The sequence below is a fragment of the Pipistrellus kuhlii genome, unplaced genomic scaffold (assembly GCF_014108245.1).
Source record: "Pipistrellus kuhlii isolate mPipKuh1 unplaced genomic scaffold, mPipKuh1.p scaffold_m20_p_10, whole genome shotgun sequence".
Lineage (NCBI taxonomy): Eukaryota > Metazoa > Chordata > Mammalia > Chiroptera > Vespertilionidae > Pipistrellus > Pipistrellus kuhlii.
The window spans coordinates 55,455,065-55,709,464 of NW_023425405.1; the positions used below are offsets into that span (position 1 = coordinate 55,455,065).

At 46.2% G+C, this 254,400-nt stretch overlaps 7 protein-coding genes, 3 long non-coding RNA genes and 10 other non-coding genes across 35 annotated transcripts; 15 read left to right on the forward strand and 5 right to left on the reverse strand.

The window, feature by feature from the left end:
• The first annotated feature begins 9,320 nt into the window (after positions 1 to 9,320).
• On the forward strand, positions 9,321 to 41,879 carry ZNF777 (zinc finger protein 777). Of its 3 annotated transcripts, none has more exons than XM_036429840.2 (6): positions 9,321 to 9,581; positions 14,177 to 15,022; positions 17,077 to 17,203; positions 19,017 to 19,130; positions 34,458 to 34,709; positions 40,487 to 41,879. In XM_036429840.2, exons 1-6 carry the CDS (start codon positions 9,345 to 9,347, stop codon positions 41,635 to 41,637), a joined length of 2,727 nt encoding a protein of 908 aa, XP_036285733.2. In that variant the 5' UTR covers positions 9,321 to 9,344; the 3' UTR covers positions 41,638 to 41,879. The 3 variants fall into 3 exon arrangements, with proteins under 3 accessions (XP_036285733.2, XP_036285734.1, XP_045434587.1); XM_036429841.2 differs by lacking the exon at positions 9,321 to 9,581 and adding an exon at positions 10,103 to 10,318; XM_045578631.1 differs by lacking the exon at positions 9,321 to 9,581 and adding an exon at positions 10,493 to 10,677.
• On the forward strand, positions 25,415 to 25,521 carry LOC118714666. Its single transcript, XR_004986658.1, has one exon. It is a non-coding gene; the product is annotated as a U6 spliceosomal RNA (small nuclear RNA).
• A 12,285-nt stretch (positions 41,880 to 54,164) lies between the features above and the next one.
• On the forward strand, positions 54,165 to 54,236 carry TRNAC-GCA. Its single transcript has one exon. It is a non-coding gene; the product is annotated as a tRNA-Cys (tRNA).
• A 981-nt stretch (positions 54,237 to 55,217) lies between these two features.
• TRNAC-GCA lies at positions 55,218 to 55,289 on the forward strand. The gene has a single exon. It is a non-coding gene; the product is annotated as a tRNA-Cys (tRNA).
• Positions 55,290 to 57,239: 1,950 nt separating this feature from the next.
• Positions 57,240 to 57,311, forward strand: TRNAC-GCA. The gene has a single exon. It is a non-coding gene; the product is annotated as a tRNA-Cys (tRNA).
• Positions 57,312 to 59,552: 2,241 nt separating this feature from the next.
• On the forward strand, positions 59,553 to 85,281 carry ZNF398 (zinc finger protein 398). 2 transcript variants are annotated; one of them, XM_036429859.2, is made up of 6 exons: positions 59,553 to 59,861; positions 62,918 to 63,313; positions 69,840 to 69,966; positions 70,714 to 70,827; positions 79,499 to 79,612; positions 81,047 to 85,281. In XM_036429859.2, the coding sequence occupies exons 1-6, from the start codon at positions 59,838 to 59,840 to the stop codon at positions 82,201 to 82,203; spliced, it is 1,932 nt and encodes a 643-aa protein (XP_036285752.1). In that variant the 5' UTR covers positions 59,553 to 59,837; the 3' UTR covers positions 82,204 to 85,281. The 2 variants fall into 2 exon arrangements, with proteins under 2 accessions (XP_036285752.1, XP_045434591.1); XM_045578635.1 differs by lacking the exon at positions 62,918 to 63,313.
• A 6,155-nt stretch (positions 85,282 to 91,436) lies between these two features.
• Positions 91,437 to 115,093, forward strand: ZNF282 (zinc finger protein 282). Of its 2 annotated transcripts, XM_036429855.2 has the most exons (8): positions 91,438 to 91,731; positions 94,144 to 94,563; positions 101,569 to 101,695; positions 102,488 to 102,607; positions 106,352 to 106,468; positions 108,310 to 108,423; positions 110,076 to 110,189; positions 112,703 to 115,093. In XM_036429855.2, the coding sequence occupies exons 1-8, from the start codon at positions 91,567 to 91,569 to the stop codon at positions 113,464 to 113,466; spliced, it is 1,941 nt and encodes a 646-aa protein (XP_036285748.1). In that variant the 5' UTR covers positions 91,438 to 91,566; the 3' UTR covers positions 113,467 to 115,093. The 2 variants fall into 2 exon arrangements, with proteins under 2 accessions (XP_036285750.1, XP_036285748.1); XM_036429857.2 differs by lacking the exon at positions 106,352 to 106,468 and having other exon boundaries at positions 91,437 to 91,731.
• A 4,371-nt stretch (positions 115,094 to 119,464) lies between these two features.
• On the forward strand, positions 119,465 to 153,769 carry ZNF212 (zinc finger protein 212). Of its 3 annotated transcripts, XR_006741005.1 has the most exons (7): positions 119,465 to 119,662; positions 122,714 to 122,805; positions 126,886 to 127,251; positions 127,341 to 127,467; positions 128,839 to 128,928; positions 129,896 to 131,667; positions 151,909 to 153,769. XR_006741005.1 is itself a non-coding variant. In XM_036429866.2 (6 exons), exons 2-6 carry the CDS (start codon positions 122,770 to 122,772, stop codon positions 130,750 to 130,752), a joined length of 1,476 nt encoding a protein of 491 aa, XP_036285759.1. In that variant the 5' UTR covers positions 119,465 to 119,662; positions 122,714 to 122,769; the 3' UTR covers positions 130,753 to 131,836. The 3 variants fall into 3 exon arrangements, 2 of the variants coding, with proteins under 2 accessions (XP_036285759.1, XP_036285760.1); XM_036429866.2 differs by lacking the exon at positions 151,909 to 153,769 and having other exon boundaries at positions 129,896 to 131,836; XM_036429867.2 differs by lacking the exon at positions 151,909 to 153,769 and having other exon boundaries at positions 129,899 to 131,836.
• Positions 136,922 to 153,769, forward strand: ZNF783 (zinc finger protein 783). Of its 5 annotated transcripts, none has more exons than XM_045578637.1 (7): positions 136,922 to 137,172; positions 142,220 to 142,618; positions 142,747 to 142,828; positions 142,963 to 143,091; positions 147,829 to 147,945; positions 149,122 to 149,232; positions 150,734 to 153,769. In XM_045578637.1, exons 1-7 carry the CDS (start codon positions 137,149 to 137,151, stop codon positions 151,567 to 151,569), a joined length of 1,698 nt encoding a protein of 565 aa, XP_045434593.1. In that variant the 5' UTR covers positions 136,922 to 137,148; the 3' UTR covers positions 151,570 to 153,769. The 5 variants fall into 5 exon arrangements, with proteins under 5 accessions (XP_045434593.1, XP_045434595.1, XP_045434594.1 ...); XM_045578638.1 differs by having other exon boundaries at positions 136,926 to 137,172; positions 142,286 to 142,618; positions 142,702 to 142,828; XM_036429863.2 differs by having other exon boundaries at positions 136,928 to 137,172; positions 142,702 to 142,828.
• Positions 153,770 to 155,202: 1,433 nt separating this feature from the next.
• TRNAC-GCA lies at positions 155,203 to 155,274 on the forward strand. The gene has a single exon. It is a non-coding gene; the product is annotated as a tRNA-Cys (tRNA).
• A 982-nt stretch (positions 155,275 to 156,256) lies between these two features.
• On the forward strand, positions 156,257 to 156,328 carry TRNAC-GCA. The gene has a single exon. It is a non-coding gene; the product is annotated as a tRNA-Cys (tRNA).
• A 2,355-nt stretch (positions 156,329 to 158,683) lies between these two features.
• TRNAC-GCA lies at positions 158,684 to 158,755 on the forward strand. The gene has a single exon. It is a non-coding gene; the product is annotated as a tRNA-Cys (tRNA).
• Positions 158,756 to 159,575: 820 nt separating this feature from the next.
• On the reverse strand, positions 159,576 to 159,647 carry TRNAC-GCA. The gene has a single exon. It is a non-coding gene; the product is annotated as a tRNA-Cys (tRNA).
• A 1,055-nt stretch (positions 159,648 to 160,702) lies between these two features.
• On the reverse strand, positions 160,703 to 160,774 carry TRNAC-GCA. Its single transcript has one exon. It is a non-coding gene; the product is annotated as a tRNA-Cys (tRNA).
• Positions 160,775 to 166,320: 5,546 nt separating this feature from the next.
• On the reverse strand, positions 166,321 to 216,836 carry ANLN (anillin actin binding protein). Of its 6 annotated transcripts, none has more exons than XR_006741006.1 (26): positions 216,535 to 216,830; positions 209,384 to 209,537; positions 207,512 to 207,823; positions 206,407 to 206,783; positions 204,763 to 204,985; positions 203,997 to 204,184; positions 203,608 to 203,715; positions 201,716 to 201,857; positions 200,580 to 200,690; positions 199,075 to 199,313; positions 198,265 to 198,410; positions 197,828 to 197,987; positions 196,927 to 197,062; positions 196,163 to 196,345; positions 194,492 to 194,618; positions 193,847 to 193,895; positions 193,699 to 193,755; positions 193,099 to 193,137; positions 192,811 to 192,832; positions 191,873 to 191,985; positions 189,807 to 189,860; positions 184,240 to 184,326; positions 179,392 to 179,499; positions 178,257 to 178,429; positions 175,453 to 175,929; positions 166,321 to 166,331 (listed from the first exon to the last, which is right to left on the reverse strand). XR_006741006.1 is itself a non-coding variant. In XM_036429847.2 (25 exons), the coding sequence occupies exons 1-25, from the start codon at positions 216,550 to 216,552 to the stop codon at positions 175,806 to 175,808; spliced, it is 3,450 nt and encodes a 1,149-aa protein (XP_036285740.1). In that variant the 5' UTR covers positions 216,553 to 216,830; the 3' UTR covers positions 174,687 to 175,805. The 6 variants fall into 6 exon arrangements, 4 of the variants coding, with proteins under 4 accessions (XP_036285740.1, XP_036285743.1, XP_036285742.1 ...); XR_006741007.1 differs by lacking the exon at positions 166,321 to 166,331 and adding an exon at positions 168,460 to 168,471; XM_036429847.2 differs by lacking the exon at positions 166,321 to 166,331 and having other exon boundaries at positions 174,687 to 175,929.
• LOC123651977 lies at positions 168,875 to 216,328 on the forward strand. Its single transcript, XR_006741009.1, has 3 exons — positions 168,875 to 168,939; positions 212,891 to 213,026; positions 215,648 to 216,328. It is a non-coding gene; the product is annotated as an uncharacterized LOC123651977 (long non-coding RNA).
• On the reverse strand, positions 188,195 to 189,800 carry LOC118714477. Its single transcript, XR_004986605.2, has 2 exons — positions 188,567 to 189,800; positions 188,195 to 188,355 (listed from the first exon to the last, which is right to left on the reverse strand). It is a non-coding gene; the product is annotated as an uncharacterized LOC118714477 (long non-coding RNA).
• A 4,726-nt stretch (positions 216,837 to 221,562) lies between the features above and the next one.
• Positions 221,563 to 221,748, forward strand: LOC118714650. The gene has a single exon (XR_004986649.1). It is a non-coding gene; the product is annotated as a U2 spliceosomal RNA (small nuclear RNA).
• Positions 221,749 to 230,370: 8,622 nt separating this feature from the next.
• On the forward strand, positions 230,371 to 250,744 carry KIAA0895 (KIAA0895 ortholog). The gene is made up of 7 exons (XM_036429869.2): positions 230,371 to 230,563; positions 240,462 to 241,153; positions 245,453 to 245,596; positions 246,178 to 246,310; positions 246,791 to 247,096; positions 248,846 to 248,943; positions 249,935 to 250,744. The coding sequence occupies exons 1-7, from the start codon at positions 230,539 to 230,541 to the stop codon at positions 250,094 to 250,096; spliced, it is 1,560 nt and encodes a 519-aa protein (XP_036285762.1). The 5' UTR covers positions 230,371 to 230,538; the 3' UTR covers positions 250,097 to 250,744.
• Positions 250,445 to 252,905, reverse strand: LOC123651976. The gene is made up of 2 exons (XR_006741008.1): positions 250,937 to 252,905; positions 250,445 to 250,755 (listed from the first exon to the last, which is right to left on the reverse strand). It is a non-coding gene; the product is annotated as an uncharacterized LOC123651976 (long non-coding RNA).
• Between the last annotated feature and the right edge of the window lie 1,495 nt (positions 252,906 to 254,400).

The following is a 254,400-nucleotide window of genomic DNA, read 5'->3' on the forward strand; positions in this document are numbered from 1 at the left end:
TCCCCTAACCTCTAAAGGCAGTGGTCACCAACCTTCCGGACCTCACAGACCACCAGTGGTCTGGGGACCACAGGTTGGTAACCACTGATCTAAGGGACCCTACAAGACTTGCAACCAGGGGAGCAATGGGCAGCAGCACCTCATCCGAGGCTAATCCTCTAAATCTGTCTCCAATGCCCCTTTTCCTCTTTTCTCTGACTTCCCCGTGAGCTAAGGCAGCCCCGCATAGGCTCTCCTGTTGCTTCTTCTATGCCCTTCCTTGTTTCACTGCCCTAGTATGTTTTCGTTGTGGTCAATAAATTCCTGCTTTTCTACAAAAAAAGTTTTTAAAAATGCACATATCATGGACTGTATACCCTGAACACACTCCTGATATAAACATCTGGAAGTTCCAAATGGGATATAACTAACATAATATTAAATATAGAGCTGAAATGTAAAGTAACACAGGAAAATCCTGTGTGCCAGAAATGACAAAACTAAACACGCACTGTAAACATTCGAGGAGATGCTGTACCTGCCTGGTGTGGGGTGAGGAGTTGGAACTGACACCTCCAAATAAAGTTCCCTGAAGGCTTTGTCTTCAGAAAATACACAGTTTAGCAAAAATGCATCCCAATACCAACAGATGTATCCTCCGGTAGTAGATGATGAGACAAAAGTACAAGAGGTTTACTGGGGGAATAATGACTATGAAAGGTAAAAGGGGGAAGCAGGGTTTTGCATGCAAAGTCTCAGGACAGGATATATATCCAACATCTGTGCAAGAAAAGGAAAGGAAGCAGGTTCAGGCAGCAGGAACAGAACATGAGCATCTCTGACAAAGTTTTAACCAACCGGACACAGGGTTCTAGAGCAAATATTGCTTGGTAGGGGTGTCTTGGGCTGGACAGAAATGACCAGGCCCTATGAACACCCACTTAGAACTGTGGTTTTACCTCAAAAGCCAAGGCATTTCTCTGGTTGGGATGGCACAGCAGCCAATCAATGTTTCTCACATCGATGATATTTCTCTCCTCTCTAAAAAATCAATGAAAACATTTTTTTAAAAGCCAAAGAAAGCATTTCCTGAAGGAAAATAATAACTGGAACAGTCAGTTGAATCACTCCTACAGCTGAATGTAAGTTCTTGAGTAGGGATCTGAGAGGCATAACTCCATAGCTGGGCTCTGGGTGATGGTAGTAGAAGGGGCAGTATCTTTCTTGAAAATCTAAAACCACAACTATTGCCTCATGGAGTTTGGAATTCAAATTTACATCCCACAGGGCTGATAAATTGATGTTAAGAACTGGATTTGGGCCAATGATAGCACTTGAGGTTTCTGCCTGAAGGGAACTCAGAAACAGGAGGAACTACCCCTCAATTCAGACCACAAACCTGGCCCAATATAAGCTCACAATTAAATGTTAAACCCACAAGGAAACAGTCCACCATTAGTAAGAACACAACAAACAACAGGTTCAAAATCCAGGAAGTTGAGTCTGGCCTGCATGGCTCAGTGGTTGAGCATCAACATATGAATCAGGTCACAATTTAATTCCAAGGTTGCTGGCTCCACCACCAGCGGGGGCATGAAGGAGGCAGCTGATGGATGATTCGCTCTCATCATTGCTGTTTCTGTCTCCCTCTCCCTTCTTCTCAAATCAATAAAAATATGTGTTTTTTTAAAAAAAACAACACAAGAAGTTGAACTTACATCAATATAATCCAAAATAATAGAACATAAACATGATTAGTTTCATAAGGTATAAAACTAACAGGGCAGAAAGTGGAAGAAGCATGGAAAGGCATTGAAAATGCAACTTACCAAACCTTAAGAAAAATACAGTTACTACTATAAAGAAATATTAAAGAGAACAGAATTTCTAAAAATAAAACATATAGTCACTGAAATTTTAAAAAACTCAATGAGTTGGATAAACAACAGACCTAGACACAGCTGAAAAGAATTAGTCAAATGAAAGATAGATGAGGAAAGAACACAGAATGAAAGACACAGAGAGAAAAATGATGAATGGAAACATAAGAGCACAGACTACACACATCTACCATACATCTCATCAGATTTTTCTCATCTACACTGCTGGTGGAAATGAAAAATGGCAGCCACTTTAGAATTCTGGCAGTTCCTCTAATGATTAAATATAGAGTGGCCATATAATCCAGCAATCCTATATAATAAAAGCCTATACATATATACAATGGAATACTACACTGCTATAAAAAAGAACTCTTACCATTTGCAACAGCATGGGTGGAACTGGAGAGCATTATGCTAAGCAAAATAAGCCAGTCAGAGAAAGATAAATATCACATGATCTCACTCATATGTGGGACATAATGATCAACATAATGTGATGAACAAAAATAGATCCAGAGACAAATGGTGGGGGAGTTAGAGAGCAACCAAAGGACTGGTATGCATGCATATTAACATCACCCATGGACACAGATACTGGGGTGGTGGAGACTTGTCTAGGGTGGGAATGGCTGGGGGGGGGGGGTCAGTTGGGGAAAAGGAGACATAGACAACAACAACAACAAAAAACTGATCACATTTACACAGAAAAATCCCATCTAATAAAAGAGTAATATGCAAATTGACCATCACTCCAAGACACAATATGGCCGCCCCATGTGGTCAAAGATGGCTGCCCCCATGTGGACACAAAATGGCCACCACAAGATAGCTGGCAGGGGAGGGTAGTTGTAGGCAGTTGGGGGTGAGCAGTCTAGCAGAGAAGGGCAGTTGGGGAAGACCAGGCCAGCAGGGGAGGGCAGCTGTGGGGGAATCAGGTCTGCAGAGGAGTAGTTGTGAGTGATTAGGCCAACAGGGAGGCAGTTAGGGATGACTGGGCCAGCAGAGGAGGGCAGTTGGGGTGGGGGGGGACCCAGGCGTGCAGGGGAGGGCAGTTGGGGGAGACCAGGCTTGCAGGGGAGGGCAGTTAGGGGCAATCAAGCCAGCCAGGGAGCAGTTAGGTGTCGATCAGGCTCGCAGGCAGAAGTGGTTAGGGGCAATCAGGCAGAGGCAGGCAAATGTTGGGAGCCAGCAGTCCTGGATTGTGAGAGGGATGTCTAATTGCCTGTTTAGGCCCAATCCCACTGGTGGGATGAAAAGATATTAACCCAGATGGGCAGCCCAGTTGGTTGGAGTGTTGTCCTGTGGTTCAATTCTAGTCAGGGCACTTGCCTGGATTGCTAGTTTGATTCCCCATCAGGGCACATGCAGGAGGCAGCTGATGGATGTTTTTCTCTCACATCGATGTTTCTCTCTTTCTCTCTCACTTCTTCTCTCTAAAAAAATAAATAATAATAAATGAAAACATGTCCTCAGGTAAGGAGTAAAAGAAAAACTTTTTAAAAAGGTAAAAGCTATTAGATTGACAGACAATAGACTTCAAAGTGGTGAGGGAAAATAACTCAACCTCTATTTTATACCCTAATAAATTATCATATACAAGCAAAACCAAATTTTCAGAAAACAAAAATTGAGAATGTACCATTCACTGAAAAACTACTGAGGACTATCCTTTGGGAAGAAGAAAGAATGTAAGGAGACTAGTTAGCAAAAAAATTTAGTGAACACGGATAAATCTTTAACATGTGTTGATTTTAAAAGACAATAAAAACAAATTTGGGTGGACACAACAAAATGGAACTAAAATACTAGACAATAATAACATGTAGGAAGGATGGATGGAGCATAATGTCAATGAAAGCATCTTATGGACCTTTTGATTTCAAAGGATGGGCAGATAGATCAATTCCATTTAAACTTTGTAGCTCAAATACATTTAAAATGTTCATCATAGCGCCCAGCGGTGTAGTTCAGTTGCTGAGCATCAACCTATGAAACAGAAGGTCACAGTTCAATTCCAGGTTGTGGCACATGCTTGGGCTGCAGGCTCGAATCTCAGTGTAGGGCATGAAGGAGGCAGCCATTCAATGATTCTCTTCTCATCAGTGATGTTTCTATCTCTCCTTCTCCCTTCCTCCCTAAAATCAATAAAAATATATTTTAAAAATAAAAATAAAATATATTAAAAAATAAACAAAATGTTCATCATAGCTGCTAAAGAAACAGAAGCAGCAAAACTCACAGCAGAGGGAGAAAAGGTGAATAAACAAAACTTGATTAATCTAAAAGAAGTAGGAAAACACGGGAAGAAGCAAGAAAATAAGCAAAATAAAATAGAAAAAATCCAAATATATTTACATTCACCATAAATGGGAAGAAAATAAGCTCTCCAGTAAAAAACAATGGTCAGATTATAAAACTGACAAATCCAGCTTTGAGTTTTAGTGAGAAACATTAGGCTATGATGATGGTTGCACAATTTTGAACACTCTAAAACCACTGAATTGTACACTTTAAATGGATGGCTTATGCTACTTGAATTATATTTAGTAAAGATGTAATTTCATAAAAGCCTTAAAAATTTTCTAGATTAAAGACATGTGAAGAAGGGAAACTGTACAGGTTGTATAATAAAATGTTGAGGACTATCCTTAAGGCATTGGGGGAGGGAAGAAAACAAACACTAAGGGACAGAAAATTTTAAAGCCCTAAAGAGTACTGGATTTGATTGTATTTAAATATAAATTTTGGTGCAACACCTATTATGAAAAATCTTGAGCTACTGTAGTTGGGAGCAGATTTTTGGTCATGTGTATAATTATGCAGGTTATAACACTAAGAAACATCAAATATAAGCTAACACCAGCACAAGGGTGGAGGATAACCTGTTATAAGGTTAATCACAACAGATGAAGTGGGAGAATTTGTGTGAAGTAGGCTGTTAAAAATTAAAGATGTATATCGTAAAACTTAGGGCAATCATTAAAAATTAGATATAATAAGTGAATGGCAAAAAAAAAAAAGAATTACTTTAAAAATAATTTAAGCCCTGGCCAGTGTGGCTTATATTTGGTTAGGTGTTGTCCCATGCACAGAAAGGTGGTTAGGTATATTTTCAATCAGGGCACATGCCCATAATTCGGGCTTAATCCCTGGTCAGAGGTGTGCAGAAGGCAACTGATGGATGTTTCAATCTCTCATAGATGTTTCTCTCTCTCTCTCTCTCTCTCTCTCTCTCTCTCTCTCTGTCTCTCTCTCTCTCTCCCTTCCTCCCTCCCTCCCTCCCTCCCTCCCTCTCTCCCTCTCTCCCTCTCCCTTCCTTTCTTTCTAAAAATCAATTTAAAAAATATTTTAAAAAGTAAATAAATTAATTCAAAATGGAACTCCCATTTGACCCAGTGATCCCACTTCTAGGAATATATCCCAAGAAACTAGAAACATCAATCAGAAAGGATATATGCACCCCCTGTGTTCATAGCAGCACAATTTACAATAGCTAAGATTTGGAAACAGCCTAAGTGCCCATCAGCAGATGAGTGGAATAAAAAAAAAAACTGTAGCATATCTACTCAATGGAATACTATGTTGCAGTAAAAAAGAAGGAAATTCTTACCATTTGCCACAGCATGGATGGACCTGGAGAGCGTTATGCTGAGGGAATAAGCCAGTCAGAGAAATATAAATATCACATGATCTCACTCATTTTTGAAACATAATGAACAACATAAACTGATGAACGAACATAGATCCAAAGACATAGAAGCATCGAACAGAATGCCTAACCTCAGAGGGAAGGCAGGGGGTTGGGGGGGCGGGGTAAGAGATAAACCAAAGGACTTGTATGCATGCATACTGGTATGAGCATAACTCATGAACCGACAGCAGGGAGTGAGAACATGTGCTGGAGGGTGGGAACAGCCAGTAAGAGGTCAATGGGGCAAAAAGGAGACATATGCAATACTTTAAAGAATTTAAATTTTTAAAAAGTCGTTAGATTTTTTTATTGAAATTGGGCTGAATTTACCATCAATTTAAGAAAAATACACATCTTAATAAATTGAGTCTCCCAATTTATAATGATGGTACTTATTTATCCTATTTGTATAGTTTCATTTATCTTTTAATTTTTAAAATAAATTTTTAAAAATATATTTTATTGATTCTTTACAGAGAGGAAGAGAGAGGGACAGAAAGTTAAAAACATCAGTGAAAGAGAATCATCGACCAGCTGCCTCCTACACAACCTCTACTGGGGATGTGCCCGCAACCAAGGTACATGCCCTTGACCGGAATCGAACCCGAGACCTTTCAGTCTGCAGGCCGATGATCTATTCACTGAGCCAAATCAGTTTTGGCTATTTATTTTTAAAAATATATATTTTATTGATTTTTTTTACAGAGAGGAAGGAAGAGAGATAGAGAGTTAGAAACATCGATGAGAGAGAAACATCGATCAGCTGCCTCCTACACACCCCCTACTGGAGATGTGCCTGCAACCAAGGTACATTCCCTTGACCAGAATCGAACCTGGGACCCTTCAGTCTGCAAGCCAACGCTCTGTCCACTGAGCCAAACCGGTTTCAGCTGTATAGTTTCATATTCTTGTAATGTTTTCGGTTTTCAATACAAAGACTTTTGCACATATTTTTGTTATATTAATATCTAGTTATTTAATATTTTGGTGATGTTATTATAAGTAATGATTTAACATTTTACTTGTTAATTTTTCATTGCCAGCGTATAATGTATACTGACTTTGTATCCTGAAGCTAAGATAGATCCACTTTTTAGTTCTTTTTTTATTTTATTTTATTTTATTTTATTGATTTTGTACAGAGAGGAAGGGAGAGAGATAGAGAGTCAGAAATATCGATGAGAGAGTGTCATCGATCAGCTGCCTCTTGCACACCCCCCACCGGGGATATGCCCGCAACCAAGGTACATGTCCTTGACTGGAATCGAACCCAGTCAAGGGTCCCCAAGCCGACGCTCTATCCATTGAGCCAAACCGGTCTCGGCCACTTTTTAGTTCTAATAAAATTTGTGTAGATTAAAAAAAAAAAAAAAAAAAAAAAAAAAACTAAATAAAGTCATTTAAGAGCAGACAAAAAAGGGGAGAGAAATTATCAAATATCTGGAACACATGGAAAACTACTAGTACTTTGGTAGAGTTAATGCAATCACATCAGAAATCATATTAAGGATTTGATGATAAGATTAATATCCAAAATTTTTATAATTTTATTTTTTAATATATTTTATTGATTTTTTTTTTACAGAGAGGAAGAGAGAGGGATAGAGAGTTAGAAACATCAATGAGAGAGAAACATCCATCAGCTGCCTCTTGCACACTCCCCACTGGGAATGTGCCCGCAACCAAGGGACATGCCCTTGACTGGAATCGAACCTGTGACCTTTCAGTCCGCAGGCCGACGCTCTATCCACTGAGCCAAACCAGTTTCAGCGATATCCAAAATTTATTTTTAAAAAAACAAAAAACCTGTAGCCCAGACGACGATGTGGCTCAGCAGTTGACCGTCAACCTATGAACCAGGAGGTGACGGTTTGATTCCTGGTCAGGGCACATGCCCAGGTTTTGGGCTCAATCCCCAACCTTGACTGTGCAGAAGGCAGCCAATCAATGATTCTCTGTCATCACTGATTTTGTATCTCTTCCTCTTTGAAATCAATAAAAATAAAAATACCTATAAGTCACCCTGGCCCATGTGGTTAAGTGGTTAGAGCATCAGCTTGCACACCAAAGGATCTTCTTGGATTCAATTCCCAGTCAAGGACAGGTTGCAGGTTTGGTCCCCGGCTCCAGTTGGGGAACGTGTGGAAAACAACCAATCGAGGTGTCTCTCTCACATCAACGTTTCTCTCTCACACAAACCCCCATTTCTTCCACTCTCTCTAAAAAATCAATGCAAAAATATCCTCAAGTGAGGATTAACAAAAACAAAACAAGAAAACACCTATGCCGGGACCGGTTTGGCTCAGTGGATAGAGCGTAGGCCTGCAGACTGAAGGGTCCCGGGTTCGATTCCAGTCAGGGGCATGTGCCTTGGTTGCGGGCACATCTCCAGTAGGGGGAGTGCAGGAGGCAGCTGGTCGATGTTTCTCTCTCATCGACATTTCTAACTCTCTGTCCCTCTCAATTTCTCTCTGTGTAAAATCAATAAAATATATTTAAAAAAAAAACACACACCTATAAACCTATAAGAAAGACTTCACAACAGAAATATTGACAAAGGATATGAAGAGGAAATTCTGGGGAAGAAACCGAATGCCTAGCTCTGAAAGAAAGTCACGGGCTGCCATTTCACAATGATAGTGCTGGCAAGGCTTCTGGGGCCATAATCAGAGAGTGTTGGCAAAGATGTGACAACAGGACCCCACCCAGGGCTGGCGGGACTGTCACCAGCAGGTGCTTTCTGGGGTGCTGTGTGTGAGCCTCGGGAAGGTGGAGGTGCTCCTGTCACCCAGGGTGCTGGGCGGTGTCCTTCCCAGACCAACCACCTCCCGGTGCACAGACACACGCAGGCAGACGTTCCCAGCAGCAGGTCTGTGCTCATTGCCCCCAGGGGCATGGAAAGTAAACTGGAGTTGACTTACTCAATGGAATACTATATAGTGGTTAACAGGAACGAACCGGATATGCTTGTTTGAACACAATGTGTCTCAGAAACATGACAAAGTAAGGGGGCGGGGGGGGGGGGAGCAAATTGCAACAAGATGTAGACTGAATTTCTTCATTCACACAAAACTGTAAAACACCAACATTCATGGAATGCGCTGTTTATTGACAGAGGGTAGGGAACGCAGCGAGCCAAGTACTAAGTCTGATCTCTGGGAAGGGAAGGGAAAGGGCTGGATGGCACTGGCCTTCTCTCTACCCGTAAGTGTCCATGTTTAAAGAGAGATCTGAGCCCATAGCACACAGAGTCCTGCTCCCGTTGCCTGTTCTGCAGGCTCCGCACACCTGACCTCCCCGGGGTCCCCCTTAGGTGGACACATACTACCCCCTCCCCTTTAAGTTAGCTCCAGTTGCATTCTCATCACTTGTCACCACAAGGCCTGCCCATGCTTTTTCTTTTCTTTTTTTTCTTCATTTCAACTCCAGTGCTTGCTCCCTTGGAGGTAGATATTCCAAAAATATGTGGGTGACCCTGTCCAGGTAAAGGCGTCGCCATCTCCAAGCTGTCCCATGGTTTGGGGGGGTCACTGCTCATGCACCCAGGGGGACCTAGACTGCAGCTCCTGGCAAACAAGTCCCTGCCCACTCGGCCTCAGTTTCCTCCCACAGGACGGCTCCGGCCCCTGCTGGCCCCATCACTCTGTGATTCTCGGAATGCTGTCCTTTTCAGGTCACAAACAACACCGGGGCATTTCGCCGAAGCACCCCCAAGCCCCTGGCTGCCCCTGGAGCCCACGGCCCGCTGCCCCGGAGCCCCCCTGGAACCCGGGCTGCACCGAGCTGGTCACATGCACCGGGGCTGCCTCTGGTGTGACGGGTTTCTCAGATCCCTTTGTGAGCGCAGGTTTGAAAGGGTTCTGGGTTTGAGAGGAGCAGGGGATCCGGCGCGGGGAAGGCTGTCGGAGCCAATCAAGCCGCCTCCAGACCCCACCACGTCGTCGCCCGGGCTGCGCGCTGCTCTCTCCTCCTCTGCGTCCCCGCCGCCCGGTGTCGCCGGGGCAGGGTGCGGGCCGGGCGGACCCCAGGTGAGCGGCCCGCGGGGGGGAGGCCCGGGCTGTGCACGACGGGCCGGCCCGGCCCGGGGGCTCAGGGCGTGTCCGCCGCCGCCCGGCTGGCTCGCTCGACACTGTTCGCTCCTACCGGCTGTAGATGGAGCTGTCTGGGTTCCGGCAGCCTCCGACGAGCCTCGGAGTGTTTCTCTTTAAACGGCCTGAGAGGGACATGCCTCCCAGGATGCAGTTTGTATCAACATGGCAGCTGCGGTGCAGCTCCCCTGCTGAAGCGGCGCCGGGACGGCAGCGCAGCTCGCAGCCGGGGCCGGGGCCGCAGCCGGGGTCGCCGCCGCGGCCGCTCGGGGGCCGGTGCTGAGGGCCGGGCCCAGCTCGAGGCCGGACGCCGCCCGCCGGGCCGCCCGCCCCGCCGCGCGCCCCGCTCCGACGCCGCCGCCGCCGCCGCTGCCGGGCTCGGCCGCTCCGTCCCCGCCCGCCCGCCCGCCCTGAGGAGCAGGCCGGGCCCGACGGCCGCGCGAGCCCGGGCGGGGGAGGGAGGCCGGCCGGGCGGGCGGCGCCCGAGGCGAGGCCGGGCCGGCCTGCGTGGGGCCGCGCGGCGGCGGCGGCGGCGGCGGCAGCGGCGGCGGCGGGCCGGACCGCGCAGGGCCATGGCCGAGGCGGTGAGGGCGGCCCGCGCGCGCGCGGACACGCGGACCCGGGCCCCCGGGGACGGCCTGCGCGCCCCGGGCTCGGCGGCCCGGCCGGGGGGCTCGGTAAGGGCCGGGGACGCTGCGACGTTGCGGGGGGCGGGGGGCAGGGCGGGCGCGCGCCCCTGCGCGGGGCGGGGGGGCTGCGGGACGGCGCGGGGCCGAGGCGCCGGCCGCCGTCCGGGAGGCTGCGGGCCGCGCCGGGCCGGGCACGCACACGCGCGGGCCGCCGGGGGGCGCGGGGCGGCGCGCTTCGCTCCCTGCGGGGCCGGCGCCGCGTCCGTCGGGGTGGCCGCCGCCGCCGCGCGTTTTCCGCAGAGCTCGGCCCGGCGCCTCGCGCGGCGCGGACGCGGCTCTCCCCACTTCGCGGAGCCGAGGCACTGAGGCGCGGGCACCCGGCGGCGACCGGCCCTCCCCGCCCCAAGGTCACGTAGCGGGTCCCCGCGGCCCGGCGCCCGCGCCCCCAGAAACGCCCGCCTTCCGGGCCGCGGGCCTGGACGGGGTGGGGGCGGCCCTGGCGGCGGGCGGCCGCCCCGGGGGCCGGGCCTGGGCCCCGCGCCGGGCGGACGCGGCCCGTCGGGGTGGGGGAGGGCGGCGGCGGGCCGGGGGGCTGCCAGCGCCGGCGGAGCGGCTCGGTCACGGGCGGTCCGGGCGGGGGAGGAGGAGGGGGAGGAGGTGTTGGGACCCTCGGGCTTGGCGTCTGGGCCTCCAGCCCCTGCGTATGGGAGGCCCCAGGGCGAAGTTGGGGTGTCTAGACGGATGGGGTCTGGGGAGCGAGCCTCTAAGGGTTTGGGGGGCTGGTGGGACTCTTGCGGTGGCCAGTCACACACACATACACAATGTGTCTGAAAACCTCCCCGTAAGACCTGCTCTTGGAGGTGCAGCAGCGGTTCTGGGGGGGATTGCTGCATTGGGTGTCTGTGCCTCTGAGCCTCCATTCCCCCGTTGTGCACAGGAAGGGGTCAGGACAGATGGCTTTCTAAAGAGCCTCTCGGTTCTTAAATAATAATAAAAGTGTTTGTAAAATAACATACATGAAGATTTAAAAATGTCTTCTTAGGTGTAGGTCTGCAGGGCCCTATATAATTCTGGGTGAATCCCACTGGGTCATGCTGGAAACCGGCACAGCTTTCTTTATAAACCAGACATGGATGGCTATGTGTTTTTCTGCTAACATGGCTTGAATCCTAAAGTCCCCATTCACTTAGGAGACAGGTAGGGAGGGACGGCGAAATCCTATGCAATACAGTTCAGAAGAATTCTGTCTCCCCTACAGTTGGAGAATACAGCTTATTAGTCTCAGATATTTACATCCCTCTCTCGGGCCACCTCTCTCTGCTGAAGGCAATACAAAGCCATTATGGAAAGATAAGGGGCTTTATTTTGGGGGCGGGGGGGGGGAGGGGACATGCTCCCGTGGCCCCCCTCATCCCACCATAGTCTCCCAAATCCGGAAATGGAGAGAGACAGTAATAATAGAAAGCAAAGAAATGGTTATTTTCCTTTGAACTCTGATGAGACTAGTTGGTAAAGATGTCTTACTCTGCTGGTTTTATTTACTGTACTGGGCTTGTTTTCATTGTTTTGGTTAAACCCCTGAATTACTCAGGGAGACTAACTTGGCCCCCAGGGGATTTTCCCTCCTTTCCTACTACTTGTAGTCAAATGCCCTAATCCCCTCTGAGGATGGGGCCATAATGTGTCTATTGTGTTGCATTTTGCTAGTCACTTTCTCTGTGCCTGAGGTTCCCATCCCAGAGGGCCTTCCAGTCTTGCCCTCACCTGTGAAGAGGGAAGAGTTGTGAGGCGGCTTAGTTGTTGACAGCCTTCAGCTTTGGGGGTCTGCAAACCACTTGAAAATGTTTGCAGGATTTTGTGTGTGTGCCCATATGCATTTTTTTGAGGGGGAGAATCCCCAACTTTCATTAGGTTTTCAAAGGGATCCTTGACCCCAGCTTTGAATGGAAATGTCTTTTCCAAAAGGGCCATCCACCTCCCCATCATAGAACCTCCCACAGATCTTTGTTTCATCTCCAAGCTTCTGAATTGCAGCGGTAAAAAGGACTCAGAGCACCAACCAGCTGCCCCGGTTGGTTGATAAGGCCTGGAGGTGACCTGCAGTGTGAACTGAGACCTGGGCCCAGGAGCCAGGTCATGTTTTGTGACCTTGGGCAATTACTTAGGCTCTTCTGCCTCAGGGTTTTCATTGCAAAGCGTGGATAACAATTCTAGCAGTCCCTGTTTCATAGGGTTTCATGAAGATTACGTAAGTGAGATAACCCTTAAAAATGTTTAACACAATTCATGGAACATAAATGTAGAGTAATTGTCAGGCATCTCCTGACTAGCTGTCACGTCTGTCTGGTTAGCTGTAGAGCTGTTGTATCATACTACCTCCTAATTCTCTTGTCCTAATAAAGTCTTAAGCCTTTCATCCTTGGCTTAAAAATGTAATAGTGTCTTAGTTAAGTGATTCATAAGTGAATGAATGAACAGAGAAAAGAAAGATGGTAATAGAAGTATAAATAGGTTTAGATGACCTTTGATAAAAGACTGAAGGAACTTTATCTTAATTTTTTTCATAACTCAACAGTTTATACTATTCGTTCATTCAGCAGCCATTTATTAAGTACATACTCTATCTCAGACCAGACACAAGGAATATGTTAATTTTCAAACAAAGAAAATGGGGATTTCAGTTACTTTAAAGATCCTCAGTATTTGGTGCATAGGAAAAGGCCTTCAGTAGATTCATTGAAGAAAGCTAATGAGGACATGGGCAAACATTATAGGAGAGATTCTGCTCAGTTTCAGTAAAGCTTTTGGTTGTCTGGATAGATAAATGGGGGACTCATCATGCAGATGTTGGCTTCACATCCCTGATGACAAAAGAATTCTCTCAACATGGACTTGTCAAGGTGCGGAACAGGAAGGGTAATACTAATTGAAATCCCAAAAGGAATCTGTCTGCATTTGGGTTCTCCTCCCTTCCAATCTTGACATGCATAAGAAAACTGGCAGACTTCAGCTCTGCTTCTAGCCCTCGTTCCCCACCTCACAAACCATAGGGAGGAACCCAGACCACGAAGAGACCTCTGCCCAAGGGACCTCCCTAGGAGCCGTTGACATGCCATACCTCTGCCTGTGTCCTTGCTTAGAGCAGAAGTCAGCTTGGAATGTCCACAAGGCCATTCAGCCTCCAACGGGCTGTGTCCATATATCATGTCAGAGCCAGACCACACCATAAAACTCTGAGGAATTTTATTGATAAGTCAACAATTTAGCTTTTATCAAATAGTCGGTAGAACTTAAGGTCATGTGTGTTGGACAAAGTGGGGAAAAGAACATGGGTACCATGACTGCTGACAATTTGAGGAGAAGCAGGGGGCCAGATGACTTACCCATGAGGTAGGTCAGCTAACAGCACTGGCCCCCACCTTGCTGGGAGTCTGGGCATAGGAACAATGCCTGGCATTGACAAGATTCTGCTCTGTCGTTTTCCAGGGTTTTATTTTATTAAAGAATGCTCAACTCAGTGAGGTGGCATGGTGTGTCACATTTTATGGATGAGGACACTGAGAACAGAGGGGTAAAAAACTGACTATGCCAGAGTGGCATTAGCAGCAGTATGTGTGCACAGGCCTGAGTACCCTTTCTCCTCTCCAACAATACAACTCCTAAGATGGTTCCCATGAAAAGTATACTGTGAAGAAGGAACTGGCTCTATGAGGAGAAAAAGGTGGCATAACCTTCTTCTATCTGTTGTTAACGGTTTTGTAATTGATGTCTGAATGAGTGCTAGGTTTTCGGGAAGATTTATATCCACAGAACACATTGCTATCAGCGCCCTATTAATGTGTGTATCTTTGGATTTTATTTTGCTAACTGTAGCCTGGCCTTGACTCCTGCCCTTTCCTTGAACAGGTCCAACAGCTGGACATGGAGACCCAACGCTCATCACCTCTGTCATTCCCCAATGTCCTGCCAGAAGAAACGCCGCGGCAGGCCCCTGCTAAACTCCCCCGAGAAGCCCTGTTCCAGTCCCGGGTTCTTCCCCCCAAAGAAATGCCGTCTTTGACTCCTGCTGTTCCCCGGCAAGGCTCCTTACCTCCCAAGCAAGAGACCTCCAGACGCATGCCGCACATCCTCAAGAAGGCACCCTCACTCCTGTACCCTGCAGCCTCCGAGCAAGAGACGCAGCTCCAGGGCCCCCTGACTTCCCAGGAAGAGACCCGGTACCCACCCCCATGTGTTGCTGAACAAGAAATCTCACTGCTCTCTCACTCCACCCACCACCAAGAATCCTCACTCCACTCCCCTGAAGTTCCTGAGAAAGACCCCCTCCCCCTCTCCCCCACAGTTCCCGAGGCCGACATGGACCCCTTGCTCCAGAGCCCAGTTTCCCAAAAGGAAACCCCTTTCCACATCTCTTCTGCAGCCCAGAAGGACACGCCACTCCCGACGGCGGAGATCACCCGCTTGGCCGTGTGGGCTGCCGTCCAGGCTGTAGAGAGGAAACTAGAGGCCCAGGCCATGCGGCTGCTGACGCTGGAGGGGCGGACAGGGACAAACGAGAAGAAGATAGCTGACTGCGAGAAGACGGCCGTGGAGTTTGCAAACCACTTGGAGAGCAAATGGGTGGTTCTGGGGACCCTGCTGCAGGAGTACGGGCTGCTGCAGAGGCGGCTGGAGAACATGGAGAACCTGCTGAAAAACAGAAATTTCTGGATCCTGCGGCTGCCCCCGGGCAACAATGGAGAAGTTCCCAAGGTAACCCTGTCCCAACTGGGGCTCCCAAGGAGTGATCTGAATGTTTTAGGAACGGAGTTAAATATAAAGGATGATGGTTGAGAAGGAAAAAAATATCATGATACCTGGTTGGTTGTCAGCATCGTTTTACACACCACCCTTAAATGATTTCTCCGTTGATAAAAGCATAGGTGAATAGATCAGAGGAGGGTCCTAGTGATCAGGAAATGTTGGTTTAGAAGGGTGTTCAGTCCATGATGTGTGAGAGGATGAGCACGCAGAGCAAAGGCCCAGTGATAGAGATGTAGTCAGTCGGTCCTCGTGAGTGTGAATTAACCGTTCACCAGTAGGGAGGGTGAAATAGTATAGGGCTTGGTTAGGCTCAATGTTTTTTGTTTTGTTTTGTTTTGTTTTCTCTCCATCCTCATGTGAGGTTATGTTTTTGCTGATTTTTAGAGAGAGGAACATTGATTGGTTGCCTCCCATACTTGCCCCAACCCAGGATCAAATCTGCAGCCTAGGCATGTGTCCAGACCAGGTATCACACCTCAGCCCCCTGGGGCACCAACCAGCTGAGCCACACACAGTAAGGCAGAACTCAACGTTTTTATCAGTTGGCTTATAAATCATGTTAATGACAATAATAATATGATTTCTAGAAGGAGCCTAAAAACACTAGAGAACATTAGGTTTTTGTTTTGTTTTTTATATATTTTTATTGATTTCAGAGAGGAAGGCAGGGGAGGGAGGGAGGGAGAGAGGGAAGGAGGGAAGGAGGAAGAGAGAGAGAGAGAGAAACATCGATGATGAGAGAAACATTGATGGGCTGCCTTCTGCAAGCCCCCTACTAGGGACTGAGCCCGCAACCTGAGTATATGCCCTTGACCAGAATCGAACCTGGGACCCTTCAGTCCACAGGCCAATGCTCCATCCACTGAGCCAAACCAGCTAGGGCAAACATTAGGTTTTAATATTATTTTTCAGAAGATTCTGTTAGAACTTGAATGTGGACCAGATTTAAATATAAATATATATATATATATATATATATATATATATATATATGTATATATATATATGTATATATATATGTGTGTGTATGTGTATATATATATATATATATATATATATATATATATATATATATTATTGATTTTTTAGCAGAGGGAGAAAGTTAGAAACATCAATGAAAGAGAAACATCGCATCAGCTACCTCCTACCCACTCCCCACTGGGGATGTTCCCGCAACAGAGGTACATGCCCTTGACCGGAACCTGGGACCCCTGAGTCCACAGGCCGACGCTCCATCCACTGAGCAAACTGGTTAGGGCTGGACCTGCTTTCTTTTTTTTCTTTTTTTTCTTTTTTTAATATATTTTATTGATTTTTTTACAGAGAGGAAGGGAGAGAGATAGAGAGCTAGAAACGTCGATGAGAGAGAAACATCGACAAGCTGCCTCTTGCACACCCCTACCGGGGATGTGCCCGCAACCAATGTACATGCCCTTGGCCGGAATCGAACCTGGGACCTTTCAGTCCGCAGACCGACGCTCTACCGCTGAGCCAAACCGGTTTCGGCTGGACCTGCTTTCTTTACAGTCTTTTGTGCTGCTGCCACTTTCCCCAGCCTTTAGGAAAGAACTTGGACTATATTATCTATGCCAGCACTTGTCCAATTTTATTATGCATGTGAAACACCTGTGTTGCTTACTAAAAGCAGAATCTGATTAGTGGGCTTACAGTGGGGACTGAGAGCCTGCATTTCTAGCAAGTTCTCTAGCTCTTGCTGCTGGTCTGCACACCAGGCTTTACAGCAGTGAGGGCTATCCTGTTGAGAAGAAAAGAACCAGACAAGACAAGTCCTTACTCTGGTGTCAGAGCAGTGGCCCAAGCCTGGCCAGACCCCTTGGTGACATCCCAGGGCCGAGCCTTTGGACCTTTCCCACTCTGGTCCTAAGAAGAGGTGCTTGAACCAGGCCAGGGGGTTGCAGCCATTTGCTTCCTTGGGATTTGGCAGTCGAGGACCTGTGACAACCCTCCATCAGGTCCCAGCTGAGCTTGTCCTGTGGTTTTAGGTTCCTGTCACGTTTGACGATGTCGCCGTCCATTTCTCGGAGCAGGAGTGGGGAAACCTGTCCGAGTGGCAGAAGGAGCTCTACAAGAACGTGATGAGGGGCAACTACGAGTCTCTGGTTTCCATGGGTAAGGAGCGGGCTTCACTCACGGGGGCTGCCTTAGCACGAGCTTGAGGTCCATTTGGAACCGCTGGGATTTCTGAACTCCAAGGGAAACATTGTTGGAGAACACAAGAGATTAGAGATTTAGAAACATCGATGAGAGAGAAACATCCATCAGCTGCCTCCTGCACACCCCCCACTGGGGATGTGCCTGCAACCAAGGTACATGCCCTTGACTGGAATCGAACCCAGGACCTTTCAGTCCGAAGGCCGATGCTCTGTCCACTGAGCCAAACAGGATTCGGCTTCTCTTCTTAATTTGCTTTTTCTTTTCTTTTTAAAAGTGCATACATAATTGTGAAAAATCAGCAATTTATATTTATATAATAAAGAGCATCCCCCATCCTCCCACCAGTACCACTCTCCAGAGGTAACCACTTCGAACCCACTGGCCTGCGTGGTTTCCCATATTTTCTGTGCACATGCAAACATAACACATGATGCTTGCACTCATGCACATGCAGTTTGTGGTATGCACCAATGGGATCCTTCACTCATTTCACCTAACGGCAGGTATTAGACAGCTTTTCATGTCAACACGCATAGGCCTGCTTGGGAAGATGAACACTGGGCACTTAATGGGCAGCCGCTGGATTCTGTCTTCTCCCTGTGAGTGTTGCCATAAAACATCTCTGTGCACTTAGAAGTATTTCAGTGGCACAGATTCCTAGAAGTGGGTTTGGAGTAAAGAGGGTGCACATTTACAATAATCTCTCTGTCACTGCTATAGTGCCCTCCAGAGGCCCTGTATGTTTATGCAATGGTGTGTGAAAATGCCTTTTCTCCACACCCTGGCCCAGCTGATGTTCTATTTTAAATATTTGTCTTTTCTGATGGGTGAAAAAGGACACCTCATTATCTTTTTTTTTTTTTAAGAATTTTTTTTATTTTTATTTTATTTTATTTTTTATTGATTTTTCACAGAGAGGAAGAGAGAGGGATAGAGAGTTAGAAACATCGATGAGAGAGAATCATCAATCAGCTGCCTCTTGCACACCCCTACTGGGGATGTGCCCGCAACCAAGGTACATGCCCTTGACCGGAATCGAACCTGGGACCTTTCAGTCCGCAGGCCGACGCTCTATCCACTGAGCCAAACCGGTTCTGGTGACACCTCATTATCTTAATCTATATTTCTTAGATGATTAGTGAACTTGTTTATCATTTTATGTGTTTACTGGCCATTTGCATTCTTCTATGAATTACCTATTCTTATCTTTGCTTTTTTATTTTTCACTAATTATAGAGACTGTTTATATGTAATTATGGATATTAGCCATTTGATTTACAAATGGCAAATGTGTGTGTATAATGATATTTCCTCCATGTTTCTTCATCTTTTAACTTTATTTCCAAGAAACTTTAAGATTTTTTAATGTAAGGAAATCTATCAGTATTTTAAGTTACGGCTTCTAGAATTTCTCAGGATAGTTTTGTACTTTATAAAAACTTAAATACCTTGTGCCTTTGTCATGAAAAACTTGAACAACAGGTGTGACAATGACAAAAGAGCCAGTTTGTGTTGGTGGCAGGTGGAGCCCTACTGCCGGACCCCGCATGGGAGGACATAGTACATGGCTAGCACACACGTCCATGTGCACATGCACACACACAGTGGGTCCCAAGAAAAGGGCTAGAAACTTGGGTCATTTCTTCTCCAACATTGTTAGCTGCAAATTAGGGGAGCTGCTATAGGGTCACACTCACACAGGTGACACATTTGCAGCATCCAGTGCAACCTCAGCCATATTATATCTTCTTCCCTTCCTTCTTCCCAGACTATGCAATTTCCAAACCAGACCTCATGTCACAGATGGAGCGTGGAGAGAGGCCAACCATGCAGGAGCAAGAAGACTCAGAAGAAGGCGAACCACCTGCAGACCCCAGTTCTGGTGAGTGGCTCTCAGGCAGCCCAGAGATCTGCCTTCTAGATCTTTCAGAGTTACAATCCAGAGTAAGCCCTGGTCAGATACGTTAGCCAGCTATGTGCAGGAAGGAGGTCCGTCTGCAGGTGCTGGCGTCTCCTTGATCACCAGGCTGATACATAGGTCTGTGTTGGGTTCCTTGTCTCAGGGAATTTTGTCATAACCTAATGTTACCTCAGTCTACAGGAAACAAAACAAGAACTGTAAGAAAGATGGTCACTTGTCAGGGTGCTCATACATGCTAGAGCTCCCTGGAGAAGGGCCACGTCCGGATTCTGTATCTGTTCAGTGGACTAGGGACAGACGTGGCTTTACCAGAAACATCCTCCAATGTGCAGGGCTGTGTCTATATAAGGCATTAGATGGAGGCCACAGAGAGGACTGGCCATGTGGCTCAAGTGTCCGGCTGCCTTTGTTTAATCCGGCTTGTCTGCTATCAGCAGCATGAGTTTAGTTACTTGGCCTTTTTGGAGGCCTCATTTCTTCATCTGTTAAGTAGGACTGGTACTCATATTTAGGGTCTGTGTGGTGACGTGTGTAGTGATGGCCCAGTAAACACCAGCTGTTGTCATTCTGTGGGGTGTTGTTCCTTCCACACCGGGCCTTCAGTAGCTTGTGCACTTACCTGTAGTTCACTTTGGGAGCTTCTAGTTTGGAATTACCTTTGGACTTGCATGACTTACCTTGAAGGTCTTCAGTGGAAGCAGGTCCTTGTCCTTCATGGCCAACCGTCATAGGTGATCGTGGAAGGTAATCTCTTGGGGGCCAACGGTCAGGTTTTATTTTGAGGAAATGTCATTGATTCTAGGACCTATAAACTGGCTCCAAAGATGAAACATGAAGGGATGTCATCCTCCATGGACTAAGAGCAAAGGTAACATGGAAATAACAGAACCCTGTGGAAAAATAAGTGCTGGCATATTTCAGAGAAATCAGTGTCATTATTCTCTCAAAATTTGCCTGGAGGTTTGAATTAAAGGGAGTGGCTGATCCTGAATTAATCCAGCAGACTACAAAGATGAGTTTAAAAGTAGATGAGAATGGGGGGTTGGGGCAAAGTGTGGCATGTGACAGAGTGATCTTTTACTTGGAGGAAAGTAAGAATATATATAAAATATTTGGTCACATACAAAAACAAGGGCTGCATGGAAATAGATTCAGAGTAGAAGAAAAAGTCCTTTAAGGCCAAGAATGGGAGTATGGGAAAGGTGATTGGTGGTTAAAACCCTCAAATCCAGCCTGATGTTTGAGTGCGGTCTTGTGGTCCAGGTGCTGCTCTTCCAGCATCCAGTTGCAACGGCTGGAATGAGAATATCGCTCCCCTTCTTCTGTCCACTTGTCATACCCTTTTCACAGGTGGACCTCCTACAGACTGGGGCCAGAATTGAAAAGCAAAGAACCCCAACCCACTGTGCTCTGGGCGGTTTGTTCTGGCACATGCACATCCACGGCTGGAGCTTCTGTGGGAAGTTGCGGCCTCCCAGAGGCTGCCTTGTATGGCTGGAATGTGCCATTTGTCCACTATGTCACCATCTCTAGCCACTTGGGGCCTGGACCGGGAGTGAGGAGGGGAGAGGATATGGGAACCATGCTCCAGGGTTAGCCTTGATCTCACACCTCTGTGTGAAGCCAGAGGCCCTGGCCTCTGGATAGCAGAGTTGTTCTGAGAATCTGCAGTTACCAGAGCCCATACACGCCCGTAACCTGTCTGTTCGTATGTCTTCTCCCTTAAAAGGGGAGCTGCAAATCCAGCCCTGGACGAGACCCAGCGGTATGATGCCAAGGAGGAAAAGTCTAGAAAATTGAGAATGTTCATAGTTCCATAGTTGTTTCCTTAAGGTGGAGATTGCTAAAGCCTATTGGAAATTTTGATGGGAAGTTAATGATGTAGAATTGGAAAATGTCAATAACATGAAGTCAGTGATGTAAGCAAAAGGAAAAAATATTGGATGCAATCATAACAAAATCATATTTCTCGGTGCTTTGCAGAATTTTCTGAAGTGAGCATGTATTCTTATTCAGTAAAAAATTAAAAAAACAAAACAATGCATGAAGAATGACGGATTTAACAGTGGCAGATTGAACATTTGTTTATCCCATCCTCCCCCAAATCCTACTAAAACAAGAATGAAGGGACTTTCAAACAAATGGACAAGGAGACAATAGCAACTAGATTTTGGAAGCCTGAAAGCAAATGGCTAGATGATGACTGATTTAGAAAGCTGGATCCAAAATTGGTACTGGGGTAAGCTGAGCAAAACCTTGGTTTGCACTCCACCCCATCACAATCAGGACTCAGGAATTAGTACCAGAGGCTTCAGGTATCTTTGGAGATGGGGTAAAGGTAAGGCTAAAATAGGATTTGTGAAACCGCTGGAGGTGATCATTAATGCAAGAAGTTCATCAAAAGGTTGATGAACTTCTTGCAATTATGACCTGCTAGAATTAGCCTCCAGCATGAAACAGCTTTTATTTCTGTTTTTATGTTTTATATTTTTATTGATTTCAGAGAGGAAGGGAGAGGGAGAGAGACAGAAACGCCAGTGATGAGAGAGAATCATTGATCAGCTGCCTCCTGCACATGTGCCCTGACTGAGAATTAAACCATGACTTCCTGGTTCATAGGTCAACACTTGCTGGCTAGGCAATGTGAAACAGCTTTTAAAGAGGCCTCTAAGGCACTACCCCTTTATTACTTCCCCCAAATTCTGTTCTCTGCCTCTCCCAACGCTGATAGAGAACCAAAAGCAATTCTCTGAGAGGATCAATAAGAGGATCTGGACATGAGCACCAGGCACAATTTCCCAGGTTGAAAATAAGGGAATAAGTAAGAGTTGACTTCCAGATGTTGAGATCACCATCCTTCTTCTCTAACTTCTCCCCCAAAATAACACTCCTTCCAATATCCTCAAGTTGGGATATTGGAAGAGTTTTATAGAGGGACTTTTAGGACCATCCAAGAAATTTCCCATTGAAATGACCCAAAGAAATCATCCTACTAGGAGGTGAATGCTACCTGCATATACTGAACTTTCAGTTCCCTTCTGAGTGTTCCACTTTAATAGAAATGGAAAGCCAAGAACCATAAGACACTTAAGAAAAGCCTCTCATATACAGAGGGTAAAGGGGAAAAAGCCAGAAAAAATAAATTTTGAGACAACAGAGACCATGCAGAGTGGGGGGAAATGATTGTTTAAGTACATACAGATTTATATAATCCTAAGAGAGTTAAAGTGAATGCATCTATGACACAAAAGTAGAATGCTTATTTAAAAAAGAAAAAAGAAAAGAATAGGAAGGAGCTATTCAGAATTAAAGATATAATAGCCCTAGTCGGTTTGGCTCAGTGAATAGAGCATCGGCCTGTGGAGTGAAGGGTCCAGGCTTTGATTCTGGTCAAAGGCATGTACCTCGGTTGCAGGCTTGAGGGACCACGTGCAGGAGGCAACCAATCAATGAGTCTTCCTCACATCAATGTTTCTCTCCTCCCTTCCATTCTCTCTAAAAATTAATGGAAAAGTATCCTCAGGTAAGGATCAGTAACAACAAATATATGTATGTGTACTGAATAAGAGTATACACACACACAAATCAAAAAGCTCAGCAACAGTGTTGGTATATAACATTGAGTGCACATCTCGGAAAATAAAGCAAAAAGGCAAAAAAAGAAAATAGGGAAAGAATAAGAAAATGAAAGGATGAAAGTCCAATTTCCAGACATTGGGAATACCAGAAAAAAGAATAGCAGAACCAGAAAGAAGGGAATTAGCAACAAAATAGATTAACAAAAATTTTCAGCTATAACTGAAATTGTGTCAACTATAATTGAAAAATGAAAATAATAAAAAATAAATTTTACACAAACAAAAAAAGAAAGAAAAATTCCCAGCATTGAAAGACATGGTTTCCCAAATTGAAAAAATGCTCACCTTGCCGAAACCGAAAGGTCCTGGGTTTGATTCCAGTCAGGAGCATGTACGTTGGTTGTGGGCACATCCCCGGGAGGAGGTGTGCGGGAAACAGCTGGTCGATGATTCTCTCTCATCGACGTTTCTAGCTCTCTATTCCTCTCCCTTCTTCTCTGTAAAAATTCAATAAAATATATTTTAAAAAAAAGAAAAGAAAAAGTGCTCACCAACTGTCCAGAACAATGAATGGAAATAGACCCACACCTTAGATTCTGCAGCAAGAAATCTCACAGCGCCGAAACTGGTTTGGCTCAGTGGATAGAGCGTCGGCCTGCTGACCGAAAGGTCCCAGGTTCGATTCCAATCAAGGGCATGTACCTTGATTGCGAGCACATCCCCAGTAGGGGGTGTGTAAGAAGCAGCTGATCGATGTTTCTCATCGATGTTTCTAACTCTCTATTCCTCTCTCTTCCTCTCTGTAAAAAATCAATAAAATATATTTTTAAAAAAATAAAAGAAGAAAGAAAGAAATCTCACAGCCACTGAGGATAAAGGAGACCCTGCAAGTTTGTGGAGAGAAAACTCAGGCACACACAAAGGAACAAGCGAGAAAGGCTCTGGACTTTTAAGCAGTATTGGAAGATACAAGACAGTAAAGCAATGCCTTTAAATTTCTTTAAATTTGCCAAAACCGTTTTGGCTCCGTGGATAGAGTGTCGGCCTGTGGTCTGAAGGGTCCCAGGTTCGATTCCCGTCAAGGGCATATACCTTGGTTGCAGGCACATCCCCAGTAGGGGGTATGCAAGAGGCAGCTGATCAATGATCCTCTCTCATCGATGTTTCTAACTCTATCCCTCTCTGTAAAAAATGAATAAAATATATTTTAAAAATAAATAAATAAATTTCTTTAAATTTTAAAAGTGGAAAATATCATCAGCCATTCTAGAATGTGATATCTAGTTAGACTGTTCTAATTTATTATGAGTGAAATTGAGACATGTGTGAAATTGAGACATTTTGAGGTGTTCACAGTCTCTTATGCCTCCATTCTCAAAATGGGGAAGTAAACCAGAAAGGCTTAGGAGCTCCCATATAAGAGAGATGAAGGGAATCCTGGGTGCTGTGGAAACCCTAAAAGGCAGCTGTGCACCTGGAAGCACCAGGCCAGATGGAGCACATCAGGAGGTTTCAGAAATTTTTTCTTCAAGTAGCTAAATTAAGAAATTACCCGCCCCCCCTTTTCTTTTTTCTTTTCTTTTTTTTTTTTGCATTGTTTGAGAAGAGAGTTACTGAGCAGGTTTGGGGGGAGAGTTCATGATAATTGTAAGCCAAAAAAAAAAAATGTTTTTTATTAGCTCCAGGGAAAAGCAAAAAGGATATTGAACAACAGTGCTTATAGTAGACTTTGTTGATCCAATCAGAATTATAATCTAAACTGGAAAGATCAGGAACTTGGAAGAATATGGCTGGATGGGGAAGAGACGGTCCTTACCCTACAGCTCTTGGAAGTCAATAGATGACAATTAAAATTGAAAATCTAAAATCCTCAATAAAATTCTAGAAAATCAGATCCAGCATTACATAAGAAAGATTATACACTATGACCAAGTGGAATTTATTCCAGGGATGCAAGGCTGATACAATATCAGCAAATCAATAAACATGATACATCACATAAGTAAATTGAGAGACAAAAATCACATAATATCAATTGATTCAGAAAAGGCATTTGACAAAATCCAACACTCTTTCCTGATAAAATTGAAAATTCAAGGAGTAGCAACCTAAGTATGTTACTTAGCGTTATAAAAGTATGTGACAAAGCATCAGCTAGAAGAATTGAAAGTGATTGTCTCTGGGGAGCTGGTAATAGGAGTTGGGGTGGAGGAAAGCTTTGTTTGTTTGTTTTAATCTTTACTTGAGGATATGTTTTTATTTATTTATTATTTTAGAGAAAGTGGGTGGGGAGAGAGGAAGAGAGACATCAATTGGATGCCTCCCATAGGCACCCTAACTGACGCTGAAACCTAGGTATATGCCCTGACCGGGACTCAAACCCATGCCTTTCTGTGTATGGTACCACACTCCAACCACTTGAACCACACTGGTCAGAGCGAGGAGAGCTTTCTAAGAAGAAGTTTTGAAGAACTGTTCAATCTTCTGACCTGTATACATGTATAACTTTAAAAAAAGATTTAAAAAGCTAATATACCAAAAATTTTTAAATCTAACAGGAAGTGCAGCCATGAGAAGGTTGGAGAGCCAGTGTGAACTGTCATTTCTTTGCTTAGAGCTGGTAAGGAGGTGAAACAAAGTTTCATCAAAAAGAAAAAAAAAATAACAATGCTCACTTGGGCAGCATATATACCAAAATTGGAATGATACAGAGATGATTAGCATTTTCCTTGCTCAAGGATGAAATGAAAATTCATGAAGCATTTCATATTTTTAAAAAACAACACACTAGAAAAGAAAATTTAGAGAGTGAAAGTCCCACAATTCTCCCACAAGTCAGCAGTTTATTCCATTCAATTTATGTACAAACTAGAAACCTGGTGCATGAAATTCGTACATAGCTGGGTGGGGTGGCATCCCGCAGCTCAGCCTGCACCCTCTCCAATCCGGAACCTCTTGGGGGATGTCCGACTGCCTCTCGAAATCTGGGACTACTGGTTCCTAACCGCTCAGCTGACTGCCTGCCTGATTGCCCCTGACTACTCCCCTACTACCTGATCTCCCCTAATTGCTCCCCTGCTGGACTGATCACCCCTAACCACATCTGCCTCACCCTGCACCCAGGACACAGGATTCCCTGCTCTGGCCAGTTGCAGGCACCCAGGACCTGGGCTAGCTTCGCTCGGGACAGCTGCAGCCACAGAGGACTGTGGGCGAGCGGCTTCGCCCAGGCTGCAGCCACAGCCGCTGGCGCCCAGCACCTCGGGGCAGGCGGCTTGTCCCTCCCTCTCCCATTCCACAGCCTGGCTGGTCCTCATTCCTCTCACAAGCTCATTTGTGCCTAGCTGGTTCCCATTCCTCTCTGTGAGCTCATTTGTGCCTGGCTGGTCCCTATTCCTCTCTCCCCAGTGTTGAGTGTCTGAGTCATGATGGCATGAGGGTGGGATGACCATTTGCATATTAGTTCTTTATTATATAGGATAGTAACACACACACACAAACACATGCACACACAGCCTTAATTTTATAAGTAATACATAATTACATACCTATTGTAAAAAAGTATCCAAACGGGCATAGAAGTATATTATTGTTTCGCAGTTTGTTTGTTTTGATACTATATCTTTGACATCTTTACATGTCAGAACATATAAATCTATCTTTATTTTTTAATTACCAGACTAGAGCATTCTGTGCATTGCTTTCATAAATTATTTAAATAAACTTCCATCCTTGTACACTTAAGAGTGTTTACAAGTTTCAATGCTTTATTAAATGTCCTTTATAAATATACTAGAGGCCCGATGCACAAAATTCATGCAAGGGCCTTGGCCATGGCCCCTGCCTGCCACAGCAGTGGCTTTGTCTGGAAAGAAGGATGTCTGAAAGGACATTGGTCTAATTAGCATATTATGCTTTTATTATTATAGATTTTGTGCACTTGTCTGAAACTTATTTAGAAATGTATTTTTGGGGTCAAAGGCTATACCCATTTAAAAATTTAATAGATATTAGCAAATACCCTTCAAAGCAATTATTCCAATTTATAGATCTTCATCTCTGTATGAAATTACCTGTTTCCCTACATCCTTGGCAATAGTAGGTATTATTTATCCTTTTATTATTTGCTAAAGTGATGAATGGAAAGAACAGTATTTTGATGTTTTCATTCCAATTCCATAAAAGTGAAGTTGAATGTATTTTTAGACCTTTATTAACCATTAGTATGTCTTACTTTATGAATTGCCTTTTGCTCATTGTTCTTTTGAACTATTGATTTTTTTATTATTGATTTGTAAAAGCTTCTTAAATATTAAAGATAGTAGCTCTTCTCTTTTTTAAAATAAGTTTTTATTGATTTTATTTTTTTAATTTAATCTTTGTTGTTCAGATTATTACAATTGTTTCTCCTTTTTCCCCCCTCATAGCTTCCCTCCACCCGGTCCCCACCCCACCCTCAGCACTTATCTCCCTGCCACTGTCCTCATGCATAGATGTACCATTTTTGTCCAGTCTCTTCTCATACCCTCCACTCATACACGCCTTTCCCCCTGAGAATTATAAATCCCCTCCCATTTTATACCCCTGATTCTATTATATTCACCAGTTTATTCTGTTCCTCAGATTTTTAATTCACTTGACTTTTAGATTCACTTGTTGATAGATACGTATTTGTTGTTCATAGTTTTTATCTTTTACTTTTTTTCTTCTTTTTCCTCTTTTTAAAGAACACCTTTTAGCATTTCATATAATACTGGTTTGGTGGTGATGAACTTTAACTTCTTCTGATCTGTGAAGCTCTTTATCTGCATTTCAATTCTGAATGATAACTTTGCTGGATAGAGTAATTGTGGTTGTAGGTTCTTGCTATTCATCACTTTGAATATTTCTTGCCACTCCTATCTGGCCTGCATAGTTTCTGTTGAGAAATCAGCTGATACTCGTATGGGTGCTCCCTTGTAGGTAACTAACTGTTTTTCTCTTACTGCTTGTAAGATTCTCTCTTTGTCTTTTGCTCTTGGCATTTTTCTTTTTTATATATATTTTATTGATTTTTTACAGAGAGGAAGGGAGAGGGATAGAGAGCTAGAAACTTCGATGAGAGAGAAACATCGACCAGCTGCCTCCTGCACACCCCCCACCGGGGATGTAACCACAACCATTGTACATGCCCTTGACCGGAATCAAACCCAGGACCCTTCAGTCCGCAGACTGATGCTCTACCACTGAGCTAAACCGGCTTCAGCTGCTCTTGGCATTTTAATTATGATGTGTCTTGGTGTGGTCCTCTTTGGATTCCTTTTGTTTGGGTTTCTGTGTGCTTCCTGGACTTGTAAGTCTATTTCTTTCACCAGGTGGGGGAAGTTTTCGGTCATTATTTCTTCAAGTAGGTTTTCACTGTCTTGCTCTCTCTCTTCTTCTGGCACCCCATAATTCTAATGTTGGTAGGCTTGAAGTTGTCCCAGAGGCTTCTTACACTATCTTCAACTTTCTGGATTCTCTTCTCTTCTTGCTTCTCCAGAAGAGTGTTTTTTGCTTCTTTGTATTCCATATCTTTGACATGATTCTTGCGTTCCTCTAGTCTGCTGTTAGGTCTCTGTATAAAATATATATATGTATGTGTGTGTGTGTGTGTGTGTGTGTGTATATATATATATTATTTTATTTTATTTATTTTTATTAAATAATTATCTGTGTACATATTTTTAACATTGCCCCCCACCTCCCATACATACTCTCCCTCCCCAGAGTTTTGTGTCCATTGGTTGTACTTATATGCATGTATACAAGTCCTTTGGTTGATCTCTTATCTCCCCCAGAACTCCCTACCCTCCCGGCTGGGCTGTAATTTGACAGTCTGCTTGTTGCTTATATCTGTCTTTTGGTTCATCAGTTTATAATGTTCTTTAATATCCATAAATGAGTGAGGTCATGTGGTATTTCTCTTTCATTGAAGAGGCTTATTTCACTCAGCATGATGTTCTCTAATTCTATCCAGGTTGCTGAAAATGATGAGAATTCCTTATTTTTTATGGCAGCATAGTATTTCATTGTGTAGATGTGCCATGGTTTTTTGATCCAATCATCTGCTGACGGACACCTAGGCTGTTTCCAAATTCTAGCTATTGTAGCTTGTGCTGCTATGAACATAGGGGTGCATATATCCTTTCTGATTGGTGTTTCTAGTTTCTTGGGATATATTCCTAGGAGTGGGATTACTGGGTCAAATGGGAGTTCCATTTTCAGTTTTTTGAGGAAACTCCATACTGTCCTCCACAGTCGTTGCCCAGTCTGCATTCCCACCAGCAGTGCACAAGGGTTCCTTTTTCTCCGCAACCTCGCCAACACTTGTCGTTTGTTGATTTGTTGATGTTGGCTATTCTGACAGGTGTGAAATGGTACCGCATTGTTGTTTTGATTTGCATCTCTGTATAATATTTTTTTATTTCAGTCAGTGTATGTTTAATTTCTAGTTGGTCCTTTTCCATATCCTTGAGGGTCTCACTAAATTTATCGGCCTTTTCTAGAAAATTCTTGAAAAACCTTATAACCATGGTTTTGAACTCTATATCCAGTCTTTTGTTTGAGATCTGTTTCCTTGACTCCTCATCTTTGCTGCTTCCCTGAGTTGGTAGGGTAGCCTTTTGCGCTGGGTGTCCTATTTGGTTCAATGGGTCAGCCTCCCAGTTACCTGATGTGGACACTCTTTGTGCACCCCTTTGTGGACTATGTGTACAGCCTTGTTGTATAATAGGTAAGTCTTAATTGTTGTTGGTGTCACTGGGAGGAATTGACCTCCAGGCCAATTGGCTGTGGGGACCTGCTGTGTCTATAATGGAAGAATTGCTGTGCTAGAGACATGTTTATGGGGCAGGACTTGTTCCAGTAGGGCTTTGGTGCTCACTGAATCTGCCTCTTGAATGTGTCCCTTATGAGAGTAGTTGAAATCTGGTGTCATCTCACACCGACCACTAGTTACACTAGTTACACTAGTTTCTAGATCTCTAATGGGGTGCAGGTCAGCTACTGTCTGAGGCCACACAGCAGGAGCTACAGCAAGAAGTACAGTTTTCTCCTCTTTGCTTGGGATTTGACGATTTTGGAGCAGTCTGACTGGAGCTGCAGTTTATTTCGTTAAGTTGCCACAGGGCAAGCCATTATTATGCAAAAGCAGCTATGTGGAGCCTGGGCAGGTTTGTAGAATGTGCAGGATGGGGCCTCAGGGACTTGGAAACGCAGAAAGGCAGAGATAGCTGATGGCAGTTTCCAAATCCCCGCGTCTGGTGCTCCAGCGTAGTACACAATAACTGCTGTGTGCACCTCTGCAAAAAAGTCACCCTCACTTTCGGACCCGATGGCCGACAGACCAGCTTCTCCCCTTAGGCGTCTGGGTCCCCCGCGTGACCCCAGAAACTGGATTTCAAAGTGACCAGGAGCTTGTTTCCCTTCAGGTTGGAAAAAAAGCCGCACGCCCAGTCATCCGCCACCAGCCCGATTCACAGGCCTCTGTCCCTCAGCTTTTCAGCGCTTGTGCTCCTTTCTCTTCTAGGTGTAAGACTTCCGTTCAGCCAACTTTCCCGAGGTTCTGGGTGATAGATGTTTTGTCTTTTAGTTGTAATTTTGAAATTGTTGTGTGAGGCGGCAGATTAGTTGTTCACCTTTGCCGCCATCTTGGTTTCTCCTATTTTTATTGATTTTAGAGAGAGGAAGGGAGGGGGAGAGAGAAACATAAATCAGTTGCCTCCTACACAAGCCCCTGTTGGGGATGGAGCAACCTGGGCATGTGCCATGATCCGGAATGGAACCAGCAACCTCTCAGTGGGCAGCTCTTCTCTGTTTTACGTATTTTAACATGCCCCCAAGTTTATACTTTAACTTTGTATAGTATTTGTGTGTAGTATAGCTGTCTTACATTTTTATGTGTTTAAATGTATCTATTTTAAGTTTCTATGTATTAAGATTTATCAGTAATTTTCTTTATGTATCAAATGTAGAAATACTTACTTGGCCCATTTTATTTAGCAAACATTATGATAACAGGTCTTGCACCTATGTGCTTTTCAAATTCTATAAAGATATTTGAAACATGGAATAAAATATATTTTATTCCAGAAAACAAAAATAAAATTGCAAATTATAAATTACTGTTTAATTAAATGTTTACAACTTAAACCATATACTAGATTCATTAATTATTAAATTTAGTGTTCACAAACATTTAATGCACTTGAAAACAATTTATCCATCTCATGAAAGTTTTTATGAAGAAACGTGTTTACAGAGAAATCATAAATTAAATATTTCCTATAGCCAAACAATATCAAGGCAAAACTACAAAAATGATTTCCAAAAAATTATAGTTAATATGGGTTGGGTACATCAAATATGTTTGGATGACTGATTAGACGGCTTCCAGAATGGATAATGAGGTCCCTGATGTCTAGGAATATCCGGTTCCTCAGCTCAAAGTCAAAAAAAAAAAAAAGGAAGGAAGGAAGAAAAAAAGGAGGGGAAAAGAGAAAGAAGGGCTGTGCTTTTTTTCTAATACTAGTAGGTTTTATTATTTATGTTTAAATTTTGGATTCATTAGTAATTAATTTTGATATGAAATATATGAAGCTTTTTTCCCTTCTAGGAAGCCAGTTGTCTCTAATCCATTTGTTTGTTGATTTATTTATTAGTTAATATATTTGTATTGATTTCAGAGAAAAGGATGAGAGAGAGAATCATCAATGATGAGGGAGAATCATTGATTGGCTGCCTCCTGCATATCCCAACAGGAAATCAAGCCCACAACCCAAGCATATGCTCTGACTGGGAATCAACTGTGACCTCCTGGTTCATAGATCAATGCTCAGCCACTGAGCAACACCAGCCGGGCTTTAAAACTTTTTGAAAAGTTAGCTTTGGATAAATGTATTCCCACAATGTATGTGTCTTCAGTTCATTTTTTCAATAGGAGAACAAATTACTACTTATAATTTGCAATTTGGTTGTCAGTACTCTTTCAAAAGTTGTTTGGGTGGGAGTCCTTTTGGGGAAGAAACAATACTACCTAACAAATGGGAGGGGGTGCAAATGTGTGAATACATGTTTAGAGAGGAAAAGAAGAAAAGATCACACTGAGGAATAGAAGAGTTTAGGAGTTCGGAGAAGAGCACAGCTGTGCTCTGAAAGCACGGTGAGAGGTTTGGTAGAGGAAGAAACGTCGGAGCAGGGTCTTGAGGTAGGGGCAGGTGTTGGAAGGCAGTGCTCTTCAAGCTGGGATACCCATGCCCTGATGGTACAAGGTCCAAAAGAGACATAACAGATGGCATTGAAGGTTCAATTTCTGAGTCTTTAGTCTTTTTGTTCTCATTTGTAAAACCCATCACAGGCAATCCCTGAAATGCTGGTCCTTGTCTACTGTATTCCCCGCAATTAAAAAACACACACAGGTACCTTCCACCCATCTCTACCTTATTATGGAGCATTTCACTTAAGTATCAAAAGCCCTCTGGGTCACAAAACAAAGAAACAATCCTAAATGTTGGGGTACATGACTAGAAGTTCATGCTTGGGGGCCTAGGTGGCAAATACTCTTGCAAGTGAGATCATTTCCAATACTTTGCTTTTAACAAAATTGAGAGAAAAACTAAGTTGTCAGCTAATAGGTCATTAAAAACAATTTTTGATATATTCACCAGGTGCTTTCATTGAATTACAATTCAGAAATTTAGAGAAGAGAGTGATGATTCCCTAACAAAGCTCCTGCCAGCCCCTCTATGTATCTATCTAAATGAACTTTCCCAGAGCTTTTATATATAGAAATGAAAAGTAGAAATAGCTTGGATTCTGAACTCAATCTCATTCAAAAAATGAGAATATTCATTCTCAGATAAATTAACTAATTGGAGAAAAAAATCCCTATCCATCCTTGTAAGATATTTTTCCAACCATTTTTTTATTGTTTTTTATCTTGAATAATTGTTTATCTTCCTACAGTTGTAATAAGTAAAGGTAACTTAAGCCAGGAGGGAAAAAAATGAACACTTAGAGCCCTGTGGTTATTAGAAATAAAAGAAAAATTAATCTTTCAATTTACATACACATTTTTGTGGCAGAGTGGTAGGTGAGGTGATCAGTAAAGGCTTCTAAGCATGAAAATGTTTTCTATTAGGATAAAATTCTGTGGGCAGAGTGGGAATGGAAATAGAAGTTCAAGGTGGAAAGGAATGATATAAAAAAAATTCAACTATCAAAGAAGAACTTGTTGGTGTGTTTTTTAAGTGAAGAATGGTCGGTTTTAAATTGCTGGGATTCTTAGATTCCATTGGTGACATTAAAGGGTGATGGAAGAGTTTATTTTAAAATGTCAATATTTATTATACAATATTCCAGAAATGACATCTTTTGCAGTTACTGAAGCATCTCATATGTTTATTCAGAAAGATGCAGAGGATACATAGCTTTAAAAACATTTAGGGAGGAGGCTAGCAGCAAAAACATTTTAAGGAGTTTGCCAGGAAGACCTTTTTCTAATGCTGGGGTCATGCTGGATTTACTGCAGAGAGGGGGATTGAGGACAGAGAAGAAAGGGACACAGCTCATGCAGCACACGCAGTTCCAGGGGAAACATGGGCAGAACTAAGGAAGCTAGCAGAGGACTTAGGAGAGAGGAGAGACACTGCTTTATCTGAGATTTGGGGGGCTGGGGGGGAGCAAGAGGGGTTTGAGATGGTGACCTTGAGCTAGATCAGGAAGAAGCCCAAGAGGTGAGTTTGGATAGAGAATAGGACACTGATGTCTTTGGAAACTCAGTTCTGGAGGAAAGAAGCCACAATCTATCTTGAAGGCTGGGGGATGGCATGCCACCTGAGAATGTTAGAGCTGCTTTATATTCTGTCTACTCCCAAATCGGCTTAGTTGGTCAATCAGAGGGAAATTAAAGGATTTCCAAACATCAGAAGGAACCCAGTTTGAGGTATGGTCACTAGCATACTTGGTTGTCCGCTTTCTCTTTATGTGGTCCACTTGACCTGGGAGTGATGAGAGCATTTGGCAGAAGAATAAAGAGGAGACTTCGGGGAGGCATAGACTGTCAACCTTGGCCACTGGTTTTCTGGCTTCTTGCTTTCTTTCTTCCTCCTTCCCTCCCCTTCCCTTCCCTCCCCTACCCTCCCCTCCCCTCCCCTCCCATTCTCTCCCCTCCCATGGCAAAAGACTGGGAAGAAAAAGTGAATGTTCTTCAGTAAGGGACTAGTTGAAGACATTACAGTATCATTCTCATGATAGTGTGTGTGCAATATTCAAAAGGAATGCATTAGCCTACCTGTAGAGAAAGGAACTAGGTTAGTTGCAGGGTTGCCTGGGAAGGTCATAACTCTGAAATGGGAAATGAGGGGAAGAGGAAAGCAAGTTAAAAGGGGGAAAAAAAATACTGTATGAAAGGACAAAAAAAGTATGCCATAATCCTCTTTATGTAAAATGATGCCTATGTAGGTAATGACATTTGAAATTAGCCTTCAGACTTACAGGCAAGTTAAAAAAAATAAAAAATAAAAAAAAAAAAGGGCAGTATGTCCAGAAAATTCTGTCTAATCAATGCCAACTTACTATTACATTTCTTCAGAAAACATAAGAGTTTTTGAAATGTAAACTCTAGGGCGGGTAGAATGAATGTGTTCTGGGTTCTTCTGTCCTCCTTCCCCACCACTCCGCCTTCTCTCAGCCCATGACGGCATCGTGATTAAGATTGAGGTGCAGACCAACGACGAGGGCTCAGAGAGCTTGGAGACGCCGGAGCCCCTGATGGGACAGGTGGAAGAGCATGGCTTCCAGGACTCGGAGCTGGGTGACCCCTGTGGAGAACAGCCAGATCTGGACATGCAGGAGCAGGAAAACATGTTGGAAGAGTCCACAGAAGGCTCCGGCGAGTTCAGCGAGCTCAAGCAGATGCTGGTGCAGCAGAGAAACTGCACAGGTCAGTCGGGGCAGGGACACTGATGGTTTGACAGGTTGACAGAAACCAAGCACAACATCAGGTACATGCTTCCTGCCTCAGGGTTTATGAGCATCTGTCTCTGGGCGAGGGAAGAGGTGTTAAAGCCAAATACTAGGTCAGGCAGGATCCCTCCCTCTACAGGCAGGAGAAGGTCAAATGAATTGCCCAAGATAGTGGCAAAGCTGAAACTTCCCTGTGCTGACATGTCCTTGATTGTTTTACGTCACACTAGATCTCTCACCTAACTTGAAAATTTCAACCCTTGGAAAGCACCTTTTTATTTTGTTTTGTTATTCCTCACCTCAAGATCTTTTTTTCACTGATTTTTAGAGAGAGTGTAAGGAAGGGGAAGAGAAAGAAATAACGATGTGAGAGAGACACATCAATTGGCTGTCTTCTGCACATGCCCAGGACCCTTCAGTCCAAGGACTGACTCTCTAAAAACTGAACCAATCTGGCTAAGGTCAGAGCACATTACACACACACACACACACACACACACACACACACACTAGAGGCTTGGTGCATGGATTCATGCACTGGTGGGGTCCCCCAGCCTGGCCTGCACCCTCTCACAATCTGGGACCCTCAGGGGATGTCAGACTGCTGATTTCGGCCCGATCCCCCCAGGAGGCCTGGCCTGTGGGATCAGCCAAAACTGGCAGTCGGACATCCCCCGCGGGATGTAGTGGTGCGTGAAGCGGCAAGCAGCTGGGGAGGAGCTGCTCCCCCTCATCCTGGCCCCGCTGCACATGCTGCTGCCAGTGACGCTGCCAGAGGCGGGAGAGGCCTGCGCTGCCGCAGCTGCGCTTGTCAGGCGTGAGCCTGGCGTCTGGCACCCTTCGGTCAGCTGAGCAGCGCTCCCACTGTGGGAGCACACTGACCACCAAGGGGCAGCTCCTACATTGAGTGTCTGTCCCCTGGTAGTCAGTGCATATCATAGCGATTGGTTGACTGGTCATTTGGTCACTTAGGTTTTATATATATATATAGACTAGAGGCCCAGTGCACAGAGGGTTTTCTCAGCTCAGCCTGTACCCTCTTGCAGTCGGGAAGCCCTGGGGGGATGTCCACCTATGAAATTCATGCACTTGGTGCGGTGGGGGGGTCCCTCAGCCCAGTTTGCACCCTCTCACAATCCAGGAGCCCTGGGGGTATGTCCAACTGCCGCAGAGGCAAGAGAGACTCCCACCACCACTGCTGTGTTCACTAGCTGTGAGCTCGGCATCTGGCTCTGAGGCAGACTCCAGGGAGCAGCTCCTGCATTGAGCATCTGCCCCCTGGTGGTCAGTGCATGTCATAGCAACTGGTTGTTCTGCCATTTGTTTGTTCAATTTGCATATTAGCCTTTTATTATGTAGGATATTTTACTTCAGAGAGGAAGGGAAAGAGAGAATCATCAATGATGAGAATCATTGATTGGCTGCCTCCTGCATGCCCCCTAGAGGAGGTCACGCCCGCAACCTGGGCATGTACCCTAAATGGGAATGGAACTGAGAACTGCTGGTTCATAGGTAGACACTCAACCACTGAGCGACACTGGCTGGGCAAGAGCATGTGTTTTAAAACAACTGACTGTGCTTTTTGTAGTAGAATCTAGGCATCATTTTTGTTTAATTATAAAATTTCAGGGTCACCATTCTGCAACCTTGTGAGTCCAAGGAGAACAGTAGAGAAGTGGGCTTGCACAGCCTCATCCAAGACATTTTTGTGGTCATTTTCTGATGCTGAACCAACCATCCATGCATTCCTAAGAAGAAGCCCTACCTGATCGTGATGGTGTCTTTCTTAAACACATTACTAGACCTAGTTAGCTATTTAGACAGGAGCTTTATAACTGCATTTATAAATAAAATGAACCTGAAGTTTTCTTGAATCATCCTCATCTGTATTGGAAACAACATTGTAGTAGACTTAACAAATGATCTGGAAGCTTTTGCTCTTTTCTCTATATTCTGAAAGTAATGTATAAGATAGGAACTAAGTACATACCTTGAATTTTTGGTAGAACTCACTTGGGTTTGGATAATTTGATTATGTGTAAAAGTCAACCATCATAGCAGTTTACATATTCTTTATATTTAGAAATATATCCACATCCATTTTCTATTTACTTATTTTCCAATTTTGATTTATTGAGTTAGAGAGAGAGAGAGAAACATTGATTTGTTGTTCCTTTATTCATGCCATTGGTTGCTTCTTATATGTACTCTGACTGGAGATCAAACCCATAACCTTGGCATATTGGATGACACTAACAAACTGAGCTACCTGGTCAGGGCTTTTTAGTTAGGTTTTTTAAAGTATTATGTTGATTTTTAAAAGTTTTTATTTTATTTTATCTGTAGATGATTCCTCTGCAGTTTGCCTTTTTGCACCTAATAAAATGTGGACATCCTTGGTTTAAAAAAATGTGGATTTAGTTACTTATTTTTATTTTTTAAACATTTTTTATTATCCTCACCCAAAGGTATATATGTGTGTGTGTGTGTGTATGTATGTATGTATATATATATATATATATATATATATATATATATATATATATACTTTTAATTGTAGAGAGAGGGAGGAGGAAGGAGAGAAAAAGAGAGCAACATCAATGTGAAAGAGAAAAATTGATTGGTTGCCTTACATACATGCCCCAATTGGAGATCAAACCTGCTACCCAGGTATGTGTCCTGACCAGGAATCGAATCTGCAACCTTTTGGTGTATAAGAGAATACTCCAACCAACTGAGCCACACCAGCCAGGGCTAGCTCCTTATCCTATACTAGAGGCCTGGTGCACAAAATTCGTGCACTTGGGGGGAATCCCTCAGCTTGGCCTGCACCCTCTCACAGTGCAGAAGCCATTGGGGGATATCCAACTGCTGGCTTAGGGCTGCTGTGGAGGTGGGAGAGGCTCCTGCCACTGCACTTGCCAGCCGTGAGCCTGGCTTCTGGCTGAGCAGCTCTCCCCATAAAAGGCTAATATGTAAATTGGTTGATCCATTAAAATAATGGTTGCTATGACACACACTGACCACCAGGGGGCAGACGTTCAGCGCAGGAGCTGCTCCCTGGTGATCAATACCCTCCCACAGGGGAAGTATCGAGCTAAGGACCCCTCTGGGGATGTCTGACTTCTGGCTTAGGCCCACTCCCTGCAGCCCGCAGTCAGATATCCCCTAGGGGTCCTTAGCACTGCTGCCGGAAGTGGGCCTAAGCTGGAAGTTGACATCTTCCGAGGGGGCCTGGACTGCGAGAGGGCACGGGCTGGACTAAGGGACACCCCCACACACACACCAGTGCACGAATGCCGTGCACCAGGCCTCTAGTTTTTAAATAACTGCGTGCTATTTCAGAAGTCCTTTTAAATATACCATGTTACCTTTCACAAAAGAGTAGTGAAAGACACAAAGCAAATTGTAAGTAGATGCTAAATTAGACCTTCACAATAGAAATTCCAGATTGTCCTTTGAACAGTCCCCACTAATTCTAGTAGAACCTTAGAAAATTACTAAATAGTCCTTTTGGGATTTTGAGCCATGAATTTTAGGGCCAGATGTTCCATTCTTATTTCATTAAGAAAAAACAACTCTGATGCTAAATCATTGAGATTCCCTTCCTCTCTGAAATAAAACATATAAATATAAAATGTGTTGGAGAGTCTGAATCCTCTAAGGCCTATACTTCCCTCTCTTTCACAAACAACCCTGGATAGACAACAGGGCAACTAGTTACCAACCTGGAAAACTGCTTCCTACTTCCCTGTCTTTTAAGCATTGTGTTCCTAGGACCTTCTAGGTCACTTCCTTTCAAGAATTCTGACAGTACTGAGGCAGTGTTGTCTTATGGAGCTCAGCACATCTGTGTTCTGATTATTACACTGCATTTTTTTGGCTTCAGAGTTGCAGTCGAAAGTGCTATGGCTTAGCAATCACTAATACCCTGTTTCCCCAAAAATAAGACAGTGTCTTATATTATTTTTGCTCCCAAAGATGCGCTAGGTATTATTTTCAGGGGATGTCTTATTTTTCCATGAAGAAGAATATGGTACACATTTATTGTTAAATGAAAATAAAGGAAATTTATTACCTGTATATGGTACGGTAGTACTGTAGTTGTCAACACAAACCAGACAAACTGTGAATCCTACAGTATCAAGAATTTACTCATTTATTCGATGACAATCATGTCATCATCTTTTGGAACATCATCATAACAATCCAATTCCTGAATTTCCTGGTGAATTTCTTGTGACTCCATTTCTTTCAGAATCAGTAGACCAAATCTCTTATGTTTAGCCTAGGGGGCCTTAATTTTGGGGGGATGCCTTATATTTCACTCAGAAGGAAACCAGTAAGTAGGTCTTATTTTTGGAGGATGTCTTATTTTTGGGGAAACACGGTAACATAAGACCTTGCCAGTCAGACACTGGCAGCTTCAATTTCTCTGTTCAGTTGAGGGGATTGAGTAGGTGGCTCCCAAACTGCAAGCTCTGGAGGTTCTGACTTTCTATACTTTACTTGGGACACAGCTTGATATCTACAGTCTTGGATGCCCCATGTCTGTGAAATGAGGATAAGGTATTGTGAATACGGAAAGAGAATAGGTACGAAGTGCTTTGAAAAGGTTTTCTGTTTGCTTTTAAAACTCCATAAATGCAGACTGTTATTGCATCTTCCATCTCACAGGTGGGATTAGAAAAGTCAATGACTTTCTCGGGCCACACAAAATCGGTCGGTGTGACTGAAGATGGAATCCCTCATTAACCATGTTCAGGGAGTACCACATAACTACAAGGCACTGGAGTGGGAGGCCACTCCTTTTCTCTAGGACTTACATTCTCGTGGGCCACCGGAACACAGCCTTATTTAGGTCCTAAAGGACCAGACCGGGTGGGAGCGGGGGACATCCATTAGTGCGAGTGTTTGTGGCACTCACACCAGGGCTTGTGGGAACCCTGAGGAAACCCCTTACCCCAGCTTTAGGGTTGGTAGAGCCTGGCTGTGCAGGAGAGAGGCTGCAGGGGAAGGCCAAGTTCTCGGTCCTGGGGATGTGCACCAACACATGCCGAGGGCTGCAGGTTGGAATGATCACGGAAGATTTTAGAGAGAAGAGAGGACTGGAACTGGGTGTTAATTGGTGAGCATGATTTGGAGACATGGGGGGCGGGGGGGCAGGGGTGAGTAAAGGCACCTGAGGAGCAATCTCCAGTTGAGTCAGAAAAGATGTAGCCAGTGTGGTTGAGCTGAGTTCAGGTAAAGGAGATCCGGTGACAACTTGATGAGTCAAGACCCTTCGGATACCGGGGGAAGAAACCCAATCCTTAAGTAGCTTAAATGGAAAATTAGTTTATGGGCTTGAATAACTGGTAGGTTCACATGTATGCCAACCTCAGCACCTGGATCTGGGGGCCCTCTCAACAGGAATCACATACTGGTGTTCTTTCCTGCTGATTATTAGAAATGTGGGAAATGGGCACCAGCAACTCAATCTTCCCTGCTGCCCTTATGTAAAGCTCCAAGAGAAGTTCTGGGCTCATTCCTGAACCAAATGGGTATTTTGGCTAATTATCCAACCCTGTGGCTGTGGGGAGCACAGGTGGCGGGCATTGAAAAGCCTCGTCCCAAAGGAAGGAATTACGGTGACAATATTGTGTGCCATGCTTATTGGTGAGGATGGAGTGATGCTTACCTAGATTCATGTTACCAGCGCTAGTTAGCAGCTAATGTCTTCTTGCTGTCTCTCCCTCCCTGTGTCTGGAGCAGAGGGGATCGTGATCAAAACCGAGGAACAGGAGGAGGAAGAGGAGGAGGAGGAGGAGGATGAGCTGCCTCAGCACTTGCAGGACCTCGGGGAGCTGTCCGGGAGATACAGCGCCAGCATGTACCAGACCCCGCTGCCAGGGGAGCTGTCCCCAGAGCGGGAGGAGAGCCCCCCGCCCCTGCAGCGGAACCCGGTGAAGAGGCTGGCGCCCGTGCCCCACGGCGAGCGGCACGTGAGCGACAGGCACGTGAGCGACAACCGGAGCTCCTCGGGCCAGCAGCAGCGGAACCGGCGCGGAGAGCGGCCCTTCACCTGCATGGAGTGCGGCAAGAGCTTCCGGCTGAAGATCAACCTCATCATCCACCAGCGCAACCACATCAAGGAGGGGCCCTACCAGTGCTCCGAGTGCGACAGCAGCTTCCGGCACAAGCAGCAGCTCACGCTGCACCAGCGCATCCATCGCGTCCGTGGAGGCTACGCGTCGCCCGAGCGTGGGCCGGGCTTCGCTTCCAAGCACACGCTCAAGCCGCGCCCCAAGTCGCCCGGCGGCGGCCCCAAGCCCTACAAGTGCCCCGAGTGCGACAGCAGCTTCAGCCACAAGTCCAGCCTGACCAAGCACCAGATCACGCACACGGGCGAGCGGCCCTACACGTGCCCGGAGTGCAAGAAGAGCTTCCGCCTGCACATCAGCCTGGTCATCCACCAGCGGGTGCACGCGGGCAAAAACGAGGTCTCCTTCATCTGCAGCCTGTGCGGCAAGAGCTTCAGCCGCCCGTCTCACCTGCTGCGCCACCAGCGGACTCACACGGGCGAGCGGCCCTTCAAGTGCCCCGAGTGCGAGAAGAGCTTCAGCGAGAAGTCCAAGCTCACCAACCACTGTCGCGTGCACTCCCGGGAGCGCCCGCACTCCTGCCCCGAGTGCGGCAAGAGCTTCATCCGCAAGCACCACCTGCTGGAGCACCGGCGCATCCACACGGGCGAGCGGCCCTACCACTGCGCAGAGTGTGGCAAGCGCTTCACGCAGAAGCACCACCTGTTGGAGCACCAGCGCGCCCACACGGGCGAGCGGCCCTATCCCTGCACGCACTGCGCCAAGTGCTTCCGCTACAAGCAGTCGCTCAAGTACCACCTGCGGACCCACACAGGCGAATGAGCCCCGCCCGGCCTGCCTGCCCAGAAGCCTGAACTCAGCGGGCAGGGCACCCCCGGAAGTCCCCAGCCCCTTTGCTGTTGAGCCCCCCTTTCCTTTCATCCCTCCTCCCAGGGACACAAGAGTCCTGAGACCAGGTTGCTTGCTGCCGTGTTTACCCGGGGCTCCAGGGGTGGGGAGAGCTTGGACCTGGGGGAACCCCTTCGGGCTGTTAATTTCCTTGACAATAAAATGGATGAAACCAATCAGCACGGGGGGAGTGATTTGGCCGCCTGCCACTGGGAGGGGCGGTGCAGGGGCACTTAGCTGGGGATAGAACTTTATAATTCCCTTTTGGATACTGTGGTTCTATTTGATAATAATAGAGTAATTTTTAAAAGATGAGTGTTTCCTGTTTGCCGTTTTTGTTTGGTTTTGAAGGGGAGGGTTTGAGAAGGTGGCCAAGGGACATCATATGCCTAGTGTCAGTTCTCTTGAGTCCCTTTTTCGTGCTAATCCCCTCTGTTGGATGGTGAAGGGGACGCAGATCCCACTGATTATGAAATTGAAGAGAGACAGAGCTAAGGAGCTTGAAACAGTGACTGGGCCTGTGGAAGTGTAGAAGCTCCTGGAGTCCTGATGTTAGCGGACAAGTGGGAGTTCAGGGGGAGGCAGGAAGAGTGACAGGGCTAGGAAAGATGGTCCTACAGCTAAAGCTGGTGCTTCCCTCAGGACCAAGCAGCCTGCTGAGCCTGAAATATTGCTGGAGGGTGGTGTGGCTGGTGGCAGGGAGGCATAGGGAAAGGGTGCCAGTCTTGGGGGAAACTATAAAAGAAGACACGATTTTGAACAGGTTTTTTTGTTTGTTGCCCCAACACTACTCGCTCTAGATTGGTTACATGCATGAACGGACCCAGGTTTCATTAGGTATCCATTACCAATTGCCATCCGGCAAGGCCTAGAGAAAATGCATGTTCCATTGCACGCAGAGCAAATGACTCATTCTGCTCCTGGGTTTGGCAGTGACCCAGAGAGAATTCAGGTAACATGGGCCAGTTCATGGAGGCTAGCAGAGTGCCCCACTCCTCCGTGAGAACTGGGGAGGCCAGACTTCTGCTGAAGGCAGGAAGACTGACCTGAGAGAGAAGAAGTAGGCAGACTAAGTCCCGAGTCTGGGAGTGGGGAGGGGGACACTATTGTCTGAAAGGACCATAGCCACCTCTCCTTGTTAAGAGGCATAAACTGAAGCACGGAAAGGGGAAGTGATGCCCAAAAGCTGATACTTGGAAGGATATGACTTCTCTGTTTACACTGCACATTTGTAAAAGGATGGTAGGACATCAGGGCAGGCAGCCAGAGGAGGGGAGAGGCTGGGTTGGCACAAAGAGCTGGAGAAGTGGCCAGTCTCAACCCGAGTCTCCAGAACCAGGTGGAGAGGAATCACATCCAGAAGCAGGGACTTACATGCAGGAAACAGAGCCAAGCGCACAGTGCTCTGCTGACTACAGGAGCTGGAGAAATCAGAAAAGCTTCTCCGTGGAGGTGGAGCTGTGGGCGGGGAGGATTCCATAGATGAGGAAAATGAGGAAGGCTTTGGATGGGGGTATTCCGAAGTGTGGGGAATGGGCTCCAATTGATGAGAGAACAGTGATTGATTTGGGTGAGAACTTGTGGAGAGAAAACGGTTAACAAGATTGGCTTGGAGTAGACCTGGGGTGCAGAGGTGTCTCAGACTTCAAGACTGGAGTTTGAATTGACCTTTTATGAGAAATCATTGAAGACTGCTGAGCAGGAGAGAACATTGATGCAACTAGATGGCAAGAGACTGAACCTGGAGAAGGAATGCTATCATAGTCAGACATGGGAGACCCAGCTGTATTCAACGGACGGGTCATGACGATGTTGAAGGATGGCTGAGAAAATGGCTCTTTTGAACACCAGAGTATTTGAACTCTTGAAGAGGTGTTAGCAGAGGTGTTTTTTTTTTTGAAATATTTAGTGGAGGGCCACTGCTGCTCCAAATCTTGACTAATCCTGGAATTTGAGGACCAAGGATTGCTGGAAATGTTCTGACTCGAGTGAAAGACCATGATGTTTTGGGATGAAATCCTGGTGTAAGGGATTCAGGATAGTCAAAGTCCGGTACTTCTTATGTGGAGCTGGGCTGTCAGGGGATCTCTTTGTCCCTATGTCCCTGTCCTGGGCTTTACCCCCTCCTCAGGCCTCTTCCTTCTAAGCATCCGGCACCCTGTACTCCAGTCGTCCCTCTCCTCACCCTGACACCTTGATAGAATCACGATTCTCACTTTCCACCTGGCATAGGTTCCATAGTGGTCCGAGGCCGACATCTACAGAGTCGGCCACTAAAGTGTGGACAGCCTCTGGGGTCAAGCAGATGTAGATTTCAATTTAGTTGTATAAACTTGCACACATTAACAGAATGCCAACTTCCGCATCTGTTCAGGGCGATAACAAAGTTCCGTTGCTCTGAGGCTTAAATAACTAAAGCAAAGGCATTGGCACCTACTAAAGTTTTGATAGAAGTTGGCTAGAAGCTAAAATTTTATTGTGAACTTCTAGCTAATAATGCCAGCTTTTTAATTAAAAAAAAAAAAAAAAGGTTCACGTAGGTGGTGGGCTGGCGGTGTATTTTAAAAGAATGAATCTCTGGAAAGGAAATTTCCCCAGCAGGCAGAAGCGGAAAATTATTTTCATGTGAGAAAGCGCAAATCAAACCACACAGGCAACTACACGGGGTCATGATGTCATAGATGGGGGGGGGGGGGGAGTCCATTCACCTTGCAGCCACACGCCAGAGTTTGTAGTGGGTAATACCCTCCTTGCTGGGTATCTGGTACTCTTTCATAGAGCTTCCCAAGAGTGCCCTTCATTTAATTAGAAAGACAGACTTTCAAACTCCTAAATTGCCACTTGCTACTGGCCCCATGGGGTTCTGTACCAGAAAGAATAATTGCCACTTATTGAACACATCTTACTTTAGAAGACTTTGCCTTCTAAACAATGCATCATTTGCTGTATGCATCATTTTACTTGTTTTATAGGCGAGGAGCTTGAGGTTCAGAGAGATTAAATAGGCCCAAGTCACACAGCAATCAAATGGTAGAGCCAGGATTTGAACCTGTGTCTTTTTTTATTCCAAAGTCCATGTTCTTGGCCACAAAGTTTTTTCCCTGGGACCTGAATGATTATTGAAAAAAGGAAAGCCAGCGCCTCTTTAAAATTATTCCATTTTATTCTTAGATAAAATGCAGGAAAACAGCGTATCAAGCAGAACATGCTCTGTGCCATCATATGTTTGTCAAAATTATGAATGTAGTAAGAAAATAAAACTTTTAGAGGCAAAAATGGCCTTTGTGTCCAGCCTATGGTTTTCCAACTGGAGAAGTTGAGACCCAAGAGGAGCATATTACCTGTGCTGGCTTGGTCACTCATGGGGGTCAGCAAATGGAGCAGGGCCAGGGCCTGGCCCCTTAGGGACGGTCACTGTCACACAGCCCCCATTTTTATTAATAGATGTGTGCAAAGCATTGTGCTGACCTTCATGGAGAAACACAAGAGGATCGGGAAGCCATCCACTGCCATGACCACACTTAGGACCTGGTGGAGATCCTGTGCCTAATTCTTCAGTGTTTCCCAAAGGGTGGTACGCGTACCCCCAGGGGTACGGGAAGAGTTTGGTGGGGGTACGCGTTGCACCGGAGTTTGGTGGGACTATGCACTGCACTGTGCTTAGCTGTGCCTAATTCTACGTTCTCATGAGTACAAGGGGTAATCAGCGTTACGAAAATTATAGAAGGGGTACAATATGTCAAAAGTTGTGGGAGTCTGGAGAGCCGAGACCATCATGGAAACCTGTAGGCGGCTGTCTTTGCAGAAAGAGCCACACCTCCGTCTTTTCTCTGCCCCTCCTGTCAGGGTAGCTGTATCTGGCCAGGTGTCTGTGGGGACCTTTCCGGAGGCAATGTGTTCGTGGCTCTCCAGATTAAGGAATCAAGGCCAGAGGCCTCTGGGCTCTACTGTTGCCAGGGCAACGGTGAGTCAGGCCAAGGCCTCTCCTCCAGCTTTCTGGAAAGTGTTTTGGTCCCGAGGCCTCTTGCTGCCTCCCAGGCATAGTGGGAATCTCTAGAGTTAAGTTTAAAAATCAATTCTGCATTTGCCAGTTTTAGTTAGCTTCCTTGGCGTATTTTTGTTAAAACAGAACAGAATCTAACCTTTTTATTTCTATTTTCTACAAAGGGTAACTCCAGCCTGAAAGAAATTTTTTTTTTAAAGGAAGAAAGGGAGAGAGGGAAGAGGGGGGTGGGGGGGAGAAAAGAAGGAAGAAGAAAAAGAGAGGAAGGGAGGAAGGGGGGAGAGAGAGGGGGATGGGGAAGAGGAAAAGAAAGAAGAGAGAGGAAAGAAAATTAAACCAAGTAGTACTGATCGTGAGTGGCATCACATTAAAACTTTCAGGAAGCACCCCTACCCTTGAGTTTATTTGGGATAATAATCATCATCACTGGTTCTTACCGTGTTCCAGGCTCTGTCCTGAGTAAGTGCTGTCATAGTTTATCTTGTGACAACCTGTGAAATCATATCCGTACCCCCTTTCACAGATGAAGTTCAGAGAGATTAAGCATTTAGCCCAAGGCCACTTGGCCAAAATTTAAGTTTAAGTATGTGCTGTTAACTGCTCTTATAGTCTGCCTCCCAATTTCTTCAACACGGATCTTTAATAAAAAGGCAAGACAGTACTATTTCTGTCTGATTTGCAGCTCTGCCTGTCCTGTGTAAGTACCAAACCTGGCTGAAAGCAGATAGCTCTCTGGCTGGCCAGTCCAGCAACACTAGGACTGGGACCCAGCTCACCTAACTAGGATAGAATGGATGTGGCTGGACGCCAAGCTAGCCCCCATTTTTAAACTGATCTCCCCTCTTCCGGAGGAACTTTGGGAAGAGGCTATCTATTAAGGCAAAGGCTCCCTTTTTGTGTTTGTCTCCAATGTTGGGACCTAAGACGCCATTTCTTTAACCCTCAGAGAAGGAGTTGTATAAGGAAAATGTACCCATATCCTACTAAAATAGCACTCACACCCTGAGTCTCATCTTTTGGGCTTACACTACCTCTTGGGGTTCTCACCATTCCTTCCCCTACTATTACATGAATGAAATGCACTGCTTCTCTTTATAAAATGATGGCCAAGTTCTCAAACTAACTCACACTGCAAGACATAAGTACCACAACTGTCTTAACAGTGGTCGGCAAACTCATTAACAACAGAACCAAATATCAACAGGACAACGATTGAAATTTCTTTTGAGAGCCAAATTTTTTAAACTTAAACTTCTTCTAACTCCACTTCTTCAAAATAGTCTCTCCCAGGCAGTGGTATTTTGTGGAAGAGCCACACTCCAGGAGCCAAAGAGCCGCATGTGGCTCTCGAGTCGCAGTTTGCCGACCACAGGCCTAGGGAATTAGAAGGTTACATTTTAATGACAAAATGTACCAGTGAAAATTACCATCATAAGTAATGTTATTTAAATAATGAATTTCAGGATATCAAACTGTTTCCTTCTAGGATCAGTATAGCCAAATAACTATACAGCCTTTTAAAGGACCATATTCAATCAGTTCTTTATTTTCAGGATACACAAATACTAACATTATGCCCTCCAAGGATTGAAATGGATTGGATTTTAGCTAAATTCAATCAAGGAAATTAAACAGGTTATGAAAAGTGACATTTACCATCTTTCTGCTACTGAAGGTTTCATCCAAGAACCACAAGATTCCATGATCAAATTTTCTGCATGTGAATTATTTATGCAAATTCTAAGTTCTAAGATAAAAAAAAATGTATGTCTTTATTATCTTCATTGCATGGATGGTCATATTGAATGTCACATTAATTTTGTCCAAAAGTAAAAGCCGTAAGTTAGTTGGCATAGTTACCCACTGAGCAGTTTAATAACAAATGTCCCACTAAAATTATTATTATTCCTTCCCCATTTTAACCCAGTGGTTTCCTTTGTTTATCTTGAAGTATTGACGCCTTACCAAGCCAAAGGTTGTGATACGTTTTTAAATAAATCTAGAAAAAATTAAATCTCAAACATTTCAGAGTACCACTAAAAAAGCAAGTCAATATCCAGACCCAATCACACCAACTTCCAGTATATTTGAAGTAGACATAGTGAGAAGAAATGGACATGTTTTTCTTACCCAAATCTCTGCCACTTCTTCAATCTTGGAACAGCATAAACTTCATACAAACTTGCTTGGGTGTTCATTTTACCAAAAAGATTAAGTCAGGTAATAATCACATAACAAAATTAATTTAACCCCCCTCCCAATAAAAGGGCCATTGTTAGGTTTTTGGGGGGTTTTCTCAATTTAAAGGGATTTCTGATTTCCAAACAATAAAAATGTATCTTAGAATTGAATGATCCCCTTATTTCTCCAGGAGAAGGTATCAGTTCTCATCCATAAATGTAACAGAAGAAATTATTTTATTTCCTACCCAATAAGAGGTCTTTTAACCATCTCCACACCTTTGAAATTAAGTGGATTACTTAGAGTAAGTCTTAGAGTTCATCCCCTCCCTATAGAAACTAAATTTCTCATATATTTTTCAGATTTAGGACACAAAATCTTTATCAGGTTTTTAATGATTAGCCAAACTTTCTGGGCTTTATGTGTGTTTTCAAGCTGTTGTTTTTAGCCTCAGAATCCCCTGCTTAACTAGAACCATTTTCAGAAGCTACATATGTAAAATATTGTAATTGGAGGCAGAGGAGCTGGAATTGGGGTGGGTGGTAGCCAAACCCATCTGCTTGGCCCTCGCTGGGGCCTGGAGGCTGCTCGGAGGGGTCTCAGAGGAGGAAGTTGTTCAAACCCCTGCCCATCCTTCTCCCTTTAACTTTTTCCAGTCTCAAGCCAAACTCCACATGTTTAATTTATCCAGTGACACATGCCATGCTTACTTAATTCTTTGCTAGCACACAGTATTTCTTAAGCTTATTTCTTCCTTTAAGGGTATACCTGCATTTCTCCTCTCTATAACCTCTCCTTGACTGAGCAGATGGTCTCAGCAGACAGTGCGGAGTCCCTATACCCTCATCCAGGAATCTAGCGAGCTGACACCTACCAAGAATCCCTGGAAGGCAGGGGAATGGTAGCACAGATGTCCAGAAAAGCCCTGTCAGAAGCTACAAGGATCCCCAAAGTTATTTTTGCAGCAAACGCCTACACTGTGAAGGCAAGGGAAGATTCAGACACAAGTTACAGCCCCGCAGGGCCCTGCGAGCTCCTGTTTCCCTGCTTGCTCCTGGGTCTGGCCCTGCAAAGTTCCCGGTAAATGTTAAATGAATGGGCACAACAGCCACAGATAACAGTGCGGGGTGTGGGGGGGAAACACAGGTTAAAATCCTAAATCTCTGTCCTGTTGGGATGCAGATAACTTTCTTCATTAAAGGTAATCCAAAACCTTTAAAAGATATAATAAGCATGTCTTGTATTATTTCCTCTGCCATTAGGTAGAGCCCCCAATCACTACCAAATCCTCTTACCACAGTCGCAAGGTGCCTGCGGCCATGACAGAAGTCCTCTGGACAGCTGGGCCTTTGAAGGAAGGTCACCCAGCCCCCTGAAAAGGAGCCAGGGGCAGGGAGATGGAGCCGTAGGCATCTCCCTGGCATCCAGGCGCCCCCCACCCCACCCTTCCTCTGCTGGCTGTGAGCTGTCACGTAGTCACGGGTCCGTTTGCACAGGCGCTCTCTCTCGGTAAAGTCGCCTCGCTCTGCTGTGAGCTCCTGCTTTCTGCAGCAGCAGCGGCGTATACATACACAAAGGGCACAGCACAGAGGCGTCAGGACCCCCCCAGGAAGCGGCCGCTCCCAATCCCAGGTTCCCAATCCCTTGAAGACGGCCCTGGAGCCCCGCAGCAGAGCCAGGTCCCCACTGGGACAGCCCCGCCCTGTCCTCAGCCTCCCTCGTCGGCCTCCTGGCTCCCTCTCTTCCAGTCTGAGACCCCGTGCACCCCGCCTTCTGGGCCCGCGTGAGCACCTGTGACCTGAGTACGTGCAGTGTCTCACCCAGGGGCGCTGGAGGCGATGCAACGGGACGAAGGGGGCTGGGGTTCCTAAAAACCACTACATATTTTTAATAGATTTATATTTTAATTTAAATGTATGTGTAGTTTGTAAATTTGATTTCTAATGACTTGGATTATTTGAATTCCTCGTCCCGAGCCTCCGTTCGCCAACCGGCAGACCCTGCGGAGCGCGCCCTGGCCCGGCGGCGGGCACCGCCTGCTCCGGCCTCGCCGGGGGCGCCCTCGCCACGTGGGGCCGCCGGCCGTGCTGCCCCCTGGCGGCCGGAGCCGGAGGCCGAGGCCGGCGCCGCACCTGGCCGCCGCGGCCGCTCTAGGAACGCCGGCCTCTCGGTGGTGGCGCGGGGCCGCCGTCGGGCGCCTGGGGAGGGCCGTCCCGTGGTCCTTCCTGCGGGTGACCCCGGAGCCGGGCCGCTGCACCCGGAGACCCGCTGGTCGCCCCTGTTTTCTGGTTTCCTCCCGCGCCGGCCCGCTGGGGCCCGGGATCGGTGCGGCTGCGGGCGGGAGGTGCGCACACAAAGGGCGGGTCTCTGGGCCCGCAGGGAGCGACGGAGCCAGCGAGCCCCACCCCGAGGGCGCCAAGCCGCTGCGGAGGACCGGGGTGCAGAGGCAATGCCGGGGGGCTCGGGGACAAAGAAGGGAGGATGGCCCCAGGAATTTACCCGAGTGTCTGGGTTTATAAAATTCTTTCTCTGTCCATTAAGCTAGTGGCAGATGCATTTCCAACATGGGCAGGTGGATGCATCTTGAGAGGCGCTCTGGTGATGGGCTGCATCTTTTCTGGTCCTTGAAACATTTTCAAATATGTGTCTAGTTATGTCCAAGAAGTGGACTTGCACTGTGCAAGAAGGGTATAAACACTTCTTTTTTTTTTTAAATATATTTTATTGATTTTTTACAGAGAGGAAGGGAGAGAGCTAGGTCGATGAGAGAGAAACATTGACCAGCTGCCTCTTGCACACCCCCTACCGGGGATGTGCCCGCAACCAACGAACATGCCCTTGACCAGAATAGAACCTGGAACCTTTCAGTCCGCAGATTGACGCTCTACCACTGAGCCAAACCGGTTTTGGCTAAACACTTTAAAAAAGGGTTTGTATGCATATATGCCAAACCCATCTCCAGAAGGTCCACCAGTTTACACTTGTTCTTTAGTGGGTACCTGCAGGCAGAGGTGAGAATTGGGAAGGCGGTGCCAGAATCACCTGGTTCTTTGTGAGGGCTGACCATGGCATTGGAATGGCGGCCTGGGCCAATATTGTGAGGCCTGACTCAATGCTTTGGGAGCATTGGGCCAAAGGAAACCTTTGAAAATGCACATTTGCTCATAGTGTTCTGTGGTGTGGTGTTTTGTTTTGGTTTTTTTGTTGTTGTTGTTAACCCTCACTGGCTGGTTGGCTGCCTCCTCCTTGACCAGGAAATGAACCCGTTACCCTTCTGTGTGCAGACAGATGCTCTAACCACCCAGCACATCAGCCAGGGCCCTAAGAGTAGTGGTTCCCATTGTTCTTGGGGTAAAATCCAGAATCTCCTGAGGGCCCACCAGGGCATGGGCTGTATGGATTGGGACAAAGGGAAGGAAATGGGAGACATCTTAATAGCATCAACAATAAAAAAAACACACACACACACACAAAAGTCACCTATAATCGCTCTGTTTTTTAGCCCTCGCCTTTATGCCATTGAGAAAACCATGCACATGTAATTGCATCAGAGAGGAAATGCAATGCCGGCAGGCCGGTGGAAGGGACAGCTTAGCATGCAGGCTGTGATTATCTTTTCATTAAATCTGCATATATACTGTGGTGTCCTCCCCGTTCCGGATTTCAGGTGTCCTGTCCTAGATGGTCTAATATTTAATAGGATGAGTCCTCCAACACTGCTCTGTGATTTTCAGTTTTCTTAGATTCTGACATCTATTTTGTTTTGGGGAGTAAATGATCCACATTTTGTTTACTAGGCCTGTCTTCCATTTATATCACAGGTAAGGAATAAGTTTTAAAAAGACAACATTTGAAGTAGAAAAAGGACTAAGAAGCTCTGGGTGGTTAAGAGAGGAGGGAGCTCTAACTGGTTTGGCTCAGTGGGTAGAGCATCAGCCTGCGGACTGAAGGGTCCCAGGTTTGATTCCGGTCAAGGTCATGTACCTTGGTTGTGGGCACATCCCCCAGTGGGGGTGGGGGGGCCTGCAGGAGGCAGCTGGTCGATGTTTCTAGCTCTCTATTTCTCTTTGTAAAAAAAATCAATAAACTATATTTTTAAAAAAGAGAGGAGGGAGGCTGGGGAGGTGGGCAGTGAGTGACATCAGAGAATAGTGGGAAGAGGAAAGACAGGTGGTGAATAAAAGAGGAGAAAGAGAGCAAAAGAAGGATGGATGAAGAAACGATGATAGCTGGAGGGCAACTGACAAGTGAACAAGGTGGGCCAGGCCCTCAGCCCCAGAGCTTGGTGTGGGAAGAGAGTTTTTCCCCTCTCAGTAACAAGAGGGCACCTAGACCCCTGCTATCTCTCACTGTGAGCAAAAGATTGTGACTAACTTATGGATGGATTCACCAAACTTGGGAAAGAAAGTGGGTTGGACTTCAGAGCAGAAAAGCCAGTTTGGAATGACAACGGATATGAAGCTAATGATACAGGGGCTATGATGGTTTATATGGTCTGGGTGTGGCTATATGAGTATAAAGGTGTGAAGGAAGGAAAAGCACATACCTGGGGGTATAGCTCAGGGGTAGAGCATTTGACTGCAGATCAAGAGGTCCCTGGTTCAAATCCCGGTGCCCCCTTTGTATGTCCTTTTTTCCAGGATTCCAGGCTCGCAGCAGCCTTTCCTGGTTTCTGTAGAATGAAATTAGGGCCCACCCTCTCCTCTTGACTCTGTGCCCCTTTGTTAAAAGATGTCTTCACACCAAAACCGATTTGGCTCGGTGGATAGAGCTTCGGCCTACAGACTGAAAGGTCCCAGGTTCGATTCCGGTCAAGGGCATGTACCATGGTTGCGGGCACATCCCTAGTAGGGGGTGTGCAGGAGGCAGCTGATCCATGTTTCTAACTCTGTGTTTCTCTCATCGATGTTTCTAACTCTCTGTCCCTCTCCCTTCCTCTCAGGAAAAATACAAGATAGGTGTTTTCATCAGTAGTCCTCTTCTGATTGAGTACTATCTCAGTCACCACCACCATCACCATCCATCACCGTCTTTATCATGGATGACGTTGACACAAAAATTTGGAGCACCTTTGTCCCAAATCACAAAGTGACAGAATCAAGAGTTAAATGACTACTATGAGTCATTTAACTAGTAGTTTGTGACTACTTCACAAAAGAGGAAACCAAGGCAGTTATAAGATAAACTAAAGGCCCGATGCATGAAATTCGTGCAAGAGTAGGCCTTCCTTCCACCGGCTGCCAGCACTGGCTTCCTTCCTTCCACCAGCCCAGGACCCGGGCTTCCCTTCCAGCCCCAGCTTCATCCAGAAGGTTGTCTGGTCTAATTAGCAAATTACATTTTTATTATTATAGATGACTCTTGGGATGTAATATATAGCACTGTGTATTTGAAAGTTGTTGAAAGAGTAGATCATCCAAGTTCTCATCACAAGTGAAAAAATCATAACTACGGTGTTTCCCCGAAAATAAGACAACCTCCGAAAATAAGACATAGCACATGGAAAGATAAGACATCCCCTGAAAATAAGACCCAGAGCAACTTTGGGAGAAAAAAATTAATATAAGACACTGTCTTATTTTCGGGGAAACAGGGTATGTATGGTGAAGGATGTTAACTAGACTTCTGTGATTTCTTTTTACTTTATATGTATTAAATTTTTCCAGTTATATTGTGATATAACTGACACAAAGTTGTAGTTTAGGTGTACACGTAATACCTTAATATGTGTACATATTGCAAAAGGGTCACCACAATAATAACAGTCTTATTTTTTCTCTGTATGCTATTTTGTACTCAATTCTGTGCCGTGTGAAAACATTACTCATATGAAAACTAATGAATTCACACACTTAGAAAATCTCAGTTCAAGGGCTCTGACTTCCAGAAGTCTCTTGGGTCCTCTCAAAGCTCTGGCTTAGATCCCCTCTGCTTTTCTGGGCAACCCCATTATAAGAAGGGGTAGGAGTTTGCAGAGAGCTAGGGGAATGGGACTGCTGATGGTCACAGGGTGGGAGAAGGGTTGGTCCTGAGACTGCAAAGCCCTGAACACTCATCCTCCAAGGGCAGATGAGTTGCAGCAGGATGAAGTGATAGTCATTTAGTTCTTGATTCGTCACTTACTCTGTGATTTGGGGCAAGTTGCTTCAAGTCATACATATGAAGGTGTTAGAACAGTTTCTCCAACACATTATAAATGCTCAATAAACATTATAATAGGTGTCTTGGGTGTGGCTATCCAGTAGAAAAGTCCTGAGGAGGCCTGTCCATTCTAGCAGGGGGTATAGCTCAGGGGTAGAGCATTTGACTGCAGATCAAGAGGTCCCTGGTTCAAATCCAGGTGCCCCCTATGTTATTTGACTTTTACTCCAATGGAAGTATAGCTCCTTGTTATTCCACAGGCCCAGCCTCATGGTATCTAAATTTCCAACACTTGTATTAGAGACTTAAGTGTCTCTTGTGACATTCTTCATGCATTTCATTTTTACCTCCTCAGCCATACTCATTTGCTGGAGAGGTAGAGGAAGTCTGTCCTAGACTTTGTCTGTTTCTCTGGTGCCTAATTATTATTATTTTTTAATATATTTTATTGATTTTTTACAGAGAGAAAAAGAGAGAGAGAGAGAGAGTTAGAAACAGCGATGAGAGAGAATCATCGATCAGCTGCCTCCTGCACACCCCCGACCGGGGATGTGCCTGCAACCAAGGTTTATGCCCTTGACCAGAATCGAACCCGGGACCCTTCAATGGCAGGCTGACGCTCTATCCACTGAGCCAAACCGGTTTCGGCTTCATCTGTTTTATATACCACGCCAGGTACAGACTGTGCTGCCTCAAATGGAACTGGGCAGTTCTAAATATTATTTGTTGCTAAATGTTAAAATATTGCAGTGTTTTGCAGATGCAGCAATAAAACAAGATGAGTTGATAGGAACTCAACCACATGGAAGTAGCCAACCGCAAAGAAAAGAACAGAACAAAAAGAAATCAACATGTAATTAACTAAATGCCTCCAGAAAGCAGAGCATTGGACATGAATCCTGGGTCTTCTTTACTCGATCAAAGTTGTAAAACTGCCTTGTGGCAGCCACATCCGGTTCTTAAATGGAGCACCCCCAGTAGTGAACCCTTAGCGTTCAGTTAACAGCACTTCCAAGCTGATGCCTACAAGCGATGGTACCTTTTTGGAAAAGAATGATAATTATGGTGTAAGGAACGCATGCACAGTTGAACAGGACTAGCAGCTTGCTGCTGAGTCAGAACCAACAACCTGTGTGTGAATGGAAGTGTAAAGAACATTAGTATTGGTTATACAGTGTTGTTAATAAGAGGGGGTATAGCTCAGGGGTAGAGCATTTGACTGCAGATCAAGAGGTCCCCAGTTCAAATCTGGGTGCCCCCTTTTTTAAGAGTCTCTTTTCCTGTTTGATCTAAATGGACAAAACCAGTTTTATGCAGGCCATACTGTAGTCTGCTTCTAGGAGAAGACTGGCGAGAGCCTAGGAAACAGCACGTTTGTGGCCATCCCTTCTTATTCGGAATCCAGGGAGGTGCTAAGCACAGCCTTAAAGACCATGGGCAAGTCTAAATGTATCCTCAATACCTTCTTTGAGGGTCTGTTTCCTGGAACCCCAATGATACTGAGTTAAGGCTCATCCAGGGTCCGTCCAGACACAAAAACTGAGCCAGTTATGGGTGATAAAAGTGAAGGAATTAAGGAGACACACACATACACAAACCACCCATAGATACAGACAATAGTATGATGATTCCTGGAGGGATAAGGAAGTAGGAGAGGGTAAAGGGGGAATAAATGGTCATGGAAGGAGACTTGACTTGAGGTGGTGAACACACGATTCAATATATTGTTGATGTATTATAAAATTGTACATCTGAAATTTATATGGTTTTATTAGCCAATGTCACCCAATAGATTCAATTTAAAGAAACTGAACCAGTTATTTTTTAACAGAATTTAATATAAATAATTGTTAACCAGTATATCAATTTCCGGTAGCTTCTGTAATAAAGTACCATAATGTGGGTGATATAAACAACAAACTTATTGTCTCACAGTCCTAGATGCCAGAGCCTGAAATCTGGGTGCCAGACAGGCCATGCCCTCTCCGAAGGCTCTAGTGGAAGGTCCCTCCTGGCCTCTTCCCAGCTTTCGGTGTTTGTTGGCAATCCTCAGCCTTCCTTGGCTTGTAGCTGCTGCATCATTTCAGTCGCTACCTCTGTCTTCATCTGGCTGTCTTCAGCCTGCATGTCTCTTCTCTTCTTGTGACACCAGTCACATTGGGTTATGGGCTCACCCACACCATGGAAATCTCATCTTAAATAATTCCATCTTTGAGGACACATTACAAATGAGGATATATTCCTGCACAAGGGGGCTGTAGGGACGCTACAAATTCAGCATGTCTTCTGGGGGACACAATTTAATACACAATAACCAGGAATTCGAAGTAAAGGGGCAGGAAGGGAAGACTGAGTATCATGGAGGTACTTTCTGTAGAAGCAGCCACCACTCCGGGGGTGGGACAAACACAAGAGGACAAACTTGGTAAGTCTTACCAGCTTGAGGACTACCTCTGGGGACCAGGGACTCAGATCTGTAAGGTGATGCTACTGTCACTGAAGAGTCATGATGAAGCTGGGCCTCTGAGCACCACACTGCATGTGGCAATCACTGTTGCTACTGGATGGATGGTGGCTGCCAGGTGACACTGACAGGAACCCAAAGCAAGTGCTTCTTCCTGCTCCAACCTTCCATCTCATTTTGCAGCTCTGCTGGCAGGACCAGCCAGGAAGCCGCCTGGCGAAGGACAGCTTGGTTTACAGAGGCTCCAACCCAGCATCCCAGAGCAGAGCACAGAAAGGTGGACGTGGAACCTGGAGACTGTCATTTGTTCATCTCCCCCAGCGGTTAAAAGGCTGACTGTATGGAGATTCAGGCCGGGGGTGGGGTGAGCATTGGGCAGAGAGCTCTGATCTGTAGCCAGTCAAGTGTGTCTCTCTTTGAGGTGCTCCGTGCTTGGTCAGGCCATGAGGCATTTTGAGTCTGTTTTCAGATGCTCTGCACAAAGACTACTATGTAGATGTGAGTGTGGATCCTTTCAGCTGTCAGGGAGGGCTCCCCATATTACTGCTCTCCTCTAGGGACTGAAGGTGGAGAGGTTGTGGAGCTGTGGGAGAAGGGAACCTATTGCTTCTTTTAATGTGGGGAGAGGAGTTAGCATAAAGCAGGTCTGGCAACTCAGCCAAGCTATGTGGACGAAGTATCTGGTACAGAAGCTCTGGGTGTGGCCACACAGGGAAAGGGTGTTTATTGGGCATCACTGGTATGGCAGGGGGTATAGCTCAGGGGTAGAGCATTTGACTGCAGATCAAGAGGTCCCCAGTTCAAATCTGGGTGCCCCCTAGCATTTTAGTCTCAATGGTCATAAAGGAGTTCCAGTTTCCTCTCCTCTTTCTGAATCTGATCTCTAGTCTTCCTGGAAAGGGGAAAGAAACTGAGGAGGCCCTTCCCGCCCAGAGCAGGGCAGCTCTGCTCAGATGTGTTTATCCCACTGCTCTGATCTTCCCACTGTCCCCTCACCTGGCCCCTGCTCTCTAATATGAACTTGATCTCCTGGCTGAGGTTGAGGATTCTGACCTTTGCAAGTAGCCAGAGAGAAGCCTGGGATCACTTACAAAAGAACAATAGTTGGACTCCCGGTTGACTCCTCAATAGTTACAAAGAAAGCCAAAAGACAGTGCAATAGCACATTACATATGTTGAGAGAAACAACTGTTAACTCTGAATTCTATTCCCAGCTAAACTGCTCTACATTCGAAGATCAGAGTTTACACCAACAGACCCTCACTAAAGAAAACATTAAATATATACCTCGGAGAAAAGAAAAATGATCCCAGATGGGAGGTCTGAAATATAAGAAGGAAAGCTAAATAAGGAAATTGTAAGTTATGTAAGTAAATCTAAAAATCATTGACCAGCCAAAATCAGTTATGCTCAGTGGAGTGTCGGCCTGTGGACTGAAAGGTCCCAGGTTCGATTCTGATCAAGGGCATGTACCTTGGTTTCAGGCACATCTGCAGACTGACGCTCTATCCACTGAGCCAAACCAGCTAGGGCATGAGTACAATCTTAAATCTACTCCTAGAGTCGGGACCAGTTTGGCTCAGTGGATAGAGCGTCGGCCTGCGGACTGAAAGGTCCCAGGTTCGATTCTGGTCAAGGGCATGTACCTTGCTTGTGGGCACATCCCCAGTAGGGGGTGTGCAAGAGGCAGCTGATCAATGATTCTCTCGATGTTTCTAACTCTCTGTCCCTCTCAATTCCTCTCTGTGTAAAATCAATATATATATATATATATTTAAAAATCTACTCCTGGAAACATGTATGTTCTTGAAACTGCACAAAACTTCAGTTTATGAAATGGCTTCATTGAAATGCCATCACCATCCAAAAAATTTTGAAGATTAAGAATTAAAAAGGAGTAGTCTTTTTACCCTAATAAGTTCCTATTAGAGGAAGGTCCATTTAATAAATTGATAGCAATGTTACCATATTATATTGGCAGAACTACACTTGCTGGCTAAAGAAGCTCAGTTGAAAATACCTTTTTTAGTAACGTCCCTGTTTAATGGAGGTATCCAGCAGTTGAAAGGGCTGTGAAATTACTGTTCTTGCATGAAGGTCAACTTTAAAAATTTTAAATCATTTTTAATAGTAAAGTTATAAAAATTAATTTCCTTCCCAAGAAAATTCAGAGTTTTTTCCTTTTTCTCCCCCTAGAAGTTCATTCTGTCATGGTGATAGTTTGATTCATAGAATTGCAATTTTTAATTGCCAAACATTCCATTTGACCAAAATGCATATTCAGGTGTATTGGACTTACATGCTGCTGCACGTGTAGCTGTTTTCTAAAAATAGCTCAGGATATAGGTGCCCCAACAGGATGGTTCTCATACTTTAGTGACTTATGCACTTTGCTATGGACAGTGGTGACTTGATTCGGTTGTTGAAACAGGTTTAGGTGGCCTCTGATTCGTGCTCATGATCACGTGTGAAATGAGGGCTTCACTGGAAACTCCTGGTCACGTGGCTGTCAACCGGAAACACACGACCTCCACAGAGAACACGTGTTTCCTTCCAGTCAGTCACCTCGGACCTAGCAAACCATAACCTCAATGATCCGGAAGGACTGCTGTGCACTAGCTTTTTGACCCTAACGCGGGCCACGAGGGATGTGAACCACTTCATCTTGGCTGCCACATGTGCAATTTATGCAATTTATGCACGTCCTCCTCCTCACAGCCGCGCGTCCCTGTGCCACCCATTCCAGCCAGCAGCCTCCCTGGCACCCGGCTCCCGCGCTGCGCCCTTGTCCGCCTTTCGGAATCGGGCTGCCTCCCGCCTCCCTGCAGGCGGTGCCTGCTTATTGGACCTTCAGCAAGAAAACACTCCCCTGACGAGCTCTGGTTTGCGGCTGCGCCCCACGCTGCAAGCTGCGGAGACTCCCGAGTGTGAGAAAACGCCACACGTGGTTCCTAGAGCAACCACCTCGCTGGAGCCCAGACGGTCCGGCCGCCGGGCGAGTGTCCGCCGGGCCGGCAGGGGGCGCGCTGCGCGGAGGGGGGGGAAGGCGGGCGGCGCGTCTGGGCCGCGGCCGTGCCCGGCGTGCGCTCGGTGCCCTCAGAGCGCCAGCTGAGGGGCCGCTGGGGGCCGAGCGAGGCGAGCTTCCCCGTCACCCGAGCCCCTCAGGCCGGCGGCCCTGCCCCTGCCGCGTCCCCGCGCCCCCAGCAGCCGGGCCCGACGGCCGCGCGAGCCTGGGCGCGGAAGACAGGTCGAGCGGTTGCCGTCTGTGAGGGTCCGCGCGGCGGCGGCGGCGGCGGCGGCGACCGGAACGACTGCGGCCCGGGCCGGGCCGGACGGCGCAGAGCCATGGCCGAGGCGGCCCCAGCTCCGGTAAGGGCGCCTCGGGCCCTGGCGCCGGCCCCGTGGGCATGGAGAAGGGCGGGAACCGGGGCCTGTCAGGGGCGCAGCCCGAGCGGCGGAGCCTGGGGTTCGGGTCTGGGCGGGCTCGCCTCCCCGGGCTTCCGGAGGCCGCCCTCGGGGGGAGGCCCGCGGCTCCCAGCCCAGCGGAGGTTTGTTTCTTCTGTGTCAGCCCGGCCGCCGGCCGGACGCAGGGCGCTGGGCTCCCTGTGGCGTTGCCATGGGCCATTCGACAGCTCTGGGCGCGTGCATCCTCACAAAGTCTCCCTCGGTGCAGCCCCCTGAGCCTCTCAGCCACAGATGCGGGGGACAGGGAGCCCCCGGGCCCAGCACGCGGCAGGGCCCGTCTCCGTCAGCGCCCCCGGCGGGCTCACCTTCGTGTTTATTCTCGGGGTGTTGACCGCGGGGCCCGGGGCGCCAAGCTCTCCGCCTGCTGCTAGGGCTGCAGGCGACCCACTCAGCACCCAGCACCCAGGGAGAAGGAGCAGGGACTAGACAAGCTACTCGGGGCCGAAAAATACGCCTGGGATTTGCGAACTAAGGTTTTGGTCCCCACCCCCGAGGAGAGCAGTCTCAGTGGGTCAGGAGCCAGGCTGGGCTATTGAGGAGTGACTGGGAAATGAGAAAAGCAGAGGAAAAAGAGGAGGCAGGAACACTGAGGTGGGGAATGCCATCTCTGCTTTTTGGATCTTCTTTTCCTTTTCCAATCGTTTAAAAACATATGGTAGAGGGGTGAGCACGTGTGTGCCAGCTCTGGCCAATAGAAATACAGCGGAAGCCACGTGTGTCACTTGGTATTTTCTAGTAGTCACATTTACAAAGTAAAGACAAATAAATGAAGTTGATGTATTTTATTTAACCCAGTGCATATGAAATGTTTCAAAATGTGGTCAAAAGTAAGGAATTGATCGAGTTTTGCACATACCCCCCTCCCCAATACTAAGTCTTTAAAATCTGTGTGTGTTTTTTATACTTACAGCACATAGTAAACAAAATAAGCACATTTCAAGTGCCCAGTAGCCATTGGTGGCTACCATATTGAACAATGCAAGTCTATCTTATGGAGAAGAAATGTTGGGGGGAGGGGGGATAGAACGTACCCAAAAAAGTGGAAGGAGTTGGCATTCAGAGCATGAAGTGGAGAGATTAGTTTTAAATATGATGAACCTTTTTCCTGTGGGAAGGAAAAAAGAAAGCATGGGTTAAGTTATTAATGAGTCTGAGGTGCATATGGGTGTGAAGAAAAAGGAGAATGTTCAGAGAGTTTTTACCTAATTTTTTTCCATGTCCTCAGAGCGTGAGGGGCTGGCCCTGCTGCAGCAGCAGTACCTGGGAGCTTGTGAAAAATGCAGATTCTCAAGCTTCCTCCCAGACCTCCCAAAACAAAGCCTGCATTTCAATGAACTCTCCAGATGATTCTTATGCACATTAGTTTGAGGATCGCTGTAGTAAAAGTGTGAGGAGAGTCAAAACCGGTTTGGCTCAGTGGATAAAGCTTCAGCCTGCAGACTGAAGGGTCGGGGGTTTGATTCTGGTCAAGGGCATGTACCTTGGTTGTGGGCACATCCCCAGTAGGGGGCGTGCAAGAGGTAGCTGATCAATGACTTTTTCATTGATATTTCTATCTACCTTCCTCTCTAAAAAAATCCATAAAATGTTTTTTGCTTTTTTTAAAGTGTAAGGAGAGGGCATGGGGGTTGTAGTGGCCACACATGGAATGGGAAAAGCAGTATGGGGTTGCCACCCAGTGTTGAGTCTGTGCTGAGCTTAGGGACCGTTGATGTGTGGTGACACCAGTTTTCCTGGTTCGGTGACTTACCAGCCTGCTTGCAGAAACAGAATGAGAACTCTCAGGACTGATTACAGCCTGGAGGTTAGCCCAGCAGATGAGGCAGAAAGACAGGGTTGAAAGTGGCTGAAGTGATCAGCTGAGGAGGAAAGCAAAGCTTGGAACAGTCTGATAAAACAGCAGCAAATGGACTGGTCAAGGGTTTAGTGGGAATGCAGAGCAGGTGAAATGAAAATAAGATAGGGCATGAGCTGAAGAAGTGGGAGGTTGTGGTCATAGAGCCGGTTACCATGGCCTCAGAAGTCTTTGTGGAAGTCATGCTCATCCAACCTCCTATTGTAGGAATTTTTTTTTTAATATACTGTTTCAATGTACATTCAGTGATGAGATAACCTGTTACTTTCTTAGAAGATCTAGTTCAAAAATTACTTATATAGACCAAAGTTTGCCTGCCTAAAAATTCCATGTTGTTCTAGTTCTGCCTTGTGGAGTAATACAGTATTAACATTAAACAATTCTGTTTTATAACTCTCTAGACTCAACTTTCAAAGCTTGTTCAGCTATTACTGAATAGTATGGTTGTGAGTTTTTTGTTTTTTTAAACAACTATGTTTTAATTTCAGATAGAAAGAGAGAGAGACAGAAACATCAATAATGAGAGGGAACCTTGGATCAAAGCCACCCCCCCCCCCCCACCTTCCCCCACACTGGGGATCCAGCCGGAAACCCAGGCATGTGCCCTGACCAGAATCGAACCACAACCTCATGGTTCAACCACTGAGCCACACCTGCCAGATACATGGTTGTGGTTTGTAAGAAGGGTGATGGACAGGGCCAGAGTCCACGTCAGTAAGCACGCTGAACTGGGTGAGACCTGGAAAGTTCCTGGGGCATGTAGGACTTCATGTGGGCCTTTCCCACTAACAGAGAATGCAGCGGCAACCTTGAGCCTGAGAACAATTGGCTAAAGTTCCTTACATCTAGGGAATATGCCAGGCTGATTGATTCTTGATCTAGTTTCACGCACTGTCTTGACCTAATCCATCCCTGACCCATCAAAGCAGTTCTCTTGACTTTTGATGCTGATGAGCTCCATGAAGATGAGGGGTATGCAGGCAGTACTCAAACTGTGTTTAGATGACCCCCAGATAGCCAGTGAAGCAGTTCTTATCTCGATTAAGTTTGGATTAGGGCCTCTTCTAACACTCAGTGCCTTGTCTCATCTCTCCACTGCACACAGACTTCTGAATGGGATTCCGAATGCCTTACGTCCCTACAGCCCCTTCCCCTCCCCACACCCCCGGGAGCAAACGAGGCACACCTGCAGACTGCAGCCATCTCCCTGTGGACAGTGGTGGCCGCTGTGCAGGCTATAGAGAGAAAGGTGGAGGTGCACAGCCGGCGGCTCCTGCATCTAGAAGGACGGACAGGGACAACAGAGAAGAAGATGGCCAGCTGTGAAAAAACAGTGGCTGATCTCGGGAACCAGTTGGATGGCAAGTGGGCCGTGCTGGGGACCCTGCTGCAGGAGTACGGGCTGCTGCAGAGGCGGCTGGAGAACTTGGAGAACCTGCTGAGGAACAGGAACTTCTGGATCCTGCGGCTGCCCCCGGGTGTTAAAGGAGATATCCCAAAGGTAGTGCTTCACGTCTAGATGGAGGGTTCAATCCTTAGGAAGGGATAGTCTTGGGAACCTTGACCTTGTGTTACGTTTATCTATTTGGGAAGTATTTCACGCTCAATTTAGCAGATCATTTGAAGTGTCAAGCTTTAGATTGGAAAACTTTCCAATACAAAATTGGAAATCTGACAGGTGGATTTTTCCCCTCTTTTGCTTTCTTTTATTCATTATACCCAAATCACTTTTTCTTTGTTTACCTGTCTGCCACAACCTTGGTTAAATATCATTAAACCAGACTATTTTAATTTATTGGCAATTCTGGTGAAAAAGTTAGACGGAGAACAAGGGAAGGGACGTAGAGTAAATGGTTAATGTAAGGGTTTCTGGTGATTTGTAGGCCTAAGGTTGATGTAGACTCTGTCCTTCAGCTCCTTTACAGAAGTGTTCTGCTGTGCTGGAGCCCAGCCTTTCTGAACGGAATAGCCATTATTTTTAAGCTATGGAAGACAGCCTTGAGGCAGCTTGTTCCCAACCATGCCTGTTCATTCATTCATTCATTCATTCATTCAACAAATATTTCCTGAACACTTACTCTTTTGCTTGACATCTGCTCCCTGAAGGCATAGCAATGAACAATTCCTATAAACTCTTCTGGAGTTTAAGTTTTAGCAAAGAAAGAAAGTTAATATAAACAAACAAGAAAATGATTATATTTAAGTGCTTTGACAAAAATGAAGGCGCTATCTGATGGTTTATTTTAGATTGGCTGTCAGAGACAGTCTCATAAAGGAGCTAAAATTTAGGCTGAGACTCATTAACAGGAAGGACCCAACTGTGAGAAGTTCTGAAGAAGAGCTTTCTGGCAAAAAGAATACCTAGGGGGAGTAAGAAGGCCAGTTAGCAGGTGTGCAGCAAATAATCGGAAGCGTGACTAGAAGAGCGAGTAGAGTAGTGTTTTTCAACATAGGCATCGCTTATATGGTTTTAAATTTTAGATGGACATCTCACCTTGAGATTCAGATTTAATAGGTCCAGATGGGACCTAAGCATGAATAATTCTTAGAGCTCCATCACTGATTCTAATATGTATTAGATTTGTGAACCAAAGGTTTAGGGCATTGGAGACCAAGGTAAGGAATTTGGATTTTACCTTAATACTCTAGGGAATAAATTGGAGGGTTTTAAACAGAGGAGAACATCTGGTATACATTTTGAAAGAATCGCTTTGGCTGCTCTGTGGAAAATGGATCATGGCGGTAAGAACAGAAATGGAGAAAAAAGGCAGTTGTAATATTTGGGGGGATGAGAGTAGCTTGGATGAATGTAGCAGTAATGGAGCTGGAGACAAGTGGACAGATTAAGGATGTTTTGATGATAGGGCTTAATGGTGAGAATTAGAGAATGAGGAGTTAAGAATAATAATTTACTGTTCTAAGTGTTTCCATCATTTTCATAAGAACCTTTACATGTCCAAGATCATGTTGTTACTAGGTATAAATAATGGAGTTGTATTTAGCCCAGAGTATATGCTCATAGAGACCTTAGGTTCACTGACACTTAGGCTTAGAGAACTGGATGGATGATGTTGACATTTCCTGAGATGGGACTATCTTGGGGTAGGAAGGAGTTAGGAGTTCTCCTTTGGCAGGTTTGGGATACCTGTGACACATTCAGGAGAGGTGTTAAGTGGTCTCTGAAGCTCAAAGGTAAGAAATATTTGGGAATTATTGATGTACAGATTGCAGTATAAATCACGAGCCTGGAGTGGTTACCGCAGGAGAGAAAGTAGAGAAGCAAGAGAACAAAACTCCAGGGGTGGGAGGAGTGGCCATGAAGTAGGAAAGGGAACAAAACGGAAGTCTGTGGAGTCCCAAGGACGAGGAGAAAAAGTGTTTCTAGGAGAGAATTGCCATCTGAGTTGAGTATGTTGCTGAAAGGTCTAGAAAGATGAGGATATGATTTGGCAACATCGGCTGGTGACCTTGATAAGAGTTGTCTCAGTGTGGTGATGGAGATAGAAGACTGAATGGAACAGGTTGAAGAGTGAACAGCAAAGGGAGAAATGGAAAAAATGACAGTAATTGACTTTCAAAGAAGAGGTACTTTGGAGGATCTCAGAGTCAGTGTCTGATGGAGAGCCTTCCCCACAGTGTGTTTTATTTTGTGTGTGTGTGTGTGTGTTGTTTGTTGTTTTTTTGGTTAATCTTCAGCCAAGGATATTTTTCCATTGATTTATAGCAAGAGTGGAAAAGAGAAGGAAAGTCAGAAATATTGATGTGAGAGAAACACACCGATCGGTTGCCTCCTGCACAAGCCCTGACCAGGGCCTGGGCCAGGGAGGAGCCTGCAACCAAGGTATGTGCCCCTGACTGGAATCGAACCCAGGACCCTTTGGTCCACAGGCCGAGGCTCTATCACTGAGCCAAACCAGCGAGGGCCCCACAGTGTGTTTTACTTTTATTTGGAGACCCTCCAAAAGTTCTTTTGGATAGCTTAAACTTAGCATTTGTCATAAGAATAGCAGAAAGGGTAAGTTAAAGTTACTTATTGTCTTCCCTGGGTAATGGGTAACATTTAAACCGTCCATCTTAAATTCTGAATTCCATAATAATAAAAGGGTAATATGCTAATTAGACTGGGCGTCATTTCAGACATCCTTCCTGACAGTTGGGGTCAGAGAGAAGCCAGCCGGGGTCCATGTACCTTGGGCAGCCTGAAGGAAACATCCCGGGACCTGGTGCCAGCAGCCAGGGGAAGGAAGGCCTACTTTTGTACGAATTTCTGTGCATCGGGCCTCTAGTCATATATTAAATGATGTTATTTCTCTTAAAGATTTATTAATGAAATTATATATATTGCAGATTTGCTAGATTGGTATATGGGAAGTAAAATTTTATGTCCTTGTTTAGTTGAAAATGTTTTTATTTTGCCCTTTTGAATTCCAAGTTCAAAATAATTGTTCCTCAGAAAACTTGTTAATTTTTAAAATTGTGGTTAACCATACATAAAAGTTACCATTTTAACCACGTTTAAGTGTACAGTTCAGTGGCATTAAGTACATTTACATTGTTGCCCAACTGCCACCATTCATCTCCAGAACTTCCCAAACTAAACAACAACTATATTCCCGTTAAACACTATCTCCCCTTTTCCCCATTCCCTGCCCCCCACCATTCTACTTTATTCTTCTGTGAATTTAATGACTCTCATACAAGTGAATCATACAATATGTGTCCTTTTGTGACTGGATTATTTCACTAACCTAGTCTCTCCTGGTTCATCCATGTTATAGCAAATCAGAATTTCCTTCCTTCTTAAGGCTGAATAATACTCAGTTTTTCTCGGGATTTTAAAGGCATTGGTCCTTTGTCTCACAACATCAAATGCAATCGATGAAAAGTTTACTACCCAGTTGATTCTCATTTGTTTGTAAGGTATCTGTGTGTGTTTTTTCTCTCTAGAAGCTTTTATCTTCTATTCATACTGGTTTTTCTAAAGTTTATTGAGGATATGTCTGCATGTAGGTTTTGTTAAATTTGTAATAGGCAGTTGTCGTGGCCTTTCAATCAGAAGTCTGGGACATTTTCTTCTATAAAACTAGATTTATAATATTTCATCCCCTACCCATTTTTTTCTATTAATATTTTCATCGTAGAACTAATTTGACAGGTGATGGATTATTGTATTTGTACTTTAACTTTTCCTTCATGTTTTTCTTTTTGAACATTTTTATTGATTTTTAGAGAAAGGAGAAGGGTTTTTATATATATATTTTAGAGACCCAATGCATGAAATTCATTAAGAGTAGGTCTTCCTTCCCCCGGCTGCCAGCACCAGCTTCCCTCGAAGCCTCAGCTTCATCCAGAAGGACTTCAGGTCTAACTAGCACACCCGCTTTTATTATTTTAGATTTTTTTTTCTCCCTTTATCCTTTTCACTTTTTTAGAGTTCTGTGACCTCCCTTCTAGCCTTTCTAATTTTTATTTGAACAATTATGTATTTTTCAAGAATATTTATTTTTCTGGTCCTTTTTAGCCAAAACCAGTTTGGCCAGTGGTAGAGCGTCGGTCTGCGGACTGAAAGGTCACAGGTTCGATTCCAGTAAAGGGCATGTACGTTAGTTGCAGGCACATCCATCACCCCCCCCCCCTCGTGGGAGGTGTGCAGGAGGCAGCTGGTCGGTGTTTCTCTGTCATCGACGTTTCTACCTCTCTCCCTTCCTCTCTGTAAAAAATCAATAAAAATATTGTTTTTTAAAAACAGCCTGAATTTTTTAAATGGATGCAATATGTGTTTGAATTTCCCTGGGACTGTGTGTTAGAGTTTGTTTGGTTTTCAGTTTACTGGGTTTTTTTCCCCCTTCTAGAATGGTTTGCGGTATTTACTCATCTTGGTGCTATTGGTTTTTATATTGCGTAATCCTCGATTACATATTCATATTTGTAAGTAGAGGATTCCATTGATTAATAGGTTAATTATAGGAAGCTGGCATGTCTTCTCAGCCACTGCATAAATCTGTTGATTCAAAGGGTCTTCCCTTTGCAGGACAGGGTTAGGTCTGTAGGTGCTCCATATAGATGGGCTTCACTCTAAGGCTCTGTGGCAGGGAGTAAATGGGCAGTGCAGGGACCTCCCAGAGGCCAGGCGGAAGATGGTACCAGTTGTCAGCCCATAGGAATCCCATGCTGTCTCCAGGCAGGTGAGGAAATTTCTTTACAGGGGAGGTTTGTGGTTTCAGTTTTGTGGTAAAGGCTGCTGCCAAGGCTGATGAGGATGACAATGGGGGGCCCACTATTCTAAAGATAGATCTTCAAACTGCAGTTTATCATCACTTGGATTCCTACTCAATGCCAGCTTTCAGCTTGGAATTCTCTGGGTTCCTCATCTGCAGTCCTTTCCCATCTGCAGGGAGGTCCGCTTCCTCATGCACCTTAGACCCCAGCAGGAGCCCGTCCTCCAGGTCTCAGTAAGAAACTCATCAAGAATTCTGATCTAGCCGAAACCAGTTTGGCTCACTGGATAGAGTTTTGGCCTGCAGACTGAAGGGTCCCAGGTTCGATTCCGGTCAAGGGCATGTACCTTGGTTTCGGGCACATCCCCAGTAGGGGGTGTGCAGGAGGCAGCTGATCGGTGTTTCTCTCTCATTGATGTTTCTAACTCTCTCTCTCTCTCCCTCTCTGTAAAAAAATCAATAAAATATATTAAAAAAAAAAAAAAAAGAATTATGATCTAGCCGAAACCGGCGTGGCTCAGTGGATAGATCATCGGCCTGCTGACTGAAAGGTCCCAGGTTCGATTCTGTCAAGGGCATGTACCTTGGTTTCGGGCATAGCCCCAGTGGGGGGTGTGCAGGATGCAGCTGGTCGATGTTTCTCTCTCATTGATGTTTCTACCTCTCTATCCTTCTCAATTCCTCTCTGTGTAAAATCAATAAAATATATTTTTTTTTAAAAAGAATTCTGATCTATAATGGGGGAATAAGGACACATGTAATACCTTAATTAATAAAGAAATTTAAAAAAAATAAAAAGAATTCTGATCTAGTGATGGCCTTTCCTTCTCATTCTTGGTGCTGTTTGTAGATACAGTCCCTCGTGATCTTACATACTGTCATGTCAGTGGAACTCTGAGAAGGAAGGGAAGTACATGTGTGCTTAGTTCAAAACCTTGAACCAGAAGCCCATCCTGATCCTTTATTTTTGTCATTATTTTATCATCTGTATTTTTATTATAAGCTATTACAAATCTTTTGTGTAGCGAGGTTAGATTAAAATAAACTATTGAGTATCTACATTTGCCCTAAGACCAATTTTAGGTGCTGAGCAAGATGTAAAAATGCGCCCAGCGAGGATGGCTCAGTGGTTGAGCATCAACCTATGAATTAGGAGGTCGCAGTTTAATTACCAGTCAGGGCACATGCCTGGTAATTGTGGGCTTGATCCCCATTGTGGGGCATGTAACAGGCAGCTGATCAATGACACATTCTCCTCATTGATGTTTCTCTCCTTTTCCCTTTCCATCTGAAATCAATAAAAAAATACATTTTTTAAAAATAATGTAAAAATGAGCAATTTGTGGCTTTAGCCTATTTATAATCTACGTGTCCTTTAAGACTAGTTAGAGTCCTATCACTTCTAGACTCACCACAGCCCAGTATAGCTATTCCCGAAATTTCTTGTTCATGTCATTAATTTGAATACAGTTAAGCACTCCTTTTGAGCAGAAAGCTTATTTTTATAATTCTGGGGCTTTGAATAGGCTTAGTACTTAGTGAGTATTCAGAATATGTTATGTTGTGTGAATTAATGCTGTTTCTCATTTTTACCTATCTCTGAGTGACTGTAACCTTGAAGCTTATATTACCTTTCTCCTTGAAAACATTGTAAACTCTTGGAGGTTGGATCTGTGTCTTAACTTTTTTTCCTGTAACCTTTCAGCAGCTCACATAGTTTTTTTTTTTTATAACTAGAAGGCACTTAGAATAGGTTTATTGAATGAATTGCAGTGGGAGGGACTAACCCCAGTGTCATTGTAATTGCAGGTGCCTGTGACATTTGATGATATTTCCATCTACTTTTCCACTCCAGAGTGGGAAAAGTTAGAAGAATGGCAAAAGGAACTTTACAGGAATATCATGAAGGGCAACTACGAGTCTCTCATCTCTATGGGTGAGCTGAGTTGGCACCTTGTGAGAAGGTGATAGCAGCCCCAGGAGGTCTCAGAACAGTCCCTTTCCTCCAGTAGTCCTCATTTTCATGTTGTCCTTACACACTTCAGATTCTGCTTCCAGGCCACGGATATCCAGTTCACCCTTGCTAAATAGGAAATATAATTTCTCTTTGTGCCAAACAGGCAGTGAATGAAGCTCAGAGCTATGCAGTGGTTTCCGTGGGTAACCTTCACTTTGGGAGAGCCTTGATTCCTCCCCTTGAGACACACTATCACTCTTACTTAATGAAAATAGCAAGTAGGTTGTGCCAAAATAGCCTGTGTGCTTTTCCCACACGTTACCTCTCCTCTTAATATTTTCCTAATGGATATAGTTGGAGGTGAATGGATGGGGAGATGAGATCTCTAATTTAAAAGAGATCTGCTTGGCCTGTGGACCCAAAGCCTTCAGCTCCCCTTGGCCAGTTTCTCAATGGTTAGCACAAGTTCGATCCCCGGCTCCAGTCTGGGAGGCAACCAATTGTGTTTCTCTCACATCGATGTTTTCCCCGCCTCCATCCCCCCAACCCCTTCCACCACCACCACCCCCCTTTCCACTCTCTTTAAAAAAAAAAATCAATGGAAAAAATAATCTTTAATCTGGGTTAAAAATTAAAAGAAAGAAAACTTCAGTTCCACCTTGATGGTAATTAGTTGTCATTCTGACTTATCTCTTTCTTATACCCCCTTTCCCTTCTTATTCCTAGATTATGCCATGAATCAGCCTGATGTCTTATCTCAGATTCAGCCAGAAGGAGGACATAATACGGAGGATCATGCAGGGCCAGAGGAAAGTGCGATTCCCACTGACCCCAGTGAAGGTAAGTGAGAGGAAAGATTCGCCACTCCCTGTCTCCCTGTAAACCTGTCACCTAGATTTTACTTGATCAGAGATGATGGCTTAGGACTTGAGAGACCACCTTGTCTTATGTTTTCATCCATCAATACACACATATGAGGACTGCTAATTGCATCCCATGATGAAGGTTGTGAACCCTAGTTATGTCCTCAGATGGCAGAGCAAGCAGTGGTGCTCATTTGGAAGGAAAGTGGCTTCCTGGGAATGTACACCTGGTCATTGTGCTGGAGGGGCGGGATCTTCCGGGTCCCTCAGAGATGGACTCGACCAAATGTTGCCCAGTGTGGGAACCAGCTATCGTTGAGTAACCATCCCTAATATATTTTTTGTTAAGCTGCTTGATTTTGTGTGGGAAAGACTGCTAGTCCACCTCTGCTAGTAGAAAAATCTCACCCCATTTTTGTTCTTTGCTGGATAGAAAGCTCACAGAAACTTCATCTTCTAGATGTCTCTACTAGATGAATGTCTCTTACAACTTTACCCCTGTCTCATATACTGTTATTTTATTCTAATATTTTATTACAAAAAATTTCAAGCAATTAGAAAGGTAATTTTACATCAAACTCCTAGGTTCCTGTCACCTAGATTTTACCTAGTGGTAAGAAAAGCCCCTCAAGTCTGTCTATACATTTTATAGTTTATTACATATATACCATCTCTACACCCCTCTATTCATCATCAATTCATCAATTCTATTTTCATTATATTTAAAAATCAGTAGAGACATCAACACCTGTCCCTCTTTGTAGTTTAGCATGAATATCATTAATCTAGAGTTCAGTTTTGTTTGTTTTGGGGTTTTTTTTTAGTAAATTTTAAATATAATGAAATGCTCAAATCTTAAGTGAACATTCTTTCTGTGGTAAGGATATATCTGCCACACATTATTTTATTTTTAAGAATGTGTGAATTGCCGAAACTGGTTTGGCTCAGTGGATAGAGCGTCGGTTTGCGGACTGAAGGGTCCCAGGTTCGATTCCGGTCAAGGGCATGTACATTGGTTGTGGGCACATCCCCAGTGGGGGGGGTGCAGGAGGCAGCTGATCGATGTTTCTCTCTCATCGGTATTTCTAGCTCTATCTCTCTCCCTTCCTCTCTGTAAAAAAATCAATAAAATATATTTAAAAAAGAAAAGAAACATAGATGAGAAAGAATCATCGATCAGCTGTCTCTTGCATACCCCCTACTGGGGATGTGCCCGCAACCAAGGTACATGCCCTTGACCGGAATCGAACCCAGGACCTTTCAGTCCGCAGGCTGACGCTCTATCCATTGAGCCAAACCCGTTTCAGTTGTGTATCCATTTCATGAAATGTCTTTTTCTATCCCTTTACTTTCAGTTTGTGTCTTTCCATCTGATGTGAGCTGGGGAAACTTTGATCATTTTTGTTTTAGGTGTATCACCATTATCCCATGTTTATACCTTCACTCTGGTCCAGCAAGACCATCTTTTCATAAACAAAATCAGTGATTAAGGCACATCCCAATATAATCATTTTATTTTAGTTTATCCTATTTGAGAAAAGAAGCATCCTGGAAATGATAAAACTTAAGAGGTTTTGAATTATTACACAAATACTTAACACCTATTACAGCCCCACACCTGTTTCATAGAAAGTTTCAAAATATTAGTTTTTGCATGTTTCGAATATTTTTGTCTGCTTAAGCCTTAAGCCTTAAGGAGTCAGATATTAGTACCAGTTTTAACTCAGTTTATACCTTTGTATACATCTCAGAACCTCAAGGTTCCAGCTCCTTTCAGACAGCAAGGCCCTTATCTGTTTAAAACATGCACACAACACAAAATCAGATTTCCTCATAAAATATAGTCAACCAGTGTAGACATTTCAGTCTTATATTTTTTGTGATCAGATTTTATTATTGACTACCTCTCAAACCTTAAAAACTCAGCATTTATCACCTTCCTCTTACCTGATCAGTATTCAGTTTTTCTTGATTCTCTTGCTTTCTCCAGAGCCTGTTGTTGGCATAAACTAATGTTTTCATGTTCATTTTGTGTCTTTAAGTGTCCACTGTTGGGATTCCTGAGGCCTATGAGGAATGTGCTTTGAGTGCCACTGTGGTGACTTGGCCAGCAATTGCCATACTGTCACCACATAGGTATCTGTATCAGGCCTGTATCTTAGTATCCAAGTTCTCCTGATCTTTTATTTATAAAAGGTCCTCAGGTTATATACTCCCACCACACTATAATTGATAAAACCATAATCTATGCACTGTAGGGTTAAGACCTAATTATTTAATCCAGTAAACATTAACTTACTTATACTGATCTAAGTTAAGTGACCAGAGAAACTTTATCATTATTCAAAAAGAATAGCTACTGTTTCCCCGAAAATAAGACATCCTCCGAAAATAAGACCTACTTACTGGTTTCCTTCTGAGTGAAATATAAGGCATCCCAAAAGAAATAAGGCCTCCCCCTAGGCTAAACATAAGAGATTTGGTCCACTGATTCTGAAAGAAATGGAGTCACAAGAAATTCACCAGGAAATTCAGGAATTGGATTGTTATGATGATGTTCCAGAAGATGATGACATTGAATAAATGAGTAAATTCTTGATACTGTGGGATTCACAGTTTGTCTGGTTTGTGTTGACAACTACCGTACTACCATACCGTATACAGGTAATAAATTTCCTTTATTTTCATTTAACAATAAATGTGTACCGTATTCTTCATGGAAAAATAAGACATCCCCTGAAAATAAGACCTAGAGCATCTTTGGGAGCAAAAATTAATATATAAGACACCGTCTTATTTTCGGGAAAACAGGGTAGTTTCTGGGATTTCCCAAGTTCAATGAAGAAATATGTGGCCAATGAGCTGTACTAACAACTTACACTTCTAGAGAACTGGCTTAGTTTTTTTCAGTTCTGCATAGCTTTTATGGTTGGCCATTGACTAATGTTATACCCAGAGGTTGTAGAGAATCCAAATGCCCATCAATAGGAAATACTTGAATAAACAGTGGTTCAGCTGCATAGAACATCTATGAGAAGGAATGAGAAAGATCTCTAAGCTGCTGTGGACATGTCCAGAATATACTGTCAAGTAAAAAAAAAAAAAATCAAGGTACAGCTCAGTTTGTTTAGTATGCCACACAAAGGGGGGGAAATATCAAGATACATACATAGCTGCTTATATTTTCACAAAGAAACAATAGAAGATGAGAATAAAAACCAGTCAGAACAGCTGTCTATTCAGGGAGAGAGAGAGACTAGAGTGGAAACTAAACCTCTCTGAATATACTGTTTTATTGTTGTTGTTTTTAATCCTCAGTGTTTTATTGATTTGAGAGAAGGAAACATCAGAGAACTAAAACGTCAATGTGAGAGAGAAACATCGATCGGTTGCCTCCCATACACACCCCAACCAGGGAATGAACCTGCAACCTAGGTATATGCCCTGACTGGGAATTAAACCATTGCTCCAACCAACTGAGCCACCTGGCCAGGGCTACAGTATTGATTTTGTAAATATTTTACTTAAATTTTTAAAGATCGTGTTAATGTCATTAGGAACCAAAATTTTCAGTGTGAGAGAGAAAAGATACAAGTATTAAATCAAAGGATTTAAATTAAATCTTACAATCTTAAATATAATATAAACTCATGACACTTTCCTTTTTCTATAAACTCAATGACACTTTCATTGAAAAAACCTAGAAGCTGTGACCTGTTAGCAGTTAGCATCCTTATCATCCAAATTGTGGTCTCTAAATTCCATTGATTGTGTGCTCTGAATGTCCAACGTGAACCTGGGATAGTTTGTCATAACAGAAATGGAAAAGAACTCACAGATGTTTGTTGATGTGAAATGACAGAGAACAGATTTGAGGGGGCTCCTACTCACCAAAGGAGGGACCATTTGAGCATTAAAAGGAATAATGACTACAGTGGATTGGAGCTTATCAAATATGTAACATTCTGTGAGTTTGTAATGATAAAAACAAATTCAGAGCCACTTGATTCACTTTGAGGTTTCTAGAGCACTAACTTATTACTCAAAATTGATGCAGAGAAGCAATTAAGCATTTTAAAAGGCTTTTTATTGATTTTTCTAGAGAGAGAGAAACATCACTGTGAGAGCAAAACATCAACATTGATTGTCTTCTGTATACCCCCTACCAGGGATTGAGCCCACAACTTGGGCATCTGCCCTGACTGAGAATCAAATTGGCAACCTTTTGGTGCACAGGAGGACACCCAACCAACTGAGCCACACTGGTCAGGGCAGCAATTAAACATTCTAAAAATCTCGTATCATTGATGAAAAGAAAGTTCATCCTATGGATGTCTGTTAAAAGATCCTTTTCCTTATACCTAGCCTTTCCCCTCCTGCTTTTTCTTTATATGTGTGTATATAAAACCTGAAAGAAAAAGAAAAGTTAAGGTCAGAGCATGTTTAATACATTTCAGTCTTGTAGCTCAAAGTGGGATGTTGGAAAGGCAAACTGCCACATGTGCTAAAACCTGTGTCCAGTCTCTGTGTAACCTGTCTTTGGGGCCTTAGTCTTGTTCAGGCTCTTGTTACTGCTTGGGGTGTACCTTAGATTTCAGTGGTCTCTGATTCAAAGAAAAACCAGTGAGTTCTCAGTTTCTAAGGATAAAGCCCATAACCTGCCTATAAGGGTTTTCTTTTTTCTTCTTCTTTCTTTTTTTAATATATTTTATTGATTTTTTTACAGAGGGGAAGAGAGAGGGATAGAGAGCTAGAAACATCGATGAGAGAGAATCATTGATCAGCTGCCTCCTGCACACCCCCTACTGGGGATGTGCCTGCAACCAATGTACATGCCCTCGACCAGAATCAAACCCGGGATCTTTCAGTCCGCAGACGGACGCTCTATCCACTGAGTCAAACTGGTTCCAGCCCTATAAGGCTTTTCTGAGAAATAATAAAGAGAGCATGAATTTACTCTCTGCACCTTGTCAGCTTGCCAGCTTGGTCTTTTAGGCCAAGAAAAGTTATATAGGCCTCAGCTAGAATAGCAAACATAGCTGTTTCTTGCTGACCAGATGAGGCATATAAGCTTCTGGAGGCTATTCTTTTTTTTTTCTTTCTTTTTTTCTTTTTTTTCTGAAAAAACCTCCCAAGTTCTGAGGGACTTATACACACTATTTTCCCTCACCCCAGCATTCAGGAAATAAAGACCTATGTAATTGAATAGGCAAAGGTAATATGATGTCTTAGAGAGAGCCTAGAATTGGGAACCTGAAAAATACGTTTCGGAGGAGTCAAGTCTGTATTTAAACTTACCTCACTTTGTAGTTCGGGAAATATATTTGTTTTTTAATTAACATTTAAGAAAAAAATTGTTGGTCAATCTTTCTTTGCTTTTTCCCCCCTGCAGTATTTTAAAATAAATCATTGAACATATGGTACTTACCATGAATATTTATTATGCACTAGTGGCCCAGTGCACGAAATTTGTGCATGCGGCTGGGGCGGGGAGGGTCCCTCAGCCTGGCCTGCTCCCTTTCTAATCTGGGATCCCATTCACAATCCAGAATCACTGGCTTATAAGCATTCACCTGCCTGCCTGATGCCCCTAACTGCTCCCCTGCTGGCCTGATGGCCCTAATTGCTCTCCCCTCCTGGCCTGATCCCCCTAACTGCTCTCCTCTCCTTGTCTGATACCCCTAATTGCCTATCTGCTCTTCCCACCTGGCCTGATCCCCCTAACTGCCTATCTGCTCTCCCTTCCTGGCCTAAACCCCCTAACTGCCTATGTGCCTTCAGACCTTGGTGCAGGAGTGCTGAGAGCTCTCTGCTGAGGCCCCGCCCCTGACCTGATGCCCTGCTCTGGGCCAGGGGCCTGTGTATGCTTCCACGAGGGATGGGTGGGAGGAAAAGGGGGGCCTCAGCAGCCTCATGTCCTGGTGGCACAAGTCCCCACCCCCATCCCCGCCCACCAGCTCCTGTGCGCACACAGCCTGGTCAGCCTGGTCATGATTGTGACACAGTAGGACCAATTAGCATATTCTTTATTATATAGATTTAACTTCCGTGGGCCCTCTCTACTTAAATGGAAAGAATATTCCTTATTTCATAAAAAAGCTATGAAACAAAAAATGGAAATATTTTAAAAGTAATTATGCTAATGAAATGGAAGGTACTATTGATTTTAGATTCTTTTTTTGGAAAATATATTTTTATTGATTTCAGAGAGGAAGGGAGAGAGAGAGGGAAACATCAGTGATGAGAGAGAATCATTGATCGGCTGCCTCCTGCATGCCCCCTATTGGGGATTGAGCCTGCAACCCAGGCATGAGCTCTTGACTGAAGTCAAACCCTTCAGTCTGCAGGCCGGTGCTCTATCCACTGTACCGTACTGACTTGGTTAATTTACATTATTTATGGGAGTCATCTCCAAAATAAAGATTTAATGAAATGGGCCCACTTGAAATAGTGAATCAAGCTGGGTACATCATGTAAAAATAAATAAATTTTTTTAAAAATAAATTTTTATTGTTCATATTATTACAAATGTTCCTTCCCCCCCCCCCCCACCATTGCTCTCCTCCACCAGGTTCCCACCCCACCCTCTGCCCTTTCCTCACTCCCCATTGTCCTCATCCATAGGTGCACAGTTTATGTTCAGTCTCTTCCCACATCCCCCTCTCCCCTTTTCCCCAAGAATCATCAGTTCACTCCCCTTCCATACCTCTGATTCTATTATATTCAACAGTTAATATTGTTCATCAGATTTTTTTTTTAATTTACTTGGTTTTTAGATTCACTTGTTGATAGTTACGTATTTGTTGTTCATAATTTTTATCTTTATTTACTTTCTCTTCTGAAAGAACCCCCTTCAGCAATTCATATAATTCTGGTTTGGTGTTGATGAACTCCTCTAGCTTTTTTTTATTAGTGAAACTCTTTATCTGACCTTAGATTCTGAGTGATAGCTTTGCTGGATAGATTATCTTTGCTGTAGGTTCTTACTATTCATCACCTTGAATATTTCTTGCCATTCCCGTCTGGCCTGCATGGTTTCTGTTGAGAAGTCAGCTGACAATCGTATAGGTGCTCCTTTATAGGTAACTACCTGCTTTGCTCTTGCTGCTTTTAATATTCTCTCTTTGTCTTTTGCTCTTGGAATTTTAATTATGATTTGTCTTGGTGTGGTCCTCTTTGGATTCCTTTTGTTTGGAGTTCTGTGCGCTTCCTGGACTTGTAAGTCTAATTCTTTCACCAGGTGGGGGAAGTTTTCTGTCACTATTTCTTTCAGTATGTTTTCAATATCTTGCTCTCTCTCATCTTCTGGGACCCCCATAATTCTGATGTTGGTTCGCTTGAGGTTGTCTCAGAGGTTTCTTACATTATCTTCAATTTTCTGGATTCTGTTGCCTTCTAGCTTCTGTGGAGGAGTGTCTTCTGGCTCTTTATGTTCCAAATCTTTGACTTGATTCTTGCGATCTTCCATTCTTAGGACTCTGTATAATATTTTTTATTTCAGACAATGTATTCTTTATTTCTTGTTGATCCCTTATCATTTCTCGTTGATCCCTTGTCATTTCTTGTTGATTCCTTATTAATTCTAGTTGATCTCTTTTCATATCCTCATAGGTCTTATCAATCTTTTCTAGGAAATTCTTGAACAACCTTATAAGCGTAGATTTGAACTCTATAGCCAGTCGCTTTTTGTCCTCCATTTCTTTCATTTGTTATCTATTTCGTTGTCGCATTTCGCAGCTACAGATGGGGTGGGGTTTCAGGATGGAGCCTACAGCCTTGGCTTCCGTCAGCCCCGCCCTTTGTGGTTCCTGGGTCTCAGGGTCCTTCCTTACTCGCTGCAAGCGCCTCTGAGAGAAAGGTGCCTTCGATTTTCGCCTGCTGCCAAACAGTCTATGCTCTCCCCCAATGAGCCCGGTATTGGGGTTCAGTTCAGTTGGACGTGGAGTTGGAGGTGGCGTTCAGAGCAGTCTGGAGCTCCTGTCTCCTCCCCACCAGGACAATTCCCCGGCACAGCCGACCGTCCCTTCTCTGCGCGCAATGTGCGTGCCGCCGGGACCTCCTTTCGCCACTTCCCCCGGGTTCCGCCTTACAGCCCAGCTCCCTATGGATGAGCCTGGGTCCCGGGGGACCTAGAACTGGGGTTCAGAGCAGTCGGAGCCCAGCACAGTCGGAGCTTTTATCTCCTTCCCGCTAGGGAACGCCCGCCAGGTACTCAGGCGCCCTCCTCTCCGGCTCTGTCCTCTCCCGCACGCACTGCACGTCTCCGTACCTCAGGCTTTTACAGCTCCTCCGCGCTTCCTTCTGGTTTTCTCCTTGCTTCTCGTTGTAGAATTTTCTGTCAGTCGACTTTCCTGTAGTTCTGAGTAATGTCCATTTTATATTTTAGTTGTATTTTATTGAAATTGTTAAGTGCTGCTGCGGCTAGTTTTTTACCTGGGCAGCCATCTTGGATTCTCCTCAAAATAAATAAATTTGGCTTCATTTTGAACTAGTTCTCTAGGTGTTGTAAGCATTTTTAAAAGGCTGATTCCATATTGTTGTTATAGTTAAATTTGGGCACCATGTGTAGTATTTAACAAACCAACATGATTATTTTCATTTTCTGATTCAAGTCCCTGAAGGCCATTCTCTTTTCCCCCTACAAACAGAGCCTGTCATTTCAACATCAGATATTCTGTCTTGGATTAAACAAGAGGAAGAGCCCCAGGTTGGGCCCCCACAGGAGACCAAGCAGAGTGACATATACAAGGGTCCCTATGCTGGTGAGTAATGAATTGAAGAGACCTTCACGCCCAAGTCCAGCTGTGCCAGGACTGACTGAAAACACAGCTTTGAAATGGGATGTGGAGGCAAGGAAGTGAGAGAAGAATGGGAAAAGGGGAAAATGACATACTCCAATAAGTGAGAAATTTAACAAATCAAATTAAGATACATTTAAAGTGAGAAAATACACTCTTTTTAAAAATAATATTGATTTCAGAGAGTAAAGGAGAGGTAGAGAATGATAGAAACATCAGTGATAGGAAACATCATTGATTGGCTGCCTTCTGCACACACTACACTCACTTCCCCGGGCCCTGACCAGGAATTAAACTATGATCTCCTGTTTCATAGGTCGATGCTCAACCACTGAGCAACGCTGGCCAGACAAGAAAACACACTCTTAAGTGTAAAGACAAATTAGAATTGTCAGGGGAAGAAAAATAAGTGCATACAGATAGACCGAAAATATGAGGATGGGGAAAGACAGAAGAACATTTAAAGATCATGGAGAAAGGATAGAACAAAAAGGGGAAAGGGGAGCAGGACAAGCAGTGGGGACAAAAATGTCATTGGGGAAGCACAAATGGGACTATCAATAAAGAGCTGGACCTCAGGAGAAATGATGAAGGGAAACAGCAAATTATCTTCCTTCTGAAGTTATAGAAGAGAATCTCGAGATGGTACTTGATTGTTTACATAACTTAATGCAATCTGATTTTTAATAGCCTCTATGCCCTATGTTCTTTTAGAATCTAGGAAATAAGACAGGTTCTTTTCTTCAAGATATTTATAATGAAGGCACACATCAATACTAGGCCTGCCTGTTGTTAAGTGTCAGGGGTGAGTGGGACTTATATTCAAGAAATGAGAAGTTCGGAGACTATGCATCAGTTTTGGTTTACATTTTTAGATAAGGCCTAAAGAAGTTTGAAGCCAGAGCTGGGCCCTGGTTGATTGGTGTGAAGTGCTGGGTATAATTTGGAAGAGGGTGGATACATTCTACAAAAGGAAGGACAGAGTAAGCAGAGATATGAAGCAGAAATGTGTACTTCATTCTCAGGGTCAGTAAAGAGAGAGCTAGCAACCAGGAAGGCTTTATCTGGTAGAATACAGAGGAATGGGAGTAGATTAATACATGAGTTTAGGCCTGGCAGCAAACTCAAAGTTTGTGAGCAGAGGAGGAACATAAAGTAATGGTGGGAAGATTGATGTCAAGGTTGTTCCTCTTCAAACGGGGAGAATTGAAGATGTTCAGTAGTAAATTCTCTGGTGATTTGCCACAGGGACCATGGATGATTTGATGATTATCTCAGACCTATACTGAGCTTCTTATTGGAGCCAACTGAGAGCTGAGAGCAGTCTGTGAGAGCTGGGGAGGGACGCTCAGCTGCTGTGAGAATGTGATGGGAGTGACTCTGAGTCCTTTCTTTCAGATGAGCAGCTTGTCATCAAAGCCGAAGGCCTCGCCAGAGCCTCCTTGTGCCCCGAGGTTCCTGTCCCCTTCTCTTCTCCACCAGCAGCAGCAGCAAAGGATTCTTTTTCAGATGTGGCTTTCAAAGGCCAGCAACCTGCATCCATGACACCTTATGTACATCCGGCCACTGACCTGGCAGAAGCCTCTGAGGGACAAGTGACGTTCACTCAGTTGGGTAGCTACCCCCTGCCTCCCCCTGCTGGAGAGCAGATGTTCTCATGCCACCACTGTGGCAAGAGCCTCAGCCAAGACATGTTGCTGAGCCACCAGTGTAGCCACACTGATGAGCACCCCTTGTCCTGTGCCCAGTGTCCCAAGCACTTTTCTCAGCAAGCTGAGCTCGGCAGCAACCCCCAGTCCCATGCCAGTGAGACGCCCCCCACCTGCCCACACTGCGCCAGGACTTTCACTCACCCGTCAAGACTCACCTACCACCTACGGGTCCACAGCAGCACTGAGCGCCCTTTCCCCTGTCCTGATTGCCCCAAGCGCTTTGCAGACCAGGCCCGCCTCACCAACCACCGGCGAGCTCATGCCAGCGAGAGGCCCTTCCGCTGCACGCAGTGTGGCCGGAGCTTCAGCCTGAAAATCAGCCTCCTGCTCCACCAGCGCGGGCATGCGCAGGAGCGGCCTTTCTCCTGCCCCCAGTGTGGCATTGACTTCAATGGCCACTCAGCCCTGATCCGACACCAGATGATCCACACAGGCGAGCGTCCTTACCCGTGCACAGACTGCAGTAAGAGCTTTATGCGCAAGGAGCACCTGCTGAACCACCGGCGGCTGCACACCGGAGAGCGGCCCTTCAGCTGCACGCAATGCGGCAAGACCTTCATCCGCAAGCACCACCTCATGAAGCACCAGCGCATCCACACAGGCGAGCGGCCCTACCCCTGTGCCTACTGCGGCAGGAGCTTCCGCTACAAACAGACGCTTAAGGACCACTTACGGTCAGGCCACAACGGAGGCTGTGGGAGTGAGAGTGACCCATCTGGACAGCCGCCTGACCCACCGGGTCCTCTCCTAACAGGGCTCGAAACCTCTGGCCTTGGCGTTAACACGGAAGGTCTAGAGGCCCATCAGTGGTATGGGGAAGGTAGTGGAGGGGGAGTTTTGTGAATCTCCCTCCCGGTTATCCATGCTTATCCAGGACAAGAGAAAGGGACTTGAGCTCCTCCACTCTGGAAGTAATCACTATTGATTGACACATTGATGCATTCGGGGTCCTGTACACTTGACTAGAGACATGCTTGAGTTTGGGAACTTCACAGCATTACCAGTATACCACTTTTTTTTTAGCATTTTTTTTTTTTTTTCAGAGAGGAGGGAAGAGAGCGAGAACGTCAATGATGAGAGAGAATTGTTCATTGGCTGCCTCCTGCATGTCTCTCACTGGGGATGGAGCCCACAACCCAAGCATGTGCCCTGATCAGGAATTAAACCATGAGCTCCTGGTTCATAGGTCAGTACTCAACCATTGAGCCACCCTGGCCTGACCAATAATAGCACATTTTGAAACACAGAAAGAGTCCAGCATCCCCATCTTTTCAAAAAAAAATGAGACCTAAGCAGAAGTTGCAAAGAGAGAGGAAAACATGATTTGGCCTTTGGTAATTCATCACAGGGTAATAGATTAAGAATGATTGCAGCTCTGGGTATAGACAGGTACATGGGAAGAACCTCCAAAGCTTGAAGTTCTGAGGCAGAGCCTTAAACCCCTGGTGATAAGACAGTTGTTAGAAGAAAGTGCTCAAGCCTCAGTCCATACTCCTGCTCCTTCCAATACTAGCTAAAGTCCACTCGTGTGCTAATGGACTGCCTCTTCCCAAACGATAGCTCAGTATGGCCTTTCTAGACTAATTCTTTTAAAGTACATTTTGTTAAATATTGGGTGAGCAAGAAATCTGACTTTAAAAGCTTCTTAAGGAGAACAGTGCTTAACTTTCACCAGCTTGATTTGTAGCATTAAGCCTCTCACTGGCATTTAAACTGCTGGAGACCTCTGCCGAGGTCCTGGTTTAAAATGTTTGGAATCGTGTTCTCAGCCCCAGCTATAAAAGCCAGAAATCCCAGAGAAATGACAGAACAGCCTAACGTTTATGCCTGAACCATGTTTCTTAGAGGTACTTACTTCCAGTTCTTGTTATTTATAAGCCAATAAGATGACTTTTCGATTTCTAGTGTCTGATATTCTTGACAGTCCTCAGCAGGAAAAAAAAAAAAAAAATCACTTTCCAGAAGCATTACGGAGTTTCAGAAAAGCTGGGTGCACTGGCACTCCCAGCTTTCATCTCAGAAGTGAGGTGCTGGTGTGATAATGCAACTTTCTTGAGCCATTAGAAAATATTCACCCATCTGGCCATTTCCGAGTTGTCAGTGGACGGACTGAGGGACTTCATAGATCACTGAGAGCGGAGCACCAGAGGCAAACAGGGATACCCTCTTCCTGCTAGTTCTGCTTTCAGGGACCTTGGCTACCATGTGTCCTTTGGTCGGGGTCATTCATTCCCCTGGGAGTCTTCTGAGCCTGTGCTGCTCCTAAGTGGCTTTGCACTTGGGTGCAAGTCCCTTTCTTTTCCTTTACAGATCTCATATTTTCATCTGCGAAGAGAGGCTGGTGAAAGAGAAAAAGCTTTTAAGAAAAAACTTTTTTATATCTTGTGAGACATTGCTGCTTTTGCCAGAATCCTATCTCTATCTCTGGCTTCTATCCAGGCAAAGCCAAATAAGAAGCAAAATCAAAGCAGAGACATTCCTGCTGAAACTTGATTGAAATCAGTTTGATTTGTTATGTTACTCCTGCTTGGAGCCTGAGGTGGAAGGCAGAGAATACAGAAACCCTAAGTCTTAGGTAGAAAAGCTGATTATATCCACACGCTTTTGTTTCCCCTGACCTTCCTGAGATGCCTGGAAACAATGTCTATAAGTAATTAGGACATTTTGTTGATGAAGTAGTAAGGGAAGGACCCATTTTTTCCTTATCACCTAGCACCGCCTTTAGCCTGCCTGGTTGTGCATAACCACACCAGGGAAAAGCGTCATTACCCCAGCCAGCTTTGCCTCTGGGAAGGCTCTGTCTGAACATGCTGCTCTTAAGGATAATCACAGTGATAGCATCTACTCCGAGAGTCACAGTACCAGGAATTGAGGGAGACCTCTAAGAAATGTTTGTGAGACCATAAGAGTGTGAAGGTGATGAAGAAATCCAGGGCTATGGAACAAACCAAGTCAGATGAGGACAGAATGCTGGCATATTGGGAGCTTTCTAACTAGGACCTAGCCTCATACTGTGAGGGACTTGGGGGGGTTCTGGGAATTCTAGTTTCACAGGTTACCCACCAGGAACTTGAGTGTGAGATCCAGCTCTGGTTTTCACCCTGATCTTGTAAAGGGAGAAGAATTAATAGTACTACCTTTAGGTGGTATGTTCCCTTTTCTGAACAGCATTCAACCACAGTATGCCAGAGAAGGAATTCTTGGTATGATGTTGGACTAGGTAATATGGAAAATTCTTCTTACTCAGTGATTTACTGAGGACATGGAGCTTGCTTACAAAAACACCTGTGGTTTAAAATGCCACAGATAGATCCCACAGTCCCTTCTTCAAGGAACTGTAGTCAGCAGGATCCCAATCTATGGGAAGAAATAAACACAGTTCAGATACCAATGAAGCAGAGTGAAAGGGGTGGGCAGGACCATGCCAGAAAGACAGAGGTAGGGGTTTTCCTAATCTTTGGCCCTGTACATACCAGATGTTCAACTATGGTGCATTCTGGTCTCTCCCTCCACCTGGTAGAATTCCAGGCCATCTCCAAATTGGAGAGTTTGCCTGAAATTCAAGAATGGGTAAGTAAAATGGATCAGTGGAAAAGATTTCAGTGTATGGAGAAGCTTGGTTTAGCCAGGGCTCCCGAGCGAAACCAGGCAGTAACTCAGCAGTTAAAGAAGTACCTGTGGATTGGGTGTCATGAGCAGATTTGATAGCAAAGAGGAAAAGCCAGAAACATGCTCATTAGGCTGCCCTCTGGACTAAGAAATCTGTATTATCTCATAAATGGGCACCATCTCGCTGGAGTGCATCCAGTTGTTTGTAACCAGATTTACTGTGCTTACAAGGTTTTTCATTGTCACTATAAGGTGAACCTATGGTTCAGCCACAGATGTGAAAATAAATGGAAGTTTATCTAGAAAGTGAAAGCTGATGATTGCTCTTTTCTGCTGGATACTTGATGTTGGCAACACCATAGCTGGGCTGTGGCGAGAGCAGTGCTTTATAACTTCCCTCATCAGGAACAGCCTGCAGAGTCCCTACTGAATGGCCAAGGGGCTGCTCTTTGGAGCATTTTAAAATATATATATTTTATTGATCTTTTACAGAGAGGAAAAGAGAGGGATAGAGAGCTAGAAACATTGACCAGCTGCCTCCTGCACACCCCCTATTGGAAATGTGCCTGCAACCAATGTACATGCCCTCGACCGGAATAAAACCCAGGACCCTTCAGTCCGCAGGCCTATGTTCTATCCACTGAGCCAAACCAGTTTGGGCTCTTTGGAGCATTTTTGAGAGATTGAGTCTCCCTGCCCATCTCAACCAGGACCAGACCCTGTGCCTACTGAGGAATAACAGGTGCTCACTGTGTCTGTTTGCAGAGGCCTTGGTATAAACGACCCACATTCCTTTATCTGTTCATTCTAAATGGTATGGAGAATCCAAATTTCTTTTTTTCTCTAATGATGCCCCTGACCAGAATCAAACCCTCAACTTTTCAGTTCACGGCCAAAATTCTAACCATGAGAAAACTGGCTAAGGCCGAACCCAAGTTTCTGCTCGGATTTCTTTTGAGGAAGGGCAGGAAAGCACCCCATCCCTTCCTCCATGTTGTAGCTTCCCCTCAACAGCTATTGCACAAAGGCTGCTCGGTAACAGAAAATAAAAGCATCTTCTCACAAGGCTCTCCTAGACCAGGGGGTCTGTTATCTTCAAATACATGTTTTGTCTGTGTGCTTGGTGGATATCTTTGATCCTGTTCCCTTCACTCTACAAAGCAAACAGCATTATACAACGGAGGACATTCTTTGACTAGGAAAGTGTCAAGCTCTTACAAGCAAAAGGTAGTCAAGTTAAGTTGAGGATGGGAGGGAAAGGGAGAGGGCAGTGTACAAGGCCTTAGTTTGAGGCCACATTACCTGGGGTAGTACGGCTTCATGGTTTAGGCAGTGGATCTCCACCTTTCTAATGCTGCGACCCTTTAATACAGTTCCTCATGTGGTGACCCCAACCATGAAATTATTTTGGGCTCTACAGCAGCGGTTCTCTGTAGAGGAAAAAAAACGCTAGCAGGGTCGCCTAAGACCACCAGAAAACAGATATTTACGATTCATAACAGTAGCAAAATTACAGTTATGAAGTAGCAATGAAAATAATTTTATGGTTGGGGGTCACCACAACATGAGGAACTGTATTAAAGGGTCGCAGCATTAGAAAGGTTGAGAACCACTGGTTTAGAGCATGGACTCAGACCTAGATTCAAGTCCTGGTATCGGCAAAAGTAACATACTGTACATGCATTATTTAACCATCATGGGCCTAGTTTCCTTATCTGTAAAATAGGGAGAATGATACCTCTGTCTGTGAGGTGTTAGGTTAGGGGATAGCTGTGAAAGTGCTGAGCGCGGAGCCTGACACGTAGAAGGTGTCAGAATGGCAGCCATCAAGAGGTGTGCAGACCCATCCAGAGAGGACCATAAAGCCAGCTGAGCCTGCAGCAGTATCAAGAACCGAGGCTGCTCTACAGAATCACAGGATTTTTTTTAATTTTTATTTTTTAAATATATTTTATTGATTTTTTCAGAGAGGAGGAGAGAGGGATATAGAGCTAGAAACGTCGATGAGAAACATCAACCAGCTGCCTCTTGCACACCCCCTACCGGGGATGTGCCCGCAACCAATGTACAGTACATGCCCTTGACTGGAATCGAACCTGGGACCCTTCAGTCCGCAGACCGACGCTCTACCACTGAGCCAAACCGGTTTTGGCCAGAATCACAGGATTTTTAAAAAATATATATTTTACTGATATTTTTGCAGAAAAAGAGAGGGATAGAGAGTTAGAAACATCAATGAGAGAGAAACATTGATCAGCTGCCTCCTGCACACCTCCCATTGGGGATGTGCCTGCAACCAAGGTACACGCCCTTGACTGGAACCAAACCTGGGACCTTTCAGTCCGCAGGCCGACGCTCTATCCACTGAGCCAAACCGGTTTCGACTAAGTACATGATTTTTTTAAAATATATTTTATTGTTTTTTTATAGAGAGGAAGAGAGAGAGACAGTTAGAAACATCCATGAGCGAGAGACATCTATCAGCTGCCTCTTGCACATCCCCCACTGGGGATGTGCCCGCAACCAAGGTACATGCCCCTGACCGGAATTGAACCCGGAACCTTTCAGTCTGCAGGCCGACACTCTATCCACTGAGCAAAACGGGTCTCAGCTAAGTACATGATTCTTAATATCTCAGCTTTTTGCTTCCATGCAGCCTGTTCTGTTACTCCATCTTTTGAGTACTTCTGACTCCCACAAGTTCCTGTGTGCCACAATACCGTGTGCCTCTGGTTCCCTTGGTTTTTCTTAGTTCTGGCCCTGTCCTTTCTACATCAGGCCACAGAAGCTTACAGCCAAACCTTGGATTGGCTGCCCGTCAGTTACGTGTCATCTTGGTTCAGTCAGCTGTTGTCAGGAGGGATGGTCTTGTGGTCCCTGCACCAGGATCTGTGACGGGAATGGGCAGACAGGGGCACATTATGGCATTTCCAGTACTACCAGGAGAGGAGAGCATCTGCTTCACCTGCGTGAGGGTCCCTGAAAAGACTGGAGCTTATTATTGTCTCTCACAAAGGACCTGACAGATGATATTTAAATAACTTGCAAAAGGAGTAATTTGTCACTTTGTAGGGTTCTGTTCCTGCTACAATTTTTTTTAAGTGTGTAACTTTGACCATTTATATATATATATATGTCTGTATATTTAACAACGGTTGTTCTAGGTGTCTATAAACACACAGACACACACACACAATGACTTTTGTCAACTTGGACAAATTGCCTCTTCAAAACAAAAAATTATTTCAGTCCTAAGACCATCCATCCACTAAATGCAGAAAGATACAGTCTAGTCAAGGAAGCCAAAAAGCAGTGTGCTGCAATTTTCTGAAAATTGCCAGGTTACACCCTACCTAATAAAAGAGTAATATGCAAATTAACCATCACTCCACTACACCCACAACCCACGCCCACCAGCCAATCAGAGCGAGAATACAAATAAACCCCAACCAAGATGGCTACAGCCACAGAGAGCAGGAGGGAGGCTTGGGTTTCCCAGGCAATGCAGGAAGCCAAGCTTTCCACCTGTCCTTGCGGCCTAGGCCTCCATTCAAGGATATAACGTTTCAATTATAGAAGGTAAATAAATTCAAATAGATATGGCTGCTGGCCATGGAGCAAGCAGGAGGCTTGGCTTCTCTCCAGGCTACAAAGTTTCAATTATAGAAGGTAAATAAATTCCAGATACCAGTGCCTCTGTTTTGGTCGCCAGGGGGAGTGGCTGGTCTGTAAACCACAGGCCCTGGCACAGGCCACCCCATTTCCCAAGGGGACCCCCCACCCTGATCTGGGACACCCTTCAGGACAAACCAGCCGACCTCCATCCATGCACCAAGCCTCTATCCTATCTAATAAAAGAGTAGGTAAACCATCACTCCAACACACAATAACTGCCCCCATATGTCAAAGATGGCTGCCCCCATGTGGACACAAGATGGCCAGCAGGGAAGGGCAATTGGGAGGGACCAGGCCTGCAAGGGATGGCAGTTGAGAGGGACCAGACCTGCAAGGAAGGGCAGCTGGAGGCATTCAACCCTGCAGGGGAGGGCAATTAGGGGTGACCAGGCCAGCAGAGGAGGGAAGTTGGGGGCAAACAAACTGGCAGGGAAGCAGTTAGACATCAATCAGGCTGGCATGGAAGTGGTTAGGGTGTGATCAGGCTGGCAGGCAGAAGCAGTTAGGGGTATTCAGGAAGGCAGGCAGGCGAGCAGTTGGGAGCCAGCAGTCCTGCATTGTGAGAGGGATATCTGACTGCCCATTTAGGCCCGATCCCACCAGATTGGAGAGGGTGCAAGCTGGGCTGAGGGACACCCTCACACACACACCGGGCCTCTAGTTTTAAATAAAAGAGTTGATAAAACCTCAGTGGGCAACATGGCTTTGTTTCTGTTTATTAGCAAAGCCAGTATTTGCTGTGAAATCTTGAAACCAATCTAAAAATCCCGTTGACCAAGAAGGGAGGCCACCTGCTAGGGATGCAGCCACTCCATGAATAACTGGATAGCGGAAAGATCACCTGAGCAGGGGTTAAAAACGGGATTCTCACTTTCCTGATATGGAGCAAGCCACTTAATTTGTGGAGATCTCATTTTCATAATTCTAATGTGCACATTGAACAAGATGGTAATGTAAGGTCACGTCGACCTCTAAAATCATAGACTTCAAGATTTCACTTCGTGGTCCTTTCCTTGTCTGGTTTCTCTCCAGCTTCTGCCTTACTAAGTGATTGCTTCCACCCAATAGAATAAGCTCCTTGACGAGTTAAGCATGAGTATTATAATTACTCCAAAGCCACACATACTGACAAAATGTTAGCAAAACTATAAACTTTTGTTTTAAATACACAGTATGCAGTTGGTTGCATTTTTTAAGGATAGGAAAACACACCAAATTAGTGATGGTTTTTCTAGAGAGCTGGGGTTATTCAGTGGTTATTTTCCCCTGTAAATTCTATGTAATGTAAAATATCTTGTGTATAGCATTAAGAGAGGAAGGAAGAGGGAGAGAGAAATATCAATGATAAGAGAGAATCATTGATTGGCTCCCTACTGGGGATTGAGCCCGCAACTAGGACATGTGCCCATGACTGAATTGAATCCGGGACCCTTCAGTCCACAGACTGATGGCTCTACCCACTGAGCCAAACCAGCTAGGGAGTATATAACATTCTTAATGCTTTTATAGGGACATGGATTATTTTAATGAGAATGGTCCTGGAAATGAAGTCAGGAGGCCAGAGTTTTAATCTTGCTTTCATTTGTTACGCGTAGTGTGAAAGTATTGCACACTTTACTAACTTTACTTCGGTGTTGTGAGGCTCAAATGAGGGACGGTCTTAAAAAATGCTTTAAAACATATTAAAGGCCTGAGAAGAAAGTGTTGCCATAGTAGGTACAGAAGAATTACTTGCTGACTAGGTAAACAGTCTCTGGGATGCTGGTGCTCCTCATTCAGGATTGGACCGTGGTTGTTTCTTTACTTACAGTTTGCTTGCCTGTGCTGGCTGGTGGGCAGAAGCTGCCTGAGATTGCCATTTGGGAAGCAGTGGGGGAAGGGACGTACATGTGGGTAGAGATTGAAAACCAAGTGGGATGCAGAAAATACCAGGTAGACCTATATACTGCAATGTGTTGCCTTTTACCAGCAACTTTTGCAAGCTCACCAGTTTTATGTACATAAGGAATTATAACAAGTTGGTAAGGCAGAGATTGGGTTAAACAAGCAGGATTCAAAATCAAGGATGTACCTAAAGTTATGTACATCAAGCCAGTTCTTGGCTTTGAATTTACAGTTATTAAAAATTATACAGGAAAATTATACAGTGGGGATGTGCAATAGGCAGCTGACCGATGATTCTCTCTTACCTATGTTTCTGGCTATCTGTCCCTCTCTTCCTCTCTGTAAAAAATCAATAAAATATATTATTAAAAAAAAAAAAGAATAACTTTTTTTTTTAAGTAACTTTGACCTGCATTGAAAGGTTTGGAAGAGGCTGCTATTAAAATACAGTGCCCCTTTCCTGGGAGGAAGAGTTCAGCCCTCCTCTGACACATCAGCCTGATCACTTCTCCATCATCCATCCATACCAATGCGAGGGCCTGGAATTGGCCCAGGTAAATTTGTGCTGGGAGGAGGAGAGTGGGGGAGATGAAGCCTGCCAAGGAGAGAGGGAAGGGAGAAAGGCCAAAGAGTCTGGAGACACAATTAGTCTTGCAAAATGTTCAAAAGGGATGCCCCATCCATCTGCAGAATCTAGCAGACATCAGTGCCCTGCCTTGTTTGGGACTTTAGGACAGGCCATTCCGGACAGAAGGGCCCTGATGAGCACACCCGCCCAGGGGCCACTGTTGGGAGCGGCCTGGTCCGTGCAGCGGGCGGGCGGGAGCTCGGCGGCCATTGGCTGGCGCGGGCGGGCGGGCGGGAGCTCGGCGGCCATTGGCTGGCGCGGGCGGGCGGGGCGGGGCGCGCCGCCGGGGGGACTGTTTGCTCCTTCGGGCTGTAGATGGAGCTGTCCGGCCCCGGCGAGGGGGAAGGCGCCCGGAGAACGTTCTTCTTCTCCCTGGCCGGCCCGAGCGAGCGGGGAACAGCACTCCCAGGATGCAGTTTGTGTCCACACGGCCGCAGCCGCAGCAGCTGGGCATCCAGGGCCTGGGGCTGGACGGCGGGAGCTGGAGCTGGGCGCAGGCCCTGCCCGCGGAGGAGGTCTGCCACCAGGACCCGGCGCTGCGCGGGGAAATGGCCGAGGGGATGCCGCCCATGCAGGTGGGTGCAGCCCCAGCCCGGCGCCATGGCCGCGCCGCCGGGCCGTGGGGGCGGGGCTGCGGGCTCCGGGGATGGGGGGGGGGGTACCCCGGGCGCGGAAGCGGGGGGGGGCCCCCGGCGGGTCGGGCACGGGCGGGCTCCGGCAGCGGGCGGGCCTCGAGGCAGGCCCGGCCCCGATCCCGGCACCCCGGCCGGCCGAGGCCGCGCCGCAGAGCCGCAGGCCCCCAGGCCGCGTGCCGCCGCCGCCGTGAGCCCGGGCCTGCGCCCGGAGTTGGCTCCGCGCGGCCGGAGGGCCCGGAGCGCGTGGTCGCGGGGACCCGGCGGGGCCGTGGCCGCGGCTCCACCCGGCCTGGCTCCCCCTGTGGGGCCGGAGGGTTCGCTGATCTCACCCAGGCCGCCTCCGCAGGGTCACACGGTAGCCACTTGGATGAAAAGCTGCATTAAACCCATGACGGTCTTTCCCCAAATGCAACAAGGAATTCCCTTTCCCCTGCACCCGGGGTGACGGGGCCGCTGGGAGGTGACTTTGCCTTCCTTCTCTCCTGCGGTTGGCAAACTTGGCTGCATATTCCGATCACCGGAGCAATGGGACTCCTGCCGCCCAGGCCTCATCCCAAACCAGCTCCATCGTTGTGTGGGGTGGAGAGTAGGCTCCCGTCATTTCCGAAAGCCCCCGGGGACCTCGGCGTGCAGGCCCCGCTGGGAGCCCCGCTCCGGGAGGGACTGTGTGTGTGCACAGGCCGCGGTGCTCCGAGAGGCCTGCGTGGAGCGCGGGAGCAGGCCGCGGGCAGACCCCAGCGCCCCTCTGCCCATGGCCTGGTGCTCCCAGCGGGTTCTGACCCGTCAGCAGCCGGGTGCTGTGTTTGATCATTCTCCCGTGTTAGGTCTCCAGACCTCAGAAAAGTTAGCTGGGCCCGGTGACTTCCCAAACTTCCACGTTAGCCCTTGCTGCCTTCCGTGGGCCAGGCAGGAGAGTAGCCTAAGGGAGCCCGTGTGCAGAGCTTTGATGGAAATACCACCGCCTTTTCCTGAGCAGGGTCTGGGCCCGGAGTCCTGGTCCTCTTGCTCCCGGGTCAGTGATTTCCTGGAAGCTGTGGGATGTTCCTCTCTGGCTGTCACAGTTGCTCCAAGTTAGAGAGGGCAGTTGGCATGCCTGTCCCAGGCCTGCCCAGGTCACCTCTAAGCAACAGGTCTCCACTTGGCCCAGCCTGAGGCCTCTGCAGCAGCAGCAGCAGCAGCAGCGAAGAGAACAGAAAATGACACCTCTTCCTGTCCCTGGTGGCGAGGAGAGGCCGTCATTAGACCCCCTGTGGTCCAGGAACTGCTGGGTGCTGGGACAGGGTGGGGCCAGTTCCCGGGTCACCTGTGAATGGTCACCCACCTCACTTGGTCATAGGATTCAGCTCTCAACCTGCACCCATGGGGTACCCCTCCCCAGGAGCCACAGGGTCCCCCTCCCCAGGGGGCAGGGCGGGGGCCGACAGATCTTCTCTTCCTCTCAGGGATGTCTCCTCCTCCCCTCCTCAGGGAGTGACACTTTTTTTGGCAAACCTATTCTCATTTTGGAAGGAATCTGAATCAGTGGTTATATATGGGAAAAGGGCTACTCGTCTGCTCTCTCGCTTGGTCTGTGACTGGTGCGACTCTGCTGGGAAGGTGTCAGCACCCCTGATCTGACCTGTGGTCGCACCCAAAGTCGCTGGCTCCGGGTGGCGGTGAAACCAGGTGCTGTAGAATGACCAGCTGCCTGTCTTTCAAGCAGAGATCTTCACGAGTGGCCCTGACCTGCTTAGAGTTGCCTGGGAAGGTTAGAGTCAGATGGCTTACATGAAAATTCTCACCTTGAAACGGAACACATGAGGCCACGCTAAAGAGTGCATCACGCCCGGCTGGTGTGGCTCAGTGGTTGAGTGATACCCTATGAACGAGGAGGTCACGGTTGGATTCCTGGTCAGGGCACATGCCGGGTTGCTGGTTTGATCCCCAATGGGGAGCGTGCAGGAGGCAGCCTACAAATAATTCTTTCTCATCGCTGAGGTTTCCGTCACTCTCTCCCTCTCCCTTTTTCTCGAAAATAAATAAAAATATATGAAAAGAAGGAAGAAAAAGAAAAAGAATTCTTCATTAAGTCTGGCGCTTGAGGAAAGTAGCTCTTCTATTCAAAGAAAACTATGTGTGACATTTTAGGCCAAAGGTCAAAATGGGTGAACCAGTGACCAGACTGACTGGTTGGGAATGGGAAGGCCGGGTGGGTGGCTGCTGGCGCTATTGCTGGGGACGTTTATGGGCACCATAGCCCGCGAGGCAGCATGAGAGTCTGTGGCATTGGGTTCATTGGGCTCTTGGGCCACTCTCCCCCCAAGCACAGGGTCCCACTCTCTCCCTCTTGTCACTTTCCCCCTCTGCACCCAGGCTCAAGAATGGGACATGGATGCCCGGCGGCCTATGCCTTTCCAGTTCCCGCCCTTCCCAGACAGAGCGCCCGTCTTCCCCGACCGCGTGATGAGAGAGCCCCAGCTGCCCACGGCCGAGATCTCCCTCTGGACCGTGGTGGCCGCCATTCAAGCCGTGGAGAGGAAGGTGGATGCCCAGGCCAGCCAGCTGCTCAACCTGGAGGGACGGACGGGGACGGCCGAGAAGAAGCTGGCCGACTGCGAGAAGACGGCCGTGGAGTTCGGGAACCACATGGAGAGCAAGTGGGCCGTGCTGGGGACCCTGCTGCAGGAGTACGGCCTGCTGCAGAGGCGGCTGGAGAACATGGAGAACCTGCTGAGGAACAGGAACTTCTGGGTCCTGCGGCTGCCCCCGGGCAGCAAGGGGGAGGTCCCCAAGGTATGTGGTGGAACGTTCTCCCTCCAGGAGTTAGCCTCCTCCCGGACCCCACAGAGCCTGCACGTTTCTGTCCCTGACCGTTCCCCTTCCTGAGAGGTCTGGGTGTCTGCAGATTCCTGAAGCGTTCACACTTGGGTTTTCCATGTGGCACCAAGCGGCCGTTTGTCATGGGTTATCTTTGTGTGTGCTTTTTGTCTGAACGTGGCTGGAGTCAGGCCCAAACCATGCTGACCGGAATTCCTTGAAAGTCATAGCCACTCCCCTCCCGTGTCCCCTCTCACAGTTCCTATTCCACTCGCAGGGCCTTCGTGCTCTGGTTCCTACTCCATTCGTGTTCCCCTGGCTCATCAGCACCACACTCTCGGTCCATGACCTTGTTTCTGGCCCACCGAAAAAACTGAGTCACTCCCAGGTGACGTCCACGTTCATCCATCCGTCCGCCTTGTGCACTCTGCCTATTCTGTCCCCAGGGGCTCCCTGTCCTCTGTCACTCACTCCAGGAAGTTACTTCAGCATGTCCCCTTTTCTTCTGCATCATCAGTTCTTCCCTGTCTGTGGGACTGACCAGCTGTGCAATTGAAAACCCGCCTAACCCCTGTGTTTCCCTCCAGTTAGTGCCTTGGTTCTCTGCTCTGCTACAGAGCAGAATGCCTTCGACTGGTCTGTATGTCTCCAATTCTTGCTTCTCACTTTCCTTCCCTCCCTTTTTTACCTTTTTATTGTAGAAAATTAAGACACATACCCAAGCAGATAGAAGAGAATAATGAAATCTCACAAACCCATCATCCAGTTTCAATAATAATCAGCTCTGGGCCAATCGTGTTTCATTTAAATCCCTACCTGTAGCCTTCTTCCATTTTATTTTATTTTATTTTATTTTATTTTATTTTATTTTATTTTATTTTTATTTACTTTTTAAAATACATTTTATTGATTTTTTTTATAGAGAGGAAGAGAGAGATAGAGAGTTAGAAACATCGATGAGAGAGAATCATCGATCAGCTGCCTCCTGCACACCCCCTACTGGGGATGTGCCCCCAACCAAGGTACATGCCCTTGACCAGAATTGAACCTGGGACCCTTCAGTCCGCAGGCCGACGCTCTATCCACTGAGCCAAACCGGTTTTGGCTACCATTTTATTTTGAAGCAGATCTCAGACATTAATTATTGTGTTTATAAATATTTTGATATGTATCTCTAAAAGATAAACACTTTAAAAAAAAAATGAATAATCTCAATATTTTTACCACCACAGCAAACGCTTCAACCTCCTCAAATATCCGATTGGTGTTCAAATTTCCAGTTATTCAAAAAATGTTTTAATCTCCCCCACATCACCCATTTGTTTGTTGGTCTACCATTGTGATTGCTTTGTCTCCTAAGTCTCTTTTGAATCTGTAGGTTCCTCTTTCATCTCCTTCACTTTTCCTTTTAATTTCTCTGTGGAAGAAACTGGGCCATCCATCCTGTCGAGTTTCTCGCTGTCTGGATGCCGCTGCTGCATCCTCCGTGGTCTCATTTAGGGTGTTCCTCCATTCTCCGTGTTCCAGACACTGGTCGTTGGATCGTGCTCCCTGGCACCCACCCCATCAGGCACTGCTACCCCCCTCCATCCTCCTGGTCTGGCCAGAGCTCTAACCCCCAGGGGCGGGTCCTCAGCCTTCATCCTCCAGGCCTCTCCTGGAGGTGACCTGCCCCTCCCCGAGGCCACCTCTCTGGGTCCGTTTCCTACCTCACTAGCTGCTCCAGACACCCATTTCACCTTCTTTCCCGACTTCTTGAGTTTGGAGTGGGCAGGGCTCTGTCTGACCTCCAGCTCATTTTTCTACACTCCCTCCCTCACGATTTCCTCCAGTGTCAGGGTTTTAAACGCAATCCGTGTGCTGTCAGCTCCCAAACGCCATCATTTCTTCCTGCTCTTTATCTTGTCCACACTCCCTCCAGTGCCAGGTTGACATTGGGGGTGTCAGGAAATACCTTAGGTTTAACGTGACCCACTTGAGCGAACGCTCTGCCTGACACCCGTTATGCCCAAAGTTGTCCTCGTCTCTGGTGAAGACAACTACATCCTTCCACTTACTCAAGACAGAGCGTTGGGGTCACACTCCTTCCTATTCCTCACAACAACTTCCAATATTTAGTAAATACCATCTGATTTTTCTTCAAAATCATATCCATAGTCTGACCATTTCTGCAACCTCCACCACTCCCACCACCCTCACCTCTCATCTGGGTTTTGTCATGGCCTCCTGCCTGCTCTCCTTGATTCTGTCCTTGTCCCCCACCCCATATGGTGTATCCTCAGCAGAGCAGCGGAGGGATCCTTTTCAAATATCAGGCAGTCATATTACCCCTCTGCGTACGACTCTCCCCTGGCTTCCCATCTGATTCGGCCTTAAGCCCCGGTTTGCCAATGGCTGTCTCTCTCTGACTACCTTTCTGACGTTATCTCCACTCCACCCCTCTGCCCACTCCTTCCTGGCACAGTGGCCTTTTACCATTCTGCCCTCACGCTGTCCCATCCACCCCCCTCAGGGGCTTCCCTCCACTGAAAAGTTCCTTCCCTGCCGAAACCGGTGTGGCTCAGTGGATAGAGCATCAGTCTGCGGACTGAAGGGTCCCAGGTTCAGTTCCAGTCAGGGGCATGTACCTTGGTTGCGGGCACATCCCCAGTGGGGGGTGTGCAGGAGGCGGCTGGTAGATGTTTCTCTCTCACCGATGTTTCTAGCTCTCTATCCCTCTCCCTTCCTCTCTGTAAAAAATCAATAAAATATATTTAAAAAAAAAAAGAAAGAAAAGTTTCTTCCCTCCCTGTCACTTCCACCAAGGTCTGTTCAGTCGTCACTTGATCAGTGTGCCTTTCTGAGGCACCAGGGAGCCACGTCTCTCCAACCCCAGCACACTCTTGTCTCTGCCCCTGCTCGCATGCTCTCCAAGCTCTTATGCCATCAGGCATCTTCAGTATTGACTTCTGCTTTTATCTTCTTGGTTGGTTCTCTCTGACCACAGTGTCCAGTCTGCTTGCTTCCCTGTTGTGACTCTGTGCCTATACTAGTGCCTGGATTCCAGTCAGTCGGAATGCAAGAAATTCTTACCCTGTGAGTCCCGCTGGAGAGCCCACACTCCCATGAGGGCCCGGGTCTCCCAGGTCTGTGTCCGCAGCGGTCACGCCCAGTGATTTCGCCAGAGGCGTTGTTAGACACAGGGTAAGGGAGCCCTCATAGGACCTCGCTGGCATACCAGTGGGCGCCTGGTTCCTCCCTAACGCAGTCCCTGCCACCGAAGTCCACAAAATTGGTTTTCAGAATGGCCTTTTTTTTTTTTTTTTAATATATTTTATTGATTTTTTTACAGAGAGGAAGAGAGAGGGATAGAGAATTAGAAACATGGATGAGAGAGAATCATTGATCAGCTGCCTCTTGCACACCCCCTACTGGCAACCAAGGTACATGCCCTTGACCGGAATTGAACCCGGGACCTTTCAGTCCATAGGCCAACACTCTATCTTTTGAGCCAAACCGGTTTCGGCCAGAATGGCTCTTACAGTGCCTGTGCAGCACCATGAGCATCTCTCACAGTGCTCTATGGTTGACCTCGGTGCTCTGCCCCCACGTGGCCTTGTTGTGTGTTCTGTGCGAAGGATAAGTATCAGGACTCCAGAGTTGACATGTGCCATCACGGAATGATAGAATGGTTATGGGATCTCCAGTCAGAGGACTAGGATTTGGATCTTGGCTTCATACGTACTGGTTCCCTTACCTTTGGTCAAGTCGGTATTTTGCTATTGCTGAGCATCCTTGACCCTTCCTTTGAAAGAAGTGAAGTTTAAATGGATAATCATTTAGGAAATCTCCAGCCTGTCTCTCTGAGCTTGTGCTCTCTTCTGGAAAACGAAGGTGATCAAATGCTTCGTGCATGGGGTTGTGAGGATGTGTTGATTTTGCTGATGGGACAGCACTATGTGTTAGTAATCTATTGCTGTGCAAAAAGTTGCCCCCAAGTTTAGCAGCCTAAAAAAACCTTGCCCTTTTTTGTGGGTTACGAATCCAGGAGCAGCTTAGCTGAGTGGTTCTGGCCCAGAGTCTCATGGAGCTATTGACTGGTGCTCCAGCCATCTGTAGGCCTGACTGAGGCGGGAGGGCCTGCCTCCGATATCACTCACTCATTCAGCTGTGGGCAGGAAGCCCAAGTTCCTCCCCACGTGGGCTTCCCCACGGAGCTGCTTGGGCATCCTCCTGGCATGGCAGTGACTTCACCCAGAGCAAGCAAGTCAAGAGAGAGACTAGGATGGAAGCTGCAGTGTCTCTCATGACCTAGTCTCAGAAATCACACACCATCACTTTTTCATTTGTTTTTTTAGAAGACAGTCACTAAATCCTGCCTACACTCAAGGGACTATCAAAGAATTTATGGACATATCTGAAACCCTCACAACCATAAAGCTCTGTGAGAATATAAGTTCTTGTTCCTCACAACTATTGTAATTCATTGTGGACTCTTGGCTGTGCTGGATGCATCCTCTTTGTCAGATTCAAGGAAGGCTGTCGGCTCACAGATCCTTTATGCCTCTTGGATTCTGTTGTACCTGTTCATTGGTTTGCAGATAATTTGTGGGTAGTTTTTTTCTGTCCAGCTAGAATGTAGGCTCAGGCCATGTCTCAGACTTCTGTTGTGTCCTGACATAGCGAAGTTTCAAAAGTGACGTCCATTTCCAGCGGTGAGAATATGATTCTAGGATGGTGACCGTTCACAGAAAAGGTGAAGTGAGGCAGAGAGTTGTGATGTCCAAAAAATAATGAACTTGGTTTTGGATACGGTTAGTTTGAGGTATTTAAAAAGTGATTAAATGGAGCCACTCAGAAGACCGTTGAAATGTGAACTATGAAGGGAGCAACGAAAATTGAAGGGTGTCCTCTGCAAAGAGGTAACGGTTGAGGTTGTGAAAAGAATGAAATTGCTGAGGGAAGAGTGAAGAAACAGGGAAAGCCAAGGGCAGGCCCTTGGGTCCTGTGGGAGGAAAAGGAAGCCGGGAAGAAGACATGAGCCACGAGGGCAGGAGGCAGCGTGGCCCAAGCAGGAGAAAAATTCCACTGAGGCGGTGTGACCTTTCAAAGGTGCAGGCTAACAGCAGGAGACCACGGATGACCTTCCGGGGTGTGGCTCCGGAGAGTGGGGTTAGTAGAGACACTAAGAGGTTCCAGGATGTGTGAATTGTGAGGAAGAAAGCACAGAGGGTGTCTTGGATGTTTGAAGTGGAAGGAGAAGGTAGAGTCGGTTGAGGTAACAGCGTTGAGTGGGGTTCTCCTTGGGTTGGATGACCCTGAGGGAAAGCCAGTGGAGGGAGACTGAATGGCTATTTGGGGTGCGTGACCGAGGCAGGGGGTAGAGGAGAAATGAAGGGCGCATAGGGAGGGGTTTGGCTTGGCAAGAAAGGGAGCTTGCCAACAGCTCCCCGAGATCAAGGCTAGCCTGGGGGACGTGGGGAGAGTTTGAAAGAAGCCTCTCGGGGGCACAGTGACTGAGGCTTTCAGAGCAGCCTGAGGCGAGTGATGTGAACGTGCGATGTGAACGTACGGGCGGCACCTGCGAAATGTGGGGATTTTTATCCAGCAGCAGGGAAGCAAAATGAAGAAAGTGGGCTGGATCATCTATTCCCGTCGTCCGCAAACTGCGGCTCGCGAGCCACATGCTGCTCTTTGGCCCCTGGAGTGTGGCTCTTCCACAAAATACCACGGCCTGGGCGAGTCTATTTTGAAGAAGTGGCGTTAGAAGAAGTTTAAGTTGAAAAAACGTGGCTCTCAAAAGAAATTTCAGTCGTTTTACTGTTGATATTTTGCTCTGTTGACTAATGAGTTTGCTGACTACTGGGCTATTCCAAGTTGGGGACTCACCCAGGTCTATTGAGGGCCCAGGGAGTCTGTTTCTCAAGATGGCTGGTGAGCTGTGATCAGCACACAGGTGTGTGCATCGTGCCCGTGCAGGAGGCCCTGAGGGCTGTGAGCACTGGTGCACGGGCTGGCATTCCTAATTTATGGGAGGACATTGCCCACCTACCACACTGTGCACCGGTGAGCAGACACCCAGGGGGCTGACTCTCATGTGCACACAGGTGCCACGTGGGCCCGCTGTGGCTGTGTGTGCAGGCAGGAGACTGGTGGACCAGGCTTAGAGCCTGGGGGAGATCTGAGGGGTTGGATTTCAGAGTGAGGGTGCAAGGCTGGCCTATTAGGGATGTGAAAGTGGTGGGAGGTAAGGCCCTGTGGCCAGCGAGGGGAAGTTCTGTTATTAAAATCATGGAAGTGAAACCATTTTTGAATGATTCCGTCCCAGGTGAGGCCATGCTGGTGAGTGACAGGCAAGTGTCCTTGTCAAACTGAAATAACAGCTTAAATAACAGATGAGCCTGCCTGGGACACCGAGGGACTGACAGTAGTCAGTGGGTGACCCAGGCTACAGTGGAATTTCCTGGTATTGGCAACCACGATTCAGCACATTCAGCAAATGTCTTGATTTCAAACTTTATGCTTCTAGATGCGTGGACATAGCTGTGAACTCGCATACCTTTAGCTATTACATGGGCAGTGACCAAAAATGTCACCGCGTGCCCAGAGGTGACCCGACCAGAAATACAGGTTTTCTAACAGGATTTTACTGTGTTTGGCTCACCGATACCCGCTCAGAACTGACCACACCCCTGTCTCCCTGAGCGCCAGAAGCAGCGCAATGACTCCAGCTCTGCCTTCATGTACCCAGGAACCTAAAAAAGAAATTGCAGAGGATATAGTAAGTGCTTAAAAAAAAAAAAAAGGAAGGCAGTGTTGGCCATCATTATTCTGGAAGCACAGGGCCAGGAACAGAATGGACTGACCACACTGAAGCAGAGCGGGTGGGGTTAGGGGATGGAGAGCCCTGGAGAGCAAAGGCCAGGCTCCAGGCTCCAGGGGCCCCAAGGTCTGAGAAGGGGAGGGAGGGGAGGTGCCGGACTGAAACTCTCGTTGAACCAGGTTCCGGTGACTTTTGTCGACATCGCTGTGTACTTCTCTGAGGACGAGTGGAAGAACTTGGACGGATGGCAGAAGGAGCTTTACAACAACCTCGTGAAGGAGAACTACAAAACCCTCATGTCCCTGGGTGAGTGCGCACACACACACATACATACACACACACACACACACACACACACACACACACACACACATACACACACACATACACACACACACACACACACACACACACATACACACACACCCCGCCTGCCTGCCTGGCCGCCGTCCTAGAGGGGCATGGCGTGCTTTCAGCCCACGTTCACACTCCCGGGCCGTACGATATAAGACGCGATTTGCTTATAATGCACAGGAGATGGAATGGTTCCTAATAGGATGAGAAGGAAAAATCCAGGGACAGGGCTTATCCTAGAATTGAATGCCACCACTATTGTGCAATACGGTCGGAAGCGCTACATCCCAGCAGCCTCGGTAAGCCACGGCGGGCCTGCTGTTGGCTTTCCAAGACCGACTGTGTCCACACCAGAAATTGGGGTATCTGTGGACATGTTTTCAGGTTCCTTGAGCCAGTGTGACTCACGAGCCACATGCGGCTCTTTGGCCCCTTGAGTGTGGCTCTTCCACAAAATACCACGGCCTGGGCGAGTCTATTTTGAAGAAGTGGCGTTAGAAGAAGTTTAAGTTTAAAAATTTGGCTCTCAAAAGAAATTTCAACCGTTGTGCTGTTGATATTTGTCTCTGTGGACTAATGAGTTTACCCACCACTGGCCTAGGAGATTGATTACCTGAGGAGCTCACATAACGACCTCCACCGAGGGGCACCCAGCAGGGGGGAGGGGGAAGGGCTGCCAGCGCCCTGGGTCATGACCCCCTGCTCAGCCTCACTCAGTCCCTCCTACCTTCCAACTCATTGCAGACGCAGAGGGCCCTGGGCCCAAGCCGGAGGCCCCGTCCCAGGCAGAGCCCCGGGAAGAGCCTTGCGTGTGGGAGCAGCGGAACCCGGAAGAGAGAGAGATCCTGATGGATCCTGACACAGGTGATGGCGGCTAAAAAAACACAGGTCCAGGACAGGAGAAAAGCCCTGCCCCCCTCACGTCCCCTTCACCTTCCCACCTCAGTTCAATAGGAGCTTCTTTTTTTTTCTTCTTTCTTTTAATATATTTTAATTGATTTTACAGAGAGGAAGGGAGAGAGATAGAGAGCCAGAAACATCGATGATGAGAGAGAAACATCGACCAGCTGCCTCCCGCACACCCCCCACCGGGGATGTGCCCGCAACCAATGTACATGCCCCTGACCGGAATCGAACCTGGGACCCTTCAGTCCGCAGACCGACCGACACTCTACCGCTGAGCCAAACAGGTTTCGGCAGGAGCTTCTTTTTTTTAAATTGATTTTTAGAGAGAGAGAGAAACATCAATGAGAGAGAAGCACATCAATTGGCTGCCTCCTGCACACCCGCTACTAGGGATTGAGCCCACAACCCAGGCACGTGCCCCGACCAGGAATGGACTGGTGATCTCTGGATGTATAGGTCCACGCTCAGCCACCGAGCCAAACCAGCCGAGCAACAGGGGCTTCTTTTCAGTTGTTTGTGGGGCCACTTCTACCACCGTTGGAATTTGTTGGCCTGCCAAAACCGGTTTGGCTCAGTGGGTAGAGCGTCAGCCTGTGGACTGAAAGGTCCCAGGTTCGATTCCCGTCAAGGGCATGTACCTTGGTTGCGGGCACATCCCCAGTAGGGGGTGTGCAAGAGGCAGCTGATCAATGTCTCTCTCTCATCGATGTTTCTAACTCTCTATCCTTCTCCCTTCCTCTCTGTGAAAAATCAATAAAATATTTTTAAAAAAAAAGAAAGAAAGAAAGAAATTTGGTGGCCACTTACAGGAAGAGAGCTCAGGCCTGAAAGCCCACCAGGGTGCTGGGTTAGAGCCGTGCAGCTCTGGACGCCCAGGCGAGCTGGCGGGAGAGAAGGGGACCAGGCAGGCTGGGGCATCCAGGCCTGACGGTGACCTGCAGGGAGCGGCCTGAGACCTGGGAGCAGCCCCACGGGAGGGCGGGAAGGGGTGTGCATGGACATGCAGTGTTTTTTAGTTTTGTTTTGTTTTTTAAATATATTTTATTGATTTTTCAGAGAGGAAGGGAGAGAGAGAGAGAGAGCACTAGAAACATTGATGAGAGAGAAACAGTGACAGCTGCCTCCTGCACACCCCCTATTGAGGGTGTGCCCACAACCAAGGTACATGCCCTTGACCGGAGTCGAACCCGGGCCCTTCCAGTCTGCAGGCCGTTGCTCTATATACTGAGCCAAACCGGTTTCGGCTGGACGTGCAGTTTTGCTGGGGGCCTGCTGCTTCTCGCTCATGTGTCATCTCCAGTATCGTCGTCCATTCTCACACAGAGCCCCTCGTCACAGGCAGACTTGCTACCCCTCAAGGCTTTTTCCTCCCCCAGAGGAAAATGCGGTTCCTGCAGCATCACCCCGGGCGGGCGGCCTTCACCTGGGCTGGAAGGTGCTGGGCTTCCCGCCCCTGTGCCCTCCAGGCCTCCTCTCGGGGCTTCGTTCTCCTAAGTGGTGTTGGACCAGGTGGAATCTGTGCTCTAATGGCGTTCTCTGCCTTATCATATAACTGTCACCTGTCCGTGCCTGTGTTTGACATTTTTGCTGTAAGCATCTTTGCTGCAAGCATTTTTGCCATGTTTGTTTTGCCACACAATTGGCCATAGGCAACTTCACCACAGAAGATCAAATAACCGGCTGGCATTTTGGTTTATGTTTGGCAGACTTCACGTATTTAAGATGATTGCCAGTTGGTCTCATTTCTGCATTGACAAGGTTCTCACAGTGTTTGTGTTATTAAATCTTTTTTTAAATTATTATTGATTTGGGAGAGAGGAAGAGAAAGAAACATTGATTTGCATTTCATTTATTTACACATTCATTGATTGATTCTTGTATGTGCCATGACTGGGGATTGAACCCGCAACCTTGGTGCGTCAGGGTGATGCGCTAGCCAACTGAACTACCTTAGGCCAGGGCCTCTTCATTTATTTTTTCCATTTTTTTTTTTCCTTCTTTTGGGTTAACTGATCAATTTTTATTATTCCATTATATCTCTTGTATTGAATTATTATTTATATACATTTTAAATTTTTCAGCATTTACCAGAGTTTTTCCTTCTTTTTAAAGCATTTATTTTCAATTATAGTTAACATACAATATTATATTAGTTTCAGGTATACACCTCAGTAATTAGACATTATGTTTTTTTGTTTGTTTTTTAATTTATTTTATTGATTTTGTACAGAGAGGAAGGGAGAGAGATAGAGAGTTAGAAACATTGATGAGAGAGAGTCATTGATCAGCTGCCTCTTGCACACACCCTACTGGGGATATGCCCGCAACCAAGGTACATGCCCTTGACCGGAATCGAACCGGGACCCTTCAGTCCCCAAGCCGACGCTCTATCCATTGAGCCAAACCGGTCTCGGCTCTATGTTGTATTTTACATCTCACGGCTGTTTGTATCTACTACCTTATATGTCTTTTTTTTTTAATTTTTAAAATAATTAATTTTTTACAGAGGAAGGGAAAGGGATAGAGAGTTAGAAACATAAATGAGAGAGAAATATCGATCAGCTGCCTCCTGTACACCCCCTACTGGGAATGTGCCAGCAACTAAGGTACATGCCCTTGACTGGAATTGAACCCTGAACCCTTCAGTCCACAGGCCAGTGCTCTATCCACTGAGCCAAACCAGCCAGGGCCTATCTTGTATATCTTAATCCCCCTTCAACTTTTCAACCATCCTCCCAACCCATTCTCCCTTCTGGCAACTATCAAAATCTTCTCTGTATCTATGAGTCTGTTTCTGTTCTGTTTGTTTGTTTATTTTGGGGATTTTTGTTTGTATAGATTTTTATGTTTCATTACATCCTTTTCATGTCTCTTATTTTTTTCTTATTTTTATCCATTTTGGCTGAAATTGCCTTATGGCCTGTTAGTTGTGCAGTGAAAATGCTTGTGGCAAAGATGCTTAGGCTGAAATACCTAGAACCTGCAGCCGTCTGAGGTGGGCAGCTGAGGCAGCCTTTCAGTGACAGCACTGAGTTACGGCCCCTCCGTGTGCCCAGAGGGCAGGGGCCACTGTGCCCATTGTATGGGTGGGATGGGCAGGCAGAGCCAGAGAAGACAAGTGACTCATCTGCTGGGCTGGGGGCAGAGTTCAGACCAGGACCACGTGTTCCTTTAATCTCTTGACTGCTGTCTGTGCTGTCTCCTGCCAGGACTGGTACATTGCACCATAGAACAGCGTAGAGGAAGATGCCTTCTTGCCACGTGTCAGGGTCTTGTCACTGTCTGTTAAGCCGTGCACCCTATGGGACGTTGGGCTGCATCTCTTTGCCTAGTCTAACTTCTTGCTAATTCTGTGCCTGTGTGAGTGGGTGCGTGGGAGTATGAGTGTGTGTGTCTGGCCACCTCTTCCTGACTCGGGCGACAAATGGGACCAATGAACTCCTTCACGAAGGTCAGACTAGTCCTGTTTAGCACCCAGCCTGGCGTGGGGCTGTGTCTGGAACTCTCCTGGCCTTTCACCCCACTTTTTGCTGTTTGGCCTATTCCCTCAATGCCTCTGCTCCCAGGACTTCTGCCTGCAGGATCCCAAGACCCCCTGTGCTCGTCCCTGGCAAGGGCTGTCAGCCCTGCTCCTGACCCCAAGGGCACATCCAGATGACAGTCATTCCCAAAGAGACTAAACGATATGGTTTTATGTCCCAGGACCGGAGCCCCTGGTGCCCGCACAAGACTCGTCTCAGGTGAAGCGTGAGGAAGCCCTGTGCGCCCGGGGTCCGCGGGGCCTGGAGGAGAGAGCTATCCCCACGGAGTCTATCACCGGTGAGTGAGCCCAGCGGCAGGGTCCGCAGGTCCTGGCCTTGTCGGCCACGTGTGCCAGACGCGGGGCCTGAGCTGGAAGTGGAAGGGCTGTGCATCCAGGATGGAGGGGGAGACAGGGTTTCCCATTGGGGCACAGACATGGCACACAGCAGGATGGTTTGCCAGCACATCTGGGCTTAGTTTGGTTTTCTCTGCTCTTTGTAATATGATCAGTTTTTAACTATTCCTTTTGACAAGCAAGGTTAGGGCAGCCCTTTATGAGGCTCCTTGGGTGGGGGGATGTGTCAGCCTGTAAGACCTGCTCCTGACCAGGAAGAATGTTCCCTGTTTTATACAAATGTTCATGAGCTGGGGCCTCCAGGCACCAGCTCGGTTGCATCCTGTGGGGTAGTCTGGGGAGTTCCTCTTAGATGGCATTGCAGCTGGACTCTGTGTGAGAACTCTGTGAGAGCACCTGTGTGTTGAAGTTCTCCAGTGAACCAATAGGGGTGTGTGGGTATGTGTGGATGGGGTGTGTGTGTGTGTAGAGAGAAAGAAAGCAGATTGACTGACTGACTGATTGATCGATTGATTGATTTGAAGACAGTGGCTTCTGTGACTGTTGAGTCTAGCACATCCAGAATCTTTAGGGTAGGCTGTCAGGCTGGAGACCTGGCCTGCGGGCAGAAGTCCTCTTCCCCGGGGGAGGCCGGCATTTCCTTTAAGGCCTTCAACTGAGTGGATGAGGCCCACCCACATAATGGAGGATAATATGCTTTACTCCAAGTCTGCTGAGTTCAGTGTTAACCTCATCTTTAAAAAGTACCTTCACAGCAACCTCTAGAATAATGTTTGGCCCAATATATGAATATTGTCTGCTACCTCTCTGTTCCCAGAAGGGCCTGGGAGCAGACAAGTAAGAAACATTCAGGGGTTAGGCCAAGCAACAGAGCGTGGTGTGAAAGGCCAGGAGACATAAAATCAGACATCAGCCGATACGTTAGCATACGGTAGCTCTCCTGACCCGCAGGCTGGCGCTCACAAACCTCATCCCCTAAGTAAGTGATGGCAGAGGCTGAGTGGAGGAAAGCCCTGTCATCCAGTCCCCAAAGAGATCTTTCCGAGATGAGAGGGCAGTAAGGGTTAATGAGGAGAGATGGCCTCGAAGAAGAAAGGAGATGTAGAATACATCCTACAAATACCCCACTGAGAAGAAAGGCTTCAGAGAAGGTACGATTTTCCGGGACAATCCCCACATGAGGACTGGTTGCTTCCAAGGTGGTGCTCAGTCCTCAGTACCTGAGCATGAATCTCCTCCAAGGAGTTAAGTTCCCAAGCACAGAAAGACTTTCTCTCTTTTTTTTTTTATATATATATATATATATATATATATTTTTAATTTTATTGATTCTTTACAGAGAGGAATAGAGAGGGATAGAGAGTTAGAAACATCGATGAGAGAGAATCATCGATCAGCCGCCTCCTGCACACCCCCTACTGGGGATGTGGCCGCAACCATGGTACATGCCCTTGACCTGAATCGAACCTGGGACCCTTCAGTCTGCAGGCCGACACTCTATCCACTGAGCCAAACCGGTGTCAGCAGAAGGACTTTCTCTTGAAGTCACTGTTCTATCATTCCCCAATAGCATCCACTTATTTGCAGCAAAAGCTCCAGTGTTTGAGGCCAAGCTGACTGAAACCTCTAATTATTCAATAATTAATTAGCATAGGTTAGCTAATAGTTTCCCAATTTGTAGGGAAAAGACACAACTGCATGTAGTAAGAGATTTACTCAAAGCAAAGACTTGTGGGCATTTTTATGTCCCCTGACACCTTTGCTGGTCTGTTCCCATGTGCAGACTCGCCAGCCTCTGCCCAGGACCTCCTGTCCCGAATCAAGCAGGAGGAGAACCCGTGCGTGTGGGATCAGCAGGACTTGGCAGAGAGAGATATTCCAACGGACCCCAATTCAGGTGAGCACGGTGCCCTGGAATATTGGGAGGATAAGGCTGCTGGCTTTTCAATTATTATTATTATTTATTTATTTTAATATATTTTATTGATTTTGTACAGAGAGGAAGGGAGAGAGATAGAGAGTTAGAAACATCGATGAGAGAGAGTCATCGATCAGTTGCCTCTTGCACACCCCGCACTGGGTATATGCCCGCAACCAAGGTACATGCCCTTGACCGGAATCGAACCCGGGACCCTTCAGTCCCCAAGCCAACGCTTTATCCATTGAGCTAAACCGGTTTTGGCCAATTATTATTATTGATTTGAGAGAGAGAGAGAGTGAGAGTGAGATAAAAACATCAATGATAAGACAGAATCATCATTCAGCTGCCTCCTCCATGCCCCCTAGTGGGAATCAAGCCACAACTCAGGCATGTGCCCTGACCCAGGAATCGAGCTGTGATCTCCTAGTTCATAGGTCATTGCTCAACTGAGCCACTCCAGCTGGGCTGCAACTTTGTACGGATTTTAGAAAGTGGAAAGGGTTTTTCTAAAGGAGTCATTGACCATTTGCTGTGTCAGTGTAACTAATATTAAAATTACTTCCTCAGCACTGATTTTTAAACAATAAATATAACGAAAAAGGCTTTTTAAAGTTGTGTATACGTCTATAAATGTATATTTACACTTCCTGGAATTTTTCTTGAGTGAATACTAGTTAGATGTCTCCCAGGAAAACTTCTGAGGAGGGTCTGGGCATAAAGGAAAACATAAAATCATAATTGGGGCGCCCTACTGCCTTGGACCTCTGTGTGTGAGTGTGGGTGTATGTGTGTGTGTTGACATAAGCTTGCAGATCTGGAGAACTCCAGTGTCATCTCATTTGGTAAACATGACCCCGAAGTTTGCTCCCACCCCCGCATTCCAGGAAGAGATGATGAACTCTACAACTTTACCCTGGGGAGGTGAGAGGCTCCGGGCAGAGGGAAAGCCAGGCCTTCCTGACAGAGTGCAGTTCTTACGACAGCCTTTGCTCACTGCTCCCACCGTTGCTAATCTCTGAGCCCCACCTCTCATTCCTCGGTCCTATGGGCCTTCAAGGCTGCCCTCTGGCTTGTTCTGGACCTACAGGCCATTCTGGGGCTCAGTGGCCACGATCAGGAGACCTGGGTTCTAATCCTGGCTGTGCCGCCACACAGGCTTGGGGACAAGCCTCCTCCGCCCTGACCCCGGGAAGTGTCGTGAGCACAGCGATGTCCGTGTACGCAGGCCTGAGTGGGGAGGACCGCCAGCAAATGAAGCTGATGCCAGAACCGCCACGTGCCCCGAGAGCTGAGCTGCAGCCTCTGCACGCGATGTTTTTTTGTTTTGTTTTTTTAATGTATTTTATTGATTTTTTTACAGAGAGAAAGGGAGAGGGATAGAGAGCCAGAAACATCAGTGAGAGAGAATCATTGATCAGCTGCCTCCTGCACACCCCCCACCGGAGATGTGCCCGCAACCAATGTACATGCCTTTGACCGGAATCGAACCCGGGACCCTTCAGTCGGCAGGCCGACGCTCTATCCACTGAGCCAAACTGGTTTCGGCTGCACGTGATGGTTTTTGAACTTTTGATGGGACGCTCAGCAGAAATGAACGGATGCTAAGACTGCCTTCTTTCCACGAACAGAGTCTCTGATCTCAGCACATGACATTTTGTCATGGATCAAGCAGGAGGAGCAGCCGTACCCGTGGGGCCCTCGAGACTCGATGGAAGGAGAGCTGGGATTGGACTCTGGCCCCAGTAAGTGCTGTGTGCGGCGCCCCGGGGCCCCCGGGTGCTTGTCCAGAGGGATGGCTGCTCCCTCAGCTTACCCCCGATAAGGCGATGCTCTGTTGGGGCGGGCGGCCTTCCGTCGGTCAGTACCAGAGGCAGGCCCCTTTCCTTCTGCAGGCTGGGAGGCTTGTTCGTGTCCTAGGGCTGTCTTAAAGCCCCGCACCCTGGGTGGCTTTGAAAAACAGAACTGTGTTGTCTCACAGCTCAGGAGGCCAGGAGTCTGAGATCAGGGGGTGGGCAGGGCCGCCCCCTCTCTGAAAGCTCCAGGCAATCCTCCCTTGCCTTTCTCGGCAACACCTTTGGTGTTGCTGAGCTTGTAAGCGTGTCGCCCCAGTCCTCTGTCTTCACGTGTCTGTGTGTTCACCAGGCTGTCTTCTCATAAGGACACGGTCCTATTGGACCAGGGCACCCTGCTCCAGTGGGACCACATCTTCACGAATTCCACTTGCAAGGACCCTGTGTCCAAATCAGGTTGCATTCTGAGGACCTGGGTGTTCAGGTTTTTATAGTTTTGGTGTGGGAGATGGGAGGGAGGTGTCATTTAGCCCATAACATTGGGAAAGGGGAGTGGGCTGGGACAGAGCTGACAGGAGTTGATGGCGCCCATCAAGACAGCATGGCCGGGGCCAGCCCCGAGCTGGGCCCCCAGTGTCACAGGTGAAGATCCTGAAGCTCGAGCAGAGAGAGGGGATTTCCCCTCCAACAGGTTTCTGACCAAACGTCTCCGCAGTTTGGGTCTCCTGGGCATTTTTTGAAGCTCCACTTATTACCTAGTGACCTTAGGCATATGTCCTTGGGGATTTAACACTCTTAGCTTTGGGGTAGCGTTCCTGGCCAGACCCAGTGCCGTCACCCTCTTCTGGTTGATCGGAGTGTGAATTCATATTCCTGACACCCTCTAAGAGCTTAAAATCCAGCTACGAGCTGAGGACACAAGTCATTCCTGACCTGAAAGGCCATTTCAAACCCAGGTCAGCCCATCCCACTCTCTGTGACAAACGTAATTCCGTGTGGAGGCCCTTCTGACACATGAGGGACCTTCTCCAGCCCTCTTCAGCTGCCTGAGGCCGGACGCAGCAGGACAGAGGGGAGAGTGAGGGGGTCTCACCGTGTCTGCAGCGCTGACCACAGAGCTAAGCGGGGCCAGGAAGGGAGAACAAAGGAGACAAAAGCAGCCGGGCGCTCACACCGCGTTTGCGAATCATCAGAGCAGCACTGGGGCTGTTTGGGGCTGGGTTTCTAGGGAAACGGCCCCTGAGATGGCGGTTTGAGTGTGGTGGTTTCCTCGGGATCCTCTGGAAAACTCCCGGGAAAGAATGAGGGGAGGGGGCTGGGGTAGAAGGAGCAGCGAGGCCACAGCCAGGATCGCAGGCATTGTCCTGGACGGTCCGACTGGGGCCTGAGCATTGCCTCTGCCCTGGCTGCTGTCCTGTGGAGAGGGCTCTTTGTTCTCTGCTGGTCAGTCGCCATTGGCTTAGAGGGGGCAGGCTGGGCCCAGTCTGTTTAGGGATGACATAGGAGAACAGGCTTCAGTCAGATACTGACGAGCATGGGGTGGAGTGTGGCAGATGCGGCCTGGAAAGTCACCCCTGGGGAGCAGATGGGTCCTGGGCAAAGGAGAGAAAGGGATGCCCACGAGAGGTGGGGGACAGAGGGCAAGCTTCCCCTCCTTTATTCTTCCACGGACCGCCCCTAAGTGGGGGAGGGGTGCTTCCAGGGGAAAGGACTGCCCGCTGGGGGTTGGGGAGGTGATGGGAGGTAGTTTGCAGGGGGAGTAGTTCCTACGGCGGAATCCTGGCCAAAAGGTCCTGCTTGGATGCTCAGCCTGGACTTTGGCCTCACTGGTACTGGAAACTGGGAGCTTGTCCTTGAGACATGGGGGTGCAAGCAAAAGGCATCACGGCAGGAGCAGGAACAGCTTCCTGGGGAGGCGGCTGGGCATCCGCTTCCACACTGGGGCACGGGGCCCCAGTCACACATGGCCAAGCTTCAGGACGGAACTCACACCAGCCCAGCTGAGCAGCTGCTGTACAAGGCAGAAGGGGGCTTGTCTGGTAGAAAGATGACTCACTGGGAGGGTGGGTATGGTCCCAGCTCCCCGCAGCCCATTCCTGTTGGCCTCTAGACAAGCTTTTCAACTTGAATAAGTTATGGCAAATTCCCTCCAGTTGAGAGGTTTTCAGATAAATTAGCCTTGAACATCAGAACACAATTTCCCGCCCTCCCTGCAAGCTGCCTCCTCTCCAGCAGGTGGCTTGGGGCAGGTCAGAGGGGCAGGGAGCCCAAGAGACATATGGAAAGTGGCCATTTGCCTTGTTCAGGCCCCTCATTTTCCTAGAGAAGCCCGGGCCCAGATTGCCTGTGCCTCCCAGGAAGCCGCGGGCAGATGAGCTGAGCACATCTGCCCCTTGCAAGGACAGTGTAGGGTCCTGGTCGGAGCGCTGTCAGGTCGTCATTTCTCTGTGTCTCTTCCTCCCCAGGTGACAACCTGCTGCTGGTGAAGAACCCGGCCCCAGCCCAGCCGCCCCAGCCCGCTCCGCCGAGCCTGCCCCCCGCTCCGGTGGCCGAGAACGCGGGCGGCGCCCTGGGCCGGAGCGCCGCGGGGCTGCTGGACGACGGCTTCCCCGCGCTGGCCGGGGAGCGGGGCGCGGCGGGCGGGGCGCAGGCGGGCGGCGGCGGGGGCGCGGGCGGGGGCCCCGGGGGCGGCGGGGGCTGCGGCAGCTGCTGCCCGGGTGGCGGGCTCCGGCGGGGGCTCCTGCAGGGCGCGCGCAACAAGCCCTACTCGTGCCCCGAGTGCGGCAAGAGCTTCGGGGTGCGCAAGAGCCTCATCATCCACCACCGCAGCCACACCAAGGAGCGGCCCTACGGGTGCGCCGAGTGCGAGAAGAGCTTCAACTGCCACTCGGGCCTCATCCGCCACCAGATGACGCACCGCGGCGAGCGGCCCTACAAGTGCTCCGAGTGCGACAAGACCTACAGCCGCAAGGAGCACCTGCAGAACCACCAGCGGCTGCACACGGGCGAGCGGCCCTTCCAGTGCGCGCTGTGCGGCAAGAGCTTCATCCGCAAGCAGAACCTGCTCAAGCACCAGCGCATCCACACGGGCGAGCGGCCCTACACGTGCGGCGAGTGCGGCAAGAGCTTCCGCTACAAGGAGTCGCTCAAGGACCACCTGCGGGTGCACAGCGGGGGCCCCGGCCTGGGCGCCCCGCGGCCCCTGCAGGCGCCGCCCGACCGGGACTAGGGCTGGGCCGGGGGAGGGAAGGCCGGCAGCTGCGGCGGCGGGCGCGGGGGTGCGGAGGGCCTGGGGGCGGCCTGACCACCCTCCATCCTGCCGATCGTGCCGCGGCTCCCGTGCGCCTTCCTTCCCTCCGCCTGCCGCCCGCTGGAAATCGGGAACAGGAATTGCACTCTAAACAGGGTCCCCCAGCGTTGGACAGGGGTCCCCCTAGACCTGTCCGGCCTGAATGAACGGCCCAGCTCATCTCAGAGGTGGCTCAAGGGGCCGGCTGCGCGGCTTCCCCGCAGGGAAAGTGCAGGAGGGGCAGCGAGGAGGCCGGAGGCTGCCCGCCCGCCCCTCAGACACCCGGAGTGCCCACTTGGCCACTGGGGTCTCAGATTGTGATCATGGGAAGCAACCAGGGGGTCTCGGAAGCCCGAGACCGGGAGATCGGGTCCCAAGGCTGACATGCTGCAAGAGGAAGCCAAGGCGTGGCCGAGCCGAGGGATGTGCTAAGGGATACCACCACCTCCACGACGACAACACTGCCTCGCGTTTGAATAGCGCTTTCTACTTTTTTAAACGTGTTTTCTATCCGTTACCTATTCTTGCCCTTAGCCTATCCCTCTGTGGCAGGTGGGGGTAGGGTTTGCCTGATTCGGTAACCAAGGAGAGGCGCAGGCCAGGTGGTTTAGCCCAGATGACAGGAGAAGGGCGGCAGAGCTGGGACCAGGCTCCTGACCCAGCGCAGTGTCCCCACCGCACTCACTGCCTACCTCCCACATCTGAGACAGACCTCGCTGGCCCTGCCTCTCCCGGTCTCTCTCCCTGGCCCCCGACCCACCAAACAATCAGAAGCCACTGGGGACAGTTCGTTGGGTTACGGGGAGTGGGGTACAGATCGCCTCAGGTTATGCTTCTGAAAGGCGCTTCCTCTGTGGGCACTTTTGGGGTCCAGGACCCGTCCCCCGGCCCATCCCTCCCACCTCTAGTCCCTCAACCTGGTGCAACCCATCTTGTTACTACACCGTAGTGACCCGGCCCTCCGGAGGCAGCTGGTGCCCTGGGTCCGAGCTCACCCTGACGATCTATTCCAGTTTCCCCAGAGCCACAGGGTGAGAGCAAGGCTCATGCTGCAGGGGCCGCCATCGAGGAAGCGCATCTCTTCCCAGGAGGGCCGGGCAGTGGGTGCTGGAGGCCGAGAGCCTCCGTCTCTCTCCTGCCCTGAGCCTCCCAACCGGTGCTATCTGTTACTGACCATGCTCACGGACATGGACGTGGACACAGACCTCCTCTGCTCCAGACCCTGCAGGCGCCTCAGGAGGCGCCCAAAGGACTCCCTTGTGTTGGTGCAATGCTCCGTGGTCCCGCGGGGCCACCGTCTCCATTTCTGCGTCTTGCATGGCCAGGCACTGGGGTGGGGTGGCATGCCCCAGTTACCCTCATTTGTGTTGAGAATGACTTTTTCTGCTCCGCCCGTCCACCCCACTTCTCTCCGGTCCGTCCGGGAGCACGGTGGGCAGCCTGCACCTGGCACCACGTTTGTGAGCGCTCTGCTTCCTCCCTCACCTGCACCGCTTGGCTTTCCTCAGACCCCTGTTTGCCATGCAAAGGGAATTCCCGAAATTAAATAAAAGGTGTCCAGATCGCAGCCTGCATGTTCACAAGGCCGAGCGAGGGTTCTGCATTGTGGCTTCAGACAGGAAAGCCTCCATACGACTGGAGCCCAACTACCTGGGGTTTTTCTCCTCTGTTCATTTTGAAGGAGGCAAATCTTAAAACTAGCTGAGAAATTAGGCAGACAAGTCCAGTGGAGTTCTGTTAGTGCAGAAGGGACTCTTTAAAACATTGTTTTTGTGGGGAGGGAGCAGTCTCTGGTTTTCAAAGGCATTTGTAGGAAAGCAAGCTTTTCATCTAAATAATTGGAAATAAGACCTTTTTTTTTTTTTTTTTTTTTTTTTTTTTGGCTGTTAAGAGTATAAAGATAGGGAGAGATCACTATTGAGACATGGATTTGAAGTATTTGAGCACATAGTTCAAGTGTATATTTTGCCTTCAATGAGCTGATTCCCAAAAAGGTTTAGAGACTAAATTAGAGGGCAGAAAGTTAGCACCTGGTTCCTTCACCTTAGCCTGGTAGATCCCAGGGCACCGAGAGCCCTCAGCTAGGAGGCACCCCAGCCTCCAACCCTGGCCCCAGGGGAGTCCAATAGTGAGCCCTGCCCCTGAGCCGATCCAAGGTGATGACACTCAAGATGGACTTCTCCCAGGCAGCAAGGATCCCAAGAGGGGACCCTGCAGTCCACTTTCTGAAGCGTCTGTTTTGGGTGGATTTTTATTTCCCATCTGATAGTGTGTTAATTAAAACTAACTTTTAATTTTAAAAATGTGCACAGTAAAGTTTCAAATGGTTAAAAAAGACAATCCTCACTCGAGCATATATTTTTATTGCTTTTTAGAGAGCAGAAGGGGGAGAGAAACATCCATCTTTTTCCTGCCTGATCTCCTGTTGAAAAGCATCCACTGCTAAGAGCTTTTTTTTTTTTTTTTTTAATATATTTTTATTGATTTCAGAGAAGGGAGAGAGATAGAAACATGAAAGATGAGAGAATCATTGATCGGCTGCCTCCTGCATGCCCCACGCTTAGAATGACAGCCTGGGCATGAGCCCTGGCCAGGAATGGAACTGTGACCTCCTGGTTCATAGGTAAATGCTCAACCACACCAGCTGGGCAAGAGCTTTTAAAAATCCTCACTCAAGAATGTTTTCACATTATTATTATTATTATTATTTTAGGGAGAGAGAGGATGAGAAACATCAATTAGTTGCCTCCTGTACCCATGCTGACCAGAGATTGAACCCAGAACCCTCTGATGTATGGGTTGACGCTCCAAACAACTGAGCCAGCTGGCCAGGCTACTAAGAGCTTATATGTCCTTCCAGAACTGGAGAAGTCCTCACAGGGAGTGAGGTGACAGGCCCAGAGGAACGGAGAAGTGCTAAGCTGACAGAATTATCAGATGTCTGGTGCACACGCACTCCGCAGGGGGGTGCAGCCTGAACCACGCGCGTTCTGCTAGGATTCTCACTGACCTCAGGCCCAGTGCGGCATGCTCCCCAGCATTGTTTTTGTTTTTGAGAAAAGGTACACAAAGGATATGGTCCCTGCCACCTGGAGACTAGGATAGTAAGGGAACAGAATAGAAAGGGTCTCTACTAAATGGAATAAAGCTATGGCCTGTATACTTTCTTGAATAAAAAAATGTTTGGGCATATATATGCTAATACATATACTATAAATCACACTTGCAATAGAAAAAAAAGTCAAGGTAAATATTTTAAAGCATTTTAAACTATATTATTTGTGATTCAAAGACTACTTCTGTCACTAAAAATGGGGGTGTGAGTAAGATATCTAAGGTCACATTCAGCTCTGGGTGTGTGGCTTTTTTTTATTACTATTGATTGATTTCTAGAGAGAAACATCAATTTGTTGTTCCACTTATTTATGCATTCATTGTATGTACCCTCATCGGGGATCAAACGCACAACATTGGGATAGCAGGAGAACATTCTAACCACTGAGCTACTCGGCCAGGGCCTCTGGATGTTCAATCACTCATTCTACAGATGACAGGATATGAGTATATTGATTTCTCTTATAACAGTACCATCAATGGGAATAATTATGAACCTAACTTTAGAGTTTATTTGGCAGTTACTCTTTGAGCCTGCCCGCACTCGCTCTCCTTCTGAGAGTGTGCTTTCACTTTAATAAATCTTGCCGCTGCCTCTTGAATTCCAAGAAGAAGAAAAAAAAGTTTATTCAAAGGCATGTGTCAAGATATGGGTGTCATTGGGAGAGGACAAATGGGTGGCTTCTCAGACAAGGAGAATTTATCTTGGTGAATTCTAGCACCTTGCCAAAACAAAGACAAACTAAAATGAGAAGCTGCCTGTTATTGAGTGCTTGCTCTATAGCAGGCCTCCAGCTACATAAGCATTTTACTTATACAATGTCGTTTACTTTAACCCCATTAACAACCCTTGGATGCGGTTTTCATAACCTCAGGGAGAAGACACTGAGACAGAGTGAGCATGAGCCACACTTGGTGAGTGAAGGAGCCAGGATACAAATAATAGCAATCATGAGTGCATCTTGAACTCTTACTATGACGGGTTGCATTGTAAGCATTTGACTTGAACTAACTCATTTAGTCTGCACAACTCATAAGATGCGTGCTATTACTTCCCACTAATAATGAGGAATTGGAGGTGCCAAGAAGTTAACGAGTTGCTCAAAGTCCACATGTACTAAGTGGGGGTGCTGTTCTCACTCCTTGGCCCCACTTTCTAACTCCCTGTGCTGCCATCTCCGAAAGCCCATGACTCTGCAAAATAGTGCCTGGTGCTTCCTCCCTTGCACACTGGAAATCTGATCTAAATATTCTTCCAGAGTTCCAGGCTCAGAGTCAGGGATGCTGAATCATGCTGACTCTCAGGAGACTGACTGATGGATAAGCCAGAGTATCAGTTTAATAACTTCCAAGGGTGGGCTGGATAGTTGCATCAGCCTGACCTGCCTGTTGTCTCCCAATAGCTATCAACACAGGGACCTGCATCAGCATAAGGTTGCCTGCTGGACACAAAAATGAGATGGAGTGTGAGTTCTATACCTGGATCAGTGACCTCAGTATTCTATGTCCTGATATGACTATCTCCACAATCTCCATACATTATTTTCTGTATCTGCAGTAAGTTTTTGTTGGCCAGAGAGAGTAGCTCAAACCCTGGATATATCTTAATGGCTGACTAGTTTCCTCCACATGGCCCTTTAAATAGATCAATAATTCAATCAATCTCCTGTCAAAGTGATTGCCCTGGACATCATACATTTATATATATATATATATATATATATACACACACACACACACACATATATATATATATATATATATATATATATATATATATATATATATATAATTGATTCTTTACAGAGGAAGGGAGAGGGATAGAGAGCCAGAAAGATCCATCAGCCGCCTCAGGCACACCCCCCACAGGGCATGGGTCCGCAACCAAGGCACATGCCCCTGACCAGAATCAAACCCGGGACCCCTGAGTCCACAGGCTGACGCTCTATCCACTGAGCCAAACCGATTAGGGCACATCATGCTTTTTCTTAGAGGTGACTTTTCCTAGCCTTGCTCTCTGATTTGCTATTCAATCACCCAAAAGTATTTATGAGCACTTCTCTGAGCAAATAGAAGTATGGAGGAGGGAGAGACATTTTCATGAATTACCATATAAACAAATGAAAAAATGAGGTGATTTTGGATTGTGATAAATGCTATGAACAGTTTTTGGAGGAGAATAACTAGACTGGGAATTGGGATGGAGGAACATATAGGGAATGTCTCTCTGAAGAGGTGAAGTCTGACCTGAGCCCTGCAAACCAAGAAGGACTCAGTCATGTGAACACAGAGTTTAGTTCTCAGGGGAGGCATTTCATGTCTGTCATTGGAAGTGGAAGTTCATTGCAAGTCTCTGCAGAGACAATGTGGCACAAATTAGGCACGTATGGTTGCCAAACTCCACATGCATCATTTCACATGTAGCATGTGCACTGGATTGCATATTTGACATCAGGGCTATCTTGGGGTTTCCAAGGCATGTGATTACTTATCATGAATAGGTTACGGTGGGTTGGCCTTGGCATCTGACCCCACATTGTTGAGATGGGAAGTGTGCTTCTAGCTGCCGAAAAGCAAAATTTTGGAATACAACCGCTTGCCATTTGGGACCATAGCCCTTTCCCCCAACTAGATGACATGTTCTTCTCACAGAAAAAAAAAAGTATGAGTTTTATACATTTTGGAATATCGCAAAGCACCTAGCAGAGTTCTGGGCACGTCAAATATGGAAAAACAAAAACACTAAGTCCTTTGGGTTTGCCTTCCATTTGGAACCTGCCCTTGACGCGGAGGCGGCGCTGCTCTTCGCCCTCCGGCCGCACGGGGGCGCCATGGGAATCCCGCGCGCCGAGGACGGGCGGCTGGAGCCGGTCTTGGCCTTGTGTCAACACGGCGCCGGCGGCGGCGGCTGCGGGGAGGGGCCGGGGCGCCCCGCAGACCCGCGCGCAGTCTGAGGGAGAGCAGGCGCGGCCCCGCCGCGGACAGGCGCCCGGCAGCCATGGCGGAGTCGGCGTCGGCTCGGGTAAGAGTCCCCTCGGCCGGGGGCGCGTTCGCGGAGACGGAGCTGCGGGCGGGCGGGGTGAGGGGGGTCCCCGGGCTGCCGCCGCGCCGTGAGCGCCCACCTGCCCCCGCGCCCCGCCGGGCGCTGCCCCTGCCCGGTCCCCTCCGCGGCGGCCGGAGCGGAGCGGAGCGCCGCGCCTCCGCGGGGAAACTTCTCCGCGGCCCGTCCCGCGGCCCCGGGTGTGTGACGGCCCCGCAGCGCTCCCGAGAGCCCGCGCCCGCAGAGGGGTCGCGGCGGAAACTCCGGGTCCGCTCGGCTGCCCCGGAGCCCGCCGGCCGCTCCGGGACCCGGCGCCCCCCGCTCCCCGCTCCCCGCTCCCCGGCGGCCGGCGGGCTCGCTCCCGGCCATTGTGCCCCGCGGCCCCTCCGGCGCCTTGTCCCGCCTCGGACTTCGGTCCGGGGCTGCGGCCGCAGGTGGGAGTCGCGCTGGGCTTCCTCTCCCCCGGGACAGGTGTCAGCTCGCCGCGGAGCTGCGGGGGTTTGTCTGGGAAGCTGTGGGGTCCCCCCCTTCTCACCCCCGGGCCCCCAGGCTCCCGCAGGACCCCCGGCTTGGGGAGAGGGAAATCCTGGGCTTGGAGGCAAGACCCTGGTTCCCAGCCGTCACTCGCTCCCACCCTGGGCCTCCGCTTTCTGGGTGAACCGTGTGGGACTAGTTGCTGGATAGTCTAGTCTCTCAGGCTGCCGGCAGCTCTGACATTCGCGTGGTATTCGGAAGTAGTGGCTCCTTTGATAATGCAAGAGGATGGTGTGCTGTGGAAAGGGCAGATGGAATGTAATAGTTTTTATTTTATTTTATTTTGGATGTAGAGAGAAAGAGCAAGAGGAACATCGATTTGTTGTTCCACTTATTTATGCATTCATTGGCTGCTGCTGGTGTGCGCCCTGATGGGCGATCGAACCGGCAACCTTGGCATATCCGGACGACACCCGGCCAGGGCTGGAATTTAATTTTTTTTTATTATTGATTTTTAGATAGAGAGAGGAGGGGGGAGAGAGGAGGAAAGAGAGAAACATCGATTTGTTGTTCCACTTATTTAAGCGTTCAATGGTTGGTTCTTTTTTTTTTTTATAACCCATTGATTTTTTTTTTTTTTTTACTCATTGATTTTTTTTTTTTAATCCTCACCCGAGGATATGTTTTTATTGATTTTAGAGAGGAAGGGAGAGAGGGGGCGGGAGAAAGAGAAACATCGATCGCTGCCTCCCATCTGCGCCCCAAGCATTTCGTGGTCTAGAAACTCTTTCAGAATCATATGAGATCTCGTGAGAATTGAGGGCTAGCAAGATGCACTGTATTTGATTCTTTTTTTATTTTTTCAATCCTCACCCGAGGATATGTTTTTATTAATTTTTCAGAGAGAGGGGCAGGGGGAGAGAGGAACAGCGGTGGTCAGGGCCGTTTGATTCTTGCAGGAAGGGGGTGAGGACGTAGAGGGGAGGGACTGGCAGGCTCGGAGAACACTGTTTGCTCTCAGGGAAGCTAAAGTTGAACTGTGAAGACAAGACAATGTTTACAGCATTTGCCTCATCTGACTCCTTTAACGAAGGTGAAAGAGGCAGAGACCCGGCTTTCCTGCAGACCAGATGAGCTGTAAAGCAGGGCAGGAGCACTGCACAACGACTTGCATGGCATTAGCAGGGCTTATTAAGAGGAAGCCTTCAAGGATCCTCCAAAATTCAAAACTGCGCTCCAAGTGACTTATGGCTCTGTCCTTTAGTACAATGTATTTAAATTGTCCTCCAGCATTATTCCTGTTCTCAGGCATTTTCTCTTCAGATGAGGATTCTGTGTACCTCTCATTTTGATAGTGTGGCCAAGTAGATACCATGATGAGAACAACTAAAAATGCTGGCAGGGGGTGGGAAGGGTGGGGGGGCGACACATATATTTGAAATGTATGTTAGTAAAGAATACTGGGGCCCAAAACCCAGGTGAAAGAGGGAGCTCTTAAGAGGTAAGGAGAGCCGAAAACGGTTTGGTTCAGTGGATAGAGCATCAGCCTGCGGACTGAAAGGTCCCAGGTTCGATTCCGGTCAAGGGCATGTACCTTGGTTGTGGGCACATTCTCAGTAGGGGGTGTGCAAGAGGCAGCTGATGGATGTTTCTAACTCTCTATCTCTCTCCCTTCATCTCTGTATAAAATCAACAAAATATATTAAAAAAAAAAAAAAAAAAAAGGTAAGGAGAGTTCTGAAACCAACTTGGAGGGCTTTTGCTGAACATTCATCTGTGGTGTTTATGACCTCCAGGGGCCTGGAAAATAAAAGATGAAACTCAATGCCTAAGAGTCCCTGGTTGCGGGGGACTCCTACCAGAATCCCATAAAGCGGAGACTCCAAAGGGCAACATTCAGGGTGAACTGAAAGCTCTGACCCCCAGGTGATGGCAGAGAAAGTTACGTATGTCAAACCTTGGTGCCGCGAGATGAGTGCAAGATGTCTCTTGAAAATTGATGACTCTCAAATGGTTTTAAAAATATATATATTTTATTGATTTTTTTACAGAGAAGAAGGGAGAGAGATAGAGAGCCAGAAACGTTAATGAGAGAGAAACATCGACCAGCCGCCTCCTGCACACCCCCTATGGGGGACGTGCCCGCAACCAACGTACATGCCCCTGACTGGAATCAAACCTGGGACCCCTCAGTCCGCAGACCGACGCTCTACCACTGAGCCAAACCGGCTTCGGCTCAAATGGTTTTATTGCCTGAATTTATATGACCTGGATGGTCCTAGAAACTGCAAGCAGAGAATTTAATTTAAAGTAGAACCCTCCAGCTGTCTTGACAAAAATAAACATGAATCATCCTAGCTGGTTTTGCTCAGTGGATAGAGCATTGATCTCCATACTGAAGGATCCCAAATTCAATTCTGCTCAAGGGCACATGCCCAGGTTGTGGGCTCAGTCCCCTGTAGGGGATGTGCAGGAGGCAGCCCATCAACAATTCTCTCTCATCATGTTTTTATCTCTCCTCCCTTCCTCTCTAAAATCATTAAAAATATATTTAAAAAGAAAAAAAGGAGGGGGAATAACAGAATAAGGAAAAATTCATCTAAAAGAAGGTAAGAATGAAGATGAAAGTTGGGATAAATCACACAGAAAAGGTACAAAGTAAATATACATCAATAATTAGAATAAATGTAAATGGACTGAATGATCTAGTTAAAAGAAAAAGATGGGCAAGAGAAGGGAAATTCAGCTATATGGTTTATATAATAAAATATAGGATAAAGCCGAAACCGGTTTGGCTCAGTGGATAGAGCGTCGGCCTGTGGACTGAAAGGTCCCAGGTTCGATTCCGGTCAGGGGCATGTACCTTGGTTGCGGGCACATCCCCAGTGTGTGTGTGTGTGGGGGGGTGGTGCAAGAGGCAGCAGATTGATGTTTCTCTCTCATCCATGTTTCTACTCTATCCTCTCTCTTCCTCTCTGTAAAAAAATCAATAAAATATATTAAAAAATATATAGGCTAATGCTGTGGGAATGACTGGATATGAAAGGATAGGAAATCATATACCAGGTTAATAGTAATCAAAAGAAAATTGGCCCTCGTTGGTGTGGATCAATGGTTAGAGCATTGATCCTCATTCCTAAGAGTTGCAGGCTTGATTCTGGTCAAGGGCATGTACTGGGTTGCAGGTTCCCCTCCCCAATTGGAACGAGTGCAGGAGGCAACCAATTGCTGTGGCTTTCTCACACTGATGTTTCTCTCCTCTCTTCCCCTTCCTCCTCCCTTTCAGTTTCTAAAATCAAATGGAAAGAATATCCTCCTGTGAGAATTGACAAAAAAAAAAAAAAGAGAGAGAGAGAGAGAGAGAGGGAGGGAGGGAGGGAGGAAATGGGCTTATCTATAAATATTGCTGGAGATGGAGGACTAATACTGTTTTTATAATGGTAAAAGACTTAATTTACTAGCTTGATATGACACTTGTAGTGTTATATGCAGCTAATTATGTAGCCTCAAGTATATATAAAACAAAAGTTGATAGAACAAGGGAAAATTCACTACCATAGTAGAAGATTTTGATATTGGCTTAGTATTTTATCTAGCAGGAAACAATCAGTGAGGGTGTGGTATCTCCCACGAACATTCTGAGATGATGGGAATATTCTGTCTGCACTGCTCAGTGCAGTAGCTGCAAGGTGCATGTGACTGTTGAGCACTTGTAATGTAGCTCGTATGACTGAGGAACGTGCATTTTTAATTTAATTTCAATTCATTTAACTTTCAACAGCCACATGTTTCTAGTGTCTATTATAATAGACAGGACATATAGAAAGGATATGATTAACTTTTCCCATATATCTACCCCATATACATAATTTTGATGTATAGAGAAATTGGTGGGGGGAAAAAAAAGAGAAAACGGATAAAACCCTATTAGTGCCCTGGCCGGTGTGGCTCAGTTGGTTGAGCGGCGTCCCATGCACCAGGAAGATACAGGCTCGATTGCCATCAAGGGCACATGCTTGGGTTGCGGGCTGGATCCCCAGTGGAGGCTGTGCAGGAGGCAGCCGATTGATGTTGCACTCTCACATTGATTTTCTCTCTCCCTCTCCCTTCCTCTCTTGCTAAAAATCAATAAAGTATTTTTTTAAAAAGGAGTGGTGGTGGAGGGATTGAACAAAAAGAAAAAAAGAGCTTATGGACACAGACAAGGAAGTGGTGATTGCAGGGCGGCAGGGTGGAGGTGGAAGAGGACAGAGAGGGATAAATGGTGAAGGAAAAGATGATAAAAGAAAAACAAAGCCCTGTTAGTAATGGAAGTGTGTTCTGGCGCTGGCCGCGGTTCGGGCTGTGAAGCGGAGTCGCCATGCGCCCTCCCCCTGTCCAGCTTCCTCAGATGGCCGCAGTGCCTGCTTGCCTGCTATTTGCTCCAGGTGACACGAGCTCCCTGCCAAGCCCTCATTTAACTGCAGATTCACGAGCAAGATAGATGTGGTTGTCTTACGCCTCTACATTTTGGGATTTGAGGATTGGAACAGGTTCTTTGAAAAATATGCTCAAATATTTTTTATTTTAAAAAATATATTTTATTGATTTTTTTTTACAGTGAGGAAGGGAGAGGGATAGAGAGTTAGAAACATCGATGAGGAAGATCAATCAGCTGCCTCCTGCACCTCCCGCTCCCCGACTGGAGATGTGCCCGCAACCAAGGTACATGCCCTTGACCGGAATCAAACCTGGGACCCTTGACACTCTGTCCACTGAGCCAAACCAGATAGGGCTATGCTCAAATATTGAAAGACATAAAAAATACCTTTAAAAAGAGGTGTATAGCCCTAACCGGTTTGGCTCAGCGGATAGAACATCGGCCTGTGGACTGAAGGGTCCCGGGTTTGATTCCAGTCAAAGGCATGTACCTTGGTTGCTAGCACATCCCCAGTGAGGGGTGTGCAGGAGACAGCTGATCGATGTTTTTCTCTCGTCGATGTTTCTAACTCTCTATCCCTCTCTCTTCCTCTCTGTAAAAAAATAAATAAAATAGCCGAAACTGGTTTGGCTCAGTGGATGTAGCGTTGGCCTGTGGACTGAAGGGCCCCAGGTTCGATTCCGGTCGGGGGCATGTACCTTGGTTGCGGGCACTTCCCCGGTGGGGGATGTGCAGGAGGCAGCTGGTTGATGTTTCTCTCTCATTGATGTTTCTAGCTCTCTATCCCTCTCCCTTCCTCTCTGTAAAAAATCAATAAAATATATATATTTTTAAAACAAAATAAAATATATTTTAAAAAAGGAGTGTATAATATGTGCATGGATTAAACATTTCATTTTAAAGATGATACTTTTCGCCAAAACTGGTTTGGCTCAGTGGATAGAGCGTCAGCCTGCGGACTGGAAGGTCCCAGGTTCAATTCCAGTCAAGGGCATGTACCTTAGTTGCGGGCACATCCCCAGTAGGAGGTGTGTAAGAGGCAGCTGATCAATGATTCTCTCTCATTGATATTTCTAACTCTCTATCCTTCTCTCTTCCTCTCTGTAAAAAAATCAATAAAATAGACTGAACATAAACTGTGCACCAATGGATGAGGATGAGTGGGCAGAGGGTGGGGTGGGAACCTGGTGGAGGGGGGAAGAAACGAGGAACCTGTGTAATAATATGAACAATAAAGATTGATTTTAAAAAATAAAAAATAAAAAAATAAAATAAAAAATCAATAAAATATAAAGATATTACTTTTCAAATTTACCTATGGATTTGAGGCAGCTCCAAACAAAATCTCTAAATATATTTTTTGTGAAATTTTTCAAATTTGTAGAATATCAACAGGCCTAAAATAGTCAATATACTCCTGTAAGACAAGGAAGTAGGACTTTCCTTACCAGATATCAATAACTACAAAAAAAGCTGTGGCCATTAAGATGGCAATATTGATTAAGTGATAGAAAAATTGACCCATAGATCAGAATAGGGAAGCCAGAAACAAACTGATATGTAAGAAAACTTGACTTATGACAGAGATAGCATTTCAGATGAGTGGGTAAATGATCGATTTTTCATTATGTAGTGTTAGATCTGTTGATTTCCCATATGAAAATTGAGTCTTACACCGTACACAAATATCAGAACTAGTTGAGGTAAACACTTAAATAGGAAAATCAAAACTATGAAGTATTTAGAAGACTGTATTGTGGGTTCTAGATTTCTTTTTTTACAACTGGCACAAAAGTTTAAACCATAAAAGTATTAATATTGATAACATTAAGCTCCATTAAAGTTAAGGATTTTTGATCAAATAATACTGAAGAGAGTAAAAAAAGTAAAGTACAAATAAAGACAAGATATTTGCAACAGATATAACTGATAAAGATTAGTGTCCAGAATTTATAGCGAAATCCTAGGGGGCAGGAAGAAAAATCCTATGAGTTGCTGAAAGTTTTCAGCAAAGGGAACATGATCAATTATGAAGTCTGGCAGGAATGTGGAGTCAGGAGTAGATGTAAATAATATCACAGCAAAACATCACAAATAGCCCAAAATATCTGAGAGAAACTGGTTTGAAAAATGAATCCTCCCTCCTTTCTACTTTTCCATACTTTTTATTATAAGTGTATAATTTGCAGTTTCAAAATACAAGAGATCACACTTTTTAAATTAAAAAGTGGCAGCCAGTACTGGTTGTAAGTGCTGCTGGGCTCCGTGGTGTTGGGAAGTGGCTGGCTGACCACCCGGTCTGGCTCTCCAGCACAGGAGGAAGCGCCGCGCCACCCCTTTGGCTTCTCCCTCGCCGCCCCCACCAGAGACCGAGGAGCTCTCACTCCAGTCCGTGATGGCCGCCCTGCAGGCCGTGGAGAAGAAGATGGAGTCCCAGGCCGCCCAGCTGCAGAGCCTGGAGAAGCGCATGGAGTCAGCCGAGAAGAAGCTGGCCGACTTCGAGAAGACGGCCGTGGAGTTCGGGAACCAGCTGGAGGGCAAGTGGGCCGTGCTGGGGACCCTGCTGCAGGAGTACGGGCTGCTGCAGAGGCGGCTGGAGAACATGGAGAACCTGCTGAGGAACAGGAACTTCTGGGTCCTGCGGCTGCCCCCGGGCAGCACGGGGGAGGCCCCCAAGGTAGGCCTTTTATTTGAGATTCTAAATGGGTGGCTTTTCCCTCATGGCTGAGACAGGGCGCACTCATGGTATAACATTTGCGATTTCAGATGCCCAGGTCACTCGAGAACGATGGAGTCTGCTTCTCGGAGCAGGAGTGGGAGAACCTGGAGGACTGGCAGAAGGAGCTGTACAGAAACGTGATGATGAGCAACTATGAGACGCTGGTCTCTCTGAGTAAGCAGCGCTTGGCCCCCCAGACATCCCACAGTTCCTAGCCTGTGCTGAGTTGAGAAATGGGAGTCTCTGAGTCCTCAGTTTACCAAGATATTGGGAAAGGTCATGGTGTCATGCCTTTCTTCTTTGTGGTCACATAGTCCGATCTTGGTAATATTTACTTATAGATAAGAGGTCATGATACTCATTATTTATAATATAACATAGCTAGGGTTCCTCATCCTTCCCCCCCCCCCCCCCCCCCCCCGAGAGGAAAGGAGAGGGAGAGAGAGAGAGACAGGAACATCAACAATGAAAGATGATTACTGCACACCCCCACCAGGGACCTAGCCCGTACCCTGGGAATGGAACTGTGATCTCCTGGTTCACAGTTCGACGCTCAACCACTGAGCCATGCTGGCCAGGCCTCATGCTATTTCTACTGCTTAAGACTATTTGAGCCGAGACCGGTTTGGCTCAATGGATAGAGCGTCGGCTTGGGGACTGAAGGGTCCCGGGTTCGATTCCGGTCAAGGGCATGTACCTTGGTTGCGGGCACATCCCCAGTAGGGGGTGTGCAAGAGGCAGCTGGTCGATGACTCTCTCTCTCATCGATGTTTCTAGCTCTCTGTCTCTCTCCCTTCCTCTCTGTACAAAATCAATAAAATATATTAAAAAAAAAAAAAAAAGACTATTTGATAAAGAATCCTTTGCTACCTGGGATGAGACAGGCAGTGTAGGCTAACCAAAAATTGTCCTTGGCACTTGTCTGGAATCAGAGCCAGTTGTGGTCTTGGTGTTTATTTTGTGTTGATTAGAAGTACTGCTTAATAGATATAGATCTTGATCTTAACATGCAAAGTGTTAGCTATTACATTATAAATGCATTTTGTTTGGTAGACAAAATGTTTTACAACCTAAAAGGTTCATGGAGGATTGTCAAGAAGGCCACTGGGACTGGAGCAGAGGGGAAGGGGCAGGAGAGTAGCGAACGGGACAGATGCCTTACCTGTCACAGGTGGGGGACAAGTGCCTGCCACTCCTTGCCCTGTATTAGCACAGAGGAAAGTAAATGCCCGGAAGGAAGCCTACTTGCAGCCACGTATGTGTGAGGACGCGGTGGTCTGGGCGGAATGAGTGATGGGCCCCTGCGCCTGCCTGCTGAGCCACAGGGGACTGATGAAGGGCTCCGAGGGGGCAGTAGCCGAATACATCATTCCGATGGGCCATGATTTTCTAATTGTCCCAGACTACGAGGGGAAAGTGACAGGAACAGTCCTTTGAAATTTTAATATTGACTCATTGACATTGGTCACCTTGTTCATCAGCAAACAACTAGTGTGCAATGAGAATTTACTCTCCCGGGCTCACATTGTGCCATTTCCTACCCAGAGGTCCTTGGGCAGCCTGAAGGAGAAGCGGAGTTGGGTACAGAGATGCTGGGAGACTTGGAGGAGGAAAGCCTTGGTGGTGTCCACCCAGGTGAGTGGCTCTAGAATATTCCATTCCTCTCCCCATCCCCTGCAGTCTATGGTGAGCTTTCCCACTGCCAAACACTGATCATCAATAGCCTCATGTGGCATTTACTTATTCTAGATTCTTTTCTGATTATCGTTAGCTCACCTATTACGTGTGTCTGAACTCCTTACCGCTATTTGGAATCCTTGAGACTCGTGACCGTGTCAGACTTCTTCGTGTCCTACAGAGGAGAGTACATAATAGGCCTCAGTCAAAACCCACAGGGCATTGAGGACAGGGTTATTCCCAGCATCAGGAGTGAAGCTGACTGGGTGAGAGCCAGGAAAAGCATTTGTAAGCCAGGTAATTTGGGGAGAAAGTACAGGAAGAACAGCTGGATACATGAACTTTTAAACCAGGCGTCTTCAAACTACGGCCCGCTGGCCACATGCGGCCCGCAGAGGAGTCTGATCCGGCCCGCCAGGTTTTTTGGGCAGTGAGCACAGCCGAGGTGTTACAGTAGGAATTAGTAGTTCATATAGTCCGGCCCTCCAGCTCTCTGAGGGACCGTGATCTGGCTCCCACTTTAAAAAGTTTGAGGACCCCTGTTTTAAACTATAGGTTTAGTTTTGTGTGTATTTGTGTTTTGTTTTGTTTTTTTAATCTTATTTTTATTACTTTAACACTCTCCTAAGTAAGTATAGTTTTTCAGTATGTTTAGCCATTTCTCAGAGATTGAAAGTAATTTGTGGACAAACTTAGAAAAACTAGCATTTATAACATTGTTCTATAAGAAGAACATATTCAGATTTTTAACCCGCATGTCTCTACCCGAGTATAGGTTCCACTTTCCAGGTTTTGGAATCCAGTCAGTCTCTAATGCCCTTGACCCTTTGATGTGAGCCCTTCTGGGATTCACAGATGTTTAGCTCCAAAGAAACCCAAGATGCTAGAATGTGACCTTTTTTGTTGGTTTTCTGCGTTTTGGCAGCAGACGGGGTTGTGATTAAGCAGGAGGTGGAGTACCCGCCGGAACGCTCTGCGGACCTTCCGGGAGAGCTCTCGGGCCCCACAGAGGAGCCGGCCTTCCTGGGCCCGGAGCAGACTGAGCTCTGGAACACGCAGGGTGGCGCTGTCCTCTTGGAACCGGGGGCCGGGGACGCCCATCCAGAGGAGCCTGCCGAGGGCAGCAGGGACCCTGGCAGCGACAGAAGTCTGGACTGCCCCCCGAAGCAGAAATCCAATAGGCCAGTGCCGCTGGCTCCGGAATGTAACCCGGCCCTGAAGCTGAACAGGGAAGATTTTGGCCCCTACGACTGTCCTGAGTGCGAGCTCAGCTTCCGCTGTGAGCAGCAGCTGGCCTATCTGCGGGCCCACCCGTCGTGGGAGTCTTCCACCACCTCGGAGTCCGAGGAGGGTCTTAGGTCCAGGCCGCTGCTGAAGGCCTCGTCCAAGAAGGGGAAGCACCAGTGTGACGTGTGCATGAGGAGCTTCAGCAGCAAGGTGAACCTGGCCAACCACCAGCGCTGCCACTTGCAGGAGGGGCCCAGCGGTGGCCAGCGTGTCCAGGAGAGGTTCTCGCCCAACAGCCTGGTGGCCCTCCCCGGCCACATCCCCTGGAGGAAAAGCCGGAGTTGCCTCATCTGTGGTTACTGTGGCAAGAGCTTCAGCCACCCATCAGATCTGGTGCGGCACCAGCGCATCCACACGGGCGAGCGGCCCTACACCTGCCCCGAGTGTGAGCGGAGCTTCGTGCAGAAGCAGCACCTCCTGCAGCACCAGAAGATCCACCAGCGGGAGCGTGGCACGCTGGCCTCCGAGCCAGGCAGGCCCAACGGCCTGCTCTAAGGGTGCCAGCCCCCCGCCTGTCCGGGGGAGCTGAGGGGGCTGGCATTGGTCCCCTGAAGAGACACTGTGCAGAGTCAGGGACTGACTTCTTCCTTGGGGGTGTCATTTAGGTTTGGCTGACTTTGGCCAAGCAGCAGGCCGAGCCCACGCCCTCAGAACTGTGCGGAGGAGCGCCGGGGCCAGGCCTGTCCCTGCTGTCTGCCCTGCTGCTGTGTGTGCCGCGTCTCGGGTTTTCCCATCCGTGCTGACACTGTGCCCTGGGGCTGGTGTGAGGTCCGTCCCAGCGTCCCAGGTCTTCCCACGGGTGGGGTCGGGCCAAAGGAAGGAGCAGGTGTGCAGGAGAGCTCTGGAAGCACAGCCCTCTGCTTCCTCTTCGGCTGTAGTCTCCTTGTTACTAACAAGGAGCAGTAACTTAAATGAACTGCTCACCTTGCTCTGAAGAACCTTTTTTGGAATTAGATGTTAGCTGGTTTGAAGAAAATACAGCCTGACCCTTGTTTTTTAAACTTCCCAAGTTGTGGAAGTTGTTCCTCACCTGGGGACTGCGGCCAGCTGGGAGGGAACAGTTTGGGGCCTTCTTTAGCTGAGGCCAGCGGTCAGGGTGCAGAGCGCGGGCTCCCTCTCGGACGGGGCTCGCTGAATCGGAAGGACCAAGAGGGAGAGAGCAGTGGGAGTAGACCCCAGAGCCCCCCATTGGGAACGAGGAGTCTGGGAAAGGAGCTGAGAGGCGCCTGGGTTTCTCGCCGCAGCTCACTTCCTCTTCCACCTGCGTCCTTGCTGCGTCCTGCAGCCTCACAGGGTAGACGACTCCTTCGTTACTTAAGGTGGTTCAGCTTGTATCAGCTCGTATTTGAGTTTGTTCCTGTTAGACCAGTTGTTCCTCGAGGTTGTCCAGATGACACACTTTCCCACTTAGTGCTGTCCCAGAGACGTCGGAGAAAACGCGCGCGGGTGCTTGTCTCCCCGGAGTGCTGAATGCCTGCCGCACTGCTGTTTGGGAGTGGGCTCCTGGGTCCCGTGTGAGTGTCCCCTCTGGTGACTTGGCAGTTGCTTAGAATAAAACTTGCTACTGGCAAAAAAAAAATGTGCTCACGTTGGGTGTTTTTCTCCAGCTGTTTGTCAAGAAGACCCTCCTAGGAGCAAGGTGGAGGGGACGCCTGACCTGGAGCAGCGGCAGAGGGTGACTTAAACCTAGATTTGCAGACGAGAAGAGGGCGTGTGTGGGACCCTGTTGGACTCAGGGCTGCAGACAGTCTGCGTGTCAGTTGTTGGAAAGCAGTAGGTGGAGGAGGCAGGTGCACCAGGGAGTACTGGGTAGCAGTTGGAAGTCCTGGCTTCAATATACATGTAGTCCTATGGGTTGATCTTAAACATACACTGCTAAGTGGGAAATCTGAGATATGTAACAATACCATCTATGTAAATTAAAAATGCATGTACACAAAACAAGACGGAATACATAGAACTAAAAAAAGGCACCTCTGTGCGCTGGCCAGTGGCTTCAGTGGTTAGAGTGTCAGCCGGCACAATGGACAGGAGAGATGGACAAGACTGACCAGGTACAGTCAACAGCACCTGATGCTTTTTGAAGGCAGGAACCTTGTCTTAATCGTATCCAGACTCCCCAGCTCTGAGAACAGGGACTTGGCACAAAGGTGTTCAACACACATTTATTGCATGAACAGATGTTTAAGGGGAATTCACAGAATGGGGAGCTCAGCATTGTCTGGACAGGGTCGGCTTTGAGGAGGAAGGGCTTGGTAACATTTTTGGTCTCCCTCTACAATAATTTCCCTCGGGAGTTTTACATACCAGGGTGGGGCCATTTTAAAAACTGATACTTTTACCAAGTAAGGTGCAGCCCTGGAATTTGGGGCCTATTAGGAGTATTGCTTTGAAACAACAAGGGATCAAATCAATATATGGCAGTGTTCATTGTGAAATTCTTTATTGAAGTAATGCAACGTAACAGACAATTTGCAGGTGAGTGCTGAAGGCATTAAGAGGATCTCTAGTAGGGACCCTAAGAGGAGAGATCCAGTTGATGTGAACCCCGAGAAGGAATTGATCTGCTGAGATGGGCTCCCTGTGGTCAACCGAGGGCCCAAATTTTTAAAGTAAGAGCCTGGCGGCCATTTGCCTTCGGGCCCCTCACAAATGCTGTGTACCAGGGAGAAACTCAGACTGAACTCGCAGTGTCCCCCACTATTCCCTGCTGATTTGCATCAACCTCTGAAGGGAAACCCTGGTATCATCTTCTGCCAATGGACTGAGACCTGCCCTGTCCTATCAGAACTGCACAGTTTGACACCTCACATAAGAAGGACCTAATTGAAAACCTGAGTGGGAACTTTCACTGTGAAAATTGTCTTCATGCTGGTTTGGCTCAGTGGATAGAGCATTGGCCGGCAGACTAACGGGTCCTGGGTTCAATTCCCATCAAGGGCACATGCCTGGGTTGCAGGCTCGATCCCCAGTAGGCATGCAGGAGGGAGCCAATCAATGATTCATTCTCATCATTTATGTTCCTCTCTCCCTCCCTCTCCCTTCCTCTCTGAAATGAAAGAAAACAACAACACAAAAACTTCCTTAATTACCCTGTTCCGGTGCCTCGGGTTGGAGCATCATCCCATACATACACCAAAAGGTTATGGGTTTCATTCCCGGTCAGGGCACATACTTGGGTTGCAGGTTTGATCCCCGATCAGGGTGTGTATGAGAGGCAACTCATCAATGCTTCTCTCAAATCAATAAAAAAAAAAAAAAAGTATATCCTCGGGTGAGGATGAAAAACAAAAATTGGTCGAAACCGGTTTGGCTCAGTGGTAGAGTATCGGTCTGTGGACTGAAAGGTCCCAGGTTCGATTCCGGTCAAGGGCATGTACCTTGGTTGCGGGCACGTCCCCAGGAGGGGATGAGCAAGAAGCAACTGGTCGATGTTTCTTTCTCATCGACATTTCTAGCTCTCTATCCCTCCTCCTCTCTGTAGAAAATCAATAAAATATATTAAAAAATTTAAAAAAATTGATTCTTTGTCTTAGTGGAAGAGTTTGGGTGATTACCTTAGTCTGTGTCTCTAGGCTGAAGCTCCTTTTTGCTTAAATAACTATTTTTTATTCTTTACTAGAGGCCCAATGCATGAAATTCGTGCAAGGGGCTCAGCCCTTGAAGCCCCAGCTTCATCAGGAAGGATGTAGGAAGGACATCCAGAAGGTCATTAGGCTGTCCAGTCTAATTAGCATATTATGCTTTCATTATTATAGATTATAGGTTAAAATTATTTTTTATTTACACTAGGAGCTCATCAGGGATTTGTCAGACCAATATAGTAAGAATTACAAAATATTGGTAAGTTGTGATCTTAGAAAATAAGAATTGATGCCCAGTGTAAACAGATGAGTTTGTGAGCTTGTTGGAAAAATATAAAATGAGTGGGAAAAGCCCTATCCGGTTTGGCTCAGTGGATAGAGCGTCAGTCTGCGGACTCAAGGGTCCCAGGTTTGATTCTGGTCAAGGGCATGTACCTTGGTTGCAGGCACATCCCCAGGAGGAGGTATGCAGGAGGCAGCTGATTGATGTTTCTAACTATCTCTTTTCTTTCCTCTCTGTAAAAAAAATCAATAAAACATATTTAAATAAATAAGTAAAACGAGTGAAAAATGCAGAAAAGGTAGAAAATAAAAATTTATACTGCATACAGCATATTTCACTTTCTATTCAGTGATTAACTCTGGTTTTCCACAGTAAGCCTCTTTATAAATGAGGAAACGGGTCCTATTTTGAGTGGTTTATTCAAAATGCCTCAGGGTCTGAATTAGTGGTGGATTTTCTCTTGCTGCAAGCCCAGCCTGGAGCCAGAGCTGTGAAGATCCAAGATGGTGGCTGACATGCAAGGGAAGACTGGGCATTGTCAACCTAAGAAATGTTTAAACCTGTAGAGAATTTTTTTATGAGTGTATTTGAGCCAAACTGACAATTGCCGGAAAGCAAAATCTTAACATATTGAGAAAATGCTCCAGAGAATGACCGTTTTGCACCTTATTTTATACATTACAATCAAAGGAGGAGGCAAAAGGGGTTACATGAGATCCATGTAACTGGACATGCTAGATGAGGGAGGTGGGAGAAAGCAAAGTGGGGAAATCTCTGGGATTGGGTAAAAAGTAAAATAAATAGACACTTCCTTTACATTTGTGGTTATAGGATAGTTAGCAGTTAACACCGTAACAAATCACAAGGGCTTTTGTGATCTTTGCTCTGGTGCAGAGAAGGGGTCCAGAAAAAAAGGAAATTACCCTGACATTTCTCATTTCTTCTTTTTTTTTTAATCCTCGCCCGAAGATATGTTTCTTATTGATTTTTTAGAGAGGGAGGAAGGGAGAAAGAAGTATCGATCGGCTGCTTCCCGTAAGGAGGGTTTGTGGTCTCTGCTCTGGTGCAGTGCGGGGCCTAGAAAAAAATTACCCTGGCCTTTCTTTTCCTTTCCTTTTGAATCCTCACTCAAGGATATATGTGTGTTTGTTCATCTTTTAATTTTTTAGAGGAAGAGGAAGGTGGAGAGAGGGAAAGAGATTGGTTGCCTCCCATACTTGCCCCAACCGAGGATCAATTCCACAACCGAAGTGTGTGTCCTGACTGGAAATAGCACCCGAAACGTTTTTTGGTGCATGGGATGATGCTCCAACCAAATGAACCGCCTAGCCAGGGTACCTGGCATTTCAGAGATGCAAAACGACAGTGGACAGGCTCAGTTAAAGAAAAGATTGACCTTTTGTCAGGGTAGCTTTTGTTAGAAAGGTTTTTTTTTGTTGTTTTTTTAAAAATATATTTTATTGATTTTGTACAGAGAGGAAGGGAGAGAGATAGCGAGTTAGAAACACTGACGAGAGAGAGTCATCTATCAGCTGCCTCTTGCACACCCCCTACTGGAGATGTGCCCGCAACCAAGGTACATGTCCTTGACCAGAATCGAACTCGGGATCCTTCAGTCCCCAAGCCGACGCTCTATCCATTGAGCCAAACCGGTTTCAGCTAGAAAGATTTTTTAAAAAATCTATCTTATTGATTTTTTACAGAGAGGAAGCGAGAGGGATAGAGAGCCAGAAACATCGATGAGAGAATCATTGATCAGCTGCCTCTTGCACACCTCCTACGGGGGATGTGCCCGCAACCAAGGTACATGCCCTTGACCGGAATCGAACCCAGGACCCTTCAGTCCACAGGCCAAGTCTCTATCTACTGAGCCAAACGGGTCTCGGCTTGTTAGAAAGTTTTAATTTCAGACCATCCTGTGTGGTTACTTTAGGTCTCAGTTTGTAAGGCACATGAAGCAGGCCTTTGCTGAGCTTGTCAGGTTTAGTATGTGGCCTCTTTTTGGTCCACAGCGTGGCACAGAGGGCTTCAGGGCACGGCGTGGCACAGAGGACTTCCACAGCTCTGCTCAGGAGCTAGGTCCCAGGGCGGGAAGAAGGGAATTGAGGATTCCCAAAGCTGTTTGGAGAAGAGAGGGAAGGCTGTTTGTGTTTGTTTTTTTAATGAATTAAATTTTTTCCTGAGGTCTTTCTATTTGGTCTGGAAAACTAAGAGATTTAGCCGGACTGGCATTGGTTCAGTGGTTGAGCGCCAACCTATGAACCAGTAAGTCTAGGTTGCAGGCTCCATCCCCAGTAAGGGGCCTGTAGGAGGCAGCCTGACAGTGATTCTCTCTCATTGATGTTTCTATCTATCCCTCTCTCTTCCTCTCTGAAATCAATCAATCATTCAATGATAGATAGATAGATTTTAAGAGTTAAAACCTTCACCATCCCCTACTTTTTTTCCTGGGCATGAAGTACTATACTCAAACTAATAGTCACGTTGAGTCCATTAGAGATGTTAAAACGGAGACTACATACACTTGAGATTCCCCATCGGCGGTTGGGGCGAGCGGAAAGTCCCCCAAGTTTTGAAAAGTCATACATTAACCCTGTCTGGCCCGATTCCTGGGTGGCAAACTGGGGTTCCTAACACCTCCCCCCCCCCCCCCCCCCCTGCGCACCCATCCTGCAGAGGGTGCGGGGCCGGCTTGGGCCCCGCAAGCCACGTCTGCGCGCGGCCCGCCCCCGCCCGCCGGCGTCCACGCCCGCGGCCCAGGCGAGGCGGCCGCCGGACACCGGGCTGCGGGCTGCGGGCCGCGAGCGTGCGGTCCTTCGGGCTGCAGGGGGCGCTGTGCGCGCCCACGGGCGCGGCCGCGAGCGCAGCTCTTGTTTAAAGGGCCGGCGGGGCACGTGGCCCGGACGCAGCAGCTCGCGGCCGCCGGGCTGAGGCTCCGAGGCTGGGCGGCTCCCCCGCCTCCGCCGCCGCCAGCGCGCCGGGCCCACGGGCCGCCGAGGGGAGCCGCGAGCGAGGACGGCAGCCATGGCCGAGGCGGCGCCCGAGCGGGTAAGCGCGGCCGCGGACGGCGCCCGGCGGGCCGGGCCGCCCTCGTCTCTCTCTGGCCGGGCGGGCGGCCCGGAGGCCCAGAGGCCGGGCCGGGCGGCGGGCGGCCCGGAGGCGGGACCGGCCCGCTTTCCAGGTGACGGGCCTCGCGCCTGAAGAGGGTGGCGGCCCCGTCCATGGTGTCCCTGGAGGCCGCGGCCCGGGGCGGGGGCGGGGGGGCAGGGGCTCCGGCCCCGATGGGCTTTGACTCCTAGTCTGAAGCTCAGGGAAGGGACCGGCCCAGGGTCACACGCAGGCGAATTACATCCCCGTTAAGGCACCCAGTATCCTGCCCAAACCGGTTTGGCTCAGTGCATAGAGCGTTGGCCTACGGGTCCCGGGTTCGATTCCGGTCAAGGACATGTGCCTTGGTTGCGGGCACATCCCCAGTAGGGGGCGTGCAGGAGGCAGCTGATCGATGTTTCTAGCTCTCTATCGCTCTCTCTTCCTCTCTGTAAAAAAAAAATAAAGCAAAATATATGAAAAATATATATATATATAGCACCCAGTATCTACTTTTACCTAAGGCAAAGGTGCTAAACGCTGTTTACAGGAGAGATTGGAGGTGGATTTCATTTTATTTTTAAAGATTACTTTATCACGCCCAAACCGGTTTGGTTCAGTGGATAGAGCGTCGTCCTGCGGACTGAAAGGTCCCAGGTTCGGTTCCGGTCAAGGGCATGTACCTTGGTTGCGGGCACATCCCCGGTAGGGGGCGTGCAAGAGGCAGCTGGTCTGTTTCTCTCTCAGCGGTGTTTTTCTTTTCTTTTTAATTTTTTAAAAATATATACAGAGAGGAGGAGAGAGGGATAGAGAGCTAGAAACATCGATGAGAGAGAACATAGACTAGCTGCCTCTTGCACACCCCCTAACGGGGATGTGCCCGCAACCAAGGTACATGTCCTTGACCAGAATTGAACCTGGGACCCTTCAGTCCGCAGGACGACGCTCTATCCACTGAGCCAACCCGGTTTTGGCTCTCATCGATGTTTCTGACTCTCTATCCCTCTCCCTTCCTCTCTGTAAAAACGCAATAAAATGGCCGAGGCCGGTTTGGCTCAGTGGATAGAGTGTCGGCCTGCGGACTGAAAGGTCCCAGGTTCAATTCCGGTCAAGGGCATGTACCTTGGTTGCGGGCACATCCCTAGTGGGGGGTGTGCAGGAGGCAGCTGATCGATGTTTCTCTCTCATTGGTGTTTCTGACTCTCTATCTCTCTCTTCCTCTCTGTAAAAAAAAAAAACTAATAAAATATATTTTAGGAAAAGATTACTTTATCATGTTTTAGAATGTTGGCTGATGATGTTCTCTATGTACAAATCAGAGAAAGCAATCCTTTGGTCGTTTGGACACAGTAGAAAAGCCATGGTAAAGAGCTCTATAGAAGCTACCTACTGTCGTCACCACATGCCAGTGAGGTTTTCTGAACCTTGATTTTTCTGTATGCTTCTCAAGGAGGAACTCTCTCCCGCCCCTTCCTGGCGGTCTCCCCGAGATCCAGGGCAAGACAGGAGGTGCAGGTCTGCAGGTTTGCTGGGTAGCGCTCCAGATGGCCTTTCTGTAACTGTTCAGGCGACATCTTCAGCTCCCACCCAGCCCAGGACCCCTCCCTCAGCACTCCTTCTGACCGTTCCTGTCCACCTGCTTCTTCCCCTCTGCCCGCTTGCATCACCTGAGCTTCCTAGAAAAGCTCCCAAATAGGACTGATTTGCCCTCAACTTTGTTAGCCTTTGGGTATCACTCTTGTATTTCTTTTTTTAAATTTTTTTAAACATATTTTTATTGACTTTTTACAGAGAGGAAGGGAGAGAGATAGAGAGCTAGAAACGTCGATGAGAGAGAAACATCGACCAGCTGCCTCTTGCACCTCCCCCACCAGGGATGTGCCCGCAACCAAGGTACATGCCCCTGACCAGAATCGAACCCGGGACCTTTCAGTCTGCAGACCGACGCTCTACCACTGAGCCAAACCGGTTTCGGCTCTTTTTTAAAAAGTATATTTTATCGATTTTTTACAGAGAGGAAGGGAGAGGGATAGAGAGGTAGGAACATCGATGAGAGAGGAACATCGATCAACTGCCTCTTGCACCCCCCCACTGGGGATGTGCCCGCAACCAAGGTACATGCCCTTGACCGGAATCAAACCAGTGACCTTTCAGTCCGCAGGCCAATACTCCATCCACTGAGCCAAACCGGTTCCGGCTCACTCTTCTCTTTCTACACAGAATTTTTCTCCTGGAGAAGGAAGAAAGAGCCAGGTAGTTTTTCTGCATCCCCGTTAATGATAACATGTTGCCGGAAACCGGTCATTGTCACTAATAGAGAGTTGTGGACAGGGAATGCGGAAGGCTGGTCAACCTTCATTGCTCTGAAAGGTCGGAGCTAATCACTCATGTTTAGTTTGAGAGACATTGGTAGCTAAAGCTGCCTCCGCCTGTTAGTCTTATGTCAGTTCTTCCTGATTGGCTATTATTGGAATTTCCTGCCTTACGGGTATGAGTGTATCTTATAACCTTAATAAAATGGATGGCAAAGCCAGAGCGGGGAGGGGAGGTGTAGTCCTCCCCTTAGAGGTGGGCTCCCACCTGGCCCCCAATATTCCTAAATTAATACTGTTCTGGTCTCTTTCATTTGTGTGCGGCCTTCTCCAGAACCCGAACCCTGAACCATGCAGGACATGAAAGGGGTTCCCACAACATGTGTTCTGTAATTGTTACTGGGTGAATGTGTTGTTGAATAGTTTAGTCCAGGGGTCCTCAAACTTTTTAAAGTGGGGGCCAGATCACGGTCCCTCAGAGAACTGGAGGGCCGGACTATATGAACTACTAATTCCTACTGTAACACCTCGGCTGCGCTCACTGCCCAAAAAACCTGGCGGGCCGGATCAGACTCCTCTGCGGGCCACATGTGGCCCGAGGGCCGTAGTTTGAAGACGCCTGGTTTAGTTGTTCATTTATTCAATAGCTATTACTTGAGCACCTGCTCTGAGTGAGGCCCTTTTAGAAGCCGGGGATACAACAGTGAGTTAGCACCTGCCCTCATGAGCTTGTGTCCTTGTGGGGAAGCCGTAACTCAGGCAGACACACAGGGTTGTCCGAGGTTATTAGTGCTACAAAGGAGGGGACTAACAGGGCGCTCTTTTATTTTTATTTTTATTTATTATTTTTTAAAAATATATATTTTATTGATTTTTTACAGAGAGGAAGGGAGAGAGATAGAGAGCTAGAAACGTCGTCGATGAGAGAGAAACATCGATCAGCCGCCTCCTGCACACCCTCTATTGGGGATGTGCCCGCAACCGATGTACATGCCCCTGACCGGAATGGAACCTGGGACCTTTCAGTCCGCAGGCCGACGCCCTATCCACTGAGCCAAGCCGGTTGTGACGGGGCGCTCTTTTAGATGTGTGGGGCTGGGAAGGTCCCAGGGAGGCAGGGGTCTTCAAACTTCTCTCATTATGAGAATCACCTGGTGGAGGTGTTAAAACACAGGTTCCTGATAGCACTTCTTATAGTTGGGATCTGGGAATCTGTGTTTTAACAACTCCACCAGGTGATTCTCATAATGAGAGAAGTTTGAAGACCCCTGCAGTGAGGCGATGTCTCAGCTGGAGGTTTGTATGAGCGGAAGCCAGGAGGAGAGCAGAGGTGGAGGAGGCCAAGGAGGCCAGGGCGGCTGGAGAGCAGTCAGAGCCCAGGAGGAGACCGGACAGGGAGGTAGGCTGCAGTCTGCTAAGAAGTTTAGGTTTTGCACTAGCCGGTTTGGCTCAGTGGATAGAGCATTGTTTGTGGACTGAAGGATCCTGGGCTCTATTCCGATCAAAGACACATGCCTAGGTTGAGGTTGAGGGCTCAATCCCTAGTAGGGGGCATGTAGGAGGCAGGCAGTCAGTGATTATTATCTGATGTTTCTATCTCTCTCTCTCCCTCTCCCTTCTCTGAAATCAATAAAAATATACATATTTTTTAAAAATTTAGATTTTATTCTAGGTATACTATTGGGGAGCTGAGGAGAGTACTGCGGGGGGTGGGGAGTAGAAAGAAGGGGGGAAATGAATTGGGCGTAATTGCAGTGGCTCAGGCGACAGGTGAGGGGGTTTGGACTAGGTGATGGCAGTGTAGGAGGAGAAGAGGATGGATCTGAGATGATTTCAGAAGTCAAAGAGTAAGACTTGATAGTGATTTGACTGAGACGGATGAGTGACATGGAGGGGCGATATGTTTTGTCATTCCAACAAGGCTTTTAGCAAGATGCACTGGGACTGAGGCCGTTGTGCATGCTCAGGGGGGCTTGTCATCAGGCGCCCACGTGAGCTGAGGCACTGCAGAAGCTCTTCCACGCCGCTCGAGGACCTGGGATGAGAGGTGGACCAGACGGCTGTGGGCACCATTCATACTGCCTTCCTGAGCCAGAGCCACCATGTCCTCAACGTTCCCCTCATGGTCATCTTAGCTGAATCAACACAGGCTCACATTTAAAAGCACAGGCTAGACATTGTGCCGAGTGCTTTTTACCCAATTGTGTCATTAATGCTCACAATCATGTCACGTAGGTACTGTTACTACCTCCATTTCCTAGATATGAAGGGACACTGAACGGTGTTGAAGAAACCTTGCTCTCCGTCAGCCAGGAGGAGTCCCAGTGGCACCCAGGCTGGCCGAGTGCAGAGCTCACGTTCTCTGTTCCTCATTCTCACCTGCCCCTTCGTTTTCAGAGGAAGAGAGCCAGACCTAGGTAGGGAGTCACCTGTCTGAGACCACAGATGCTTCTTCCTCTGGCCATGTTTTTCCTTCTGTTTCTCACTTGCTGAGACCTCGGTCCAGACAGTGTCTCCTGTCCTGGCCTTGTAACTGATGTCCTCACCCCCCCGCCCCTGACACGGCCGCCTGACCGGCCTCAAGGGCCCCACATGGGGCTTTACCGAGGCAGGTGCCCTTCTGAGGTGTCTTTTTGAGGCGGGCATTTTGGCTGTATGGTTCTGATAACATTCCTCCTTTCTCTGGTTGCGTGCAGGCGTCAGAGAGGGAGAGGCAAACGGGGGATGAGAGACCTTCGACAACTTCTCCATCATCCCCGCAGGCTGCGGAGAACTCCTACCTCTACTCCACGGAGATCACCCTGTGGACAGTGGTGGCCGCTGTCCAGGCCTTGGAGAAGAAAGTGGACTCCTGCCTGGCCCGCTTGCTGACTCTGGAGGGACGGACGGGGACGGCTGAGAAGAAGCTGGCGGACTTCGAGAAGACGACCTTGGAGTTCGGGAACCAGCTGGAGGGCAAGTGGGCCACGCTGGGGACCCTGCTGCAGGAGTACGGGCTGCTGCAGAAGCGGCAGGAGAACACGGAGAACCTGCTGAGGAACAGGAACTTCTGGATCCTGCGGCTGCCCCCGGGCAGCAAGGGGGAGGCCCCCCAGGTAACCTGGGCACCTGGGGTGGGACAGCGCTAGGGGCCGCACCTGTAAGTGTGGGTGGGCGTTCATGACAGCTGTGGTTCCAGGTGCCCGTGACCTTTGACGATGTGGCCGTGTATTTTTCCGAGCTGGAGTGGGGCAAGCTGGATCCTTGGCAGAAGAATCTGTACAAGCACGTGATGAGGGGCAACTACGAGATGCTGGTCTCCCTGGGTAAGGCCGAGTCATAGCATCCGGGCCTCTGTCTGTGTCTTTGCTTTGGCTTCTGTCCCTCTGGTGTCTCTGCATCTGTGTAGTGAACCGGGTGGCAGGTGTCCTGACGCAGCTCTCTCTCTCTCTCTCTCCAGATTACGCCATCTCCAAACCAGACATCCTCACTCGGATAGAGAGGGGAGAGGAGCCTTGTCTTGAAGCCCTGTGGGGCCAGGAGGAGGGGGAAGAGAGAGAGGCAGCTTGCCCAGGCAGGCCAGACGCTGGTGAGTGGGAGCAAGATGGTGAGGGCAAACTGAACCGTGTGCCTGCTCTCCTGGGCTTCCCAGGCATGCTGTGAGGCCAGGAAGGGAACACAGGCACATAACCCAGGGTGGGGCATGCTCTGTGCCAGGCCGGCCAGTTGGGTAGGTACAGGGATTTTTGCCTTAAGAGCTATAGGGTTTCTGCCTCTGTGTAAGAGGAGAGCGGACCTCGCCTTACCTGCAGTTACGGGGACTAAAAGTGGTGGCGGGCTTTGCAAAGCCGAGCATTTTACGGTAAATAGGAACCTGCTACTAGCAGTTCTACTAGTAGCAGCAGCATTATTGCCACCACCTCCCAGTGCCCAACTGTGTAACCTGCAGCTGTAAGGCCTGAACTGTACCGGCTTCCCTCTGTGGAAATGGAGCCTCTCACAGGAGCCTGCGGCCGGTTTCCTCCCCACAGCTGGTGTGTACAGAACAGGGGTTCCAAAGTTGACTGCATATCAGAATCTTCTGGGAACTTTTAAAAAATGAAATTAAAAAAAGTAAGGGAAAGTAGAGAAAGTACAGTGACCGTCCAGATGATCATCCCCCAGATTCACCAGTGGTGAAGGGTTTGCCACATTTGCTGTATCCATCTCTTTCTCCCCAAAACAGCCAAAATACCTCTGTCTCTGGCTTCTTTCACCTAGCATGTTTTCAAGGCTCATCCATGTCGTACTGAGTATCGATGCTTTCTTTTTTTTCCTTATTGTGGTCAAATACACATAACATAAAATTGACCATCTTAACTGCTTTTTTTTTTTTTTTTTTAATATATTTTATTGATTTTGTACAGAGAGGAAGGGAGAGAGATAGAGAGTTAGAAACATCGATGAGAGAGAGTCATTGATCAGCTGCCTCTTGCACACCCCCTACTGGGGATATGCCCGCAATCAAGGTACATGCCCTTGACCGGAATCAAACCCGGGACCTTTCAGTCCCCAAGCCCACGCTCTATCCATTGAGCCAAACCGGTTTCGGCTTAACTGCTTTTATGCATGCAGTTCAGAGACATTAAATAATTCATAGTGTTTGCAACTATCACCACCATCCATCTCCAGAACTCTTTTCATCCTTTTTCATCTCATGGCACATACAATCTAATTACTAAAATTCTGTGGCATACCAAAAAGTATATTTTTGCTGGCCTGACCAAAAAATAGGTATAATTTTAATTCATTCACACCGACAGCTATTGTGTTGGTAGTTGTCATTTTTTTTTTTTTTTTTTTTTAAATCATCACCCGAGGATAGGTTTTCCATTGATTTTTAGGAAGAGTGGAAGGGAGAGGGAGACACAGAGAGAAACACCAACGTGAGAGAGATACATCGATTGGTTGCCTTCCATATGTCCCTTACCAAGGCCAAGAGCCTGCAACTGAGGTACGTGCCCTTGACCGAATCAAATCCAGGACCCTTCAGGCCACAAGCCAACACTCTATCTACTGAGCCAAACCAGCTAGGGCAAGTTGTCATTTTTTATTTGACAATCTAAGGAAAAAGAGCTCAGTGCCCCTGATTAAATTGTCAGGTGTTGCATGTTTTAAAAGTTCTTGTGGCACACCACTGAAAAACGTTCTGCATCTTTAAATAATAACCACTCACTCTGCCCCTCCCCCAGCCCCTGGCAATCACAGTTCTATGATTTTGATTACTCTTGAGCACCTCATGTAAATAGATTCTCATACAACACTTGTCTACTTATGACTGGCTTATTTTATTTAGCATAATGTCCTCCGTGTTCATCCATGTTGTAGCCTGTGCTAGAATTTCTTCCGTTTTACATTTTATTAATCCTCACCTGAGGATATTTTTCCATTGATTTTTAGAGATATTGGAAGGGAGGGGGAGAGATGGAGAGAGAGAAAAACATTGAGGTGAGAGAGAGACACCGATTGGTTGCCTCTTACACTCATCCCAACCAGGGCTGCGAGTCAGGTCTGGGGATTGAGCTTGCAGCCTAGGTACATGCCCTTGACTGAAATCAAACTCAGAACCCTTCAATGCTTAGGCCCACATTGAGCCAAACTGGCCAGGGCCATTTCTTCCTTTTTAAGGTAGAGTAATATTCTATTGCATGGATAAACCACATTTTGTTTATCTCTTTATCTATTGATGTGCACTTAGGTTACTTCCCCATTTTAGCTCTTATGAATAATGCTGCTATATTCATGGATGTACAAATATGTCTCCAGTACTCTGCCTTCAGTTCTTTTAGGTATAAACTGAGAAGTGGAATTGCTGGATGATGTGGTAGTTCTATTTTTAATTTTTTTTGAGGAGCCATCATACAGTTTTTCGCAATGGCTATACTGTTATTTTCTGTGTTTTTGTTGTTGTTGTTTGTTTTGTTTTTTTAATATATTTTATTGATTTTGTACAGGGAGGAAGGGAGAGAGATAGAGAGTTAGAAACATTGATGAGAGAGAGTCATCAATCAGCTGCCTCTTGCACACCCCCTACTGGGGATGTGCCCGCAACCAAGGTACATGCCCTTGACCGGAATCGAACCCGGCACCCTTCAGTCCCCAAGCCGACGCTCTATCCATTGAGCCAAACCAGTCTCAGCTATTTTCTGTTTTTTTTTTTTTTTTAATATATATATATATATATATATATATATATATATATATATACACACACACACACACACACACACACATATATATATATAGATATAGTTTTTAATATATATATATATATATATTTTTATTTTGTACAGAAAGGAAGGGAGAGAGATAGAGAGTTAGAAACATCAATGAGAGAGAATCATCGATCAGCTGCCTCTTGCACACCCCCTACTGGGGATATGCTCGCAACCACCATACCTGCCCTTGACCAGAATCGAACCCGGGACCCTTCAGTCCCCAAGCCGACGCTCTATCCATTGAGCCAAACCGGTCTAGGCTATTTTCTGTTGTTTTTTAATAGTAGACATCATAATGAGTGTGAAGTAGTATCTCATTATAGTTTTGATTTGCATTTCCCTGATAGTGATGTTGAGAAACTTTTCATGTCCTTATTGACCATTCTCATTGACTTATTGAAATACTTCCTTTGGAGAAATGTCTATTCAAGTCCTTTGCCATTTTTGAGTCAGATTGTTTCTTTGTTGTTGTTTTAGGAATTCTCTATATACTCTGTATATTAATCTCTTAAATGATAGTTATAATTATTCTATTATAGTTATTGTTAATCTCTTACTATGCCTAATTTATATATTAAAGTTAATCATAGGTATGCGTATATAGAAAAAAACATAGACTATAGAGAGTTCAGTACTACCTGTGGTTTCAGGAATCCACTGTGGGATATATCCCACATGGATGGGATACTAATGTAATTTCTTTCAGCAATGTTTTGTAGTTTTTATTGTAAAAGTCTCTCACTTTCTTTGTTAAGTTATTCTTAAGGTATTTTCAATATGATTATAAATGAACTTGTTTTTATAATTTCCTTTTCAAATTGTTCATTATTAGTGTATAGAAATGCAACTGATCTTTTTATGTTTTGTTTTGTTATCCTGCTAACTTGTAACATTTATTCATTAGTTTTAACAATTTTTGTGCGGAATTTTTACAGATATATATATGAATATATATATTATATTATATAATATAATATATATATTCATATCTATGAACAAAATAATTTTTTTCTTTCCAATTTAGATGCCTTTTATTTCTTTTTCTTGCTCTGGCTAGAACTTCCATCACTTTGTTGAATAGAAGTGGTGAAAGTGGACATCCTTTCCTTATTCCTAATCTTAGAAGAAAAGCTTTTATTTTTCACCATTAGATATGATGTGCACTACAGGTTTTTAATATATGACTTTTGTTGTGTTGAGGTAGTTTCCATCTGTTTTTGTCAGGCAAAGGTATTTAGTTTTGTCAGATGCTTTTCCTGCATCAATTGAGGTCATCTTGGGGCTTTCCCCCCTTCATTCTGTTACTATGGTGTAATCCATCTAGTTTCAATCCATTGATCTACTTTGCATTCCGGGAACAAACTCCATTTGGTCGTGATGTTTAATCCTCTTAATATGCTGCTTGGTTTTGTTTTGCTTTTTTTTTGTTGAGGATTTTTGCCTCAATGTTCATAAGAGATATGGGTATGTAGTTTTCTTGAAGTGTCTGTCTGGCTTTGGTAACAGTGTGGCTTTAATGGTACTCTCATAAGTGTGGTTACATATCCTTGTATTTGTTTATAGGTCATTTAATTTCTTATTCTGTGAAATACTTGTTCATCTTTTTTGCCTTAGGAAGCTTTTAAAAATTATAAACTTCCTAGGCCCACCCAGATCTACTGATGACAATCTTGGGGGTGCTCCCTAGGGGATCCTTATGTACCAGCCTGGAAGAGGACTTGGGGTTGGGAACCATGGCTGTAGTGTTCTGAGCTAGGAGTCCTGAAAAAGCCAGGTCTGTGGTCCTGTGGTGTGACCTGCCTGTACTATCAATAAGTTACGTGCTACCCTGTCTCCTTCTCTCACATATGGAAGCTTTCGGACCTCAACCGCTGGTTGGCGACTGCTGGCCTAGAATGTAGTCACTAGAGGATCAATGAAGTCCACTTAATTATCATATCCTGTGTTTGACCTGATATGTCCCAGGTCCCAGTGACTGCATCTAGCCAGTTCCCAGAGGCTCTGGCTCCCTGTTTGGACTCTGTGTTGTTCTCGGTGTCACTGACTAGCGTTTCCCACTCTCCCTCCAGTTCCAGAGCACATTCCCAGCCCAGTCAGGTCTGACCAGGAGGGTCCACGTGAAAGGCAGAGCCCCGAGCACCAGAGAGACTCGGGAGCAAGAGTGACTCCACCGGGAACAAGCGCGGGTGAGTGAGGGCCGCCAGGTGGCAGTGTGACCGGCATCCCAGCGACAGTGCCAGCCAGCGGCACTGCGAAGAGGGTGGGGGAATGGCTGGGACTGCCTGAGCTGAGTGGGACAGGCGTCCTAGAAAAGGTGCCCCTGAGATGAGCCACAGAAGAAGTCAGTTTTGCTGGGAATGGCATTTCAGCAGGAGAAAAGAGTCTGAGCAAAGGTGTGCGTTCCTCAGGTGTGCTGGGGGCCGGACACACTGGTCTGTCTGGAGTGAGGAGAAAGGCACAAGAGGGCAGGTGACAAGCTGCTTACAGGGGGCTCATGGAGGGAGGTATGTGTCACACACCTCGCATGGGGCCAGCCTGTGTGCTCGTCAGCACCTATCGTCTTTCTGAAGGCCTGTGAGGAGCTCTGTGGCCTTAGTCACCCTTTCCAGTGTTCCCTGCCTGCTTCTTTTAGAGGAAACTCCTGCCATCCTTTCCCAAAAATGAAGTATAATTCAGAGGGCATTAGCCTGATGCCTGCCAGATAACTCAGAGCCATTTTCTTTTTTCTTTTTTCTTCTTTTTTTGTTGATATTTTACAGAGAGGAAGAGGGAGGGATAGAGAGTTAGAAACATCGATGAGAGAGAATCATTGATCAGCTGCCTCTTGCACACCCCCTACTGGGGATGCACCCGCAACCAAGGTACATGCCTCTGACTGGAATTGAACCCGGATCCTTTCAGTCCACAGGCTGACGCTCTATCCACTAAGCCAAACCAGTTTCGGCTCAGAGCCATTTTTAGATGGCGCTTTGCTGCCTTGGCTTTCTCTGTGCCTCCTTCTTCCTGCTGGCCTGGCTGGTCAGACTCGGGGTTCTTTCTCTCCAGTTACTTTGTGCATCTCTCACACTGAACATGGCCGCCTCTCCCTTCCCTGTTCCCCTCCTTCCTGGCCACTGACTGAGTAAGGAGAGGTAGGACCCTCTCATGGTCCCTGTCTATTGCAGACATGGCACAGTGCCCCAGGGGCCTCCCCAACCCTTCTGTCCTTTTTAGAGGCCCAACAGAGTGACACTCAGAGGCCAAGGGACCAGTTGTTGGCCCTGGGGAGCATGGGGCCCCTCTTCCTGGCAGGTGCTGGAGCATCTCCTGCTGGGAAATGGCTGTGCCACCTTGCAGGAGCCTCACAGGATTCTCTCCCACAGGGCCCCCAGCCAGAGCCAGCGTTTTGTCCACAATTAAACAGGAGGAAGATTCTTCAGATGGGGAGTCCCCTATCTCCCCTCCTAGGAGCATCCTGCCCAGCGTGGGTCTAGGTGAGTGAAGGGAGAAAACCCTGTGGCCACGCAGAGCCTCCGAGGAGCTCGGAGTCCCTTTGGCATGATGGGACCTGCTAGGTTTCCTCCTGAGGGTCTCTCATCCCCTAGGTTTTACATCCTGGGGGCTCTGGGGACCCAGAGCCTCTGTGGTCTGGTCTTCCCTCGCTGTGGGCCGCCTGGCTGGAAAGTGCTGCTTGGAAACGAGCTGCATGTCGGCAGGTTTGTGGTCAGGTGACAGAAAAGCCTCATGGTCATCTAGACATGACCCAGGTCACAGCCTCCAGGATCTTACAGCTTGTGTGCGATTTAAATTTAGTCTATGTACTTTCAGTAAACTGGCTGACCCTGTGGTGAACAAGAAAAAGAAAGTGATTGTTGCCTATTCTGGCCTTGGGGCAGATGGTTCTGTAGCTGTAGGACTAAGTTAATGCCAGTGGATTATTTCTAGCAGCAGTGAAGTTCTGTCCTGAGATGTCGGTGAGGGTTATGGGGGAGCTTCAGGGAGCAGAGCGCCTCAGGGCTTACATCGAGTGCTGTCCCTGGAGGCCCACCATGGAAGGGTTCCTGAGGGCACTGGCGTGGCTTGTGGTTTAAGTTCAAGCTTCAGCAAGAATAGAAATTTCTCTGGTCCTGGATCTGGGAAGTTGCTTGTTAAGGGCTGAAGATTTTCATTTTAATGTGCAGAGGTCAGGGTTCACAGTCACCCTTTGAGCAGACCTTGAGGTCTAGCAGCTGAGGCCACCAGGTGCTGGGGGAGAGTAGAAAAGAGCGGTGGGGCTGACTGCAGAGCAGACCAGAGGTGAACACAGTGGGAGGATTGAAGGACGCAGTGTGCCAGGCAGGGCTCAGTAGCCAGCACACTCCTTACCACCATTAGGGACCCCTGGGTCCTGTTCCCCCAGACCCACCCTGAAGCTCTTCTGCCTAAGTCCCGTCTGAGCCACACTGAGGCCCCACCGAGAAGCCCAGATCCTCTTGCCTCCTGCCTGGCACCCGTGTGTCACCCAGATCACAGGCGCTCCGTGCTCTCAGTGTGGCTGGGGCATACGGCACCTCGCGCCCTGAGGCCTTTGACCTAGCCAGGAGGTAGCCAGGGCCCATAAGGCTAATGGTCTTTCAAAGACAGAGACTAAAGTCATTCGAACTCCTGGGGTCCTGCACGGCCAGCCAATCCCAGGGTTCAGGGCCGCTGCCTGTCTTTTCCCTCTTCATTTTCCCACCTATCTGCCTCCCACTCCCTGGTCTTCAGCTCTGTCTCCTCTTTCCTGACATTCTGGCTTGGCCTGCAGGCATGGGCCAAGTGACCAGCAGACCGGGTGGCATGAGGAGGCAGCCCCGTGGGTGGGGCTGAGCGGAAGGGCGCCTGCCCCCTGTGGTGAGTCCTGCAGGGGAAAGTTCAGGAAGGCAGGAGGGGGTGCCTGTGAGCTGTGCCAGGAAGGCCGGCCGGGGCAGGGTGGGGGGTGATCCACAGGATATCCACGGAGATTCCTTTCGGCAGGTGGTGCTGCCGGTCTGGTCATCAAGACAGAAGCAGAGTCTGAGGACGAGATGATGCCGGAGCAGCTCTTCCTGGGGAAGCCCCCCGGCCAGGCCCAGAGCACAGCCCCCCAGGGGCCCAACAGCAGGAACGGGGGTCCCCGCCAGCTTCTTGCCCAGGGAGTGCCCAGGGTACGGGCCGGGGACCCGCAGCCTCGGCCCGCAGGGGCGGCGGGCGAGGTGCCCCGCACCCTCCCTCGCCGGCGGGAGCGGACGTTCCCCTGCCCCGACTGCGGGCAGAGCTTCCGCCTGAAGATCAACCTGACCATCCACCAGCGCACCCACGTGGAGGAGCGGCAGCGCCAGGCGCGGGCCAGCTCGCCCAGCGAATGGGGGGAGGCGCCCTCGGCGCTGGAGCCCGGGGAGGTGGTGGTGTCCGGGCCCGTCATCCGCTGGCTCCCCGAGGAGCCCCCGGGCCGCCGCGCCCTGGCCGGCCGGGCCTTCGCGGGGCGGCGGCCGGCGGCCAAGCTGTACCACTGCAGCGAGTGCCTGTGCTTCTTCCAGCGCCGCAAGAGCCTGCTGCTGCACCAGCGGCTGCACACGGGCAACGGCCAGGGCTGGCCGGCCTGCCCCTACTGCGGCAAGGCCTTCCGCCGGCCCTCCGACCTCTTCCGCCACCAGCGCATCCACACCGGCGAGCGGCCCTACCAGTGCCCGCAGTGCGGCCGCGCCTTCAACCGCAACCACCACCTCACCATCCACATGCAGACCCACGCGCGCGGCCAGGCCTGCGCCTCGCCCCGCGCCTGCCCCGGGAGCCCGCCGCGGCCCCCGCCCGGCCACGCGGAGGAGGGCTGACCCGGCAGGAGCCCAGGCCCCGGCAGGTGCCTCTCTCCGCCTGTTGGGCCTGATGCTGGTTCCTAGTTCTGGGATGGCTTTGGAGAGATTTTTTTTTTTTTTTCTTATTCAAATGGGAAGCAGCAGCCTTCTTGGTGACAGTGTATGAGGGCGACAGTTGCCTCCATTTCCTGTTCCTCGGTTGGTCACTCTTCGCTGCCTGTTCTACATTCCTGAGTTATAAAGGACCCCCTAAGGCTTAGGGGTGCCGTGTTTTGGGTGGGGGCCTTTGCAGATTCCGTGGACAGCACGTGGACCAGGGACCACGGTTCTTTCAGTAGCGGTGATGGGAACATTGAGGTGCTGGGTGTTGACTGTGCACAGAGGACTGGGGCCTGCTGCACAGGAGAAGCAGCGGAGCAGACAGGAAGCCTGAAGAACAGGCCCTGGAAACTAGGCTTTTCTACTTTGTTACTTTGAAACTTTTTTTCTCCTTACGAAGCTTTTCTGGTGCTTTTGTAAGAGTTGTGTGTGGTTGCCAAGGGGACCACAAGCCTCTGGGGGCCAGGACTGTTCTGCCACCTGCCTGTGTGTGGGGACCATAGAGCGCAGCCCAGACCAGCCTCGGCGTTGATGGGACGCTCTGGTTGCTGCCCTGGAAACCAGGTGTCTGCTTGTCGGCCCAGAGTGATTCCGTTGTTCCTGGCCTTCCTGTATGGGGGTGATTGACTTTGGTTAGCGGTAGAGAAGTGGGCACTGAAGCCCAGAGTGGATGACTTCCCCGGCGTCTCCGTGTTCCAGGCTGTGCATGCTCCATGCCCACAGGTCGCCACAAGGGGGAGCCTCAGGAAGAAGCCCAGGAAGCTCCTCCTGAGCAAGAGGTCCAGGTTTGGGTGAGGCTGGTCTGCCGCCTGGGTGGTTTGTCATGTTAAAGGAGGGAGGCATGTCTCCGAGAATGAGGGTCTTCTGCAGAGCTAGACCAGGAGATCTGGATGAATGTGTTCACCACCACCAGCCAGCCTGGTGTTCCTCACTTACCCCAGCGCAGCCTACCTCACCTTAGGGTTGTCAGGGTCGTACTAGATTAAGAGGCAACCAAATAGGAAGCCTGATCGCTTCCTTCCTTTCACGTTCGGGGCTGTGTCTCTCTTCTTTGTTGACCTCCAGCCCATTCTCTCAGAGTCCACCAGGAAGAGCCTTTATTTTTGTGAAGTGAGTGGAAGGTCAGGTAGGTGCTGAGCGGGGTGACTTTTTCATTGGTTATATCCCCCGGAGCGCTTTGTGTTTCAGTGAGACAAATTCTTACCAAATCAGAGAGTCAAACTGTGAATGCTCAGGCATTGGCATCAGGCTCATGGAGAAGTCTTAAATCCTCCTCCTCTGGGTGCTGCCTACGGACCAGCCCTCAGGTTGGGTGATTTTGAAGCTTGGGCGATGGGTCCTCAGCTGTTCTGACAGTCTTATTTGTCTGGCACTATGTGAAGAGGATTGCATCCAGGTGCCTGGGTCCCTGGCTGTGCCCCCTCTGACTGCACATGAACAGAGTTTGGGGCAGGTGGTAATATTGCCATCATCTCTGGGGCACGAATGAGTCTACAAGTCAGTGCCAGCTCATCCAAGCACCTCTGGGAAAAGAGGTGCCCACTGTTTGTCTATTCTGGTACCCCTCCGCCCCCTCTGGGGACCCCACAAGTCTGGGCAAGGCTGTCAGCAAGTGCTCAAACGGAATATGGTGCCAGTGTAACTGCTCTGATCTTAACCCTCAGCTGCAAGAGCTGGTCTCAGGTGTTTCCTGGGGATGCCTAGGGCTAAGAGTTCCGAGGCCCGGTTTGCTAGCTAAATGTCCTGTGTCAATACAGGCACTCCTAGAAGCCACACATGAGCAATCGCAAGGCACTGATGTCCCCCTTTCTCTTTCCAAAGCAGTAAACGTGCTGGGCCCCCGTCAAGGCCTTGTGAGTGCTGACACCCAATAGGTGTTCAAAGAAAGTCCGCGCTTCAAAACGAGTCAGGGGAGCCTGAGTGTGGCAGGAGCAGATTGGACCTCTGGGACTCCAGAGGCTGGAGCCTGGTGTGGCCTTACACTCACTCCCAGCTCTGGGCCGTGGCCTCCTTGTTTGTAAAACAAAGGAAGGTGGAATGCTGGTGTTCAAGGACCTGAAGAACTGATGGTGGCAGTTCCTTGCCTCAGTCTCGAGTCAATAAATATATTGGACTAATAGGGTGTGTGCACCTGACCTGGTTCCTGCTCTCTAGTAGACACCTGCCACACGGGGCAGTCTCTGGGCGGGCTGCTCCGCATTAGCTCAGGGACTCTGCTGCTGCTCGCACCTGCCAAGTTTCCCACAGCACACCGCGGGGTGTGTGTGTGTGTGTGTGTGTGTGTGTGTGTGTGTGTGCGCGCTCTGGAACACACAGACTGAAATAGCAGTTGGTGTGCATCGGTGCCCTGGGAGGTTTTCAGGACTCAGGTTTCTCACCTGTCCCCTGCTGGGCTGTGTCCCTGGGCGAAGTGGTTTGTTAAGTAATTGACTGAGCTCATATCACTGTGTGTGGTATAGCTGGTATTCAAACCCTGTACACTCTTCACTTATTATGGTAATGCTTTGTTCATCTCATATTGCTCCTGGGTCTTGGTTCAAGATTCTTCCCCTAGGGGCCCTGTGGGGTCCAGCATCTGCTGTCTTTGACAGTCTTCCAGGGAGGCTCTGTTTGGGGGGCTGACCAATGAGGCCTTTGGGTGCCTGGAAGAAGTTTCCCCCTATCCCAGAGCCTCCTGACCTTCCTGTAGCTGGAAATGGCTCTGGACCCCTCTCCTGATGGCTGACTCGCCTCCTTCTGTCTAATACGGGAATAGCATATGGGGAGGCTCACATCCAATCTGCTGAGCCCTCCCTCTGGCCATCTTGGCTTCCATTCAGTCCACGGAGAGAAGAATTCCCAGGCAGTCTGACTAACGAGCTTAGAAGCCTGGCAGACAATGTTGCTGGATACTTCTTAAGCTAAACCAGAATATTCGATGTCTAACCTCATATCCAACCATCCAGGTCCCTAGCTTTCACTACTCCTCCCTTCTTTTTCCCTCCCACTTTAACTGCAGAACAATCTCAGTCACTCAGCTGTCACCCCTTACTGGTAGCGCCATGTCCATTTTCCCCTTGAGAGGGAGTTGGGCTGGTTCACCTTTTTCCTCCACCACATTGATCAGCTTGAGTGGATGAAAGGGGTTGAGTGAGTGAAGCGGATAGTGGAGAGGGAGAAAGGGGCCTTCTGTCTCAGGGTGTGGTGTCCTGGCCAGACCTGCTCCTCTACCCACGTAGACTTTACTGCCCCCGAGTGGCTAGTAGGAGAGGCCAGAGGGGACGAGGGCTCTCTTAGGCTGGGAAGCAATGACTGCCCACTGTAGGGCCAACAGAACTGGAAGGCACAGGAAAGTGGGGCCAGAGAGAGAAGAAAAAAACAGAAGCAGAAGGATGAGTCTGGTACATGGAAGGTGGTCAGCAGGTGTTTAGAGGTGGACCAGCGAGCGAGTGATGACAGAGCCAGGGTGTCATAGGGCAGGCTGCCTGCTCCCAGAAGCTGGACTGTAGGAGGCCAGAGGTAGGAGTCAGGTGCACAGTTGAAGAGGTATAATTAAGGTTCATAAGCAGGCTTGGGGGTATAGCTCAGCGGTAGAGCATTTGACTGCAGATCAAGAGGTCCCCGGTTCAAGTCCGGGTGCCCCCTTCCTCAACTCATTTTTAGTGTGAAGTGCTAAATAAAGAAGCAAACGATTGCTCTTGTGACCCATATTGGCCCCTGGCCCCCTGCGACCCCTCATTCCCCATATTGACTGCCCTGTTCTAGGGCCCGTATTGTGCTCCGGTGCTCCCTGGGCCTGGGTTCTGTTCCGGCCAAAACTGCGCTAGAATCAGACAACACTAGGGTGGCTGTGAGAATTAATCAAAGGAGGTTATGGCTTGTCATGCTGTGTGACAATGGCCAAGTCCCACTCCTGCCTTAGCAGGAAGCCAAAATGGTCCCCGGGTCAATGAGCACACATGAGTGACATCACCTGAAGCCTTCCTGAGCTTTTCCCTTTGTTGTTCTTCCTCCCTTGGCCTGCAATCCTCACCAGCTGCTTCTGGCAAACCCCTCCTTGTCCGTCGCCCCCAGGAAGCCCTGTCTGACTCCCCAGGCAGAGGAGCACCTCATTCCTTCTCCCGCGGCTCTCTTCTCGGGCTCCTGCCACTCCTGTGCAAAGTCTTTGGTTCATGATTTTGTTTCCTATTGGAACAGGACAATGTTTTAAGCCCTCAATATGGTTGACAGGACCTGGTACCTCACATGTTCTGCGTTTGTTGAGTGAGTGACTGACTGAACGAGTGGACCAATGAGCACCCTTCTTGAGACCTTAGAATAGGGAGAAGGCTCTCCCTCCACTGAGTGTGAGGTTCAGTGAGGTCCTGGAACTCACCATGATCGTTCTGATAAGTATGTGCTGGTTTCGGTAGAAACACTAGTGTAGTCTCAAATGGCCTTTCCAGGTGTAAAGGCTGGTGCCATTGCCACAACCAGAGGAAGATGAGCGCTGAAGACTAGACAGTGGACTCAGTGAGGGACTTGCCATGCTCTGGGACATGCAGAAAATCAGTGACCTGCAGGCAGGCAGCTATCCTGAATGCAGTGTCACAGGTGAAAAGGTGCTAATGAAAGATTATATGTAAGTGGGGGTATAGCTCAGTGGTAGAGCATTTGACTGCAGATCAAGAGGTCCCTGGTTCAAATCCAGGTGCCCCCTATTTCTTTGACCACTTTAGTTACTCAAGCTGGTGCTGAAATTTCTGCCTTTTCTTTTCACATTGGACTATTAAATGTGGTAAAATTTAGGATTTGGATTGGCACCAGCTCCATGTGTCCTCCCCTGACCACCTACTGTGATCACATCAAACTGAAGAGACTGATGAAGTGAGCCCAAACCACCAGGACCCGGATGCTGGTCCTTCATGGCTTGTGTAAGGAATTTCCCTTTTTTTCATTAGTACCTTCATTTCCTCAACCTCCTGAAAGAAGGCTGATCCCTTATTTTTGTTGATACCACTTGTGAAGTATGGAAATACATCTTCCTACTTACCAGTGGTGACTATAAGGGTTTAATAACCATTTCAAAAGTCAAGGCTGTAGCCCTGCCAGAGTTGCTCAGTGATGAGTGTCAGCCCATGAACCAGGAAGTCACGGTTTGATTCCAGGTCAGGGCATATGCCCAGATTGTGGGCTCCATCCCTGGTAGGGGGCATGCAGGAGGTAGCCATTCAACGGTTCCCTAATCATTGATGTTTCTATCTCTCCTCCCTCTGAAATCAATAAAAACATCATTTTTAAAAATATATATTTTATTGTTTTTTTACAGAGAGGGATAGAGAGCTAGAAACATCGATGAGAGAGAATCATCAATCAGCTGCCTCTTGCACACCCCCTACTGGGGATGTGCCCACAACCAAGGTACATGCCCTTGACTGGAATCGAACCTGGGACCCCCCAGTCCACAGACCAACGCTCCATCCACTGAACCAAACCGGTTTAGGCAAAACATAATTTTTAAAAATAAAGGTTCTGTCCTCTTTCTGGAAATTTCTCAGGGGAGTTGTCACTACCACAGACTTGACCACCTGACTCTCTCATCCACTTCCTTTTTCTCCTACCACTTTTTCTTTTTTACTCTAGGTTAGTATTTCCTTGGTGAAATTGCCTACTTTATATAATGATTTTTTAATTCAAACAATATATTGAAGACATATAAATGGTATAAAGAATCCTGCAAAAGAGTCTCCATGTTCCTTAGTGAACAAGGTCATTTGAAGCAATATTTCCTACAACGACAAATCATAAGCTGGGAAAATATTTTAAACATCTCGTTAAAAACATCAAAGAGCTAGCTAGCTAGACAGGAAATACGGGGTGGAAAGGTTGGGAGACAGGAAGTTAAAGTTCCACACCCGAGCCCGCTTTGTGCCTGAGGGTGGTGTTCAGTCGGTGGAACTTTTGGAAGCCTCTCAGGAATTTGGAGGGGAGAAGTCAGAATTCAGGGTCACCTCGAGTAGGGACACTGGTGAAACTCTCTCTGGCTTTGGGCTAGCACCCTGTGGAGTAGGGTGAACTGAGAGAAATCAGCCACTATAAGAATTTGTAGCTGGTCTTTGTGTCATCTGAATGGCCCAAAAAGTTGAAGTTATATTGAAGTATCTTGACTGCTAGTGTCCACGGGTAACTGAAAAAACAACAACAAGAATGAAGGATTATATTATCTTTACCCAGCCTAAGATTCTACAAATAAAGTTTTGAATCAAATGTTTAATGCATAGCCAAAGATCACTATGTACACAGGGAAGAAAAAACCATCCATGAAAATCAATAGAAACAATAGACCACAGATCTAAACAGGAAACTTTTTTTTAATTTTTATTTCTATTGATTTCAGAGAGAGAGAAACATCAATGGTGAGAGAGAACCACCATAGGTCAATGCTCAACCACTGAGCCACACTGGCCAGGTGGAACTTTTTATATTAGAACTACTGAAAACACACTGTAAAATAACAATTTTGCTGTGTTCAAGGAGCTAAAAGCCAGGCTGGAAAATTTCAGAGTAAACTTGAAAGCATTTTAGGGAACTAATCCCAGCCCAGTATTGCTCAGTGGTTGAGCATCATCCTATGACCAGGAAGTCTCAGCAGTTAAAGGGTTGACTGTATGGAGATTCAGGCCCGGGGTGGGGTGAGCATTGGGCAGAGAGCTCTGATCTGTGTAGCCAGTCAAGTGTGTTCTCTCTTTGAAGTGCTCCGTGCTTGGTCAGGCCATGAGGCATTTTGAGTCTGTTTTTAGATGCTCTGCACAAAAACTACTATGTAGATGTGAGTGTGGATCCTTCCAGCTGTCAGGGAGGGCTCCCCATATTACTGCTCTCCTCTAGGGATGAGGTGGAGAGGTTGTGGAGCTGTGGGAGGAGGGAACCTGTTGTTTCTTCTAATGTGGAAAGGTGAGTTAGCATAAAGCAGGTCTGGCAACTCAGCCAAGCTATGTGGACGGAGTGTCTGGACAGAAGCTCTGGGTGTGGCCACACAGGGAAAGGGTGTTTATTGGGCATCACTGGTATGGCAGGGGGTATAGCTCAGGGGTAGAGCATTTGACTGCAGATCAAGAGGTCCCCAGTTCAAATCTGGGTGCCCCCTAGCATTTTAGTCTCAATGGTCATAAAGGAGTTCCAGTTTCCTCTCCTGGCTGAGGTTGAGGACTCTGACCTTTGCAAGTAGCCAGAGAGAAGCCTGAGTATTTTAGTTCTATATTTTAAAAAACTATAAATTAGACATTATGTTACATGGTCAATAATTTTTAATTGATTTGAGAGAGAGAGAGAAAGAGTCATCGATGTATTGCCTCCCATTAAACCCACAATCTGGATATGTGACCAGACCATGAATCACTGAGTCACACTGGCCAGATTTTTAGATATATATTACAATTTCCTTGGTTGAGCTTCCTTCTTGTATCTTAGACCTCCCACCTGGGATCATTTTTCTTTTCTCTGAAGTATGTTTAAATTTTACTTTAGTGAGAATTTGTAGGTGGTAAACTCTCAGCTTTGGCCTGTTCTTGAAGGATAGTTTAGCTGGGAATAGAATTCAGAGCTGACTGTTATTTCTTCTCAACATATGGAATGTGTCATTGCACTATCTTATGGCTTCCTTGCAACTATTGAGAAATTGATCAGCAGTCCAATTATTGTTCTTTTGTAAGTGATCCCAGGCTTCTCTCTGGCTACTTGCAAAGGTCAGAGTCCTCAACCTCAGCCAGGAGATCAAGTTCATATTAGAGAGCAGGGGACAGTGGGAAGATCAGAGCAGTGGGATAAACACATCTGAGCAGAGCTGCCCTGCTCTGGGCGGGAAGGGCCTCCTCAGTTTCTTCACTCTTTGCAGGAAGACTAGAGATCAGATTCAGAAAGAAGAGAGGAAACTGGAACTCCTTTATGACCATAGAGACTAAAATGCTAGGGGGCACCCAGATTTGAACTGGGGACCTCTTGATCTGCAGTCAAATGCTCTACCCCTGAGCTATACCCCCTGCCATACCAGTGATGCCCAATAAACACCCTTTCCCTGTGTGGCCACACCCAGAGCTTCTGTCCAGACACTCCGTCCACATAGCTTGGCTAAGTTGCCAGACCTGCTTTATGCTAACTCACCTTTCCACATTAGTAGAAGCAACAGGTTCCCTCCTCCCACAGCTCCACAACCTCTCCACCTTCAGTCCCTAGAGGAGAGCAGTAATATGGGAGCCCTCCCTGACAGCTGGAAGGATCCACACTCACATCTACATAGTAGTCTTTGTGCAGAGCATCTGAAAACAGACTCAAAATGCCTCATGGCCTGACCAAGCACGGAGCACCTCAAAGAGAGAACACAATTGACTGGCTACAGATCAGAGCTCTCTGCGCAATGCTGACCTATCCCCAGGCCCGAATCTCCATAACAGTCAGCCCTTTAACTGCTGGGAGAGATGAACAAATGACAGTCCCCAGGCTCCATGTCCACCTTTCTGTGCTCTGCTCTGGGATGCTGGGTTGGAGCCTGTGTAAACCAGGCTGTTGAAGCATCTACAAGCTAAGGAAGGCTGAGGATTGCCAGCAAACACCAGAAGCTGGAAAGAGACAAGGAAAGACCTAAAGAGCCTTCAGAGAGAGAGAGCACAGCCAGTCTGACACCTTGATTTCAGATTCTGGTGTCCAGAACTGTGAGACAATAAATTTGTTGTTTATGCCACCCATGTTGTGGTACTTTGCTACAGAAGCTACAGGAAATTGTTATACTGGTTAACAATGATATTAAATTCTGTTAAAATAACTGGCTTGGTTTTTGTCTCTTGACTGAGCCCTGGATGATACTGAAATTGGTCCCAGGAGACATACCCTCAACGAGGGTATTGGCAATGAATTTGGTCTTAGACTTGGTCTTGAAGGCCCTGCCCAGTACCTACCTGCACCCTAAATAAAAAGGGACAGCCATGTAAAGGTACCATTTCATAGGCTCTAGCCAGCCTCCTCCTGTAAGGGGACTAGAGTATGGCCTGCATAGAACTGATTTTGTCAATTTAGCTCCAGGAGGAAAAGGGATTCTTGAAGGGGGCACCCGGATTTGAACCGGGGACCTCTTGATCTGCAGTCAAATGCTCTACCCCTGAGCTATACCCCCTCTTATTAATTATGGTATATAGTTAACAAGTTCTTTACACTGCCACTCATATATGCGCTGTCAATTCTGACTCAACAGAGAGCTGCTAGTCCTGCTCAACTGTACTGGCAATTCTTACGCCATAACCATTCTTTTCCCCAAAAAAGGCATCAGTCCTGGTTGGCATCAGCTTGGAAGGCCACTGAAGGTTACATTTGAGGACAATGAAGTCTGTACCTGGCTTGGTATGTTGGGCAGAAGAGGAAGCCCAGAGGCAAGCTGACGCTTCACGATCAAGGAGTAGATTGTTGTTCTTCACCTGTTTTTCAGTTGAGATTACTTTGAAGAGACCAAGACAACCTCCCCCACCTCTCCTCCAAACTCTGCATCTCTTTAAGGCATTTGAGCTTCAGTTTTTCATAACCCATAGTCTCTTGTTTAAGGAATTTTTTTGTCAGATGAAAAATTAAATGTTGATATCAAATGAATCATAAGTTTTTAAAAATGCATATTTTTATTGATTTCAGAGAGGGAGAGATAGAAACATCAATGATGAGAGAGAATCATAGATTGTGTGCCTCCTGCCTGCCCCTGACTGAGGATTGGCCTCAACTGGGAATTGAATGGTGACCTCCTCATTCATAGGTTGATGCTCAACCACTGAGCCATCATGACCAGACTCTTATAAAAAGTTTTGATTTGGGGGTTGTGTTTAAGAAACCCTTCCCTGGGTCATATGAAACTGAATGTGTCCCCTTAAAGTTTATTTGTTGAAACTACATTGTAATAAATATATATTGATATAGAAAAAGCACATGAGCCCAGTTGGCATGGCTCGGTGATTGAGCATAGACCTATGAACCAGAAGGTCACTGTTGGATTCCCACTCAAGGCACATGCCTGGTTGTGGTCTCAATCCCCAGTGTGGGGTGTGCAGGAGGCAGCCGATCAATGATTCTCTCTCACCATTGATATTTTCTCTCTCTCTCTCTCTCTCTCTCTCTCTCTCTCTCTCTCTCTCTCTCTCCCTCTCTCTCTCTCTCTCCCTCCCTCCCTCCCTCCCTCCCTCCCTCCCTCCCTCCCTCCCTCCCTCCCTCCCTCCCTCCTTTTCCCTTCCTCTCTAAAATCAATTAAAATATTTTTTAAAAAAGAAAAATATGAGAAAATGACAACATGAGACCTGCTTGTTAATGCCCCCTGATGTCTGACCACCCTAGCAATCTGATTCCTGGGGGTCGATTTTTTCGGGAGGAACCAGACCTCCATCCTCCCTGGGAATTGAAAAGTGACCTCTGTCTCTGTCTCAAAGAAGTGTCCCGTCCCTGTCCCCTTTCCACCCATTTCCAGCTGACTGTGCATTTCCATCCCTGTCTTCGTCCCTCTCCAGCTCTTTCGGTTCTCATTGGTCTCTATCGCCCTTGAGCCCCCAAGACAGTGCCAGGATCCGTCCCGACAGGCGGCGGCTACCCCGGCAGCCAGGCTGGGCTCCTGCAGCAGCGCTCGCTCCTCCCGGCCGCAGGGGGCGCTGTTGGACCCGAGCATCCGGGGCCCGGCGGCCTCAAGTCCCAGCGTGCACCGCGCCGGGGCGGAGCGGGAGCAGGCCCGATGGGGTCGGCCCGTGTTCTCGGTCTGGGGCCGGAGCCGGGCGGAGCCGCAAAGGGCTCTGGCACACCCCGCTCCGGTAAGGGCGCCTGCGGAGGTGGCGGCCCTGGCTGTTCTCCGGTCCCGCCCGCGTCCGGGGAGGGAGGCGGGGGAGCCCCGCCCCGGAGGCGCGGTTTTCCGGCCGGGATGTGCGCTCGCCGGGAGGAGGGGCCACCTGGGGAAACGCCTGCCGACCGCTTAGGACACGCTTTCCCGCCCTTTTATTCCTCTTTGAACATCGTGGTTCCTCTGCTTGGGAAGGTGATCTCAAAGGAGTATGTCTTGCCCTGACCAGTTGGGCTCAGTGGATAGAGCGTGGGCCTGAGGACTGAAGGGTCGTGGGTTCGATTCCAGTCAAGGACATGCACCTTGGTTGCAGAGGCAGCTGATCAATGTTTCTCTCATTGATGTTTCTAACTCTATCCCTCTTCCTTCCTCTCTGTAAAAAAAAAAAAAAAAAAAAAAAAATCAATAGCGGAAACCGGTTTGGCTCAATGGATAGAGCGTCAGCCTGTGGACTGAAAGGTCCTGGGTTCGATTTCGGTCAAGGGCATGTACCTTGGTTGCAGGCATATCCCCAGTGGGGGTTGTGCAAGAGGCAGCTGATCTATGATTCTCTCTCTCATTGGTGTTTCTAACTCTCTGTCCCTCTCTCTTCCTCTCTGTAAAAAATCAATAAAATATATATTTTTAAAAACCAATAAAATGTATTTAAAAATATATCACCTAAACCCTAGCATGTTTAAAAAAGAAAAGAAAGAAGTCTGTCTTCATTAGCGAATGAGAAAAGGTGGAAAGGAAGGCCTGAGGCCGCCTCTTAGGAAAGGACAGAGGATATGAAAGCAGTTTGGTTATCCTAAGTCATTTACCTCGAGTACTCTAGTGTTTTAATGCTAAAATTAGATTCTGGTTTTAGAGTTTGAAAGGCATATCCCGAACTTAATACAGGAAACTGTGTGTGTTCAATTAAGTGTAAACTGCCTAAGTATGCAAGTTTTCCCTGTACCCCCATGAGGTTTCATAGCCAGAAGTCTCGCTAATACAATGCATTTTCTTCCACTTCCTCCTCCCCCAACACCCCTCGGCAGGTACAAATTGTGTTCCAATTTCTTCAAGCTGTGTCTCTTCAGTTAGTCTTCCTTTTATAAACGGCTCAGAACCTGAATTATTTCCCTTTTCCCTGAAGTTTGGTAGTTTGTGGTAGTTCTTTAGCAAAAGCTCAACTTACGCTATTTTCTTGGCTATTGGGTTATTTGTGCTAGGCAAGGAGAAAGAAGCATTTTGTGGTTGATTTTACTTTTCTCTGGAGCAGCTCTGTGCTGATTGTGAATTGGTTCACAGAAGATACTTGCAGGTGGAAATCAGATCGCTGCAGTGCAAGAAAGCCGTAGAGGAATTTCTTTGAAAGTTCCACCTTATATAAAAAAAAAGATTAAAAAAAAAAATGAAAGTTCCACCTTATAAAAACAACACCAGGTTTAAAACTGTTAGTTATACAAGCTGATTCTTAAGCTCCAGGGGCTTGTAATAGTTTTGATGATGGATTTTATCTCTGCAACCTTGCTCTCCAAAACTCCGTGTCAAACGGCCCTCGTTGTGAGGTCTGCTAGATTCCTTTATGGGAGAGTTCATTGGGTAGCATTGGTGACCAGCCTTTTTTAATGCGCTTGGGAATAGTCCTACCTGTCTAGAGAGATGTCCAGCGTGTTCCTTGGTAAGCAGTCATCTACATTTGTAGTATAGAATCTGAAAGGACTAAAAATGAAATTTTTCAAAGGTTAAATGATAAGTTTCCTTTCTTCTGTCCTTGGAACATTCAGGAAGAGTGTTCCTGTAGTTGCTCTGTACCAAAGATTGTAGCTTAATGGTCCATGAGTCAGTCATGGTTTGTAGATGTGTTCTTTTGTTTGTCCATTTGCTTCCTGAACCAACCCTTGTTAATTAAAATCGTGAATTTCTTTGCCAAGAGAGGAAAATCAGGAGAGTACACACAAAATGTGAACATCCAGTTTTCCTTCAAAAAATGTCACACCCATGCCCTCGCCAGTTGCTCAGTGATTAGTGCATTGGCCCAAGAACTGAAGGGCTGCGGGTTCCCTTCCGGTCAAGGACACATGCCTTGGTTGCAGGCTTGATCCCTGCCCGGGTTGGGCGTGTGCAGGAGGCAGCCAATCGGTGAGTCTCTCTCATTGATGTTTCTCTCATTCTGTCTCTCTCTCTCTCAAAATCAGTGGGGAAAATATCCTTAGATGAGGATGAACAACAAAAGGAATTTTAAATGTCATATACAAATGTAAAATGTTAAGGTATAAAATCTATAGAATGTGACACAGGAAAAAAATCTTTGAGACCTAGGTCTTGACGAAAAGTTGTTAGAAGTGGCACCAAAATCACAATTTATGCCTGGGTTCAGTGGTTTAGTGTTGACTTTTGAACCAAGAGGTCATGGTTTGATTCCTGGTCAAGCACATGCTTGATCCCCAGTGTAGGAGCATATAAGAGGCAGCTGATCGATGATTCTCTCTCATCATTGATGTTTCTGTATCTCTCCCCCTCTGAAATAAATTAAAAAAATATATATATATATATATATTTAAAAAGCACTATCTATAAAAGAAAACAATGATACAGGGGATGTCATCAAAATTTAAAGCTTTGCTCTGGGAAAGTCCTGTTAACAGGGTGAAAAAGACCAGGTGCAGAAGGGGGGAAATCACATGTGATGAAATCGCTTAGAATTATACACACACTACACCAATATCAATTTTATGATTTCTATGTACTATAATAATGTCATGTAACCATTGGTGAATGGTATAGGGAACTTTTCTGGACTATCTTTTAACTACCTGTATATCTATAATTATTTCAAAATATATTTCTTTATTTACTTTTTAATGAAATTTATTTTTTAGACATGCTTTTATTTTATTTATTTATTTTTCCAATTTGTATGTTTTAATTCCCACAAGGAGCCAGAGTTGGGGGTGCAGAGCTGCCAGCCAGGCCTGGCCGAGGGGCCTTCCTCCGGCAGAGGTGCAGCCGGGTTCTCGGGTCTGCCCCAGCAGCAGGCTGGATTTTAGACAGACTGTCATGAGTGCTGGGTGGAAGGCACCCCTCAGTATATAACCACGGTACATGCCCTTGGCCAGAATCGAACCTGGGACCCTTCAGTCTGCAGGCCGACGCTCTATCCACTGAGCCAAACTGGTTTTGGCTTGTTTAAGTATTTTTCATTCGAGTTCAGAGTGGTGAGAAGCCCTCCCAGTGTCTGACAAGAGCTACCGTGTTCAGGGAAGTTTGAAGGTTCATTTGTCCACGCACAGTGGACAAAAGCCCTTCAGGTGTCCTGAAAGCGGCAAAGGCTTCCTCCAGGAGAGAAATTTGAAGACCCATCTGCACTGACACAGAGGGAGAGGCCTGTTTCTTTGATGAGTGTGGAAGGAGCTTTACACACCTGGGGGCACTTACCACCCCTATTGCTGCAATGCATGCTAGGGAGAAGCCCATCAGTCTCCAAGTCAAGCCACACAGGCAGTGAGGTCTGTTGGCTCTGAGTCAGGATAAAGAATTCACAGAGCACCAGCTTCAAACACATGGGCCAGATGCATGGAAGACCTGGTGTGGCCCTGACCGGTTTGGCTCAGTGGATAGCACATCAGCCTGCAGACTCAAGGGTCTCGGGTTCGGTTCCATTCAAGGGCATGTACCTTGGTTGCGGGCACATCCCCAGTAGGGGGTGTGCATGAGGCAGCTGATCGATGCTTCTCTTTCATTGATGTTTCTAACTCTCTATCCCTCTCCCTTTCTCTAAAAATTCAATAAAATATATTTTTAAAAAAAGAAGAAGAAGAAGAAGACCTGGTGTGGCGCCTCCTTGACAAAGGTCCAAATAATTTAGGCATAAGATAGGCATCTGTAATCGTCACAGCAAGGCCTGCCAATCATGGAAGGAACATTTTATTCTGTTCTGCTATTTCATCCACTGTTGTGTTATCCTTCATTCAGTTCTGACACCACAGCCTGAGTGAGGAAATGTTACAGATGGAGCGTTTCCCCAAATGCCTCGTGCTTCCCATTGCTGGGCCGCCTCAGTTAACTGAGGTTTTCTGTTTTCTCACACAGTGAGTTTCATTTTCTCTCAAATGGTGAGAGCACACCTGCGTCTTGTGGGAATTTATATTGCTCAAAATAAATTAATTTACTGTCTCCTTTGTTAAAATGTTGGCCACATAAGTGTTATATTCTTCTGTGTTAATTTAAATCACCTAAAAACCCACCACTGTGGGTAGCAAGCAGTGTTATATATCTAACTTCTCTGCATTCCCAACAGTGTGTATCAACTTTTCAAGAAACATACTGCCCTGACTGGTTTGGCTCAGTGGATGGAGCATCGGCCTGCGGACTGAAGGGTCCCAGGTTCGATTCCAGTCAAGGACATATACCTTGGTTGTGGGGATGTGCAGGAGGCAGCTGATAGATGTCTCTCTCATCGATGTTTCTAACTCCCTCTCCCTTCCTCTCTGTAAAAAAAAAATCAGTAAAATATGTTTTTTAAAAAAGAAATATACTTAACATTAAGATCTGTGAGTTAAGTACCAAAGGAAAAAATATTGTCAGTCCATAACCATTCCTTTTTTGTTCTGTGGCCTATCAGAAGGCAGTTTTCCAGCTTGTTCTAGCAACCTTCATCTGTCCTTTGGACTGTCAGTCTTTTTAAAAAATATATTGATTTTTTTACAGAAAGGAAGGGAGATAGAGAGTTAGAAACATCGATGGGAGAGAATCATGGATCGGTTGCCTCTTGCACGCCCCTACTGGGGATGTGCCCGCAACCAAGGTACATGCCCTTGACCGGAATCGAACCTGGGACCCTTCAGTTCGCAGGCAGCCCCTCTATCCACTGAGCCAAACCGGTTTTGGCTGGACTGTCAATCTTTAACATTATTCTGACATAAATACGTAGATTTCCTTCCTTAGAGATCTTCAAGGCTAAATAAGTGTTCTTTGTAGCAGGAGTGTGGTCCAGGATTATCTGAACTAGTCAGCGGGGATTAAGGGCGCTCCACCAATCACAGTGTCTAAACAGACAGGAGAGGTGCCACCTCTGGTCGGTATAGCCCCTGGTGAGTCCATGGTGCTTTTGTGAAAAGGAAAAGGCCCTGCCTCTAGGGCCTGGGGATGCGAGCTGGCTGTGGGTGCTGACTGCCTCAGAACAGCTCTGCCTGGCCTGGGATACCCATTAAAAATGCAGAACACAGTGCAGCTTTGGGTACAGAACATGTACACTGTGTTCTAGTAAAAAGCCTGCTCAGATTGGCCAGAGTCAGAGAGGCGGTCTATTAAAAAAAGAACTGGTGTTGCCATAGAAGTGGGGGGTAGTCTTATACAGCGAATATAGGCCTAAACCTATGTTTTAACTGTAAAATTAGGGGGTCGTCTTATTCACCGGAAAATACGGTATGTAATTTTTAAAAAGAAAACCTTTAGGGTTGGAATAGCAATTCCATAAACCCAAGTGGTTCAACCACACTGACTGTTTAGAGCACATGTGTCAAACACAAGGCCCGCGGGCCAAATCCGTCCCGCCAGGCCTTGCAATGTGGCCCGCACCGCGCTGTCATCACTGCACTCCGCTGCGTTTCCATCACAATGACAGTTTATGACTGTTCAGTAAACCATTCGGCCCACGATTTAGGCTGGATTTTAGATTTTGGCCGCTTCTCTGATTGAGTTCAACACACCTAGTTTAGAGTAAAAGGCAGAGTAAATTTGAGATCCATTTCATGTTTACATTATAAGACTATTATCAATACTTGGACTGTATAGACAATTACTCGTTTCTAATTTAAGTCCATGGGGTCCTCCATGCCATGTCTGCCTGACCTCTGAGAACAATCACTGAGCATCCTTGCGCTCACCCATACTACTCTACCGAGTGGTCTGCGTACTCAAGAGTCCGCCTCTGGTGGAGCAAGGCAAAAGGGAGAAATGAGACATCTGTAATACTATCGACAATAATATATATTTTTAAAGGGTCTCCCTTAGGATGGACTCCCAGGTATCCACAGGGAGACCTGCTTATTAATACCCCTTCGTTGTCTGACCTCCCTAGCAATCTGATTCCTGGGGTCACCCCGCAGATGGCTGGGGTCGGTTTTGGGGAGGAACCAGACGTGACCCCAGCCCTGTCTCCTCTCCAGCCATTTCCACTTGACTGCATTTCCACCTCCGTCTTCGTCCCTCTCCAGCTCTTTTAGTTCGCACTGGTCTCTGTCTGTCACCCTTGAGCCCCCAAGAGAGTGCCAGGATCCGTCCGACAGGCGGCGGCTACCCGGGCAGCCAGGCTGTGCTCCTCCGCAACTCGGGCGGCTCCTGCAGGCGGCGTTCGCTCCTCCCGCCAGCAGGGGGAGCTGTGGGGGCCGGCGGCGCCCAAAAGTCCCAGCGTGCACCGCGCCGGGGCCGGCCCGCTGGGCGGGGCGGAGCGCGAGGCGCCGGCCGCCGGTCCGGGCGGAGCTGCGGAGGCCACGGGCGCGCGGGCTCCGGTAAGAGGGGCCCCTCGTGCGGACGCCCGGGTTCGGGGCGGGTGTTTTGTTTTCAGTCGGGCCGGCAGGCGGACAGGTGGGGCGCGGTGTGGGCCCCGCAAGGCTTGGGGTGTGGGGTCCGGTGGCCGCCGCCCCGGGGCTCTTCCGTGGACAGACAGACCCCGGAACGCGGCCGAGCGAGGACAGGCGGAGCCGGGAGCGGCCGCGCGGGGCCGGGGCGCCCGGGCAGCGGGGCGGACAAGGCAGAGGACGGAGGGCGGTCTGGGCCGTGTTACGGTTCCACCAGCTTTAGTTGCCGAATTCCGAACCAGCGCCGTCAAAGATTATGGTTCCGCCTGGCTGCAGTGGTGTTTGGCAGCGGCTTGACTGTCAGAAGTCAGCCGCTAGCGTTCAAGTTGGTGCTGAGTGTAAGAAGGTAGGATGGTAAACATCGGAAGGAAAAGAAGAGGATATAACAACCTAGGGTTGGTCACTAGGGGGCGCTAGGAGCCCAGCCGGGAGGTTCTAGCCTGGATATTTAGACTCCAATAAAGGAATAGACACTGGCTTCTAGTATCGGTCCCCGGAATGGCCCGTGGTCCTCTCCATAATGTTCTGAGACCAGACCTCCCCAAGGTATGATTCCCGGACAGAGGTCTTTGGGGCAGGGAGGGACGTCTGGGCCGCTGGGAGCGTTCTGGAACCTCACCTGGACATTGGGGTTATGGAAATGGTGGTCTGGTTTGTAAATTGAGAAGTACACCCCTGATACAAGTCTGAATTCTGTGTTTGAGGCCTGGTCTCAGGGATAATTTTTTTTGGCTCTTCAATGATAGTCGGGGTCCGGGATGTAGGTGTGAGCCCCAGGTGGAGGTGGTCTGGGTCCTGTGAGGGCAGTTCGGGCCCAGAGGAAAATTTGAGTCCCGGGGACGACTGGTACCTCACCTGAGCATCTGGATGATGGAATAGTTGTTGGGGTAACTCATAGAGATCTGGTCCCCTGATACAACTCTGTGTTCCTGGTTTGTGGCACAGGGCCCTGGTTGGCCTACTAACCCCACCATGAAGGTCTGGAACCCCGGATGTAGGTCTGAGCCCTGGATGTTGGTCTGGGTGCTCAGGCAGGGTGTGGTCACTAGGGGGCGATAGGAGGCCTGGTGGGAGGTTTGGAGCAAGGGCAGGACCTCGACTTAAAATGGTGGTCAGGACTAGCCTGCATATTTATACTCCAATAAAGGAATAGACACTGGCTTCTAGTATGGGTCCCCAGAATGGCCTTCTGGTTCTAGACATAATGGTCTGTGACCAGAAGGTAAGTCTGAGCCCCGGACTGAGTTCTGGGTCCTGGGAGGGCCTTTGGGGCCAGGGAGGGACATCTGGCCCTCTGGGGGCAGTCTGGTACCTCACCTGGACATCGGGGTTATGGAAATTTTTGTCTGGTTTATAAATTGAGAAGTACACAACTGATACAAGTCTGGATTCTGTGTTTGAGGCCTGGGCCCCAGGATAATCTTCTCAGCCCTGCCATGGTAGTCAGGGTCCCAGATGTAGGTGTGAGCCTCAGGTGGAGGTCTGGGTCCTGGGAGGGCAGTTCGGGCCCAGACGGAAGTCTGAGCCTTGGGGCCAGTCTGGTACCTCACCGGAACATCTGGGTTATGGAATAGTTGTTGGGGTTACGCATATAGTATACGTATATAGTTTTCAAAGCTTGTGGTCTGGGCCCTGGTTGGCTTTCTCAGCCCCACCATGCCACTCTGGACCCGGATGTAGGTCTGAGCCCCGGGTGTAGGCCTGGGTGCTGGAAGACAGGTGTGGTCACTAGGGAGCGCTACGGGTCCAGGTGGGTGGTTTGGGGCAAGGTCAGGACCTCGTGATGATGAAATGATGGTCAGGACTAGCCTGGATAGTTAGACTCCAATAAAGGAATAGGCTCTGTGTTCAGGTCTGGGTTCCCAGAATGGCCTTCTGGGCCTGGCAATAAAGGTCTGGGACCAGGATGGAGGTCTGAGCCCCTGATGGAGGTCAGGGTCATGGGAGGGCAGTTTGAGCCAAGAAGGGAACTGGGCTCCGGGGGGGCCATCTGGTACCTCAACTGGACATCTGGCTTAAGCTATGGTGGTTTGAGTTACAGAATGAGCACTATACTCCCGATTAAAGACTAGATTGTGTGTTTGAGGCCTTTGCCTCGGGACATTCTTCTCGGCACCACCATGACAGTGTGGTACCCGGATGTGGAGCTCTGGGTCCTGTGAGGGCGGTTCGGGCCAGGGAGGGAGGGAGGCTCTGGGCGGTCTGATATCTAAGGTGGACATTGGGGTTATTGAATAGTGGTCTGTTATGCCTAGAGATCTAGTCCCCTGATAGAACTCTGCGTTCGAGATTTGTGGCCTGGGCCCTGCTTGGCTTTCTCAGCCCCACCATGCCACTCTGGACCCGGATGTAGGTCTGGGTGCTGCAAGACAGGTGTCGTCATTAGGGGGCGCTAAGGGCCCAGTTGGGTGGTTTGGGTCAAGGGCAGGACCTCGGGATGATGAAGTGGTGGTCAGGACTAGCCTGGATATTTTGATTCTAATAAAGGAATAGACACACTGTTCAGGTCTGGCCCTCTGAGTAAAGGTCTGGGACCCAGATGTAGGTTTGAGCCCCAGATGGCAGTCTGGGTCCTGTGAGGGGCGTTCCGCCCAGTAAGGGAGGTCTGAGCCCCTGGGTGTGGTCTGATCCCTCACCTGGGCATCTGGGTTACTGAATGGTGGTCTGTGCTACACATAGAGATTTAGTCGGGGTTTGTGGCCTGGGCCCCTGGTTGGCATTCTCGGCCCCGTAAGGATGGGTCTGGGACCCGGATGTAGGTCTGGGTGCTTGGAGGGAGGTGTGGTCACTAGGAGGTGCTATGGTCCGAGGTGGGAGGTTTGGTTCAAAGGCAGGGCCTGGGGATGAAGAAATGGTGTCTGGACTAGCCTGTGTATTTAAAATAGAATCCAATAAAGGGATAGGCAATGGGTTCTAGTGTGGGTCCCCTGAATGGCCTTCTGTTCCTTGCCATAACGTTCTTGGATCCGGCCACAACCTGTTTGGCTCCGTGAATAGAGCGTCCACCTGTGGACTGAAGGATCCCAGGTTCATTTCCATCAGGGGCACGCACCTTGGTTTTGGGCACATCCCCAGTGGGGAATGTGAAGGAGGTAGCTGATCGATGTTTCTCATGAATGTTTCTAACTCTCTATCCCACTCTTCCTGTCTGTGAAAAATGAATAAAGATTTTAAAAAGTTCAGGGACCTGGATGTAGGTCTGAGCCCCAGATGGAGTTCTGGGTCCTGGGAGGGCAGTTCGGGCCCCGGGGGGCGGTCTGGTACCTCAGGTGGACATCTGGGTTATGGAATGGTGGTCTGGTTACAAATGGAGAACTATACCCCTGATACAAGCCTGGATTCTGTGTTTGAGGCCTGGGCCCTGCCTGATGGTCTGGGCCCCTGATGGAGGTCTGAGCCCCACTGGAGGTCTGGGTATTGGTAGGGCAGTTTGGGCCATAGAGGAGGTCTGGGCTCTGGTGGGCCGTCTGGTAGCTCAACTGGACATTGGGTTATGGAATAGTGGCCTGGGTTCTGTATGGAGATCTAGTCCCCTGATACACCACGGTATTCCGTGTTTGTGGCCTTGGCCCCTGGTTGGCATTCTCAGCCCTGCCATGATGGTCTGCCACCTGGATGTACCTCTGAGCCCTGGATGTAGGTCTGGGTTCTTGGAAGGAGGTGTGGTCCCTAGGGGTCGCTATGGGCCCAGGTGGGAAATTTGGTTCAAGGGCAGAGCCTGGGGATAATGAAATAGTGGTCTGGACTAGTCTTAATATTTAGACTCCACTAAAGGGATAGGCAATGGATTCTAGTCCAGGTCCCCTGAATGGCCTTCTGGTCCTCGCCATTAAGATCTGGGAACCAGCTAAAACTGGTTTGTCTCAGTGGATAGAGTGTTGGCCTGCAGACTGAAGGGTCCCTGGTTCGATTCCTGTCAGGGCACATATCTTGGTTTCGGGCACATCCCCAGAAGGAGGTGTGCAGGAGGCAGCTGATCTACGTTTCTCTCTCATCAGTGTTTCTAACTCTCTATCCCTCTCCCTTCCTCTCTGTAAAAAAGCAATAATATATATATATTTTAATAATTAAATATATACATATGGTATCTCCCCCCAAAATGTACACACTTTGAATAATTAATTCCAATGGGTTAAATCTGAAAGGAAAAAAAGAAACACCAACAGACGGCCTGGTGCAGAGTAAATGTTCAAACGATGCCAGCCAGCCCTCTTCATGCAGTTTGCATGGTGATTCTTTGATTATTGCGCACAGCATGAACATTTCCTCCTAGTCTCTTGCTTGTTTATGGACATTAATCAGGAATTTTTTTTAATGTAACCAACCCTGTCATTTTTTTTTTTTTCCTTTTGTGGACTTTATTGTAACCTGGCTGTTTTTCTCAACATCTTACTGAACTAACCACTTCCAAGGTTATGAGTTTGTGGTCAGAATCTTTAAAAAAATATATATTTTATTGGTTTTTTACAGAGAGGAAGGGAGAGAGATAGAGAGCCAGAAACGTCAATGAGAGAGAAACATCAACCAGCGCCTTCTGCACACCCCCCACCGGGGATGTGCCCGCAACCAACGTACATGCCCTTGACCGGAATCGAACCCGGGACCCGGGACCTTTCAGTCCGCAGGCCGACGCTCTATCCACTGAGCCAAACCGGTTTCGGCTGTGGTCAGAATCTTAAGGTTCCTCTTTGGTCTCCCCAGACATCATTCCTGTTCCTTTCACGGACGATCACAGCCACTGCTGTTTCTTCTGTCAAACGCGTTCCTTTTGTTTCTGCTTCTCTGTCCACACCCTGGAGGTGGGGAGCCTCTTATCCACTCCAGTGGTTCCAATGATCCCCGCAGGCAGCGACACCGCCATCATTCACACAGTACTTTTCTCTGGAATTTTACCTTGATGTTCCACAACCACTTTAGATGCCCTAAGATAGAAGCATCTCTAGGGGTATTGTTATGCTTTGTTCCTTTAACTTACAACGAGCAGTATGTGTGGGCAAATGAATCTAATATGTCTATGGGACATGCATACTCTCGAGGTCCGAACTCAATCAGAGAAGGGGCCAAAATCTAAAATCCAGCCTAAATCGCGGGCCAAATGGTTTACTGAACAGTCATAAACTGTCATTGTGATGGAAACGCAGCGGAGTACAGTGATGAGAGCGCGGTGCGGGCCACATTGCAAGGCCTGGCGGGACGGATTTGGCCCGCGGGCCTTGTGTTTGACACATGTGCGGAGGACACAAATGCTGGTAAAAGTGGGAGAATGGGAGAAGACTTACATGTTAACTTCCTTGTGCCTCTTGAATTTTGTTCTATGATGTTAAACATGAGTCTATCATCCTATAGATAAATCCCACCAAACTGTTCCTGTTGTGGCTGGTGGTGTCACTTCTACACTCAGTCTCTGATAAGCACTTGGGGGTCATCCCTGTCCTTCAAATGCACATCAAGTACCATATGGAAATGGCACCTACTCAGTCAGCAGCAGCCCTCCTCACCTCTGACCCAGCCACTCATTCAACAGCAACCCTAAGCACACCACACACGAGTCCAGCCCTGGGACACAGCTGAAAAGATGAAAAGACACCGTCAATAAAATACCCTCACGAAGCCCCAGAGCCTACAGTGGAGCAGCCACATCACACGTTTAAATAGGATTTCTTAAAAAACAGATTTGGTAAGCCATTTGCAAGTATTTATTTAGGTAAGCGATCATAAAACATTTTATAATACACATAAGAACACACTCAAATGAATATAAGATAAAATGACAGGAGGTGACAGAATTTAGTGTTTACAAATGAGAACATCAATAACAATTTAGAGAAGAAACTCAAAGTGTACTTAAAAGTTTGAGACAATGCTTTACAATATAACACAAAAATAAAGTGTTAGGCTTTTAAAGAAATAATTAATAGTTTTTCAACATATTTCATAACGGATTTCTAGACACTGTCATATATGACTTGAAAAGTAAAAAAGTCAAGAGCTTTGGCAAGCCAAGTATTAGTCCACAGCAGCTTGTGAAGTTTACTTTCTTATATAAAAAGTCTTCAATGTACATTTGTTCTTGTTACAGGAGCAGAGAGAAACTAGCATGCCCAGTATATTTGAGGAGTCTGTTAGCTATATAGCAAAAACAATTACTTTTGAAAGCCTACATTTTACAAAAATGTGTACCATGCAGCATCTTCAGTAACAGCAAATGTAAACCATGTGATTATTAAGTTTTCTAAGTAAAACATCTTACCCCAAATCTCACACAATATCCCTAAGTCCGCATCTCCTGTTCGAAGAAGCCTCAGCTTTAAACGAATGTCCATTTGCTCCTTGAAAAAGTCCTTGCCTTCGTTACTAAAAGCGTTTCTGTGAAGTCCCTTAGAAATGTTTTCAGTGCGACAGTTACAAGACACAGCCAATACAGGCCCACCGCTTACAGCACACGAATTTGGGTAAAGAGGGACTGACTCCCGAAGACCCCTGTGCTGAGACCCACAACTCCAAGAAGACAACTTACAATTTCTTACTTAAAAACAAACACACGTTTTATCATGAATAACTGAATAATCAGGTTCGCAGGAAATTAGGCTTTTAGATTAAGATTTAGCAAAATCAATTATAATGAATTTCCTCTAGGCATTTATGAATGACAAATCAGTCATTGAGGTTTTTACATACAAAAGACATAAATACTGCATAATATGTAGTGAATATTGGCACATCCCCTTTCGTTTTTAAAGCAGAAAACGCACTCACCATATGGGTGGCTCCTGAGACACGGCACGGGAACAGCCCGCTCAGGGCTTCCCGAGTGGCTTGTAGCAGGCCTCCGGCTGCCAGAGGCGGATGTCCACAAGGACCTGATTGAGCTTCTGCATCCAGAGGTCCCGCTCCTCCTTGGTGTCTGCGGACAGCCAGTGCCTGCGGGAGCAAACCAGCAGCTGCTCAGCTCCTCTGCCCCTTCCCCGCCGCCCGCACCCTTACTTGGGGGGAAAGCCTCAGCAAATCAGTAAAATGAGTTCCTCTGTTCTCTCTGTAAGGGGCTGCTAAGTGAGAGCCCCATAGGAAGAGGCTTCGAGTACAATTTTTAAAATGAGAAACAATTTAGATTAAAGGCCCTGTGTAGAAATAGTTGAGGACAAAGGAGAATGCAGAACGATAAAATGTTTATATTTTGACAAAATGTATGATCCAAACGGTTTTGAGAAGCCACCAAGTGAGAGCCCTTCAGTCACAAATGTGTGATAACAAAGGGTTAGCTCAAATCACAATCCTACGTAATAAAAGGCTAATATGCAAATTGACCAAACAGCAGAATGACCGGTCGCTATGATGAGTATTGACCACCAGGGGGCAGACACTCAGTGCAGGAGTTGCCCCCAGGTGGTCAGCACTCTCCCACAGGGGGTGTGCTGCTCAGTTAGGAGCTGGGCTTATGGCTGGAGAGTGCAGGAGCAGTGGTGGGAGCCTCTCCCACCTCTTTAGCAGCCTTAAGGACTCCTTGGGGGATGTCCGACTGCTGGCTTAGGCCCGTTTCCTGAGGGAAATAGGCATAACCAGCAGGTGGACACCTCCTGAGGGGTCCCGGATTATGAGAATCTGGGCTGGACTGAGGGCTCCCCCCCCAACCCAGTGCATGAATGTTGTGCACCGGGCCTCTAGTGATGTTATAAGGAGAAAAACAAAGCAAGTACAATTGTGGGAGCCACATGGGATCGGGCTATTTCTACTACAGGAGAAGGTCAAGGAGAAGGTCATGAAAAAGTCTGGGAGGGCTTGTTAGTAGGTAAAGGTAAGACTGCATTCAAAAGGGTTAACATGGGCTGCTGTGGTCAGGAACCACTTGGGTACTGAATTTTGCCTGGTTCCCCCACTGACTGTGGACCTGGACAAATGACTGTAAACCCCTGTGCTCCTGTCCTGTCTTATGCCAATGCTGCAGAGAAGCCCCCAAAGGAGAGGAGGGGAGGAGTTCCACTGAGTTAATCTGAAGTAACCGAGACACCACGAATTTCCAGGGAATGGGTCCCCTACCTGAGCCATTTTTAAGTCCTTCATCAGAAACCCCTGGAGCAGCTCCATCCACCCCTGTCTACAATGCCCAGCTACAGCCTCATTAATAGACTTTGTCAAATTCAAACTTCTGTCCCAAATCACACTGTGTATGTTGAAGTTGGTTTTAGGCTTCTCTTGGACATCCAAGCAAAAGAATCTTAGATTTTTAACAATAAGCTTTCATCTTATACCTAAGCTTTGGCCTAACAGAAAGTGACACTCCCAATTGTTCATTCTGTTCTCCTCCAACCAGAATTTCACAGAGCAGAATGACTGCTTTTGTAAGTCACCCAATTGATAAGAGCATTTTGAATGGAAAAGAAGGGGTGTGTAAAGGCTCTTTAAATAATATTTGGCTTCCTAATAGTACATGAACTCTTCAAACTTAATATATATCAACTAACTGCCCTGAAAATGGCTACACTGTGAGAACAGTGAAAGCATGATTATCTAAGAGATAACCTGAACTAGGGGCCCGGTGCACAGAGTTGTGCACCAGTGGGGTCCCTGGCCTGCGTCCTCTTGCAATCCAGGACCCCTCCGGATACTGGAGAGCCATTTAGGCCTGATCCACAGGCCAGGCTCAGGGACCCCACTGATACACAGTCAGGACCAGGGAGGAACCGTGGGAGGTGACTCGTCCCGCCCAGTCCCGATCAACCAGCTAACCTACTGGTAAGAGTGTCTGCCCCTTGCCGAAACCGGTTTGGCTCAATGGATAGAGTGTCAGCCTGTGGACTTAAAGGTCCCGGGTTCGATTCCGGTCAAGGGCATGTACCTTGGTTATGGGCACATCTCCAGTGGGGTGTGTACAAGAGGCAGCTGATCGATGATTCTCTCTCATTGATGTTTCTAACTCTCTATCCCTCTCTCTTCTTCTCTGTAAAAAATCAATAAAATATATTAGAAAAAAAAAAAAGTGTGTCTGCCCCTTTTATGGTCAATGTGTGTCACAGTGACTGGTCCAACGCTTGGACACTTAGCATATTAGGCTTTTATTATATAGGACGGTAAGCTTTTCTTCTCTAAACTAATTTAGTTATTAGATTGTTCACTTACTGTGCGTGTTTTGTGTCCTTACTAAGCCTGTACCCCCCTAAAGACAAGGGTGACCCTGGTATTTCTTACACTGGTAAGAGCATATGAGCAGTGAGTTACTGTGTTGGCAGAGCTATCGGCAGCCCGATACTTACTTGGTGACACAGAGTGTGTCCCTGCACTGGCTGACAAGCGTCTCTCGGTCATCTTCTCTTTGTGGTCGGACAGTAATTAATTCAAAAGTGTTACGTCTTGCGCAAAATTCTCTGTTGGCTGGTTCTATCTGACGACTGGTACAATTGGCCAGATTTATCCTGCCTATGGGATTCTTTAAAAAAAAAAATTAAAAAAAAAAGTATTAGCAGAAAGTAAACAAGACCATTTAAGTCAGCATTAAGCAGTATTTAAGTTTGTATAAATTTAAAAAGCCATTTCATCCTGTATATTATTGTTACTTAATAATAAAAGAGATGTCAACTAGAGCTCTTAGCCATAAACTCTGTATGGAAAACTTTAGAGATACAAAATTAAAAACAAAGCAATCTAATGAAGTCCCATGCACCATCGACCCGCTTTAACAATTAGAAACACACTCAGCCCCTCTGTCCACGGCCATCCCTCCCTCCCTCTGCAAACAGGAGCCTAGACATGCATCTCATCTGTAAATACTGTCGTGGATCTCCAAAAGAGAAGGCCAGACGGTGGAGCACACAGACCAGAACGGTACACATCAGCCCAGACTAGTCCACAAACCACCTCAGTAAAAAAAGCAAGTTGCAAACCACTACATACATGTTTAAAATATCCAACTGCAATAATATGGCTTTGGAATACGTGCACATACAATAAAAATTAAATAAGCAGGAACACCATTTCAGCCTAGGGTCGCCTCTGTAGGGGACAGTCACATGGGGGCTTCAGCTGGACTGAACACGGAGGATGATGGACATTATCTACTCTATGCTTTTGGCCGTCCTAAATAGTTCACAATGAGTTTTATATAGAATTCACATGGCTACAATAATACTAAAGTAAATTTAACATTTTTGACTAAAAATTCTAGGAAGACAAATATATGCCTTACAGTATTTTAAGAATGGTCAAATCATTGAGAATGGATAAAATATAAAATTTCTGCACGCACACACACACACTTTGTGACAAGCACATTTTCGATGGCCCAGCGAACAGACTCCCAGGGGAGCGGGTGGGTGGAGGGGAGGGAGCACTTAGTGAAACAGCATGAGCAGTCAGGTCAGGGCTTCCCACTGACCTGCACCTCAGCCTTACCTTCCGTTTCTCGTCATCGGGGTACGTCCAGTAAGAGATACAGTTTCCAGACAGAATACACCATCTTCGATGCCAGGCACCAAACCCACTCACATCTTCAAATATGGTCTGGAAAAGTGAGTGAGATCCTGGCTTAATCACTTGGGGATGAGTGAAACGTTAATCCCATTGGCTAAGTGTCACCATGCTGGAATACGTCCTGCTTCCCAATCTCCCTGCGTGACTTCCATCCGGTCTCATCCTCAGTGGTGAGAGTCACTGGCTGCTCACACCCAGAATGTGCCCAGATTTTCAGCAGCATCTACAGGCATTCAGCGCTTAAGAAACTCTGTGTTAACCCCATGTTCCTATACCTAATATCAGACTTTTTTATTTTTATTTTTTATTTTTTATTTTTTTTAATTTAATTATTTATTTTTTTTTTACATATTTTAATGATTTTTTTTTGCCCCCCTCCCTCCCTCCCCCATATCCCCTCCCTCCCCATAGTTTTATGTCCATTGGTTGTACTTATATGCATGTATACAAGTCCTTCGGTTGATCTATTATCTCCCCCAGATCCTCCTCCCCTCCCCGCTGTAATTTGACAATCTGCTTGTTGCTTTACTGTCTCTATATCTATCTTTTGGTTCATCAGTTTATAATGCTCTTTATTATCCACAAATGAGTGAGGTCATGTGGTGTTTCTCTTTCATTGATTGGCTTATTTCACTCAGCATGATGTTCTCCAATTCCATCCAGGTTGCTGCAAATGATGAGAATTCCTTCTTCTTTATGGCAGCATAGTATTCCATTGTGTAGATGTACCATAGTTTTTTGATCCAATCATCTGCTGACGGGCACCTAGGCTGTTTCCAAATTCTGGCTATTGTAGATTGTGCTGCTATGAACATAGGGGTGCATATATCCTTTCTGATTGGTGTTTCTAGTTTCTTGGGATATATTCCTAGGAGTGGGATTACTGGGTCAAATGGGAGTTCCATTTTCAGTTTTTTGAGGAAACTCCACACTGTTCTCCACAGTGGTTGCACCAGTCTGCATTCCCACCAGCAGTGCACGAGGGTTCCTTTTTCTCCGCAACCTCGCCAACACTTGTCGTTTGTCGATTTGTTGATGTTGGCCATTCTGACAGGTGTGAGATGGTACCGCATTGTTGTTTTGATTTGCATCTCTCGTATAATTAGTGACTTTGAGCATGTTTTCATGTGCCTTTTGGCCTTCCTTCTGTCTTCTTTTGAAAATATTCTATTTAGGTCCCTTGCCCATTTCTTAATTGGATCATTCATCTTCCTTTTATTTAGTCGTATCAGCTGTCTGTAGATGTTAGAGATTAAACCTTTATCAGTGGTGTTATTTGCAAATATGTTCTCCCACAGTGTGGGCTTTCTTGTTGTTTTGTTGATGGTTTCTTTTGCTGTAAAAAAGCTTTTTATTTTGATGTAGTCCCATTTGTTTATTTTCTCTTTAGCTTCCATTGCCCTAGGGGCAGTATCAGTGAAGAAGTTCTTTTGGCATACGTCTGAGATTTTGCTGCCTGAAGATGCTTCTAGTATTTTTATGGTTTCCCGTCTGATGTTTAAGTCCTGTATCCATTTTGAGTTTATTTTTGTGTATGGTGTAAGTTGGTGATCTAGTTTCATTCTTTTGCATGTGTCTACCCAATTTTCCCAACACCATTTATTGAAGAAACTGTCTTGACTCCATTGTATATTCTTTCCTCCTTTGTCAAATATTAATTGAGCATATTGATTTGGGTTGATATCTGGGTTCTCGATTCTATTCCATTGATCTATATGTCTGTTCTTGTGCCAGTACCAGGCTGTTTTGAGAACAGTGGCTTTGTAATACAGTTTGAAGTCCGGTCTAATATCAGACTTTTTTAAAAGTATGGCATTCCTGACCGAACTTTCCTTAAATAAGAGAAAAATACTGGAAGCGTTGGAGAGTAAAGTGATTTGAGAATGTCATGCCTTATATATTGAAAAAGACAAGTGCTAGCTTCTTATGTAGACTTAATGCAGAAGACTTTAATTTCTATGTGGTACAACAAAAAAGGACTGGAAAAGGGTCAAACAGGTAACTAACAACCTGTGGGGCTTTTCCATGGAAGTGCTTTTTCCTAAACAGGACAAGTAGGAGCTGCTTCCCTCACCCCCACTGTTTTTTAGTAGTAATGGAGCCCTAATTTATGTACATCCTTACTGTTAATTTAAGAAATGAATTCCTTTAGACACTATTACATTAAGAAACAAAGCAAGGTAAGAATGCTCCAGTGCCCAGACGGGTGGGGAGGCTTCCTCTGAAGGGTAGAGAGTAGAAATTTGGACTGTGGCTCCTTCATGACCACATTCATCATTCATCTGGGTGCTGCTGTGGTGCAAAGCGCCCACAGACAACATGGAGACGGATGAGCCTGAGTTCTAATGAACTTTATGGAAACAAACAGTGGGCATACTCGGCTGGCCCGAATACAGATAATCCAAAGGTATCTTTGTGATTTCAAAATGCATTAAGAATTTTCCACCTTGAAATGGTTCAGCGAAGCCCCACACCAAACAATAGTGGGAGAGAGTCTCCTCCATCCACTAATGTGTGTAATTTTACCAAAAGGTGGCTTGAGTTAGCAGTGCAATCTCTGGCCTTGGAGGGAAATTACTCTGTGTGAAGAAATGTCTCCATGATAGAATAAAACCTCAAACTTATTAGCTTAATTAATTAGCTCAAATTCATTAGCTGACTCCAACCATATGCTCTCTCACCCCACCTCTTCTTCTTTTCCCCAGTTTACCCCTCTCTTCCCGAGGCCTGGTTTCTCTGGCACCACCTGCACACAGCCACCGAGGGAATAAGACAAGCATCTTATTTCAGCCCCATGGACAAGTTAGGACGATCGGCTCCCCAACACCCTTCTGTGTTTCTGCCCGCCTCTCACACCATAAAGGCAGCAGACAAGGGGAATTGGAGGAAAAAGAGTAAAACGGTTATCATTATGCTCTACTCTAATCAGAGAGGAATGACAAGGGCTTTTGCTTTTTATAGCTGAGAAAACTAAGGGCCAAGGAAGGCCAATGACAACACCATCGAATCGCAGACCGCAGAGCAGGGACCTGCTAGGTGTCCGGAGTGTCCTTCCCTTGCAGCTCAGCCTGGACGGAGCCGGAGGAGCACCACAGAACCACTCATCAAGCCCTTTAGCTGGTCATTCCCTTCCTTCCAGCGGAGGAAGGGAAACTGAACACCTTAAATTTCAACTACCACCTCTATTTTTTAAAAATATATTTCTATGGATTTCAGAGAGGGAAAGAGAGAAAACATCAAAGATGAGAGAGAATCATGGATCGGCTGCCTCCTGCACGCCCCACATGGGATCATGCCCATAATCTGGGCATGTGCCCTGACCCAGGCATGTACTATGACCTCCTGATTCATAGGTCGATGCTCGACCACTGAGCCACACAGTTGGGCCCACCTTTACTCTTTATAAGAGGACAGAGGTAATTGAAATGCATTGATTAGACAGGGGCAGAAGTTATTTGGGAGAGTTCTGAGCCCTTTTGGTGAGGATAAACCTGGAAAATATAACTGACTAGTTAAGAGCTCAGACATTATATATAAATGAACTAGCTGCCAGAGTCCACCAGTCACTGTCAGGAGGATACTGGAAAGCGGTGTCTCTAATACAATATGGAAATATTTACATTAAAAGGTAAGTAGCCAAGACCGGTTTAGCTCAATGGATAGAGCATCGGCTTGGGGACTGAAGGGTCCCAGGTTCGATTCCGGTCAAGGGCATGTACCTTGGTTGCGGGCATATCCCCAGTAGGGGGTGTGCAAGAGGCAGCTGATCGATGACTCTCTCTCATCGATGTTTCTAACTCACTCTCTCCCTTCCTCTCTGTACAAAATATATATATATATATATATATATATATATATATATATATAAAAAAAGGTAAGTAAACACTGCCTTCAACCCAAGGATTTATAGACAGGCTTTTCTAAGACTACTAGTGCCACCTGCTGGATTTGCACGAGAGAAAAGTTAGCGGGGAAGCTGGGTTTACTGTCGGCTTGGCCACGAGGGCTTGCCAAGTAAAACGGCTTCTCTTTCTGCACCTTTCACAGCCACTGCGATGCTTTGTCTCATGCAGGTTCTTGCTTCACAGAGGAAACTGAAGCTACTGGCTTTCTCTATTTTTTGCACCACACCAACCATTGTCCACATGTCTTTCACAAATACATTTCTCCTTGGATAACTGAAAAAATACAACTCTGCACAAAATCAATCATGTGACCATGGACTGTGGTTTGGGTCTGATTTTGTCTCACTCTCATGTTCTTATTTATCCCAGGAATTCTTCCTGAACTGCCCCAATCTCCAACCCTATTAAAAGCTACCCACTTGTATTTGAAGACTCAAGTTGAGCCTAATAAGATGTCAACAAAATCCTCCTTTTATCCTAAAGATCCTGTCAAGTACCACACTCTACTTACCCACCTGCCACCAAACTGTTTCAAAGAGTTGCTCGCATTCTCATTCCTCACGTCCACCCCGTATAACGTTTATTAGCGTGCACGCACTCTGTGCTTTTGCTCATGACAGCATTGTATCTGTCATACTTACCTGTCCCCTTGTTCTTCTCCAGCTAAACTAACATCTCCTGAGCAGAGGGCTTACTTTTGTGGCCTAGTGCATTCCCACACCAGCACAGTCACTGGCATGTAATGGACATGCAAAACGTCTTTGCTGAACCAGCCTACCGCTGAATCACAGGCTTTCTTGCCTACGAGAAATAAAGTCTAACCTTCACAAAACAGAACAAAAGAAAATACATACAGATTACTTACTAGAAAACCTTTTTCTTCAACACTTGAATTCACTTGACATTTTATTTTTAAATAAATATGACCTTCCAAAGGAGATAAAAAGGGCACCTGTGAAGAAAGACAGTAAATTATTTGCAAAACACTTTCAAACTGGCATTTTTCTTGATAAAAGTTTAATCATGAATAGAGAGCATTGTGCCGTGAAAACACACTGCTTTCTAAAGCGGGAATGTAAAATAAGTAGCCAAAAAGCCACTGGTTCCTCAGCAACAAGTGCTTTTGAAGAATAAACACATTCAAATTAGAACTGGTGAAAACAAAACACTTAGTCCCAGTTAACATGATCGAGAAAACAGATCAAAGAAGAGAATACAAGTGCTTATCCATTCTCCATCAATACACTCAATAGGAGACTGGATAAACCAACTAGTATAGTGATACAACAAAATATTACTCAGAAGTAAATAACAGTGAACTGCAGATTTAAAAAGTTGATCCTCAAATTCATAGGAAATTGCGAGAGGTCCCAAACAAGCAAAAACAATCTTAAAAGGGAAAAACAAAGCTGGAAGAACCATACTTCCCAATTGCAAAACTTAATTCAAAGTTACCATAATTAAAGCAACACAATTAAAGTGGTATTGGCATAAGAATAGACATATAGACAAGAATAGAACTGCAAGTTCAGAAATACACCCATACTTCTTATAGCCAATTGATTTTCAATAGGGTACCAAAACCATTCAATAAAGAAAGCAATCTTTTGGGAAACTGGATATCCACATGCAAAAGAATGAAGTTGGATAGACCTCATATCACATATAAAAAATTAACTCAAAATGAATCCATGATCTACGTATGAGAGGTACTAATAAAACCTTAAAAGTCTTAGAAAAAAACATAAAGGTAAATATTAAATGATCATGAATTTGGCAACATTCGCAGATATGATACCAAATGCAGGAGCAACAACAGAAAAAAATCAGAGAAATTAGGCTTCATCAAAATTCAAAACTTCTCAGTATATAGATTCCTCAAAAAAAATTAAAGATAGAAATACCATATAATAAAACAATCCACTTCTGGGAATTTATGCAAAATAATTGAAATCAGGTTCTGAAAGGGATATTTGCACTCCCAGGTTTGTTATAGCATCTTCATAATACCCTAGAGGTGAAAACAACCGAAATGCCCATCAGCAGATGAATGGATACTGGAAATGTGGGCAGTCTTCTCCTTCCTCCCCATTTCTGAGTATAAAAACTGCTCTAAAGTTTGTCTTTTAGGCTTTGAAACTACCCTGTGCTTCTTTTCTTATGTGCTCCAACCCACAGCCCCACACCTGTACATAGCAGATTCTTGAGGCCGACTACTGTGTCTTTTTATTGGCTGTTCCCATACCCTACTGCCAAATCATACCTAGGCATTCAACAAATGTTTGCTAAAAGAACACTGTTTGAGTTCCTTACTGAAAAATACCGAGTTCCTTATTGAAAAAAGTAAAATAAATATGGTAAATAGATACAATGGAATTATTTAGCCATAAAAAAGGTAATTCTGTCAGATGCTATAATATCAATGAGCCTCGACTACATTATGCTAAGTGAAATAAGCAAGTCACAGAAGGACAGATACTTCCAGGTTCCACATATATACCTGGAAATACATACCACATATATAACTAAAGTAGCCTAGATGTTGCAGGGGCAATTTAAAACTCAAAACAAGCCACGAGATTTAACCTGTAGGCTAAAAGTTTGCCTGGTCTTGTGGTAGACTAAGCCCAACCATATTGGTATTGTATTAAATATAAATGGACTAAACACCCCAATGAAAAGACAAAAGATTGCCACACCAAATAACAAAATATGACCATAAAATACATTTATAGACAAATTTGACATACATGGTAACAGACGTATTGAGAATAAAGGATGGGAATAAAGGATGGGAAAAGATATAACATACAAACACTAATCATGAGAAAGTTGTTGTAGCTATTAATGCCAGATAAAATACTTGCAGACTTTAAGATAAAGATTATCAGAGATAAAGTGAATAATTCATCAAGATGATATCATAATCTTAAATGTTCACAGACCTAATATATAGCTTTAAAATATAGGAAACGGGGGGCGGGGGGAAGAGCAATGGTAAGATATGTACACAGATAATTTAATTAAAAAAATAAGAAAAAATTAAAATATAGGAAACATAAATTGACAAAACAAGAATTAAGTGCCTAAATTGAGGCTATGTTGTTCTTAATAGTTGGAATTTGGGGGGAATTGATATTTTTCCCCAAATAAAATCCTGCTGCTTAGCATGGAAAATATTCACACAATAGAGTATATAGATGTCATAATATAAAGTTGTATACCTGAAATCTATGTTATTAACCAATGTTGCCCCAATAAATTTACTAAAAAATTTTAAAAATAAACATTCACATAAGTATTTGTAAATGTATCATTCTTATCAACATATTACTAGTCAGTGAAGACACTTCCTGTCAAAAGTATCTTAAATTATAAAAGCTGCTTAAGTATACTTAAGAATTTTAAAAGATTTAGAATTTAAAGATTATAACAAACATGAGAACTTCAATTGGAGAGGTTGAGTCATTAGAGTAAAATGGTTAACATACATATATTTATTGATATTGACTTCTAGTCAAGAAAGAATGACGTTAATGTCTGTCATTCCTGCTGTCCAGTGAAAAAGAATGATCTCCTAGTTGGAATAATTTTAGTTCAGACTAAATAATTTTTTTAAAAAGTCAGTGGAAGGGAAGGGGAGAGACAGAGAGAGAAACATTAATGTGAGAGAGATAAGAGATCGAGCCTGCAAACCAGGTACATGCCCTTGATCAGAATCGAACCCAGGACCCTTCAGTCCTTGGGCTGACATTCTAATCACTGAGCCAAATCAACTTAAGGCACAGTCTAAATTTTAAAGTTTTAATTGCAAGGTTAGTTTCAACAATTTAATCTTCAATGTAATCTTCTCTTGGCTAAAAGTATAGATTTAAATAGATTAATTCCATTAGACAAACCTCGAGGTTTCTGGATTTAAAAGGGAACCATATGTAGAATCAAGACATCACCTATCTCATTATCTTATTTGTTAAAAATTTCCTTGCCTTTTTCTTTTCCATACAGTCAGCTTTAAGTTCCTCAGCCTCTCAATGCTAAGAGAATTATTGTTTTGCAGAATGCCACTGGTAAAAAGAATCTCCAAATGGTCCCTCTTAACTCTACAACTGTGAAAGTAGACAATGTTCTTGGTTAGAAGCTTGCTCTGAAAGAGTGAATTGAGAATATTCACAAAAGAGTCGATGTTACTACCCCCTGTTGAGTTTGGAGAGATATGAAAATGTCTGAGTCTATTCTGTTTTCTGTTGAACAAAAGGGTATTTTAAGAGTACTGTTAAGAACTGTAAAACGTAACCTATAACCAGGGCAACTGTGTAATTTTTAAAAATATATATTTTATTGATTTTTTACAGAGAGAAGGGAGAGAGATAGTTAGAAACATCGATGAAAGAGAAACATCGATCAGCTGTCTCCTGCATACCCCCTACTGGGAATGTGCCCGCAACCAAGTTACATGCCCTTGACCGGAATCGAACCTGGGACTTTTCAGTCCGCAGGCCGATGCTCTATCCACTGAGCCAAACTGGTTTCAGTGCAACTGTTTAATTTTTATACACTGGGATATTTCTGAGAGAGAAGGAGGGGACACCATTAATCATTACACCAGGCCAAAGGCATACACCATAACACCTCTGTGCACACCAGAATCCTAACCACTCTTCCTGTGACCTCAAAATTCCACAATGCTAACTGGTTGTCCTAAAGCCATTTAAATTGACATCTCTGCTTCCTGGAAAGCAGAAATATCTATGAGGTTTCTTGAAATCAGAACATGAGCTGTGGGGTATCCATCTCCCTTTATCCAAAACATGTATTTTTTCAAAACAACAAAAATCCTATGACTCTTTTGGATTGGTTATTCAAAGGAAAGAAAATCCTTTGAGTCTGTGGCTCACTGAGATTCACAATTTGAATTCCAGGATGCCAGACTTCACATCATATCTGTAACCTCAACTAGAAAGTAATCTGTTAGTGGTGCCCTCTCTAGAGCACATGTGTCAAACACAAGGCCCGCAGGCCAAATCCGTCCCGCCAGGCCTTGCAATGTGGCCCGCACCGCGCTGTCATCACTGCACTCCGCTGCGTTTCCATCACAATGACAGTTTATGACTGTTCAGTAAACCATTCGGCCCGCGATTTAGGCTGGATTTTAAGATTTTGGCCCCTTCTCTGATTGAGTTCGACACCCCTACTCTAGAGCAAACAGTCTGGATTAACCTCAAAGGTAATTCTATTCTGAAGGGATCTCAGAGATAACTGTTGTATTACTGGTCAAGGCACCAGTAAAACAGGCCAACACTCCCTTGTACTGATAATATCTGCGAAGATATGGGACATTTGTTCACTCTCTCAAAATTAATTAAATAGAATAATTTATACGAGTATAAAAGGTCTTCCATTTTCCCCACCAATTTAAAGAACAACTAAACCTAACTATTTTAAATATTATTTTATATCTACTACAAACAATTGGAACAAGTATTTGCTTTCCCTTGGCACTTACAAAAGTACATTTGAGACAAATCTGACATCAAAACTGTGTTGTATGTGAAAGAGACGTTTAAGACAACCAGTTAAATAAAATGATTTTGCACTCAATCACATGGTTGCCTATTTAAGTTATGAATTAAAAAGAATTAAGAGAATAGAAATATTTTGTGACATTTTGAATTAAAATGACAGACCAAAAACTTCAAAAAGTAAACATTCTATATTTAACGTGTTCGTGAAATCCCCTCCATTTTAGAGATCTCTCACACGTAGAAATTGGCTTTGTGACAGACAACAGAAGTAAGGAATACAGTTCACAGAATCCCAGTACTTACCTTAATCTGCAAATCTTGTTTTAATAATAAACTACTTCTGTCCAGCATTTTATAAATTAGCATTTCTAAATACCCACAAAATGCTTGCAATTGATCTTCACAAGGATATTAAAAATCCTTTTAAAAATCTAAAGTATATTTTACTTAGTATAATTTTAATGTTAAATTCATTTTAATTTAAAAATTACAAAGAAAGTATTTTCTCCATAGCAATATGCCTACCGCCAATTGTGACCAAAAAAGTTTTCTATTTAAAGCATCACTAATAGCTCTTTCAATATATGGGAGATAAACAACCTTGAATAAATTTAATTTGTTATTTTAGTACCCAGAAAATCAACGTTGAAGTGACTACAGAATCTGAATGAATTAAAACATGAAAAAAGAATATAGGAGGAAACCCCAACACCAAAGATGCATGAAGAAAACAGAGAGCAAAGTAAAGATGCCCAACTGCAAGAGACTTAAGAATAATGGATATAACGTCCTTAATCATTCAAAATAACCAAGAAGGCACAAGAGTGGTTAGTGAAACAAGCACATATAGGGCAAAACTTAAGGACTGATTTTTAAGCTTGTTAGTTTCAAGCAAAGAAAAAATTGCAACCTTTTCCTGGAACAAATAGCCCAGTAGCTCTCGCTCTTTTACATCATAATTTATCTAAAACAAACAAAATAAAAGACAAAGAGATAAAAAACCCAGGATCACTAATTTGTTAAACTAGCTGAATCACTAAATAAAAAGGTACAAGAATCTTTTAAGTAAATATGTTAAAAAATAAACTTACGCATTAACAATAATCAAAATTTCAAATTAGTCTCAAACAATTGGAACAAGTATTTGCTTTCCCCTGGCACTTACAAAAGTACATTTGAGACAAATCTGACATCAAAATTGTGTTGTATGTGCAAGAGACGTTAGAGTATTAAAGACAACCAGTTAAATAAAATGATTTTGCACAAGAAAGATTTCATGGAATTCTAAAGCTACGAGAAATGAAGAACCTTTGCTCAATGTTAAAGAGGAAATTCCTAGCAGGGCCAACACTAACGAGGCCTCCTAACGTGTAATATTTCATCTCTCTCTATATTTTTAAAATATATTTTATTGATTTTTTACAGAGAGGAAGAGAGAGGGACAGAGAGTCAGAAACATTAATGAGAGAGTCCTCGATCAGCTGTCTCCTGCACACCCCCCACTAGGGATGTGCCCGCAACCAAGGTACATGCCCTTGATCTGAATCGAACCTGGGACCTTTCAGTCCACAGGCTGACGCTCTATCCACTGAGCCAAACTGGTTTAGGCACATCTCTATATTCTAACTACAAAAATCTCTTATAATATTTAAAAATTCCCCTGAATTATGAAGCAGGGACAGCCCAAGAATTAAAAGTTTACTTCTAGTTCTCTCATTCCTTAAAATGGTCTTGTTAGTTAATAAAGTTTAGTCATGTCACATTATGGTGAAAAGCACTCAGTGATATTACGCAGATCTAAATGCTGATGCTTTAAACTTGGGGAGGAACGTGTGGGAAGGAACTCCCTTAGATTCCTGGGTACTTGTCTAAGAAATTAACCTGTCTTTCCCTATCTTATATAAATTAAATCTATAGGCCTAGCCGGATTGGCTCAGTGGATAGAGCTTGGCCCTCAAACTTAAGGTTCAATTCTGGTCAAGGGCATTATGCTCAACTTGCAGGCTTGATCGAGGAGCATGCAGGAGGCAGCCAATCGATGATTCTTTCTCATCATTGATGTTTCTCTCTCTCTCCCTCTCTCTTTCACTCTGAAATCAATAAAAATATATATACCATATTTAAAAAACACTAAATCTATAAACTACTATTCATTTTGAAATATGGGTTCCAATGGGCAAGTGACTGTTTAAAACTGTAAGCTTAACATCTAAGAGCAAGAAGTAATACATCCAGTTAATAAAAACAGTCACAGGGCTGTGAAGTATAGCACAGGGAATATTGTCAATAATGTGTAATAACTAGGTATGGCTTCAGACAGGTACTGGACCTATCAAGGGATCACTTCATTAGGTATATAGTTGTCTAATTGCTACGTTGTACACCAGAAACTAATATAATATTGTACGTCAACTGTAATTGAAAAATAAATCTTAAAAAAAAAGTAACACTTCTTGCCGAAACCGGTTTGGCTCAGTGGTAGAGCATCGGTCTGCAGACTGAAAGGTCCCGGGTTCGATTTCGGTCAGGGGCATGTACCTTGGTTGTGGGCACATCCCCGGTAGGGGGTGTGCAGGAGGCAGCTGGTCGATGTTTCTCTCTCATCGACGTTTCTAGCTCTCTATCTCTCTCCCTTCCTCTCTGTAAAAAATCAATAAAATATATTAAAAAAAAAAAAAGAATCTTAGTAAGTTCCCACTTTCAGTTAAAAAAAAAAAGTAACACTTCTTTAATCAAAACTGACATTTAGAATAAATCAGCATGCAGTACTTTCAGGATTTAACTGTTAAGATATAAGAGAAAAATATTTCCAACATCAAAAAATACATTATATAGGTACACCAAAGCCTCGTTAAAATGTACAATTCTAAGAACACACACTTTCAGTCAAAGATTTTAATACTTGAAAGTACTGGGGCATTTCCACTGACCTAACTTTTCTAAAAATAAATAAATACATAAATAAATAAGGGTTACCTTGTCCAGGGGGAACTTGGTGTTTCCTACTGAAGACAAGGACAGTGTGTACGATCCCACAAGGATGAAGTTGCTGGTACGCACAGCATGGAGCCCGCCCGGGCTGGCCATCACTGGAGAGAGAGGGCTGGGGCTTAGTTCGGAGCGACTTCCCTGAGTGCAAATCACTCCTCACCTCACCCCAACACAATGACATTCACCTGCCCCAGAGAAAACTTCATTTCCCTCCATCTCCAAATAGGGAGGAAAAATGTCAAATTTGCTAGTGACAGAAAACTGTTAGGTAGCTTATATTTAACTGTAGTAGAGTTTAGGCACGTCTGAATATCTGGGACAGGCAGGTTTTTAAAGATACAGAACCTTAAAATGTATACATAAAATGCATAGGAATGAGAAGACCCCATTGCCATAATCTAGGTGGCATACTTAGCAGCAAAGATGCTGCTGCACGGTGCTTCTTAATTACTCTGTACAAAGAAGAGACCAAAAGCCCAAAGGAGGTGAGAAAAACCAACTCAACCCTAACCCCTGCCTAAAGCCATTCTAGAAGGCCCTTCCCTAGCTTACGGGTACCCCAGATCCCCTGTGCTAGGAAGATGCTTTTCTGACATGATTCAATGCCAGTCATGGTCAGCAAAGCTAACAGAGGTCAACTCCACAGTGCTGACAGCAGGGCAGCATGAGCCGGTAACGGGCACTGCTTCCGCTGCAGGGGTCACGTGACCGGCTTCATGGGCTGCTGCCAGGGCCTCAGAGATGTGTGGCATCTGACAACAGCGACCGGACAGTAATCTCACGTGGTCTCAACCACAAAGAAAACATCTTTCCAAGGAGACTATGCTGAACACCCATCAACTGAGAAGGCTGCACGTGCGATTATGCAATTGCTTGGCTCTTTTCCTTATTCTAGTGTTTCCAACAGTTCAAAATCCACTCACCTGAGGAATGAAGGGTGCCTTTCTAAAAAAGAGTGTGAAGAAGAAACAAGTTATTTTCTTGATTAGATATAAAGATTTGAATATTAAATACAAAACTCTTTAACACTACAAGAACTACATTTCAGAACACATTGTTTTCTACATAAATACGAGGTCTTCCCCTCCCCCAGTAGTATATTTTAAAGATTTCCCAAGTGCTAAGAGTTTAGAAATGGTTAACCAATTCACAATCATATGTGTAACAGGAAGATTTCACAAGGAGGCTCAATTTTTAAAAATTCTACTTACTGTAGTTTTAGATGTGAGAAGTCGCTTTGGAGTGATAGCCTAAAAGAAAACATCAGAATATTTTCTATTAAACATTACAATTTAGAGTTTTAAAATAACCAATCTTAAGACATTCCCCCATAGAAAATAATCCTTAAACATGAATATTCTTGAATCTTTTATTAAGGAATTAGCCATACTGTCCTTCTTTCTCTGTTTAAGCTAAATAAAATTATTTTAAATGATAGCTTGAAAAAGAACAGAAGAGCAAAAAAGCAGGAAGAATGAGAAGCCAGCTGGAGTCCTGTCCCCACACCTCTGCTAAGCCCTGGTGCAGAAGACATAGAGATCAGACTCCAGGGAAGGCTGGGAAGGCAAAAGGGTAATACAAGTAAGCTGTCAAATAACAGAAAACAGAATCACCAAGCCGAGTGCATGAGGAGCTATACTTAGGATTATAAGTTTATGTCTGTGCTCATACCTATGAAATGCAGTACCTCAAATTTGGGGCATAAAAATGGTCCAAAAACTTGATAGTCATTAAAAATTATACATATGGAAACTAGTAGTGGATCTGTGGTTTCCGGTTATTATAATTTACTGGGTTTCTTTCATCCTCACCTTGGATTTGTATGACTTTTTCTTCTTATCTGGCATTGAGGGATCTTTCTTTTGCACCTAATACACAAATGGAAAGCATAACTAGTTTAAATCTGTTATCTTTAAGACAATATACTAGTAGTTATTTTAAAGAGCTTTAACTGCTTACCAAGCTGTAAACTTCAATACTGATTTCAAAGTCATTGGACACATCTTCCCTGAAAACACAAAGCATTAAAACTATAAGGAAAATACCAAGATATTGCTTAGGAAGATGCCACCACACCGTTAAAAGACTCAGAGCAAAAGCATTCACTGAATTTCAACTAAAGACAATAGCTATTAACCACTTAAGAATATAAAAATTGGTAAAATCAGTCAATTTTTTCCTATAATACAAGTCAAATATTTTCTTTAGTAATTTACAACTCAACATCTTCAATAATAAGGGTAATTTTTTTCAAACTCAATTTTGATTTTTTTTCAAAATAAGTCTGTACTGGATATTAAGTACGTAATGAGATTTAAAGCATATGTAAAAAATATGATCAATATTTTTATAGGCATATGTATATTTACACATATACACATTTTAAAATACTTCAAAATGTTAAACACCTACAGTCACATGGAAGCAGCATTCTACTCAATGGAAAGAAATGTCAGAAACAGAAGAGTTAAACCAACCAATTGAGTTATGTGAGCACATAAAAAGAATGACCATTCTGCACTTCCCAGGTACAAGCCCACCTGTGTGCTCAGACTGCATAACTACTGGAGGGAAAGGTGCGCCGCCCACCGCCTGATTACTCACAGAGTGTACGTGGTGGAGAAGGGCAGGGCATCGCCGTTCAGAGAAGTGGCGGTGCTTGCCAGCGGGGTGGCCACCATGTTCTCGGCGCCCGCCTTCAGGATGAGCAGGAAGGAGTAAGTTGCTGCATCTGCGGGAAGGAATCACGTCACAGAATCAGACCAAGCAGAATTGGATTTAGGTAACCAGCATTCTGAAGACCAGAGGAATACGGGAATACTGCACTGATTTACATAAAATTCATTGAAAATTTTCCAAAGTCAACTTTCCAGACACAAAGGTAAGTAAGACATAAGCAGATGGTTCTAATTCTGGAACAAGCCTCATCACGGGCTCTCCCACTATGGGAATCACAATAACTTCACGCCACACCCCTCAAATTCTGCTGGCTTCGCATTTTACCCAGTGACTCCTAGTTCTTGAGCTAACAGTATACAACTCAATGCTATGTATCTGAGTATGTACTACTGTATTTCAAAACTGAGATAAAAATACTGTACTTGTGAAAGTTCCTCAGAGGCAAATTCTAATGAAAACATGAACTATTTTTTCACTATTTATCATTAATTAACCACAGATTTCAAGATACACATTAAATGGCCAACATGTTTCTGCCCACAGCCCACCAAAACCGGACAACAGCAAGAATTAGAACTCAGGCCACCTCTTTCCTGCCAAAATGCTCAAATCTTTAAAGGTCCCTTCTTTGCCAAAACTGGTTTGGCTCAATGGATAGAGCGTTGGCCTGTGGACTGAAATGTCCCGGGTTCGATTCCGGTCAAGGGCATGTACCTTGGTTGCGGGTACATCCCCAATAGGGGGTGTGCAAGAGGCAGCTGATTGATGATTCTCTCCCATCGATGTTTCTAACTCTATCCCTCTCTCTTCCTCTCTGTAAAAAAATAAAATATGTTTAAAAAATAAAAAAATAAAGGTCCCTTCTTTACTTTCCCCGCACTTCAAATTCACTTCTCACCTAGTCTAGGCCTCCTCTCTCTCAAAAAGAATGTTTCGCACAAATATTTGAAGAAACCTTAAAAAGAATCCAAACTTTATTAAATGTTCATTTTCTTAAGCTTGCTATAATCACCCTGCCTGTCTTCAGATCCTCGTGCCATATTTTCCTTTACCCACTGCTAAAAATGATTTTTAGGAGAAGATGTAGTTTAGAAAAGTTTACTTATTCAATCTAGAGGGGCAAAGGGAATAAAAGTTCAATACAATTATGTCCACTGTGGGGCTCTTCATTCCTCCAAATTCTATAAATTCAGAATTTATAGAAATTTCTATAATGAGATGAATTTCACATAGAATAAAGTAAGTAAAATGAGTCATTTTAGATGCCCCAAATACTTTCCACAATAAAATTAATGAAACTGATTGCTATGTCAGGATAGCTCATTGCAGGAAAATGATTTATGTTCAAAGTTATGTTTAACTAGCCTTACTTTCAGTTAGAGCTTTGTCTGTTCTTATGTGGAACAATGAGCTCCCATATGAACTGTCCTTGGTTATTCTTACACACATCTTCACAAAAGGATCTAAAAGACCCATGGCACGAGCTTTGTAGCTTCATGCTTGCCCTCCAATGGTTCCCATTCTCACAACTCTAAGCTAGGTGAGGTTCAAATCACACATACGATCTAGAAGGCAGGCAAAAGAAAATCTCTGTACCTGGTTTCTGAGCTGTGCTGCAGACAAAATCTGCCTTGAGAGGCAAACGGATTTCTGACAAAGTGACTGACCCTTTGGATGGGACAAATTCACTTTGGGAGGGGAGACCAGCCTTATTCTTCCTCTGAGGTCCTTCACTCTTCAGCTTATTCAGCTCATCAATCAAAAGTGTTCTCTTCTCAGCTATGTAAAATGATGCAAGTTAATATTTCAAATATTAAAAGTTGCAACTGTTTCTAAATGTTTCTAAATGCAATTATGTGGCAACAGTATAGAAGCCCAAAGGCGAAATCGGTAACTTTCTTTATAGAAACAGGTAGAGGTAGTTGGGAAAAACCTTAATTGGTCATCTGCTTACCAAGTTCCAATAATTTAATGCTTCCACTATTGGTCAGTTTTCTTGTGCGGTATAATCTTTCCACCATTCATCACTACACGTACAAACCCACACAACAAAATTCACACCCTTTTTAGCTACAGATAGATAGGTAGGTACAGAGAGAGTATGGGAATGTAAATGTAATATATCCATACATTCATTCTCAGCATACTCTGCACAACTGCATGCCTTCAAACGCTTGCCCTTTCATGCAAACTACATCTCCTTTCGCATGGCGGTGGCCACAGACGTTATCCAGAACAAAAAGGAGATGGACTGAACCAGGTTATCAGAAAAGGCCCTGTCTCTACAGTTAGAGTGTCGGCCCATGCGAGGTGAAGTGTCTCCTGGCTGAGCCTGCTGGCATTGCCGGGGCCTCACGCACTTGCGATCAGAAGCAGCCGTTCCGCCTCCGCCTCTTCCAGCGACCCCTTCCCGTGCTCCTCGTCCACACAGCAGTTCAGGGCCTGGCTGGCCTGGTAGATCACCGTCTGCTGCAGGTTGATTTCGTTGTTGAGTTCCTGGTGAGACCCATGAGAGGAGAGAAAACCCACATTCTCAGTCACCACTTTCACTTACTGAAACTTGGATTATAACCAATCTGATTCAATAATTTCCAAAATTTCCAGAAAGTCCAAATTTCACCATTCAAGTTTCTAACTCTGCACCAAGAGCATTTAACATACTGTAATAATTACACTATCAACATTCTTCCTTACAAGAAGATTTTCAACTCATACTTACTAAAATTATAATTGGGGCCATGCCCAACAAAGTCACACCCTTTTTTAGCTACAGATGGATAGGAAGGTACAGAGGGAGTGTGGGGATGTAAATATATTCATATATTCATTCTCAGCATACTCTGCACAGTTGCATGATTTCAAATGCATCCCAGTCTAGAGACAGATATTATCTGACTCATTTTATTTAAACTGCATGTATGGTGCAATTTTTTAAAGTCCTCCTTACAGTAAAAGAATATTTAAGAACAAAATAAATTGCACATTTCACCATCATCTAATTTATAGTTACACTTTAAGGATATTTAGGACAAACATGTTTAAAAATAAATATTTCAATAATATCAAACAAGCTTCCAACTTTCCTAATAAAGAGAGCCTTTCTCCAATTAAACTGAATTCAAGAGCAACTGCTGAGATCAGGGTGTCAGGCGTCGGACACTGTCCCAGGCCCTCAGGGCACAGAGAGGGAAAGGCCGGGCCTCGTGCTCAAGCTCAGTCTCATGAAAGAACCACCGGAAACCCGTCCACGGAAGTACACACCTGCATTTTCTGCTTGACGTTAACCTGACAAGGAAAGACGCTCTTTTCTTCAGCATTCTTTTTCCCCTCCAATTTTGAAGTAGCATCTTCCTTCCGAACAATCTGCTTAATTGAAGGACGGTCTGTTTCTTTGACTCTCTGAGATCTGTACGCATCGATGCTTCAGGAAACAGTTACACTCTGTTAGAAATCCAGCAACACACTAGCCCTATCTTTTATTCAGCATTTCAGCAGAACTGGATACTGCTGCTGCAACATGTCAGCAGACACTTCACCAGAATGGGATATGCCACTGGGGGAAAGAGAAGCTGACAGAAGTGATTCCCAAGTTTTTGGCAAGTTAACTATTAGTAACATAATTACAAGAGAATCCAACTTGTTGTATCCATAGAAACCATGACCCTCAGTGAGTGAATGCCTCCCCCAAACGTTCTCACCTGTACAGAAGGTCACGATCCTCAGAACCAATGCTATCCCCAGATTCAGCCCGAGGGACACGGGTTCTCTGGAACTTTCCTGGTTTTGGACTCTCATCATGTGTGCTACTGCCCTTCAGTTCCAATCTAGGCGAGGAAGCGAAACTCTGCAGGGAAGCAGTGGGTATTAATAGGTTTTATGGATGCCACTGATGCTAAATAATTCTGAGGGACCAATGAATTCTTCTCTATATGAGGAAATAAATATCCGTACAAGTCCACTGATTCATCGTAAAAACAAAAACTAAACCAAATTTCTAAAGAATAAATAAAAGTTGAAAGATAACTAAAACCTACATTCATAACCCTCTTTAGAAATAGTTCTAATTTAATCAATTTCCAAACAAAGCTGCAGTTATTCAATACAGGATGATAGCTAATAATATAGCTCACTCTCATAAATGTTAGTTATCTGTCTGGTGCTAAGTACCAAAATACTAACATGTCTTAATATTCACATCAACCCTAAGATGCAGGTACTATTGTTAACCACATTTAACAGATGAGTGGATGTGACAGAGGGTCAATGATCTGGCCAATAAGCATCAGGAACTGACAGAGCCAGGATTTGGGCCCCAATGCCTGGCCTTTACCCATGTTAGTTTGGATTCTGTCTAAGGTCAAAGGAACCACGGAGGACTTTTAAGCTCTCTTTAAAGAGCATTCAAGTCAGGTTTGCAGACTCCCCCGGCTCCAGAGTTCTAAATCCCCATGAACCCACTAAAACAAAATGGTTTCCTCATGCCCTGAGCCTGGTTCCTCTTTTCTTACCTCTGGACTTATCACGCCGACTGTCTGTGCCAGCGGAGTGAGCAGCGACATGGAGGAGATATTCAGCGCATCCTCCTGGTCCTCCCCGCTCTCGGCTCCCGCCTGGCCCGGCTGCTCTGGGCTCCTGGCCGCATCTAGCTCGCCTGCCTGCAGGACATCACTGAAGATGTCGTTAATCACTTTCGAACTATTGATGTCATCCTCGTCGTCCACGCTCATCTCGATTTCACGTACCACTTCTGAAAGATATTTCAATAGGTAGATGTTGTGATTCAGGCCTTTAAAAATTAGAGGGAGGCCGAGACCGGTTTAGCTCAATGGATAGAGCGTCGGCTTGGGGACTGACGGGACCCGGGTTCGATTCCAGTATAGGGCATGGTTGCGGGCATATCCCCAGTGGGGGGTGTGCAAGAGGCAACTGATTGATGACTCTCTCTCGTCGATGTTTCTAACTCTCTATCTCTCTCCCTTCCTCTCTGTACAAAATCAATAAAATAAAAAAATAAATTAGAGGGAGAGCAGAAAAGATCTAACATTCACATGCTTACTAAGTAAACAGGGGAAAGCCCTGATGAAAAGCACCTCCTAAACAAAAAATAATAAAATTTACTAACACATGAAACCAAAATTATTTTCAAATTCCTAGTAATATTTTCATACCAATAAAAGTGAAAAAATTCGATTACGCTAGAAGGACCAAAAAGTAAACAAATAAATAAAGTGGAAATTATCAAAAGCTAATCCAATGCTTTGGGGGTGAGCAAGATGATTATTATTATTATTATTATTATTTTTTTTTTTTTTTTTAGAAAGATTATTAAGGACCCAGGATTAGAGCCAAAAGCTCCAGACGTATGAAACATGTTCTTTCAAATGACTCTCCTATGGTGGGAGCTGGCCTTGAGGAAGCAGTCACCAACAGGAAACATTAGAGTCACCTAGGGCAGGATTCACAGGTGCCTTCAGGGCCACTAGCTCCCCGACAGCACATGGAGGTGCCAGACTGTGCACTCCCTCCCCTGCGACAGGCGAGGGTAGGCTCGACCATGTTTTCACAGGGTCTGTAACCTAAAGAGAACTGTTTCAGTCCTCTATCTCTGTGGAGGCTAGAGTACTTCTTCGTAGTTAAAGAGAGAGAGAGAGAGAGAGAATTATAAAACCACAAGCCACTTACAAATATAGAACACTGGCCTGGCTGGCGTGGCTCAGTGGTTGAACATGGACCCATGAATCAGGAGGTCAAGGTTTGATTCCTGGTCAGGCCACATGCTCAGGTTGTGAGCTTGATCCCCAGTAGGGGGCGTGCATAAGGCAGCTGATCAATGATTCTCTCTCATCATTGATGTTTCTGTCTCCTCTACCTCTCCCTTCCTCTCTGAAATCAATTTAAAAATAATTTTTAAAAAGAAATATAGAACAGCATATAGTGGAATATGTGCTTCTACTATTATATTATTTCTCATAATATGTTTAGTGCTAGTAAGAACTAAAGAATAAAAACCAACCTGTCTGCTGCTCAACCTTTGGGTCTGATGTTATTTTTAAAGGCTTTTCCTCTTCTAAAAACAATGTTATTTTCAAAGGGCTAGACTTCGTCATTTCACATTCAGTGGAACCTAAAAAAGTTTTAGGGAAAACCACATTAATATTTTAAAAACCCGGAACTTTTTGGTTATAGAATCTTCTGTATCTTTATTACAAAACTGCATTTCACATTTAGAAATGTACAGAATACCCACAAACACCTGCCCTCCCCTACCTCCCCATTTCTCTCTCTAGGAGGAAGGGACACAGATAGACCAGGCTATGGTTTGCTCTTCCAGTTTCCCCCTGTGGGGATCTAAGTGAGTAGCCTTTTATTTTATCAGCAGGTGTCACACTTTCATGCTGTTTGCAATTTGTTTTTTACTTTTTTTAAAAAGTGCCGATAAAAACACTGAAAAAGGGTGCAGGGTGGAGAGTGTCAATAGGGGAAACAAAGGGACATCTGTAACACTTTCAGCATAAAGATATATTAAACACACACACACACACTTAGACCCCTCTCTATGAAAAGCCCCCAGTTAACACTATCCCCTGTGAAGGACTGAAAGCTCTTCCTCTAAGATCAGGAACAAAACAAAGAAGCCACTCTCACCACTTCAGTCCGCAGACTGAAGGGTCCTGGGTTCAATTCACTCTCACCACTTCCAGTCAGCAAAGCTTCGGAAGCCCCCGTCCAGCAGGGGCACATGTGATTACATGGGTTTAGCACATTTACTTAAAGCTGCTGCTGACTGCCTTAGGTCGTGTATTACCATTACACGGGCCACAATCATCTCTTTGCACACAGTGCACCTTTGCATACTGGTTCCAACTTGCACACACTTGCAGAGAAGCTGACTTAAAGAGCATGCACACCTCACAGTTCAACAGATATTACAAGTTGCAGTATTCACACTCGTGCCAAGAGGCTGAATTCTCACTCTGGAAAGAGCACTGAGAGAAGCAGAGTGTGGCCAGAAGAGGCAAGTGGTGGACATGAGGGAACGGATCTGTCATTTTACACTAGAGCAGCATTTCTGACTTCCAACCCAGTTTCCAGAACTCTGGCGGACTGAGAGCTCCAGGGAGTGAAGGGAGTAAGGGAGGAAGCACAGACCTGCGGGCTCTGGGCTAGGGGGCTGCGCTGGAGTCTGCTTTCCTGCTGCCTTTTCCGCCTTTTCCTTTTCTCTTACTGGACCTGACGGGGTATTTGAAACAACTTGATGTTTTCTGAGGGGAGTGTTCTGAGAGTGAATTTCCTGCAAAAAGCAAAGAGATACATTTTACTCCTCAAAACAACAGACTTTTGTCTTTCTGTGTGTCATTAAATGAAACAATCCATAGTCATTGCTCTACATAAGCTTCCTCAGAACAAAACAGACAGTTCAGAACGGGAGCCCTCCGTGTGAGTTCGCGTTCTGGGATTCTCAGGACGTGAGTCACTGGGACCAGGAGGCAGGGAGAATGGAAATCTGCATCAGGTTCAGCTTTAGAGAAACAGATTCCCGTGAAATCAGGTGTGAAGGAAACAGCTCCCGTGTCACTCATCACAGTCCACATCTGTAAAACTAGGGACGCCCTGGCCGGTTGTTCGCTGGTTAGAGCATCAGCCCGCAGACTGAAGGGTCCCGGGTTCAATTCCAGTCAAGGGCACAAACCTGTGTTGAACAGGGGCACGTGAGGGAGGCAACCAATCGGTGAATCTCTTTCCCTTTCTCTCCCCACTCCCTTCCGCTCTTTCTAAAAATCATTGGGGTAAAAATATCCATAGGTGAGGATTAACAAAAAACAACAACTAGGGACAGTTCCTCCCCCAGGTTCCACTTACCAGTTACTCTGTGGGTAAAATGCAACGAAAACAACACAGGACAAAAACAGATCATAAGAAAAGGAAAAGAGAGGTCTACCCGATGTGGTTCAGTGGTTGAGTGTCAACCCATGAACTAAGAGGTCACTGGACCAATTCCTGGTCAGGGCACATGCCCAGGGTTGTGGGTTCAATCCTGAGGGGGTTGGGGGGAGAGATGGAGGTGCTGGAGGCAGCCTATAGATGTTTCTCTCTCATTCATATTTCTCTCTCTCTATCCCTTTTCCTTCTCTCTAAAATCAATAGACTTTTTTTTTTTTAAAGGAGAAAAATATTCCTTTATCTGAGTCATTTATTAAATAATTATAAGGTTATGCAAGAGAAACATTCATTGTTTGCTTTTGAAAAGGTTGTGATTAGGGCCACGAGTAGAAATAAGAACAGCAGTGAATACTGCCATAGAGCTTCACATGTGTCAGTCATCTTTCTATTTTACACACTTCACATCATTGCCTCATCTGATATTACCAATAACTCTCTAGGATCAGTACTAATGTCTCCATTTTACAGATGAGAAAACTGAGACACAGAAGAGTTAAGTAACTTACACACACAGCTAGTAGCCAGTTTGATGTACAAACACACAGCACATTATCCAATACTGTGCTGCAGACTGTAGAATAAGCAAGAAGTTTGAGGAGAGGAAGGCAGGGCAGTACATTTCAGAAATGAGAAGAATGGCTGAGCGCACCTGGAGAGTAAAGAGCTTTGGGGGTTTGTATACAATAGGCACTCAAACGTTAGCTGACTAACTGAAAAATGAGTGGTGGTAATGGAAAGCAACATCATTCATTCTCAAAGGTGGAAATCATAGCTTTGAAAACACAGCGCCAGACAAACCCACTGAGCTCCATCCTTCCATTGTGGATTGGGCCCAAGAATAAACATGGCGGTAAAGGAGGCAGCGGGGGCAGAGGGTCTGGTTAGAAGACCTGGTTTCCCCACGCACCAGCTGTGCATTTGCATGGGTGATTTACCTCCCTGGGGCTTAGTCCCTCACCCAGAAAAGGGGGCAGTGTCACCTTCCAGGGTTAGTGTCAGGATTAAATCATCCCAGGCACTTTATTTGCCCCCACCAGAGGCCTGGCCTGGAGCCAGGGCTTTCCTTCTTCTTTTCATCATCACTCGCCTATTTAAGTTACCTCTTTGGTTTCTAGTTGTTTGCTTCTCGAGTTTTCGCCTTTTTCTGCACTCCATAAGTTGCCCTTGTCAAATCGGCCACGAAGACATGCTAGTTCTTTTTCACGTTCCTAAAATCATCAAAAGCTCTATTTTACACAATAGCCAACAGAAGGTTTAAAAATAATATGCAAACACTACTAACTTTGCTTATCTTCGGTTTTAAGAGGAAAAAAGTCACAATATAAAGGAATACAGGACAACTGTATTTCTAATTTGAAATACATAATACAGAGAACCAAGATGCTACTTAATCAGTCAAAAATAATGGTATGGAAATACACGACTTGACTTCTGTAGTTCTATGCTGAGACTGTGCATGGGTAATGTGAAGGCAATAAGACGTACGCACCTGCTTGAGCCGCTGTGCTACGTGGGTAGTAGATGAAGATGTGTTTTGCTTTAACAGTCTTTCCTGGATGGCCTTGGTGTTCGGAGTGACCACAGGGGTCCTGTGGGGCGTGCTCCGCGCGGGGCTGTCTTTGCTGCGTTCTTGACAGCGCTCTCCGAAGCGCTCCAGAAACGGCTTGACTCCCGCTCCTACAGAGAACACCACACTGTTGGGGCTTTTCAGAATAAGTAACCATTATAATTTCTATGGGGAAGTTCTAAATGCCTGTACAGTTCCAAAGTGCTTTGACTCCACTAAGATTATTCATTCAGAAAGTAAACAATATATGCCCAGGTGGTGTTGCTCAATGGTTGAGCATCAACCCATTAACCAGGAGGTCATAAGTTTGATTCCCAGTCAGGGCACCTGCCAGGGTTGTGGGCTTGATTCCTAGTAGGGGGTATGATGTTTCTACTTCTCCCTTCCTCTCTGAAATCAACAAAAAATATATTTTTTTAAAAGTATAGAGGAAAGTATCTAGCACAGTACTCTAAGGAAAAACATGTTTAAACTGCTTAGATGTTAGCAGGTTAAATACCTTGACCAGTGACTGTATTTGTCTACACTAATAAACAGTCACTCTACCACTCAGAGCTGAATTTGAAGACGTTTCATCCGAGCATTCGGCACTTGTCCTGGCAAATCAATACTGTACCATTCAAACTGGGTATTTAAAATGCTGAGAACAGAAGCCCTGAAAACTTTAGATTTTTAAAAAATACATAACCTGTTGTAGATTTGTCTTTAGAGTGAGACTGCAGACAAGGTTCTCTATTTACTTCTTCTTTGGGCCGAACTGTCTGGGATTCGGCTGACTTCCCGATTGGTTTTGATACCTCAGTTTTCAAAGGACTAGCAGGAGGTTTTTGAAGTCGCTCAGGTTTTCGTACCTCACAATTGTTAGCATTGGTGAGAGATATAGAAGCTTTCACAGGGGAAGCAGCAGCTTTCTGAAACATGAAAACACTTAGGATAAATACAACACTCACAATACCTAGAGACAGTCCCATAACAGACAACGCAGTCTATTTGCTTGGGCCTATGTAAACTCATGAAAAAATGTTGTTACCTAAGGATCAAGCCAACGTGACAGGTTTGAAAAAAAAAAAATCAACTTGGAAAATGCTGCAATTAAAATTATACTGTATAGTTCAGCCTGTATAATAGAACGATGGGTAATTCAGTATGAGGGACAGAGTCATTATTTTAAAAACAATTTCTTTCATAGTATCATACTATTACATTTATGATATTAACTGTATTAAACTGAATTACTTTTTTTTAAAAATATATTTTATTGATTTTGTACAGAGAGGAAGGGAAAGAGATAGAGAGTTAGAAACATCGATGAGAGAGAGTCATCGACCAGCTGCCTCTTGCACACCCCCCATTGGGGATATGCCCGCAACCAAGGCACATGCCCTTGACCGGAATCGAACTCGGGACCCTTCAGTCCCCAAGCCAACACTCTATCCATTGAGCCAAACCGGTTTCGGCCTGAATTACTTTTTTTGTATTTTAATTAAGTCAGTATTATTTTATCATAATCATATCACAGCCCTGGCCAGTGTGGCTCAGTTAATTGGCTAACTGAACATCGTCCTGTGCACTGAAAGGTTGCCAGTTCGATTCCTGGGTTGTGGGTTCAGTCTCTGGTGGGGTGCTATGGGAGGCAACCAATTCATGTTTCTCTCTCCCTTTAAAGAAAATAAAAACATATGTGTGTTTTTATTGTACCGTGTACTTGACGGCTAATGATAATAAGTGAAGTCCTCACTCTGTGCCAAGCCTATGCTAAGAGTTCCATGCACATCACCCTCCCCAGAACCCTTCCCTAGGTTCTGCAGGACAAGTGCCTTGTCCAAGGCCACACTCCTAATGAAGTGGCAGGGCTGGGACTGCCAGCAGGCTAATTCCAAACCCCAGCTCTACCCTCAAAGACAGTGCCCAGTACATAACCTTCTTTTTTTTTCTTTTTTCAAGTTTTTTAAATGTTGAGGTAGCACACGCACAAGGGAACCTTTCAAAAGGACATACGTGAAAGCACTGTACCCACCACTGACAACGGCCACCTGGTCCCTATAGAAACTCGCACCCAGACGGAGAAAGTCGTTTCCCGGGCTCCCCTGACGAAGGCTCCGTCGCGTCACGGTGCGCACTTTGGAGCTACACTAGTTCTCAACTGCTCACTTACCTTGGGGTGGGGGTGGAGGTCCCGAAGTTATGACTTTTACTTTCTATGAAACTAATATTCTAAAAATAACAAAGCACTGCAGATACGTTACAAAAACACATACCTACACATGAATGTACATTATCTCTCATAACATAAGCAGCAAGACTCTTTGTATTGAAAGCTGTATGCACTCACCGCAGAGCTGGAAACGGCTTCCTTAGGCAAGGAGGCGGCTGCTCTCGGGGCCGGCGCTTCCCTCAGAGAGGCATTGCCACCCCGCGGGGAGCAGCATGCGGCTTCCTGCGCAACACTGCTGCCATTGATGCCAGCAGATGCTCCGCTCGCCGCGGAAGCTTCGGGTAAACAAGTGGTACCAGGCTGTCCTGGGGCCCTGTTCTGCTTTGCGGATGAGTGGCTGACATCATCTTCCCAGGAGCAAATAGTGGCCGCAAGGTTGGCCAGACGGCCCCTCCTCCCAACGGGAGTTGCTGAGGCTTCTGCTGGTTTGGGAGGGGAGACGGCCTTGTCCTCCATGGGCATTGCTGGGATGAGGGAGCTTTCAGGGGTATCATCTGCGAATGTTTTCAGAAAAAGAATTCACGACCCTGCTCAAGAGATGCATGTACTGTCCGTGCACATACCAGCACCACTCCATTCAGAATCGTTAATGTGGTTAACAGGCTCAGAACTAGTCCAACACTCTGGTATGCATGAGAATACCGAGCCGTTTAAATGGGACAATATCTTTTCAAATCCAATGATAATCCAAATTAAAAAAAACAAAACGGCCGAAACAGGTTTGGCTCAGTGGATAGAGCGTCAGCCTAAGGACTGAAAGGTCCCAGGTTTGATTCAGGTCAAGGGCATGTATCTTGGTTGCGGGCACATCCCCAGTGGGGGGTGTGCAGGAGGCAGCTGATCGATGTCTTTCTCTCTCATCGATGTTTCTAACTCTCTATCCCTCTACCTTCCTCTCTATAAAAAATAAATAAAATATATTAAATAAATAAATAAACAAAACAAAAAAACTTTCTAACCAACTACCTTCCTCCTTTTGGCTAAACCCCAGAAACTACAGATAACACACCTGAAGTTGAAACTGCAAAACATGTCCTTCCTCAGTGTGGTGCCTCCAGCACCCCCACACCTGGTAAACACACTACTGATAAGCGAACTATGTGCAAGTGACCGTACAGGGATATAGATAAAGCAAAAGCGGTTGCCTTCAAATGTTAACTGATAAATACGATTTTCAACATTCCAATGTGAGTCTTACTGACAGATTAAGGGTCATTCATACCTGTCACCTCGTCATTATCCCAGTGGCGCCGCTGGGCTGCCAGCTTCTGCATCCGTGTTTTAACGGAGGAGGCGGCAGAGGCCTCAGGCCTGGCGCCGGGCGCGCTCTGCTGGCCCAGCCGCGGTGCCCGGGTGGCGGGCAGGGAATCACTGGCCGGAGCCGGTGCCTGAGGCTGCGCCTGAGGGGACACAGGACTTGGAGAACAAGGTTTGGCAGAAGCTGACTCAACCGGTTGTGCGTTTTCCAAGTTAGAAACTTCAGTGTTGTCAGAACAGCGTTTTTTTGATGGCGATGGTTTTGTACAAGATTTCTCTAGATTAAAAAGGAGGAAAATTTCAAAACTCCATACTTTCTCACAGCACAACTTGCCAGAGGTACTTCGCAACTTAATAAAACACCATGTTTCTCTAATCCTTTCAATGATTTTCCTTACAAGAAATATGAAAATTCTACTTTCAATAACTTAGAAATCTGATATGAGAGATTTAAAATATATATAATTTATTATTTAAAAAACCCAGGTGAAAATAAATTAAAGTAACATTCTCGATATATATGTACAATACTTTACACAGAGAGCAGGAAGTTAAAGTGCACACACAGAATGAGCAAATGGTCCGGGGCCTGTTGAAGGTCACAGCCCAGTCACCTCACTCACAGACAAGAAAAACCAAGCCGGAGGAATGCAGCTCCCTGCCTAAAGGGACGCAGCTGAGCTGAGGGAGAAACCAGGCTTCCTGTTTCTAAGACAATCTTTCATGGACAATGATAAGGCAAGGGGACAGGGCACCTGGCTCGAGGTTTAGGAAAGAGACAGGGAACCAAAAATGTGACGGAATTTCAACAGCAAACAAATTCATCAGCACAAGTGCTGAACCACACTTCACATTTTAAACTTCCGTGAACACTGAGAAAACAAATTGCAAGTCCTGAAATAAAAAGGAACAATCCAAACATAAGGCATATGACTTCAACCCAGAAATGAGTTTTAGTATGTCTCCTGGAAAATTGATATATATTTTTTTAAAGTTGGGATGTAAATTTCCTAAGAGGTCAGTTTCACTGGTTGTCTAACCAAGAATACCTATTCTGGCAGTGACCAAAGTTGTATCAGTGAGAGGCTGTGACTGTCCTTATCACTATCCATCTACGTAAAAATATGGGAGTTTAATCTACAGCATGAAACTTTCTCCTCTTCTGTAACTCATTTTCCATGGACTTATCTGATCATTTTTAACATGTTTCCATTTTAACATGCAATACCACTGGGAAATACAGAATTATTTACATTTACAATTCTTGTGAACAGCAGTCAATAACTACATGTTAGCATCAAAATGTGGTCTCAACCACTGGTTTTCTGCACACAGCATCCACTATGTGCGTGTACAAACCCACGTCACAGTGAAAGCAGAAAATCCTGGACTGGGCCAGGCCTCTATTTTCCTGGCCCAATACCATGTATATGTAACATATTCCCCTCCCTTCCTTCAACATAAATATGTGGAAATAAATGATCATTCTTTGGTTAGTTCCCAAAATAACTGTAAGCCAGTTCCAAGCCCTCATCTCTGTAATCCGCCTTTTCTACCCTTGTTTTAGAGTTGTGCTAAGGATTATCGTCAGACTATTCCACACTCAGAGTAAGTTTGGCTTGAGGAAAATAAAGTTCAACCAATTAATTCGAACTATTGGTTAAAGGAAACTCTTGTCTGGCCCAGTAGGTCCAGCCCTAACATAAAACAGAACCCTGACGTAGAGGGAGAAGGCTGGTCTTCCCCAGGGGCCGACGTGTGCCTCCCCCAGGTGCTGATTCTTCCACATGCACAGGGAAGTTTGGGGCTTCCTCCTCCAGTTACCTCCCAGTCTTACCTTCCCCCCCGGACGGGGGCTGCTGGTTACTGGCTTCTGCAAGCGGCTCTCTGGTGCGCTTGGCGAGAGGCACAGTCCTCGGTGCTGCTGTGGGCCTCTCGGCCATCTTTCTCTGGAGATTTTCTCGCCTGGCACGGGTTCGTTCAAGTAGTTTCTACATACATAATGTTTAAAATACGGTTTAGCCAAAGGCTCACAAAACTGCAAATAACTTCTAAAATCACCAATTGCCATGCAGGAAAAGTTACATACACTTAAAAAGTGAAATCATAAGGTACTCAAGACCCAATAAATGAGCACCCCAATGTCAAAAATACTACTGGTGTACTATGAACATTACAGGGGAATAAAAGCCCGGCTGGTGTGGCTCAGTGGGTTGGGCGTTGCCCCACGTACCAAGGGGTCACCGGTACGATGACCGGTCAGGGCATGTGCCTGTGTTGTGGGCTCCATCCCTGGTAGGGGACGTACAGGAGGCAGCTGATTGAGGATGCTCCTCTCTCATCCCTCTCCCTTCCTCTCTCTAAAAATCAATAAAAAACATATTTAAAAAAATTGTGTGGTCATTGTTTTAAGCACTAAGGCAGGTGGACAGAACAATGGTCTCCAAAGATGCTCCTATCCTAATGTCCCGGGAATAAGTTGGGTGGCCAAAGGAAGCTTGCCGGTGTGACTAAGCTAAGAAGCTTGCGATGGAGAGACCGTCGTGGATTATCTGGACCGAAGTAATCACAATGGCCCTTACAAAGGAAAAGGGGGGCAGGAAACTCGGGCAGCGAAGAGGTGGCATGGGAAGCCGGGGTCAGAATGCCGTGATTGGCGGTTGTGAAGATAAAGGGGGACAGGACCCTAAAAATTAGGTGGTGCCAGAAGCTGGAGAAAGTAAGGAAGTCAATTCTCCCCTAAAACCTCCAGAAGGAACCCAATCCTGCCAACACCCTGAGTTTAACCCAGTAAAACCCATCAGACTTCAGATGTACAGAAGCTAAGGTGTAGTTCGGAGCCACTCAGCCTGTGGTAATTTGGTACAGAAGCAGCACTAACACAGCCATGAAGATCTGGGGTGGTGAACAGCAAGAGATAACTGAAAACATAAGACACTTCCTAAGAGGAAAAATATACTCCAGACAGTGTTAATGTTTTATTTAATTAAATGTCAATATAGCCGAAACCAGTTTGGCTCAGTGGTAGAGCGTTGGCCTGCAGACTGAAAGGTCCTGGGTTCGATTCCGGTCAAGGGGCATGTACATTGGTTGTGGGCGCATTCCCGATAGGGGGTGTGTAAGAGGCGGCTGGCCGATGTTTCTCTCTCATCGATGTTTCTGGCTCTCTATCTCTCTCCCTTCCTCTCTGTAAAAAATCAATAAAATATATTTAAAAAAAAAGAATAAATGTCAATATAAAAGTTTTATGTTGAAATATAAGCCATTTCATAGAATTATGAATACTTTTATGAACTCTGATGCTCCTGTTTGAATTGTGCTAATAAACACGAGACCTATAAGACAACTCATTCTCTGCCAAATGCATGCAACTGAGTGTGGGGTGCAGATTCCTGGCTAGAGTTTACATACTGCCCTGCAAGCACAGATATCTACTTGGCAGACTACGAAATTAAACTCCATCTGATCTTTTTAATTCTTTAATTAAAATAGAATAACAATTAAAAATATATATATTTTTGATTTTTCACAGAGAGGAAGAAAGAGGGATAGAGAGTTAGAAACATCGATGAGAGAGAAACATCAATCAGCTGCCTCTTGCACACCCCCTACTGGGCATGTGCCCACAACCAAGGTACATGCCCTTGACCCAAATCAAACCCGGACCTTTCAGTCAGCAGGCTGATGCTCTATCCCAGGTGTCGGCAACCTGCGGCTCCGGAGCCGCATGCGGCTCTTTTTGTTAAGTGAAAAAACCCTCTTTCTGCACGATCCGGTATATAGCATTAAGGTAAGAAACAATATATGCAGTGTTATATTTGTTTTAAATGTCGCAATGGTTTTGCGGCTCCCAGGTTTTTTTTTCCTTCAAAAACAGGTCCAAGTGGCTCTTTATGTCTTAAAGGTTGCCGACCCCTGCTCTATCCACTGAGCCAAACCGGTTTCGGCAAATAACAATTGCTATTAATTCCTCTTAAGCATGAGCTAAATTGGGAAGAAAGCTCAATTCTCCTCTCCTTAGGATGATTTCTAACTTAAAGCTCAGTTGGTTGAGCATTATCCTGTGCACAGAGAGGTCAAGGGTTCGATTCCCTGTCAGGGCACATGCCCAGATTACGGGTTGGATCACCATTAGGGGGTGTACTGGAGGCAGTAGATTGATGCTTCTATTTCTATCTGTCTCTAAAATCAATAACATTTTTTTAAAAAGTTCATTTAAAAAAGTGACACTAGGTCTAAATGCTCTGCCACAGAAAGGGTAATTTATGAACCAAGTGCCTTCCAAAACACAAGTAAAAGTCTTGCATAAACTCAAAAGTGATAGACAAATTTATGTCTGATCATTTCTCCAGCAATAAAATATATCACTCCCCCGACAAAACTAGCCTAATTATATTCATTCATGGACATGCCCACATTCCATCCCAGGCTGTTAGAATGCTGGTGAGTCACTGTACCTTCAGTTACTATGAGCAATGGGTCACAACAAAAGAATGTGATTGTGTCATTCTAAAGTATACAACAGCCCTATTGTCTACTTTGGTCTAAAGTTTTCCAAATTAAAAATAAAGTAGATAAGTAAAAAGAGAAAAAAGTTCCTTGTCTGTAAAATAAAAACTAATAAGTACCAAAGATTATTAAATTAAAAGAAATAATATACATATAAAAACAACACAGTAAATGTGACTTATACAATGGTGTATCAGGAAGTTAAAGGTTCTTTTGTTTATAACGTACATTCCTTCAAACAGTAGAGGAATAAAAAATAAAACATTGCGATAATTAACAGAATCAGGATATTCATCCACATGGATGAATATAAGATAACTGACGCATATAGTACCTAAGCAATGTCTGCCACACACACTTTGAATCATTTGTGACAAAAATTTTCTTAAGAAGGATTACTGACTCCCTGCCTTCTTAAACGGAGTAGATTCAATAGAAATGAACTTTTTAAAAATGCATTTTTACTGATTTCAGAGAGGAAGAGAGAGGGAGCGAAACATCAATGATGAGAGAGAATCATTGACTGGCTGCCTCCTGCATGTCCCCTACTGGGGATCAAGCCTGCAACCCAAGTACCCTTGACCGGAATCGAACCTGGGTCCGGTCAGATCATAGGCCAGCACTCTACCCACTGAGCCAAAACAGGTGCGGCAGAAATTAACTTATTATTCTCAGTGTACTCCAGTAGCATTCCCTCCTTTGTCAATACAGAGAGTGTCACAATTCTGGAAAATAAGAGAGACTCCATTCAAAACAGTAACAGCATATTTGTTTATTTTTATCACAAGAAAAGATGTTTTACAAGGAACATTCATTGTAGCCTTTTCTCTTTTAGGGTTCCTCCACAGAAAGTTCTGACTTGGCACACCCAGCCCTGCTTTCCCTATGCTCGTCTTGGACTGGAATGACTTGGACTGGGATGACCATCACCCGAGGGCAGATCTTCAAATTAAGAGGCGAACATCAATGTTGTAAGTGTATCATTTTAAATTCACCTCACAGTACACCACAATCACTAACACTTAGGTAGGATTTAATCTAAGTACTTCCAGTATTTGCACACATTAACTATTTTCAAAGCCTAGAAACAAAAACAAAAGCCACCTTCTGTGGCAGACTCTGTTTTTACTGCTGTTTAGAGATGAAGAAATCCAGGCACGGTTACCTAACAAGCCATAGGTCACGTAGCTAAGGAAAGGAGAGGCAGTATTCAAACGAGGGTTCCTGAGTCAGGGATCTTAACTTTGCTATAAACCAGTGGTCAGCAAACTAATCACCAGAGCTTTTGAGAGCCACATTTTTTAAACTTTAACTTCTTCTAATGCCACTTCTTCAAAATAGACTCGCCCAGGCTGTGATATTTTGTGGAAGAGCCACACTTAAGGGGCCAAAGAGCTGCAGTTTTCTGACCACGGCTATAAACTCCTTTGACAAAACCCAATTGTTCTTTTTAAGAACTTGTGTCAGAGAACTAACTCCATATCATCAGCATAATGTTTTTTAAGGCTACCCTGTTTCCCCGAAAATAAGACAGTGTCTTATATTAATTTTTTCTCCCAAAGTTGCGCTAGGTCTTATTTTCAGGGGATGTCTTATCTTTCCATGCGCTAGGTCTTATTTTTGGGGAAACACGGTATTAGCTCACATCAGATCATAATGATAAACATCTGCTTAAACTGCTTGTTCGCCCATGAATCGAGATGGAGTCATTACTTCCAGCTGGTCCATGTAAAACTTGAAAGACCTTTCTACATCCTGATTCATGTCAACTGCAAAAGCATGAGACACAGGGAAATGTGAACACTGACAGAATACCTGATACTAAGGAACTGTTACTGTGATGGCATGATGATGTTTTGCTTTTAAAGTCCTTAGCATTTGTTGGTAAACACTGAAATACTTAAGTCTGAAATTATATGATCTCTAGAATTTGCTTTCAAATAGGGAAGGACAAGATGGGGAGGTGGTGGGGGGGGAGACACAAAGTGAAACACGCCTGTGCTGCTGCGTGATGGGTGCAGGAGAGTTTATCATGCCTGTGTCATTTGAAATGTTAGTAGAAAACACTGCAAAAATGTCTTAACAGCTACTGTGGTGTGTTGTGGTGTGTAATTACTGGATGGTAAAATAGCAGCACCGATGGCTCTTTCCTATATTTACTCAGCACTTACTGGGTGAGCCTGAGGTTAGGGAAACTCGCTCTGAATGGAAAAAACAGCCAGCAAGTACGTAACTTGCTCAAGAAGTAAATGCAAGGGAGCTGAGCACTGAGAAAGGTGTCCTCTCCTCCGAAGCAGGGAGATCCGTGAGAGCCAGAGGCTAGGCCAGGGTTTGCCAGGCAGAAGAGCAGGGAGAAGAGTGTGCCTGAAAGCACCAGTGGCAGCAGGGAGAACCAAGGAAAACAGAATTTAGGACGGCTGTCGCCTTTCTCAACCAGAGTTACCAGGAGAAGTAAGCCCTGGCTCCCTGACATCCCTGGGATGAATAAAACATCTGCTCTGCTTGCCGGAGGGTAGGGAACATTGAGAAAACGGCCTCTCCATCCTCGTGCTCTATGCTTCTGATAAGAATGCTCGTGGACAAAGTCATTTCCACTGACTTTCAGTCCTTTCACACAAGGCAGTGTGCCAGTTCATTTCACTGTGCAAAAATGTTATGAACACTAGAATTAAGCACCTACTGGTTGGAACCAATTCAAATAGCTCACTCACTACCAATTAAGGAAAGATGTCAAAGCCATTTATTCCAACTGCAACGGACCTAACTTTTCATAATACAAACCATACAAATTAAACAATACATATTTCTGAGCATGCTAAACACATATTTCATTTCATGCTAAAATGAAAGGTTTCTTTCACATAAAGTTTCTTTCAATTGAGATTTGTACGGCTTCAGAATGACATTTTTAAGTGATATTTTCAGCCAACATTCAAAATGCTTTGTTCCTGTTACTTGGAATAAAAATAAAAAACAAAAATCAGATCACATAGGAGTGCTTTAAGGAATCCTATTCTAAGTCAGTAACATTAAAAAAATATACATTAGAACTTCAATTAAGTGAAAAATATGGTGCACAACCAGCCTTATTTTTTAAAGCTAATACAAAGATGTGTTCTGGATTTTTGTGAGACTTTTTAAAAGTAAAGTAAACAGCCCCTCTTTCTTCTATTCTCGGTTAAAAAAAAAAAAAAACAATGGTAAAATTCTGTTGCCCTAGCTCCATGGTCAGCAAACTGCAGCTCTTGGCCCCTTGAGTATGTCTCTTCCACAAAATACCATGGCCTGGGCAAGTCTATTTTGAAAAGTGGCGTTAGAAGAAGTTTAAGTTTAAAAATTTGGCTCTCAAAAGAAATTTCAATCTTTGTACTGTTTGTACCCTGTTTCCCCGAAAATAAGACAGAGTCTTATATTAATTTTTGCTCCCAAAGATGCGCTAGGTCTTGTTTGAAAATAAGTCAAGTCTAACTGTTGAAACTTTTAAATACTTTACACTTATGGAAGTGTAACTACATTTTCAAAAATAAAAAAGTATTAACTACTCTCCAAAGCATTTAAGTTCTTTAGACACATGTTTAGATCCCCTTTGCAGAAATTCAAAAAACAACAGTTTGAAGCTTGTGCAACAACCTTAAAAAGAGGAAGAAAGGAGAGTGGACGGCTGGCCACAGGAAAACTCCCGAACCGTCGGGGCTCCGCGGGTCCACGCTGGAGAACCCATCGTCACACAGTGGGAATGTAAGAAACCCGCGCTCAGCCCCCAGAACCAAAGAGGAGTGCACCGCACCACTGCTGTGATGTCATGCACAAACACACATAAAAGGTTTATTTCTCCACCCTGGCTAATAAACTTGCTTTGTACACATCCAGCCACCACTTTCCCTTTCAGTGTACGGTCAGCGGGAGGAAATTCACCGCGGCCAGCCCAGCAACCACTGGGCTTTCCGGGAGCGGAGGCCATGGCTCAGGCACCAGCTCATTCCAACACTGTTCCATGGGGAACCGCATCCTGAGAGGCACCCCTAGCTCCTCTGCGGACCGCGCAAACCCCGCTCCATTCCATTTCCCGGCGGCGGTTGACATGCAACCGTGAGTCACCCGGGCGCCCGCCTCCGCCCGGCCGGGCGAGCCGCCGTCGCTCCCAGCGGGACCGGCTCCGTCGGGCCGCACCCTCCCTCTCGGGGGGACAGGTCTCCGCTCCACAGGGGGCGCTCCCGTAACAACCCGGCCGACCTGGCGCCTCTCACTACCTTTCGGGACAGACTCTACACTTCCCTCCCCAGGCTTCATCGCTGGAAAGCGCGGACGGGCCCACGGAGGTGGGCGCCCCGCGGCCCCTCCCGGCGGCCCCCGCGGGACCCGCACGCAGGCTCTGCGCACGCGCTCTCCGCCCCGGGGTCCCGGAGGTTGACAGGAGGTGGGCAGGGCGTGTGGGGGCCGAGGAGGGTCATGCCCGGCTGCGCCCGCAGGTTTCCTCACCTCCGTAAACGGGTCCATCGTCCCGGGCTTCGCGTGTCGCTTGCGAGACGATGGAGACGGTGGTTCAAATTCAGGAAAAGGAAAGAAGTGAGTCCCGGTTCGGGGTGGCGCTTGGAGAAAACCAGGAGTCCGGGGCCGGGACCACTCTCCCCAGCCTGCGCTCCTGTCCCCGGCAGCCTCCGGTGTGGGACTCGGGCTCCGGCTGCAGCCGTTCAAATTTGAATTTCAGCGCCGGGAGCCGCGCGCATGCGTGGGGGGCGGGGCGGGGCGCGCTCTCCCCGCCCCCGCACCGGGTCACGTGGCCCCGGCGGCCCGGAGGTTCCCAGGGTGACTCTGCTCCCCGAGCTCAGCCCCAGCCTATAGCCGGGCGCCCGGGATCCGCGGAGGAGCGGTGCTGCTGGTACAGAAACCGCCTCGGGCGCGAAGCCCCACCTTCAACGTTCGCTCACCCCACCCGATCCCTCCCCCCCGGGCCGGGCCAGGGCGTTCCGCTTCCTTCATTCCTGAGGGTAGGATTGAGAGCCCTTGGTTCCTGTGAAATCCCCCTGGACCTTTGGGCCTCCCGAGGCATTCTCTCCGCCCACCCTCACATCACCCAAAGGTAGCTGCAGGCTTGACCTTCTTCAGGGGCAGGTCTAGTGCGCTCCCCGGACACTTGGGGTTAATGACCGCTCACCCACCTTGGCCTTTCTTATTGGGAAAATAAAGCCAATTTTAAAAGGCTTTGTCAAGAGTTTATACCCATTTGCGCCCCTATTTTAAATCCTGTCCAAACTGCAAGGACTGTAGAGTTGGAAGGATTCCGAGAAAGCGATCCACTTTAATCCTGCCTTTTACATCTGGGAGAAAGGAGATCCTGAGATGTTAGGTAACCGGTTCAGGGGAAAGGAAAATCCACTCTCAGCTCACGGTCTGCTTCCCACCTCTAGATCAAGAAGCTGTGTCTCAGGATTTTTGTTTTTTTTCATGATTATTGTTTATAGATTCCTCACATTTGTAAAAATACGTTACATAGCCACTGTGTCAGATTCCTTTCTTAAATACGTCACATAGCCACTGTGTCAGTTAGCAAGTTTGTGCTAGCGCTGGTAGTAACAGCTCTTGACTTGCTCATTTGAAAAATAACACCCTGTAGATTAGAGTGCCCAACAGCTGAACAAACTCCCCGTAAGATGTTTCTCTATATTTAACAGCTTTTGCACCTTAGCAGTCAGTAAACATTACAAACCGTACTTCACCGATAATATCTCTAATCGGAATGTTGATGCTGTAAGTTGTAATGAGAAGAATTCAGGGTGTGAGGTAGGAAGAAAGTGCTTGGGGTCTTTGCTGCACCAGGACCCTGTGACCTGGGGCTTTAGGCAAATCGTTTAGCCCCCTGTTTCTTAAACCTTTTTTTGGGGGAGTCATGAACTCCTTTACAATACAATTAAAGTTAACCCTCAACCTAGAAAAATGCCCACTCAGTCATAAACGATTTAACATAGGAATTCTTGAAGTTCGTGTTCACAGGGATTAAGAATTTCTGATTTAGCTTAAACCGGTTTGGCTCAGTGGATAGAGCTTCGGATTGAAAGGTCCCAGGTTCGATTCTGGTCAAGGGCATGTACCTTGGTTTCGGGCACATCCCCAGTAGGGGTTTGCAAGAGGCAGCTGGTCGATGTCTCTCTCTCTCATCGATGTTTCTAACTCTCTATTTCTCTCTCTTTCTCTCTGTAAAAAAATCAATAAAATATATATATTTAAAAATTTCTGATTTAGCCTCTTTGGGTTTTAGTTTACCCATCTGTAAAACAGGAATGATCAACTGCCCTTTCTCAGAGTTGTTAGGAGGGTCAAGTGAAAAATTGAGAGAGATCCAGAAGTATTCTGTAACATGTAATAAGACACTATCCAAGTGTTTGGTGTATCGAGCTATTAAACTTTAACTCAAAATATGCTACTTAAGAACCAAAGAGAAAAGATGGTTGCATTTTTTTTCAAATGCTAGACGGGAAAAGGGTGTGTATATTGGCAGAAGAGAGTGTATGTTTTAAATAACATTGAAAAATGAGTCATTAGAAATGTATGTAGCCTTGTGCCTTCTGCCTTTCTCTGAGCCTTAGATTCTTTATAACTAGATTCTAGGTAAAACCAAAAGATAAATGAAGCACGTAGTACAACATAGCTACTTGAAACATTTTAGTTTCTCTTTTTTCACAGTCCCCCTAAGTCTTTGATCTTTGCCCTGTTGATGATGATAGCAGCCACCTCAACAATAACTACAATTTGTTACACACGGACTATGCCAGAAACTGCTAGATACTCAGCTCCACCCTTCAGGAGTACAGCAAGAGCCTCCTAACATGTCTCCTTCCTTCCACTCGTAGCCCTTGGTGGTTCATTCTTCAGTTTATAAGCTAGAATTACTATTTTCCTTTTAAACATTCTTATAAAATATGTCCAGTTTACAAAAAACAGAGTGAATAAAATAATCATGTACCTAACACCTAGTTTTATAAAGTATGTAACCTCATAATTGAAGTCTCCCGTGTTCTTAATACCCTTCACCTCCCACTCCGCAGGAGTAAAACTATACTGATTTTCATGTTTATCACCCCCATGTATGTACTTTTATTACATCTACTAACAGTCATAACAATATGTAGTTATTGCAAAAGTGCTAAGTAAATACCAACCATGTTTTTTTCCTTGGAATTGCTTTCTTTAAAAAAAATGTTTTAAATGATTAAGTTAGGAGAGAAAATAAACGTGTGCTATATTTGCATGATTATTAGCAGTTAGGCTATACAGACCTGAAATATGTTAATATTCTAAAAATCATCAAAAATATCTTCCCTAGTTATTTTAAATAAAAATCACAACCTCCCAAGTTATTTAGGTAAAGACCACAGATTATTACATTAATTTAAGAATAGAATCAAGCAGAGATAATAGAGATTAAAGGTGGCCTTTGTAAATGAGTCTTTGGTCCTTCTTTTTCAACAAAGGAAATAGTAATCATGTCTTTCACAGATAGAATTGATGGAGGAATGAAAAACAAAATTCAAAAGTGTTTACTTCAGACACTCCAAATGGCATATATTTACAGTTAATTTTTCAAAACATATTTACACATTCTCATTTCATTCACAAAATAATTACAATGCCATAAAATATTCTTATTTTTACAGAGCGTGAAAAGGCCAAGATCTAACCATAAGGCAGTGGCAAGAAAGATTCAAGTCAAGTCCTCTACTTCAGGTTATCTGGCTGAAGAGCCACTTCTTTTATTAGTTATTATAATGAAGAAATAAGAACCATCAAAAGATGTTATATACGTGTTACTGAAAAGGGCCATTTTTTTGTTATCTCTGCTATTAATGGTACTTAGCATTACATGTTATTGGTCCTTAGCATCAGACTTTTTTCTCCCTAATTGAATCAGTCACTTAAAGTTTCACATGCCAAAGCGAAGAAACTATATTCAGCTGTGTTTGCTGAATATAGTGTATTGTTTCCAAAAAATAATGCAACTACAGGCATATTTTCTATATCTTCTACACACTTCAATAGACTACTTTCAAAATTTATACAGCTTTAATTTCTTTTTTATTTTTTAAATGGTTAATAAGGGTATTAGGGAATTCACTTTTTAATGTTTTTCATTGATTTTAGAGAAAGGAGGAGGGAGAGGGGGAGAGAGAGAGAAACATCAATGGGCTGATAGAAACATCAATGGGCTGCTTCCTACATGCTCCCCACGGGGGATCCAGCCTACACATGTGTCCAGACCTGGAATTAATCCAGTGACCTCTTGGTGCGGGAGATGAGCCGAGGTAGGGAATTCATATTTAATGGACCACAGTAAATCCTTTCATAAAGAGGAAGAATTCTTTTATGTACTTCTCACACTGTAATGCATATGTTGATAACATTAGTTTTCCATATCTAAATTTCTGAAAGCTATATTCACAGATCCTATTTTTTAAATTTTAGCAATCCCATATTAAAGTAGCTCTTATGAGGCTAGTCTAAGTCTGTGAGTCTTTGCAAGATGCAAGACCGAGAAGAAAAACTGTGTAGTATTTTTTATTTTTTATTTTTATTTTTATTTTTTTTTTTTTTAAATATATTTTATTGATTTTTCACAGAGAGGAAGAGAGAGGGATAGAGAGTTAGAAACATCGATGAGAGAGAATCATCGATCAGCTGCCTCCTGCACACCCCCTACTGGGGACGTGCCCGCAACCAAGGTACATGCCCTTGACCGGAATCGAACCCGGGACCTTTCAATCCGCAGGCCGACGCTCTATCCATTGAGCCAAACCGGTCCAGGTGTGTAGTATTTTTTAAATAAGTAAAACCAGGTGTGTTGTTCTGGGGGAAAAAAAAAACACAAAGTACCTCTTAAATATTTCATAATAGCAGAAACAAATGTTTCTTAAACATAAAATTTTCTTTATTGAACAGAAAAAATAAAATCTCCTTAAGTGTGATATATTATAAGAAGGTTTATTTTACTCCACTGATGTCTGTTGTGAACTTCTTTTTTTCTTTTTAAGTATATTTTACAGAGACGAAGAGAGAGGGTAGAGAGTTAGAAACATTGATGAGAGAGCCGAAACCGGTTTGGCTCAGTGGATAGAGCGTCGGTCTGCAGACTGAAAGGTCCCTGGTTCGATTCCGGTCAAGGGCATGTACCTTGGTTGCGGGCACATCCCCAGTAGGGGGTGTGCAAGAGGCAGCTGATCCATGATTCTCTCTCATCGATGTTTCTAACTCTCTATCCCTCTCTCTTTCTCTCTATAAAATATCAATAAAATATATTATTAAAAAAAAAGAAACATTGATGAGAGAGAAATATCGATCAGCTGCCTCTTGCACAGCCCCACTGGGTATGTGCTCAAAACCAAGGCACATGCCTCGACCAGAATCAAATCTGAGACCCTTCAGTCCACAGGCCAACACTCTATCCACTGAGCCAAACCGGTTTTGGCAGTTGTGAACTTCTTTATGTTTCAGACATTCCAAAAATTTCTCTTTATTATTGCTTCTTGACTTTTTGGCTAAGATCAAACGCAGGCATTGTTTTAATCAGTTTAACATCTAATACATCCTCTATCTGTGGGCAACATATTGGATGGATTTTTGGAACAGGGAGATGGAATAGGAGCTTGCTACGTCAATAAGTTTCTCTTCTTACACACTACTTCTAGACCATGGTTCTTCTCCTCTCTCTTTAACCCTTCCAAACTTTTGGTGTTCATGACATCCACATTCATTCTCTCTATCCCTCTTTCTCTCTCTCCACACACACATATATACTTACATACATAAACACACATATATACATACATTTACTCTTAAATACATCACAGTATATATATACATGGTGGGGCAAAAGTAGGTTAACAGTTGTGAGCCAATGAAATAGTTTATTCTTGTATTATTATTTATTAACATTATTTTCCGTATGAACAACTATAAGCAAACTCTTGCCCCACCCTGTATATACATACTATGATGTATTTAGGAGTAAAGGGGCATCATGTTTGCAGACTACTCTCAAACAGTTCAGAAAAGAGTGAGAACGAGAGGGATAGTTATATAGTTACTAGAGGTCCAGTGCAAGAAATTCATGCACTTGGGAAGGGGGGGTTCCCTCAGCCCAACCTGCACCCTCTTGTAGTCCAGGAGCTCCCACCACCGCTGATGCACTTGCCAGGCAGAAGCCAAGTGGGAGTGCACTGACCACCAGTGCATTGAGCATCTGCCCCCAGGTGGTCAGTGTGCATCATAGTGACCAGTTGTTCTGTTGTTGGGTTGATTTGCATATTAGCTTTTTATTATATAGGATGTATCTACTGCTCTATGTGTGTGTATGTATAAAACTTTGTTGGCTCCTCTTCCTATGCTTCACCACTAAATGACTAAAACTCAATATTCTACTCTTGTCTACCTTCACACACACTCCCTAAGTGATCTCTCAATCCTATTGACTTAAAGTACCACCTGTATACTGGTGACTCACAAATTTATTTCTTTACATGATCTCTTCCCTGAGCTCCAAGCTCTAATATCCAACCACTTATTTGAAATCGTGACTTGTACTCTAACTGCCAGATTGAACTTAACATTTCCAAAATAGAATTTCCCCACCAAACCTGTTCGTCAATCTTCTCCATTTCCATAAATAGCACCACTAGCTACCCAGTTGCTCAAGCCAGAAACCTAGGGGTTCATGTCAAATTCCTTCTTCCTCTCCTCCCACTCTATCCACATATCCAACCTGTAGATATATCCTGGGTCCTCTATTTTGCTCCCTCTCACAGCTTCCATTTCCCTCGAAGCCACCGTCACCTCACCTGGCCCACTGCAAGTCTCCTCTCTGGTTTCCCTGCTTCCACTCCACCCTCATAGGCATTGTCCTAAGAGCAGACAATGCAATCTTTTTTTTTTCTTTTAAATTTTAATCTTTATTGTTGAAAGCATTACATTGGTCTTCCTTTTCCCTCATTAACCTCTCCCAGTTGTCCATTAAATCTTAAAAAAAAAAAAAAAAAAAGAGAACAGCCAACTATGTCACTGCCCTCTTTAAAATCCACCAGTGGCTTCTGATTGCACTGAGACTGAAAGGCAAATTCCTTTCTGAGGCTCCTGCCTGCCTCTGAGATCTTTCTTCTGTCACTTTCCCCGGCTCACTTGGACTCCAGCCATGCGGACCTTCATGCCACAGGGATTACGTCGAAGATCATTCCCATCTCAGGGCTTTGACCTCTACCTAGAATGCGTGTGCTCCCCAATTTCCTTTGGCTGGTTCTTATCCTTCAATGCTTAGCTCAAAAGTTACTTCCTCAGAGGCATTTTCTGACACACACACCCCCATATCCATGTCACCACCTGGCATACCTCCCTTGAAGCACAGTAATCCCTCCTTTGGAAAACTACTGTTTGAACTACTCTGTTATTGTGAGATAGTCCCTTGTTCTATAAACTCTGTCATTGTAAACTCTGTCATTTTCAGATAGTCCCTTATTCTGTAAAATAACTGTTTTAGTTTGAACAATAGAGATAAAAACTTAACTGTCTGACCTTGCAAACTAGCCATCTAACGTAATAGACTAATACTGATAATAATTTCCATATTCTTATGCCAAGTGTTTTTTATTATGTACATTTGTTCATTATATCTGCAAAAAATAATATACACAGAGCTCTTTGTAAAATCTGCAGACAAAGAGCTCAAAAAGGTATAAATAGGGAAAACTTCCTCTGTGTGCTGCTCAGACACTTGGGAGACCTCTCCCTCTGGGTCCACTGGCATTAATAAAGACTCCCAATTAATTGGCTTGTTAAGGCATCTGGTATCTATCTTGCTGATTTATGATACAACACCCTGACTTACTGTACTTCTTAGCACCTGTCTGTATCTGAAATTACATCGTTTGTTAAGTTGATGCCAGGTGGTTTCTCCAACTGTAACATAAGTTCCAAGAGAACTATCTGGTTTACTCACCAGAGCATCCCTGATGTGTGTGTCAAGGACTGTTTGATGTGTGTACATCATGTTTACATGCATAGGTTGTGTTCACTATCAGTAACTTCTGAGGGCAGCACTGTGTCTTTTTCATCTTTTTGACTTGCACATAGCAGGCACTTAATAAATATCTTTGGAGTAATTAATGTGCATCCTATTTTCTTCCAAATATGATTAAGATGGGCAGTATTTTTATCTGATTAAAAAATATCTGTCCACCCCAAGCACTTACAACAAAACATCCTATTTTTAAAAATCACTTTCCCAGGACTTTTGTGCTGTTCTGACCATTTTCAGTGACGTGCAAAAGGGTGGTTTCACAAAGCATTCTTTATTGGCCTTCCACGTAATGCCTTTCATTCCCCTGAAAAGGACACACTGAAAGCATTCCATTCTCAGAACAGCCTTGAGATATGAAAGCTCTCAAGCATCACTGACATTTTTTTTTAAACCATGTAACCAATGATTCCGTGGGTTTCTGTGTAAGAGAAATGAAGGAACATCGTGGCCAGCTTGCCCCAGGGCTGTTGTCAATGCCAGTTAGAATCGGGGTTAGAATCTGGGGTGTCGTAGCTGAGTTGCTCTGTTGTTTTACAACAGAAGCTGCAGACCAACTCTCCTCAATTCAAGCGTTTCATCACATAGAATGTCATAAACTGACTACCATAGGACAGGAAAGAGAGTCTTTTCTTGAAGATTCTCCTCCCCATGTGAAATATATATCTATATCTATATCTATATCTATATCTATATCTATATCTATATGTATATCTATATCTATCTATCTATCTATCTATATATATATATATATATATGTAATTGATTTTTTTACAGAGAGGAAGAGAGAGGGATAGAGAGTTAGAAACATCGATGAGAGAGAATCATCGATCAGCTGCCTCTTGCACCCCCCCACTGGGGATGTGCCCGCAACCAAGGTACATGCCCTTGACCGAAATCGAACCCAGGACCCCTCAGTCTGCAGGCCGACTCCATCCACTGAGCCAAACCGGTTTCAGCTGAAATTTATATTTTATGTTCTAATTTTTTAAAGTTACTAAGCTAACTTCTCCTTAAGAAATTAAACTTTTCTCAGTTCCTAGTATAACATATGCTCAATCTGTTCTCAACAAAACGAACTTTCGCTGGAGAAAGTGAAACCTCGTAGTTATTTGTCTCTCCTGGCACTAGCAATACTTGTGAGCAGCCTTCTCAGGTCTCCACCATCTCTCTTCCTCTTTCCTGGTCTTTATTACCCGCTCCTCCATTGACAGTAAATGATCAGATGTGTTCTCCATCTTTCAAAAGGAGAATGTTAATCTTTTTCTTAAAAAAAAATCTTCTCTTATTACAGAGATTTTTACACAGGATTTTTATTATCCCCAAACTCCATCAACTGGATAGTTTGCCATGTAGCATGTACATGGAATATACAGATTAACATGAGAATTAAATAAACAAAAGTTACTGATAAAATAAGAAAACTTTAAGCTCTTTATTCATAAATAAAAATCCCACATAAAAGAATAATATTTCTATTAAAATACCTATTCCCCTATCATTTTTGTATTTAAATTGAATGGAAATCATCATTAAATTGAAATAACCCACAATGCAATGCTGATAGTGCACAGGGAACTGAGCATAAAAGGGGAGTACAGCTGAAACTAGTTTGGCTCAGTGGATAGAGCATCAGTCTGTAGACTGAAGGGTCCCAGGTTCGATTCCGGTCAAGGGCATGTACCTTGGTTGCGGGCACATCCCTAGTGGGAGGTGTGCAGGAGACAGCTGATGGATGATTCTCTCTCATCGATGTTTCTAACTCTGTCCCTCTCTCTTCCTCTCTGTAAAAAAAATCAATAATATATATATATATATATATATTTTTTTTTAAGGGGGAGTACAGTAGGACAACTAACTACAATGGTATTCTTGTCTAGTATTGGAAAACTGTAGTGTAGTAAAACTTTAAAGAGAGGAGAAGGTGCATCTTTAAAGATAAACACAACTTACTAAAGTCAGCTTTAATATGCTTAACTTTATTTTACAATCAGTGCTTTGACATGGATAATCACGACAATTTTCTTGAAAATAATGGTTTGTGTAAAATCAGGTATAAAGATATAAGTTTCTCAGAAAGATGGAATTGTTCATTGTTCTGGCACATATGCAAAGACAATGCTGACTCAAAAGCAGCCAAGTGGGCAGCTGCAGAGGCCATGCCAATGGAAATGCTAGGCAGGCATAGCGCGAAGGAGCAATTAGCAGAGCAGATGCAGAGCTTGACGAGGATGAATAATTGCGTAGGCGGGATCGGTAAAAGGAGCCGGTAACAGTACCAGTTTTGTACGAAACTAGATAAGCTCTTCGTGTTCATGGATTTGTTAGCAAGAGCACTTCAATGCCCGACAGCACCAGAAGAGTATCTTCTGAAATGCCTTGATTAAACTGACATGCAACTTTATATAATACTTACCAGTAAAGATATTTACTGAGTGATACACAAGAAAATGTAGAGTGAACATGAAAATAATTTTGAAAGTAAAGAATGAAATAAGTTAAATGGAATATTGAAGCAGGAGGCCCCTTTAGTTTGCGTCATGTTCTAATGTGAGTGTGAGATCTGTATGAAACCTTCCCTACTAGTCAGCCAGGTTCTTGTGGATAAGTACCTGTCTTTTATGTACTCTAAAAGTACAAGTCCCAGTGCCTTGTATATAAATAAATGGAATGAGTGAAATAATACATTTTGGTTTCTTCAAAATATAATGAAAATGGGCAATCTGATTAAGCATGCTTTAGTAAAAAGCATCCAGGTAAGTTGTTTACAGAGATGCTGACATATGACTCAGAAGAATATTTCAGGAGTCTTCATATTTTGAGAAACAGTGACTTTGAAAACTAGAAATATGCAGGAGTAATAGATGCCTTTATAGCAAACTAGGAAAGGGGGTTTCAGAGTTTTAGGTCTATAAAGAAGCTAAGGGAGACATATAAGGAAGCTTGATATGTACGTTTCATTTGCAGCATTTTTCCTCAGGACATATGTTGAAAGGATAATTGCTCTTATGAATGCAAAGGATTCAGTGTTCATTACTATATTAAGTGCTTTAACTTGGAGAGTTTTTCTTATATACCCATTTTATATCATTCTATTTTCTCTGAGTTACTATTGAAAATGTATGCTTTCTATTGTCTACTTATTAACTTACAAATAATTTATTGGGTACCTATTGCATGCCATGCACCATCCTAGATGCTGGAAATATTACAGTGAACACCCCAAAATTTTTGCACTTGTAGAAATTATATTCTAAGGCAGAGACAGACAATAAGACAAATCAGCATATTCTACCTAATAATAGAGTAATATGCAAATTAAATATTACCCCACTACACCCACCAACCACGCCCACCACCCAATCAGAGTGACTATGCAAATTAACCGAACAAAGATGACAGTTAATTTGCATATGGGGAGGAGTGAAGACTGAAGATAGCATAGAAGGAAGAGGGAGGGAAAGTGGAAAGCAAGATGGCTGCTACTGCTGGAGGGAAAGCACTGGCAGCGCGTGTGGGGCCGGGCAGGGCGAGGTGCGCACCGGGGGCGCGTGGCTGCGGAGGCGGCAGGTAGTGCTGGTGGCAGTGCACCCGAGGCCACGGAGACAGTGGCCATGGGCATGGTGAGGCGGGTGGGACAGGCGGGGCGCTACAGTGGGAGAAGTGGGGGGTGGGAGAGGTGGTGGTGGCGGGCCGGAAGTCATGCAGGAATATTCCTACAACAGGTCACTAGTATATAATAAAGTGAATAATGTTAAGGGGGGAAAAATGAAGCAGAGGAGGAGGACAAGAAATCTGAGAAAGGAGTGGAATTTTTTATTTATTTTATTTTTAAATATACTTTATTGATTTTTTACAGAGAGGAAAGGAGAGGGATAGAGAGTTAGAAATATCGATCAGCTGCCTCAACCAATGTACATGCCCTTGACCGGAATCAAACCTGGGACCTTTCAGTCCGCAGGCTGGCGCTCTATCCACTGAGCCAAACCAGTCAGGGCAGGAGTGGAATTTTAAATTGAGTGGCTAGTTAAGTCCTCACTGAGACATGGCATTTCGGTTAAGTTCTGAAAGAATTGAAGGAGCTCGTTCATCTGTGGGCATCTGTGGGGAGAGCCTTCCAAGCAGGGGAAATCCCGAATGGCAAAGGCTGTGAGGTGAAAGTGCTTGTCATAGTTGCAGAGTATTGAGGGTGTCCATCAGGGACCAAGGAGGAGAGAGTAGAGGGAGATGAGATCAAAGAGATGGCAGTAGGCCAGGATATAAAGGACCTCATAAGTAAGAAAGGAAGCCACTGGAGTGTTTTACTTAGGGGAGTGAGACTATCTCCCAGCCACAGGATCACGCTGGCCACTGAGTTTTGAGGTTAAAGTGAAGAGAGGAAGGATGGAAATAGAGAGATATTCAGAATACTCTAGCTATAATCCAGATAAAAGATGGTCATGGTGGATTGAACTGAAATAAGTGGCTGGGTTCTGGATACATTTTGAAGATAGTAATCCCAGGATTTTCTGAAAGAATTAGATGTGAGGTAATCCACTAGAGGTGATAAATTTCCATTGTTCTTTCCTAATTGATGAAAAAGACAGATTCTCACATGCTCTCGGAGTGTTATGTGCCTGCCATAACTTCAGCTTTCTTTTGTTCCTGAGTTTGAAAACATCCCCCGATTATTTGTGTCCTGTTGGTGCCGGGAGGGGTGAGTCCCTAGGGAAGACTGAGCCAGGACTGACCCTTCTCTTGCCCTCCTGCTGTTACTCTCAGCCTTGAGGAAGGGTAAAGAGATGTGGCTCTGAACATTGGCAGCGACAACACTAGCGCATGAGCTCCCCCTAGACCAGTGTTTCCCAACCTTTGGCATATGTGAACCCCTTCTATAATTTTCATAACGCTGAGTACCCCTCGTACTCATGAGATCGTAGAATTAGGCGCAGCTAAGCACGGTGCAGTGCATATCTCCACCAAACTCCGGTGCAACGCGTACCCCCACCAAACTCTTACTGTACCCCTGGGGGTATGGGTACCACACTTTGGGAAACACTGCTAGACCATAAGCTTCCTGAGATTCCTTTCATTCCCCCGCTATGTCCTCAGGCCTGTCTCAGGACCTTGCACACGTAAGGCTCTCAAAAACTGTTGAATGGGCAGGGACCGGTTTGGCTCATCGGCTTGGGGACTGAAAGGTCCCGGGTTCGATTCCGGTCAAGGGCATGTACCTTGGTTGCGGGCATACCCCCAGTAGGGGGTGTGCAAGAGGCAGCTGATTGATGACTCTCTCTTATCGATGTTTCTAACTCTCTATCTCTCTCCCTTCCTCTCTGTACAAAAAAACCAATAAAATATATTAAAAAACAAACAAAAAACAAACTGTTGAATGATATAGCCGTTACATGTTCCCCGCAATAATAAATTGAAAAACACACCCAGCCAAAACCGGTTTGGCTCAGTGGATAGAGCGTCGGTCTGCAGACTGGAAGGTCCCAGGTTCGATTCTGGTCAAGGGCATGTACATTGGTTGCAGGCACACCCCCGGAGGAGGCAGCTGGTTGATGTTTCTCTCTCATTGATGCTTCTAGCTCTCTATCCCTCTCCCTTCCTCTCTGTGGAAAATCAATAAAATATATTAAAAAAAGAAAAAAAGAAAAACACACCCAGTCCTATCAACTAAAATTTGTATTGTACTATTGAGTCTATGATGCAGGGGTACTCAAAGGTAAGGTGACCAGACGTCCCGCTTTTTAACAATTTGTCCCGCGGCGTTTAAAAAAAGTCCCGATTTTTGTATGTGGGCTTCCTCAACTAATAAAAGGTGCTCATATTACCCAGCCCAACCTCAAGTTTTAGTTTCCCTCGCATCTTCTAAGTTAACTAAAGGGCGGAGAAGACTGGCTTTGCAATTCGCAGCTGGGGCTGAGTTTCACGTCACAACACCCTCCCTTGTGAAGTTACTGCCCACTTCAGCCCCTTTGAACAGCGCACAAACGCCAGTGCGGGTTATCTATCAGTCAGAACGCGTGCGCGGGGGAGGCGCGAGCTGTGCGCGCCGGGGGAGGCGCGAGCTGTGCATGCCGGGAGTTGTAGTTCCTTCCCTGTCTCGTCCTGGGAGCCCGGCCGACCCGGAGCGCCCCCTGCGGCGCGCAGGCTCCGGGAAGCGCAGCTCCTGCGGACGCCTGGAGCGTTTCCTAGCAACGGGGGAGCGGCCACGTCACAGCGCGGGTTCTAAACGCTGCTCCCCTCCGTTGGGCCGAGGCGTGTACCTTCAGACACCTGCGTGCTGGAAGGAGCACTCCCCACCGCCCCGCGTCCGTCTGTCTTTACCCGCCTCTCCTGCTCCGGGTCGCTGGCCGCAAACTCGCCCGCGACCTCGTCTCTGAAGCCGGCTCTCGTCCCCCGAGCCCGCGGAGCCCACCGCCCGCGACCCCGGCCGGAGGATGCTGGAGTCCATTCGCGTGACGGGTGAGTGCGGAAGGGCAGGCCGCTGGCTGGCGGGGCGCCGTGTCTGTCCCGCCGCTTGTGCGGTCCTGACAGCCCGAGGCCCGGGTAACGGTAGATGCGGGCTCCGTGCGCGGAGATGCGGGACTAGGAGGTGTTGGGGGGAAGGGGGAGGAAGGATGTGCGGAGGGGGACGAAAACGGTCCCTTTTCCTTAATCATGCAAAGATCACTGGCCCTACATGCAAAGATCACTGGCCCTACAAATGCAGTTTAAACACACATTGTTAAATTCTATTTCAAAACACAGCAGGTGTCATTAGGCATTATAGTGTCCTAGGTCATAATTTTGTAGACTGCTCAGAGCTAACCAAAAGAACACATTTCTATGTATCTGTGTTTATACTGCTTATTTGTATGCATGCTTCTATTAAGTCAGTAAGGAGTTTTGAGATGATGTTTTTAAAAGGCCACTTTAGTATGTACTATACCTAGGTCAGAAACTTTACTTCATTAATTTTTTAAATAACTATGGATATTAATCATTTAAAAATTATCTCACGTGATATTAGACTAGTTGTCTAGGCCAGGTTCCCAGCATTTGGTTCTGTATAACCTTTCTGCAAGACATGGCTTTCGGTAGTCCAGTATTAGAGGAAGAACAGCAGAGTAAGAGGAAATGTCTGATTCTAACACCAGTGTCAAAATAAATGAGGACAGAATTTTTTACTTCCAGGCATTACAGTACCTAATAAACCATGGTTTTTTCCTCTGAATATTTTAATTGTAAGACTAAATTCCTTTCCATATAGTTATGATCTTAATTTTATTTATTTTATTTCATGTTCCATGATATAAACTATGGAGCAGATTTTGCTCGACCATGCTATTGCTTGGATTGACCTCACTGTTATGTCGACAGGAAGCATAGACAGTTGCAGGATCTAAGATCTAAGGCAACTTAAATTGGCATTAAATTTTTTAAATGTGATTTGATGTAGATGCTATTTGCATCTTGAAAGACAATGGAAATGCTGACAGTTACTTAAAAATACCACCCCATCCTTTTGTCCTGGAGCAGGGCTCCCAGCCTGGGCTCGTTACCATTGACTTAGTAGGTAATGGTTGGTTGTGGGGCTATTCTGTGCATGGTGGAATGTTTCCCAGCATCGCCTGCCTCTGTCCACAGGTGCCAGGAGCAACACCCTCCCTTAGCCAGTGTGACATCCAGAAATGTCTCCAGACGTTGTCGAGTGTCCCCTGGAGGGCAAAATTATGCCACCCGACCCCCACAGTTGAGGGCCACTGCCTTATACAGTTAGGTTCTGTCAGAGTGACGGTTATTTGGTAACGCTTTAGAAGTAAAATCAATTAAAATAACTTCCCCAAGGCATAAGAATCCTTACAGAGAGGGTATACGAGTACGATAGTATTAGAGAGTAGATATTAGATATTCTGACCAACTAGTCAGCAATACAGAGTTGTTGTTTTTTTACATGCAGAGTTGGAAGTCTGAAGAGAGCTGCTCCGTAAAATAGTAGACACAGTCCTCTTGCTTCAACTCTCTCCCTATAATTAAATGCAATGCATGTATCAATCTAACACTTCATGTTGAATACCTTGAGAGAGATAATTTGGCAGCGAATTTCTATAGTTCATTAAAAATTCAAACAGCCATTTGAGACGACCCAAGCCTCAAATTTACAACCTCTTTAAAAAGAATTAACCAGGTCATTTTTCAGAATGGCCTCTTCGTTTCTTTTACACAGTGCGTGGCCAGCTACGATGACAGTTCCAGAGTCCTCGCCCAGCTTTCCTTCCATATAGAAAGCCCCGTTAGAATGGCAGATGCTTTAGGGAGCGCACCTCCCCCTCACTATCCCCTCACTCTTCACTGACGCCCAGGCGGCCCTTTCCCTGTCCACAGAAGAGTTTAGTTACCTGGGGTGAGAGCACTGATGGAAATGTGTGTGTGTGTGTGTGTGTGTGTGTGTGTGTGTGTGTGTTTTGAGCTCTAAAATCGCCATAAAGTTAGAGCAAACCGATGTGTTTTTATTTCAGGACTGAGCAATTATCAATAAATGCTTCTGAAATCACTCCTTATCTGATATCCTTCGTACTTTTGACTTATTAGCCATGATTTAACACAACCTAAATGCACCATTGTGGTGTAACAGCTGATTAGGAGAATGTGGTAAGAAAGCTGTGAGTTCTGTGTATGCTCTCTATGCTATTTGAAATGAAATCAAGTCAGAAAAGGTTTCTGTGCCTTCTCACAGCTTTTTAAAGAAGACAGTTTATTATACTAAAGCCACCAAAAGGTTGGTTGTAGAATATAGAATTGTTTAATGTTAAATTTACCTGGAAATCCAAATTTAATGATTCTAAGTATTTTCCCATTCATATTATTTCATGGAGTTCTATTGGAACTGAATATAACATTGAATAAAATAATGACCATAAATACAGGATGCACTGTTCTCAGCACTTAATGGACCTTTTTGTTCCTCGCACCAATACTATAACGTGTGTAGTTTATGATCCCATTTTATAGATAAGAAACAGCACAAAGTTCAGTGACGTGGTCAAGGTCACAGCCACTGAGAGCCAAGATTCAATTCAGCTGGGCTCCATCCCCACGCCCCTGTCCCCCCACCCCAGGAAAGGCCCGGCACCGTGACAAAGACGATAGGACCTGACTTGAGCCATAGATTCAACAGGAAGAGCTCACTGACAGCACATTATCTGGCAGTTCACTCACGTTGGTGTTTTTTAGTTTTTATCACAGACAAGTCTGTAACTTTCATTCTGAAAAGATCATATTTTACTAAAACTTTGTTTCAAAATAGAAAATAAGACATTGAGCTCATTCAATGAGTAGCAAGTGCTGTCAGAAACCATGTGAGACTGTGTCAGTTTATGATTTCTTACTGCCCACGTTTTGTGTGTGATATAGATGCAATGGATGCGGCATCTGGAAATGGAGCTCCTTGTAACAAATATGAATGTTTAAAATACCGGGGGCCAACGTCTTCTGGAGCTCACTGTGTGGCCTTATGGGATGGAACCCTTAGGTGCATTGCTCTGGTGTGGCCTGCAGCAGCAGGAGGCACCTGCCATTAACACTTGCTTCAACACCACTAGTGGTTTCATCTTTTAAAAATAGTTTTAATTGATTTGAGAGAGAGAGAGAGGGTAAGGGAGAGAAAGAGAAACATCCATTAGAGAAACATCAATGGGCTCCCCCTGCCCCCCACACACACATCCCCTACTGGGGATTGAACCCACAACCTGGACATGTGCCCAGACCTGGCATTGAACGGGTGAACAGGATACCTCTCAGGGCATGGCAGGACACTCACCCACCTGAGCCACGCCGGCCAGGGCAACTAAGTTGCATCATTTCCTTATGCTGGATAGATTTTTCTCTCAACTATCAGGCATTGAAGTCTTTTATCTTTTCTCACCGCTCAGATATTCTCTTCCCTTTGTTACGTCCTTGCATGACCAGAGCAGTGAGCAAAGATGAACACAACTAAGGGATCATACAGTGTCAGTGTCGGGGAAGGCCACCATACAACAAATGTAAGGCTGCAGCCACGGCAGTGCTCTGAGCCCCTCCCAGAGGTTTCCTGAGCTAGTGTGTGTGAAGTGAAGGGCGAGTAGAAGTGTATCTAATAAAGGGGAGGGGAGAACTCGCCAAACACTGGGACAGAGTGAGGAGGTGCTGGGTCTGGAGAGAGAGGTGAGCGTGAGGGGCTGACACGTGCCTGAGTCTGGGACTGTGCAAGGTGTGCCCATGGCAGAACTGACCATGAGTGTCCGCAGGTGCTGTGCCGAGGGGTTTTGTGTTCATCTGAAGTGGGGAACCGGGGGAAGTTCACCATTGTTTTAGATGGTGTTTAATACTTCTCTCACCACAATCATCACTTCTGGTGTTACAGAACACTCTGTGTATTTTCACTTGTAAAAAAATAACACCACAGCCCTGCATCACCACCATTTGTCCACCAACCAGATCTGAAATATCATGGCTGACATGTACACATAAGGAACTATTTGATATTGAAATTGGGACTCAAAAGAACTGTTGGCCCAGAAAGAACTCACTACAGACTGATTCATTTGCCACTCAGCATAACCATTATGGCTTGTCACAGCTTAGGTCCTTACAAGGGTATTTCTTGGATCACGTGATCTCACACATCTAGAGGAAATAATGAACAACATAAACTGATGAACAAAAACAGACCCAGAGAAAGAGAAGCAGCAATCAGACTCTCAAACCTCAGAGGGAAAGTAGGGGAGGGTGGGGGGTAAGGACTTGTGTGGATTCGCATGGGCCTAGCCAGTGGCCATGGACAACAGGGGGGTGGGCGCATATGTAGGGAGGGGTTTGGGATGGGAATGGGGGGATGAGGACAATTATGTGATACCATAATCAATCAATCAATCAATCAATAACACCCTAACAGTTTCTGACCAGAAAACAGTGTCATGTTATAAAGAATCATTGCCACTAACAGTAACACTGAGGTGTTCCCAGCTGGGCCGGTGGCATTTTTAGGAATCCTGGAATACCGTTGTGTTCCTCAGTTCCTGGAATTGTAATAGCAGGATCTTTTCATCTCATTTTTTTTGTTTGTTTTGTTTTAAATATATTTTATTGATTTTTTTTTTTTACAGAGAGGAAGGGAGACGGATAAAGATCTAGAAACATCGATGAGAGAGAAGCATCGATCAGCTGCCTCCTCCTGTACACCCCCTACTGGGGATGTGCCCACAAACAAGATACATGCCCTTGATCAGAATCGAACCTGGGACCCTTGGGTCCGAAGGCTGATGCTCTATCCACTGAGCCAAACTGGTTAGAGCCATCTCGTTTTTTAACTTACAGTTGAGAAACTATATAGTGGGTACTGCTGGATTTAGAGATGACACCATTAACTAGAGGCCCAATGCATGAAATTCGTGCAAAGGGCTCGGCCCTCTCAGCTCGGCTGCCTCAGCCCTCAGGGCCTGGCTGCCTCTCGGCCCCGCAGCCCTGTCCACGGTCGTTCGGGAGGTTGTTCCGCCGTCCTGTCTAATAAGCATATTAACTCTTTATTATATAGGATAGCTTTTCTATTGTAATGCAGACAGTTGGGGAACAAATATGTTTTCAAAGATACTGATTTTTTCATAAGTCATTTTTAAAAATTAAGGTGTAACTTACATTCATTAAGGGTCACAAGTCTTAAGTGTGGAGCCTGATGAATTTGCACGTATGTAACCACTACCCAGAACAAGATGTAGGACATTTCTTGTTCTCATTAGCCTGGTACCTCCTCTTAGTTATAAGCCCTCCCTCTAAGCTAGCCACTCTGTTGATTTCTGGCTTTGAGCTAGACATAAATGGAATTATACGGCATGTGCTCTTGATCTCGTTCATTTGCTCTGTATTGTCTGCAGGATTCATCTGCATTGTTGCTTGCAACCACAGTTTGTTCTTTGCATTGCAATATACTCGTCTATTATATGACTATACCACAGCTTAGTCATTCTTTCTACTGTCCATACGGATGATCTCTTTTGAGGTTTAATTAAATTAATCCCCAAGTAAGATAAACACTTGATCAAACTGTTTATCTTTTTTGGGGATTATTTTGTTTTGTGTAGCCCTTTCTTCTGCTTGTCATGGAGCAGCCTGTTGTTTTGTGGTGCAAATTGCCCCGGTTCTCAGGTTTCATACGTATTAGTGAACCATATAAAATTGCCGTCTTGTGGGTCAAAACCAGTTGGATGGTAGTTTTCCACCAGGCTTTGTTTCTGGCGATGTAATCTTCCTTTCAGCCCGGGCCCTCCTAATTACTGTGAAACCTCACCTCTTCGCGACCGAGAAACACGGGGAGTCAGTGCACAGTGCTCCCCGCTCCCGCGCCTCTAGGTGAGGAGCCTGAGGCCCCGATGGGCTTCGTGATTAGACTGATGTTACAGAGAGGCCATTGAAAGCCCGGGGAATGGATGCCAGGGCTCCTGGGACCCTTTGCTCCCGTTCTAGATACAAACGGAGCTTTCATTGTGTTGGTAATCTCAGTGTACTCACCTAGTTGTGTGACTCTACTGAGTATCAATTCTGATGTAATATTTCCCTTTTTCCTCAGTATGAGTAATCAGGTTGGGATGAATGATTTCTTTGATCAACAAATCATGTGCATTTACCCCACAGTTCTAGTGCAGCAGATTTCCAATGGCTTGAATGCTACATGAATGACTTTTAATATGAGAAAGTTTTGATTTTTAGTTACTTTATTACATTTCGGAGGGAAAATGAGTTACACTTATCCCAAAGTTTTAATTTTTCAGAAAAGAGGAGTTAGAATAGGTTGTTCTTCAGTAAAACCTGATTGGGCTTTGACTATGTTCTTTTTTTTTAAAAAAAAAATATATTTTATTGATGTTTTTTACAGAGAGGAAGGAGAGGGATAGAGAGCTAGAAACATTGATGAGAGAGAAACATCGACCAGCTGCCTCCTGCACACACCGCACTGGGGATGTGCCCACAACCAAGGTACATCCCCTTGACTGGAATTGAACCCGGAACCCTTCAGTCCACAGACCCACGCTCTATCCACTGAGCCAAACCGGTTTCATCTGGGCTTTGACTATGTTCTTACTCAGATTTAAAAGTCCTTTTTCTTAAACAATAGTATTTAAAATTACAAGAAAAACTCTGCGTTTCTCTAATACTTTTCATGCAACTGAAAACAAGGTTAGTGTGCCTGCCATGAGGAATTAATTTACATCCTTCTGTGTGAGTGCTTGATGGGCCACCTGCCCACGGTCATGAGCTTCTTGGGGTGCTAACATTCAGCAGGATTGGCATTTGCTAAATCAGAGCCCTGGGGGTGCTCCCAGCCTGACTCGGCAGGTGAGGCTGGGAAAGGGCCGAGGCTGAGCCTCGGGCAGGCGGCGAGCAAGTGAACGGAGATGCGGCACCTGCTGGGGGAGTGGCGGTCCCGCGCTGTCACACACTGCCCGCTCCGCCTGCTCTGCCCGCTCCTCCTGGAGGGTTTTGGCAGATGGTGTCAGACTTTGTCAGAAAGCCCTGAAGTGTGCAGGCTGCTTGAGGTGGAACAGGACTGTGAAGGCACGGGTCACTGCTTTATGACAAGACAGAAGAGCTCGGAGGGCTCCCGCTTGGTCACAGAGCTCCTGCGTCTTAGGAACCACTGAGAGCACTTTTACCCTGAATGTTCACTTTTTAAACAACAACACAACATAAACGTAACCACCGTCAGAGTTAGACATTCCTCATAGTTTTCTTCATTGACTTTTACTGGGCAGCTTTCCCCTTTCAAACGAGGGCCCGGTCCCTCCCTCCGCCTTCCTGGCTGTGCCCAGTCCTCACCTGACTTCCTAGGTGTGTGATACCCGTTCTTATCTCAGTTCTCTTGCTCTTTCCCTTTCAGGATCCATTTCGGTCTTCCTTTCTTATCTCCTGAACTCCTGGGGTCTTTGGAGAAACTGACCTTGCCCCTGGGCATTCCTTAGCCCATGTTGCCCGGCCTGCCCAGCTTGGAGCACCAGTCGGCAACACTAAAGTGCAGAACCTCTGAGGGACAGGGATACGGGGTTCCGCTCCCAGGAGAGTTTTGTTTGTCCTGTTTATTTTTGGCTGGTCGTTAGCACGAATTGCATGGCTTCTTTGTGAAGTCAACGCTCCTATCTCTCACCTCTCAGCTTGGAAACTCAGTAGACATTTAACCCCCACAAGTTCATACTTTCATGTTATCTTTTAGACACCAGCATTCACACTTCACATGGTGGCCTGGAAAATGTTAAGTAGAAGGACGTTTAACTACCTTACATGCTTGGATTATTATCCACTTTCAACCTGGAATCATTTCTTTTCCCTCAACCCTGGACTTTAAGTAAACACTTCCATGTAGAGCAGGGTGTCTCTCCCTTGGCACTGTCTTAGGATGAATATTTTGTTGAAGGAGCTGGCCTGTGCATGGAAGGATGTTTAGCATCATCTCTGGCCTCTGCCCACAAGATGCCAGCAGCTCCTCCCCCTAGCGGTGACAGCAGAATGCCTCCAGACATTGCCAGTTCCTCATTATATTTCCACTGGTGCGGTGTCTCCTATGTAAACACAGAATGCTCCCACAACTACTAACACCTGCTGACCTACCATGGTCGGAGAGTGCCATGTTCAAGGTCATGCCATTCATTCCGTGTACATTTACGGAATGTCTGCCAGATCCCAGGCTAGATGTTGGAAAGAAAGAGAAGACTAAGACACGGTCCTGGTACCTATCTTAGTCCATCAGTATCCACATTGCTACGTCTTACTGGCAGCCGTGTTCTCTGCAGAGGAGAAGTGATGCGTGTTGTGTATGCAGCTGAGTTCATCCTGAGTGTCTGTGGATAACTGAGTGGGTGACCATACACGAGAGAATGAGCATGGATCCTGTGATCAGACACACCCGCATTCAGGCCAGTTTGTCGTTTATTACTCTCCTGTCCTATAACCTTGAGCCAATTACTTAATGTCGCCGAGGCGTGATATAACATGTACAGCTTTGGTGTGAAATCCCAAACTCACAGAAGTGTGGCAACAGGTCATGGCGCTATTATTATTATTATTATTATTATTATTATTTTTCACTACTTATTGTGGAATGTCTCATCTTGAATGGGTGGATGACAGATGTGTGTGGGTAGTTTTTAAAAAATGAAATAAAACATGTCTTTCTTGGCAAGGCAGGCACTCGTCCAAGTCAGTTAGCATTGAACTTGCCTCAGTAGGAGGGCCCAAGGTTGAGAGCTAGAGACACCACAGTCCAGGAGACCTGGGGCGAGGCCTGGTTGAGAACCATGATGTGTCCCATTTGCAGAAGGAGTTAGAACAGTTAGTGACCAGACTATGTCTGATTTATAGGTGGGACGTTAGCTGGAGCCTCATTCAGACAGCAGGAGGAAGGCTAACTCAGCCACTTGGTCAGCATGGGCTGAGGCTGAAAGCACTGAGGCTCTGCTGACCCCCCTTGTCATTTCTCTTCACATGCTGTCCTCCTCCTCTCAAGTCTAGGTCATACCTCCTGCTTTTCACGCCTAAGCTTCTTGCTCCCTTGCATTATTATTCAGGTCTTCCCAGGACTGTCTCGAATTCAGAGCCAGATTAGAAGCTGGTTGAAATGCATTCATGCAGATGTATTTTAAGAATGTCGTATTCTGAGTATTTGTGGAAAGAAAGGGTGCAAATCCAGCCTACAGCCCCTCCTGAGTGATTCTTGTCTCTTTAAATACTTGTGAGGTCTAAAGACAGAGTTGACTTCTTCATTTGCCATTTGATGTGCTGGTACCTATGTAATAGTCATTATAATTTTTTTTCAGACATGGCAAGAAAAATCTTTGATTTTTGTTCATCTTAATCTATAGCCTAGAATTAAGAAAACCAACCAGCTAATATTGAGTGACATTATTTAATCATGCTTGAACATACGCACATCATTATTTCATCTTAAAAGTGGTTTTTAAGATCAATAAGGCAGTGTTATTCTTCCTTTATTGACGGCTACCTTTGTATAAACTGTCAGATTCCAAGATTAGATTGGCTTTGAAAGTGACTTGGATTTAAGAAATCCCCATTCTTTGGTAGAGTTGAGTATTCAGATTATTTACATGTACTATCCCACATCTATATTAAACCTTGGTCATCTACATGGTTTGAAGCTGTGCACTTCTAGAGATAATTCAGAGGCGACACGGTTAGCATGACCAAAGTTTAGTAACAGGAATACTTACAATGTCTTTTCTAAAGATTGTTGCAAAGTTACAAAGCCTGCAGAACCTTCAGCATACTTCCTGAGTCATAAGCAATTCGTTTCATGCGGTATCTTTGTTATTCTTGTGTTTGGTTTTATTTACTGACACAGAGAAGCTGCACTGGCCTGAGCAGGAGCTGGCCAAGAAGTCCGTGCTGAACGCCGAAGAGGCCGTGGCCCCCGACCGCCGCCGGAGCGCCTCCCAGCTGCCGCCCGGGGTGCTGAAGGACATCTTCACCACCGGCACCAGCAGCTACAACGTCCTCCTCCAGAGCAGAGAGGAGAAGAGGCATCAGCCGCAAAGGCGGTCCTCCTCCGCCCAGCCCAAGAGATGCAGGAAGCCCAGCAAGTCTCCCAGCTCGCCGCACAGCAAAGAGCTGCGCAAGGCCAAGGCCCCGGCGCCCGGGCTGAGCAGAGGCGCCTGGTGCTGCCTCGACCGGCAGCCTGCCGCCCTCCTCACGGGCGCCCTGTCCAGCCCTGCGGCCTTTCCGCCCGGCATCTCTGTGACCGGGAACAGCATAGCCCTGACGCCCAAATCCAAGCGCAAGGTCAGGCGGCGCCATTTCTGCCCCAAGCCGAAGCCGCAGCCCCCGCCGCAGCTGTGCCGGAGTTTTGAAAAAGATGATTCTTCCGGGAAGAAGTTTTGTATTCTGACTGCCATAAAGCCCACCAACCTGGACAAGGAGAAGCTCAGGTTCTTCAAGTCCGACTACACCTACGACCCGCAGTTTGAGTACGCGAACCCCTCTCTGCCCAGCGTGCTGGCCAAGCACAGCAATGCGTCCGACCGGTTTCTCAAGCAGGTAAAGCTTCTCGGGAGCGGGGTTCCCTGTCACGTAGCTGAGGCAGTTACTGGCAGTCTTGTAAAAGGAAAGAAAGACTCTGAAAGTATCCCAGTCGTTTCCATGTTATAGTTAATCCCCATCCTGGACACGTGGCAAGACATTCCCAGGTAAGTGGCACAGCCTCTCTGTAAACTCCGTCACACTCATCGCGCTCCGTAAAGAATCTGTTTCATGGACTCCGTGGCAGGAAGACTCTTTATTAGATTTTTGTTGTTGTTGTTAATCCTCTCCCGAGGATATTTTTCCATTGGTTTTTAGAGAGCGTGGAAGAGAGAGGGAAAGACAGAGATAAACATCGATGTGAGAGAAACACGTCCATTGGTGCCTTCTGTAGGAGCCCTGACCAGGGCCCAGGCTGGGGAAGAGCCTGCAACCAAGGTATGTGCCCTTGGCCGGAATCGAACCTGGGACCCTTTGGCCCACAGGCTGATGCTCTATCCCCTGAGCCACACCGACTAAGGCAGGAAGACTCTTTACGGGGAAGAAAGCTTCAGACCTGGCTCCCAACTTTCCCCGGGGGAGTCACAGGCCTGGCCGTTGGTGAGCCCACAGGCAAGTGCAGCCCTTCCCCATCTGAGCGGAGAAAACGGGCTGCACTTGTTCTGCTTGGCTCCGGACCGCAGGCTCTGGGTCTCCTTGTCGGACTCCCCCCCCCCCCGCAGCTTGCTCAGGCCCCGCACGACTGGCAACTGCGAGCGTTTTAGTGCTTTGCTCACATAGTTTATCATTGAATCAATATTTAGGCGCTCATCTAAAGAAGAAAAGGATGAAATTATAAAAGTGATCTTCAAGGTTCGCCAATCCTGTGTGACTGGCAGGACCAGCACTTTCCCGTCGGTCACGCCGCCCATAGCTCTGTGGCCTGCGGGCACCTGGCCTCCCCCGCAGGCACAGTGCGACCGGCAAAGGCAGCCGTTTGGCGAAGTTAACCTCGCGCCGGCTGTTCTGGCGCAGCGGGCGCGGCGTGGCTCCAAGGCCAGGGCCGCGTGCCCTGCCGTAGCGTTTCTGCCGCACGCGGTTCTTCCGGATTTGTGCCAGCAGGTCCGGTGTTGTTATAACTGACGGCCATCTGACCAGTCATGTAAGCCATTAGGTAGATCTTGTTTTAAGATTAAATTAATTTTAACATTGCTGTTTCATTTTCTTTGCTGGAAGAAACCTTTTCTACCGCACCACTGTTTTTTTTTAGAGGGCAATCGCTTTTTATTTAAATGTGCTGAGATTGTGCCAAACACTAAAAAGTCAGCGGTTGCTTTATTCCTATTCTGGCAATCATTTTGTGATTTTTTAAAAATGGAAATTGCAATTGATTGAATGTGGGGAAGTCATATTTAAAATTTATGATAATTATTAAAAAGCTGTTTGCTTCCCTCGTCTTAGTGCTGAGAGAAAGGGCTGAGATTTACTCACCAACACTTTTTAGTTGAGTCCCACCCAACCCCTGCCAGCCAGGAGAGAGTTCCCGCTATGAACTCAAAACAGATGTTTGCTCATTTCTGCGGGAGGCGATGAGGGGGCATCAGCAGCCGCACAGACGGAATTGATAGGACTTGGCCTGTGGCTCCACAGCCCGTACCTTCACCCAGGTCCCAAGCTATTGTATTCCTAAGACTGTGCTTTTCAAAGTAACTGTTATGTGCAAGTACACTGCGTTTTTGACCGCCCACATTAATGGAAGGAAACCTTCCCATGGATTAGCTCAGGTGGGAAGGTCGTCCCGTTTCCCCCTCGCCCCCAAACAGCTGTCGCCAGGGCAGCCACCTTGCTCTCCTGCGCTGACACGGGCCACAGGTCTGCAGGAGGGTCAGTGTAGGGAGCAAGCACGGTCAGAGAAGGAAACGCAGCAATAGAGGAGCCACCAAGGGTGCCGTGAAGAGGAGAGAGTAGGAGGAAGAGGTGCTTAGCACAAACACCTCGGTGAGAATACACCACCGAATTGACTCATAAAGAAGAACCTTTGATTTGATTCCAGGCATCTTGCATGGTAACCCGTGGCGGGGGAGATGCAGCGAGGAAAGACAAGGGACTAAGGATTGTGGCGAAGACAGATGTTACAGCCAGTGACACAGGCCTCATTTCTTATAAAAAGAGCTGTCCAGGAGCAGAGCTGGTTGACTTGAAAGATGGCCCCCGGAAAGCAGTGTTTTGCTTTTTGAGTTTGTAGTGTAAGTGGATAGGTAACTCATTGCTGTTCAGTCCATATTTTCCAACCACACTGGGCATGGAGCCCTTCTGAAACGATATCTGGTCCCCGACTTTTCCAGAGAAGCAGTTGGACAGCACTGGGCTAGGGATGAGGACTGTGACTTCTGGGGTGACCTGGGGTGATTCAGGAATGGGGGGTGGGGGAGCCTCTAGATGGCAGAGTTTATAAAAGGGGGAAGTGAAGGGAGGGCTGGAATTGAGGGGAGATCAAACCAGTGACCTTAAATTCTAAAATTAAAGCCCAGCCTTTAATTCTGTCGAAACTTAAATACGATACACAGTCATATGGGAAACAGACAACAAAACCCATTCACAGTCTCTCCCTGCCGCCCCCTTTTCTGTCTCTCTCTAACTTCGTCCTCACGACAGCCCCGCGAGGTAAGTAGGGCAAACATTTTCATCTCCGTTTGCCAGTGGAGAAGCTCAGCCCGAGCGGCAGGAGGGACGTGCCTCAGATGTCACAGGCCGTGAAGGGCAGGCGGCCGGTGAACAGGCCTGCTGGCCGCCAGTCTCCCGCCCCCGGTCGCACCGGTGTCCCTGTTACCAAACGGCAGCTGAGAAGGGAGATCGCTGTGAGCACATGACCGGTGCAGTGGCTCGTGACTGATGGTCAGATTTCCAGGCTGCTGAGCCGTGGATGGAACCAGCAGGCCAACCAGCAGCCGGTCCCTCACAGTCGTGTCAGAGGCTTGTTTTACCCGAGACAATGCCGCACAGTTTGTACAGATTTTTCACTTCCTGGGGTAGTGCTTGAAAAGTTACACAGTGCTATTGGATGAACTATTCCTTTTCGTTTAGCATTATTTTTATGTTACTTTTAAAAATAAATTTTTGTTGATTTCAGAGAGGCAGGGAGAGGAAGAGAGAGATAGAAACATCAATGATGAGAAAGAATCATGGATCAGCTGCCTGGGGATCGAGTCTGCAACCTGGGCATGTGCCCTTGACCGGAATTGAACCCGGGACCCTTCAGTCCGCAGGCCAACGCTCTATCCACTGAGCCAAACCAGCTAGGGCTGAACTAATCCTTTCTAAATGACAGCTTTCGATAAAAGTCTCACGCCGAGCAGTTCATCCCCCTGAGTGTACAGTCAGTGATTCCGAGTATGTTTAGAATTCTGCAGCATCACCACTGTCCAATTCCAGGACATGTCATCACCCTCCAAAAGAAACCCCTGCCCTTCAGAAATGACTCCCCACTGGCCACCAGCCTCCCAGCTCCAGGCCAGCGCCAGTCTACTCTCTCTTCTTCTATGGACTTGCCTATTCTGGAAGTTTCATATAAGTGGAATCATTCAGCACGTGGCCCTTTGTAACAAGCTCCTTTCATTTAGCATAATGTTGAACAGATGCATCCATGTCATAGCTTGTGTCAGGACTTCGTTGTTGAGTAATACCCGAGGATGTATAACTCACATTCTGTGTGTCCACCCATCAGTTGATAGACATGTGGTTGTTTCTGCTCTTTGGCTATTATGAATAATGCTGCTATGAATGCGTGTGCAGATTTTTGTGTGGACCTATGTTTGAAGTTATCTTCGGTGTACTCCTGGTAGTGGGTCATGTGTAGTTGGCCATACGGTAGTAGATTGTGTAGTAGTTGGTCATATGTATTAAAGAGAAGCGAACGCATTGGAATCTTGGAGGGAAGGCAGGGGAGGGTGGGTGGGAGGTTATCTGTGCATATATGCATAACCATGGACACAGACAATAGGGTGGTGAAGGCCTAGGGCAGAGGACAGGGGTGGGTGGGAGGAGGTCCATGGGGGAAAATGGAGGACATATAATATTTTCAACAATAAAGATTTTTTTAAAAAAAGAGAGAAGTGAATACAGAGAGAGAGAAGTATTTGTAACTGACAGGTGTTTGTGAAAGTATGTGCAAGGGAGTGACAGTTGCTTAGGATTAGAAAGATGTGGTGCCTCGGTTGTATTTTCATTTGGAATCCATAAACAGCAGACACAGTCACGATAAGAAAGAGTATTACCGGCTTATTACTCCCCTCGGAGAAATGGGAGGCTGTTGGCTTCCATGTTGTCTTTCTTCTCCAGGCCATCAGCATCATGGAGCTGACTTTACAGAAATACGGAAGCTACGAGAAGTTTGAGCAGGCCACGGGCGGGAGCCTGCTGTCCAAGACGCGGATCTGGAGCCACGTCAGGAAGTACATGATGAAGGAGGGCTGCCTGGGGGAGGTGAGTCCGGAGTGAGAGAGTGCGGGGGCACTTAGCCTCCGCAGGGCCCGGGCGCTGGCTGCAGGCGGTGTCTTTCCAACCCTGAGCTCCTTAAACCAGTCACGCAGATTTCTGACTGAACACTGGAAGTCTGTTTTCCCAATGCACTGAGCTGTGTTCAGTTTCTTTCCTCACCGCCATTTCTGTAGCTCATGGGAACATGTGAGTGGTTTTGTGAAAATTGTCAATGAAGAGATCGCCCCGGGGCCCTCCCATTGGAAACCAGGTCCTGGCGTTCAGTGGAGACACAGCTCCGGCCGCAGGGCCAGGCCTCTGCCCGCACCCACCCTGCGTCATGGTGGCCGGGCCGAGCGCAGCGGGACAGGCCCGTCCTCGTGTCTCCCGCAGAGCGCTTGCCTCCCTTCCAGTCCAGGAGGCCCTGAGGGCCCACGGGCTCCGCACCGGAAGGTCCATGGGACTGGCCCTCTGTTCATCCTCTTGGTTCTGGGAGCATTGGGGTGCCGGAAACAAAAGGTGTTCCTGGGGCCTGGCCCCCACCTTCTCATTGTGCTCACGCCTCCCTACCTTCCCTGTGGCCTCAGATCGTGGTCCACCTCACTGAGGACCTGCTCTCCCGCGCCTCCATGACGGTGGTCAACGGCTGCCCCACGCTGACCATCAATGTGTCCACTGCACGTGAGCACTGGCTGGAGGGAATGCTGCGGCACGAAATCGGTAGGGCGGCCCCTCCACCGTCCCGCGTCGTACTGAATCGGCTCCACAGACACGCTCTTAGCAATGGGGTTTTCGTAGTTGTAGTATTTGGTAAAAGGCAATGGAGTTGCTAGGCTTCACTTGAACTTGAGTTACGCCGATTCATGTCCCATTTCAAGTTAGGTTCTCAGGGCCCCGTGCAGCAGCATTAAGCTTAAAAAGTCACTGAACCCCAGGATTTCAGTTCCTTGACCTTAAACTGAAGGAGTTACCTGATCTCTGAGATTCCTTTTAAATATCAAGTCTGTGATTCCTCCCTTGACAAAAATAACCTCTTCTGAGGAGCCCTGGGAGCCCTTGGAGAGGGGGTGGGGGCAGAGTGCTCCTTCCCAGCAGAGGCTTGGGGGCGGTGCGGGCGGGCTTCTGCCGTTTGGGTTGATTTGGGCTGAGAACGGCTGGTAGGGTCTTTGGGGAAGGAAGTAAAGACGGCCCCTCCCGCAGGCACACATTACTTCCGGGGCATCAACAACCTGCAGCAGCCCTGGGGCAGCTGGACCGGCCGCCGGAAGCTCGAGCTGAAGCCCAACAACCCCACGGAGGAGGGGCTGGCGAGTATCCACAGCGTGCTGTTCAGGAAGGACCCCTTTCTGTGGCGGGCCGCGCTGCTCTACTACACGGTGTTCCAGGCCAGCCGCCTGTCCTTCTGCGAGCTCTTCCAGGACATCGGCAAGTTTGTCAAGGACGCCAACACGCGGTGGGACTACTGCGTGCGGGCCAAGAGGGGCTGCACCGACACGGCCCAGCCAGGTGGGTGGCCCTGGGCCACAGCTCCTCTGACTTCAGGGTGAGGGTCGACAGAAAACACAGGGGTGATGGATGTGCTGACGGACGCAGTCTCAGTGGTTATGAGCCACTAACTGGTTCGCCAGTTGTCCCTAGAGCATTGGAAACCAATTCCAGACACGTGTCCTTTCACCTGCAGACACTCCCGTGCGCGTCCCTAACCGGTAAGGACAGCTTGTCCACAGCCCCGGCTATTAGCTTAGCTAACCACATCCACAGCGTCGTAGCACAGGACTCCGAGCGGTGACTTCAGTCCACGGAACAGAGCAGCGTTTACCAAATTCTGTCAGGTGGGAGGAGGGTTTTCTTTGTAAGTGAGCACTTAAGAGTAGGATCAGATCTCATGAGCTGTTTCTGCTCATCATGTCTTCATCCACATTTTTTTCTATTTATAAACCCCATAATCTTTAAAACTCAGTCCTAATTATTGATTTCTTAGGGAAGAATAGTATCAGAATCTCCATAGTTATTTATTTAAAAAAAATATATATTTTATTGATTTTTTACAGAGAGGAAGGGAGAGAGATAGCTAGAAACATCGAAGAGAGAGAAACATCGACCAGCTGCCTCTTGCACACCCCCTACTGGGGATGTGCTCGCAACCAATGTGCAGGCCCTTGACCGGAATCGAACCTGGGACCTTTCAGTCCGCAGACCGAGGCTCTACCACTGAGCCAAACCGGTTTTGGCAGAATCTCCGTAGTTATTTTAATGATACAAAGGGATTAGTGTGTGCGTGTGTGTGTGTGTGTGTGTGTGTGTGTGTATGTGTGTTTTAAATGCTTCTACGTTGCCCCTGTGAGACCTAATGCTGTAAGCTGTCTTCCGCCTTCCCCACCAGACATCCTCATTGCATTATGGGAGTTAAGGCTGCAATAAGAGGGTGGGGTGGGGGTGAAGGTAGGATAATCTTCTACACTAATAAAAGAGAAAGATGCAGCAGAAACCGGTTTGGCTCAGTGGTAGAGCGTCAGTCTGCAGACTGAAAGGTCTCAGGTTCGATTCCGGTCAAGGGCATGTACATTGGTTGTGGGCACGTCCCAAGTAGGGGGTGTGCAAGAGGCAGCTGGTGGATGTTTCTCTCTCTTTGACGTTTCTAGCTCTCTATCTCTCTCCCTTCTTCTCTGTAAAAAATCAATAAAATATATTAAAAAAAAGAGAAAGATGCAAATTTACCTTACCTCTGAGAACCCACCAGCCAATCAGGAATCAGTATGCAAATTAACCAAACAAAGATGGTGGGTTAATTTGCATACACAGGCACAGAGCGACTAAAGACTGAAGACTAAAGACAGAAGAGGCTTAGGTTCTCCGCTGTGGCCAAAGCAAAGGCCTGGGTCCCGGGTGCCAGGGGGAAACGGGTGCCAGCAGCCAGGGGAAGGCAGGCCTATTGCCTGAATCTTCCTGCAACAGGCCTCTAGTTATTTATAGGAGTCATACAATTTAAGTCACCGGTGTTTCTTTGTCATTGGGGGAAAATGCTATTTTAATTATAGGGATGGGGACCTGGGGAGGAGAGATTCTTAAAAGGGAGCTGCTGGTCCTTCCAGAGACCTTACAGTGGATGTTACAAAGAGAGAGCAGTTAAACACAAGTAAACATGGCACCTTAGAAAACCCTTTTGTACAGGCCGCTTCCTAACAGGGAACGGTCAGCATCTCATTACTGAGGGATGCTCCGGACACCGGGTTAAACACACTGTGGTCCCTGCAGGCTGCTTCAGTAAAGACCAGGTGTACCTGGACGGCATCCTGCAGCTGCTGCGACACCGGGACTCCATCGACTTCCCCCTGCTGACCGCCCTGGGCAAGGTGAGTGACGGGGGGTGGGGGGGTGGGGGGGAGGCAGGGGAGCGGGGGAGGTCCCCGCCCATCGCACAGCACCTCCCTCGCTGCCTTATGATGACAACTGCTCTTATCTGTGCTCGGAATTAGCTGCTTTAACGTGATACAGAAGGAAGAAATGCGTTCTGTAATAGAACTGAACGGCAAACTCTCTTAGTGGACGACAAGAGATAAAGAAGGGAATGGGAAATTTGGGGATGCAGTATGTAGTTTCATTTATATACATCTTTTTCTAAAGCATTTGAAAGTAGTTCGTAGAAATAACACTACCCCTTCCCCTTCCCCCCCTTTAAAATATACTTTTATTAATTTCAGATAGGAAGGGGGAGGGAGGGAGAGAGAGAAACATCAGTGATGAGAGAGAGAATCATTGATCGGCTGATCCTACCCGCTCCACACCGAGGACTGAGCCTGCACCTGGCATGTGCGCTGACTGGGTTTGATTTTCGGTCAGGGCACATACAAGAAGCAATCAATAAACACATGAATAAGTGGAGCGACAAATTGATGCTTCTCTTTCTCCCTCTCCCACCCCCCTCTTCTCTTTCCTCTTTCTCTCTAAACTCAATAAATAAAAATTAAAATAATAAAGGAAAAAGAATTTTGCAATTTTGCAGATATTAAAGTAAATTGAAAAACACTTCACAGACTTGCCCTAGCCAGTTTAGCTCAGAGTTGGCCTGTAGACTGAAGGGTCCCGGGTTCGATTCTGGTCAAGGGCACATGCCTGGGTTGTAGGCTCGGACCCAGAAAGGGGTGTGCAGGAGGTAGCCAATCAATGATTCTCTTTCATCATTGATGTTTCTCTCTCTCCCTCTCCCTTCTTCTTTGAAATCAATAAAAAATGTCTTAAAAAAAATAGTCCACATACTTAAAAGTGTACTTACCACCCAGGGAAAAAATTGCTCTTTAACTGTGACTGAGAGTGACGTTGAAAGTGACCCGCCTCCGTTCTCAGGTCTCCTACGAAGACGTGGACCGCTTGAAGGAACTGGGCGTCACGGAGAACATGAGGGTCCCGCAGTTCCTGCTGGACCGGGAGCGGTACATGGAGCACCTGGAGAAGATCATGGAAGTGAACGAGCTGACCGACAAGGAGCTCAGAGACCTCATCCACTAGTTAGCATGCTGCGAGCAGCGCGAGAGTGCCCCCTATGTTCCCTTTTGGTGCCTGGCACCGGCAGATTTGTGAAGGAAGGACTGTTTACATGAGTTTCTGCAGACTGGTCGGCAGCATTCGCTGCATGTTTAGGATAAGTACCAACCTGAAACTGTTTCTAACGTGGGTTCTACAGGCTGCCAAGGAAGTGACTGTGTTCATCTGGTTCCACCCGGTTCTCAGCAGAGTCCGATGAAAAGACTACTGAGGAGTGCTTTTGAAGAATCTTGGCCAAACCGAGCGATAAACTTCTGCCTGAGCACCAAGACCGGCTTCGGCTAGAGCCTGCCTCCCGTGCTGTTCACACGGCACGAGGATGGTCACTGTTCTCCTCTGGAAAGTTAGTTTTTTATGCCCCCAAACAGCTCCATCTAAGGTTTCTTATTTCTCTTCTGTGTTGAGTAACATTAAGGGGGTGGGGACAATCTGAAAAGTTTCATTAATTCTTTACATCTTATTTTTTCACCTTACCAGTTTGGAGGAACTCAATTAGAGAATTGTTTCCAGTTATCCCTTATCTCAAGTCTGTTTTCATTTGCTGATATATATATTTACCCCTTGTAAATGACAGCCAAGGTGAGGGTCTCTCCCTCTGTATTCCTCTAGCAGGTGTCTTCAAACTACGGCCCGCGGGCCACATGCGGCCCGCAGAGGAGTCTGATCCGGCCCGCCAGGTTTTTTGGGCAGTGAGTGCAGCCAAGGTGTTACAGTAGGAATTAGTAGTTCATATAGTCCGGCCCTCCAGCTCTCTGAGGGACCGTGATCTGGCCCCCACTTTAAAAAGTTTGAGGACCCCTGCACCGGTAAGTATAAGTTCCAGAGAGGTTTGTCCATACGCATTAGAATAGTTGGGGAAGAGAGAAGCTACCCACCTGCTCATTAAATGGAGCAACAAGCAGGACAGGTAGGCCCACTCCCATTGGAGCTGGGTGTCCACAGGATGTCTACGGTGCCCTTGACCTTGCTCTGAGAACTGGCATTGCCGGGCCCTGCCTTCGGCTGAGCCAGCCCTGTGATTGGCTTGTGTCCTTGATCAAAACCCTTGGCTTCACCAGCCCAACAGTGACATGGTTTAGATTTCAAAAATGAGGGTTCTGATTGGCTACATTTCTCCTGCCAAAAGCTTACCCACTTGGCTTGATAATTTTTTAATTTTGATATATACTTATATATACATACTTGGGATCAAATGGCTCTTCAAACAACTTATTTTAATGATCAGAAAGAATACTGCTGTGTACACCTCATTCAAAATTGCTATTATAACAAAATTGAAGAATAAAGACCCCCTCCCCCTCCAAATAATCCACACAAAATTGCTACTGAAATTTCTACCCAAAGTTACCTGAGAGTTTGTTTACCTCACTTCAGGCTTAAATATGGTGCTACAGTGGGTGTTGGGTGTCCTGTCTGCTGACAGCCTGGCCGTCATGCTGGGAAACCACTGGAACCCTCCCGCAGGGTGAGGGCCGGTGTGTGATTCTCCTTCATGTAGCCTCGAGGGCTTGCCTTAAAGGAGAAGCTGCAGCAGACAGGCAGTGGCTGGTGCCTGGTGCTGAGCAGAGCCCTGCTTCCCCCTCGGGGGCCAGGGGCCAGCCCTCAGCCTGGGGTGGGTCTGTACGTCTCAGTGGCTGGCCGTGCGCTGGCATCACACACACACACACACACACACACACACACACACACACACACAGGCGGCACCACTCTGGACCCACTGCACTGCTTCCTTGTAGCAGAGCCCTCCAGGCTCAGCTTCATGTCTTGTCTCTGATTTCATCGTCAAGCTTCCCCAAGGTGACTGTGGAAAGGGTCTGTCCTGTGACCTAAGCTCAGTGCTCAGGAGCTGAACTGTGGGCAGTAACACTCTGCTGCAGACGTCCAGCTACAGAGGACGGTCCAGCTACAGAGGACCTGGCACCTGGGTGGGCGGTCTGAGTGTTAAACGGGTGACATTCTCTGTCTGGTTTGGGAAGGGAAGACTTCAATGCCCTATGGCTTCAAATAAAACGAAATGTGAGCACCTTCCAGACAAAGGGACTTCACATCACACCAATTGTCTTAGGACACTTTAGAAGTTAGCAGCGAACCAAAAATAGTTATAGGTGAGCAGAGAAGCTAAGCTTTAAAAGTTGGGATTGAAGATTTAATTAAGGTTATTCTCTTTCCTGAGATAGAATTCTCATGTCAGTTTTATTCCCTAAATAAAGGTTCAATAAGTAGAAAATTATAGCAGCAGTACTTAGGGGAATAATCAAAGATCACATCTTAGGATTATTATAGTTATTTGTCCTAGACTATTGATGCTTAGGATTTCATCAATGTTGTCTACTGAAATTCTAGCATAGAGTATCAAATACACTTTCTGATGAACTGTCTGGTTTTCACACAAGACAGGATTCAAAGTGAAACTGTTGGCAAACAAAATTCCATAGTCTTCATTTCTTTATGTTTTCATCTTTGTAAACATATTTAAAATTTGTATGGCTGGTTTTGTAAAATTTTGTGTCTAGATATAATAGACAAGAGCACTGAGGTTCTGACATGGTGTATGTGACTGTGCCTGCAAACTTCTGTCCTTTGGAACCTAATTATATTTTTCTTGTGGAACTCCTGGGTTGCTGTGTGGTGATTATTGAAAGGAGCATGGACCATGCTGAGCCTTATTTACAGGGAAAGGTTACATTTTCCACCTGCCTCCTCCCCCCCAGTTAGTGCAGCTTGTGTTCTCATGGGAAAAGAGAGAGGGATCATTCTGTCTGTATTTACTGCCCCTGTTTATTGAGTAAATTTTAATTTTTTTTTTATTGATTTCAGAGGGAGAGGAGGACAGAGGGAGAGAAAGACACATCAATGATAGAGAATTAGCTCTAGCCAGTTTGGCTCAGTGGGTAGAGCATCGGCCTGCAGACCCGGCCCCAGGCCCTGGTCAGGCCTCATGCAGGAGGCAACCATTGTATGTGTTTTTTTCTCACATCCATGTTTCTCTCTGACTTTCCCTCTCTCTTCTCTTCTCCCTAAAAATCAATGGAAATATATCCTCACAGCAAAAGAAAACAACACAAAAAGACAACCTAAGGAATGTGAGAAAATATTTACAAACCCATATATCTGATGAGTTAATATCTAAAATATATAAGGAACTCCTAAAACACAATAGCACAAAAAACAATCTGATTTTAAAATGAGCAGAACTGAGCATCTATTTTCCCAAATTAGACATACAAATTGCCAACACGTACATGAAAAGACGCTCAACATCACTAAACAGGTAAGTGGAAATCAAAACGATGGATTTTATACTAGCTTATAAAAAAGATGAGATTGAGTGTTGGTGAGAATGTGGAGAAAAGGAAAACCCTTGTACACTGTTGGTGTGAATGTAGGTAGCTATAGTAAATAGAAAAAAATGGAAGTTCCCCCCCAAAAACTAAAAATAGAACTACCATATCATCCAGCAATTCTACTGGGTATATATTCAAAGGAAATGAAAACAGGATATCGCATAGATACCTACAGTCCCATATCCATTGCAGCATTACAATAGCGAACACATGGAAACAACCTCAGCATTCATCGCCAGCTGAATGGATGAAGATGGGGTCTATATCTACAATGAAATGTAATTCAGCCATGAGAAAGAAGGGAACCCTGTCATTTTGGACAGCGTGGATGAGCCTTGAGGGCACTCCGCTAAGTGAGATAATCTGAGAAAGACCAATATTGTATGACATCACATGGGGAATCTAAAAAGGATGAACTCATAGAAACAGGAGAGAATGATGGTTGCCAGGGGCTGGGGCCAGGGAAGCTGGGGAGATGGTCAAAAGGTACAAACTCCCAGTTCCTAAAGGTCTAATGACAGCGTGGAGGGTATAGTGAACAACACTGTATTATAGATTGGAAATTGCTAAGCAAGTGGATCTTAAACGTTCTTACCACAATAAAGAAATAGTAATTACATGATGTGATGCATGCATTGGCTAATACTGTGGTGGTAATTATTTCATAATTTATGTGAATCCAATCCCCACAGGCATACCTTAAGCTTACATAATGTTATATGTGAGCTGTAGCTCAATAAAGCTGGCGGGGGGGGGGGGGGGGTGGAACAAGACAACCAACTTCACTAGCTGTGTGTGTGTGTGGGTGTGTGTGTGGTGTGTTCTTCCAGAGACAGTTGATGCAAATACAATCGAGTATGTAAAACACACGCTGCTGTACTTTTAGCACAAATGATAGATTACTACCCATCACTCCATATTTTG

Excerpts from the sequence above, each read along its gene's own strand:
- ZNF777 (XM_036429840.2), top strand. The coding sequence starts at position 9,345 with ATGCACCGGGGCTGCCTCTGGTGTGACGGGTTTCTCAGATCCCTTTGT. Across the intron at positions 19,131-34,457 it reads ACCTGCAGACCCCAGTTCTG|CCCATGACGGCATCGTGATT; the intron begins GTGAGTGGCTCT and ends GCCTTCTCTCAG. Across the intron at positions 34,710-40,486 it reads GCAGCAGAGAAACTGCACAG|AGGGGATCGTGATCAAAACC; the intron begins GTCAGTCGGGGC and ends TGTCTGGAGCAG.
- ZNF398 (XM_036429859.2), top strand. The coding sequence starts at position 59,838 with ATGGCCGAGGCGGCCCCAGCTCCG. Across the intron at positions 59,862-62,917 it reads CCGAGGCGGCCCCAGCTCCG|ACTTCTGAATGGGATTCCGA; the intron begins GTAAGGGCGCCT and ends CACTGCACACAG. Across the intron at positions 63,314-69,839 it reads TTAAAGGAGATATCCCAAAG|GTGCCTGTGACATTTGATGA; the intron begins GTAGTGCTTCAC and ends TTGTAATTGCAG.
- ZNF282 (XM_036429855.2), top strand. The coding sequence starts at position 91,567 with ATGCAGTTTGTGTCCACACGGCCGCAGCCGCAGCAGCTGGGCATCCAG. Across the intron at positions 94,564-101,568 it reads GCAAGGGGGAGGTCCCCAAG|GTTCCGGTGACTTTTGTCGA; the intron begins GTATGTGGTGGA and ends TCGTTGAACCAG. Across the intron at positions 102,608-106,351 it reads CCTGATGGATCCTGACACAG|GACCGGAGCCCCTGGTGCCC; the intron begins GTGATGGCGGCT and ends TTTATGTCCCAG.
- ZNF212 (XM_036429866.2), top strand. The coding sequence starts at position 122,770 with ATGAAGATGAAAGTTGGGATAAATCACACAGAAAAG. Across the intron at positions 122,806-126,885 it reads GGATAAATCACACAGAAAAG|CACAGGAGGAAGCGCCGCGC; the intron begins GTACAAAGTAAA and ends CTGGCTCTCCAG. Across the intron at positions 128,929-129,895 it reads CCTTGGTGGTGTCCACCCAG|CAGACGGGGTTGTGATTAAG; the intron begins GTGAGTGGCTCT and ends GCGTTTTGGCAG.
- ZNF783 (XM_036429863.2), top strand. The coding sequence starts at position 137,149 with ATGGCCGAGGCGGCGCCCGAGCGG. Across the intron at positions 142,619-142,701 it reads GCAAGGGGGAGGCCCCCCAG|GTGCCCGTGACCTTTGACGA; the intron begins GTAACCTGGGCA and ends CTGTGGTTCCAG. Across the intron at positions 149,233-150,733 it reads CCTGCCCAGCGTGGGTCTAG|GTGGTGCTGCCGGTCTGGTC; the intron begins GTGAGTGAAGGG and ends TCCTTTCGGCAG.
- ANLN (XM_036429847.2), bottom strand. Across the intron at positions 203,716-203,996 it reads TAGCACAGCGGCTCAAGCAG|GAACGTGAAAAAGAACTAGC; the intron begins GTGCGTACGTCT and ends TGATGATTTTAG. Across the intron at positions 189,861-191,872 it reads CCAAGTTCCCCCTGGACAAG|ATAAATTATGATGTAAAAGA; the intron begins GTAACCCTTATT and ends TGTTTGTTTTAG.
- KIAA0895 (XM_036429869.2), top strand. The coding sequence starts at position 230,539 with ATGCTGGAGTCCATTCGCGTGACGG. Across the intron at positions 230,564-240,461 it reads GGAGTCCATTCGCGTGACGG|AGAAGCTGCACTGGCCTGAG; the intron begins GTGAGTGCGGAA and ends TTACTGACACAG. Across the intron at positions 247,097-248,845 it reads CACCGACACGGCCCAGCCAG|GCTGCTTCAGTAAAGACCAG; the intron begins GTGGGTGGCCCT and ends TGGTCCCTGCAG.